Source organism: Cetorhinus maximus, chromosome 1 (assembly GCF_964194155.1).
Source record: "Cetorhinus maximus chromosome 1, sCetMax3.hap1.1, whole genome shotgun sequence".
Lineage (NCBI taxonomy): Eukaryota > Metazoa > Chordata > Chondrichthyes > Lamniformes > Cetorhinidae > Cetorhinus > Cetorhinus maximus.
Genome location: NC_135879.1, coordinates 47,889,554 through 48,157,565, shown reverse-complemented (window position 1 = coordinate 48,157,565; position 268,012 = coordinate 47,889,554). Strand labels below are relative to the sequence as shown.

Here is a 268,012-nt window from a genome sequence, read left to right as displayed (position 1 = left end):
ATTGTGGATGTTTACAAAAAAGGAGTGGTCCGAGAGAGGGAGCTGGAGACCACTTTGGGATATGAGAGCTGAAGCCGGAGCATTAATTAGGTGAGCAGATTGGTGAGTTTCAAGTTTTTTTGCTCTTAAAGGGGGCAAAAGTTTAAATTGGTAATGGGGAAATATAAGTGTTGCAATAAATGTATAAATTAACTAGTTAAACAACTTGCTATAACTATAGATAATCATTGAGTCATATTTCTAAACTTAAATCTATGCATTGTATTTAACTAAGATGGCAGGGCAGGTGATGTCGGTGTAGGCATGTGGGTACTTGTGGAGCCATCCAGCTGGCCGGTAAGGATCCGGACTGGTCCTGTGCTGACGGTGAAGTCGGCGCTGCTCTACCAAGTGAGGATCCAGCAGTGCAACATCCATCAGATAACCATGCCGTGAATGATGTGTCCTGTTTCACAGGCCACTGCCATGCACTAATTATCTCTCCTTGCTTCCGCAGGCACATCTGGGAAACAAACAATGGAGTCCATGACCCACAGCCTCAATCAAGCCCTGAAGAAACCTCAGAAGAGGAATCTGAAGGCACTGTCATTGAAGTCCCGTCACAGCGCTCACCCACACCCTTCACCAGAGACACACACCTCAGTGGGGCCTAGCTTTCGAGTAGCCTTGAGATCACAATCTGGTGAGCATATTGCACTGTCTGATCCACAGCAGGCGATGGCAGGGACTTCCCAGGTCCCTGGCACTCGGAGGGCTGCTGGAGGCTGGAAATCTGCTGAGTCTGAGTGAGATGACGAGAGTCTGAACTCAGCCATACCTCAGTCACTGGAGCTGCAAAGGCAAGCTCAGGAACATCGGGAAGGGATGTCTGCTACACTCCTCAGATTGCATGGCATGCTGGAGGAGTCCATCCACTTTCAGGCTGAGGTGATAGCTCCGGGATACCAACGCAATGAGGTCAACACTGGTAGGATGGTGGCCGCCATGGAGACCTTGGTCCAGGACATCGATACTGCACTGCTGCCCGGGCTCAACTCCATCGCTGATGTCATAGTTGGCCTCCAACAATGTGTAACCGAGAGGGGTGCATGGCAGCTTGGTCTCACTCCTGCTACCCCCTCCCTCATGGAGTCAGCCTGGGGCCCTCGGGTACACATAGGGAGGAAGACCAGCAGGTGCACACTCTAGGGCTATCCACTCAGGGGACTCCAGGAGTGTCCAGCCCATCTGAATCCCCTCTTCCGGTGAACCATCAGTTCCAGCTCCACAGGCAGAGGAGGGTGCCACTGACACACAGCAGGACCCCGAAATCAGGCTGAGGCCCTCCATGTCTTCGCCCTCCAGAGGACACCCACCAAGATCATCACAGGCAGGGCATTGCAATCAGCAGACTCCCTCCATCTCCGCTCTGGATGTCGGGGGAGCACCAAGAAGATGTAACTCTTTTGTTACGAAACAAATAAACTAAATTAACAAATCAAGTGACAAAGTAAAAGGCAGCCCCTTAAAGGGAAACTGCAAAAACAAAAGACAAAATTTAAAGGAAACTTACCAACATTAAATCAAAATGTGATTAGAGGGGTCGATAAAACACCCCAGGTCCCTCGGTGCCCACCAAGGCCTCGATGGTGCCAGCGGACACCGCGTGCTCTCTCTCCAGGGAAACCCGACCGCAAATGTAGCCTGGGAAGAGGGGCAGACAGTTGGGTCAGATGACCCCCTCGATCACCCACTGCCTGGACCTGTTAATGGCTTGGCCAGGCCCAGGAGCAGGTTCACGAGGAGGTTCTCCTCCCTCCCAGCCCCCCTCCACACCGGGTGCCCATAGATCAGGAGCGTGGGACAGAAGTGCAAGCAAAACAACAGTAAAAGGTTTTTCAAGAAATTAAAAAGGGGGTGCAGCCTACAACAATTAACATGTACACAGTCCACGGACTCCACAAGGCCACAAATCAAGAAGATTTTGAGTCAACCAAGTAAACTAAATTAACAAAATCAGGGACAAAGTAAAAGGCAGCCCCTTAAAAGGAAACTGCAAAAAGAAAGACAAAATTTAAAGGAAACTTGCAAACATTAAGACAAAATGTGATTAAGAGGGTCAATAAAACACCCCAGTCCCCCGCGGTGCCCACCAAGCACAGAAGGCCTCGAAGGTGCCGGCAGATACCGCATGCTCCCTCTCCAGAGTCATACGGACTTGAAACGTTAACTGTGTTCCTCTCCGCAGATGCTGTCAGACCGGCTGAGTTTTTCCAGGTATTTTTATTTTTGCTTTTGTTTTGGATTTCCAGCATCCGCAGTTTTTTGCTTTTATCTTTAGACCAAAGTGATAGTCCGGCCTCATACTTACTGGGCACATTACTGATGCCTGCACCTCAATGGTGCTTGTTATTGCTGCCAGAATGTCATGGGCAGGCGTCAGAGTTCTGTCATTCTCTCTGTGTGCTCTCAGCACCTTTGAAGTGGGGCTGGCTCTCATCTCTTCAGCATCTGTAACCAGTGATGCTGTGCTCCTGAAGGGGTCAGTTGCTGAAGGCGGACAAAGGATCAGGTTCATTTACAGTTTCATGGCTCTGTGTTCATGATATGAACCTGATCACAGAGCACAAGCGAGCTGCCCTCGGCCAGACTGGAGCCAGACATTCACAGAGGCAACGTGAAGATCTGTGTAGTGTCCTCACCGCATGGTGTCATCATCCTCCTGGAATCAAACGACTATTGGGGCCTCTGCTGTGTCTCCATGACAGGAGCCTTATCACAGATGGTATGTGTGCTGCCATAAACCAGACTGGAGTCAAACATTCACAGATGCAATGTGAGCATCTATGACGTCTCTTCACTCCATGTCATCATCATCCTCCACAAATGTAGCAGCTATGAGGGCCTCCCAAGCGCGCATGCCTCATCTGGACAGTGTGACGGCCTCATGGCCGTCATCATCACCCTCGAGGACCTACTCACCTTCATCACCGTTGACACCCACAGTGCTGTCCAGGAGGGAGTTCCAGGATTTTGACCCTGCGACAGTGAAGGAACGGCGATAGATTTCCAAGTCAGGATGGTGAGTGACTTGGAGGGGAGATTGCAGGTGGTGGTGATCCTATGTGTCTGCTGCCCTTGTCCTTCTAGATGATAGTGGACGTGGGTTTGAAAGGTGCTGTCTAAGGAGCCTTGGTGAGTTTCAGCTGTGCATCTTGTAGATGGTACACACTGCTACCACTGGCATCAGTGGTGGAGGGAGTGAATGTTTGTGGATGAGGTGCCAATCAAGTGGGCTGTTTTGTCCTGGATGGAGTCAACTGTCTTGAGTATTGTGGGAGTTGCACTCATACAGGCAAGTGGGGAGTATTCCATCACACTCCTGACTTGTGTCTTGTAGATGGTGGACAAGCTTTGAGGAGTCAGAAGGTGAGTTATTCACCACAGAATTGTCAGCCTCTGACCTGCTCTTGTAGCCACAGTATTTATATGGCTAGTCCAGTTCAATTTCTGGTCAATGGTAACTCCCCAGGATGTTGATAGCTGGGGATTCAGCGATGGCAATGCCATTGAATGTCAAGGAGCGATGGTTGGATTCTCTTTTGTTGGAGATGGTCATTGCCTGGCACTCGTCTGGCGCGATTGTTATTTGCTACTTGTCAAGCCAGGCCTGGATATTGTCAAGGTCTTGCTGTATTTGGACATAGACTGCTTCAGTATCTGAGGATTCACAAATGGTGCTAAACATTGTGCAATTATCAGGGAATATTCCCACGTCTGACCTTATTATGGAAGGAAGATCATGTATGAAGCAGCTGAAGATGGTTGGGCCTAGGACACTACCCCTGAGGAACTCCTGCAGTGATGTTCTGGAACTGAGATGATTGTCCTCCAACAACCACAACCATCTTTCTTTGTGCTAGGTATGACTCCAATCAGCACAGAGCTTTCCTTCTGATTCCCATTGGCTCCAGTTTTGCTAGGGCTCCTTGATGCCACACTCGGTCTAATGCTGTCTGGATCTCACCTCACCTCTGGAGTTCAGCTGTCTTGTCCATGTTTGAACCAAGGTTATCATGAGGTCAGGTGCTGAGTGGCCTTGGCGGAACCCAAACTGAGCGTCAGTGAGCAGGTTATTGCTAAACATGTGCTGCTTGATAGCATGCTTTATGACCCCTATCACTTTACTGATGACCAAGAGTTGACGGCTGGGACGGTAATTGGCCTTTTGTGAACAGGACATACCTGATCAATTTTCCACTTTGCCAGGTAAATACCAACGTTGTAGATGTACTGGGACAGCTTGGCTAGAGGTGAAGCTAGTTCTGGAGCACAAGCCTTCAGTACTATTGCCAGAATATTCTCAGAGCCCATAGCCTTTGCAGTATCCAGTGTCTTCAGCCATTTCTTTTATCACGTGGAGTGAATCGAATTGGCTGAAGACCGGCACCTGTGATGCTGGGTAGCTCTGGAGGAGGCCAAGATGGATCATCTACTTGGCATTTCTGGCTAAAGGTTATTCCGAATGCTTCAGCCTTATCTTTTGCACTGATATACTGGGATCCCCCATCATTGAGGATGGGGATATTTGTGGAGCCTCCTCCTCCAGTGAGTTGTTTAATTGTCCACCATCATTCACAGCTGGATGTGGCAGGACTATAGAGCTTAGATCTGATCTGTTGTTTGTGGGATCGCTTAACTTTTTCTATCACTTGCTGCTTATGCTGTTTGGCATGCAAGCAGCCCTGTGTTATAGCTTTACCAGGCTGACACCTCATTTTTAGGTGTGCCTGGTGCTGCTCCTGGCATGCCCTCCTGCACTCTTCATTGAACCAGGGTTGATCCCCTGGCTTGATGGTAATGGTAGAATGGGGGATATGCCAGGCCATGAGGTTACAGATTGTGTTCGAGTACAATTCTACCACTTCTGGTGGCCCACAGCGCCTCATGGATGCCCAGTCTTGATTTGCTAGATCTGTTTGAAATCTATCCTATTTAGCACAGTGGGAGCGCCACACAACACGATGCAGGCTTTCCTCAATGTGAAGACGGGACTTCATCTCCACAAGGACTGTGGGGTGGTCACTCTTATCGATACTGTCATGGACAGATGCATCTAAGGCAGACAGATTGGTGAGGTTGAGGTCAACTATATTCTTCCCTCTTGTTGGTTCCCTCACCACCTGCCGCAGATCGTCTAGCGGCTATGTCCTTTTGGACTTGGCCAGCTCGGTCTGTAGGTGATGCCACCGAGCCACTCTTGGTGATGGACATTGAAGTCCCCCACTCAGTGTTCATTCTGCGCTCTTGCCACCCTCAGTGCTTCCTCTAAGTGGTGTTCAACATGGAGGAACACGGATTCATCAGCTAAGGGAGGGTGGTACATGGTAATCAGCAGGAGGTTTCCTTGCCCAAGTTTGACCTGATACCATGAGACTTCATGGGGTCCAGAATCGCTATTGAGGACTTCCAGGTCATCTCCCTCCGGACTGTGCCACCACCTCTTCTGGGCCTGTCCTGCCAGTGGGATAGGACAGGGATGGTGTCTATGTCAGGCTGTTGCTTGAGTAATCTGTAAGACAGTTCTCCCAATTTTGGCACAAGCCCCCAGATGTTAGTAGGAGGATTTTGCAGGGTCGACAGGGCTGAGTTTGCCATTGTCATTTTTGGTGCCTAGGTTGATACCAGGTGGTCCATTCGCTTTCATTCCTTTTTGAGACTTTTTAGTGGTTTGTATTATGACTGATGCAGTTGGTAAAGCTGAGGTATTTAAAAATCCCAGAGGGAAACCTTAAACAACTGTCATCACCTATAATTTTAAGTGTTATGTTTGAGATACGACTCTAAATTCAGGAATCAGACCACCAGTTCTTGAGGTTTTACATTAAACTGCATGAAACATTTTATTAATTTACACAGGTTAAAATATATATACACATGGCTACAAATGAGCTTTTAATAGCTTTTAACAAATCCCCAAACTAATTTCCATTAAGGCAACAGCAGCCCACAGACTTAACCAGGCACAGGCAAAGAATTTTCACCTTACGAATTCAAAATGAGGTTATTTTCACTTTGGTTCTTGTGGAGACAGTTGAGGCTTACATCTGCTTTTGATCTCACATTGTCTCTGTTCTACACACACAAAACTGCTGTCTGTTATACCTAGCACTGCTCATTGAATGTAAATTCTCATTGTATCACCAGCCTATTTGAACTCCACCTTTTAACAATAAAACCCCTTCAATAGTACCAATTTTATTAGTAATATAAGCATATTGCTTGGTATCTGCTAGATAGGGGTAGTTTTCACCCCACTTCTTCAATGCTGTATTCAAAAAATGTAAATGCATGCTACCTCTCTTATATATGAAAACTAGTACACATCAAAGCACCCAGATGAGCTGGCTTTAATCCAATTAAGACAAACCCACAGGCTAAACCTCTATTTTAAAAGAAAAATATTTTCCAATAATATTATACACATTAATAGCTTCATGACATTTGATACAACTGAGTGGCTTGGGAGGCCATTTCAGAGGGCATTTATGAGTCATCCACATTGCTGTGGGTCTGGAGTCACATATAGGTCTGACCAGGCGACGACAGCAGATTTTCTCCCTAAAGGACATAAGTGAACCAGATGGGTTTTTACGACAAAGGTTTTGTAAATATCATTTGCCGTGGTGGGATTCAAACCTGGGTCCCCAGAGCTTTATGCTGGGTCACTAGTCCAGCAACAATACCAGTACACCATTGCCTCCCCCTCAAAGGATTAGAAGTTTACTGCACAATATAAGAGCTCATGGTGTTGGAGGTTATATGTTAGCATGGATAGAGGATTGGCTAACTAAAAGAAAGCAGGAGAGTCAGGATAAATGAATACTTTTCAGGTTGGCAAACTGTAAATCGTGGAGTGCTGCAGGGATCAGTGCTGGGTCTCAACTATTTAGGATCTATGTTAATAACTTGGATGAGGGGACCGACTGTATTCTAGCCAAATTCGTTAGCAAATACAAAGGGAGGTAGGAAATCAAATTATGAGGAGGATACAGAGTCTGTAAAGGAATGTGGATATTTTAAGTGATTGGGAAAAATTTGGCAGATGGAGTAAACTGTGGGAAAATTTGAGTTTGCCCACTTTGCCCTGCACCTGAAGGAATCCAGCAATGGAGATGATTCCTACTGCCTTCTGTGCCTGCAAGGCCCCATCTCTCTGGAATTAAATGTACTGTTCAGCTCTCATAAATAGGAAATCAGTGACCTGCGAGATGCAATGATACTCTGCCCTTGTAAGATGTCGCCAAGTTCCGCAGCTGTTCCTTGGAAGTAGCCAGAGGTGAAGATATCCAAGAACTCCATTGCCATATAGTCCCATGTTCTCTTCTATGCTCCTCATGCCCTGCATCTGCTGCTGAAGCTGTTGATGCTCCTCATGACTTGACCCAAGCTCTGAAAATGTTAATCCCATGACCAGTGATTACATTGCTTGTGCTCATTTTCACTCACATTGATTACTGGACACCTGCACCCCCTTATGGCCACATGGTACCTGGAGAATGATGACTTCCCCCACTGCCTGAGCACTACTTGCTTCACTAATGCTGCTCACCTGTGGGCACTTGTGTGCCAATGATGCGTACACCTCTAAGCCATGCTCCCTTTAATAGAACCACCTAACTGAATGGTGCAGCCATGACTAGTTCCCGCACAGTGGGCAGAATTTTGATTTCAGCAGGTGGGCATGGTTGGCAGGCCTGGGGTCGGCTGGGAAACAGACTGCTGCCCGCAATCGGCCTTGACTGCGATTTCGCACAGGTGGGCCAATTAAGGCCTGCCCAGCGTAAAACATGGTTCCCCATTGGTCAGGAAGGGCTGAGCGGGGATGGGGGCCTGTCAGGCATTGGGTCTAATGGCAACCTGGTGGCCGGTTTATAAACGGCCCAGGCAGTCCCTGGAAGGCTGCCATGGAAGACGTCTGTTGCGCGTTGGCAAACTCAAATGATGGAGCCGAGTGTGCTGGAGACGCCAGACAGAAGGGCAGGTTGGGTGGGCTTCATTAGCACCTGCGTCACACCCACTCTCTGAACCAGGCACCAACTCAGATACCAAGACCTCAATGGGCATTAGATCCGTGGCAAAAATGTCAGTGAACATTAGTGAGGGCACTTCACACTCACTTACAGTGCATGCAGAGGCAAAAAGTTCCCAGGGCACCAGCGACCTCACATTGGCACTTTTCATCTCTGCGGGCCCCTCTCAGGGTGCTCTGGATGTTTGCAGCAGCTCATCTGCCCCTCTGCCAGTTACTATGGCATCTGATGATGCTGCAGAAACTAGGGAGATGCCAGCTGTGGCACTGGCCACTCCCTCCCAGGTGGGACCAGCACAGGCTCCACAGGCCAGGGGACAACTGCCAAGGTCATCCAGGCCAACTAGACAACAGAGTCAGAAGGCTGTCTCCAATGCCGGTGCCAGTGGGGGTGAATGGGGGGCAGCACCAAGATGTAGCACTCGGAGACGTAAGTTAAATGCACCATGAGCACAAGAGGGACAGGGCACTGGTGATTTTCTATTCATTCATGTTTGGTTTATTTGTCTGCTGGTGTGGACATCAACACCAATAACGGTAATGTCATTATGCTTTCAATGTGACAAAAACATTAAATCTGCGTTTGTTCTGATGGCCTGATTGTGCTTCACCTTTTTTGTTTCTGGTGCAGGGTACGCCTGTATGTTATGCTGGATTGAGTGGTTGGATACTTTATTGCACAGGCATTGAATGAAAATGAAAGGGTCATTTCAGACATCTGGGATGGAGGCAGCCATCCTGCCATGAGATGGAAGCAGATCTTTTGTAGCCAAGCTGAAGAAGCGTTGGATCAAGGCATCCCTGGTGTTCCTGCCTCCCTGGAGGTTACCGAGGTCTGCCTCCATGCCCTCAGCGTTCTCCTCACCGTGCTCCTCTTCTGACTCACTACTGGATTCATCATCTGTGGCCTGTGCAGCTGCGTCAAGATCCTCTTCCTCCAATGGGTCTCCACTTGCCAGTGCCATATTGTGGAGAGCACAGCATGCAACCACGATCAGTGACATCCACTCTGGGGGGTATTGTAGTTCATCCCCAAATGGTCCAGGCATCAGAAGTGCATCTTGAGAAGACCTATGGTCCTCTTTACCACTGCCCTTTTGGAGGCATGACTTGCATTGTAACGCTTTACTGCCTCTGTTCTTGGGGGGCTGAGAGGCTTCATGAGCCACCTCTTCAATGGATAGCCCTTGTCACCCAGCAGCCATCCATCCAGTCAGGCTGGAGCACTGAAGAACCTCAGCAGCTGGGAGCATCTGAGGATGTACATGTCATGGGAGCTGCCAGGGTATCTTGCACAGACTTGCAGAGTATGCATCCTGTGGTCGCACACTATCTGCACGTTGATGGAATGGAATCCCTTCCTGCTGACGAAGGCACCGGGCTTACCCGCTGGTGCCTTGATGGCCACGTGTGTGCAGTCAAAGGCACCCTGGATGCGGGGGAACACAGCAATCGCTGCAAAGCCTCTGGCTCATTCTGCCTGGCTGGCCTCATCTATAAGATAAATAATATAGGTCAGTACCCACCTAAACAAAGCTTCTGTCACCAGCTTCATGCAACTATGGACAGCTGATTGGGAGACTCCACACAGATCCCCCACGGACCCCTAGAAAGAGCCGGAGGCATAGAAGCTGAGGGCCACTGTGTCCTTCAATACCATTGGCATGGGGTGTCTACCCACACAGTCGGAGCTGATCTCAGGCCCAATCATCCTTTCTGGGGCGGGAAGGTACGGAGCCAGTGGTCATGGTACCCATTGGCACCAACGACATAGGTAAACTAAGGGATGAGGACCTGCAAGCTCAGTACAGGGAGTTAGGAGATAAATTAAAAGGCAGGACCTCAAATGTAGTAATCTCAGGATTACTCCCAGTTCCACGTGCTAGCGAGAGCAGGAATAAGAGGATAGACCAAATGAACACGTGGCTGGAGAGTTGGTGTAGCCGGGAGGGATTAAGATTCTTGAGGCACCGGGACTGGTTCTGGGGAAGGTGGGACCTGTACAAACCAGACGGGCTGCACCCAGGCAGAGCTGGGACCAGTGTTCTTGCAGGGGCTTTTGCTAGTTCTGTTGGGGAGTATTTAAACTAGTGTGGCAGGGGGCTGGGATCCCAGGAGTAAGGTCAGATAGGTCAGATTCAGATCAGAAAAATGGAGGTAGAACATTAGCTAGGGATGTTGTGATAGACGTGGAGTTACAGGAGAAGCAAAGTTTAAAAAGTGTCCAGCAAGGGAAATTGACGGGGTTAAACTGTTTATACTTCAATGCAAGGTGTATTACAAACAAGGTAGGTGAGTTAAGGGCACAGGTAGACACATGGCAGCAGGATGTCATTGCTATAACGGAGACCTGGCTAAAGGAGGGACAAAACTGGCAGCTTAATATCCCTGGTTATAGAGTCTTTAGACACGATAGAGTAGGAGATAAAAAAGGAGGGAGGAGGTAGCACTAATGGTCAAAGAATCAATTCCAGTTGTGGGAAGGGATGATATACTAAATGGGTCAACAAACAACGCTTTATGGATTGAGCTTAGAAATAAAAAAGGCAGTCACACTACTGGGAGTTTACTACAGACCCCCAAATAGTGAAAGGGAGATAGAAGAACAAATATGTAGGCAAATTTCTGCTTGTAAGAACAAGAGGACAATAATAGTAGGAGACTTCAACTATCCTAATATCAACTGGGATTCAAACAATATAAGGGGCACTGAGGGAGAAAAATTCATGCAGTGTGTCCAAGAAAATTTTTTCAACCAATTTGTGACAAACCCAACGAGAGGAGGTGCAATTCTAGACCTAGTCTTGGTAGCGAAGAAGGGCAAGTAGGTGAAGTGACAGTTGGCGACCATATCGGGGACACTGATCACAATTCAATTAGATTTAGCATTACCATGGAAAAGGACAGAGATAAGGCAGGAGTAAAAGTCTTGAACTGGGGGAAGGCAAATTTTGCAGAAATGAGAAGGGACATGGCTGAGGTGGACTGGACAGCACTGCTGGAGGATAAAACAGTGGAAAATCAGTGGGAAGCACTAAAATGCGAGATCCTAATTGTACAAAGTAGACATGTCCCCTACAAAAATAAGAATGGTACTGCCAAATCTAGACCTCCCTGGTTGTCTAGAGGAATACAAGGAAGATCAAACAGTAAAGAAAGCGTACGATAGGCACAAAGAACTAAGCACTGCAGATAGCCTAGACGAATATAGGAAGTGCAGGGATGAAGGAAAAAAGGAAATAAGGAAATCAAAGAGAGGGCATGAAAAAAGATTAGCAAGTAAAGTTAAAGATAACCCAAAGATGTTTTACCAATACATTAATGCTAAAAAGTTAGTTAAGGAAAAAGTGGGACATATCAGAGATGAAGATGGAAACTTGTGTGTAGATGCAGAGGTTGTGGGAAGGGTTTTGAATGAATATTTTGTCTCCATATTTACAAAGGAAAGGGAGGAACACTGCGAGATATTGGATGGGATAGTCATAAAGAGAGAGGAAGTACTCGAAGGGTTGAAATCTTTGAAAGTTGATAAGTCACCAGGGCCAGATGGATTGTTTCCGAGGCTGTTGAAGGAAGTCAGGGAGGAGATAGCAGATGCTCCGAGGATGATTTTCCAATCTTCACTAGATACAGGAGAGGTAACGGAGAACTGGTGAAATGCAAACATAGTTCCATTGTTTAAAAAGGGATCAAAGGAAATGCCAAACAATTATAGGCCAGTTAGTCTTACATCGGTAGTAAGCAAATTAGTAGAATCAATCCTGAGAGATAGGATTAACTGTCATGTGGAAAGGCATGGACTAGTCAGGGATGGTCAGCATGGATTTGTTAAAGGAAGGTCTTGCCTCACAAATTTGATTGAATTCTTTGAGGAAGTGACAAGAAGGGTTGATGAAGGTAGTGTAGTGGATGTTGTGTACATGGATTTTAGCAAGGCATTTGACAAGGTCCCACATGGCAGATTGGGCAGGAAAGTAAAAGCCCATGGGATTCAGGGTAACGTGGCAAACTGGATAAAAGGTTGGCTTTGTAACAGGAAACAAAGGGTAATGGTCGATGGATGCCCTTGCGAATGGAAAGTTGTCTCAAGCGGTGTTCCACAGGGCTCGGTGTTGGGACCCTTGCTGTTTGTGTTATATATTAACGATTTGGACGTGAACGTGGGGGGCACGATTGGGAAATTTGCAGATGACACAAAGATTGGCCGAGTAGTGGATAGTGTAGAGGTTAGCCATAATCTCCAAAATGATATAGATGGGTTGGTGGAGTGGGCGGTAAAGTGACAGATGGATTTTAACATAGAGAAGTGTGAGTTCATACATTTAGGGAGGTCAAACAGTTACAGGGATTACAAAATAAATGGGAATATACTAAGAGGGGTAGATGAAGTGAGAGATCTTGGCATACAAGTACACAGGTGCCAGAAGGCAGCAGTTCAAGTAGACAAGGTTGTATAGAAGGCATATGGAATGCTCTCCTTCACTGGCAGAGGTATAGAATATACAAGTAAGGATATAATGTTGGAATTGTATAAAACACTGGTGAGGCCACAACTGGAGTATTGTGTGCAGTTCTGGTCACCACATTACAGGAAGGACGTAATAGATCTGGAGAGGGTGCAGAGGAGGTTTACAAGAATGTTGCCAAGGTTAGAAAAGTGTAGCTACGAGGAGAGATTGGATAGGTTGGGGTTATTTTCCTTAGAACAAAGAAAACAGAGGTGACTTGATTGAGGTGTACAAAATTATGAGGGGAATAGATAGAGTGGACAGGATAAAATTGTTTCCCTTGGAGGAGAATTCTAGGACCAGGGGACATAGATTGAAGGTAAGTGGCAGAAGGTGTAGGGGGGACATGAGGAAGAACTTTTTTAGGCAGAGGGTAGTGGGTGTCTGGAATTCGCTGCCCAAGTTGGTGGTAGAGGCAGAAACTTTAAACTCTTTTAAAAAGTACCTGGATCTGCACCTAAAGTGCTGTAAGCTGCAGGGCTATGGGCCGGGTGCAGGAAGGTGGGATTAGAAAGGGCACCTGGGTGTCCTTGGGCTGGCATGGACAAGATGGGCCGAATGGCGTCCTTCTGTGCTGTAACTTTTCTATGGTTCTATGGTTCTAAATGGAGGTCACTGTCTCCCTTGAGAGGTGGAGCCTCCTTCGGCATTGCACCTTAGACAGATTGAGGTAGCTGCATTGCTGCCTGTAAACCCTGGCAGCCGGATAGTGGCGTCTTCTGCGGCCCCTTCTGCCTTGGACCCTGCACCCCTTGTGTCTGTGCCTCTCCTCCCACAGGTCCCCCCCCTGGAAACTGCACTGGGACACCTGGCCCTCTCTCCCTTCTGCCCCTCTCTTCCTTCTCAAACGAGGTGCTTCCAGTGGAGACCACAACCCCCATTACCAGGGTCACAGAAGGCTGTCTGATAACTGGAAGGGTCCACAAGGTCTGAATCCTCTAGGGGCCTTAGAGACACCAAGGAGTCATAAAATGAGGCCTGGAAATGATATCAATGAAGCCCTGAGCAGAGATGAAGCTGCCAAGTACCAATAAGCAAACAGCGGCAAACTATCTCCAAAATTCCTCACTACTCACACTAGCAATGCTGCTGACCCATTTTATTCTGCCCTTGGATGAGGCTTAGCAAATTGCCGGCTGCCTGCCTGCCCGTTTTGCCCATGCGACGAGCACGAAATCGCATGGGCAACGTAAAATCTAGCTTAATTACCTTTTTAATGGCATTAACCTGCCTCATAACTAATGGTGGTTGCAGATCCGACTCCTGCACGCACCCGATGACCGAAATATAGCGCAAGTGCGCGATGATGTCAGGATGCTCGCCCAACGTTATCATGCGCTATTTCACACTCGAGTGGGCTGGGTACGCGCCCGCCTGTTCAGTGAAAAATTCTGCCCAGTGTTGCTGCCTCCTTTCACCTGAACTGTCCCTGATCCGGCGTGTAAATCGTCCACCCCAAGCAAAATTCAAAACTGGCCCCTGACGAGCTGACTACAAGCTTGTAACAAAATCAATTGGCCACTAATCGGATTTGGGTGAGTTGCCAGGTCCCACCTTCTCCATCTAAGCAAAATCACTGGTGGTCAGAACTGTGACATCAAACTGTGCCCACCCACCTCTGCACTCACTGCCAACAAGGCCTAAACATCTTGTCCTTGAGAGTTACTACGTTTTGAGTTGGATTAGGACATTAAGTATGTAAGGTGTTTTTCAATTCTTTGTACATGATGACTGAATTAAGCCAATACCAAGTGAAAATTGGAAAAAAAGTGCTTCATTTTTGTTAGAATAATTATGGGTTTTTTTGAATTTGCAGAGGCATTAAGGAGATATGTGATATAATCAATATTAGGTTGATCCTATGCTCCTGACAAAAATCTGCTCTCAGGGAACATGGTTAAAAATATGGAACTACATTATGAGCTGTTTCACTGCCTGACATTCTTTGAGTGTGGCTATTTGCTGGGAGTATCGAATCATGTCATTGCTCTTTAATTTCCAAGTATTTGGTTGAAAGCCATATTACATTTTCTAATACAAAAGCAAAATACTGCAGATACTGGAAATCTGAAATAAAAACAGAAGATGCTGGAAAAGCTCAGCAGGTCTGACAGCATGTGTGGAGAGAGAAACAGTTAAAGTTTCGAGTCCATATGACCCTTCTTCAGAGCTCAGGAGAAGTAGAAATGTGACGAAATTTATACTGTTTAAGGGGGGGGCGGAGCAGGTGAAGCTGCTACCTCGACTACAGCTCCTCACACCCTGCTTCCTGTAAGGACTCCATCCCATTCTCTCAGTTCCTTCGCCTCCGTAGCATCTGTTCCGATGATGTCATTTTCAAAAATGGCGCTTCTGACATGTCTCCCTTCTTTAACTGAGGTTTCTCCCCCACGGTTGTTGACAGGGCCCTCAACCGTGTCCGACCCATCTCCCGTGCCTCTGCCCTCACACTTTCCTCTCCTTCCCAGAACTATGATGGGGTCTCCCTTGTCCTCACTTTTCACCCTACCAGCCTCCGCATTCAAAGGATCATCCTCCGTCATTTCCGCCAACTCCAGCATGATGCCACCAGAAAACACATCTTCCCTTCACCCCACCGTCGGCATTCCATCGGAACCGTCCCCTCCCAGGCACCCTGGTCCACTCTTTCATCACACCCAACACCTCATCCCCCTCCCATGGCACCTCTCCATGCAATCGCAGAAGGTGCAACACCTGCCCCTTTACCTCCTCCCTCCTCAACATCGAAAGGCCCAAACACTCCTTTCAAGTGAAGCAGCATTTCACTTGCACTTCCCTCAATTTAGTCTACTGCACCCGCTGCTCCCAATGCGGTCTCCAGTACATTGGGGAGACCAAACACAGACTGGGTGACTGCTTTGTGGAACACCTCCGGTCTGTCGACAAGCATGATCCAGATGCTTGCCATTTCAATATACCATCCTGCTCTCATGCCCGCATGTCTGTTCTTGGCCTGCTGCAATGTTCCAGTGAAGCCCAATGCAACTGGAGGAACAGCACCTCATCTTCCGATTAGGCACTTTACAGCCTTCTGGACATAACATTGGATTTAACAGCTTCAGACAATGAACTCGCCATCTCTATCTTCACCCCTTTTTTAATCCCTTTTTTAAATTTTATTTTATTTTTCATCTGCTTATTTTTATTTTTGTACATTTATTCATTGTTTTAACCCTTTTTTTATCACCTTTTTATCCCTTTTTCTGTCCTTTTTTCCCCATGCACCACTCCCTCCTCCCACCCCACCCCCACAAGGGCGATCTGCCACTTGTTCCAATTACGTTCTTTCACAGAGTGCTAACCCTTGTTCTGCTATTAACACATTCTGCTTTCTTACCTTTATGCCACTATCAGCACCTTTTTTAGCTCTTACCACTACCTTTAACACTACCTTTATCTTGTGTCCATGACATCTTTGTCAATCTCTCCTTAGTCCCCACCTATCACTGGCCTTCTATCCAGATTCACCTGCTCCACCCCCCTCAAACAGAATACATTTCGTCACATTTTTACTTCTCTTTAGCTCTGAAGGAGGGGCATATGGACTCGAAACGTTAACTCTGTTTCTCTCTCCACAGCTGCTGTCAAACCTGCTGAGTTTTTCCAGTATTTTCTGTTTTTATTACATTTTCTAATGATGTCCATGATTTCATAGCCATGAAAAAGACTAGCGTTGACATAGCCAACAGAAATCGCGAAGCATTCTCAATGAACATTTGAAGTGGCCTCTCTTGTCCTTCGGTTTGCCCATTTGTTCTTCCAGGTTAACTTTTGAACATACTTTACATTTTCTTCAAAGAAATTTCTTAACAATGTCAGTACAAAGGTTGTAGTTTGTAAAACCAATGTGGCATATGATCAGATTAAAATAAACTCTCCAAAATGAACCAACATATTGATAAACAACACAAAGGCGACATGTGGAAGCAAGGCACAGTACAAGGGGTTATTTCTCAACTTACAGGAACTAAACTGACAAAGTTATATTAAATGTATTTTGATGGCCTCAGAGATATCTATAGATTCTGTGATGCAATTTGTGTGTAATATTTTAAGCTTTCATTGTTGTAAAATATTAAGCTTATCGGGCATGTGAAATGAAACTAAGGATCAAGAGCCATATCTATCATGCATTCCAAAGTGAATCCTGTTGAATTATTAATTGTAATCATACAAATTCAACTAGGATGATTCAGGCTAACACCATGGCCTGAATTTTCGCTCCTGGATTGGGGGGTGGCAGGTCAGTCACTCGGGGGTGGGGGTAGGGCACTCGGGTCGGGGGAGGTTTGGGGACATTGGAGGAGTAAGGCAGTCCAGGGGTGGGGTCTCAGCTACGGAAGAATGCTCACCATTCACCAGAGCGGACAGTCGTGGAGGTGGGGTGGAGGTTGGGTTGGGTCGAGCCTTGTTGGGGTAGTCAGGGGTTTGTTGCAGTGTATCCCGTGGCGGGGTGGGAGCCTAGTCAGAGGGTGGTGGGAGTCCCTTTGGAGTTTGGGGGTTGGGGTAGTCACTTGGGAGGTAATTGGGGGGAGTTCCGTTGTGTGGAGGGGAGGAATAGGCACGAGGGTGGGGGGAGTCCGCTGGGGGTTCGGAGTCCCAGGGAGGAGGGGAGGTTGGGGGTGGGGGGTCATTGTTTTTCTGTACAATAGTTATCCACAAGCTAGAAGTTGTTTTAATTCTTCTTACTTTTCCTGACTCTAAACCCCCAGCCAGGGGAAATATCCACCCTGCATTTACGCAGTCACACCCTATAAGAATTTTGTATGCTTCAATGAAATCACCTCTTGTTCTCCTCGGGTGGAATTTTCTGGTCCCGCCAGCAGTGGGTTTCATGGCGGGCCGGAGCGGACAATTCAGAGGCCAAAATTTGGAATCCTGCCGATGGGGAAACAAGTCGGAAATTTCCCCTCACCACTTTCATGGCAGGCTGAATGCGGGTCAGATTTCACACTGACCCATGACAGGTACTCCATCAGCATTCATTAACATGTCATGAACGTTCATTAACAATACAACTCGTTGGAATTACCTTCCCTTACAATTACCACGAGCGGTGTCAGCGGGGGAAGACTTGCACAAGCCGGTGAGATATAAGTGGTGTGACTCGGGTACTGAGCTGGGCCGCTCACCGTGACTGACTCGGGTATTGAGCTGGGCCGCTCACCGTGACTGACTCGGGTGTGGAGCTGGGCCGCTCACCGTGACTGACTCGGGTATTGAGCTGGGCCGCTCACCGTGACTGACTCGGGTATTGAGCTGGGCCGCTCACCGTGACTGACTCGGGTATTGAGCTGGGCCGCTCACCGTGACTGACTCGGGTATTGAGCTGGGCCGCTCACCGTGACTGACTCGGGTATTGAGCTGGGCTCTCACCGTGACTGACTTGGGTATTGAGCTGGGCTCTCACCGTGACTGACTCGGGTACTGAGCTGGGCTCTCACCGTGACTGACTCGGGTATTGAGCTGGGCTCTCACCGTGACTGACTCGGGTATTGAGCTGGGCTCTCACCGTGACTGACTCGGGTATTGAGCTGGGTCGCTCACCGTGACTGACTCGGGTATTGAGCTGGGCCGCTCACCATGGCTGACTTGGGTATTGAGCTGGGCCGCTCACCATGACTGACTCGGGTGTGGAGCTGGGCCGCTCACCGTGACTGATTTTTTTTTTTTTCTTCCATGGTGAGCATCCTTCTGTAGCTGAGACCATTCAGCTGCAGCTCCATTGATATGCTAAGAGTCAGTCCTCTGGAGCTTTTCTGCCCCTCAAGCAATGCCAAAGCATGAAAGTGCCACCAAATGCTCCAGAACTTTTCAGCCTTTGGGCTCAGACTGCAGATTAATGTGCATTTTAGGAGGCAGAAGAACAATTGGCCGACTGGGCAAGTTGTAGAATCCCTTTGCGAAAGTTGGCCATGGCACAGTCACTGGTTCAGGTGCTCCCAGCCCCTTGCAATGTCTTTATTTAGTTTACTATGTTTTGGACCAGTATGCCTCATGGTTCAAGCTAACAGTGCAGCCTTGTAGTGCAGGTTAGGAGAATGCCTGTGCCTGAGCTGAGAACACAGCATGCAGTCCAATGGGCAAAGCTGCTGCCAATTGGTCAGGTGGGGTGGGATGGATGTGAGTGGGGTTTCGGACATTCATGTAGCACACTGAACTCTGGCCATCCAAGTGGTGGCCACCACTCTCCTGCATGTATGAAGGGGCCTTCAGACTTAACAAAGAGAGGTTCTTAGGATACACATGCTAACCCACATGTCTCTCTATTTCATCCTGCAGGAGGAGAATATCAGGATCATGGAGCCTGGTGATCTAGCGGTATGCATCATGGCACCTGCCTCAGGAAAGGGCAAAGCATCTTTGTCAAGATGAAGGGGCGGCAGGGCCTGCTGCACACACAGCTGTAGATCCACAGAAATCCATCATTCATAGGTGCCTCGCTAGACCCAGGGTCTACTGACGGCTCTTGTCATTCCTACAGGTGGCTGAGAACCAGTGTCGCCAAAGACTGCATATGGTTAGGGAACTGGTCAGTCACATATGCCACCTGCTGCAGGATTTGGCACCACTGGCTCATGGAGGGCATCCACTGCCAGTGGTCATGAAAGTGGCCTCTGTGCTCAATTTTTACGCCAGTGGTTCCTTCCGGAGCTCCACAGGTGCTGTCTGTGGGATCTCGCAAGCCTCCACCCACAAGTGAATCAAGGAGATCATGTTTGCCATCTTCGCGAAGGCACAGACTTTGTGCATTTCGACTGGGATCAGGCAAGCCGGGAAACAAGAGCAGATCTCTGGTTTTCAACAGGTGCAGGGGTCCATCGACTGCACTCATGTAGTGCTTAGATCTCCGTAGCAACAAGCAATCAACCACGTCAGCCGCAAGGGCTTTCATTCGCTGAATGTTCAGCTGGTGTGCGACCACCACAAACACATCCTACAGGTCTGCACACGATTCCCAGCGAGCATCCACAACTCCTACATCCTTAGCAGCTCTCAGATCCCTGACATCTTCCAGGGTCCACAAAGGCTGCAGGGTTGGATCCTCGGGGGCAAGGGCTACCCGCAGAGGATGTGGCTGATGATGCCCGTGCAGCAACCTCAGACTGCAGCAGTGATGTAACACCGAGGCTCAAGCTGTGACCCGGACTTTGATGGAGCAAACTATAAGCATTTTGAAGAAAAGGTTCAGGTGCCTTGATAGGTCTGGTGCAGCATTGCAATACAGTCCCCAGAGGCTGTCACACATCATTGTAGCTTGTTGTGCACTACACAATCTAGCGCTGCAATGGGGAAGGGCCTAGCTGAGGAGGAGATGGAACAGCTGCACGGCTCCTCCAAAGAGGAGGGTATTGAACGGGTTGACAGTGATGAGGCTATCCCAGTGGCCAGACAAGGCAGGCGTGCTCGGGGGGGCTCTCATACCGACAAGATTCGTGGAGGATGATGACAAGATGCAGTGAGCTCAGTCCTGACATCCTCACCTTACATCTGTGAACGTTTGACTCCCTGTGCAGCTGATGGCAGTGCACATACCCTCAGTACTCAGGCACATGTAATGGAGATGCAGCAGAGGCCCTAATAGTTGCTAGAGTCCAGGAGGATGATGACGACACGGAGTGAGGACACTCCATAGAACTTCACATAGCCTCTGTGAATGCCTAACTCCTGTCTGGCTGAGGGGAGTTGGCTTACACTCTGTGATCAGGATCATATCATGGAGACATGGAAACATTAAATACACCTGATCTTTTGACCCCTTCAGGAGCACGGCGTTACTGGTCACATATGCTGAAGAGATGGGGGCCAGTCCCATGTTAAATGTACTGAGAGCACACAGAGAGAATGACAGAGCTCTGTGATGCCTGCCCACTGCATCCTGGCAGCAATGACAAGCACCATCGAGGTGCAGGCATCAGTAATGTGTCCAGTGAGTGTGAGGCTGGACCATCACTTAGGTCTGAAGGTTACACACGGCACAGGGAAGAGGCCCTGGACTGAGACACCTGCCTTTATCTTGTGCAGGAGCAAGGTTTCACATCTGAGTGACACGAACACTACTCATCAGAACAAGGAGCCATAGACAAGGAGACATTCTTGAGAGCTTATTTACAATAGTGAACATTATGTACAAATGGTTAACACCCGTGCCCACACAGTGCAACTACATCATCTTAACCTTCCTAACACTGCCGCTACATTTTAGTGCTCCCTGGACATCCACAGCAGGGATGGAGGCAGCCTGCTGACTGCTACACCCTGTCTGTGATGACTTTGGCAGGTGTCCCCTGGAGAGCCAAGACGTGGAGAACCCGGCCTGCTTTGGGTGTTCTGCTGTGGGCTAGCTGCACCTTCTCAGCCCGTGGAGCTGGAGTTGTGGAGGCCACTGGAAAAGGGGATTTGGATTGGCCGAACTTCCATGGAGTCACCTGGATTGACGCCCCCGGGGTTTTGTCCTGCTGATCCTCCTCCCAATGGATGCCTGACAGCCCCTGGCTGACTCCTTGAGGAGAAGGGGAAGCTTGAGTGAGATTGAGCTGCTCCACACCCCTCTTGCGTTGACACTGTTGGAGGCCAACTAAGGCATCAGTGATGGAATTCAGCCCACACAGCAGTGCAGGACCAACGTCCTGGACCAAGGTCTCCATGGCAGCCACCATCCTGCCAGTGTTGACCTCAATGTGTCGGTCTGCCTACGCTATCGCCTCAGACTGAAGGCGAACAGACTCCTCCATCGTCCGATGCAATCTAAAGAGTGCGCCAGACACCCCTTCCTGATGTTCCTGTGATTGTTGCTGCAACTCCAACAACTGATTGAGGACCGAGTCCAGAGGCCCATCATCTGACCTGGACTCAGCAGATTCCTTGCCTCCAGCAGTCCTCCGAGTGCTGGTGACCAAGGATGTCCTTGCCTCTGCCTACTGTGGAACAGATTGTGTGGTGTGCTCACCAGATTGTGATCCCAAGGCTACTCCACATCTAAGTCCCACCAAGGTGTGTATCGCTGCACTGGTGGAGGGTGTGGGTGAGCACTGTGATGGGTCTTCAGCAGTGCTGCCCTCAGGGTCGTCCTCTGAGGTGCTCAGGGTGCTGAGGTCAGTATCATGGTTGCCTGAGGGCGACATGTCAGATGTGCCTAGGAGAGTTTGAACGCTGGCCAGTGGACTCAGGGTAGTGTTGAGAAGAGATGTGGCAGGATCCTCACATGGGTGTTCACTGCTGACCTCGCCATTGCCACAAGAACAGTCAATGTCCTCGCCAGCCAGCTCCAGTGCTTGACTCTTGAATGGAGTGAGGACCTTGATGCCTGGTACTCCATCCCCGGTCTGGGACCTCTCCTGGTGAATGTGCACAAGCTTGTTCTGCATAAAGACAGATGGAGAGAGTGTGAGCAGGGGGCATGCCAGGCCAAATGAGAAGGATTGCAGGAGTGCGTGTGTGCTGAGTGGAACCATGGATGGGATAAGGGGACAATCTCCAGAGGAGATGAGGTCAGATGGAGATGTGAGGGTGTGTGTGAGAATGGGTGGTGATGTCCCTTGAGCTGGCAGTGAGTGAGATGCCAGTGAATGTGTGATCGGCTTGTGAGTAAGTGAGTTGAGAGTGATGAGATGGTTGGCTTACTCTGGCAGCACTGATGAGATCATTCATCCACTTTCTGCACTGGATGGCCAACCGCTAGTGTGCAGTGTTGGCACTGACCACCTCTGCTACCGCCTCCCAAGCCAGAGGATTGAGATTGAATAGCATCCTGAGGCCAGACCAGGGGTATTTGCGACAGGCCTCCACGTCCAGAAGGTGCCCCAGGGATGCGTCACTGAATTGAGGGGCTGCACTCTTCCTGGCTTTTCGGGCCATGCTTTCAGCGGAGCAGTCCCGGGCTGCAAGCATTGAGCAGTGTGCGCATGGCTGCATTTTAAATATGGCGCCCGGCCTGAGGAAGTGGCGAGGTTACTTTGTGGCGGGCCAATCAGGGGCCTGCCACCAATGATCCAGTGTGTTTCCTGTGACTGCATAATTTATGAGGCGGGAAGGGAATGATATGGTGCGAAAACCCGCCATTGCGGCCGGTGGGCTAAATGTCTTTTTCTCACGCCCGCTCCCACACTTAGTGCAAATCTGGGACAATTCCACCCAAAGTAGTTTCTCTGCCATTTCCTTATTCCCCAGTTTCTGCCTGGAATGGGCCCACATTTGTCTCTGCTAATCTTTTCCTTTTCATTAACCTATAGAAGATTTTACAGTCTGGATTATGTTTCTCGCTAGTTTAATTTCATATTTTATTTTCACTTTCTTTATGAATTTCTTGGTCCTCCTTTGCTGAATTCTAAAATGCTCCCAATCCTCAGGCTTACTACTTTTTTTGACACTTTTCTAAGCCTCTTCCTTTGACCAAACGCAACCTTTAACTTCTCATGTTAGCTATGGTTGGATCAGCTTTCCTGCTGGATTTTTGTGCCTCAAAGGCATGTAAATTTGTTGTAAACCATGTGGTAATTCTTTAAATGCTAGCCATTTCCATCTACCATCAAACATTTTGTACGCCAACATACCAAAGCCAATTTTCCCTCAAACCTTTGTACCTTTGTATAGATTTAAAACCCTAGTTTTGGATTGAACTATATCGCTTTCAAATTTAGTGTAAGATCCCATAATATTATGGTCACTCTTCCCTAGAGGCTCCTTTACAATGAGATTATGAATTAGCCCTTTCTCATTGCACAATACTAGATTAAATACTAGTTCTTGAAAACCATCCTATACATTCCAGGAAATTGCCCTCCGCAGCAACTGTGCTAATTAGGGTTACTTGGTATATATGTAGATTGATGTCCCCATGATTACTGTATTACCCTTGTTACTTACAACTCTAATTTCGAAGGAGCCTTTGTAAAATGCTGAAGTGCATCATGTACATGGTACACGCTGCTGCCACTGTGCGTTGGTGGTGGAAGGGGTGAATGGGCCTGTAACTTCCGAGTTCCAGGTCAGTGTAATTAGATGTACCCCAAAGATGCACTAGGGAATACCCCCTTGGAAATGCCCAGGTAAGAATTGCACAGCAATTGCCTGCACAGGGAACCATCCGAAAATGCAATTTAAATCATAAACTTTGCTTGGTTCCGACTGTCTTACAACAATAGTTACCCAGGAAAAGTTAAAAGAATTAAAACCACTTCTAGCTTCTAGATAACTATCATACAGACCCACACTGAGCCCCCACATGATTCAACCCACCCCCCAACTACCCCAGGGGATTTCCCCGCTCCACGACTACCCCTCACACGGGACTCCCCCCAACCCCCGAACCCCCAGGGGACAGCCCCCACCGCCCAAGTATCCCCCCACAGGAATCCCAGCCCCCAGGGGACTACCCCAATCCCAAAACTCACCCCACCTCCCGGAGCACTCCCCCTCCCCCGAGACTCCCCCCAACCCCTGACTACTCACCACCCAGGCCCAACCCACAACCCAATCCGACACCACCCACCCCCGCCGACTGCCTGACCCTCCTCCCTGCCTGTGGAAAACCCCCCAGTTGTCACCCCCATCCAACTGCCTGATTGCCCCCTGAACTGTTTCTCCCCTGACAGCCCGACGTTCCCCTCCCTGACTGTCCAACCCCCACCAACTACCCGACACTCCTGACTGCCTTTTCCCCCTATTGTCCGACACCCCCTCAACAGCCCGACCCCTCCACCACGACTGCCCAACCCAAATTCCCGACTACCTGACCTCCGCTGACTGCTCAACCCCTACTCCCCCGACTGTCTGACACCCCTCGCCTGTCTGGCACCCCCCCATCCCCCAACTGCTTGACCCCTCCAGCCCCCAGCTTGCCCTCCCCATCCCCCGACTGTCCAACCCCCCCTAGACTGCTCATGCCACATCCACTACCCGACCCCCACCAATTGTCCGACAACCCCCCCACTGACTGCCCTCCTCCTTCGTCCACCAACTATCTAACTGCCTCAACCCTTTCCCCCCACCCCGACTGCCCAACCGCCTCTCCCCCTGACTGCCCTCCTCCGTCTGACTGCCTGACCCAACCTGACACCCCCCTGCCCCGATTCCACGCAACCTCCCATCTGTCAAAGCTCTACCCAGTTACCTTACAAACCTATCTTCTCCCTGGCTTGAAAGTGGCTGGACCTTTAAACCTACCTGATTTATGGCAGCCAATGCTGTAAAAAAGGGGGTGTGGCCTTCTTGCATCCAACTCTGCAGCCCTCGACAAAGGGTTCTGGGGGCGCGCTACACTGCATAGTTCTCACCTGGCCTGAGTTGGAAGGTCAGGTGAGATAAGATTGAAAGGATTTTGAGGTAGGAATGTAGGAAAGGAGTGGCAATCCGACTCTGATTGCATCTCTGCGGAAGTTCAGGCATCCCCATGGGGTGCCGGGCAAGCAGGCTGCTTTGTCCTGGATGGTGTCAATCTTCTTGAGCGTTGTGGGAGCTGAACTCATCCAGGCAAGTGGGGAGTATTCCATCACACTCCTGACTTGTGCCTTGTAGATGATGGACAGGCTTTGGGGAGTCAGGAGGTGAGTTACTCTCTGCAGAATTGCCAGTCTCTGACCTGCTCTTGTAACCACAGTATTTATATGGCTAGCCCAGTTCAGTTTCTCATCAATGGTAACCCCCAGGATGTTGATAGTGGGGGATTCAGGGATGGGAATGCAATTGAACATCAAGGGGATTATGTTAAAATATTTCAGTATCAGGGGATCTTCCGCTGGATCAAACGCGTTACCTTGCATTCGGCCATTTGGCTACTTTTGTGCCCAGTAAGGCTGCTGGCCATCTGAGATGCTGCCTGCTGTTCTCTGTGGGTAGCAGCAGGCCCCATCCTGACTGCTGTCTGCCTTTGCCACTCATGCTCTGCAGGCATCTCTCTCCACCTGTTTATGCTCAGTGCCACTGCTTTGGCATTCAGTTCACCTACGCTACTGAGGCCTTCAGTCCAGGGCTACAGAGTCAGAGGTAAAGAAGCTACACCCCCTTTTTTATGGCACTAGCTGCTGTAAAGCAGGTAAGTTTATAGGTCCACTTTCAGAAGCCATGGAAAAGATAGGTTTGTAAGGTGAGTGGGTAGGATTGGGAAGGGGTGGTGGTGCCGGGGTTGGGCCGGGTGGTTTGGGGATCAGGTGGTTGTGGGGGCCAGTTGGTCAGTCAGTGGGGGGGTGTCGGGTGGTCATTGGGGGTTGGGGTTGGGTGGGGGGTCAGTAGGAGGGGAGTTGGTCAGTAGGGAGTGGGGGTCAGGTGATCAGTGATGGGGTGTTGGTCAGGGGGTTGGTTGGAGGTTGGTTGTGGGGGGATTGGGTGGCGGGGGCAGTCGGTGGTGGTGGATTGGGTGATCAATGGGGGCGTCCAGTGGTCAGCCGGTGTGGGAGTGTGGTCAGTGGTGAGGTGGGGTGGTCAGTGGGAGGGTGGGTGTTAGGTGAACATGGCGGTGGTCAGTGAGGGGGTTGGTCAATATGGGTCCATGGGTCCAGTGGGGAGAGTCTTGTGGGGTGTTGGGGTTGGAGGCGGGGTCAGTACTGGATTCACCCAAGAGTTAGAAGTGGTTTTAATTCTTCTAAGCTTTTCTGGGTAACTATTACTGTAAGGCAGTCAGAACCATCCGAAGTTTGCGAATTAAATCGTACTTTCAGGTGTTTTTGGTTGCAGGGTAATTGCCCAATGGAAGTTTGAACTTCCCAAGCAATTGCCGGGCAGTTCTTCTCTGGGGACCTCTAGGTTCTGGGGTGGAGGGATGGTGGTGTTGCCCTGCACGTCTTTGATGTATCCTCCACTTACGCCCAGTTATGATACCCTGGAAGTTATGTCATCCTACAGTTATTATACAGTTTGTAGCCGATCAGTTACTTAAGCAATCTTTTTAAAAAGGTAAAAAATGACTTTTTGTTAACACATATTAATATAAGTGTATTTGTACAATAAGAATTGCCAATATCAGGAAGAAGAGGGATGACCACACAGGGCCCTTCTCATAGGGTGAATGTTAAAGTGTTTGTCAATAACTTTATTTTTGTGGACTGATCTGGGAGTTGACTGAAGTTTGTGTAACCTATCTTTCTCTTAATGTTTGTGTAGTAAATTTGATTTCCTCACACACACAGAGCATCTGTTGTTGATTGGTCAGGACAGATGGAGAGCCCCTTTTAAAGGGAAAAAAGGAAATATTTGCACAAATTTGTTGAAAAGGCAGCAAGATCAGGAGGCATCAGTGTGGGACTGGGTGAATAAACAAGACCATGAGTGGGTGTCCATTCCGAGGGGGTAAATTACAGTAAGTTTTACTTTAAGCTTGAACATATGAGAATGTAATTTGGAGAACTTCAAAATCTGTATGCTAGATTTTAACTGTTATATTTTTTGGTAATTGTGCATCTTTGGACCTCAATTTCGGTGGCTGTTGGTATATTTTCTGAAGGAAAATAGAATGTGGAAATAAATAGTTGTTAACTGATTAGATTAGTTTTGATTCTTATATTGTTCTTTTTTAAATTAGAGGGAAAGAATTAGGCTCTAATTGTTATGTTGACATAGACAAGCAACAAAAACAACTTAACTTTATGGAGTGCCTTTAATGTAATGAAACATCCCAAGCATTATAAAACAAAATGTGACACTGAACCAAATAAAACGACATCAGGACAGACGATCAAAAGCTTTGTCAAAGAAGTGCTTTGAAGGAGAAAAGTGAGTTAGAGAGATGGAGAGGCGGAGGGAGGAAATTCCAGAGCTTTGGGCTAGGTAATTGAAGGCACAGCCACCAATGGTGGAACAATGGGAATGCACAGGGGCTGCATTTTACATGCCCCCAATGGGTATGTTTTAGGGGTGGGGTACGTAAAATAGGGACACCTTCCCGCCCACCCCCGAGCTCACCCCAATAATACGGGAGGTGGGCAATGCCAAAATCGGCAGCCCGCCCACCTTATTTAAATAGATAATCAAGGGCCAATTAGGCTTGTTACCAATCCAATTGACCCTGATAATACGCTGCCCACATCATAAAATGGCTGGCATTGGCACTTGGGCGAGAGTGGATGGCCTGATTTTTAAATATAATTCTTCAAAGGACGGGAAGGAAGGGGAGGTTATCTTCAGGGGTCTGCTCTTTGTGGATTGGGGGTGGCCCCCCTAATATAGAACCCGTCCCCCTTTCTTCCTACCCAGTTGCTTCCTTAAATCCACCACCCCCATCCCTAACCTGCCCAAATCCTCCCTGCCCAAGACCTGTTTCCTGGGATCCAGTGGGCCTTCTTCTGCTTCTTGTTGCAGTCCCGGTGACGCCCACTAACGCACTCTTGGCACTGCTGGGATTGATGGAGCTGCTGGCCAATCAGATGCTTAGCCTGCCCACAGTGCTTTATGGCTGTGGGGCAGACTGGAGTGGAGTTGGTCGGCTCCACACCAACTTTGCTTCGGGGATGGGGCTTGGTGAGCACCCCCACCCGCCCCCCCACTGCTGTAACATTCTGCCCCAAGAGGCCAGAATTGGAGGAGCACAAATATCTCAGAAGATTGTGGAGCTGGAAAAGATTACAGAGAGAGAGGGGCAAGGCCAAGAAGGGATTTGAAAACAAGAATGAGAATTTTAAAGTCAACACACTGCTTTGACCCCGAGCCAAATGTAAGCCAGCGTGCACAGGGGTGGAAGGAGAACGGACCTTGCTGCAAGTTTAGACACAGCTGAGTTTTGCCTGACCCCAAGGTTTTGGAGGGCGACATGTGGGAAACCAGCTAGGACTGAGTTGGAATAGTCGAGTCAGGAGGTAACAAAGGCATGAACAAAGGTTTCAGCAGCAGATGAGCTGAGACAGGGGTGAGGTCAGGTGACATCTAGAGGTGGAAATAGGCTGTCTTAGCGATGGCCTGAATATTAGATTGGAAGCTCATCTAGGGGCAGGATTCTGCCCTTGGCAGGGATGCTTGGTGGGGCCGGGCGGGCCACCCCCTATCAGCTCCGCACTGCAATTTCACACGGGCGGGCCAATTAAGGCCCGCCCTTTGTGGATCATGAGTGGCAGCGCTGAGCACTGCCTGTGTGGGCGGGGGGAGGAGGGAGAGTCAGGCCCATTGCGCAGTTCACGCATGAGCGCAAAAGAGCGCTTCAGTCTCCCTGAGGCACGGAGCTCATTTTAAAAAAATTAATAAAGACAGTAAAAATTTAATAAAACATGTTCCCTCATGTGACTCCACCACATGAGACAGGACATGTTTTTAATTCCAAAATAAAGTTTTTATTTAATGTTACTTTGCTTTAGGAAACCTCATCCCGCTCGTGGATGGGGTTTCCTAAAAAATGTAAAGGCCGCTTGGCCTTTTCGCCTGCCCGTCGACCGTCAGGCAGCGTAGAATTGAATTTAATTAGCTTGTTAATGGCCTTAATAGACCTTTTAATTATCGGCGGGCGTGCAGCTGACTCTGGTTTGTGCCCACCGAATGAATATTGCGTGAGTCATTGATGTCACTGCGCGTCATTTTACACTCTGGCGTGTCGGATGCGTGCCCGCATGCCAAGCATAAAATTCTTCCCGAGGGATCAAATATGCCATCAAGGTTGTGAACATGCTGGCTTGATCTCAGACTGTTGCCAGGGAGAGGGTAGAGCCAGTAACTAGGGAATGGAGTTTGGAGCAGGGCCTGAAAACAATGGTTTCAGCCTCCTCAATATTTAATTGGAGGAAGCTGGATGTTGGTAAGCGGCCTGATAATTTAGCCACAGTGGAGGAGTAAGGAGAGAGCTGGGGGTGAAGTAGAGCTGGGTATCACCAGCATAAATCTGAAAATTAACACTGTGCCTTAAGATGGTGTTGCCAAAGGGCGGCATATAGACGAGGAAAAGTAACGGGCCAGCATAGGTCCTCAGAGGACACCAGAGGTAATGGTGTCTGGGCGGCAGCGAAACCATTGCTAGTGATTCTCGAGCTATAATTATATAGATAAGAATGAAACATTGTGAGAGCAGTCTCACCCCAGCTGGACGACAGCGGAGAGGTTTTGGAGTTGGATGGTGCGGTTAACTATGTTAAAGGTTGCAGACAGGTCGAAAAAGACAAAGACGGAAAATTTACCTGTGTCACAATCACAAAGGATGTTATTTGTGACTTTTATAAGAGCTGTTTTGGTACCGTGGCAGCAAAATAAACCTGACTGGAGGGAGACAAACACGGAGTTTGTATGAAAAGATGGGAATGGATTAGTGAGGCGACAGTGTCTTCAAGGACTTTGAAGAGGGAAAGGAGGTTAAAGATTCAATTAGAATGCCCACTATTCAGAAGGATATTCCAGTGTACAATAGATAACCACATGATACTACATTTCTTTCAGAAATGCATTTCCTTCAGACCTGCAGGATAACAGTGACACATCACAAGATGGAACAAACAAAGCCAGTAAAGGAGGAATAATATACAGGGACTATCTGCAGGTTTGTTTAAGGATTTTATTGCAATGTTATCCCTTAGCCAATTCTACCTTTTTAACTTCACAGAATCACAGGATTTTAATGGCACAGAAAGAGGCCATTTGGCCCATCATGTCTGCACCATCTCTCCAAATCTGCAGTATGACCATTGCACTGCCTTTTCCCCATACATTGCATATTGTTTCTATTCAAATAATCATCTAATGTCCTCCTGAATGCTTCGATTGAATTGCCTCCACCACATTTCCAGGCAGTGCATTCCAGACCCGATCCACTCGTGTGAAAAAGTTTTTTTCTCACGTCACATTTGATTCTTTTCCAAATCAATCCAACTGTGCGTCTTTTCTTGTTGGATTGGACACATGCTGCTGTAGAAAATTTTCCTGAACATAATCTAGGAATTTTTGCCCCTCTCCGCCCTTTACACTATCACTGTCCCAGTCTATATTTGGGTAATTAAAGTCACCCATTATAACTACTCTATAATACCTGCATCTCTCTATAATTTCTCTGCAGACTTGTTCTTCTATGTCCTTCTCACTAGTTGGCGGTATGTAGACTACACCGAGCGATGTAATTACACCCTTTTTGTTCTTTAGCTCTAGACAAATTGATTCTGTCCTTGACCCCTCTAGGACATCTTCTTTCTCCAGCACTGCAATACTCTCCTTAACCAATACTGCCACCCCTCCACCTTTCCTTCCTTTCCTGTCTCTTCTGAACACCTTGTACCTGGGAATATTTAACATCCAGTTCTGCTCTTCCTTAGCAAAGTCTCTGTTATCACCACAACAACATATTTCCACATGGCAATCTGTACCTGTAACTCACCAATCTTATTTACTATACTCTGTGCATTCACATACATGCTTGGTAACCCTGATTTAGATTTTGTTACTGGCTCACTCACCCTGACTTTACCTACTAACTTACTATTCTCTATACTAGTGCTATCTGTCTCTCCCAGTATTTTGTGCACCCTGGGGCAGAAATTTTCGCTTGGTGGGCAGGCACGCGCCCGACCCACTCGAGCGTGAAATGGCACACATTGACATCGGCCGAGCACTATAGTTCAATCGGCGGGTGCGCGCCAGAGCCAGCAACATGTCTGCCGACAATTAAAATTAAATTAAATTAAAAGGCCTGTTAAGGCCATTAAGTAATCAATTAACTTAAATTTTTCGCTGCCTAATGGTTGGTGGGCAGGCGAAAAGGTAAAGCGGCCTTTGCATCTTTTTGGAAATCTCATCCACGGGTGGGATGAGGTTTCCAAAAGCAAATAAAATTAAAATAAAAACTTTCATTTTTCACTCATAACATGTCCCTGCTCATGTGACAGAGTCATGAGGGGACATGTTGCATTACATTTTTATTAATTTATTTTTTCATATCTCTTCATTTCCCTGAGGCAGCTCCGTGCCTCAGGGAAATTATAAAGCGCTCACTCGCACGCATGCGTGAAGTTCGTGCTTGGCCCGCTCACCCTCCACCTCCCCCACCCCCTCAGCACAGGTAGCGCTCAGCGCTGCCGCTCGTGTTTCACACTGGGTGGGCCTTAATTGGCCTGTTAGCATGAAATGGCGGTCTGGTGCCAATCATGGGCAGATGTCGTCTTCCCGACTGCCCCCACCCGCCCCCGCCAAGTGAAAATTTCTGCCCCTGGTGTTCATTTCTAATATTATTTCCTGGTTCCCATACCCCTGCCGAGTTAGTTTAAAGCCTTCCCATCAGCACTAGCAAAACAAGGAACTCAGCCTTGGCTTCGTTCAGGTGCAACCCATCTGGCCTGTACAGATAGCATCTTCCCCAGAGCCAGTCCCAGTGTCCCAGGAATCTAAAGCCCTCCCTCCTGCACCATCTTTCCAGCCACGCATTCATCTGCCTTATCCTCCTAATTCTGTACTCACTTGCACGTGGCATTGGGAGTAATCTGGAGATTACTACATTAGAGGTCTTGCTATCACTATAGCTCTTTCTTTCTTCTTCCTCCACTCCCGTACAGCCACGCCGCTCGTGGTGCCCCAAACTTGGCTCTGTCTGCAATCCTCTGAGGAACCAACACCCTCACCAGCTTCCAAAACAGAAAAACAACTTGTGAGCAGGACCCCAGGGGACTCCTGCACTACCTGCCTACTTCTCTTGGACAACCTGGTGGTCATCCATTCCCTCTCTGTCTCCAGGCCCTTAAACTGCAGCACGACCACCTCTCTGAACATGCTATCCACGTAGCTCTCAGATTTGCAGATGCGCCACATTGAATCCAGCCACCGCTCAGGCTCTTAAACCTGGAGCTCAAGTTTCTGCAGCTGACAGCACTTACTGCACATGTGATCGTCTAGGACACCGGTAGCTTCCATGACTTCACACATATTACAGGACACGCATTCCACTCGATTGAGCCGCCCTGCCATGTCTTAACTCTTCTTCCCTTATGTTAACTTTATTATACTTTGGACTATTTATATTACTTTATTATATTGGCCCTAAATTTCCTTTATTGACCTATTAAGGCCATTAAGAAAGCAATTGACCTTATGAACAGTGCTGCCCATCCAACCTTAAGGTTGGCGGGCAGGCGAAGAGCCCAAGCAGCCTTTGCATTTTTCAGGAAACTTCATCCACGGGCAGGATGAAGTTTCCTGAAGGTTTTATAAAATTAAAAAATAAATTTTGTATACTTCACAAACATGTCCTAGCTTATGTGACACAGTCACATGAGGAGACATGTTTAAATCATTTTTAACTTTATTTTTTAGAAACTTTTATTATCCATTTAATTTCCCTGAGAGCAGCTCCATGCTTCAGGGAGATTGCTGCTCTCTTTCATATGCATGTGCACAAGAGCGCAGGCCCCAACCCTCCCTCCTCCCCCCACCTGCACAGGCAGCGCTGAGTGCTACCGGCCGAGCATTACACTGGGCGGGCCTTAATTGGCCCACGCACGTAAAATGGCAGTGCGCAGCCGATCACGGGCAGCGAATGGCTCCTCACCCGCCCCCGCCTGATCCCACCCAGCCCGCCCGCTATAGGTAAGATTCTACCCAGTATATAATTGTGCAAAGATAGATGGAAGGCCAGAAGATTGGACAGAATATAAGGAACAGCAAAAGATATCTAAAAGATTAATAAGGAAGGAAAAATTAGAGTACAAGAGAAAGCTAGCCAGAAATGTAAAAACCGGTAGTAAGAGTTCCTATAAATATTTTTAAAAAGAAACGAGTTAACAAAGTGAGCATTGGCCCTATAGAAAATGAGTCTGGAAAATTGATAATTGAAAACAAGAAAATGGCAGATGAATTAAATGGGTATTTTGCATCAGTCCTCACCATATAGGGTACAAGTAACATCCCAGAGGCAGCTGTAAATCAGGAAATGGATGGTAGGGAGGAACTCAGGAAAATTACAATCATCAGAGACGTGGCACTGAGTAAATTGTTGGAGCTGCGGGCTGACAAGATCCTGGGTCTTGACAGACTTCAGCCTAGAGCCTTAAAAGGAGTGGCTAATGAGATAGTTGATGCATTGGGTTTAATTTTACAAAACTCCCTAGATTTGGGGAAGGTCCCATTGGATTGGAAGTTTTTTATTCATTCATGGGATGTGGGCTTCGCCAGATGGGCCAGCATTTATTGCCCATCCCTAGATGCCCTTTAGAAGGTGGTGTTGAGCTGCCTTCTTGAACTGCTGCAGTCCATGTGGTGCAGGTACACCCACAGTGCTGTTAAGGAAGGGAGTTCCAGGAGTTTGACCCAGTGACAGTGAAGGAACGGCGATATATTTCCAAGTCAGGATGGTGAGAGGCTTGGAGGGGACATGTTTAAATAATTTTTTACTTTATTTTTCAGAAACTTTTATTATCTACTTCATCTCCCTGAGGCAGCTCCGTGCCTCAGGGAGATTACTGTGGCTTGCAGTTGGTGGTGTTCCCATGTGCCTGCTGCCCTTGTCCTTCTAGATGGTGGCGGTCATGGGCTCCGCACAATTTCTAGCCTCTGACCTGCTCTTGTAGCCACAGTATTTATATGTCTAGTCTAGTTCAGCTTCTAGTCAATGATAACACCCAGGATGTTGATAGTTGGGGATCCAATGATGGTAATGCCAATGGAAATCAAGAGGCGATGTTTTGATTCTCTCTTGTTGGAGTTGGTCATTTCCTGACACTTGTGTGGCACAAGTGTTACCTGCCACCTGTCAGCCCAAGCCTGGATATTATCCAGATATTGTTGCATTTGGACATGGACTGCTTTAGTATCTGAGGAGTCGTGAATGGTGCTGAACATTGTGCAATCATCAGCGAACATCCCTATGATGGAAGGAAGGTCATTGATGAATTAGCTGAAGGTGTTTGGGCCGAGGACACTACCCTGAGGAACTCCTGCAATAATGTCATGGAGCTGAGATGACTGACCTCCAACAACCACAACCATCTTCCTTTGTGCTAGGTATGACTTCAAACAGTGGAGAGTTTTACCCCAGATTCTCATTGACTTCAGTTTTGCCAATGCTCATGGATGCGGACTTGATGTCAAGGGCAGTCACCCTCACCTCACCTTGGGAGTTTAGTTCTGTCGTCCATGTTTGAACCAAGGCAGTAATGAGATTGGAAGATAGCAAATGTAACTCCATTATTCAAAAAGAGAAGGAGACAGAAAGTGGAAAACTGTAGGCCAATTAGCTTCATCTGTTATAAGGAATATGTTAGATGCTATTATTAAAGAAGCTATAGCAGGGCACTTGGATAAATTCAGGCAGAGTCAGCATGGTTTTGTGAAAGGGAAATCATGTTTAACCAACATATTGGAGTTATTTGTGGGTGTAACATGTGCTGTGGATAAAGGGGAACCGGTGGATGTACTGTACTTAGATTTTGAGAAGGCATTTGATAAAGTGCCAAGTCAAAGGTTATAGCGTAGAATATAAGCTCATGGGAGAGGAGTTAACATATTGGTATGGATAGAAGATTGGCTGGCTAACAGGAAGAAGAGAGTAGGCATAAATGGGTCTTTTTCAGGTTGGTAAGATGTAACAAATGGTGTGCCACAGGATTCAATGCTGGGACCTCAACTATTTGCAATTTATATAAATGTCTTGAATGAAGAGATGGATGGATGGTTGCCAAAATTTCTGATAACACAAAGATAGGTAGGGTAGTAATTTGTGAAGAGGGCATAAGGAGGCCACAAAAGGTATAGATAGTTTGAACGAGTGGGCAAAGATCTAGCAAATGGAGTATAATATGGGAAAATATGAAATTGTCCATTTTGTCAGGAAGAATAAAAGTGAAGCATATTATCTAAATGGTGAGAAATTGCAGAGCTCTGAGATGCAGAGGGATCTGGGTGTCTCATTGCATGAATCGTAAAAGTCTAGTATGCAGGTACAGCAAGTAATTAGCAGAGCTAATATATTATGGCACAATGGATGGTAAATACTGAGCTGCTCAAGTCCCAGAGGGAAACTTGAAACAGCTGCCACAACTGTTTGCAATTTGTTGTTTATTTTGAGATGCGTGCCTTGAATTCAGTAGTAATTAGACCACCGAGTCTTAGAGGTTTCTTTTACAAAACTAAATTAAACATTTATTAATGGAAGAAAAGGGGTTTTAAGCACTTAAATAGGTCTACAAATTATTACTATAATAACTCCTAAATCTCCTAATTAATCTATCTCCCAGTTACACCTCTGTTAAGGCAACAGTAAAACAAGACAGATTTCAACAGACCCAGGCAAAGCACACAATGCCCTGGACAGGGATATTCACAATGAGTTTTTTTAGCTTTGGTTCCTGTAAACAGCAGCTTGAGGCATAGAGGCTGGATGCTTTTCATACTTGTTAGATCTTAGAATCTTCTTTCCTTACACATATTTCTCCCTTTTTAATGTAAATCCCATTGTTCCAGTACGCCTTTGAAACTTTACTTTTTCCATAATATCATCTTCCATAGTACTCATATTATCAGTAACCTTTGGGAAAAATAATCACACTGTTTGGCTTACCTTCTTATGGCTAGGTGTAACACCTTACCATCTCTTTGAAACTCACTACTCTGGTTTATCTAAAAATGCAAATGTTCTTCACATCTCACATTCTAAAACCTCAGCCATGTTTACGTATTTAGCATTTCAAACCTAACTTCTCTCTTTTGATAACTCAAAAGCTCCAGAACCAGCTGTCTGCAATTAAATTAAACCCCCCACACACCTACACACAGAGAAACTAATCGAAACCCCATTATTAACCTACCTTTACAATAAACCATGATAATATTATGAAAATTATTTTATTTTCATGATACCCCCCACTTTACAGGAAAACGAACCATCATAATTTAAAAAGACAGCTTCAATTTCTTAACACATCTTACATTACCTCATATATATATCTACACACCCGCACTATTACATTACCAAATGCATGCATTAACAAAATAATACATATACAAATCCTTGGTATCAACAAAAATCATTTCAGTCCAATGTCCAGGTTTTAAATGTCCAATTTTCCCATTTACCTTCAAACTCTTGACAATGCATCTGCAATCAGGTTTTCTAGTCCAGCCACATGTGTAATTTGTAGATTAAATGGTTGTAGTAATAAACTCCATCTGAATAGCCTTGCACTTTTGTCTCAAAATTTGTTCAGAAACTTTAAAGGTTTGTGGTCTGTATAAACAATTGTTTATGACGAAATTGTTCACAATGTAAATCTCAAAATGTTGCAATGCTAGCACCAGACCCGGACTGTCCTTTTCAATCATTGAATATCTTCTCTGTTCTACATTCAACTTCCATGAAAAATACCCTGTTGGTTTATCAATTCCAGTGTCATCTTTTTGTAACAATATGGTCCCAAGCCTATATCGCTTGCATCAACAGCCAACTTAAATTGCTTGACATAATTGGGTACTGACAAAACTGGTGTCGTATTCGATACAGTTTTCAAACTGTTAAATGCCTTCTGACACTCCTATGTCCATTGAAACTTCTTGTTCCTTTTTAATAGTTCAGTCAATGGAGCAACCACAATGCTAAAATTTGGTACAAATTTCTGGTAAAACCCATTCATGCCCAGAAATCTCAAAACTTCTCACTTTGTTGTAGGCACGGGGAAATCCACAATAGCATAGACTTTCACATGTCCCAGAGCCACCTTACCATGTCCAATGGCATGGCCTAGATATGTAATTTGCGTCTTTGCAAATTCATGGTTAGCCAAGTTCATACCAGATTAGCTTCTTGTAGTCGAGTAAATTATCCTTCCAAATGTTGTAAATGCTCCTCTCACGTCTGACTGAAAACTATCAAGCCATCAGTATAAACAGCACAATTGCTCAGTCCTGCAATTACTTTGTTTGTCAGCCTTTGAAATGTTGTAGGTGCATTTTTCATACCAAATGGCATACCTTTAAATTGATATAGCCCATCTGGCATCACAAAAGCCGATATCTCCTTTGCTCTCTCCTGATAATGGTACTTGCCAATATTCCCTCAGCGAGTCAATCTTTGTGATAAATTTTGATTGTCCCACTTTCTCAATACAATATTCCAACCGTGGTATGAGATATGAATCTGCTTTTGTCACCGCATTCACCTTTCGATAGTCCACACACAGGCTTTGTGTTCCATCCAGTTTCAGCACCAGCACAATAGGCGAACTCCAGTTACTGAAACTAGATTCAGTTATATCATTTTGAAGCATGAATTCAATTTCTTTATGTATTTGTGATAATTTTGCCAGATTTAATCTATAAGGATGCTGCCTTATTGAAGGTAGAGCTTCTACACACACATCATGTATAGCTAAATCTGTCCTCCCCAGCTTATTCCCACAAATAGCTTTGTGTGACTGTAATAACTTCACCAAATTACTTTGACACTTGTCTGGAAGGTAACTCAAAGTTACATTCAAATTTTGAAGTACCTCCTCATTATCCAATTTGATTAGAGGAAAATCAATTTCAGAATCTTGCATTTCTACTGCTTTCTCCTTATCTACCACCACTAAAACCTCCTTTTGGTCCTCTTCCCTGTCAAAGTACTTTTTAAGCATATTTACATGACACGCCCTCTGCTTCTTTCTTCTATCAGGAGTATTTATTGGCATGAATTTTTCCTGGGTCAGGTGAGCTCAGTGGGAGCAGGCGGGGGCAGTCGTGGAGCTGACCACTGCCCGTGATCAGCTTCGCGCCGCCATTTTACATGGGCGGGCCAATTAAGGCCCACCCAGTGGAAGATGCGAGCGATAGAGCGCTACCTGTGCAAATGGGGGGAGGAGGGAGAGTTGGGGCCAGCGCAAAAGAACGCTTCAATCTCCCTGAGGCACAAAGCTGCCTCAGGGAGATTGAAGCAGTTTTTAAAAATTTTTTTTACAGACATTAAAAACGTAATGAAACATGGCCCCTCATGAGATGGGACATGTTTTTATTTTTCATATAAACTTTTTATTTAAGTAGTGGAAGTTTTAGGAAACCTTACCCTACACGTGGGTGAGGGTTCCTAAAAAACATAAAGGCCGCTTGGCCTTTCTGCCTGCCAGCCAACCATAAGGTTGGACGGGCAGCGTAAATTAATTAATTAATTCGTCAATGGCCTTAATAGGCCTGTCAATTATCAGCAGGCGCGCAGCCAACTCCAGCACGTGTCCACCAAACAAAACATCATGAGACAGCGTGGTGACTTCAGGACTCAAGCCCGACGTCATTGCGTGTTATTTTATGCGCCGGCGTGTCAGGCCGACTGAAAAATCCTGACCATTAAATAATTTACTTCACCCAGTTTCTTTTCAATCCTGTAAGGCCCACTAAACCTTGCCTTTAGTGAGTCACCCAATACTGGTACTATAATTAACACTTTTTCCCCAGCAATAAAACTATGAGCTGTAACTTTCCTGTCTGCCTTCACTTTTATTACTTGCTGTGATTTCTTTAAATGTTCCCTAGCTAACTCACATGCTTTGTTCAATATTTCTCTGTAGTTACATAATCCTAGATTACCTAAAATATTCATTATCTAAAATAAATTGAACCCCTGCAATGGGAAATTTTTTCACTTCTCCAATACTCACCTCACCTGTTTTCCACTTACTCTTTAAATTTACCTTCCACAAGGGAATAGGTTTACCATCTCCATGGACCCTACTTATTATCACCTGTTCCTGCATTATTCCCTCTGAACAACAAATATCACTATCCCATGAAATTAAGGATTGACTAACTCCTGTGCCTCTTAAAATTTTAACAACTTTACCTACTCCACCCTGTACACATTGAAAGACTTTCCCTTCACATACAAAACATTTCTGCAACCTGCTGCTCAGAACTTTCCTGGGTACATTGTGAACACATTTCTACATCTTTACCTATCACTGATTCTCCCTGTTTCACCTGTACATAAACCATTGGTTTTTCCTGTGCCTGAACATCAGAACCCATAGTACTTTTACTTCCAGAACTTTTCTGCATCCCAATAATCCCAACAGATTTTCCCTGTAATTTCCAACACACTGACTTCATGTGTCCAACTTTATTACAATGAAAACACCTCAATTTTCAAGTGTCACTTCTACCCTCAGCACCTTCCTTTTTATTCTGAGAAAAAACTTCCTGGGAATTTCCATCTACTCCTTCTCTTCCCTGACTACCCACCTTCCTTTCACCTTCCCACTTTCTATCCTTCTCTGATTTAAAATGGTGATGAAAAAAATGTTTAGCTCTATGTACTAAAACATAATCATTAGCTATCTCTGCTGCTTGCCTTACAGAATCAACTCTCTGTTCCTTTGCATGTGTACTAACTGCCAAAAGAATTGAATCTTTAAATTCTTCCAAAAAATTACTTCTTTAAGTGCTGCATATATCATCACTATCTTTAATGCCTGTATCCACCAGTCAAAATTACTCAGTATTACTCTCTTAAACTCAATATAAGTTTGTCCAGGCTGTTTTCTCATATTCCTAAATTTTTGCCTGTATGCCTCAGGAACCAACTCACATGCACTCAAAATAGCCTTTCTTACCACATCATAGTTCACCGTCATTTCTTCTGACAGTGAAGCATAAACCTCATGTGCTCTACCCACCAACCTGGATTGTAACAACAATGTCCAGTTTTTCCTGTGGCCAGTTCATCTGTTTAACTATCTTCTCAAATGAAATAAAGAATGCTTCGACATCTCTTTCCTCAAACTTCAGAAGGGCTTGTACGCATTTAAACACCTCCCCACTGGGTTTTAGGTTAAAGGTTTTCTCATCATCAGAACTTTCCTCAGCATCTGATGTCTCTTTTTTTTAAATCCAGCTTTTTAAGACAGTACTCTCTGTCTCTTTCCTTTATCCTCTCTTCCATTGTTAACTTTTCCCTCTGGAGATCAAGTTATAATTTGTTGCAGCCCTCTTCAGTTTTGACACCCCCAGTTTGATGTGACTCACAAATTCAGAAATTATGGCCAGAATTTTTCCCTTGTTGGCTGGGCTCAGCGGGAGCGGGCGGGGCGGTTGGGAAGCCGACTGCTGCCCACGATTGGCTCCACTCTGTGATTTGCGAGCGGAAGCAGTCGGAGCTAACTGTGTGGGCGGGGGGAGGAAGAGAGCAAGCCTCATGCACAGTTCGCACGGCACAGAGCTGCCTCAAGGAGATTGAAGTGCTTTTTAAAAAATTAATAAAGACAGTAAAAACATTTTTTAAATATCCCCTCATGTTTTTCATTTTTACTTAATGTTTATTTACTTTAGGAAACCTCATCCCACTCATGGGGCGGTGGGGGGGAGGCGGCGGTGGGGGGGCTCTTCAAGTGCTGCCCTGGTGCTACATCCTGCACACAGGCAATCGAGGTGGGAGGGACGATAAGCGAGGGAAATGGCCACACATTAGTGACACCTGTATAAACTGACCATGCCTCTGCAACTGAGACAGTTCAGGCACAGCCACAGTGATATGATTGGGGTCAGGCTCCTAACCTGACTGCCCATGCAGACAACGTGGAGGCAGCAAGGGGCCACCAAGTACTTCATTCCTTACCCCACCCACCCCCACCCTCTGGCACAGACTTTGAGTCCGCCACCACTTTATTGGACAGCAGAGCAGTTAGTCTGCACATGTTATACAATCTCTTCACCAACACTGACCATGCAGCGGTCACTGATGGAGAGGCGCTCACAGCCCTTTACAATCTCAGTATCTGGGTTTGGGCCAGTGTCTCCCATGTCGCAGGCTGACAGGGCAGCCATGCAGCGCACTGATCTCTGGCCATCCAAGGGGTGACCAACACTCTCCGGGAAGCATTAAGGGGCGGTCACACAGGGCCAGGGAAGGTGCTAAGTACAGCCATGATAACCACGTCTCTCTCTCTTTCATGCTGCAGGAGGACCACATCAGGATCATGGATCCTGGTGACCTAGCTGTATGCCTGATGGCTTACAGAGACCATAGAAGATGGGGGAGAGAGGGACTGAGGCTCCTGGCTCTGCAAAGGCAGGAGCAGCAACGTCATGAAGAAGGGGCAGCAGTGGCTCCCGCACACACTGCCGACAGCGAGTTGTAGCTGGTCGGCGCCTAGCGACATCCAGGGTCTATAGACACCACCTGCCATTCCTGCAGATGATTGAGAACCAGTGTTGCTGATGACTGCACATGCCTAAGGACTTCGTGGCTCACATCTGCCACTTACTGCAGGACTTGGCACCAAGTAGACATGGAGGGCATCCACTGCCAGTGGCTGTGAAAGTGACCACGGTGCTCGATTTCTATGCCAGTGGCTCCTTTCAGGATTCCACAGGTGAACTCTGTGGGATATCATAAACTAACACCCACAAATGCATCCATGAGGTCACGGATGTCACCTTCTCCATGGCACACAACTTTGTGCATTTCGCTCGGAACAAGGACAGCCAGGATTCGTCATTGGTCATTGGATTCGCCCTGATGTCAGGGTTCCCACAGGTGCAGGGTGCAATTGACTGCACTCGCGGGGTGCTCAGGTCTCCATCGCTACACTCAATGGACTTCATCAACTACAAGGGCTTCCACTCACTGAATGTGCAGCTGGTATGCGGCCACCAGGAACACATCCTGTAGATGTGTGCATGGTTTCCAGGGAATGTGCACAATACCATAAGACCATCAGACCATAAGACATAGGAGCAGAAATTAGGCCATTCGGCCCATCAAGTCTGCTTCGCCATTCAATCATGGCTGATAAGTTTATCAACCCCATTCTCCCGCCTTCTCCCTATAACCTTTGATCCCCTTACCAATCAAGAGCCTATCTATCTCGGTATTAAATACACTCAATGACCCGGCCTCCACAGCATTCTGTGGCAATGAATTCCATAGATTCACCACTCTCTGGCTAAGGAAGTTTCTCCTCATCTCTGTTCTAAAAGGTCTTCCCTTTACTCTGAGGCTGTGCCCTTGGGTCCTAGTCTCTCCTACTAATGGAAACATCTTCCCCACGTCCATTCTATCCAGGCCTTTCAGTATTCTGTAAGTTTCAATCAGATCCCCCCTCATCCTTCTAAACTCCATTGAGTATAGACCCAGAGTCCTCAAACATTCCTCAGATGTTTAGCCTTTCATTCCTGGGATCGTTCTCGTGAACCTCCTCTGGATCCTCTCCAGGGCCAGCACATATTTCCTGAGATACGGGGCCCAAAATTGCTCACAATATTCTAAATGTGGTCTGACCAGAGCCTTATAAAGCCTCAGCAGCACATCCCTGCTTTTATATTCTAGTCCTCTCGAAATAAATGCCAACATTGCATTTGCCTTCCTAACTACCGACTCAACCTGCAAGTTAACCTTAAGAGAATCCTGGACTAGGACTCCCAAGTCCCTTTACACTCCAGATTTCTGAATTCTCTCCCCATTTAGAAAATAGTCTATGCCTCTATTCTTCCTACAAAAGTGCATGACCTCACACTTCCCCACGTTGTATTCCATCTGCCACTTCTTTGCCCATTCTCCTAACCTGTCTAAATCCTTCTACAACCTCCCCTCCTCCACCTATCTTTGTATCATCTGCAAACTTAGCCAGAATGCCCTCAGTTTCTTCATCTAGATCATTAATGTATAAAGTGAAAAGCTGTGGTCCCAACACTGACTCTTGCGGAACTCCACTAGTCACCGGCCGCCATCCTGAGAAGGACCCCCTTATCCCCACTCTCTGCCTCCTGCCAGACAGCCAATCCTCTATCCATGCTAGTACCTTGCCTCTAACCCCATGGGCTCTTATCTTACTGAGCAGACTCCTGTGCGGCACCTTGTCAAAGGCCTTCTGGAAGTCCAAGTAGATAACATCCATTGGCTCTCCTTTGTCTAACCTGCTCGTTACCTCCTCAAAGAACTCTAACAGATTTGTCAGGCATGACCTCCCCTTGATGAAACCATGCTGACTTTGCCCTATTTTATCATGCACTTCCAAGTATTCTGAAATCTCATCCTTAATAATGGACTCTAAAATCTTACCAACGACCGAGGTCAGGCTAATTGGCCTGTAATTTCCCATCTTTTGCCTCAAACCCTTCTTAAACAGGGGGGTTACATTAGCAATTTTCCATCCTCTGGGACCCTCCCTGACTCCAGTGATTCCTGAAAGATCACCACTAATGCCTCCACTATCTCTTCAGCTATCTCCTTCAGAACTCTGGGGTGTAATCCATCTGGTCCAGGTGATTAATCCACCTTCAGACCTTTCAGTTTTCCTAGCACCTTCTCCTTGGTAATGGCCACCATACTCACCTCTGCCCCCCGACTCTCTTGAATTTTGGGGATGTTACTCGTGTCTTCCTCTGTGAAGACTGACGCAAAGTACCTATTCAGTTCCTCCGCCATTTCTTTGTTCCCCATTATTATTTCTCCAGCATCATTTTCCAGTGGCCCAATGTCCACTTTTGCCTCTCTCTTACCCTTTATATATCTAAAAAAAAAAACTCTTGCAATCTTCTTTTATATTACTGGCTATCTTACCCTCATATTTAATCTTCTCCCTCCTTATTTCTTTTTTAGTTGTCCTCTGTTGGTCTTTGTAGGCTTCCCAATCCCCTGGTTTCCCACTGCTCTTCGCTGCATTGTATGCTTTCTCTTTAGCTCTTATGCTGTCCCTGACTTCCCTTGTCAGCCATGGTTGCCTCGTCCTCCTAGGGGATGCGTCTTCTTCCTAGGGATGAATTTTTGCTGTGTCTCCCAAATTAGTCTCAGAAACTCCTTCCATTGCTGTTCCACTGTCTTCCCTGCTAGGCTCATCTCCCTATCTCATCAACACCTATATCCTGAGTCGCTCGCAGATCCCGGAAGTCTTCCAGGGTCCAAAGAGGCTGCAGGGATGGCTCCTCAGGAATAAGGGCTACCCGCAGAGGACATGGCTGATGACACCTGTGTGGTGGCCTCAGACTGCAGCAGAGAGTCGGTATAATGAGGCTCATGCTGCAACTTGCAACTTGGTGGAGCAGATCATCGGGATGCTGAAGATGCGGTCCTGGTGCCTGGACCAGTCTGGTGGTGCACTGCAATACAGTCCACAGAGAATATCACACATTGTCATCATAAGCTGCGCCCTTTACAACCTGGCGCTGCAACGGGGAGACAAGCTGGCTGAGGAGGAGATGAAGGAGCTGGAGGTCTCCTTGGATGAGGAGGACCCTGATGGGGATGAGAATGAGGGGGTCCTCAGTGGTAACAATGACGGGAATGAGACTCTTGCACTGGATCAACAAGGCAGGCGTGCTCAGGAGGCCCTCATAGCTGCCAGATTTGTGGAGGATGATGATGACATGCAGTGAGCTGTCCCCATAGATCCTCACATCGCAGTTGTCAATGTTTGACTCCAGTCTGTCTTATGGCAGTGCCAATACTCTCTGTGTTAAGGCTCCTGTCATGGAGATGCAGTGGAGGCCCTAATAGCCACACGATCACTGGAGGATGATGACAAGATGCAGTGAGGACACTCCATAGATCTTCGCATAGCCTTTGAGAATGTTTGAATCCTTTCTGACCGAAGGCTTGTGCTCCATGATCAGGGTCATCTCAGAGACGCAGCCATGAAGTTTTATATGTATCTGATGCTGTGTCCGCCTTCACCACCTGAGCCCTTCAGGAGCTGGTGCACAGCGTCACTGGTCGCAGATGCTGTTGTGATGGGGGCCAGCCCCACATTACAGGTGCTGAGAGCACACAGAGAGTATGAGAGAACTCTGTGGCGCCTGCCCACTACATTCTGGCAGCAATAACCAGCATCCCCAAGGTGCAGGCATCAGTAATGTTTCCAGGGAATGTGAGGCTGGACCATCACTGTGGCCTGAAGGCTGCACAGAGCACAGGAAAGAGGACCTGGACTGAGACACCTGCCTTTACCTTGTGCAGAAAGGTTTCACATCTGAGTGACATGAACACTGCTCATCAGAACAAGGAGCCATAGGCAGGGAGACATTCTTAGGAGTTTATTGACATTGGTGAACAGTATGTACAAATGATCAACACCCGTGGCCAGGCTGTGCAATTACTTTTACTTAACTTTCCTAACCCTGCCACTATGCCTTGATGCTACCCGGGCTTCTACAGTGGAGGTGGAAGCAGCCTGCTGACTATAACACCTTGTCTGTGATGACTTTGGCAGGCGTCCTCTGGAGGGCTGACACTTGGTGGGCTCCGGCCTGCTTTTGGGGTCCAGCTGTGTAGCAGTGGCACCCTCTTTGGCCTGTGGAGCTGGAGCTGCAGAGGGCACAGGAAGAGGAGATTTGGATGGGCTGGTCATTCCCAGAGTCACCTGGGTGGGTGGCCCTGGAGTTTGCACCTCCTTCCTATTGGTGCCCGAGGGCCCCTGGCTGACTCCATGAGTGGAATGGGTAGCTGGAGTGAGATAGATCTGCCCAGCACCCATCTCGCGTACACACTGTTGAAGGCCAACAATGGCATCAGCGATGGACTTGAGCCCACGCAGCCGTACAGGAGTGACATCCTGTACCAAGGTCTCCATGACGGCCGCTAACCTGCCAGTGTTGACCATGGTGCATTGCAATGCCGGCACTATCACCTCAGCCTGAAGATGGACGGACTCCTCCATCATGCCTTGCAACCTGAGGAGTGCAGTGGACATCTCTTTCTGTTGTTCCCTAGCTTGCCTTTGCAGCTCCAGAAACTGTGACATGACTGAGTCCAGAGGCTCATCATCTGACTCGGACTCCGCAATGTTCTGGCCTCCAGCAGTCCTCCGAGCACCGGGGACCTGGGAAGTCCCTGCCTCCGCCTGCTGTGGATCAGAAAGTGTGATGTGCTCACCAGATTGTGATCCCGAGGCTACTCCAAAGCTAGGTCCCATCGAGGTGTGTGCCTCTGCGCTGGTGGAGGGTGTGGGTGAGCGCTGTGACGGGACTTCAGGGAAGGTGCCTTCAGATTCCTCTTCAGAGGTTCCTTCATGTCTTGATTGGAGGCTCTGGGTCATGGACTCTGTCGGCTGTTTGGCAGATGTGCCTGTGAAAGCAAGGGGAGATAATGAGTGCATGGCAGTGGCCTGTGAAACAGGACACACCACTCACGGCATGGTTATCTGATGGATGTTGCACTGCTGGATCCTCACTTGGTACAGCAGCGCTGACCTCACTGTCAGCACAGCACCAGTCCAGATCCTCACCAGCCAGCTGGATGGCTCTGTTTTCGAATTCTGTCAGAACTTTAATCTCCGGCATCCCTTCACCTGTCTGCGACCTTTCCCTCCTGTTGTGAGCCAGTTTGTCCTGCATGGATACAGATGGGGAGAGTGTATCAGAACGCCTGCCGGGCCAGATGATAGATGTGCCTGCCCTGTGTGGGTGGTGAGTGGTCTCATGGATGGTTTGAGGACAATGACGGTGAGTGTGAGAGTGGGAATGGTGGTGTCCCTTGAACTAGCAGAGAGGGAGGGCCCTGTGGATGTGTGATGGATTTGTGAGTGTGTGAGTTGAGATTGGTGAGAAGAGTGACTTACCCTGGCAGAATGGAGGAGATTGTTCATCCTTTTGCGGCACTGGGTGGCTGTCCTCTTTTGCAGGACGTTTGTGCTGACCACCGCTGCCACCGCCTCCCAAGCCGGGTTGGTGACATTGCTATCCATCCTGCGGCCAGAGCAGGGGTCGAGCACATCCTGGCAGACCTCCACCGAATCCAGCAGTCACTCGAGGGACCCATCGTTGAAGCGGGGGAGGGGGGTTGCTGCAGCCTTTTTTCCTTTGCTGACCATGTCTCCCGGGAAGTGGCAATGAGCTGGTGGCGATAAGCACTGTGCTGGCGGCTGCCTTTTAAACATGGCAGCTGGCGTGATGCAACAGCGGGGTGATGGTGGGTGGGTGAATGAGTGCCTTCCCGCCATGGAAACGGCGTGTTTCACTGGAGTGAATAAATAATGAGGCGGGTTCGGGACGATTCGGCGCCTGCTCTATTTTACCGGTCCACTACCGCACTTAGTGCAATTCTGGGAAATTTCCACCTGAAGAGTTTTTAAAATTAGAAATAAAATGAGCAGGGGCATGTTATAAATGGAATTTTAAACGTTTTATTTTGTTTTTATTTGCTGCTGAAAACCTTACTCCACCCGTGGTTGAGGTTTTCTAAAAAAAGCGAAGGCCGCTTGGCCTTTTTGCCTGCCTGGTTGGATGGGCAGTGAAAAATTCATTTCAATTACCTTGTTCATGGCCTTAATAAGCCTTTTAATTGGCGGCGGGTGCACTGCCAACTCTGGCACGCGCCTGCCAACCGAAATATCGCGCGTCATTTTACGTCCATATTTTGGTCCCTAGCTAAAAATTCTCCCCATTGTTTTATATATTCGTAATAGTGTCTTTCCTGACTTCTTTTAATATACATGTAATATACATTGAGAAGGTGGGTCTAATTGCATCGTGACATATAAACATAATTCAGTACTAAAATTCACATTCAATTTATCTCGCACGACTGATTAATCACCCTGGTTATAACTCAGGGAACAAGAAACATATCCAGAAATAAAGACAAAAAAAAAACTTTTAAAAAGATACAATATATATATTTCAAAAACAGAATTTGAGCATTGACTTTATTCCTTATTTCGATCAACACATCTGATCAGAGGAGTGTGGGTAGGGGAACAACAGCAAGAAGGCAAAGTGGTACCAAGCAAACATAATGACCTGGACAAAAACAGAATTACCTGGAAAAACTCAGCAGGTCTGGCAGCATCGGCGGAGAAGAAATCAGTTAACGTTTCGAGCCTTCATGGCCCTTCGGCAGAACTGAAGCATAGTTAGGAGAAGGGAGAAATATAAACTGGTTTAAGGTGGGGGACGGGGGGGGGCGGGGGGGGAAGAGAGACATTGAGGGTGTGGTGATTGTGGAGATAAGCAGTGATAGGAGCCGATAATCAAAAGATGTCACAGACAAAAGGGTCAAAGAGGTCAAAGAGCCTTTGACCCTTTTGTCTGTGACATCTTTTGATTATCGGCTCCTATCACTGCTTATCTCCACAATCACCACACCCTCAATGTCTCTCTTCCCCCCCCCCGCCACCCCCCACCTTAAACCAGTTTATATTTCTCCCTTCTCCTAACTATGCTTCAGTTCTGCCGAAGGGCCATGAAGGCTCGAAACGTTAACTGATTTCTTCTCCGCCGATGCTGCCAGACCTGCTGAGTTTTTCCAGGTAATTCTGTTTTTGTTTTGGATTTCCAGCATCCGCAGTAGCTTTTAGCTTTTTGTTTTTATAATGACCTGGATTTTGCAGCCAATTCTGAACAAATAATGGTCACCGTTCATTACATGTACACTTGTTAGCGGGCTTTCTGCGTGCTTTCACACTGTAATTTGCAGTTCTCAGACAGCTAAATCAGTATGGTCCCTCTTAGGGGATCTGGAACATGTGTGAACAAGCCAAAGTAAAGTGTGTCTTCAACCACTCAAATGTATCTTGCTTTTTCACTGGAAACCCACATGGAAATCTGCCTGATTAACCAGCTTGGCACCTTATCGGGCAGGGAGTACTCTTCCATAAGAGCAGGGAAGCAACTTGTTGCTGCATTAGTGAGAGCGTGGAGGTGGTCCGTTCACTGATCTTGGTGCTTTGGATTCTGGGGAGATCTGATCTCAGCAGGAATCTGATCCCTGGGATGAGGAGGACCAGTACCCAATTCTTGCAGGAGTAGAGGCCTTTGGTTGGGGCACTTTATTGGGGGTATGGGTTGTGTAGTGGCGGTTGGGGGGCAGGGTGTATCCAATGACAGTGTGTGGTTAGGACGGTAGGATGGTAGCAAAGCAGATGAGTTAGGTGAGCTCGGGGCAAACATTACTGTTCCTCCTGGTCCACAAGCAGCGTTGTAAAGGCACTTGCCTTTTCCCTGAAATTCCCTGGAGCAGTCCAGTTTCCTGACACATGGTCAAGCCTGTCTCCCGACTCCCCCCTGCTTCATCTCTGACCATAGCCTACTATTTATTGGTTTCTCTCAGAGATTTTGCTTTCAATGCTCAACTTGATTTTTTAATTCATATTAGAATGAGGGGGGATAAAAGCTGTCTGCTTCCTGCTTGCTCCCTGTGTCCCACAGTGTTAAAAATTAGAATCCTATTTCCACAGCTTTAATCCATTGGCATTGATCTTTTTTGTCAACAAAGCATAGTTGACGTAATTAGCTAATTTCAAAATTCAACTGTTTTTGTTAAAAATTCTGTTTACATAAGTGAAGAAAACACTGACCTTGAATTTTCACAGGGTTTCCCCTGGCAAACCAGCATAAGCAGCAACTTCTCTGCGTTTTCCACTAATAATTCCATGCAAGAAATTGGAGAATCCTCACAGAAATCCTGGCTAATGCTCTCTTAGCATCATCCTTTTTTCCTGCCTAACTCCAGTTTTTCTCTCCTTCAATTTAATATGACCATTAAAATGTATAAACCACAAAACAGAAACTACAACAGTTATGGAATCAGATACTTGTTATTTCTGCACATACATAATCATCTATTTTGTGCTGAAGTTCAAACTCTGTTTTTTTTAAAGTTGGATAAAATAATAAATGCTCAAGAACTACAAAGTGAGAAGAAAGGAAATAAAATTCATGATGAACACCTGTTTATTATAACCCACCAAGGTGAGCTGCTAACATTATTATATCAATAATAGAAAATCAATTGTCATTTTCAAATTATTCACAGAATAACTTGGCATTAATGTAATAAATTATTGGCAATTTTAAATGAGTTTTTACATATATAATTTTCAGCTTATGAATTGTGGTTCAAGCAGATTCTTTGGGAATTGGATTCAGTTCGTGAAATATTTCAGAATGGTCAGGTGAGTATTCTACATTGGTATTTAATTTCTGTAGATAGCTTTTTCAAAGAGCCAGCACAGGCATGGTGAATGAATGGCCTCCTTCTGTGTTGTGTGATTCTATGATGTTGCACTAGATCCAGCTGCTTCAGATTTTTATTAGCACTTCCGATTAGACAGCAAACCACTCACCCAAAGCTGGTAGGTCCTTTTAAATACACAGATTAGGGTCCATCGACATCTGTTACGTATCAGAGGGGGGTTAATTTGAAGAGCCCTGATTTCTCATCTCACTACCCCTCCATAAACAGAAAGGTGTTTTTTGGTTTCCCCCCCTTTATAAATGGTGGGGTATTTTCCCTAACCCTTCTGTTTAGAGTGATCCAATCCTCTATTAATAACCCCACAACAAACTCAAGAAAAGGTAAAATAGTGGGTTGGTTTACTTTGTACACACACAAAACGTGGAAAACGGGTTTCACAATGTCCGCTCCTTTTTGCACTCATACAATAAAAAAGGGATAAGGGAAAGAAAGGGGTAACAGGGCAGAGACCATGATAAAAAAAAAAGTTATGGTTTCACGTGAGTCCAGAGTCCAGAATCAGAAGTCCAGTGGTGTATTCCTTCAGAGGTTAGCAGGCTGAACTGTTACAGGGTGATCTGAATTTCCAGAAGAGAGGACTTCCAAGATGGGAGAAGGCATGAGGAGATGAATTAATCTTGAAGGCACAGATACAGAAGTTCCAATGTTCCAGTACTTCATAGTGAAGGCAAGGGCCAAGCACTTCACCTGGTCAGAGCTGCTCCCTGTTAGATGATAAAATGGTAGGCTGCCTGGGTTCAGTTCCAAACGGCAATATTACAGGTTCTAGCAGCTTGAGGGAGGTCATGCGACATACCTCCTACTTCGTCTTTTGGGCGTTGGACAAAAGATGTATTTTCCCAAGTCTGGATTCTTGAGGCAGTTAATAGAGGAGTCAGAGTCCCTTTTGTTCTGTGCAAACATACCATCTCCATTGGCTGGAGCTCTGCTTTAGAAATGCATTGGTGCATTTCTTTGGAATTTGATTGTCAGCTGTCACAGGGGACATTTTAGGTGCTGGTTTTTGAAGGTTAGAAATTCCTCTGGTATGAGTCATGGCTAGTTAGGGTAAAGCCTTGTCTATTAAAAAAATAAAAATAATAATTTTATAAAGTGGCCAGGCTGACGAAGATATATTTATATATTTTCTTTCCTGTCCTCTGGCTGGGACACACCTCCCCCCTTGGAGAAAAATGAAATGAATTCCATTTCATTTCATTTTTTTTATGTGGTCTGAGGGAAGGAAGAATAGGCAGTGCAGAAGTGTACAGGCATTCTTTATTTTACACTGGCACATCAGACACACACTTAGCAGGGGAAATGGCAGTGACCTGCTATATTTTTGATTAGTGGCTTAATCTCAGGACAAGGCGTCCACAAGGACATGATCTGGTCCTGGAGTTTGGGAGGTTTTGATGACTTGGGAGAATTTTAAATTCATCGGCCTGGGAAGTCTATTTGGTGCTAGAGTTCTAAAGAAAATGTTCTAAAAAGTTCTACAAGCTCCCTTTGTTGGGAGTCAGGCATTCCAACCCCATGATTAAGCGTCTTCGAAAGGGTCTGGGGGTTTTACAGGGTGGTAAGTACTCAGGGGGCGAGTGATGGTCAAGCTGCTCTGGACAATCCGCAGGGGGCTGCTGGACATCTCATGGTGTGAGTGCCAGGCCCTGGAATCACAGGGCTGAGCTGCTCTTATCCAGCCTAGCTCCTGCTTGTTTACTTGGTAACCTGTGGGCTCAGGTGTTTGGACCCAGAGACCAGGTTTTAGCTGAGGGTCAGGAGAGTGGGGTATTTTAAAGGCACCTTGACCTCTTTAGGAGATTTCGGTTCGGGGTCCAGCTCGGGCACTGGCACAACTGGAGAGCTCCAGTTTCTGGTGATAGGTGTTTTTGGTTGGCACAGCAGCAGGTGGGCAGTTGGCCCCTGAACTTGGGCCAGCCTTTATGGGCCAATTTGGGAATTTTTCTGCTCCAAATTTAAATGTGCCATAAAGTGGTGAGCGAAATCAATCACTGGCTTCCTGTCCGGTGCCTTTGGCTTTGGAGGGGGCACTCTCCTAACATGTTCCCTGTCCCCTAGAACAGCACTGCCCTTGAATGGAGATGCAACTCTAGCTACTCTCCCTGATGGCTTTTCGACTGGGGGACTGCTCCCGAACTGCTTATTGTTTTGGGGACTCCCTTTGTCCCTATTTAATGCCAGAAAGAAAGTTTCTGCCAGCCATACTTCAAGTAAGTCCTTAAACTTTTCCTTTTCGGGCTTAATAACCTGTCTTCTTTTGGGCTTTTCGGCTAGGTGAGGCATCTCCCTCACTATTTCTTTCCCTGCTTTAAGACTTCTCTGGTCCCTATTTGATTTGGGGAATCTATTTCGGATTCTAGGGACCTTCTCTAGACTCCATTTAATTCTACTGACCTGTCTTCGACCTTGCTACCTTCGAGCAGCTCTCGCTCAAGGTCTATGGGTGCTGTCCTACCCTTTTGGACCTTTGGATCTTCTCTAGTTTTCTTCCCTTCTGCAGTTTTCCATGGCTTGGTCTTAGCCTCTTTTCTTTCACTGGCTAGCACCTGGCTGCCAGCCAAACCGTTCCCAAGGAGGGAATCGATTCCTGCTACTGGTAGCTTAGTGACAGTTCCTACGGTAACAGGGCCTGAAACAAGGTCACATTCTAGGTGAACCTTATGGAGGGGTGCAAACACAGATCCTCCTCCCACTCCACTGATCAGGTCTTTGGTCTTCATGGAGGACTCAGGGGGTAGGTTAAAGCTTCCCTCCAACATTAAGGACTGAGTGGCCGCTGTGTTCTGGAGCAGTACATGGACTTGGTCACATTTTTGGATGGGTAGGGGGACACTGTTCCCGAATGGACATAATTCCGGAAACTCTCTGTGAGTTTGTCCGGCTCAGACACTCAGAGTGTTGTGCCCTTGGAAGGGTAACTTTCTGTAGCAAGTGGCTCTGCTGTGTTACCCATTGTGTTCAGGGGAGTACTCCTGTGAAGCCCTACACGGCCAACTGGCTCACCTCGCAACCTCCAGCAACCGGGTCTGGAATGGCCTATTTTGTTGCAATGAGAATACACCGGCCTCCAGGAATTCCTCTTTCGGGCTGTAGGAGGGCTTCTCACACCTTCTTTTGTGTTTTCTTTTCTGGGTAGGGTCCTTTCCTTTCGAGATCATCCTGCTTCTCTTTCCAATGCTCATTGGTGTAGTTTGGAAAGGGTCTGCCTGATTTTACAGGCCTACGGGTGAGGTCATAGCTGTCTGTTCTAACTGCTGTACCTCTGGCTGAGGATTCTCTGCTCCTCTGGGTGTATTCATAGATTGCAGGATAGGCTATTCTTGAATTCCTCCAACATTACTAGCTCACAAAACCCCTCAAATGAGTGTGGGGTTTTTGGGGACCTTGTCCATCGGTCAAACATGACTTGTTGAAACTCGATGTAGATTTGGGTGGGCTTCTTACGAGCGTTCTGGAATTGCTGACAGTATCCCTATAGGAATAACATGTAGGTACTTAGGATGACAGCCTTAGTCTGCTCATTATTCAGGGACACATCAAAGACAACATGGGGTAGACCTCTTGGGCTCCCCCTGATAGCTGCCCTTGAATTAATTTTTATCTCTGAGGGCCATTTTCACTGTCCTGCTATTTTCTCAAAGGTAGTAAAAATAAAAATGACTCTACATCACTCTCTTCAAATTTGGGAAGGAATCTCACATACTTGAGAGCCTCAGAGAGTGGTTCAGGGTTAGGGGGAGAGGGGACGCTGCTGATAGAGAGAGGTTTTCCCTTACAGCGGCTAGTTGTCTACTCTCCCTCTCCCTTTGAGCTGCTAGTTCCATTTCCAATGTTCAGAGCTGGAATTCTCTTTCCTTTTCTTCTTCCCTTGCTCTCTCTTCCCTTTGTTTGTTTCTTTCTCTCTCTTCAGCCTCCCTCTCTTTCTCTCTCTCCTGAGCTTCTAGCTCCAATTTAAGCTTTTCCAGCTCGAAATTGGCTGGGGTAGAGGCTCAGAATCATGATTGAGCTCTACATCTGCCTGCTCTACTGGTAACATCAGATCCAGATGCCCTACCTACACCAGGATTAGTTCCTTTCTTTTGATTTTGCTGGATGATTTGAACTGAATTGTTCTAGCTACAGCTTTCAAATGATCTGTGCTAAGGGCCTCCAGACTTACCCCGCTTAGATTCTCTTGCTGAACAAACATTTGGGCATCAAATTTTCTTAGTGTTAGGACAAGGAATTTGCTGCGGTAAGTTACTTGTCTTAAAATTGGTTTCAACCACCAAACCTCCCCTCTTTTAGCTTCCAATTGGTTTCTTTCAGTATCCAATTCAAGCTCATTTTAAAATTTTGGTCTCTGGCCAAATTCAAATTGGGTTTTCCCAGATTTGAGCTACCAATCACTGTTACATACCGGACAGCCCTGATTTCTCCTCTCACTACCCATTCGTAAACCGAAAGTTGTTTTTGATTTTTGATTTCCCCCTTTATAAGCGGTGACGTGTTTTCCCTGACCCTTCAGTTTGGAGTGATCCAATCCTCTATTAATAACCCCACAGCAAACTCGAGATAAAGTAAAATAGGAGGGTTGGTTTATTTTTACACACACAAAACGCAGGAAGGGGTTTTGCAACATCCGCTCCTATTTGCACTCATACAATAAAAGAGGGATAAGGGAAAGAAAGGGGTCACAGGGCAAGAACACAATAAAAATAAAAGTTATGGTTTCACGTGAGTTCAGAGTCCAGAATCAAAAGTCCAGTGGTGTATTCCTTCAGGGGTTAGCAGATTGAAACTGTTGCAGGGTGATCTGACTTTCCAGAAGCAAGGAGGAGATAATAATAGGAGAAGGCACAAGAAGATGAATTAGTCTTGAAGGCACAGATACAGAAGTTCCAATGTTCCAGAAGTTCACAGTGTAGATGAGGGCCAGGCACTTCACCTGGACAGAGCTCCTTCTGTTCCTACCTGTTAGATGATAAAATGGTAGACTAACTGTGTTCAGTTCCAAACGGCAATATTACAGGTTCTAGCAGTTTGAGGGAGGCCATGTGACATACCTCCCACTTCCTCTCCTGGGTGGTGGACAAAAGATATATTTTCCCAGGTCTGGAATCTCCAGGTTCTTTATTAGAGGAGTCAGGGTCCCTTTTGCACTTTGCAGACATACATCTCTGTTAGCCAGAGCTCTGCCTTAGAAATGCAAAGCGGGTTGGCGCATTCCTTTGGAATGTGATTGCCAGCCATCACAGAGGGCATTAGCATCTCTTTAAAGATAACGAGGTCCCTGCTGGTTTCTGAAGGTTAAAAATTCCTCTGGTATGACTCATGGCTATTATGGAAATGCCTTGTACATTTAAAAAAATAAAAATCATAACTTTATAAAGCAGCCAGGTTGATGAATATATATACATTTTTTTTCCTTCCTGTCTTCTGGCTGGGAAACATCATTGGTCTTCAATTATAATTTTAATGTCAACCTGAGCAGCAAAGTGACGTGCTGGGGTTTTTCTGCCAGGTGTAGGTCTGTCAAAAGAGGATTGAAGCTGAAAGGCTATTCAAGATAAGATTTTCACTATCATTTTTTTGGCTCATAAGAGTGCTCCACCGGTCCTACCTGATTGCTAGCAGGTGGCCAAAGCTAGCGAATTTTACATAAGCCAACAACCTGCTTCCCTTCCACTTTCCATTCCACCAATTCATTCATCAAGTATCTACTATGTGAAAAGACAACAAAAAAAATTCCTTGTAATCATTAAATAGACTTCAGTATAACTAAAGGGCCATAGTGAACTATTCTATAAGGGACTCATTGAATGCATTTATTGAAAAGGTAGAAATTATCTCCAACAACAAGGTCTCTGTCTCTGTCCCTGTATTATCTCTGTATTTGTCTGCAATCAATATTGGTAGCTGGAGAATTTATTTCATCTGAGTTGCCAGGAAGGGTATTTGAGGCCTGGACATTGAAGTTATTTAAGCATCTTCTAGATAAAGCAATGGGAAGATGATAAAGATGGCATTAGGAGATTAAATAGGCAGAAGGCCACTTTACATTCTTACCTAACTTGTGAACTTATTTTGAGCATATTAGTAAAAGCGCTGGGCCATTCTTTTAAGCAATTAATTTCTGCTGTGGTTGTCTGATCTCTCACTGTGACTCCAGTGGAAGATCAGCTGAATCCTGGAGGAGCAATGTAAAAGGCTGAAAATAGCCATGTAAATTGTTTCTTCTGGGACTCTGCCAGTTTCCCACTGAGCGCAGGAGAGCTCCTGTGAAAATTCAGCATCAATAACTTACTTCAAAATTTTTATGAGCATGTCCATTAACATATTAATCAATGGCATGCAGTTGGGGATGCCAGGTCATCCACAGCCGAGGTTACACATGCACAGAAGTTTGGGAAAACATTGCAAGAAAGTCAGGAAGCTACACTATTGCATGAGTGAGCACTGGGGAAATATTATGACTATGCATGTGCATCTCAATAATTTTGTTTTAAAGTGAGAAACACTAAGCTGTAGATGTAGCTAGGTGTGGAAAACATAATGAAGTTATTAGTGGGATTGTAGCATTGTGGATTTGTTACTGGGTTGTACTCCAGAGACCTGGACTAAAGGTATTGAGACATGAGTTCAAATCCTTGCTGGCAGTTGGGGAATTTAAACTGAGTCAATTAAATAACTCTGAAATAAAAAGCTGGTATCACTAATGGTGACCATGAAACTACGAGAATGTTCTTAAAAACCCATATGATACACCAATGCCAGTTATGGAAGGAAATCCATCATCCTTACCTGGTCTGGCTGAGACATTACTCAGACCCATGACAATGTGCTTGACTCTTAACTGCCCCCAGGGATGGCTGAGCAAGCCACTTACTTGTATCAAACTGACAAGAACGTAACAAGCCCAATGAGAGCGGGGTGCAATCCTAGATTTAGTCTTAGGAAATGAAACTGGACAAGTGGATGAAGTAGCAGTAGGGGACCACTTTGGAGATCGTGATGATAATATAGTTATAATATAGTCATATATCATTATGGAAAAGGATAGAAATAGAACAGGAGTAAAAATTCTAAATTGGGGAAAGACAAATTTTACAAAGCTGAGAGGTGAGCTGGTGAGAGTGGACTGGATCCAGCTATTAGAAGGAAAAACAGTGTCAAATCAGTGGAAGGCATTCAAAGGCAAGATTCTACGGGCACAGTGTAGACATGTCCCCACAAAGAAAATGAGTGATAGTGCCAAATCTAAAGCCCCTGGTTATCCAGAAGCATACAGGCCAAGATAAAGTAGAATAAGAAAGCTTATGACAGCCACAAAAGACTTAATACTGTAGAAAGCCTAGAGGAGTAAAGAAAGCACAGGGGTGAAGTAAAACTGGAAATTAGGAAAGCAAAGAGATGATATGAAAATATATTGGTAGGTAAAATCAAAGAAAACCCTGAGATGGCTCACTAGTACATTAAGAGCAAGAGAATAACTAAGGAAAAGGTAGGGCCTATCAGAGATGTACATGGTAACTCGTGGGTTGATGAAGGAGATGTGGGCAGGGTTTACAATGAGTACTTTGTCTCAGTCTACTCGCAATCATCAGCAAAGTGGCGGAAGGTGTTGACAGTGCTATCAAGCAGCTACTCAGCAATAACCTGATCACCAATGCTTGATTTGGGTTCTGCCAGGAGCACTCAGCTCCAGACTTCATTACAGTCTGAATACCAGAAGGGAGGTGCAAGTTGACATCAAGACAGCGTTTGACCGAGTGTGGCACCACCGAGCTCAAATTGAAAATTGAAGTCAATAGGAATCATAGGGGAAACTCTCCATTGGATGGCGTCATACCTAGCACAAACAAAGTTGGTTATGGTTGTTGGAGGCCAATCACCACAGCCCAGGACTTTGCTGCAGGGGTTCCTCAATGTAGGTCTTATGCCTGACCATCTTTAGCTGCTTCACCAATGACTTTACCACCATTAGCCGTGGGAATGTTCGCTGATGCATGCAGAGTGTTCAGTTCAATTCACAATTGCTCAGCCTGTACCTGCATGGAGAAAAACCTCGGTAACATTCAAGCTTGGGCTAGTAAGTGGCAAGTATCATTTGTGCCACACAAGTGCCAAGCAATGACCATGTCCAACAAGAGAGAACCTTGATAGTCAACAGCATTACCGTTGCTGAATTTCCTGCTATCAACATCTTGAGGGTCACTATGGCTTGTCCAGTTGTGATTGCAAAAGCAGGTCAGCTTGGGAATTCTGCGGTGATTAATTCACCTCCTGACTCCTCAAAGTCTTTCTACCATTTACAGTGCTCAAGTCAGGAGTGTGATGGAATACTCTTCACTTGCCTCAATGAGTGCAGCACCAAAAACACTCAAGAAGCATGATGCCAGTCAGTGCAAAGCAGCCCATTTGATTGGGACTACATTAAATAACTTAAACTTTCACTCCCTCCACCATCGAGCACAATGGATACCATCTACTAGATGCACTGCAGGAACTTGCCAAGGCTCCTTTGAAAGTACTGTTGAAGGTGTGGCCTCTACCACCTTGAGAACAAGGGCAGCTGACCCTTGGGAACACCTGCAAGTTCCTCACCAAGTCAGGCACCATCCTGACTTGGAAGTAAATCACCTTTATTTCATCATTGTTGAGTCAAAATCCTGGAAATCCCTACTTAACAGTACTGTGGGTTTACTTGCACCACATGGACTGTAACAATTCAAAATGGCAGCTCACTGCCACCTTCTCAAGGGCAAGTAGGGATAGGAAACAAATGTTCGCCTTGCCAGTGCTGCCAATATCACATGAACAAATAAAAAGAAACACTAACAGCTCAGATCAAGAGGGAATTGTGCAGAGTGGAAGACTGAGACTCCTCAGAGGAAAGGTCTAGCTGTTACTAAGTTGTTGAAGCTTGGGAAGATTGAAACTTTTGTGCGTTTTAAATTTTTTTATGTTTATTGTATTATAAATTTATTTTCTGTGATATTTGTTAGGGTTAGTGAAAGATCAGCATGACCATTCAAATGAGTTTTACTCATTTTTGTAAAAGCAAAATACTGTAGATGCTGGAAATTTGAAATGGAAACAGAAAATGCTGGAAAAACTCAGCCGGTCTGGCAGCATCTGTGGAGAGAGAAACAGAGTTAGCGTTTCGAGTCCGTATGACTCTTTTTAGAAATTCCAAAGAAGAGTCATATTGGACTCGAAACATTAACTCTGTTTACTCTTCAAAGATGCTGCCAGACCTGCTGAGTTTTCCCAGGATTTTCTGAATTATTTCTGTTCCTTGACAAGCACTTGTGTGCTTGACAACATTTCAAATTCACTAAAAATCTAGAGACATTTTCAAAAGTTGCTGGATTGCCAAAGACACCTTACCGTCCTTCAGGAAAAGGAATCTTCCACCCCTTAATCAGTTTAATTACTGAAGATTATCTAAGAGCCACGATCATAATGTGCTCTCTGTATGCGTCGCTCTCTACTGGGAGCGTGGAGCTGGTTCTAGAATTCCAGTCTGATATGAAAAGAGGTTTGAAAAATGCTCAGATGATTTAGTGCATAGTGAACTGAGCTATTAAGTGTCTAGAAAATCAAATAAAAATACCCAGACCTCTTGGGAGCTTAATAGACTTAGTATTGAGCCTTTTTAATATTGTTTTCATTTGTTCTTAGTATGTGCAAGATTGAGTTATTTATTGGCTATTCCAAGTTGTCCTAACTGTGCTAAATTTTAAGTGGAACAGATATTAACATGTAATACATGAAACAAAATGTGTTCCAGGTGAGGAATGAAAGAAATATGTTGAAAGTGGTCTCAAGAATCCATCGAATTGCGATGATCCTTAAGCTCCTGGTGGATCAGTTTGCAGTTCTGGAGACAATGACAGCACTGGACTTCTTCGATTTCCGGTAACAAAGATTTGCACAAATAGGGGAAAATTAATGTGTAATGCATCTGACGTTGAAGTAACACTTTCTTATTGTCTACAAGAGGTATATTTCCACTCAATTTCCACATAATGATATCTGCTGCAATAAAGATCTCTGCCTTAGAGATACTGAAGATGCAATTTCAAGGGCTGGATTTTCACTAAGTCGGGATGACTCGGGAGTCCTTTTAAAATGGCAGGTGGGCCCCAGTTCCAGGATTTCTAACCTCATTCCCAGGGCTTCCGATTTTCAGGAGTGCTTTTCACTTGTGTGTGCTGGTTCAGGCCACAAACATGCACCCTGAACTCCTGAACTGGCCAGCTCCTTTGCGGGGATAGGAATGTCCTAGTTCTTTGCAATTTTCATGGAGTCAGGCCAGCTTTTCAAATAATTGTGGCTCATAGCATCTCAAAAATGTGTGCACCTTCATCTGCATGAGGGAACCTTTTAAAAGGTAACTTTAAAAGGTCCTGAGGAACGTTTGAGGACTCTGGGTCTATACACGATGGAGTTTAGAAGGATGAGGGGGGATCTGATTGAAACTTACAGAATACTGAAAGGCCTGGATAGAGTGGATGTGGGGAAGATGTTTCCATTAGTAGGAGAGACTAGGACCCAGGGGCACAGCCTCAGAGTAAAGGGAAGACCTTTTAGAACAGAGATGAGGAGAAACTTCTTTAGCCAGAGAGTGGTGAGTCTATGGAATTCATTGCCACAGAAGGCCGTGGAGGCCAGGTCATTGAGTGTATTTAAGACTGAGATAGATAGGTTCTTGATTGGTAAGGGGATCAAAGGTTACGGGGAGAAGGCGGGAGAATAGGGTTGATAAACTTAACAGCCATGATTGAATGGCAGAGCAGACTCGATGGGCCGAATGGCCTGTTCCTATGTCTTATGGTCTTATGCTCATGACTCTCATGCCAATCTATGGCACTTCCTTGCTCAGTCATGCACAATACACTATATGGAACCAATGGACCCTATAGTGACAGCAAGATGTGTTAAAAAAGCAATAAAAACAGCCAAACATTGATATTTTTGCACTTTCTTTAAAGATAGCTCTTTTCCACAGGCCAATAGAAATGCCAATCACCTAGAACCTTTAAAGTGTCAATAGCAGAAACTGCAAGCACTGGAGACCTAGTAATCCTGCGTAAATAAACATTGTGAAATTTACAGCATAGATCAGACAGTCAGAGCTGTTGATCAAGCAATATTTTCGCCGGGGCTCAGGTGTTTTAGTGTTCTATTGGGTGTCTTGACTCTCAGCCAAGCCTCATTATGTATTCTTGGCTGAGAAACCAGACATCAATTAGGGCATTGGTCTGTCTACAGCAGCCACATTCCAGTCAAATACATGCTAGTGAGACAGGAGGGGGTGCTGTGGCTTTGTTTTTGGACGTATTATTTGTGCCCCCAGCCATGTAAATGCCTGGTACAGGAAGTCCTGGTGATCCAGGGTCTGCTGTTCCTGTCCAACTTTGGGCATGTGATGGGGGGGTGGGGGGGAATGGTCGGTGGGGGGTTGGGGGGTGTGGCACAGGTGGAAGGGTGGGAAGAGCAGTAAAATTTGCAACCAAAGTGTTTAATGATCCTACTACAGATATCCAGGCAGACAGAAGTTTAGGCATAGAGGGGCTGAAATTCTGTAGGAAGTTCAACTGCACCACTCAAGTTTCCATCATTTCACTGTTGATCCTGCTTGTCTCTCACTAGAGTTACCATGGAAGACAAGTGGAGCTGTCAAGGAAATAAAGCCCTAGTGTATTCCTGTGATTCTATGTGGCACCGCAGAACACTGTGCTATAATGACATTTGATTTGCTTTAATTAGTACAGACAAATGAGCTTCTGTTGGTACGAAAGAATTGTGTGGGATTTTCCGCATCCACCCGCCGCTGGGATCTTCCCGTCCCGCCACAAGTCAATGGACTTCTGGCTGGAGCGTTGCCTCGCCCACGGCAAGTCCCATCCTCAACGGAGCCAGAAAATCCCGGCCATTGACTAATTGCTGTGTCAGGATGTCAGATCAACAAAAGAAACCTATAGTGCCCTGAGAGGATTTTTAAGCAAGGAGTGTTTAAACTCTCCAAATGGCAACAAGAAGCACAACCAAGTGAAGGAGAATTATCCCAACTACATTTAAAAGGTGATGCAGCAAGTTCACTCCAACACCAGTATTCTCTCCAAGGCGGCTGGTTCTCTGGTCGTCATACTTTAGGAAAGATATGATGGTCCTTGAGAGGGTGCAGAGTGATTTACCAGCATGGTACCAAGGACGAGGGATTTTAGTTACAAGATTAGGTTGGAGAAGCAGTTCTCCTTGGAGCAAAGGAGCTTAATGGGAGATCTGACAGAGGTGTGCAAGGTTATGCCAGGCTCTGGATAAAATAGACAAGAAAAAGTGTTCCCATTAACCAATGATACAAGCACGGGGACACAGATTTAAGGTTTTGGGCAAAAGTTGGGGGGGTCAGGGGGAATATGAGGAAGAATTTTTTTACACAGAAAGCGGTAATGACCCTGAAGTTGTTGTCCATGAGGGTGGTGGAAGTAGAGACATTCAATGATTTCAAAAGGAAATTGATGGGCGCTTGAAGAAATAAACTTGCAGGGCCATGGGGATAGAGCAGGGAAATGGGACTGAGCGCTCTGGTCTACAGAAAGCTAGCATGGACTTGATGGACCAAATGACCTCCTTCTGTGCTGTAAATGCCTCTACAACTCTAAGGCCAAAAGCATCATGAAATCATTTGTTAACATTATTTTTGAGTGTGTGAAATCTCCCACCTGGCCCATTACAACAAGACCTCAACCATCAGCTCCAGGGAGATGCAGACCACTGTGTGTCTGCTACTGCCTGGGAAGTTGTCCAAATACATCATGTCAGGAGGGGTAGGCATGCACCAACACCAAGTAAAACTTCACAATGTACTGACAAAAATCTGTTGTTGCTGCCAAGTGAACGCAGGTCAAACTTACAGCACAGAAAGTTCCAAATATAAATGGTTAAAACAAAAATTAATGAATAATGAATTAATGAATACATGCAAAAGGCGGTTAGAAAATTTCAATTCTCTTCCACATGTGGTTGTTGATGCTCGAGCAATTGTGAATTTTAAATCTAAAATTGTAGGTGTGCTGTGAACCAGAAGTATTAGGCAAAGGCATGTAAATGGAGTTATGTCAAAGATCATCCATGATCTCAGTGAATGGTGCAACAGACTCGAAGGACTAACTAGCCTCCTCATGTTCCTGTGAACCCATGCCCCAAATGCCTTGGGCACTGTTTGAATTTGTTAGGACGGGGAGAAATTCAACAACTACTTGAGATGAGTGGCTATGAAAAGTTCTGTCTGTCATAAAACAATGATTGGGTAAAAATGTCTCTGGTTACTATGTGAAGTGGCTCATAAATGATGGTTCTTAAACTGAGTGTTCACACACGGGGACAGAACCTGTTGGAGACTTGAAAGCTCAAAACTAATGGTAGGTCCCTTTGTTCCTCAGAACTTCCTTGTGCCATGCCATTCATTGAATACTTCCTTGTCAAATTACTCCTTCCAAAGTGTATCACCTCACACTTTTCAGGGTTAAATTCCATCAGCCACTTATCTGCCCATTTGACCATCCCGTCTATATCTTCCTGTAGCCCAAGACACTCAACCTCACTGTTAACCACCTGGCCAATCTTTGTGTCATCCACAAACTTACTAATCCTACCCCCCACGTAGTCATCTATGTCGTTTATATAAATGACAAATAATAGGGGACCCAGCACAGATCCCTGTGGTACTGAGTGAGGAAATAGTTCATCATTCAGTGGGTTATGAATGTTTGGAATTCTCTCCCCCAGATGGCTGTGGATGCTTAGTCATTTGGTATATTTAAGACTTATAATGATAGATTCTTGGATACTGAGGAAATCAAAGAATGGGAATAGGACAGGAAAGTAGAGTTGATGTAAAAATTCATCCTTGCTCTTACTGAATTTCAGTAGGCTCGAGTGGCAATATGGCCTACTCCTGCTCCTGTTTCTTTTGCTCTTCTGCCCTAATCTTTCCTCTTTCTGTGAACATTACCAGATGCTAGTTTGTTGATTTTTATTAATTGTGCTAAGGATACGGTGGATGCTGGCAGAGGACAGTTATTGTCTGTCTCTAATTGCTTGAAGAATGTGGCCATGGGCCTTCTAAATAGGAATTTAGTAGCTTGTTAGGTCATCTTAAATGTAATCATGCAATGTGTTGTAAAATTTTGATCTGCATTAAGTATCCTATGATTCAGAAAGTAACATAACTTGTATCTGGTCATATGGTTGTACAATGCAGTTCCTCATTGTGTCTACTGGATAGACTAATCTTGCATGTGTTCCTGCTGGCAAATTTCCAATCTTGCAGAAGGGGACAGATAAATGCAATAGTAAGACAAAGCCAATTGTAAGCCAACATTTGGTTTATTTTATAAACAACATAAGAAAGGAAAGTAGTTTCAATTAATTTCAATCTATTTATGCTACACGTAATGTGTTAATTATTTTTTACCCTTTATTTTGAAAGGAACTATTTAGTACCTGCATCTGGATTTCAGAGTCTGCAGTTTCGCCTTCTGGAGAATAAGATTGGAGTTCCAGAGAGCTTGCGAGTTCCTTACAACAGAAAGCATTATAAGGACAACTTCATTGGGAAGGACAATGAGTTACTGCTTCAATCTGAACTGGAACCAACACTCATACAACTGGTAGAGGTACTCAACCTTGAGATTCAGTTAATACTTAATGATGTTGTTGATTTTCTCAATAAGGTAACAGATAAGATGAATGATATATCACTAAGCATTCAAGGATGGAATTGTACAGCCTTTCTGACATTCTGCACTAGCATATAAATACATTATCAGCCTTTAACATTGTCCAGCTGCTTCGTTTGAAGTCAATGTGTTATAGGGAGGAGTATATGAGCTTCAATGAGGGAGTCTGAAACAATTTATGTTGTCAGCTCTAAAGAAGGGTCATATGGACTCGAAACATTAACTCTGGGCAGAATTTTCTGTTTGACGTGCAGGGGAGGGCAGGCCCCGCACATCTGCGCATAAAATGACGCGTGGTGATGTCAGGCCAGCATCCCAACATCACAGCGCGCCATCGCGATATTTCCCTGGGTGGGTGCGCGATGAAGTTCGACGGGCTAGTTAAGGCCCTTAATTCATCAATCCGATTTGTAGGCACCTGTGCGATCTGCGGGTCAGCGCACGGGCACAATGGGCAGGCGGGTAAGAGACTTTTCTATGAACATCATCTACGGGCGGGATAAGAGGGCTCAGTGGGGCCGTCAATCTGGTGTGTGAAGTTATTTATTGCAGAAAGTTTTTTAAACTTGCCTGTGTGATCTGTAGCAGTTCAGAACAAATTCCAGTAGCTTTCTGTGTACTTTGAACCTTCAGATCAGCAGTCTGCAGTCAGTAATCTTTATCAGGCCTGCAGCTTTCCGGAGGCCTCCCCTTAGCCTGGGTATGGGTTCTGACATGTCCGTTGGAGGCAGCTCCTCTGAGGAGGAAGAGAGGGCTAGAATGCAGAGGAGGCCAGGAGTGCACATTCAGCCTCCAGGGGAGCCACCTTTGGGAGGACAGGCGCAGGCACAAGGGGTGCAGGGCCAAGAGGTAGTCCAAGGTGGAAGGGGCCGCAGAAAACGCCACTATCCTGCTGCCAGAGTATACAGGCGGCGAAGCAGCTAACTCAATATGACTGCGGTGCAGTGCCGAAGGAGGGTCCGACTTTCAAGGGAGACAGTCAACTACATCTGTCAGATAATTGGCCCTGAGATCTCTCCTAATTGTGTGGGTGGACACCCCATGCCAGTGGCTCTGAAGGTCACAGTTGCCCTCTGGCTCCTTTCAGGGCTCGGTGGGTGATCTTTGCAGCGCCTCCCAATCAGCTGTTCAGACTTGTGTTCAGGCGTGTATTGACCTTCATCCACTTCCGCTGGGACCAGGCAAGCCAGGCACAGCAAGCCAGAGGCTTCGCGGCCATTGCTGGCTTCCCCCGTGTCCAGGGTGCAATAGACTGCACACATGCAGCCATCAAGGTGCCAGCAGGTGAGCCCGGTGCCTTCTTCAGCAGGAAGGGCTTCCACTCCATGAACGTGCAGATAGTGTGTGATCACAGGATGCTGATTCTACAAGTCTGTGCATAGTACCCAGGCAGCTCCCACGACGCCTACATCCTCAGACGCTCCCAGGTGCTGAGGCTCTTCAGTGCTCCGGCTCGGCTGGATGGATGGCTTCTGGGTGACGAGGGGCTATCCCCTCAGAAGGTGGCTCATGAAACCTCTCCACCATCCAAGAACAGAAGCTGAGCAGCGGTACAATAGGAGCCACGGCACCACAATGGCTGTGGTGGAGAGAACAATCACCCTTCTCAAGATGTGCTTCCAATGCCGGAACCATTCAGGGGGTGCACTCCAGTACCCCCCAGATCATGTCTCAGTGATAGTGGTTGCATGCTGCGCTCACTACAATCTTGTGCTGGAAAGGGGGGACACAGTGGATGATGAAGACGTTGACGCAGTGTCTATGGATGCACACGATGAGTCCAGCAGTGATTCCGAGGATGAGCATGCACAGGAGAATGCTGAGGGGCTAGACGCTGACCCGGGATTACTCCAGGGAGGCAGGGACACCCAGGAGGCTTTAATCGAACGAACCTTCAGGTAGCTCCACACAAATGGATCAGTAGGACCAGCCTTGCCTGGCACATCCATACCCGGCACCTCAGTGCAAAATCTGCTAGGTCATCAGCTGAAACTAAGGGCTTTTGGACATAAACTTGAATGTCCAAACAAACACTCATGACATTTCTTTTAAACATACACACGTAGAACAGACGAGCCACCCTCAGCCATGGTCACACGTCTGATTTTTATTTTAGACATCAGATGTTCTCACAAATCCAAAACAAAACGTTAATCAAGCAGAAAAAAATTGTAAGGACCTATTCTCGGGCCAACACAAAAGTTTCAGTTAGAAACCTTTGGTGTGCCTAAGGTGCCTTATGTTTATGTTTACGTTTATGGGTGCTACGTCTAGGTGTTGCCCCATCGCTCAGAGTGGCATCTGGGCCAGCCTGCTGACTCTGCTGTCTTGTTGGCCTTGATGACCTTGGCAGTCGTCCTCTGGCCTGTGGAGCCTGTGCTGGGCCCACCTGGGAGGGAGCTGCCAGTTCCACAGCTGGCATCTCCCCAGTCGTTGCAGCCTCACCCGATGAAGTGGTCACTGGCAGAGGGGCGGAGCAGCTGGTGCCCTCATCCGGAGCATCCTGAGAGGAGCCTGCAGAGACGACAGGCAGATACTGCACCGACATGAGGTCGCCCTGGACCTCCCTGCTCACTGTCGATGGATGGGCAATGAGCTGGGAAGCTTGAAGCCCACACCATCTCCCACATTGACACTGACCAGCTGTGGCCACTGGTGGTGTGAGGGCTTGCAGGTCCGAGCGTAACCACAGGAGGACCTGATTGTTCTCTTGGAGGCCCCTCTCCACGAGAGTTGCCAATCTCCATGAAGGAAGCATGATGCTCTGCCATGAGGTTCATTGCATCAGTGATGCTCCGTGTGGACTCCTCCACCACAGACACCAAGCGAAGCACATCCTCATGTATCACTCCCAGATGCTCCCGCACAGCCAGCCGCATTTCCTGCAGCTGCTGCGTCATGGGCGACTCCAGAGGCACATCACGCACTGACTGAGCATGTGCCAGGTCCCCTGCAGTCCTCTGACTGCTGGCACTATCTGTCTCTGCCAGCTCCTCCAGCGAATATGAAGTGCCCTCTCCACTGTGCCCTGGGACACTAGCCGATGTTGCAATGCCCACCGAGGTGCTCGTATCTGCGCTGGTGCCTGCCTCGCAGAAATGGTGTGACACAGGTGACACTTGAGGGCCCTCAGGTGTGAGAGGGGTCACCTGCAGCTCCTCCTGCTGGCCGTGTTCTGATGATGCTGAAATGAACAACAAGGACAGTGGATCAGTTAGCGTACACACAGTGACACACTTCATCCCTTTCTCCCGGCTCATAATGCACTCAACCTTCCAGAACCAATGGACAGGAACATTGGTGGGGTGTCAAATAGTGAGGAGGATAGCCTCACGTTATAGGCGGATATAGACAGGCTGGTCAGATGGGCTGATGAGAGCCAAATGGAATTTAATCTGGATAAGTGTGCGGTGATGCACTTGGGCAGGACAAACAAGGCACGGGAATACACGATGAATGGTAGGACCATGGGAAGTAACGAGGATCAGAAGGCCCTTGCTGGGCATATCAACAGGTCCCTTAAGGTAGCAGGACAGGTACATAAGGTGTTTAAGAAGACAAATGCCATACTTGCCTTTATTAGCTGAGGCATAGAATATAGGAGTAGGGAGGTAATGTTCCAAGTGCAGAAGGCACAGCCTAGGCCACAGCTATAGTTCTGCAAGCAGTTCTGAAATGTGCTTCACGGGAGGGTTGTGATTGGAGTGGAGAGAGTGCAGAGGTCGTTGACCAGGATGTTGGCTGGCCTGGAGAGTTTGACTTATAAGGAGAGATAGCATAGACTGGGGTTATTTCCCTTGGAGCAGAGGAGATTGAGGGGTGACGTGATTGAGGTGTATACACTTATGAGGGGCATAGATAGGGTCGACAGAAAGGAACTTTTCCCCTTGGCGGAGGGATCAGTAACCAGGGGGCATAGATTTAAGGTAAGGGGCAGGAGGTTTACAGGGGATGTGATGAGCAATGTTTGCACACAGAGGGTGTTGGGAGTCTGGGCCGCACTGCCTGAAAGGGTGGTGGACGCAGAAACCCTCCTAACATGTAATAAGTATTTGGAAGTGCACTTGCGATGCCATGGCATACAAGGCCATGGCCATAGTGCTGGGAAATAGGACTAGGAGACTTAGGAATGTGTTTGACCCGCACATCCCGTCGTGCTGCTACCTCCTCGAGGAGAGCAGCAAGTTAGTCATCAGAAAAACGAGGGGCGCTGGCCTACCCTGCAGCCTGCCCTGCTCCTCTGCCCTTCCCTCCAGTGTGCCCTGCTCAGCCGATCCCCTGAGGAATGACCTGGAACTGGCCATTGTGAGCAGCCTACAAAAGGCTGCCAGGCCTTCCTTTAAACAGACTGCCAGGTCACTATTGGACCCAGCAGTCTGTGTGTGCCTGCCGCCACCTGCACACTCCCGCTTTTCACGGGAATCAGCAAATACACTGGGTGGGCCTTAATTGGCTGCCCGTGTAAAATGGCAGCGCGGACCCAATTACGGGTGCCGATCGGATCTGCGCCCGCCCGCGCCCACTCCAGCTCTGCCCGCCGATAGGCAGAAAATTCGCCCTCTGTTTCTCTCTCCACAGATGCTGCCAGACCTGCTGAGTTATTACAGCATTTTCTGTTTTTATTTCAAATTTCCAGCATCTGCAGTATTTTGCTTTTATGTTGTATAAGGCAGATCTTTTACAGAAGGGATATTATTTTCTCTTCTCAGCACTCCCTCAGCACTGCATTCATGATTTTTGAGGGACCCTCATTAACATATTTAAAGGTCTAATCATGCAACTTACAGTTGAGGTACTTGTGACTTAATTTTACTGGTTCCAAGTACTGTATTGTGCTTTGCTAACTTCCTGGATTTTCAACAGCATGATGCTGGGTCCTTTCAAAGAGACCATGGAGTTGTTTGGTCTGTCAATAGAAAGCCTGCTTCAGTAATGGGCCTATAGTTATACATCTTCTTGGAATATGGCATGTCTTGGAAATGGAGCATAGGGAGAATAGAGAGATAAGAAGTGTGCAGAGGGAGGAAGAGGGTTCTCAGTAGAAGGCCAAATAAATAAATTAAGGCCAAGTTTCTTTGGGGAAACCTTCTTCTTCCTCACCCTCAAGGAGCAGGAAACTGGAAACAGTCCCAGGTATACACAATGCTTAATCGATATTGGACCCTGGGCCTCATTTGAATAAGATTGATGAGCTGTGGAAGTTAACCACGCAACACCGGCAGTGACACATTGCAACAGAGTCCAGCGTAGAGGGGAAGAGAATGGGAGAGGTCCAGGAGTGGACGCCAGTGGCACTAAAGAGCTGGAAGAAGCACTCTTCCACATCCTGGCCCAAGATTAAGGTCAGTATTTTTCCAAAAGTTTACCTTTTCGCAGAGGCTTCCATTTGTCCATTTAAGTACAGTTGGTTAGGCTGCTGATAGACCAAGTAATCCTGAGTGAAGCAGGCTCAACACTGGCACTGTTGAAGGCAAAACATTTTCTAAAATTGTCTCTTTTTGGCACATTGAAGGTGCCTAATACTTACATTGGACTGATGCCTCGGATAGCGATATACAGCACCCAAACCAATGTTTTTCTGATAATGCTTCAGGGGAAGGAATTTGGCTTCCTAAATTAGACCTCTGTATTCCCAATTTCTACCTGGTAAACAGGCACAAAGAGGTTTAATTTCTGCAGCATATTCTTTAAAGGTGAAACTGTAGATGGAAAATGCTGCAAAAGAAGGATTATGAAAATCTTTATCCAAAAATTGAGGCATTGAATATACAAGTAAAGGATTTGTACAGGATTTTAGTTAGATCACCAGTTTAGCATGTAGTGTTGGGCACCCAATATTATAATATTATAAGAAGAATATTAGAGCCATGAACAGGGCTTAGCTAAATTTACCTAAGATTATATCATGAATAAGAAGTTCTGAGGAAGGCTTGAAAAGTTCCAGCTTTCTTCCTGGGGCTGGAAAGGTTCAGGGCCAATTTAAAAACATTTCAAGATTACTAAAGCTCCTTAAAGAATAGTGAAAGATCAGTCCTGATATTTACAGAGAGTGAGAAGAGGGAGGGTGACATTTTGAGTTTGGAAAACCTGGAATTTAACAACAGGATCCGATTAACATTTTTTGTTTCCTTTTTCCAGTTAAATTGAAAGGTTGGTTCACTGTCAGGTGGATAGACCTTTTACACCAGGCCACAGTCAGGGAGCAAAGAGAAGTGAGGGAGGGATCACAAAGACCTGGAATGGGATATTGGAGAACAGAGGTGGTGGGAGATTTGGGGCTGGAATGGAGGTGATTATAGGCAGGAGAGGAGGAGATCGGAAAAGTTGAGTGGGGGGCTCAGCAAAAACTGGGACAACCTTGCCACCTCAAGGTGATGAAGCAATGGCACATTTGTGTGCGGGCACTGAGATGTCCAACCTTACGCGTCTCTCACTGTGTAGTTGTGACCATTGCGGGGAGAAGAGTTTGGTCACAAAGTTGGTAGACAGCGATGTGCGTCCCATCGCCTTGACACTCCAAGAGGTTACTGGAGGTCAAACAACCTTTAAGCATGCTCTGGAATCACACATCGTTGCTTCAGACAAGGTGGAGGGGTGCAAAGGAATAGGAGTGAGTATGTATGAAGCAGAACAGTGCTCCTTATTAGCAATGGCACATGCCCTTCAGGGATTCATGTTTTCTGATCATGTTGGACTTTGCTAGGGCCATGACTGGAGGGCGCACTGGTTCTGCCTAAGAGGAGGCATTGCAATATCAGGCAGCCAAGCGTCTGACCTCATCATGCTCAGGTGCTCCATTGTAGGGATAGAAGAAATGCAGCTCAGGATCCTGAACTTTAACTGCCGGATGTCGGTGTCATTTTGGGGAGTGTATCACAACCGGCTGAGTAATCGCTAAGTGCAGTCACGGCAGTGATATTTCATCGGCTGCCTTCTCCCAAGTGTTATGTTCCTGTGTCACCATCAATGTAACACACCGTGTGTGGCTGCGTTGGTCCTGATGGATCTCCATGAGGAGTCTTACCAAATTGAAGGCATGTAGGCATTAGTGCCCCTGCGTCTTGTTGTGTGCTGTTGCGACTGAGATGTTGGATGGACGTGTGAAGTGGCAACATTTTCTGATGTCTGATGCTGGGGCGCCATCCTCCATGCAGCATTTTATCTCAACACGGACACATGTCCTCAAAGGCTTGTACATCCTTCACAGCGTCAGGGCTACGTGAGCGTTCTGTGCACTGTCATCTGGAAGTTCAAGGGTGAAATTAGAGAAGTAGCTATGCTGGCCAATAATGGAGGAGAGCTGCCCAGGAGGATCCTCAGTGCATCTCGTCATCCTCCTGAAATCTGCTGGCAATGAGGGCATCAAGAGCACGCCTGCCTCATCTGGCCTGTGCAATGGCCTCTTCACCTGCATCCTCAGCTTTCAAGACCTCATCACCAGCATCCCCTTCAAGGTCCTCCTCATCAAAGGAAAAGTGCAGCTCCTCCATCTCGTCATTTGCCAAGTCCTCCCCACTTTGTAGCGTTCGGTTGTGTAGCACACAGCAAGCCACAATGATGCATGAGACCCTCTGGGGAATGTATTGGAACACTCCGCCAGATCTGTCAAGGCATTAGAATTGCATTTTCAGTATCCCTACGATGTGTTCCACTAATGTCCGGGTTGTGACGTGAGCATCGTTGTGCCTTGTCTCTACAGGAGTCTGAGACCGCCACACAGACGTCATTAGCCACGTCCTTTGTGGGTAACCCTTGTCCCCAAAGAGCGAACCCTGCTTCCTATGTGGTCCCTTGAAGATGACAGGGAACGGAGACCTACTCAGGATGTACTGGTCGTAGACACTGCCTGAGAACCTGGTGCACACCTGCATGGTAAGTTTGTTATGGTTGCACACCAGCTGCACATTGAGCGCATGGTAGCGTTTCTGGTTGATATACTGGACTGCTTGTTGCCAGGGAGCATTTATGGTCATATGAGTGCAGTTGATGGCATCCTGCATCTGTGGGAGACCGGAAATCTCAGCAAATCCATTGGCTTGCTTGATCTCTGTCAAAGTGTGACCTCCCGTGTGGGTTCATGGGTGAATGCTTAGGAGATGCCATAGGAGTCTCTAGTGGAGCCCCGGAAGGAACCACTGGCGGAGAAGTTGAGAGCAGCAGTTACGTTCACAGGTAATGGATTTGCCCTATGGTGCCAAATCCAGCAGAATGTGTCAAATATGAGTACCAGATCCTTTGACATGCAGAGGCGTCTGCGACATTAGTTCTCACTCAACTGCAGATAACACAGTCTGTGCGCACTGGGTCTAGCCAGACGCTTACGAATGACGGCTCCCTAAGGATCATCCTCTGCATCTGGAGGAGGACCTGCTGCCCCTTGTTGTTGAAGGTTCTGCTCCTCCCTTTGGCGAGCCAGGCACCTCCTTGTTCTCATTCTTCTCTCCTGCCTATAAACAATAATGCAGATAGCAATAACACTAGGCTCCATATTCCTGATGGTCTCATCACTGTAGTATCAATGAGCGGAATTTTGAGGTCGGCAGGCGGGCACGGTGGGCTGGCCCGGGAGTGGCCAGGAAACGGCCTGCCGCCCGCGATCAGCCCCCGACCGTGATTTCATGCTGGCGGGCCAATTAAGGCCCACCTAGCGTGAAATGCGGCTCCTCACTTAAGGGGCGGGCGGGTTGGGTGCCTGCCATCTGCTGGATCCTATATCAACCTGGCGACCAGTTTAAAAATGGCCCAAGCAGCCCCAGGAAGGCTGCCATGGAAGAACGTCTCCTCTGCATTGTCAATGTTGAAGTTATGGAGTCGCGTGCAGCTGGACACACCAGGCAGGAGGGTAGGTCGGGTGGGCACTCAGCCCCCCCACTTTTCTGATGAGTGCCTCACCATCCTCCTGGAGGAGGTGGCTGCCAGGAGGGACACCCTTCTCCCCAGTAATGGGAAGAGGAGGCCATGGACCTCACAAAGAGGGCATGGGAGGAGGTTGCAGCATTGGTGAGCAGCCATGACGTGGTGCGGCGCACATGGATGCAGTGCTGGAAGTGCTTCAATGACCTGCTGCGCTCAGGGAGGGTGAGTACCATGTTGGCATGGGTCAGGGTGCAGAAGCGTTAAGGTGTAGTGGTCCCCCCATGGACCTCAAGGGCACTAGAGTCTGAGTGCCAACTGTCGGTGACTCCGAAGCTGGCCAAGGGGGTGCCCCTGGCTGCTTGGACTGAGTGCCTTGCAACTCGAGGGCCACGACTCAGATGTGCCCTGTGAGGTGTTCCTCAGTTGGGGTTGGCCAGGCTGCATTGGCGCTGCAGGTAGAAAGTGGACTGATCAATGCTCCTCTGTTCGTTCAGGAGAAGACAAGCCATAATCAATTGGAGAGGTCATGGACAGGCGGAGGCCCGCCCAACCTGCTGCTGCTCACCAGGTTCAAGCAGGACGCCCTTGAGCTAGAGAGCTGGCATGCTCCACGTGCAACCGGGTGTGGGTTTTCTGTTCATTTATGTTTGGTTTATATGTCTGCTGGTGTGGACATCAACACCAGTAATCGTAATCATTATGCTTTCAATGTGACAATAACCTTAAATTTGCTTTGGCTCTGATGGCCTGAGTATGCTTCTCCTTTTATCTTTCTGGTGGAGGGTACGCCAGTATGTAATGCTGTGTGTGAGTGACTCCATACTTTATTGCACAGGCATTGAGTGGACTTTGGGTATAAATGAGAGGGTCATTTCAGACATCCGGGATGGAGGTGGCAGCCCTGGCATGAGGTGGAAGCAGATCTTTGGTAGCCTAGTTGAAGGACCATTGGATCAAGACACCTCTAGTGTCCCTGCCTTCCTGGGAGGTACCGAGATCTGCCTCCATGCCCTCAGCTTTCTTCTCACTGGGCTCCTCTTCTGACTCACCACAGGTTTCATCCTCTATGACCTGTGGAGCTGCCTCAAGATCCTCTTCCTCTTCCTCCAGTGGGTCCCCCCTTGCCAGTGCCAGATTGTGGAGAGTGCAGCGTGCAACCACTATCAGTGACTCCAGCCCTGGGTGGGGTATTGTAGTGCACCCCCTGAATGGTCCAGGCATCGGAAGCGCATCATGAGAAGACCTGTGTTCCTCTCTACCATTACCCTTATGGAGGCATGACTCGTACTATAATGCTTCTCTGCCTCTGCCCTTGTCACCCAGCAGCCATTCATCCATTCGAACTGGAGCACTGAAGAGTCTCAGTGCCTGGGAGTGTCTCAGGATGTACGTGTCATAGGAGCTGCCAGGGTATCTTGCACATACTTACAGAGTCTGCATCCTGTGGTCACACACTATCTGCACATTCATGGAGTGGAATCCCTTCCTGTTGACGAAGGCACCCGGCTGACCCACTGGCGCCTTGATGGCCACATGTGTGCAGTCGATGGTACCCTGGACTTGGTAACCCAGGAATCGCTGCAAAGCCTCTGGCTCGATCAGCCTGGCTGGCCTCAGCTGTAAGGTAAAGAATAAAGGTCAGTATCTGCCTAAACTAAGATTGTGTCAGCTTGGCGCAACTGTGGACAGCTGATTGGGAGACTCCATACAGATCCCCTATTGAGCCCTGGAAAGAGCCAGAGGCATAGAAGTTGAGGGCCACTGTGACCTTCAGAGCCACTGGCGTGGGTTGTCCATCCACACAGTGGCAGCTGATCTCAGGCCTAATCATCTGGCAAATGGAGGTCGCAGTCTCTCTTGAGAGGCGGAGCCTCCTTCAGCATTGCACCTCAGACATATTGAGGTAGCTGCATCATTGCCTCTAAACCCTGGCAACAGGATAATGGTGTCTTCTGTGGCTCCTTCCGCCTTGGGCTTCCTGCTGGCCCTGCGCCCCTTGTGCCTCCGCCTCTCCTCCCATAGGTCCCTCCCCTGGAAGCTGCATTGGGACACCTGGCCTCCTCTCCCTTCTGCCCCTCTCTTCCTCCTCAGAGGAGGTGCTACCTACAGAAACCACAATCCCCATTGCCAGGGTACTGGAAGGCTGTCTAATACCTGGAAGGGTCCACGTGGTCTGAATCCTCCGGAGGCCTTGCAGATACCAATAAGTCCTGAAATGAAGCCTGGAAATGCTAAGAATGAAGCTCCAAACAGAGATGAAGCTGCCAAGTACCAATAAGCAACCAGCAGCAAACTATCTCCAAAACTCCTCACTACTCACATTGGCAATGCTGTTGATCCTTTTTATCCCGCCCTTGGATGAGGTTTTTGAAATTGTCGGCTGTCCGCCTGCCCATTTTGCCCGTGTGACAAGCACAAAATCACACGGACAATGTAAAATATAGCTTAATTGCCTTTTTAATGTCCATGACTGGCCTTGTAATTGATGGCGGGCACAGCTCTGACTCCTGCACATGCCTGCCAAGTGAAACATCGCGCGAATGCGCAATGACATCGGGACACTCACCCAACGTCATCATGCGCTATTTTATGGTCGAGCATGTCAGGCCTGCGACTGCACGCCGAGCAAACATACTGGCCAATAAGAAACACGCAAGAGTCATCATTTGTTTCAAAAGGTCCACTTTCTACCAAGGAATCGTCTGTGATTGTGGGCTCAAGGCCTCTTCACATATGCTAGAGAGCATTGGCCCCTTAAATGATGCCCAGGGTGGGGTGCGCATGAACATTCACCACAACCACCCCCAGCCCACATGACTGACTGCCGACAGCTTCGGCAGACGACTGGATGTTCTGCTTTCAGCCCAGGTGCTGGGATCATCATTACCTGCGCTCCAAGGATGCGCTGTGTGGACTGACCATGAAGGTGAATGTTCAATGTCTACATGAGATTAATTTAGAGGGTCCAGAAGCTTCTTCTCTGTGAGTGGTGAATGGCCACATTTCCAAGGGGGTTTTCAAGCTTGTCCAGTCGCCCAATAGTTTTTTTAAAATTCATTCATGGAATGTGGGCTTCGCTGGGCCAGCATTTATTGCCCATCCCTAATTGCCCTTGAGAAGGTGGTGGTGAGCTGCCTTCTAGAACTGCTACAGTCCATGTGGTGTAGGTACACCCACAGTGCTGTTAGTGGGGGAGTTCCAGGATTTTGACCCAGCGACAGTGAAGGAATGGCGATATATTTCCAAGTCAGGATGGTGAGTGATTTGGAGGGCAACTTCCAGGTGGTGGTGTTCCCATGTGTCTGCTGTCTTTGTCCTTCTTGATGGTAGTGGTCGTAGGTTTGGAAGGTGCTGTCAAAGGAGCCTTGGTGAATTCCTGCAGTGCATCTTGTTGATGGTACACACTGCTGCTACTGTGCATCAATGGTGGAGGGAGTGAATGTTTGTGCATATGGTGCCAATCAAGCGGACTGCTTTGTCCTGGATGGTGTCAAGCTTCTTGAGCGTTGTGCAGCTCGCACTCATCCAGGCAAGTAGGGAGTATTCCATCACAGTCTTTGTAGATGGTGGACAGGCTTTGGGGAGTCAGGAGTTGAGTTAGTCATTGCAGAATTCCTAGCCTCTGACCTGCTCTTGTAGCCATAATATTTATATGGCTAGTCCAGTTCAGTTTCTGGTCAATGGCATCCTCCAGGATGTTGATAGTAGGGGACTCAGTGATGGTAATGCCATTGAACGTCAAGGGGCGATGGGTAGATTCTCTCTTGTTGGAGATGGTCATTGCCTGGCACTTGTGTGGCATGAATGTTACTTGCCACTAGTCAGCCCAAGCCTGGATATTGTCCATGTTTGAACCAAGGCTGTAATGAGGTCAGGATCTGAGAGGCCCTGGCGGAACCCAAACTGACCATCAATGAGCAGGTTATTGCTAAGCAAGTGCCGCTTGATAGCACTACTGATGACACCTTCCATTACTTCACTGATAATCAAGAGTAGACTGATGAGGGGGTAGTTGGCAGGGTTGGATTTGTCCCGCTTTTTGTGTACATGACATACCTGGGCAATTTTCCACATAGCCGGGTAGATGCCAGTGTTGTAGCTATACTGAAACAGCTTGCTAGGGGCGCAGCAAGTTCTGGAGCACAAGTCTTCAGTACTATTGCCGGAATATTGTCAGGGCCCCTAAGGCTGAGATGGATCATCCGCTCGGCACTTCTGGCTGAAGATTGTAGCAAATGCTTCAGCCTTATCTTTTCACACTGATATGCTGGGCTCCTCCATCATTGAGGATGGGGATATTTGTTGAGCTCTGCAGTTCCATAACACTCTGGTGAATTTGAAGACTGCAAACGAGGGATTAAGACTAGGGAACAATCATTGCCACTTTGAGGGACCAATATTGCATGAATGGGCATTATTGCTTCACTTTCCTGACTCCCTGCATCCTGACTCCCTCATTTTGGAACTATAATTTCAGTTTGGTGGCCTTTTATTGCCCCCCCCATGCCCTAGTCATGTGTCTCTGTTCAACCTTCCCTGCTCATTGCCCCCATTGGAGCCCATGCCCTGCAGCTCCTACCCTTCCTTCAGTCCAGACTGGACCTTTCCCCAGTGGAGCCCTTGCCCTGAAGCACAGTAAAAGCCACCTCCGCCTTAACCCTGCTGTGGTACCTGTAGAGACTTGCTTTGAGACCCCCTGAAATTGATGCAGTGCAGCCTGCGAAGCCTGGCACTGACTTCCATAAGCGTTGCACAATGCAGGGTATGCAAACTTACCTTGGGGTCAGGAGAAAAGTGCAGGTCGCCAGCTGCATGTTCTTTAAATCCTATTGTGAAACACGGCGTTCTAATTGCACATCATAATCCAATGTGGAGAGGTGATTCCAGCAAGTAGGCATCATAATGAGATGCTGATTTATGCTAATGAAAATCATGACAGTTGGCAGCAGGAAATGCGGCCCACCATTGATGGCTGAAGTGCACAATCACTTCCTCGTCTTACATCATCATAAAATAGACTTTGGACCTTCTCATGAGATGTAGCTCTCACACCCACCATGATGCCTGCATGGCTGGCAGCTGAAAATCCCAGTCCTGGTCTCACCAGTGCCCTGTACAACTGAAGCATTACCTTTTGTATTCAATTCCTTTGCAATAAACAATAGCATTCTATTAGCTTTCCTAATACTTGCTGTATCTGCTTAGCAGCTTTTTATGATTCATACACTAGGACACCCAGATCCCTCTGTATCTCAGAGCTCTGCAATCTCTCACCATTAAGATAATATGCTTCTTTTTTATTCTTCCTGCCAAAATGGACAATTTCACATTTGCCCACACTGTACTCCATTTGCCAGATCTTTTCCCACTCACTTAACCTGCTTATGTCCCTTTGTAGCCTCCATATGTCCTCTTCACAACTTACTTTCCTACCTATCTTTGTACCATCAGCAAATTTAGCAACCGTACCTTTGGTCACTCTATCCAAGTCATTTATATCAATTGTAAAAAGTTGAGGCCCCAGCACTGATCCCTGTGGCATATCATTTATGATATCCCACCAACCAGATAAAGACCTATTTATGCTACTCTCTGTTTCCTGCCAGCCAGCCAATCTTCTATCAATGCCAATATGTTACCCCCTACACCAGGAGCTTTTATTTTCCACAATACCTTTGATGTGGCACCTTATCAAATGCCTTCTGGAAATAAAAACAATCAGAAATAAAAACTAAAAGTGCTGGAAATAAACAGGTCAGTCTACATCTGTGGAGAGAAACAGTTTCAGATCAGGATGTCCTTTCATCAGAACTGAAGAAAAATAGAGCGTAAGAGCTTTTAAGCCAGTGGAAGGGGAGAGGAGACAGGAAGAACAAAGGAGAACATGTGTGGAGGCCAGGGGAGATTAAATAACAAAAGGTTTCATGATGCAGCAGCCAAAGAGAGTGGAATTGGATATAATATAGAAACAAAGGGAGCATGAATTCCTACATAAAAACTATCTGAATGCAACATGAAGTGATGAAGAAAGAAACGAGACAAAGATTAACCACGCATAACAAAAAAAAGGAAAGACAAAAAAAGAGAAGAAAAAACACACGGAGCATAATTTTATGGCCCTATTGCAGCGGGGGCAAGGCAGAAAAATATGGCGAGCCATCTAAAAGTCTATTGACTTCGGCGGGACCGTAAAATCCTGCTGGCATAAAATCCCACCCTTGGGTGAGAATCCTCAGTTGAGGAAAAGGAAGGCATGTCAGAAGCACTGTTGTGGAAGGTTGTATCATCAGAACAGAAATGATGGAGACAGAGAAACTGGGTGAATGGAATGGAATCCTCACAGGGAGCAGGGTGTGAGGAAGTGTAGTCAAGGTAGCTGTGGGGGTCCATGGATTTTTAATGAATAGATAGCCTATCTCCAGAAATAGGGAGACAGAAGTCGAGGAAGAAAAGGGGAAAGTCAGAGATGGACCAGGTCAAGGTGAGGAAAGGGTGGAAATTGTAACAAAGCCAATTAAATTTTCTGTTTTAATATGCCTTTAAAGGATTGTAGCATAAAACCACTAGAAATAAAGTGTGTCATACGATCCAGTTTTAGTTTCACTTTTACTTTTCCAGCAGAGCACAGCACAGCTCTGCCGCTGATGTGTCTTCAAGCTTTCTGCCTCTATAAATGTTTTCATGTGCCTAGTCTCATTAAATTAACCTACAACATGTTTACACAATCCCTTATGAGTGAGCGGTGCCTTTATATCATTATAACACACACATTTCCCAGTTCACGTCGACAGCAGGAGGTGGCATGATACTGTCATCAATGTACCAGAAAAAGATTTGAGGGAGGGGGCCTGAGTAGAGCTGGAATAATGGAAATTCCAAGGAAATGTCATCCCAACCTGAAACATTAACTCTGTCTCTCTCCACAGACACTTCCTGACCTGACGGGTATTTCCAGCATTTTGTTTTTATTTCATTCCCAGCATCTGCAGTATTTTACTTCAGTGCCACCCCAGCTCTGAATTTCATCACTTCTGGGCTCCTTTCAGGCATCAGCTGGGGATATCTGCAGAACCACAAAATCTACTTTCCACAAGTCTGTCTCTCATTTCACAGATACCATGTTTTCCAAGGCCACTAAACATGTGCAAGTTGACATTGATAGCACCAGTCTGACACAGAGAGCTCTTACCTTTACTGCAGTTACTGAATTTCCAGAGGAGCACTGACAGCACATCTGTGGCAATCAAGCTGCTATCAGATAACCCTGCAACATTCATTAACCAGAATGAATTCCACTCCCTCAATGTGCAGATTGTTTATTGCTATGGTGAGATTATTATGCATGTGTGCGATTTCCTGGAATCTGCCATAAGTCTTACATCCTGCACCAATTAAGTCTACCTCAGTTGTTTGCACCTCCCAGCAGAATGAGCTGCTGGTTCCTTGGAGATAAGATCTTCTGAGGACCTGGCTAATGACACCTGCCAGGAATCCTGCCCGTGATGCCGAGAAGAAGTACAATGGGAGCCACATCACCACAATGGCAATTATTGAGCAAGCCATTGGCTTTCTGAAAATAATATTTAGGTGTCTTGACAGACCTCGGGATGCCCTTTAGTATGCAAGGGCAAGGCTCCACAGAGTGGTGGTGGTCTACTGTGCCTTACACAACATGGCATTCCAGAGAGGAATGGAGCTTCAAAAGGAGGAAGCTGCAGACAACTTGTCATCTTCTGATGAGGAGGAGAAAAAGGAGGAAGAGCAGGATTATATGGAGCTGGAGAAAGAAGAGTATAATGTGGCCAGGAGGACTGCAGTCACACATTTGGCTACCAGAGAAGCCCACGACGGCTTCACAGAAACATGGTTCAGATAATGAACAAGCCTAAAGTCATTTGGAACTGTAACCCTGAATGCTGTGAGACCCCATTCCCCAGCACCACAGTTGATCACAAACACACAGCCTATGCTCTGGCCTCCATTCCAATGAAGCTTTTTGTCCATTGGAGAATTGGAATGCAGCAATGAAGAGGGCAAGACATATAAAAAATTTACCCTCATTTACTATTGCATGAACTAAGCAACATTTATATAGTTACAAATACTCAAGTGAATCCCCTTGTGTAAACTATGACATCTTCTCCTTCCACTTCCTACCATTTCCATGTAATTCCACCCCTGTGGCTTCAGCAGAGTCAGAAGAAGGCTGCTCATTCCCTTGCTCTGACAAATGAGGTTCCCGTGGTGGATGTCCTATGGGTTTTGGAGTCCATGAAAGATCCACTTTTATAAATTCACAAAGCTCCTAGCAGGCACCTTAGCCATCTCACTGAGACACACATGGCTGTAAGCATTAACACACTATTTGTAAGGCCAAACCTTTGTGTTCTGGCTGGGTGGGATGTGTTAAAATTAACTCCACTTTGCTTTTTCCTCAATATAAAGCATTTTGAGACGTCTTCCTATATGTGAGGATTAGTATACATTTGCAAAGTTTTGACAATAATCTATCTTAACTAACATCTAATTTCATTACCTGCCTTGATAAAATTTTAGCATGTAATAACAGAAGCACAACCTTAAAGATTTGTTTGGTTAGTAAAGCAAAGTACGGATGGCCAAGATTTATTTGGAAGTTAAGTAACAAAAATTGGTAATGGTCAAAAGTTGAAGTGCACAGTGAGTGGGGGCATGGAGTAAGTTCACATTACAATTTCTACATATCCTTTACCTGTAAATGCTATAGCCCTGAAACTGTAGTACTTTTAAAGAGAAACTTGCATATATGTAGCACCTTTCACAACCTCAGTATATCCCAAAGCCTTCTACAATGAAATGTAGTGTAGGAAATGTAGCAGCCGATTTGTGCACAGCAAGCTTCCAAAAACAACAATGCGACCAGATAATATGTTTTTGTGATGCTGATTGAGAATTAAATATTGGCCGGGCTGCTGTGGTTAACTGCGGTGCTCTTCTTCAAACCAGGACGATCTTTTACGACCAGCTGAGAGAGCAGGTTTTCTTCACTCCAACCGTGCAACACCCTCGAGTATTGCATTGGAGTGTCAGCATAGATTGTTGTGCTCAAGTCTCTGTACTTGAACCCACCCCCTTACTTAGAGGTGAGAGCATTATCAACTGGGCCATAGCTGAGAAATTGTGCTCATTATTCAATACTCCTGAGGGTAGGTGAAAGTCACTCACTACTCCTTGGAGGTGGGGAAGATGGGCTCATTAATCATTAGTGTTGAGAGTGGGAGAGGGAATTCACTTATGTTCCTCCACTTATTTTCCATCATGTTTATATTTTTATGTTAGATTTTTAATTTTGTTTTAAGCAATGGCTGGAGAGAACACCTGGACTTGAACCTGATGGATTTGATTTCTGGGGTAAACTGAAAAACAACATTGAAAGAGGACTGAAGGAAGAATTTTCAGAAATCCAGGTAACCACCATATCAAATTGAAACCGGTATAGGACAGCAATATACTGCAATGTGCTTGTCAATAAAACAAAGTGCATTTAATATTTCTTAGAAAAGCACTATATATAAATGCCATAATTCCTGGAACTCCCTCCCTAACAGCACAGTGGATGTACCTAGCACAGTATCACAGTATCTTTACAGTGCAGAAGGAGGCCATTCGGCCCATTGAGTCTGCTCTGGCTCTCCGAAAGAGCATTCCACCTAGTCTCACTCCCTGCCTTATCCCCGTAAACTTGCATATTCTCTCTTTTCAGATAGCTACCCAATTCCCTTTTCAATACCTAAATCAAATCTGCCTCCACCACCCTTTCAGGAAGTTTGTTCCAGACTCCACTCAGTCTGGGTGAAAAAATCTTTCCTCACATCACGTCACTTCTACTCCTTTTGCCAATTATTTTGAATCTGTGCCCTCTAGTTCTTGATGTTCTCTTGAATAGGACCAGCTGCTCACAGCTTCTGTCCATTCCCCTCAGAATCTTGAATACCTCCATCAAGTCTCCTCTCAGCCTTCTTTTCTCCAAGGGAAACAGTCCAATTCTCTCCAATCTATCTTCATAGCTACAGTTCTCTATCCCGGGAATTATTCTTGTGAATCTCCTCTGTACTCTCTCCAATGCCTTCACATCCTTCCTCAAGTATGGCACCCAGAACTGGATGCAGTACTTGAGATGAGACCTGCACCACATGGACTGCAGCAATTCAAGAAAGCTGCTCACCACCACCTCCTTAAAGGCAAATAGGGATGGGACAATAAATGCTGGCATTACCCACAGCATCCACATCCCAAGAAAGGATAAAAAAGTACACACAGAGATACAAATGAAACTGTGGAAAGATGGCAGTAATTATAATACAAATATAAGGGGAATTGCAAAAGGTTAAATATGGCATATGCTCAGTAATAAGATATAATCATTTTCACTTAAAAAGTCATTACTATGTAATGGTGTTTTGTGCTGTTATGATTTTATATGGGGTGTCCTGCATCAGAAACTATACAGTAAATTTATATTTGCAGATAGAAGAGAAATCATTTTACAGAGTATAAGTGTATACAATCTACAAATAGCAAACTACTGCACAATCTTTTTATTTTGCAAAAGTTAAAACCTGCATTTGAGGGGAAGGAAGAAATGCTATGGGAGCTTGACAGACACAAGGAAGTACTCGCATCGTTGTTCGATGAAAAACGTCATGAGCATCTGTTGAGCAAAGGTAGGGACAAAAATTGTAGAGTACAAAAGGAGAATGTGTTTCCAGTAAACCAGGAAATAATAAGAAAACACTGCAACTGACAAGGTTGGGAACATTTTGGGGTGGAATATCCATTGGGGTTATGTGATCTTGTGCCATGGAGTGATTTTATCTGCCTTGGAGCGACCACGAGCTGATCTGCCAGCATTGTAGGTGACAGGGATACTCAGCCAGGTGGGCTGCCTGGCAGCTAACTGGAAAAAGCCCAGAAGAGGTCTCCTTTGTCCACGAAGAGGAGGAAGGGTGCTCCTCTAGAATGAACAAGCAAATCTCAGGCTGCCTCTGCTGCAAACTTGACCCCACCCCATGCCACCCCAACCCCTTCAGCCCTGCCCAATGATCACAGACACCTTCACTGGACACTGTGGAAATTGCAGCCATGTATTTACCTGCTCCTGCTCGGTGGACTCTGGACCATGCGGATATGTTGAGGCATCAGGGATCTTGGCTGCCAGCTGGAGAGCCGGTGAGAGACCCACACTGCCTATTTTCGGGAAGGCCAACTAAACCACATGCCAGTCAGGCAGCGGCAAGGCCAGAGGTGGGCCTTCCCCTGAAATCAAGGCCCCGGGGACAGAAGTCTCATCTACCGAGCGCTGCCAGTCAATCAGAGGCTGGCAGCTCTTGTGCTCAGCAGTGCCACTGCGGAGGCCATGGCTGCTGCTGGAAGGACAGGCATTGGGGTCCCAGGATCATGCAGTGACCCAGGACACAGGTAAGTAACATGGTGGGGGTGGGGGCGGTGGGGACAGGTTTTGTGGGGTCGGGGGCTGGCAGCAAGGGCAGGGGGGGTTAGCTCTCAGTGGCACCCCCCCCCCCAACTTCCCAATGTCCAATACCTCAGTCAGGTACTGAGTGCCTTTGGTCGAGAGACACCCCCAAAATCCAGCAGCCGCCCAATCAATTGAATGCACGCCCACCTCCGAGGCAAGGGGGGTAGGGGATGTTAAGTTCTGCCCAGGGAGTGCAATTTAGGAAATCATAAAAGTGCAGCTAATGGTTATTTGTATATTTAATTATAATGGACAGCGAATCATGGACAGTGCTCCTGTGAGTTCCTGAGCTGCATTCTCTGTGATCAGAGCATCGGATCATGGAACTACCTTTGCAATTAGCCTTTAACACTTGACATTAGATAGTGCCTAGAATCACTTATCCCAAATTTCGAAAGTTTGGGAGTTCAAGTGTTCATGTGACCAAAATTCTTCATGGAGTTGATCCATCACTTCATTGCTGCTGTTAATGAATGAACACAGTCATAAATCATCAATGAGTGGCATTTTCAGTACAGTAAAGTAGGATCTATTATTCAGTAGTTTTCATGATATCCAGCATGTGAATAATTATAACAATGGACAACAGTATTTCACAATTTTTAAAATGCTACTAAATGTTAGAACAAACCAAATATTGAGAGTATTTCAGTTTACCATGGGTAAATCATTATTCATTCACTATAGGGGTGATCTTGAACATATATGAATATTTTCAACCTTTGACTTCAGGTGTAATGACATGTTCACTGTCACTCTTCTAAATTGAGTAGATTATTAACTCTGAACTTTCATCTGTGTGTGCATGCATTGAAACCTTTATACTAGCGAAGTCAATGCTGGTTTAAAATTTGTAGCTAATCACCACTTTAAGTTGATGGAAACCTCAGATCATGCCTTCATGTAATGGCTAATTATAGTGAAATGAATACGTAAACAAAACCTGGTGTAATGTTAGCAGAACAATTATTTGTTTATTTGAAGCTTTGCTCTAAGTGTCCCTTTACCTGCAAAAATAGATTAAGAAAAATCCAGTAGAGGTAGGCATTAATTAATTTCTGTTTGCTAAAATCATTAATGATGAACTTTTTCAGCATTCTGAGTTATACAATCCATCAGGCCCTGAAAACCTATTGACCCTTCCTGTGGATTTGTGCTTGGAGCTTCCACAGGCCCAATCCGACAGGAGTGTAGTGACTTGATACACAGGCTGAAAGGAGGGTATATGTTGAAAGGGTGCAAGCTTTATTCCACCTTTAAGCCCAGTCTTGTGTCATAGAATCATATAGAAAAGGAAGCCATTTGGCCCATCTGTGTGTATGCATTCAAACCTTTGTACTAGCAAAGTCAAAGCTGGTTTAAAAGCTGTGCTAACTCTTTGAAAGAGTTTCAAATATTTGCTCCTTCAAATATTTATCCAACTCCACTTATAAAGTTACTGTTGAATCTGCTTCCACTACCCTTTCAGACAAAACATTCCAGATCATAAAAACTTGCTGCATAATCTCTCCTTTAGCTTTTTTTTGACAATTACCTTAAATCTGTGTCTTCTGGTTACCTCTCCTTCCGACAGTGGAACCAACTTCTCCCCATTTGCTCCATCAGAATTGCTACAGACAGGAGGAGGGGTTAATTTAAACAGGACTAATTCCTCCTCTCACCACCCATCCATAAACAGAAAGGTGTTTTGATTTGCTTCCCCTTTATAAGCGCATTTCCCAACCCCTCAGTTTTGGTGTGATCCAATTTTCTATTAACAACCCCACAGCAAACTTGACACAGGGTGATCTCAAAGGGTTAGTTTATTTGCACACACTCAAAATGCGGGAGGAGGGTCACAACGTTGCCTCCTTTGCATTCATACAGATAGAGAAAATAAATATTTATAGTGCAGAGACCACAGAGATAAGAAATAGTGTTTCACGTGGGTTCCAGAGTCCAGAGTCCAGAATCAAAGCCTAATGAGGTATTCTTTCATGGAGGTCTGTGAGCTGAAAAACCAATGCTGGTTAAATCACTTTTCCGTGATGTTGACTTTACACAGTGAGATAGGCGTACAAAGATGATTTGGTCTTGTGGGTGATGGGGCAGGCTTTCCAGTAGAAGCAGTGTAGATGGAGCCAAGTGTCCAACATGGGCAGAACTCCTTTTCCGTGAGGCTGCTTGTAGGATGGTAAACAACAGACTGATTTTGCAGTTCCACCAGGCAATATTACTGGTTCCATGTCACATGACTCCCACCTCTTCACAGTGTCTTTGACAAAGTGTGTGTATTCCTCGTCTGGATCCCCACGATTGGTACATGTCTCAACTTTAAGAATTGAAAGGAAGATTGCGAGCCCTTTGTCCAAGCAGTTGAGTACATTGGCCAGCCTGGGTTTTGAAATACAGATGGCCTTTGTATAGCTCTCTTTGAATTTGACCTGTGCAGACCAAAATGTATCATTAGTGACTCTTCAAAGATAATGAGGTGCAAGTTTCTCCGACACTGCCAGATAGGTCCTTTTGTCCAATGGTCACAGACAGTTATAGATTCAGCAATTCTAATTCATGACTGTAAGCATGGTGCCTTGTAAGCTATGGCCAGCACAATAGGAATATTGAGGCTTTAGTGTCCATTTAGCTTCTGTCCTGCAGCCATGGACCTTGATTCTTTGATCCTCCTTGCCTTTTTAAAAGTCTCTGTCAGATGGCAATGAAGACCAACTTCACTGCAGCACCAAAACTTAATGGAGTCCCACCTAAATGCACATTAGTAAAGGAGCAAAGCTTGTTCATTGTGCATTAGACCCTCAAATCCAGTGCTCAGCTGAGCCTTGTTCTCCATGGCTTGAGCAGGAAATTAACAGGAAGGCCCTTCAATTGGCCCAAAATAGTTATGTTGAACTCCTCCCACACACCTTGAGACCTTTCCCTTATCGCTTTTCTCAAGCTTGTTTTTCCAACTGTGCCATTGATAACTGAAGGCAAACATGGTGCTCATTAGATTGGTGAGTGTGACCAGTTTTCAACCTCCCACTATCACCCACCAAGTTCCTTCTAGACACCTCCAGAGTCAGCACCTCCTAATTCCAATCCCTCATGTAACTATCCAGCCTCCCCCTGTTACCCTTCACCCCATCATTGTCCACGTGGCTATTCCTGTTCTCCCATCAAACTTCTGAATGTCCCCATGCCCAATATCGATCTGACCTCTCCTCTTTTCAAGGCCACTTGCATCCTTACTTTTTGAGGCACTCCCCCCATAAGACCATCCAATACACCCCCCCATGACTTTCCAGCTGCCAACCTACAAAATCCAGATTGCTCCCCTGAATGGTACTGTGCCTTCTGTTTCCCAATGCCATGCCTTGAACCACCAGGACCAAATGCCTTAGCTGACTGACCACACCCTACACATAATTCTGTGCATGACTGTCACTGCCCAGAGAGGCCTTCCTCTAGCCAAAACCAGGATCAATACATGCCTGTCACACAGAGCCCCTTAAAATGGCCCACATAGCCCCAGGACAAGTTCTCCTCTGAGGCCCCAACAGCAGGCCATAGCCCCAGGACAGTCTCTGAACCTCCTCCGGACAGTCTTTGGGCAGAATCATCCCAGATTTGCATTAAGTGCGATAGTGGGCATGAAAAAAGTTATTTTACCCGCCAATTGCAATGGTGGATTTTTGCACTGTATCATCCCCTTCCCAGCTCATAAGTTATGCAGTCACGGAAAATATGCCAGATCGCTGGCGGGTGGCCTCTGATTTGCCCACCATACATTACCTCACCGCTTCCTCACTCTGGGCACCATATTTAAACTGCAGCTGCATGCATACTTCTCAATGCGTGCAGCCCAGGACTGCTCCGGTGAAGACATGGCCCCAAAGGCCAAGAAGATTGCAGGCCCCCTGGTTCAGTGAGGCATCCCTGGGATGCCTTTTGGATGCCATGGAGGCCGGCTGCGATGTTCTCTACCCACACTCTGACCACCCCTGCTTGGAAGGCAGTGGCAGTGGTGGTCAGTGCCAACGCTGCACACAAGAGGTTGGCCATCCAGTGCAGAAAAAGAATGAATGATCTCATCCGTGCCACCAGGGTAAGTCAAGCATTTTATCACCCACAACTCACACACTCACAAGTCAATCACACATTCACTGGCATCTCACTCACTGCCAGCTCAAGGGACATCACCACCCATTCTCACACACACACCCTCACAGTTCCATCTGGCCTCATCTCCTCTGGAGATCGCCTTCTCACCTGTCCATGGTTCCACTCTGGACACACGCACGCCTGGCATCCTTCTCATTTGGCCTGGCATGTGCCTTGCTCACACTCTCTCCATCTGTCTTTACACAGGACAAGATCGCGCACAATCAATGGGAGAGGTCCCAGACCGGGGGTGGAGTGCCGGACATCACTCCATTCGAGAGTCATGTGTTGGAGCTGGCTGGAAAGGACATGGACCATTCCTGCGGCAATGGTGAAATTGGTGGCAAGCGTCAACGTAAGGATCCTGCACCACATCAACCCGCTCTAAACGCGACTCCGAGTCCACTGTTCTGTGTGTAATGTGGCTGCCAAGCACTAATAATCTCCACTTTCTGTCCTAGACACATTTGACATGTTGCCCTCAGGCAACCTTGAGCCCGACTCCAGCGTCGAGAGCACCTCGGATGAGGATGCTGAGGGCAGCACCATTGAAGATCCATCACGGCGCTCACCCACACCCTCCACCAGCGCAGCGACACACACCTTGGTGGGACCAAGATGTAGAGCAGTCTCAGGATCACAAATCTGGTGAGCACAGCACACAATCTGTTCCACAGCAGATGGAAGCAGAGGCATCCGAAGTCACCGGCACTCGGAGGACTGCTGGAGGCAAGGAGTCTGCTAAGTCTGAGTCAGATGATGGGCCTCTGGACTCGGTCCTCAACTAGTTGTTAGAGTTGCAGCAACAATCACAGGGACATCAGGAAGGGGTGTCTGGTGCACTCCTCAGATTGTATGGGATGATGGAGGAGTCTGTCTGCCTTCAGTCTGAGGTGATAGCGTGTCATGCTGACGCACCAAGGTCAACGCTGGCACTATGGTGGCTGCCATGGAGGCCTTGGTCCAGGCCATCGGTTCTACACTGCTGTGTGGGCTAAACTCCATCGCTGACGTTATGGTTGGCCTCCAACAGTGTGAATACGAGAGGGGTGCAGGGCAGCTCGATCTCATTCCAGCTTCTCCTCCTCAAGGAGTCAGCCAGGGGCTGTTGGGAGGAGGACCAGCAGCTCGACACCCCGGGGCCATCCACCCAGGTGACTCTGGGAATGTCTGGCCAATCCAAATCTCCTCTTCCTGTGACCCCCTCTCCAGCTCCACAGGCTGAGGAGGGTGCACCTGGCCCTCAGCAGGATACCCAAGGCAGGCCCGGGCCCTCCAGGTTTCGGCCCTCCAGAGGACATTGCCAAAGTAATCACAGACAGTAGCAGTGAGCAGGCTGCCTTCACCTCCACTGTGGATGTCGGGCAACACCAAGACATAGCGGCAGGGTTAATAAGGTTAAGAAGATGTAACTCTTTTGAGTCAAAACAATAAACTAAATTAACAAAAACAAGGGAGAAATCAAGCACAGCCCCTAAGTCAGGTCAGCTGTAAAATCAAGGAAAAACTTTTAAAGGAACCTTACAAACATCAAACTAAGATGTGATTAAAGGGGTCAACAAAACACCCCAGTCCCCGCGGTGCCCCCCGGGCACGGAAGGCCTCGATGGTGCCGGCAGACACCGCGTGCTCCCTTTCCAGGGACATCCGGCCGCGAACGTAGCCGCGGAAGAGGGACAAACAATCTGGCGGGACTCCCCCGTCGGTTAAGAAGATGTAATTGCACAGCCTGGGCATGGGTGTTAATCACTTGTACATAATGTACATAACGATTGTAAATAAACTCCCAAGAATGTCTCCCCGTCTATGGCTCCTTGTTCTGATGAGTAGTGTTCGTGTCACTCAGATGTGAAATCTTGGTTCCTGCACAAGATAAAGGCAGGTGTCTCAGTCCAGGGCCTCTTCCCTGTGCAGTGTGTAACCTTCAGACCAAAGTGATGGTCCAGCCTCACACTCACTGGACACATTCCTGATGCCTGCACCTCGATGGTGCTTGTCATTGCTGCCAGAATGTTATGGGCAGGCATCACAGAGTTCCGTCATTCCCTCTGTGTGCTCTCAGCACCTTTAACATGGGGCTGGGCCCCCATCTCGTCAGCATCTGTGACCTGTGATGCTGTGCTCCTGAAGGGGTCAGGTGCTGAAGGCTGACAAAGGATCAGGTGTATTTAAAGTTTCACGGCTGCGTCTCCATGATATGACCCTGGTCACAGAGTGCAAGCGAGCTGCCCTCAGCCAAACAGGAGTCAGACATTCACAGAGACTACACAAAGATCTATGGAGTGTCCTCACTGCATGTTGTCATCATGCTCCTGAAATCTAGCAACTATTAGGGCCTCCGCTGCGTCTCCATGACATGATTCTGAGCACTGAGAGTGTGCGCGCTGCCATCAGCCACATAGGAGTCAAATGTTCATAGGTGGTAGGTGAGGATGTCAGGACTGTCCTCACTACATCTTGTCATCATCCTCCACAAATCTTGTGGCTACGAAGGCCTCATGAGCGCGCCTGTGTCATCTGGCCAGCACGATGGCCTCACCGCAACATCCTCACCTTCGAGGACCTCATCATCCTCAGCCCCTTCGATGTTTTCCTCATAGGAGGAGATGTGCAGCTGTTCCATCTTCTCCTCAGCCAGTTCCTCTCCCCTTTGCAGTGCCAGGTTGTGTAGCGCGCAGTAAACGACGATGATGCGTAACACCTTCTATGTACTGTATTGAAGTGCTCCACCAGACTTGTCAAGGCACTGGAACCTCATTTTCAATATACCTGTGGATTGCTCCACTAAAGTCCAGGTTATGCATGAGCCTCGTTACACCTTCGCTCTGCTGCAGTCTGAGGCCGCCGCCTGGGTGTCATCAGCCACATCCTCTGTGGGTGGCCCTTGTCCCCGAGGAGCCAAACCTGCAGCCTCTCTGTACCCTAGAAGATGTCAGGGATCTGAGACCTGCTAAGGATGTAGGAGTCATGGACGCTCGCTGGGATTCTGTGCAGACCTGTGGATGCATTTATGGTGAACATTCAGCGAGTGGAAGACCTTGCGGTTGATGTAGCTGACTGCTTGTTGCCACAGAGATCAAAGTGCCATGTGAGTGCAGCTGATGGCACCCTGCATCTGAGGAAAACCTGAGATCTGAGCAAATCCCAGCACTCTTGCTTCCTGGCTTGCCTGATTCTGGTCGAAATGCACAAAGTCTATGCCTTCGCGAAGATGGTGTCCCTGACCTCCTGGATGCATTGTGCATGGAGGCTTGTGAGATCCCACATAGGTCACCTGTGGAGCCCTGGAAGGAGCCACTAGCATAAAAATTGAGCACCGCGGTCACTTTCACAGACACTGACAGTGGCATCCTGTGGCACCAAATCCTGCAGCAGGTGGTGTATGTGATCGACCAGTTCTCTAGACATGCACAGTCTTCGGTGACACTGGTTCTCAGTCATCTGCAGGAATGACAAGCGCAGCCTGTAGACCCTGGGTCAAGTGAGATACCTACGAGCGATGGATCACTGTGGTTCTTCAGCTGTGTACGCAGCAGGCCCTGCCGCCCCTTCATCTTCAGGGTTAGTGCTCCTTTCATCGGTAAGCTAGGCATCTCCACCGCAGTCTTCTCCTTCTTCTCTGCTCCCTCTAAGCCATGAGGCATACTGCTAAATCACTAGGCTCTATGATCCTGATGTTCTCCTCCTGCAGGATCAAAGAGAGAGATGCGTGGGTTAGCATATGTGCCCTAAGGACCTCTCTTGGTTAAGTCTCAAGGCCCCTTCACGCATGCAGGCTAAATGCAGGCCACCACTTGGATGGCCAGTGTGCAGTGCATTTCATGGCTGTCTGAAACCCCACTCACCTCCACCCCACTCCACTTGACCGATTGGCGGCAGCTTCAGCCACTGGACTGCATGCTGTGCTCTCAGCTCAGGTGCAGGCAAGGTTGCGCTGTTAGCTTAAACCATGAGAGACACTCGTCCAAGCCTTAATAAAGACATTGCAAGGGGCTGTGAGCGCCTCTATCAGTGACTGCACCATGGCCAACTTTTACAAGGGGATTCTACAACTTGCCCAGTCGTCCAATTGTTCTTCTGCCTCCTAAAACTCACATTAATTTGCAGTCTGTGCCAGAGGGGTGAAAAGTTCTGCAGCATTTGGTGACACTTTTGCATTGCTTGGGTGAGCAGAAATGCTTCGGAGGCCCAACTCCAAGCATGTCAATAGAGTTGCTGCCGGAGGGCCTCAGCTGTGGAAGAATGCTCACTTCTGCCAAACTTTTCCAAGTCCATGGCTGCTTCCCTCACCGCCCCCACTCCCCCCACACCCACCCCGGCATGTGCTTGTGTACTTCCTTCAGTTTGTGCGGTCTTGTCCACACTCTCCCGGCCCCACCCACACTGTAGCCCTTGCCCCAGCATGGCACTGAAGGCCAGCTGGGAAAAAGCAACTTTTCTGTGCACACCCACCTCCCCGAATGTGCAGCACCTCTTCCTTAATGTATGGGCAATCCTCACAAGCGCTGTGCAAGGTTGTGTGCCCTCACCTCTGAGTTCTCGAAGTTCAGCTCACCAGGTGCACGCATTTTAAAGGCAGTCATAACTCATGCCATTCTGGAATCACGCTGACATGGGAGGTAAATCTGATGTGGGTGGATGATTCCAGCGTGCGGGAACAATGATGAAATACAAATGCATTAAAATTAAGTTCCCAAAGTTGGATGGTGGGAAACATTGACGGGCAGAGTGGACAATCACAAACTGGTTTCACGACAGCGTAAAAATGATTTTTGGCCTTTTTGCCATATTGTTTGCTCACACCCGCCATGACACCCACCACCAACAGGAGCGGACAATTCTGGCCTTTACCTTTTACCCCTGGACAGTCTCTCAAATATCCTCAGGCAGTTTTTAACTTTTAACCCTGGGCAGTCTTTTGCTCTTCCCCTCTGTTCCTTGCCCCTCAATCTCACCGTTCCCCTCTCGTCCTTTCCCCTCAGTCCTGCCTGTCTCACCCTTCTACTCTGTTCCTTGCTCTGCTCCCAAGTTCTGCCTCTGTCTCACCGTTCCCCTCTTGTCTTTTCCCTTCGGTCCTGCCTCCATGTCACTCTTCCCCTCTCGTTATTAAAAGTGAATGGATGTTAAGTCTGCTTTGGTGCCATGGTGCCTCCTTGTGTTTTGTGAACTTCTTTATAGGGGTGCTTGTAAATGTAACTTACCACAAGTGAGAGAACAGAATCAGTGGAGGAAGGCATAGCCAATAGGTTGACATCAGGTCTGCTGTCTTTACCTGTTATTTAGCACATTACAGACTTGCATGGGTTTCCTAATTGCTATTCTCTTAATATTTTCAGTGCTGGCATCAACTGTCATTTCTGCAGTTTTACATGATAGCTTCAAACTGCTGGAAACAAGATTGGCAAGCAGACGTTCCTTTCTTTCTTGATGCCTAACACCATTAGTCGAATCTCAGGTTGAATTGTTGAAGGCTTTGGGTTGGGGAGGTGGAGTTATCACCGTCAGTGGGTTTTGGCAGAAAACTGCTGTTTATAGTCTCCTACCTACTTGCAGCAGTAGGAGGTCACAACAATTTTAACCAGAAAGGATGGAAAGTGTTGGAAATTGATTACCCCTCTCCAGGAAATCATGTTGCCAATTTCTCCCTGCCAGCACTTGGTTAAGTGTGGCAAAGAGATTCCTTGGGTGGGCAGGGCTCCTGGTCAGGGGGAGGAGGGTCTAAAATCTCCTTGTTGAACCTGAAGGAACATTGCTGCTTCTCATTGCCCCACAAAATAAAATCACAGTAATCACTGGATGCTGATATATATGTATCAGAATTTGGATCCTCCTGGCTTTGAAAAAACGACTTAGCTATTTGTCCAGGAAAGTCTGTTAAATTGGGAAAGGCAACTTTCCAGTGGTCAAATAACTGGGTCATTTTTACTGTCCCACCACCCAGGCTTCTGCTAGGTGGATAGAGTTAACATCCACTTTGCTATTGTATTCCTCATTTTTCAACAGATGTTTCAATTCCATTTTTCATTAATCTTTACAAAAAACTTATGTGTAGTGGTTGATTAGTATGACTTAGGTTCAAACATGGTTACCTGTTGTACTTTTTTCTCTTCAGGTGAACGGAGAATATCATATAAGGCACTGCAGGGGGCTCTCATGATCTATTTTTACAGGTTAGTAAAACCAATATGCAATGAAAGAGCTGAGTGGTTTAGTTGACTAGTGTGATGACTGTATGGAGCAGACTGGATTCATCAAGAAACAGGTAAACCTTATAACAGAGACATTTTTAGTGCTTGCACGCTCGACCAGATCTCTCATCGGAAAAGCCCCACCCCATGGATTGCCCACGCTAAGAGCTCACTGATCAGAGCCCTCACAATACATCACATGACCCATGATTGGCAGGAGGCAGTGACTATACATCCAGTTACCACAACTAGTATACTGTTCCTTTACCTCTTGAGCCTGTGGGGATAAAACAATGAATAAAAATGGAAATAAATAAAAATAAGTGGATAAAAAATAAAAATTAAAAAATTAAAATGAATATTGAAAAAAGGGGATAAAAAAAGGGTGAGGATGGAAGAGAGAGTTCATGGTCTGAAGTTGTTGAACTCAATATTCAGTCCAGAAGGCTGTAAAGTGCCTAGTCGGAAGATGAGGTGCTGTTCCTCCAGTTTGCGCTGGGCTTCACTGGAACATTGCAGCAGGCCAAGGACGGACATGTGGGCATGAGAGCAGGGTGGAGTGTTAAAATGGCAAGCGACAGGAAGATCTGGGTCACGCTTGCAGACAAACCAAAGGTGTTCCACAAAACAGTCACCCAGTCTGCGTTTGGTTTCTCCAATGTAGATGAGACCGCATTGGGAGCAGCAAATGCAGTAGACTAAATTGAAGGAGGTGCAAGTGAAGCGCTCCTTTGCCTGAAAGGAATGTGAGGAGGGAGGAGGTAAAGGGGCAGGTGTTGCACCTTCTGCGATTGCATGGGAAGGTGCGGTGGGAGGGGGATGAGGTGTTGGGGGTGATGAAGGAGTGGACCAGGGTGTCTGGGAAGGAATGGTCCCTATGGAATGCTGACAGGAAATGTGAGGGGTAAATGTGTTTGGTGGTATCATCATGCTGGAGTTGGCGGAAATGGCGGATGATGATCCTTTGAATGTGAAGGCTGCTGGAGTGAAAAGTGAGGACAAGGGGGACCCGATCATGTCTTTGGGAGGGAGAGGAAGGTGTGAGGGCAGAGGCGCAGGGGAGGGGCCGGACACGGCTGAGGGCCCTGTCAACCACAGTGGGTGGAAAACCTCGGTTAAGGAAGAAGAAAGACATATATATACAACAAACATATATAGAATTTCAGGTGATTATAAATCAGGTCTCTAAGGTGCTCTTCTTATGCAGCTAGAGCAGCGTAGCTCTACCACTGGAGGTTCCTGAACAGGGTGGACAGGATCTGGAGTTGCACTTTGAGACACATCATCAGAACTGGGCAGTTCAGGATTTCGCAACTCCTCTGAAACATCTGGAATGTCTGTCCTTGATTGATCACACACCTCAGAAGTTGACAGTTCAATGTTAATCACAGATTTATCAGGTAATTGTTGGAATGTCTCTCTGGCATGGGTGTGATCTACCTGCTTACAGACGATTCTATCTCCCACTTGTACTTGGAAAGATAATGGACCAGTCTCTGAAACAATGGCTCCCGGAGCCCAACAGGGTCCACAGCTGAAATTTTACATATATACGGTGTCACCTACACTGAATGCGAGAGCTTTACTGCATATGTCATGGTTAAATTTCTGATTACTCTGGTTCTGCTCTACCCTCCCCTCTAAATTCGGAAACACCAAGTGTAAACGTGTATGCAAGACGGTGTTTCATTAATAACCCTGACAATGTTGAACCCGTAGTCGAATGGGTTGTATGATAACTGAAGAGAAACCAGGAAAGTCGAGATTCCAGAGTGCCTTTCGGTAATTTTTTCATGCCGGACTTTTGTTTGAGCAGAAGTTTGTACTGCCCTCTTGGCTAGACCATTCGATGAGGGATGCCAAGGGGCTATTTTAACATGTTGGATTCCATTCAGATCCGTAAATTTCTGAAACCTGGTGCTGGTAAAGGCTGTATCATAATCATAAATGACAATTGCTGACAGTGGAGACAGTGCCTGACCATGCTTTCAATGCCACTATCAATGCCTACCCACCAGACATAGCTTCGCACATTTTTATCATTGATATGCCTGGATATGCACTATGAAGCTCTGTCAAGAGTGGTTCTCTACCTTGTGATGGGATGACAACTCTTGAACCTCACAACAAAATCTCATCTTTACAGCTTAATTCACTGTTTCCGACATGGAACGGTCTCAATTCCTCAGGCACAGGCGAGTTTGGCTGTCCTTGCAAAACAAAGTCTCTGATTTTCGAGAATATTGGATCTGTGTTTGTCCAATTTCTAATTTGTTTCGCACACAAAGGTGAAGAATCTAAGAAATTCAATAATAGAATCACAGAATCACAATGCAGAAGAGGCCCTTTGGCCCATCAAATCTGCACCAACACATGAGAAACACCTGACCTACCTACCTAATCCCATTTACCAGCACTTGGCCCAAAGCCTTGAATGTTATGATGTGTCAAGTGCTCATCCAGGTACTTTTTAAAGGATGTGAGGCAACCCATAGCACTAATTCTTGTGGAATGGGTGTATTTACAATACTATCTGGTAACGGGAGACAACTGAGTGCATCAACATTTGCAATGTGTAAGCCAGGGCGGTACATAAAAGTATATTCATACACAGATAACATCAGAGCCCAGCATTATATTCTTGCTGATGCTATTGGCGGAATGGCCTTATCCTCGCTGAATAATCCCGTTAATGGTTTATGGCCCGACACAATGGTAAAATGTCGCCCATGTAGGGACTGGTGAAACTTTTTTACACAAAATACTATTGATAATCCTTCTTTCTCTAACTGAGAATAACCCTTCTTGGCTTGGGAAAGGGTTCTTGAGACATAGCCAATGGGCCTTTTTGATCCATTTTCCATTTTATGTGATAAAATGGCTCCCACACCGGAAGGGGAGGCATCACCTGTTAATACCAGCTCTTTTGATGGGTTGTAGTGTACCAATAAACATAACAAATGCAGCAATTTCTTTGCTTTCACAAAGGCTTCTTCCTGTTGTGAACCCCATGACCAATGGTGGTTCTTTTTCAGTAGTGAGTGTAATGGTGCCAAAACAATTGACAGGTTGGATAAGAAGCGGCTATAGTAGTTGATCATACCCAGGAAGGACTTGAGTTCTGTTACATTGGATGGTGATGGTGCATCTTTTATTGCTTGAACTTTATCTTCTACCAGATGCAAACCCATGGCGCCCACCCTGTGAGCTAGATAAGTGACTTCTGATGCTTGAAATGTGCATTTTTCCTTCTTTAACTGTACCCCGGCTTCCATGAACCTTATTAGCACCTCCTACAGGTTGGTCAAGTGTTCAGCCTCGGTTGACCCAGTGATGAGAACATCATCTAAATATATAATCAATCGTGGGAGTCCTTGCAGAAGACTCTCCATTGTTCTCTGGAAAATAGCGCCTACTGACGAGACTCCAAATGATAGATGAGTGTGCTGTTAGAGACCCTTGTATGTGTTAATAATCACACATTCTCTCAACGTGCTATCCAGTTCTAATTGTTGGTAGGTGTGGCTCATATCCAAATGCATATAGGACTTTCCCCCAGCCAGCTTGTCATATAAGTTGTCTATCCTTGGAATGGGGTACTTATCTAGTTTTGCTGTCTTATTTACAGTCAGTTTATAGTCTCCACAGATGTGTATGGTGTGGTCAGACTTAACCACTGGAACTATGGGTGCTACCCACCTCGAGAATTGGACAGGTTGGATGATGCCCAGCTTTTCTAACCCTGCACAGCTCTGCATCTGCCTTTTCTTTCAATGTATAAGGCACAGGCCTGGCCTTAAAGAAATGTGGTATTGCCTGAGGGTCAACTTGTATCTTGGCGTGCACACCTTTTAACTTCCCTAATTCATCCCGAAAAACCATGTTGTCTTTCCTTAGAAGTTCTGGGATTCCATCTGATTTTAGGCGAAATATCTCGGACCAGTCAAGCTTGATCTTCCGTAGCCAATCCCGACCTAAAAGACTATGACTCTCTCCTTTCATTCTTATTACAGGCAGTTGTGCTGTCTGTCGCTTGTAAGAGACTGGGACAGCGGTGATGCCCTTTACTTGAATAGATTCTCCTGTGTAAGTTCCTAATTTAGCAATTGTCTGCTCCAAGTTGGCTGTCTTCCTTCTTAAGGTACCTGAAAGTGTGCTCTCCTACCACTACAGTTGAGGCATCAGTATCCACTTCCATTGTCAGTGGCCTCTCAATCACTCGTACTGTCACTGTAATAGGCTCAGTCTTCAAAGCAGTCACATTATATAAAGAGTAAACGTCAGGATCAGCAGCTTCAGCCTTTGCTGTACCCGTTACTTCTATCATGTTTGTTTGCTGCTTTGCAGACTGCTTCAACTTTGTCCGGCATTGCCTAACCACGTGACCCTTCATATGACAGTAATGGCATTTTGCCTCTCTGAATTTACAAGTATCTGTTCCGTATCCACCTCCACATCTACAGCAATTTTGCCTTGAAACCGATGATGAAGTGTTTCTGTTAGGCTTCTTCATGTTTCTCACAGTGGCCATTGAATCACACTTTAATTCTGCAGGTCTGGCTTTTGTGCCTCGCTCGGCAGCAGGTTCCTGCCCAACATGAAGTATAGCGTCAGTATCCATATGTTGCAAAGCCTGCGAGTCTCTCTCCATGGAGAGGGAGATTTCTAGGGCATGTTTAAAATCGATATCGACCTCAGCAAGCAATTGGCGCTTTATGGCGTTGTCCTCACTACATAGATTGCGATGGACTGAATTTAAAACGCTGCATTATCATGGACGGCTTCAGCTGGAAGTGTGTTTTCACTAGGCCCCCTAATTCACTGTGTGACTTGGAATTGGGTACGCTCAGGACAGTCAGGTTACAAATCAAGTTATATGTTTTACTGCCACATACACTTCAGAGGATCGCTTTCCACTTTTCTTCGGTGGTTATTTCATTTGCTTAAAAATAAAATCCGAGGTGCTCAACGTACTGGCTCCAATCTTCAATATTAGCATCATATGGATTGATTCTTCCAAACAGTGGCATGACTGGTGAGCAGTTTTTAAAAAAATTCGATTTACTCACAGTAACAGGGCGAGGTGCACAGTGAAAGGTGATTTTACCCTCGTCACCAAACGTGATGATGAGTCTAGGAACAGACTGATTTCATTAAGAAACAGTTAAACTTTATTAACATTTTCAGTGCTCGTACCCTCGACCAGATCTCTCATCGGAAAAGCCCCGCCATCCGGGTTGCCCAGCCATAGAGTTCACTGGTCGGAGCCCCACAGTACATCACATGACCCATGATTGGCAGGAGGGAGTGACTATACATCCAGTTACCACAACTAGCATACTGTTCCTTTACCTCCTGGGCCTGTGCTCAAATCCAGATTGATTCAACAAAAGTGCTGATTCCTTACTGTCGCACCTCCAGCAGGTAATGCATGGAAAATAACTTACATGTAAGCTTACATTTCCTTCCATGAGCTTCTGTGAATGCTGCTTATTTCTAGAAGGGCTGGAGCATGGAAGGGCAATTGAAATTAATTTGAACATCCCAAATAAACACTGACTGCAAAAACTGCCCAAGTTGGCAATCTCAGTGCATAAACGTTGTTGGAAATGTTGCAGAGGTGCAGTACAATTGCTTATTTTAAATGGAGGTAAATGAAAAACAATAGGGGTTCAGGTTCTCCTGAGCTTCTGCTGTAATGTCAGTGAAAACCCCTGTGAAATGGCATTATTGGCCTTATACATTGTTTTGCCGGTGTTTCAGCAAAGTTACAATGAAGATTTGGAGAACCACTCTAGAATGTTTACTCTTTTACAAGGTAGCAGAGGGTTTTACTTTGCATATATACATAGATATGGCCTTATACTAACTTGGGAGAGCTTGAAGTTGATTAGGAGTTTTCAAAGTGAAGAAGAGTTTCATTCTCTAGATTGCCATCACTCTGAGGAACACTGTTTAACAGTCAATTTCCCTTTATATAAAGATAAAAGTACATGATATAGGTGAGAGTTTGCTTAAATACTGATGTTACATGCCTGCAATTTGCCACATATCAATCAGACCCAAGATGCCATGGAGGTCAGATGGATTTCATATGTAGGAAAGGAACATTGAAGGGTGACTTACCTCCAGTAACTGCCACACACTTACAATGAGGAAGAGGTTATTTTCTGGAGGTAACTTTCAACTTGGGCAGGGTTGTATAATGAGCAGCTAAACTGATATCGACAGTTTTCCATCCTTGTCAAAGTTGAAGGTTAATTTTACATCTAATTAGTACAGATTGGATATATGAAGCAAAAGAAATAGATACCTGTGGGCAGAAAGTGGGGCAGTGAGTTTCATTTTTAATTGCCAACAGAAATATAATGACCAGAATTTTACAACACCATATCCACCCCACACCCCTGTGGGAGCAGGCTGGAAGGAGGGCAGATCTTAAAATCGGGTGTGATGGCGGAGGGGGTGCCATGCCACTTGCCTACCCGTCTCTGCTGGAATTTTACCACTGGAGCAGTAGTTGTCAGTGCCCATCAACCCTTTGGCCACTTATGAGCCTTCTTCTGCCGTTGGTAGTTTGCCAGCAGCGGTGGGGTGGGGGGTGGGGGAGGGTGGGTGCTGCCCATGCAATATGGGGAGGCTGTCAAGTATACCATTCAAGGTGACAGGCTGGGACTGCAGAGCTGCTAGCCATTTCATTGGCTGGTAGCTCTTGGAGGTAGACACCCTCTTACATAGGGGCTGAGGTCATAACCTCAGGCAGTTAACTCACTGGGCAGGATTTTTACCTCATCGGGTGGGCTCAGCGGGTGGGCCCAGGAGTGGCTGCAAAACCGACCAGTGCCCCCGATCGGGCCCCGACTGCAATTTCACGCTGGCTGGGCAATTAACAGACAGTGTGATAGGTGCGCTCAGAGTCTCAGCGCTGCCTGGGTGGGAACAGGAGGAATGCGTGCACTTCAGTGTGCACATGCGCCGGGCTGCGCTCAGTGAAAGCTTCCTGAAGGCACAGATCTGCCTCAGGGAGCTGAAGATTTTTAACATTACAAATGAAGAGCTGAAAAATAAGGAAAACATGTCCCCTCATGTGACTCAGTCACATGAGCAGGGACATGATAAAAATGAGTTTTAAAAGTTTTTATTTTTTTAATCACTGGTCGAAACCTCATCCTCTCCGTGAATGAGGTTTCGCAGAAAATGCAAAAGCCGCTTGGCCTATTTGCCCAGGCAGCGAAAGATTCGATTTAATTAATTGATTAAGGCCTCTTAATTGTCGGCGGGAATGCTGCCGTCCGATGTCATCGCAAACTATTTTACTTCCATTTGGGTCAGGCGCGCACCTGCCTGATGAGGCAAATATTCTGCCCCCTGGTGACGATAAGATCCAGTTGTGGCTTCCTGGGTTGGTGGAGGTAGACTTTCCCCTGACATTTCAGCTAGTGGGTGAGACCATCACCTCCACATAAAATCCTCGACATTGACCCAAATAGCCTTCATCTGTATAATAAATCTCAGGATCTTGGTGTGAAGCACAAGATTTTCATGTAGATATCATAGATAGGTGGAAGCAGATTGTTTACCCATTCTTTTATCAAGAGATGGTCCCTAGCCTCAGAAGTACAAAGGTGAGAAGAAAATATTTAAATCGAGATAAAATCATAGAAGGTAATCAAAAATGTTTACCTTTATTCTCTCCAGGGAAGAACCACGTTTCCAGGTGCCATTCCAGTTATTGAATTCACTCATGGACATTGATGCCCTCATGACTAAATGGAGATGTAAGTTATACTTCAAATTTGATTTCTTTAAAGAAAACATGGACAAGCATTTTTTTCATTAATCTAAAATTTCTTCCTATTTTCTCCAAGACAACCATGTTTGTATGGTTCAAAGGATGATTGGAAGTAAAGCAGGCACCGGTGGATCATCTGGCTATCAATATTTACGTTCTACTATGAGGTAGGATAAAAGGACAGCCGTTTCTTCAGGCCTTGCACTGGTCTTCTGCCAATGTTGCAGTGGGAAATTAGGAGAATACCCATGAAAATTTCTGGTGATTATTGGGGGTAATTTTATACCTACCCTTGAATACTTAAGTAATTTTTCCCTTGAGTTTTATCTTCTCCAGGGCAAACAATCTTGAGGCTTTTCAGAGACCTTAAGAATAGTCGGCATTGTTGTTTTTGCCTGGACAGCCTCAAAAACCTGGGTATACTTACTGTAGCATGTCCAAAGTACTCAAAGGTGGGCTGTGCAGTACTTTGCGGCGATTATTTTAACATTTGAGATTTCACTTTCCTTACTGCAGCTGTGTGCACTGTTGGTTTCATGAACTATATATCCATCTATACTGTTGGGGTAAATTTTCAATCTAAGTGCCAGGACAGTAACTCTCTGTTCCATTACTCATTGTAGAACCCACAAGATGTACTTGTATTTACTTTGCCTGTTTGAAACATCCCAACTGATGTTATCTGCAAACTTAAACAGCCCTGTTTCTGTTTCCAGCTTGAAATTATGAATGTAGACTCCTCAGAGGTTGGGGGCTTTTGAAGCAGGACATACAGAGAAGGAAGGGGTGAATATGATGGTTGGATTTTTGACGATTGGGAATGAATTATTTTGGGGCTGGGAGGGGTGCACACAGGAATTGCATTGCCAGAAGGCCTCATACACTCAGATTAGCTGAAGCATGCTTATATGGAACCGTCATGAGCTTCTCTGGCAGTCAGGTGAGCAGCTGAGGGCAATGTGGTCACAACTGTCTCCTCATTCTCCTCCTCAGCCGCCTTCTCCTCCTGAGATGGTGCCTATCGGTCTGCATCTTCCTCTTCTTGCAGCTCCATCCTCTCTGCTGTGTGATGTTGTACAGGGCATAGCAGACCACAACCATTCTGGAGACCCTTGATGGGGGGATCCCAGATCTGAAGAGACACGTGAAGTGCATGAGTAGTCCAACGGCTTGCAATATTATCGCCCTTGTGCACATGTGACGCCTGTTGTACCTCTCCACTGTTTCACTGACAAGAGTCATCAGCCAGGTCTTCAGAGGGAAACCCTTGTCTCCATGGAGGCAGTCACTGATGCTCTGTAGAGGAGTAAAATCCTGTGGGAGATGTGATTGCAGCAGAATAAATGAATCATGACAGCTCACAGGATATCTTCTGAGACATGCATGGTTACCTTCCAGTGGTCACAACCTATCTGAACATTGAGGGAGTGAAAATCCTTGCAATTGATGAAGACTCCAGGTTGATCTGAGGGCACCTTGATTGCCACAATGTGCAGTCAATGACTCCCTACACCTGTAGAAACCCCATCCAGTGCAGTGAAACCGACAGCCCTCTGTGTTTGACTGGCCTCATCTGACATATTAGTGTTGGCCTTGACAAACAAGGAATCAGTGAATCAGAGGTACTTATGGGGGGCAGGTTGTGAGATCCTGGATATATCTTGCCAGCAGATCCATGTTTGGAACCAGAAGTGAAGCAATTCAAAGCTACGATGATCTTCTCCACAGCCACATGCTGCTCCACAAGACAGAGGGATGGGTACAGACATCCAGTATGAAGGAGGCAGAACCCCCGCAGTGCAAGGTTTACAGAAAGAGGATCAGCTCTTTCACCATGTGTGAGCACCAGTGCCTTAGGAGGCTCAGGCTTTCATGACAAGTCATTGCTGACATCTGCAACTACCTGGAGCAAGACCTCCTTCCCAATGGGCCAGGTGGGCATGCATTGCCAATGGCCATCAAGGAGGCTATAATTGATTGGACACCCTCCCCACCTATTTTGGATGTTAAAATTGCCCCCAAAGTGTCACAAAACATTACAACAGAATATAAACCTTCATAAGCAGATAATGGATGGCTGCTAGTTATTTAGCAAGTTTTTATTAACAAAAGTGATTGATATTAGCAATATGCACAGACATTATTGACCTGTTGATGTGTATTAGAATTTGATAAGTAGCCTGCACTGACCATTACATCCTACTGATGCCTGCCACAAATTACACCAGAAGTGTTGGTTGGAAGCAAGATGCAGGCATGGCGATGACATCATCCATTCTATCATTTCCACCCTTGGAACTGTCCATCTAAATATATCAGTTCAAACCAGAGATAACTTAAATGACCAGACAAGGAAAACTAATGCTGGTTATCAAAGGTGAATTGCAGTGTTTCATTGTGGGGAATTTGTAGAGAGTGATTATTTAGGATGTTTTCTTTGGAAATAGAAAGATTTGAAAGTCTCCATCAAGACTGTATTTTTTTAGGCGAATTCATTAACATAGAAACATAGAAACTAGAAGCAGGAGTAGGCCATTCAGCCCTTCGAGCCTGCTCCGCTATTCATTATGATCATGGCTGATCATCCAACTCAATAGCCTGCTCTCGATTTCTCCCCATACCCTTTCATCCCTTTCGCCCCAAGAGCTATATCTAACTCCTTGAAAACATACAATGTTTTGGTCTCAATTACTTTCTGTGGTAACGAATTCCACAGGCTCATCATTCTCTGGGTGAAGAAATTTCTCCTCATCTCAGTCCTAAATGGTCTACCCTGTATCTTCAGACTGTGACCCCTGGTTCTGGACTCCCCCACCATCGGGAACATCCTTCCTGTATCTACCCTGTCTAGCCCTGTTAGAATTTTATAGGTTTCTATGAGATCCTCCCTCATTTTTCTGAACTCCAGTGAATATAATCCTAAACGACTCAATCTCTCCTCATATGTCAGTCCCGCCATCCCAGGAATCAGTCGGGTAAACCTTCGCTGCACTCCCTCTATAGCAAGTACATCCTTCCTCAGATAAGGAGACCAAAACTGCACACAACATTCCAGGTGTGGTCTCACCAAGGCCCTGTACAATTGCAGCAAGACATCCCTGTTCCTGTACTCAAATCCTCTGGCTATGAAGACCAACATACCATTTGCCTTCTTTACCGCCTGATGCACCTGCATGCTTACCTTCAGCAACTGGTGCACAAGGACACCCAGGTCTCATTGCGCATTCCTCTCTCTCAATTTATAGCCATTCAGATAATAATCTGCCTTCCTGTTTTTGCTATCAAAATGGATAACCTCACATTATACTGCATCTGCCATGCATTTGCCCACTCACTCAGCTTGTCCAAATCACACTGAAGCATCTCCACATCCTCCTCACAGCTCATCCTCCCACCCAACTTTCTGTCATCTGCAAATTTGGATATATTACATTTAATTCCCTCATTTAAATCAATAATAAATATTGCGAATAGCTGGGGACCCAGCACCGATCCCTGCGATACCCCACTAGTCACTGCCTGCCATTCGGAAAGAGACCCGTTTATTCCTACTCTTTGTTTCCTGGCTGCCAACCAGTTTTCTATCCATCTCAATACACTACCCCCAATCCCATGCACTTTAATTGTATATGCCAATCTCTTATGTGGGACTTTGTTGAAAGCCTTCTGAAAGTCCAAATAAACCGCATCCACTGGCTCCCCCTCATCAACTCTACTAGTTACATCCTCAAAAAATTCCAGTAGATTTGTCAAGCATGATTTCCCTTTCATAAATCCATGCTGACTCTGTCCGATTCTGCCACTGTTTTCCATGTGCTCAGTTATTAAATCTTTTATAATGGACTCTCGAATTTTCCCCACTACTGACGTCAGGCTGACTGGTCTATAATTCCCTGTTTTCTCTCTGCCTCCCTTTTTAAATAGTGGGGTTACATTAGCTACCCTCCAATCTGTAGGAACTGTTCCAGAGTCTATAGAATGACCACCAATACATCCACTATTTCTAGGGCCACTTCCTTAGGTACTCTGAGATGTAGATTATCAGGCCCCAGGGATTTATCGGCCTTCAATCCCAGTAATTTCCCCAACACCATTTCCCTACCAATACTGATTTCTTTCAGTTCCTCCCTCTCACTAAACCCTGTGTTCCCCAACATTTCTGGTATGTTATTAGTGTCCTCCTTTGTGAAAACAGAACCAAAGTATGTATTTAGTTGGTCAGCCATTTCTTTGTTCCCCATTATAAATTCCCTTGTTTCTGACTGTAAGGGACCTACATTTGTCTTCACCAATCTTTTTCTCTTCACATACCTATAGAAACTTTTACAGGCAGTTTTTATGTTCCCTGCAAGCTTACTCTCGTACTCTATTTTCCCCTTCTTCATCAATCCCTTTGTCCTCCTTTGCTGAATTCTAAACTGCTCCCAATCCTCAGATCTGTGTTTTTTCTGGCCAATTTGTATGCCTGTTCCTTGCATCTATCACTATCTCTAATTTCCCTTGTAAGTCATGGTTTGGCCACCTTTCCTGTTTTACTTTTGTGTCAGACAGGAATAAACAATTGTTGCACTTCACCCATGTGCTCTTTGAATGTTTACCATTGCCTATCCACCATCATCCCCTTCAGTAACATTTCCCAATCCATCATAGCCAACTCGCACCTCATACCATCGTAGTTTCCGTTATTAAGATTCAGGACCCAAGTCTCCAGAATCAACTACGTCATTCTCCATCTTGATGAAGAATTCTATATTATGGTCGCTCATCCCCAGGGGCCTCGCACAACTAGATTGCCAATTATCCCTTTCTCATTACACAATACCCAGTCGAGGATGGCCTGTTCTCTCGGTTCCTCAATGTATTGGTCCAGAAAAACATCCCGTGTACACTCCAGGAATTCCTCCTCTATGGTATTGTTACTAATTTGATTTGCCCAATCTATATGCATATTAAAGTCACCCATAATTACAGATGTTCCTTTATTACATGTGTCTCTAATTTCTTGTTTAATGCCATTCCCAACATCACCACTACAGTTTGGGGGTCTATATACAACCCCCACTTACGTTTTTTGCCCCTTAGTGTTTCTCAGCTCTATCCATACAGATTCCACATCGTCGGAGCTAATATCTTCCCTATTGCATTAATTTCCTCTTTAACCGGCAATGCAACTCCACCACCTTTTCCTTTTTGTACTGTAAAGAATTTTAGGTTTGTCATAGGTATCTGTTCAAGTTCAGTGGTGTCAGTCGTTCATTGAAGTGTTCTGATTGCCTTCTTTTATGAGGTGACATGTACTGTTCTATGTCCCTTGCATGGCAGAAGACCCTGGACTGGATCTCTGTGTCTTAAACATGAATAATTGTTCAGCCTCTCTGAAAGCAGACCAAATTAAGAGTGTGTGATGTGATGTTCTGTTCAATTTGTAAACTGTGGCAGAACATACAGAATACTGTGCCTGCTAAGAGACAATTGGTACCATTGATTTAATTTACATATAAAATAAGAACACATACATGCTATTGTACTTTGGGAGGAGCCTTTACTTCATATAAAAGTCAACCTCTGACCGGTACACAAGTTTTCTCCTTGCAGCCTGATTTGATTTTCAAAAGTACCTCTCCTTGACCCACTGAAATCAAAAGTGATCACCAAGGGCTAGACATTCCTGAATGCGCAGACACTTTTTAAAAATTCATTCACAGGATGTGGGCTTCGCTGGCTGGGCCAGCATTTATTGCCCATCCCTAGTCATCCTTGAGAATGTGGTGGTGAGCTGCATTCTTGAACCGCTGTTGTGCATGTGGTGTAGGTACACCCACAGTGCTGTTAGGGAGGGAGTTCCAGGATTTTGACCCAATGACAGTGAAGGAATGGCGATATATTTCCAAGTCAGGATGGTGAGTGATTTGGAGGGGAACTTCCAGGTGATGGTGTTTCCATCTATCTGCTGCCCTTCCCCTACTAGATGGTAGTGGTCGTGGGTTTGGAAGGTGCTGTCGAGGGAGCCTTGCTAATGAGTCCCCTATAGATTTGCCTCCTTAAAATATACCTTGTCATCTTAAGTTATATTTATTATTAATTTGCTTACAGAACCACAATACAGAATGGGCTATCCTGAAAATCAAACATTTTTCAGTCAGACTGCCTTTGTTCAGAAATTGGGCTATGTCCTGGTCTTTTCTGGGAGATGTAGCCAAGGAACCCTGAAATATGAAATTCTCAATTGAGAATCACTCTTCTGAATGGTCTGGAAACTTTAGATTCCTGAGGAGGATCAGATCGCAATCTGGCACTAAGGAAAGATGAATGAGGGAAAAAAACTGAAAAGTCACAAGGAGTGTGTCAAAAACTAATTAGGTCAGGCAGTATCTTTGTAGAGAAACAGAGTTAACGTTTCAGATTGACTGACCTTTCATTAGAACTGTTGGCAACTTTCAGCCAGTACCTTTATTGGCTGGACAACCCAGCTTTTATAAGAACATAAGAAATAGGAACAGGAGTAGGCCATTCAGCCCCTCAAGCCTGCCCCACCATTCAATAAGATCATGGCTGATCTGCCCCAGGCCTCAACTCCTCTTTCGTGCCAGCTCCTCATAGCCCTCAACTCCCCGATATTTCAAAATTCTATCTACCTCCTCTTTAAATGCTAGTGATCTAGCCTCCTCAACTCTCCGGGGTAGAGAATTCCAGACATTCGTTACCCTCTGAGAGAATAAATTCCTTCGCATCTCAGTTTCAAAAGAGCCCTTATTCTGTAACTTATGCCTCTGGTTCGAGATTCCCCCACTAGTGGAAACATCTTCTCAGCATCTACCCTGTCAAGCCCCCCTCAGAATCTTTTCATAATGAAGTTGTCCACTTGCAACAACTTCCTCCGCCAGCCCCTAGTCACCTTTGGGACTCCCAAGTGCAACTAAACATTTTTATGCAGGACTTTAATTTTTGTCCCACCCAGCAATATTGAAAGGAGCTGTTACTGAGGCTTTGATGGAGTCAGAGTCAGGGACAGGATGCAGAAGCCCTGCACTTCTAATCGCAAATTATAGAATTTCAGGATGACCATTTCCACTTAGGGAACGTCTAATCTTCATCTTTTAACTCTGTTTTGTTTAAGTATTAATTCCAGTTCAGTGACTGGATATAATTGTAGAATTATAGGGCAGGATTTTAATCTCCCTGAGGTAGATGCGTGCCTCAGGGACAGGGAGATGAAGCGCTGTTTAACAAAACTAACGAGCAAAACAAAAATGTCATAAAACATGTCCTCTCATGTGACTCTGTCACATGAGCAGGGACATGTTTTTAATTTAAGCGTAAAATTTTTATTTTATTTTTATTTGCTTTAGGAAACCTCATCCCACCTGTGGCTGAAGTTTCCTAAAAAGTGCACAGGCCACTTGGCGTTTTCACCTGCCCGCCAACCGTAAGGTTGGACTGGGCAGTGTAAATTTGAATTTAATTACCTTTTTAATGGCCTTAATAGGCCTTTTAATTGTCGGCAGGCACGCTACCAACTCCCACGCATGGCCGGCAAACGAAATATCATGGGACTACACGATGACATCGGGACGCTCGCCCAACATCATCGTGCATCATTTTACGCTCGGCTGGGTTGGGCGCGCACCCACTCGCCGAGCTCAAAATTCTGCCCATAATCTTTTACGTTTGTAAAGTATGTAACTTCAAATCAGTCTATGTAGCATGAAATGATATAGACCTTGAACGCAGAGTTGAACGCCCCACAATGGAGTTAACTGTTCTTGTCAGTTGTAATGCTGCAATTAACTTAAAGTGAGAAAAAAATCAACCACGTTGACCTGAAACATTGACTTTCTTTGATCTCCATTGATGCTTCCTGACCTGTCAAGTACTTCCAGCATTTTCTGAATAAAACTTCAATATTTGTTCTTCTTCTGTTTCAGTGACCGATATAAAGTGTTTGTTGACTTGTTCAACCTTGCAACCTTCTTGGTCCCAAGACATTGGATTCCAAAGCTGACCTCTTCGATTCACAAGTTCTTCATTACTGCAGAATGTTGTGATAGTTCGTACTTCAGCAGTGAGGAATCTGATTAAAGTAGAAACTCAGTGTTTTACACTGAATATATTTTGGAAGGAAAATACACAAATGTTCAAAACATTTGTTAATGCTTTTAATGTTCTGTGTAATTTTTAAAAACTTTCATTTGTACTTTACCCATTAAAACATTTTCACTGAAAGATTTTGGGGCAGATCTTGACCTGTGAGATATTGTAAGATGAGTGATGGCAAGTCAGCTTGTTTTAGATCTCTCCTGATTTTTATTTCTATTGATAATAACATAAAATCAATATTTATCCTCTCTCCATGCTGTAATTAGTTAATTTAACAACCAGTATTCACAACTGATAAAAACAAAAAACTACTGCGGATGCTGGAAATCCAAAACAAAAACAGAATTACCTGGAAAAACTCAGCAGGTCTGGCAGCATTGGTGGAGAAGAAAAGAGTCGACGTTTCAAGTCCTCACGACCCTTCAACAGAACTGAGTATAGTTAGGAGAGGGGTGAAATATAAGCTGATATTTCACCCCTCTCCTAACTATACTCAGTTCTGTTGAAGGGTCGTGAGGACTTGAAACGTCGACTCTTTTCTTCTCCACCAATGCTGCCAGACCTGCTGAGTTTTTCCAGGTAATTCTGTTTTTGTATTCACAACTGGTTTCCTGTAACATATTTCACAAATGTGTTTGGGGTTATATACGTTTAAACCTATTTATATAACATATTGTAAACAATATGTAAAACTATTTTAATTCTTCGGTTGATGTGTATTATTAGATTATGAATTTATAGTTCAAAAGGGATAACTGATTTTAAAGGGTAATACTGTTCCTAAAGAGAATGGACATGCCTTTTCTTGATAATGTGTTGTAAACATATTCAATAATGGAATCCATCAGAAGTTTTTCTCTTATGCAAAATGCCGTGTATTGTTCAATTCATTCTCTCCCTTTCTGAAAGGCAAATGAAGCAAATCTAAATGCTTAGTTAAGGTTAGATGATCATTGGTGTGCTGGATGATATAAAGCAACGTTCATATAATTATTTATATGTTGATCATTATCTTCAAGCTGTTGTTGACATTCTATTCCAGTCATTGTTGGCAGAAGGCCCTGCTTGCTTCTCTGCTTATCTATTTCACAAGCTACAACTCACATTGCAAACCAAGTCCTGAGTTTTTGTTTCTTTATTCATTCACAGGATGTAGGCATGACTAACAAGTCCAAGAATTATTGCTCATCTTGTTCCTTATTCTTTTTTATTCGTTCATGGGATGTGAGTATTGTTGTCGAGGCCAGCATTTATTGTCCATCCCTAGTTGCCCTTGAGAAGGTGGTGGTGAGCCGTCTTCTTGAACCGCTGCGGTCTATGTGGTGTAGTGCGCAATGATGTCGGGACGCTTGCCCGGCGTCGTCTCGCGCGATTTCACGCCCACTCGGGGGCCTGCCCGCGGGATGTAAAATTCTGGCCAGAATTCTGTTAGAAGCAGTTCAGAGAAAGTTTACTCGATTTATTCCTGGGCCCTCATGGGCTTTTTCCAAAGCCCTCATGGGCTTATCTTAAGAAAGGTTGAACAGGCTGGGCCAATACCTATTGGAGTTTAGAAGCATGAAAGGTGATCTTATTGAAGCATGTAAGAGGCTGAGGGGGCCTGAAAGGGTGGATGTTTCCTCTTGTGAGGGAGAGTAGAGCTAGGGGACACAATTTAAGAATAAGATGTCTCCCTTTTAAGATAGAGATGAGAAGAATCTTTTTTCCTTCAGAGGAATGTTAGTCTGTAGAATTGTAGAGTTTGATAGATTTTTCATAGACAAGGGAGTCAAGGGTTATGGGGGGACAGACAGCAAAGCAGAGTTGAGGCCAAAACCAGATCAGCCATGATCTTATTGAATGGCAGAGCAGACTCGAAGGGTTGAATGGCCTGCACCTGCTTCTGAATCCTATGTTCCTACCCAAGGCTTACTATCACCTTTTATATGACAGGCCTGGGAAGTAGCAGTAACTGGGGTGGGAGGAGAATGATATTTGCATAGACTAGGTAGGGAAGGAAATAGAAATTCAATTTGCCTCTACAGCACACTCAGAGAATAATTATTCTTGCAGGATATATGGGGGTAAAGTTTACAGCCCCAGCCAGCATATTTGAAGTTGGGGGTGGGGGGAGCACGGAAAATAAATCGGGCAGCGTGACCAACCCCGACCCGTCCCCATATCACGGTGAGCAGGTAAGGTAAGCAGCCCACCCGCTCTTAGGCTTATTGAGGCCCTTAAGCTGTCAATTAAAAGCCACAAAAGGCCTGTTTCCTCCTCCACTGTCATAATACTGTGGGTGGGGAGGGCAAAAGGAAAGTAGCCAGTCTGCTACTTTCCCAACTCGGGGTAATAGGCAGAAAGGATTACCTCCTCCAGAAAGGGTTACTTCCTTGGGGGTCCCTCATGCCCATCAGGGGCAACCCCCAGATGTTAACTCCCCTTTGTGTCTGAAACCCCAGGCTCTATAACTTGACCCTCCACTCCCTTACCTCCCCCTGATAGGGTCCCCAATCCCTTCCCAAACAAAAATCCTGGAGTTACCCTGAAGTCCAGTATCCATGGATTATCTTCTCGGGATTCTTTGTAGTCCTAGCAGCAGGTTCCATTGCATTCAGGTGCTGCTAGGGTGACTCAGCTGCCAGTCAATCAGATTGGACAGCAACTCTCAAGGGCGGACTTGCCGTACCTGAGGGGCGGAAGTCCTACGCTCTTCTTGTTAAGGCCACCTCCAGTGTATTATTGCTGTGGGGTAGCCTGTTTAAGTTGGTGAGCTGCCAAGTGCCAACCAACTTTTCTACTGGGTGGGGGGAGATGTGGGCAAAACACCTCCCCTCTCCCATAAAAACTTCACCCCATGGTTCAGTGTTTGCAATAAAATAGAAAACATAAATCTGTGGCAGCACTGACATTCCTATTAAAACCATTAATAAAAGTAGCCTTGGAAGTCAATTTGAACACCTTCAAAAATAGAACTATGTGGTAAATGCCTTTCAGGCGATCAAATATTAAATGTAATTTTGATCAATACCATGAGCAGTGTCGAGACAAAACAAAAATTTAAATGTTACAACAGCTGTCTAAGGTGGCAAATACAAAAGTTGTTTAGAGCATTTAAAGTATTGTGGTAAGGAATGAAGGGTGGGAACTATCATTTTGTTAATCAGCGTCATTTTAATGCATTGTATTATGTTGCAAGGCAAAGTTTTGTCATTTTACTCCCTCTTTTTGTGTGAATCTACTGTGACCAACAAAGAAAGGAGGGAAGATCAACAAATGTGATACCCATTTACTGCTTGTAATTGTTGAGCACTTCCATGAAATATTGACGCATCTGTAAACAATTCTGAAATTGAAAAGACTACTTTGTTGTAAATATGTACATTCCTTATCACAATAAAATATACCTAAGAAAATATTAAGAAGCATCATAAACTTCGAAGATGGCACAAATCATGAAACAATCACATGAATTATTAAACTATAATGTGGAAACTGAATAAAACATCTTTGGGATTCTTAGATAAAAATGTTATGAATACTGACAAGAGATGCTGATATCTCGGTGTAAATCTTCTGATGCTGTTCCATGGTGAGGTAGCTTGCCCACTGCCTGTGCATATCAGAAAATAGTGGACATGGTGCTGATGATTTTCTGATGCTTGCTGGAGCTTTTCAAGGTACAACACCAATCAGTAGAGGGTTCAGAACATTGATGGTGAAACTTTCTTGTGTCTCAGCTACACTTAACCACAGCAGGTATAGAGGAATCAGGCATGTCAGTGCACACACCTGTGAAAGGACTCATCTAAGTCTCCTCTATTGATTTAAATGGAAGGAAAATCCAGTGGGTCCTTTTCCTTGATATTCACTGCAGACCCAAACACCTCTTCAGACTCAAGTTTCTTTGGTGTCCCACAGGCAGACCAACAGCCAGGAAACACCAATTTTTTCTCACACAAATGCTACTGCAACTGAATCAGCAATGCCTAGGGGAAAAGAAACAAACAGCATTGAGAAACGACATTTCCCATTTACAATAATTGCTTCAGGTCAATTTTTTCCCCTCCTCTCCACCATCTGAAATGAATAGAGTAGAAGCCTGCTCAAGTAACAGGTCATATTTATGCCAGTTGGTCCAGACTTGATCTGTTCCGCTGGCTGGATTATGTGGACGGGGGAGTGGGTGGGAGTGGGGGGGGAGAGGGGTCGGGTAGCAAAACTGGGCAGGCTTTCATCTGGTGAGAATGGCGACCCGCCATGACGGGAGTGCAGGCCTCTGCCGTCATTTCATGCTGGCGGGAAATCAATTTTTCAGCTCCTGCCACATTGTCCCCACCGCCTCCCATTAAACCGGCTGCAGTTGGGACTGGAAAATCCCAGCCAATGTTTCCACTTGGTAACCAGAGGCCATCAATATAAGATAGTCACCAAGAAATCTAATAGGGAATTTGAAGAAACTTCTTTACCCAAAGGATGGCGAGAATGTGAAACTCGCTACTACAAAGAGTGATTGGAGGAATAGTAATGGATACATATAAAGGGAAGTTGACAAGCATTTGAGGGAGAAGGGAATAGAAGGTTATCATGGTGGAGTTAGATGAGTAAAGATGGGAGGAGGCTCGAGTGCAGTCTAAACACAGCATGGCCTGTACTGATTTTTCTATGTTACCTCACAGCCACTGGCAGGGCATGGGGGTCGATAAAGAGTGGTTCGAGTTGTTGCTGGGCCATGCAACATATATTTGTGACCACTTCACGACTTAACCTCAGTCCGCATCCGCACTGGTTCTCCATGATATTGAGGTATGACATCCGTGGTCGGTACAACTTTCCCACAGTGTAATATCTGGTTATCCTCCCTCTCCTCCTCCTCCTTCCTCTTGCATTACCTGTTCCTCCTGATCTTGTACCTTTCCTTTGGCCTCCACTTGCTCACAATGACTTGCTTCTATTGTGCCTATGTGCGAGGGTGTCATGCACATCGTGTTTCTTCCTTGGCACAATGCACAATGCTCCCCTTCTCAAGCACAATGTTCTTCCTGTCACCTGGGTGTGAGAGTCAGTAGGAGCAAAAAAATTTGCCCTGTCAAGTCCAGCAACCCACCTTCTTACTCCCTTGGGTTAAGGCCAGACAGTTGCTATTGATTATTTGCCACTTTTGGGGCAGTTGATACAACTTGAAAGCATATTACAAAGGGGTCCCTACACCTCTCTAAAAGGGTACCCTAACTACCCAAACAAATCTGTAAAGTTCAGATTTGTTCTTATTGGGTTTCCCACTCCCTACTTCACCAAAATCACATGGGTGGAGACAGCTGCTGATTTAAATGGGCAGCTGCCTCTGCAAAACATGCATGTGCAAAATGCAACCCACCCCCTTTCCTGCCCCATGTAAAAATGGTAGGTGCCATGTTTGGGGACTGGACTTCTGCATTTCAGCTTCCTCTGCCATTTTCACAATGTCGGAGAGGTTTGCCATCGTTGGGAAAATCCTGGCCTGCGTTTAATTCTAACTGAGACTAGTGAGACAAAATTTTTTCCTGCCAGCTGTAAGGGTCCTCGGTGAAATAAATATGGATGGTTTCAATCAAGTTTTTGATGGAATAGTTGCAAAAACAAACCTATCCTTAATTTGTTACTAATTGGTAAATTTAGAGGTTACAGGTGTGTGTGAAATGGAGATTATTTCCTGATAAACAGGAACTATTTCAAGGTTCATAACTGGGTGCATTTTCGGGCATAGTACGGTAAGCTTTCCTCTGCGATGTTCCTGGTTTTGCACTGTGCAGTTCAACCTTTGCTCAGTGGTAACACTTTTCCACTGAGACAAAAGGTTGTGAATTCAAGTTACACTCCAGAGACTTGAGCAACAAATCTATACCAAAACTGCTGCGTAGTACTGAACGAGTGCTGCACAGTTGGGGGTGCTGTCTTTTGATAAGACTTTAAATCAAGCCCCTATCTGCTCTCTCAGGTGGACTTGAGAGAGGTTCCATGCACCATTCAAAGAAGAGCAAGTCCAATATTTATCTCTTAAACCATCATAACTAAAACAGATTATTTGGTCAATATATCGTATTTCTGTCTGTGGAACTTGCTGTGTGCATATTGGCTGCCATGTTTCCTATATTACATCAGTGAATTCACTTCAAAAATACTTACATGGTCAAAAAGTACTTTGTGACTCCCTGTATTAAAAATACTTGACTTTCCTATGTGACTTTCCATATTTGGATGTACTTCGAAAAGCCAATGAAATCTGGTGTTGAGGCGTTGGGCCAGGTTTTGGCAGAGTCAGGCCAACTCTGGAGGTTGTTAAAAATGGCGGGTAGTCGGGATGCAGAAGTCCTGCCCCCATTTCTGGCAGATCCTATTTTTGCTGGTAGGGGGAAGGGAGCAGGGTGTGAATCACACAGGTGGGAAACCCGAACCCAGCTTAACAGTCCACCTCTGCCCACGGCTGCCTCCATGCTCTTTCTGGGTGGGCCCCATTCCCGTTCACACTCACCACCCACTTCCTCATCACCCCTCCCTGGAGCGAAAACTGTGTGTGGCAGGGCCCTTTATATCGAGGTGAAAACCTGCCAATATCCCGAGACAAAATTTCCTGACTCCAGCTACCTACCTCGGTAGTGAAAATCCGGCCTCTAATGTTGATTTTTTTGCATCAAAAAGCAGCCAATTTTATTCTCTTCTCTGCTGGGGTTGACCTATAACCTTCTACACATCCTGATTCACTGTATAGAAATAATGGCTGGTGGGAAGAAGGGGTTGCAGGCAGGATCCCATTTCCCTCCTGACTATCCACCAGCAAGAAAAATGCATAATGAAAAGATGTATTGGAACCAACTTGTGGCGAACAACAAAGACTTCTTGAATGCCACATAGTGTCACAGGAGTGGCCTCCAAAAGATTTTTCTGGAAGATGAACTGCTGCCCTGTTTTGTCTAATTCATTCTCAACATGTGGGTATCACTCACAAAGCCAGCACTGATTGCCCATCCTCAACTGTTCTGAAAAGACGGTAGTGGTGCAGAAGCTACCTAAGATACCTTATCAGCCTGTCTCTCTGTTGTGGGACTCAATATGTTTTTTATTATTCATTTTTTAATTGCACATCCCTAATTGCTCTTCCTTTTTTCTAAAGTTCTCAGGTAAACGCCATTACTTGAGGGGCAGAAGTCTGCTGTGGTTTAGCAGACGTATAACCTATCTGTTACAAGGCAATGGCTACCTCTGCTACCATGATTATCCTAGAGAGTTCACTAAAATTCAGCTGAGTGAGGGCTGCATTCATTGCAAAGGTCACCCACGTTGACTAGGCCTATCACATGGCCTTCATGGGTTCCTTTCCATGGGGCCAGATAGCTGGAATATCCTTTAGTGGATTACAGATGTCAAATGAAGTCTTTAATTCATGAAATAAAAACAGAAAATGCTGGAAAAACTCAGCAGGTCTGGCAGCATCTCTGGAGAGAGAAACAGAGTTAACGTTTGAGTCCAATATGGCTCTTCTTTGGAACTTTCTTTAATTCATGAGCTTGGTGACATGGGGAATTGCCTCAGACACAGAAAAAAGAAAATCAGGTCATGGCTCTTTCCAGCACTCCAGCTAGTTCAACACACTTATGGCACCTAGTTTTCTTCCTTCTGAGTTGAACTGCCAATACTGGCTCTTAATAGCACTGTAACTTCACTATGAAAGAGGAAAATTGGACTGGTTCTTAGCAGGATGACACTGCTGAGTGCAAGTATGGTTCCGATACAGATTTGATACTAAATTGAACAAGGTGGGACATCTAATGCCAAAATATAAAAAATATTATACTCAAACTGTCTTTGCAAATACAAAAACTCATCAAAGTACATTCCACAAATGAATAACATTTTCTTTTCAATGAATTGTACATGGCACAGAAAACTCACCACAAACATTCTTCCCCATTTTGATGTATATATAGCCATCAATTCCCCATTTGGTTCCCCATGAATTTCGTACAATCCAGTAAGGGATATCACCTGTTTTTAAGAAAAATAGGGCCATATGTTACTGTTACCATATGTTTCATTCTTGCCACTTGCTTCATGGAAAGCCAATATCAGAAACTATTATTATCAATCATTGCAGGACTGATCAAACACTATCAGAGAAGAACCTATGAGATTGTTGCAATATTGAGTGCTTTGCTTGTCTCTAACATCATTTTGTAGGCGCTTATGTGACATAAAAAAATAATTGGAAGATTGCAGGATTTTTACTGCATTAACTTTCATCAGCCATGTGCCACCTATCTCAACATCCTGTCTATGTCCTCTTGAAGTCTATCATTATTTTCCTCACAGTTCACAATATTTCTAAGTTTTGTGCCATCTGTAGATTTTAAAACTGTATCCTGAACACACAATTTAGATCATTAATATTTATCAAGAAAAGCGGGAACTGGCCCTGGGGAACCTCCACTGTAGACCCTCCTTTAGTTTGAAAAAAAACTGTTCAAAGTTATTCTTTAATTCTTGTCTGTCAGCACATGTCTTCAGTGCTATTGCTGGAATATTGTCAGGGCCCATAGCCTATGCAGTATCCAGTGCCTTCAGCCATTTCTTGATATCATGTGGAGTGAATCAAATTGGCTGAAGACTGTCATCTGTGATGCTGGGGACCTCTGGAGGAGGCCAAGATGGATCATCCACTGGGCGCTTCTGGCTAAAGATTGTAGCAAATGCTTCAGCCTTATCTTTTGCTGATGTGCTGGGCTCCTCCATCATTGAGGATGGGGATATTTGTGGAGTCTCCTCCTTCAATGAGTTTTTTAATTGTCCACCATCATTCATGACTGGATGTGGCAGGACTGCAGAGGTTAGATCTGATCTGTTGGTTGTGGGATTGCTTAGCTCTATCAGTCGCATGTTGATTCTGCAGTTTGACATGCAAGTAGTCCTGAGTTGTAGCTTCACCAGGTTGACACCTCATTTTAGGTATGCCTGGTGCTGTTTCTTGCACGTCCTCCTGCACTCTTCATTGAACTAGGGTTGATCCCTTGGTTTGTTTGGTAATGGTAGAGTGGAGGATATGCCGGGCCATGAGGTTACAGATTGTGGTTGTATACAATCCATGTCCACAGCACCTTAGGATTTTGAGTTACTAGATCCATCCAAAATTTATCCCATTCAGCATGGTGGTAGTGCCACGCAACATGATGGAGGGTATCCTCAATGTGGAGATGGGATTTCATCTTCATAAGGACTGTGCAGTTGTGACTCCTACCAATACTCTCATGGACAGATGCATCTGCGACATATTGGTCAGGAAGTATGTTTTTCCCTCTTGTTGGTTCCCTCACCACCTACAGCAGACCCAGTCTAACAGCTATGTCAATTAGGACTCGGCCAGCTCGGTCAGTAATGGTGCCACCGAGCCACTCTTGGTGATGGACATTAAAGTCCCGCACCCAGAGTACATTCTGTGCCCTTGCCACATTCATTGGTCGGGATTTTCCATGCCCATCAGCGTTGGGTGTGTTCGGTGGTGTGAGCTGACAATATGGCGCAATCGGTTTCACAATGGCGTGAAACCAGTTCATGATCGTCCGCTCAGCCCGCCCTCATTCTCCGTCAAATGAACGTTGGGAACTTCATTGTAATACATCAGTATATCATTATTAGGCCTGCTCGTCCCCGCTGGATCATCCACCCATGTCGGCGGGAAAACACGCCGGTGTAGAACACGTCACAAGTATGACGTGCAGAAGTTGGTGCTTACCTGCCATGGCCTTCCTCACATCACAGATATCCAAGGAGCAGAAGATGCCGGAGCCCAACAACAACGGGATCCTGGAGGAATGTCCATGGCATGCTGGGTGGATTGTCACTGACATGGCTCCGCTGCGAAGCAGCTCATGGAAGTTGGAAAGTCACTGTTGATGCTCACGATGATAGTCGAGTGGGTGGGAGAGGAAGGTCTAGGATCAGCTGGGAAAGGAATAGGTTCCTGGGGGGTGAGGTTGGGAGGGGGGGAATGAAGGTGTCAGTGGGGTGAGGTTGTGGAGGGGAATGAAGTTGTTGGGCGGTGTGAGGTTCTAGGGGGGAATGAAGGTGTCGGGGGGGGGATGAGGTTATGGGAGTGAATGAAGGTGTTGGGGGGAGGGAGAACTAGCTGGGGAGGTAGGTGAAAGGGGGCGTAAGGTGCAAGGGAAGGAGTACGGAGAGGGGAGAGTGTCTGGGGGGAGGAAGGCATGCGGAGAGGGGAGGGTGTCCAGGGGTAGGAAGGGGTGCGGAAAGCTGAGGGAGTAAGGGTGCAGGAAGAAGTCAGGGAGGGGGTGTGGATTAAAGCTGGAGGAAGATGTGAGGCGGAAGGAAGAGGTAAGGCTAGATGAAGGAGTCAGGAGGGGGGAGGGACTAAGGATGGTGGAAGAGGTAAGGGTGAAGGAAGGAGTCAGGGAGGGGAAGGGACTAAGCTGCCGGGGGTGCAGTCCATAGAGGTAGGAGGATTGGGGGGGGAAAGGAGTTACGAGGGGGGAAGAGGTTCGGGAGGGGAAAGGGTGCGAAGGAGGGAAGGATTGCAAATGGGGGAAGGGGTGCGAGGGGGGTAAGGGGTGTGATTGGGGGGGGCGATGTGCAGGTGAACGTGCACGGGACGGGTCGGATAGACCCATGTCTGCCTCCTGGGGAATGAACTGAGGGTGGGTGTGGTATGGAGGAAGGGTGAGACTGACTGAGAGCAGAATGGGGCGGTAGGGTGGGAGGGCGAGGGTTCGAGAGTAGCGATAGAAGGAATGGCGAGGGTAGTTGTTGGGGACTCAGAGGCAGACATGGATGCTGGGGCTGGGAAAGAGGAGGTCAAGGAGGTGAATGTGGATGGGGGTGGGATTTTCGGGAAGGAAGGGAATGTGCATGTCCACCTGGACATCTCCGAAGGAAAAGGGTTGTGGGTGGTAGGTCACGGAGGGGAGGTGGAAGGTGACACTGGGTGCTCAACTGTGCTGGGGGTAAGGAAATAGCTTACTGGGGTGGTTGGGGTTTTGTGGGGGGGGGGGGGGGGTCAGAGGAGGAGAGAGATAGTGGAGCTGATGAGAAAGCAAATCCAAACCATACTGTCTAAATCTAAAGGGAAACGAGAGTCGTGGTGGGCGAGATCAGGTGCTGCATGGGAGTGTGATCATTGGGTGGGCGGAGATGCAGCTCAGCTCAGATGGACAACTGAAAGCCAACCCCAGCAGGCAGCATTCAAAATGCTCAGGACATTAAGATGAATGTAATATGTGAAGGATCCACGTGCGCATGAGAGTGCTTGCACAGGGCTCCGAAAGGCCCTGCCACACATACTTTTCCCTCCAGAGACACTCGTGGGCCAGCTGCTCCCTCTGCAGTGACAGAGGATGAGATTAGGGGGTCACAGTCAAAGGGGGCTCAGAGAGAGTGGACAGCCTCTGAGATTCCTCAGTGAATGACTCAGGGGTGTCCGGCTGCCACTCCTCCTCCAGCCTAACTCCTTGAGTGGAAGAAGCAACTGGAGGGACATCGAGGTGCCCCATTTCCCTCTCGCATTACCAATGCAGGAACTTACCCATGGCTACCATGATGAAGTGCAGGTCTGCACGCATCTCCGGGTTCTGCTGGACCAGGGTCTCCATGGCATTCGCCATCCTCCTCATGGGGACCTCCATGCGCGCACATGTGGGCACCACTGCATCACAGGGCAGGCAGACGCACTCCTCCGACTCGTGTGCCAATCTGTTGAGGGCTTTCAACGGTTCTGCGTGATGTTCCCTTGCTTCTGCTGACTCTCCAGGATGAGTTGAAAGGTCTAATCCAGAGACTTGTCATCTGACTTGGACCTCACAGGTGCCTCTCGCCCGGCAGTCCTCTGAGTGCTGGGGAGCTTGGCTGAACCTGCCTGCTCCTGCTGCTGAGACGTGTCTGTGCTGTACCCACCTCTGTGAACCCAACTCTGCTCCAGATCTAGGCCCCACTGAGGTGTGTGTCTCTGTGCTGGTGGAGGGTGTGGGTAAGCAATGTGACGGGTCTTCCAGGCTGCTTATTTCCAGTTCTTCAATGGAGGAGGTGTCCTCTTGGCTGGAGGTGAGGATGTTGATGGAGCTGAGGAACTGGCTGACTGAGGGTGTTGGTCGCTTGGCAGAGCTCCCTGTGAACCAACATAGAGATAATTAATGCATGGCAACAGAGTCAAAAGCAGGAGAGAGAGAGCACTCACAGTTGTGTTGAGAGAGGGATGGCGATGCAGGATCTTCAAGTAAGTGTTTGTTGCTGACCTCACCGTCACTGCAGGCACGGTCCACATCCTCACCAGTCAGTGCAATGGCAGGCTCCTCAAGGTGAGTGAGGGGCCTAATGTGGGCCACTCCACCCCCAGTCTGGGACCTGTCCCTGCTGATGTGGGCAGACTTCTCCTGCATGAATACAAATGGAGAAAGTGTGAGCAGGACATAAGGTACTGCATGTAATGTTTGTGTGATGAGCAGAGCCATAGATGGGAATGAGGGTGTGAGCTCCAGCGGATATGAGCCTGATGGAGATGTGAGGGTGTGTGTGAGAGTTAGTGGTGTTGTCCCTTGAGGTGTGAGATCCCTGTGGATGCATCATGGGTTGTGAGTGTGTTAGCTGAGAGTGATGAGAAGAGTGAATTACCCTGGTGGAACGGATCAGATAATTCATCCTGTAGCGGCATTGAGTGGCTGTTGTCTTTTGCAGGGCATTAGCGCTGACCACCTCTGCCACTGCCTGCCCTGCTGGATGAGTGATGCCGCTGGCTGTCGTGTGGCCAGAGCAAGGGTAGAGGACATCATGGCGGCCTCCACTGCGTCCAAATAGCATTCCAGTGACGCATCGTTTAACCTGGGATCTGCAGCCTTTTTGCTTTTCGTGGACATCTTCCCTGTAGTAGTCATCGGCTGAAAGCACTGAGATATGTGCATGGCTGAACTTTAAATATAGCGCCCGGCGTGCTGAAGCGGCAAGGTAATGGCGTGGCTGGTGAATGAGAGCCCGCCCACCATGGAAACGGTGTGTTTCCCAGGACTGCATAAGTAATGCGGCAGCTTTGGGGGGATACGGCATGGAAACCTGCCATCGCGGCCGGTGGTTAAAATGTCCTTTGACCCGCCTGCTACTGCACTTAGTGAAATCTGGGACGATTCTGTCCAGTGCTTCCTCCAAGTGGTGTTCAACATGGAGGAGTGCTGATTCGTCAGCTGAAGGGGGGTGGTAGGTGGTAACCAGCAGGAGGTTTCCTTTCCTTGGGGTCTAGAGTCAATGTTGAGGACTCCCCTCCAAACTTTATACCATTGTGCCGCTGCCACCTCTGATGGGTCTGACCTGTTGGCGGGACAGGACATACCCAGGGATGGTGATGGTGGTGTCTGGGACATTGTCTGTAAGGTATGATTTCATGAGTATGACTATCAGGCTTGCTTGACTAGTCTGTGGGACAGCTCTCCCCGACGTTAATAAGAAGGACTTTGCAGGGTTGACAGGGTTGGGTTTGCCGTTGTTACTTCCTGTGCCTAGATCAATGCTGGTGGTCCATTGGTTTCATTCCTTTTAGATTTTATAGTGGTTTTTTATACAACTGAGTGGCTTGCTAGGCCATTTCAGAGGGCATTTAAGAGTCAACCACATTTCTGTGGGTCTGGAGTCACATGTAGGTCAGACCAGGTAAAGATGGCATATTTTTTTTTCCAAAAAGCGCATTAGTGAATCAGATGGGTTTTTACAACAATCGACAATGGTTTCGTGATCACCATTAGCCTAGCTTTTTAATTCCAGATTTTTAAATTGAATTTAAATTCCACCAGCTCCCATGGTGGAATTTGAACCTGTGTTCCTCAGGCATTAGCCTGGGCCTCTGGATTATTAGTCCAGTGACATTACTCCTACTCCACCACCTTCCCACCTGGCCTGTTCATTTCAGTGCATGGCACCTTTAGTTTCTTTGCGCGCTTGCACCTTCATAGTTTCTGAACGGAGACAGCCTGTAGGCGACCTGCACGACGTGTTCCGGGTTGCTAGCCCACGAGTGTCAAGATTAAAGGGAACACTGGTGAAAAGCTGGAAACAGTGGAGGCCCAAAGGGACATGGTGTTCCATGCACATAGATAATTAAAATTTCGTAAACAGGTACAGAACATAATCAGAAAGGTTAATGGAATGCTGGCCTTCACATTTAGAGGACTAAAATTCAAGCGGGGTAAAAGACATGCTTTGGCGATACAAAGCCCTGGTTAGACCACATCTTGAGCAGACTGGAGCACCTTGAGTTAGACTTGAGCAGTTCTAGGCCCTACAGCTCAGGAAATATATATTGGCCTTGGAGGGAGTGCAGAATGTTACCTGGACTCCAAGGATTAAATTGTAAGGAGAGATTACACATCTCTGGTTGAATTCACTAGAATTTAGAAGGTTTAGGGGTGATTGGATCAACATTTTTATGATATGACGGGGGATAATTTGAGAAGATATAGAGAGAAACTATTTCTGTTGGTTGGGAAGTCTAGGAGAAATTGTCCAAAAATTAGAGCCAATCTTTCAGGAATGAAATTAAGAAATACTTCTATATGCAAAGTGTGGTAAACAATTGGAATTCTTTTTTGTAAACAGCAATTAATGTTGGGTCAATTGTTAAATTTAAATCTTGGATTGATAATACTTTTCATAAGGGTTATCAGTGAAAGGCCTGCATGGAGTTAAGGGACACATCAGCTATGATCTCAATGATTAGGGCAACAGGCTCAAGGGGCTATGCTCCAATGTTCCCAATAATATTTAAATGCTATTAGATTTTAAAGCAATTGAATTTTAACATTAACATTATTTAGCCTGCAGTTTTAAAAAAACTCCATATTAACATTAGATTTAGGGACAAGGACAGCACTCAAAATTGTACATTTCCCAAAAGCACTATATCATGTGATTCTCTCTTCAATTGATCCAATAACAAAGTGAATATGTGCACGTATTACTGATGCTCAATGATACCTGCACACTATTAAGTACAAAATTAAATATTCAAACATTTGCAGTGCCAATGAGGCATAAAACTTAAAATTTAACTACCATCATGTTAATTATTAAAACTAGCATTTTAAAACCATGAATAAGAACTATTGGCATTCTTATCAAGTTGATCAGGTGATAATTGCAAATTTTTCATTTTAAAGAGTTTTATTTTGATTTATGTCACTTTAAAAGAGAGGACTTTTTTCCAGACAGGAAACCTGAAATCATGAGTTTCCAGAGCATACTGCACAAATTATGTATGGGATGTCTTTTTAATTTTTTCAACAGGTTTCCCACCTGATGGCTAGAGAGATTGACAGTGTAGCTTCCCATTGGGGAGAGTACAGCTGGGAAGCTGATGCCAGGTAAGCAGGTTGAGGTGGGGCCAGTCACAGAGTTGGTGGACATGGGGCATGGTGGGGTAAGTAGTTGAAGATCACAGGAGTTGGTGGATGTTGGAGAAGTTGGATGAGTCGAACATAGTGGGTGGGGTGAGTCAGAGATCACAGAGTGGAGGGATTTGAATAGCACTGGATCCCTAGCCTAGTGAGGGAAGGAGCTGAGGGAAACACTCCTCCACCTCCTGGCCCATAAGCAGTGCTGTAAATGCAATTACTTCATTCATCCTGCCTCTTGCCTCCTTGTATTGTTAGGATTCCTGTGCTGTGGAATCCTGGCCTTCATGAGTTAAAAATTAAAATCCACTAAAAATGGAGGCACACAGCCTCCTTAAAAGGTTTTACTGACTGACACAGCTCCCAAGTGGATTGATTGTCCGCACTTCTTTGCCACCTCTGTCAACACCAGGGGAAGAATTTTGCCCTTGGCTTGCGGGCTCGGCGGGGGCGGGCGGGAAGCCGAATGCCGCCTGCAATTGGGCCCAGGAGGCAATTTCACAATGGCGGGCCAATTAAGGCCCACCCAGCGTGAAACGCGAGTGGCAGTATTGAGTGCTTCTTGTGTGGCATAATCTCCCTGAGGCAGCTCTCTGCCTCAGGGAGATGAACTGATTTCGGATAAAAATTTAAAGGTCATATAAATGTTATGAAACATGTCCCCTCATGTGACTCTGTCACATGAGCAGGGACATGTTTTTAATTCAAGTTTAAAATTTTTATGTGATTTTTATTTGCTTTAGGAAACCTCATCCTGCCCGTGGATGAGGTTTCCTAAAAAAATGTAAAGGCCTTTTCGCCTGCCCACCAACTGTTAGGTTGGACTGGCAGCGTAAATTTGAATTCAATTAACTTCTTAATAGCCTAGATAGACCTTTTAATTGTTGGCGGACACGCTGCCAACTACGGCGCGCGCCCAACGAACAAAATATTGCAGGGCTACGCGATGACGTAAGGATGCTCGCCCGATGTCATCACGCGTCTTTGTGCGCACACCCATCCGCTGAGCGTAATTTTCTGCCCCAGAAGTGGGCAGTTTGGGCTGTGTTTTAAAATTTTTATATAATGAAGGTGATACTGCCACTAGTATTTAGAACATTGTATTAAAAATTACATTGCTGAAAACTTTGCCCTTCCTATTGCACTACGACAAACAAATATTCAAGCTCAACTTCCACAGAATTTATCTACAGGTCAATAAAAATTCCAAGGTTTCACATGGTAGAGTTGCTAATAGTAAAAGAGGAGCGCAGGTAAATCAGGCAGTCAAGATTAGGCAGCATCAAGCTTGGGTTCAAAAAGGTTTGCATTTCTGCGGGTTTTAACTCCCTAACCAAAACCACATCTTCCTCCAGATTAAAACTCCCCTGTATGTTTCCCGAGGTTAAGTCTTGAATTTACCACCCTTCAAGCACAGACCATATTCTCTGTTTTGGTGCAACTGTTTTGGACAAGGTGTTATCGACTGCTATGACCTACGTTACTTAGCCCATTTAGAATTCTGAAAAACAGATTCTCAATTTTTACTGTGTGCAAATCCCATTTGGCACAGGAAATATTCTTAAGTTATATGATTAAGAAACTAAGACTACTGTGGTTTCATTGTTGAAATTCATATTATGCGCTTCCCATAATTGTCCAGAAAGGCCACAACAATGTAAAAGATCAGTATATTAGCAATGTTCTTAGTTGTTTACTTAATAACCTACATGTGGAGAACACCTTAAATTTAAATAAGAACTATACAAATGGCAACAATGAATGGTTTCATCAAAATGCTTCCATATCAATAAACTGAACTTTAGGAATTTCAGTTATGAAATTACATTTTACTTACCCGTTGTGTCATAACCCGTGATCACCACTGCATGGTTTGATCTTTCTTGGGAGCAGTGATGCTGTATAATGCCACCAAGGTAGTCCTGCCAACTTACTGCATCTACGACTGCCACCAAGGGACCCCATTCCAACAGCTTCTCCATCATAACAGCTTCATTGTATCTACGCACAACAATATTTGCACACATCAATTTTTTTTTAAACTTACTGAGGCAAAATGAATCACAGAGAAGCATTTGACATTAGTACACTGTTTTCTATGGGAGAAAACAAAACACTATCCAAATAGTTGTTTGGTAGTAGCGAACTTGAGTTTGCTGAAAAAAGACACGTCAAAGCTTTCCATCTTGCACTCATCAGGACAATTCGCAAGAATACCAGATGTGAAGGGAATAACAATTTATGCTTCTTGAGAAGAGATTGCTGATTTGTTGGCAACTGGACTCTGATTGTTGGAGATATTGCCATGGAGAATGCACCAGTAATGGTTACAAATGTAAAACAAAAGATGAATGCAAAAAACAGGAAATGGGCATATTTATATTGCATAAATAAGAAGTTGGTTGCAAACAATAGGAAATAAGAAAACTTTTTTAAATTTAATGTGATTTCTGCTGTTCAATTTCTTTGGAAAATCATTTGATATCTGGACAGTATGCTGTTGTTTTCATTTTTGGGCCGGACTGTAAACTTTCATTGTTCAAATTGGCTTCTCAACTTCCCTTTTCTGAAATTGATACTTGAAAATATTTGCTCACACAGGTAAATAGATCTGAAGATGGACTGTATGCTATATACATATCTCTTCAATTTACCGTAAGTGTCTGGCAAAGAATTCCAAGCTTCAAACAACTGATCAAGGTCAGGAGCTGCACAAGTCCTTAATGAGCCGCATGTCACTCCAGACTGGCAAGTTGCTAACCCCAATGTGATCATTGAATGGCCAACCGCAATTTAATATGAGTAACTGTGAGGTAATAGATTTGGGAGAACAAAATAAGCAATAGAAGTATATATTTAATGAAATGACACTGGAAGAGGTGGATCAACAGAGAGGCTTGAGGTTTAAATACACAATACCCTGAAAGCAATTTGTAAGGGGCCAAATGTGTTAAATCCTGAGGACAGGTTCCATAGACAAGGCTTCTATTTCCTTTAATATAGAAAATTCAGGGGTGACATAATTGAGATATTTAGGGTGATTAAAGGATTTGACAGGATATGTAGAAATTATTTCCCCTCAGGTATCCAGAACAAGAAATGTAGAATACTCTTCTCCAAAAAGCTGGTGAGACTAGGTCACTTGAAAATTTCAAAACTAAGATTGATAAATATTTGTTAGGCAAGGATATTAAGAGAAATGGAATCAAAGAAAGGAAGACTTGCATTTATATAGTGCCGTTTGCAACCCAAGGATGTTCCAAAGCTGACAATGGATTATTATTAAAGTGTAATCACTGTTGTAATGTAGAAAATGTGGCAGCCAATTTGTACACAACCAGCTCCCACAAACAGTAACATGATAAATGACCAAACAGTTTGTTTTGGTGATGTTCATCAAGGGATAAACATTGGCCAATACACCAGAAATAACTCTTTGAATACAGCCATTGGACTGTTTACGTTCATTTGAGGGGGCAGCTTTCTGTTTAGTTTCTCATCTGAAAGATGGCATCTCCAACAGTACAATACCCACTCAGTGGTTCACTGAAGTGTAAGCCTAGATTTTGTCTATCAAAGTAGGTAGATGTTGTTAAGATACAGAACAGTCATGAGTTAACTGAGTAGTGGAGTAGACTCAAGAGACTGAATGACATACTTCTATTTCTATGTTCCTTTAGAGCACTTTATTCTAGAGAAACATTCCAAGATGCTTCACAGAAGGCTAATCAAAAATAAAAACTAGACAACTGCATTTCTGATTAGTAAGAAAAAATGGATAGTAGACACTGTACTCATTTGTATGACATACACCTGTATACTTGTGTTTTTGGTAAAATGATAATCTCAAAAGCAGTCTACAATTATTTTTAGACTGTTCTGAGTGCTTTACTTCTTTAATGATAGATGATGCTTGTTAAATAAATATACAAATTTGAACTACATTTACCTGTATTATGTGACAGGGCGAATTCTATGTAACTTTTAGTTTGTAAAATGGTGCACTGTAGCCACACCACAGCTAGCCAGTGATTTCCATTGGACAACACAGTTACAGAACTTATGTAGCATGTCATGCTTTAGCATTTTCTCGAATTTTTTGTCAAATGGAAAGAATTATATCTAACTGTTTTTTTAAGTGAATTTATAGTTTGAAAAACCCACAAGGCTCCAGCACTGAGAAGGAGGAGAGCTTTATGAATAAGGCAGACGATGAACAGGTAGGGTTTAGAATCATTACAGAAGCAGGTAATTTAGCCCATCAAGACCATGGTGGCTCTCTTTAAAGCAATGCAGTCAATCCCAACTCTCTGTTCTAACCCTATATACCTGTAAATTCATTTCTCTCAATGCCCCTCCAATTTCTCTGTCAATTGTTTCTGCTTCAGCCAACCTCGAAGGCAGAGAGTTGCAGGTCATTACCACTCATTATCTAAAAATATTCTTCCCTACATCCCCCGATATCTCATGACCAAATGCTTAAATCTCTGCTGCCTAGTCCTTGTACCTTCAGCTAATGGGAACATATTGTGTTTGTCTACCTTATCTAATCCTGTTATAATCTAGTACACCACTATCAAATCTCCTCTAATCTCCTTTGCTCCAAGAATAATACCAGCTTCTCAAAACTACACTTGTAGCTAAATTTCCTCATCCCTGGAACCATTCTGGTAAACCTCCTCTGTACCCTCTCAAGAACATATTCTCCCTAAAGTATGGTGAGTCAAGCCTTTTTAATTTCTCATGGGATGTGAGTGCCACTGGCAAGGGCAGCATTTGTTGCCCTCCCTAATTGCCCTTAGAAAGGTGATGGGCGGTTGTCTGGAACCGCTGCAGTCCATCTGTGTAGATACACCTATTATGCTGTTAAGAAGGGATATCTGATATCATCATGCAAAACACAAGCTGCAGGCCAAACTAATAGAGATGAAGAAATAATGATGGCAAAACAAGGCTGATGAGCTTCAAGCAGTTGCTGATAAAAACAATCTCAAGGCTCTACACCAAGGTCTGTGATCAGTCTATGGCCCCAAAGGCAATGGTGTGACACCCATTCTCTGAGAAGATTGCAATCAGCTCCTAACAAATAGGCATGAGATTCTCTCTCGTTGGGCAGAGCGTTTCTGCAATCTCCTAAACTAACAACCCATAGTGTGCAATGATACCCACTGAGTCACTTCTATAGCACCACACCACAACTTACTCTCGATCCATCTCAAGCGAAAATCACAAAGGTCATAAAGGAGCTTTCAATGAGTAAGTTGCCAGATGCTGACAGCATCCCATCTGAAGTATTCAAATACAGAGGGGCTCGCATTGGTTGGGAAACTCACTAGTTTCTTCTGCCTCCAGAATGATGCCTCCATAACTCACCTCTACAAATGGAAAAGGAGCACGTCCATCTATGGCAATCATTGTGGAATATCACTTCTCTCAACAACAGGAAAATTTTTTGCCAGTGTTATTCTTAATCAGAATGTCACTCACTTCATTGACTCTGTGTACCCAAATCACAGTGCAGGACAGGGAACAGTAGGCATGATATTTGAAGCACATCAAATTCAAGAAAAGTTCCACAAATAGATTAAGGACCTCTCTATGGTGTTCGTTGACCTGACCAAGGCTTTTGATACAGTAAACCGGGAAAGCTTGTGGAAGGTTCTGTACAAATATGGCTGCCCTGAAAAGGTGGTCAGTGTCATTCACTGGTTTCACAATGGCATGATGTACAGTGTGATGCACAGCGTTATGTCAATGGATGTCTTTCCTGTGACCAATGGCATCAAGCAAGGCTGAGTATTGGCTCCAGCTCTATTTGCCATATACTTCTCAGCCATGCTCCAGTAAGCACTCAAAGATCTTCACACAGGAGTACACATTCAATTCAGGACAGACAGCAAACTTTTCAACTTGCAAGGACTCCAGGTTTGCACAAAGGTTAATGAATAGCTACTGAATGAGCTGTTGTTAGCAGGCAACTATGCTTTCATAGCACATACTCCAGAGGGTATTCAGCTGCTTGTTGATCACTTTGCCCTAACCTCAGAACATTTTTGGGCCTGACAATAATTCTGAAGAAGTCAGAGATCTTGTATCAACCTGCCCCTGGCCACATACTCCAAGACCCGGCAGTCACAATCAACAACACACCTCTATTCAGTACAGAAGTTTTGTTATCTTGGGAGTATCCTCTCCAATAACACTACGCTGTATGAAAACATCAACCATTGCCTGGCAAAGGCAAGTTCAGCATTTGCAGGCTCACTCACAGACTTTAGAAAGAGCATGTCGATTGTCTCAAAACAAAAATCAAAGTCTACCACGCAGTGGTTCTTCCATCACTACTTCATAGGTGCGAGACTTGAACAACCTACTGGCATCAAATAAAGTGACTAGAAGCATTCCATCTTCACTATCTGAGATGCATTTGCAACGTCAAGTGGCAGCACAAAATCCCCAACACCAAGGTTCTTGCAAAGTGCTGCATACCTGGCATCAGGAGCATGCTCCTCAGAGCTTAGCTCACTGGACTGGTCATGTGGTTCACGTGGAGGATGAAAGCATACTAAAGCCTCTCTACAGCCAGCTGAGCATGGGAACTCACACCACAGGATGCTCCAAACTTAGGTATGAAGACAATCTGAAAGCCAACCTCAGAACATGTAAGCTGGATCCCAATACATTGAAAAAAATCAACCTTGGACAGAACCGAATGTCTGTCATCAAACAATTTCGACATTTGAGGAGAACAGTCAAGTGCCTTCAGGACAAGTTAAAAAAGCCAATGCCTCCATGCATCCCTCCAACACTGACTTTATACGCAGTTTTTGCAATCTGTTATACAAATCAGGATTTGCGCCCTGATTTTCGATCTTGGCCGAATGCGCAGAGGCAGGAGATTTCCTGGCTTTAAAAATGGCCGCCCGCTGGTTAGATTTTCGTTCCGGTGGAGCGGGCTGTATTAGAAGTCAGGCCCACTGCCTCGGAATGACTGTGGAGGCTGCCTGCTGAGGAGGCAGCAGATTAAAAATTAGAACAAAAAGATTAAGACAAAAAACTCCTCCTACTCCTCAGCCCACACGCCCCCCATGTCCCATCCATGCCAATCTATGCCACCTGATGTTCCCTACTCAGCCCCCATGGCTCCTCATACTCCCTATGCTGCCCACATCCCCTTGGCCCTTTATAGCTCCTATGCCAACTCATGCCAACCCATGCATTGCACCCACCACCATCTGCCCTTACCCACTCCATGCCAACTCGTGTGGTATCTTTTGACAGTTCCTTGACAGCTTTGCCAGTTCCTTGACAGCTGCAATGAATTTATGTATTTTTTATGCACAATCACGTTTACTTTTAGCAATGCCAAAGGGTGCCTTACTTCACCCAAAGGTATCCTGGGACCATATCCAAAGGGGTACCTTACCTCTCCAAAGAGGTACCCTGGCTATTCAAATGAATCCACCAAGCTCAGACCTGCTCTTATCTGCACACTTATGGTTTCACACTCCTGGCCTACCGAAATCTAATTTCAGTGAAGGCAGCTGATGATTTAAATAGCCAGCTGCCTCCATAAACCACACATACGCAAACCCTGGCCAGGCTTCAGTCCTGCCCCTGCAAAAATAGGAAGTGCTGTGTTTGGTGGCAGGACTTAGAATTTACCATTTCCCCTTTTTTCTGGGCCTATGTCTATTTTGCTGAAGACTCATCCGTCGAAGCAACAGGAGGATCCAGCTGCTGCCCTTGTCTCTTTAGGTGATAGAGGTTACAGGTTTGAAAGGTGCTGTCAAAGAAGCCTTGGTGAGTTACTGCAATGCATCTTGTAGATGGTACATCCTGCTACCACTGTGCACTGCTGAAGAAGAGGAGTGAATGTTTAAGGTGGCAGATGAGATGCTAATCAAGCAGGCTGCTTTGACCTGGATGGTGTCAAGCTTCACGTGCTGTTGGAGCTGCACAGATCCCAGCAAGTTGAGAGTATTCCAACACACTCCTGAGTGACTTGTGCCTTTTAGATGATAGACAGACTTTGGGAAATCAGATGATGAGTTACTCACCTCAGAATTCCCAGCCTCTGACCTGCTATTGTTGCCACAGTATTTGTATGACTGGTCTAGTTCAGTTTCTGGTTAATGGTTACCCCCAAGGGGGTTGATGGTGGGTGATTCAGCAATGGTAATGCCATTGAATGTCAAGAGGAGATGGTTAGGTTCTCTCTTGTTGGATATATTTGGCACTTGTGCCAAGTCTTTCCAAGTCAGTCCAAGTCTGAATGTTGTCCAGGTCTTGCTGCATATGGACATAGACAGCATCTGTATCAGAGGAGTTACAAGTGGTACTGAACACTGTGCAATCATCAATGAACATTCCCACTGTGACTTTACGATGGAGGGAAACTCATTGATGAAGCAGTTGAAGATGGTTGAGCCTAAGCCACTACCCTGAGGAACTCCTGGAGCAATGTCCTTGGGCTGAGATGATCGACTTCCAATAGTCACAACAATCTTCCTTTGTGCTAGGTATTCTAAGAGTTAAACAGGGACTTCTAGGTAAACAGGGATTTCTCAGTAACAGGGACTTCTAGTTAAACAAGGATTTTCTATTAGTAAAACCAAAGTCAACAGAATTGTCCAGGTGAACCTTGTACACCATAGGGCCGACATTAACAGAACTCTCCAGAAATACCTTGGGGAGCACAAGGGATTAGCTGGATAGCGGGGGATGAGGATAAACAGATAAGGTAAAGATAAACAATGCCAGGGACGAAGCCAGGCTAGAATGAGATAAAGAGGCCCTGCTTGGGTAAGGAAAAGATATCTACCTGGGACTGGAGACATCTGCTTATTATTTGATTATGTACTGACAAGATTGGAATTTGAATAATGCAACGTGTACACAATTAGCTGTGTATAAAAAATATGGTTTTCCTGTAATCGGTAGAGTTCTGTTTTAGCCAGCCTAAGGCAGACTCTCCCTGCGTTCGCTTGAATAAAATGATCGTTAACCTGTACCTGAGTCTCCTGTGGATGATTCTTAGGAGGCACCGCAACAGTATGAATGAAACCAGTGAAGAGTTTTCCCCCTGATTCCCAGTGACTTCAATTTTGCTTGAGTGCCTTGCTGCCACACTCGGTCAAATACTGCCTTGCTGTCACGGGCAGTCACTCTCAACTCAGCTCTTGAGTTCAGCTCTTTTGCTCATGGCTGGACCAAGGCTTTAATGAAGTCAGGAGCTGAGCGGCCCTGAGGAACCCGAATTGAGCATCAGTGAGCAGGTTATTGCTAAGTGAGTGTCACTTAATAGCAATGTCGACGACACCTTCCATCATTTTGCTGACGATTGAAAGTATACTGATGGGGCGGTAATTGGCTATGTTGAATTTGTCTGGACTTTTGTCAATAGGACATGCCTGGGCAAATTTCCACATTCCCAGGCTGATGCCAGTGTTGTAGCTGTACTGGAACAGCTTGGCTAGAGGCACATCCAGTTCTGGAGCACAAGTCTTCAGTAATATTGCTGGGATGTTGTCAGTCTCCATAGCCTTTGCAGTATCCAGTGCCTTCGGCCGTTTCTTGAGATTACATGGAGCGAGTTGAATTGGCTGAAGACCGGCTCCTATGATTCAGGAGACTTCAGGAGGAGGTCATTCAGCACCTCTGGTTGAAGACGGTTGTAAATGCTTCGGCCTTTTACAATGTATTGATGTGCTGGGCTCACCCATTATTGATGATGGCGATATTTGTGGAGCCTCCTTTTCCAGATAGTTGCTAATTGTCCACCAAGGGATTTGGCAGGGCTGCACAGCTTAGATCTGAGCTGCAGGTTGTGGGATCGTTTTGCTCTGTCTACCATATGCTGATTCTGCTGTTTGGCATTCAAGAAGTCCCGTGTTGTAGCTTCACCTGGTGAAGGTGTGCCTGGTGCTGCTCCTGGTATGCTCTCCTACACTCCTTATTGAACCAGGGTTGATCCCCAGCTTGATGGTAATGATACAAAAGTAGGCCAGACGAGGTAAGGACAGCAGATTTCCTTCCCAAAGGGCACTAGTGAACCAGATGGTTATTTAAGACATTGTGATAGTTTCATGGTTACTGGGACTAGCTTTTAATTTCAGATTTATTAATTACTTGAACTTAAATTCCACCACTTGTCAATTTAGGTATATGAACCCATAACCCCGGAGCATTAGTCTGGACTCTGGATTGCTAGTCATTACCACTACGCCACCGTTTCCCGGCCTAGCCAGAACTTCATATCTTCAACATATCTTTCCTGCTTTTGCACTCAATACATCTGTTTATGAAACTCAAGATCACATATACTTAGCTAACTATTCTCTCAACACATAATGCCACCTTCAAAGTTCAAACACTTAAATTAACAGACACTTTAGGAGGAATTGTCCCAGATTTGCACTAAGTGCGGTAGCGGGTGGATAAATGCCATTTTACCCACAGGCCGCAATGCCGCTTTATCATGCTGTATTGTACCAAACCCGTCGCATTAAATATGCAGTCCCAGAAAACACGCCGTTTACATTGCGGGCAGACTCTCATTCGCCCGCCATGCCATCACCTCGCCGTTTCACCACACCGGGTGCCATATTTAAAGTCCAGCCACACGCACACCTCTCAGTGCTTCCAACCCACAACTTGCTGCAAAGAAGGCATGGCCCCAAAAGGCAAAAAAAACTGCAGCCCCAACTTCAATGACATGCCCCTCCAGCACCTTTTGGATGCAGTGGAGGCTTGCCTTGGTGTCCTCTACCCCCACTCTGGCGCAGCATGGGCAGCAACCTCACTAATCTGGCTTGGGAGGCGGCGGCAGCTGTGGCCAGTGCCAATGCCCTGCAAAAGACGACAGCCACCCAGTGCTGCTACAGGATGAATGGTCTGATCCGTTCCGCCAGGGTAACTCACTCTTCTCATCACTCTCAACTTTCACACTCACAAACCCATCACACATCCACAGGGATCTCAGACCTCAAGGGACAACATCACTAACTCTCACACACCCTCACATCTCCATCAGACTCATACCCTACCCCACCCTGCCCATGTCTCTGCTCACCACACAAACATTCCACGCAGTGCCATCTATCCTGCTCACACATTCTCCATCTGTTTACATGCAGGAGAAGTTGGCTCACAACAGCAGGGAGAGGTCACAGACCAGGGGTGGAGTGGCCCACAATAGGCCCCTCACTCACTTTGACTGCTGAGGATGTGGGCCATGCCTGCAGTGACCGTGAGGTCGGCGGCAAACACCCACATGAGGATCCTGCACCACATCATCCCTCTCTCAACACAATTGAGAGTGCTCTCTCTCCTGCTTTTGACTCTGCTGCTATGCACTAACTATCTCTACTTTGGTCAATAGAGAGCTCTGCCAAGCGACTGACACCCTCAGCCAGCCAGTCCCTCAGCTCCATCCAGGGGACACCTCTTCCATTGAAGAGCTGGAAATAAGCGGCCTGGAAGACACGTCACATCGCTTACCCACACCCTGCACCAGCACAGAGACACGCACTTCGGTAGGACCTAGATCTAGAGCAGCTTGGGTTCACAATCTGGTGGTCACCGCATGAACATGTGTCTGTAACAGCAGCAGGCAGACTCATGAGAGCTCCCCAATACTCAGAGGATTGCTGGGGATCAGGCATCTGAGAGATCTGAGTCAGATGATAAGCCTCTATATATAGGCTCCCAGATCATCCTGGAGAGTCAGCATGGGAACATCATGTAAAGCTGTTGGAAGCCCTTAGCAGAGTGGTACGCAAGTCAGAGTGGTACGCAAGTCACCTACTCTCTGAAGTGGTGCTCACGTGTGCGTGTATGGAGGTCTCCATGGGGAGGATGGCGGACGTCATGAAGACCCTGGTCCAGCAGAATGCGGAAATGTGTGCAGACCTGCACTCCATCACAGCAGCCATGGGTGAGTTCCTGCGGTGGAAATGTGAGAGGGAAAGGGGGCACCTCGACATCCCTCCAGGTGCTCCTTCCCCTCAAAGAGTCAGGCCTGGGTGCTTGGGCACCCAAAGAAAGGAGGAGCAGCTGTTGGACACCCCTGGGTCATCCAATCAAGAATCTCGGAGGCTGTCCGCTCCCTCTGAGTCCCCTTTGCCTGTGACCCCCTCAACCTCGTCCTCTGTCACCGCAGAGAGAGCAGCTGGCCAATGAGTGATTCTGGAGGGAGAAGTGTGTGTGTGGCAGAGCCTTTAGGAGCACTCTCCCACATATGCGGGTCCTTCATATATCACACTCACCTCAATGTCCTGAGCATTGTGAATGCTGCCTGCTCGGGTTGGCTTTCAATTGTCCATCTGAGCTGACCTGCATCTCCGCCCACCCACTGATCACACTCCCATGAAGCTCCTGATCTTGCCCACCACAACTGTGGTTTCACTTTCGATTTAGACAACATGGTCTTGATTCGGTTTTTCGTACACTTCTCAGTCCTTTCCTCCCCACCAGGTGCCCATTTCATTTCCCCCATCACAACTGACCTCACTGGCATCACCTTCCACCTCCCCTCCGTGACTTACCAGCCACAACCCTTTTCCTTTGGGGATATCCAGCTGAACATGCATATTCCCTCCCTTCCCAAAAATCCCCACCCCCATCAACATTCACCTCCCCAACCTCCTCCTTCCCACCCCAGGATCCGTGTCTGCCTCCAGGTCCCCAGCAACCACCCTCGCTGCCCCTTCGACCGCTACCGTCGAACCCTCACCCTCCCATCCTACACCTCACTTTGCCCTTGGTCATTCTCACCATTTCCTCATACTATACACACCCTTACTTTGCTCCCCAGGAGGCAGTCATGGACCCATCAAGCACCTCCCTCACAGGTTCACCTGGGCAACACCCATCCGCGCCCCTTCCCCCCCAGAACCCTTTCCACCCTGGGAACCTCTTCCCTGTCCCTGGAAGCTCTTAGTCCTCCCACACTCCCAGACTCCCCAACCCTCCGCTTAGTCCCACCCCCTTCCTGACTCCCTCAGACTCTCCTGCTTCTTCTACCACCCTTAGTCCTTCCCCCCTCGTGACTCCTTCCTCCAGTGTTACTTCTTCCTCTAGCCTTACTTCTTCCCCATTCCTGACTCCCTCAGACACATTCACTTCTTCCTCCAGCTTTACTCCTTCCTCCGCCCTTACTTCTTCCTCCGTCATTACTCCCTCCCATTTCTGGACTCCTTCCGCCAGCACCCCCCCAGACTCCGTCCCCTGTCTGCACTCCTTCCTCCTCCTAGACTCCATCCCATGTGTGCACTCCTTCTTCCCCCTGGACTCCTTCCCCTCTCTGCATTCCTTCCCCCCCCAAGATTCCCTCCCCTGTTCACACTCCTTCATACCCCTGGACTCCTTCCCCTCTCCGCATTCCTCTCCCCTCTGAACTCCTTCCCTTAAACCTTCCATGCCCCCGTACACCTACTTCCCCAGTTGCCATCTTCTCCTGAGTTGCTCCCTCCTCCCCCGGACTCCTTCCCCTCTCCACACTCATTCCCCCCCTGAACTCCTTCCCATACACCTGCCTCCCTGGTTGCTATCTTCTCCCCTGTTACCCCCTACCCTTGTACTCCCTCCTCCCCCTCCCAACCTCACCCCCCCCGACTCCTTCATTCCCCAATCTCGACCTCACCCCCCCCGCACCTTCATCCCCTCCTCTCGACCTCACCCCCCCAACACCTTCATTCCCCCCCTCCCGACCTCACCTCGACACCTTCATTCTGCCCCTCCCGACCTCACTCCCCCACGGACACCTCTTCCTCTCCCAGTCACTCCCAGCCCTTCCTCTCCCACCCTCTTGACCAACATCCGTTGTGAGCATAAACGGTGACTTTCCAACTTCCGTGAGCTGCTTCACAGCAGAGCCACGCCCATGAGAATCCACCCAGTGTGCCATGGTCATTCCTCCAGGATCCCATTGTTGTTGGGCTCCAGCATCTTTTACTCCTCAGTTGTCCGCGATGTGAGGAAGGCCCTAGCAGTAAGTCCTGACTTCTGCAGGTCACAGTTGGCAAGACGTTTTTTGCACCGGTGTGTTTTCCCACCGACATGGGCGGATGATGCAGCATTGGGGATGAGTCCGGCGGGCTGGATGATATGCTGATGTATTACAATGAGGTTCCCAACTTTTGATGGTGGCAAATGGGACCTGCGATCGGGAGCAGAACATCGCAAACTGGTTTCATGACATTGTGGTATCGATTTTTGGCCTTCTCGCCCTATTGTCTGCTCACGCCACCGAACACACCCGATGCCAGTGGGCACAGAAAATCTCAGCCTTTAGAACAGTGCCATTAAGTATATAATGCCTCTCCCTTTCCCTCATTGAAAAATCTAGGAGACAGTCAGGCTTTCAATAAGCAAGAGTCTGTAAGCTTCGGCCTTGCTGCCAAGATCTTCTATTTATAGTGCAGGAGATAAAAAAACAAATAAGTCAGTCTAGGAAAGCAACAGGGCACATGGTTGGCTATTTCTTCCCATTTTTGGAGAAGAGAGAGATTTAGTGAAATTGCTACCAGCTGTCTAACTAAAATAGCTGAATAATTCACATCTGGCCTTGTCTCAGTCAGTGCTTTTCAGTAAGCCTTGGAAAAAATTGTAGACATGCTGTTGTGACAGACACAATATCCAGTTCCAATCACTGTTGCAGTCATGGACTATACTAATGAACAATGATGCATTTGACAATATGGACACAGAGGAGTGATACCTAATACAGTGTTTTACTCTTTGTGCTGGATAACATCGACAATAAAAAACCACAGTGGGATTTAATATGAACGCAGTAAGTACAACAGTGCTGGACAGAAATTAAACATCATGCTTCCTGGAATGTCAGGCTGTTAAAGATATTGACATAACATCTAGCAGATATGTCAACTCTCAAAAGCCTTTCGACAATGTACCACATGAGATTAGGGCTCACGAGATTACAGATATTGTATTAGCTTGCATTGAGGATTGGTTAATGAACAGAAAACAGTAGGAATAACTAATACAATGAGTTCCGCATGGACCTGTGCTTGGGCCACAGCTATTTACAATCCATGAGTGGAACTTTCCATTTTTGAAACTAAGAGTGGTGGCAGGCAGGTTCCGCGGCATGTATCCCGCTGCTCGGAAAGGCAGGAAATCGTGCCCCATTCCACACTTGGAAGCTCATTAATTATGCACAGGCGAGTATCTCCCCAAATCACCTGGAGTGTCGGGAGCTGTTTCGCCCATCAGTCATTACCTGACAGGGCCAAAGGTGCAGGTGCCATATGTAAACAACACCCGAGGACTCACAATTCACTCTCTCCAGCCCACCTGAGTCCAGGAGACTGTTACAGGTGTCTGGCAACCAGGAGAAGGAGGGTGAAAGCTAGTAGAAGAAAGCTGCACCACTCTTCAGCCACAACACTCTCCAGGCCTTGGTAAGAGGGGTGCGTGTGCATAGGGATGTGCTTTATCCCAGGGATGGCTCCAGAAAGCAGACCAGCCTCACCTCTCCGGCCTGGGAGACCATCACGAAGGATGTCAGTGCAGCTGCCCACTGCACCCAAAATGCCATCCAGTGCAGGAAGAGGATGAATGATTTAATCTGCTACACTAGGGTAAGTCATCCTTCAGCTCCCTCCAATATCAAACTCTCATCACGGCATCATATATTCAAAGGGATACTCTCTTCAGGGATTTCACACAACCATTACTGGGGCACAAATATCACCACTGATTATCTCTTTCACATCACCACCATCTCATCTCTCATGGAGTGCTCACACTCCATCTTCAGCCCCTTCCTCACCACACACAGGGGACAGGCATCTTTCCCAATCTCTGCTCCACCCTTCCCATCACATGCCTTTCTTTTGTCTTCATCCAGGGCAAGCTTACCCACAACAGGCGGGAAAGATTGCAGATCGAGGGAGGGATGGCCGACAACATCACCTTCATGGAATTCGAGAAGGATGCTCTGAGATCGCTGGGGAGGGCAGGGATCGTTCCTGTGGGGAAGGGGAGATCAGATTGTCTCAGCAACCTACTGCGGATCACACCTCCCATCAGTTTATCACATCCTGACAATCACAGTGAGTGTAATTCTATCTCGTAAACCATATGCTCATCAACTAACACACTCTTCTCTCTCTTACAGGCACCAGCAGATGGAGGCCCACAAGTTGGCCAACATAATTCCTGCCCCCAGACCACATCGGCTGAGAAAGCTGAGGAAGAACCGTCACAACGCTCACCTCCACCCTCCACCAGCACAGAGACACACAGCTCAGTGGAACTTAGTTCCAGATTAGGCTCAGGCTCACCTACTGAGAACACCTCACTGACACATCCCTGCAGCAGTCAGAGGCAGGGACAGCCCAGGTCTCCAGCACTTGGAGGGCTGCTGGAGACCAGTCACCCACTCAGCCTGAGACAGATGATCAGCCTCTGCAAGCGGCCTCCAACTCAATCCAACAACAAGTGTAGTGACATCTGGCACAGATTCGGCACTCAGCAGACTAGAATGAAGGATGGAGGAGTCCGTCCATGTTCTGTCTGATGTCATGGTTCCAACATGCGAGTGCCTCGAGGTCACCATGGGAAGGTTGATGACCACCATGGAGACCTTGGTATAGGTTTCGCCGGATTTGTACTTGGCCCTGGACTCCATGGCCACACACACTGGTGGATACCATCAATGTCTATTTAGAGGGGAACGAGGCGCTTTGACCTCCCCCCAGGTGCCTCTTCTTCTCATGGAGTCGGGGAAGGGCTCTCGGGCACCCACAGGGAGACTGAGCATCAGCCGGACACCCTCAGGTCCTCCACTCGTTTGTGTGCCATTGTGTGACACCCTGGACACAGGGGTGTTCAGCCGCTCTGAATCCCCTCTGCCTGTGACCACATCGATTCCAGCTGCTAAGGCCGAGGAGGATGCACCTGTCCCTGTGAAGGAGACCCTTATCAGGCCAGCGCCTGCAGGCCTCGGGTCTTCAAAGGATGTCCACCAAGGTCACTACAGACATCAGGATGTAGCAGTCAGCAGGCTGCCTCCACCACTGCTGCGCAAGTCAGGGCTGCACTGGGTGTAAGGGTAGGGTTAGGAAAGTTAAAAAATATTGAAATCACTTTTGAGTCATGGGTGTGCAAACACTGTAAAAATATTGCACTTTTGCACATAAATATGATGCTCACGTGAATGGCTTGGTCAGCTGAAGGTGTGATTTTGTACTTTTGAATCCTCTTTTTTTGGGGTTTCACCATCCTTCCACTCAGTGATAGTGTCCCACTGAGATTCACATTCATGTAATGTCAACCTCACTGAAGATAGTTTCCGCACCCTTGCGTGATGTCAGGGAGATGTGTAAAAATCTTTATTGGAAATATGTGATTAACATGCTTGTAACCCCTTCTCATTAATGTGGCGACAACTGCTTCAAGTGAGTTTTTGCAGCATTCTCGCTGTTGAGTGGACTCTCACTTCCCAGAACGAGCACATAACACATGGGGTCTTAGAGATCACGGCCTGGTGAATTTTGCAGCTGGAAATTGTGAATGCAGCAAGTGTAAATGCTGACCCAGCTCTCGATGTGACAGGCTGGACATACCTTTCAATGGTATGGAATGGCATTCAAGGCCAAGAGAAATGTGGCCATCTCCCCTCGCTTTCACTTTACTCCTGCTAGAATCTGGTAGCAATTCAAGTGTCACAGGCACACCTCCCACATCTTGCTTCCTCTGTGGCATCACCCTCTTCAGCTTCCCAGCCTCCTAATCTTCATCCTCCGAGGAGCTCTCATCCTTCTCCATTTCACCCTCTGGCAAGGGATTACTTCTTTACAGTGCCAGGTTGTGAAGGGCAAAACACACAGTGATGATGCGGGAAAGCCTATTGGGAGTGGACTGTAGTGGGCCATCTGAGTGGTCCAAACATCTGAAGTGCATCTTCAGAATGCCAATGGTCTGCTCGATTAGGGACCGTGTGGAGCTGTGAGCTGTGTTGTACCTCTCCTCCAAACCGCTCTGAGGCTGACTCACCAGTGTCCTCAGCCAGCGTTTCAGTGGGAGCTTCAATGCTGTTGAAGGGTCGTGTGGACCCGAAACGTCGACTCTTTTCTTCTCCACCGATGCTGCCAGACCTGCTGAGTTTTTCCAGGTAATTCTGCTTTTGTTTTGGGTTCCAATGGCTATCTTCTCAAGGAGATCTTCCTCCTTTCTCTCAGCTCTGACTCCAGTTTACTCTTGTGGCAGCAACAAGATAGCGAGTGTCCCCAGAAAGGGCCCCTTAGTCCAGCAGTGCGCCCATCCCACACAGCCTCAGGTCCCTCCTGTGCAGATTCACTTCTACTTTAAATTTATAACTACACTATAACTTGGTAGTTTCGGATGGTGTGTCTGCGCTATTACTTCGAGACCAGCTTCGACGCTCCCCCTCTCACTGTCTGTGTCCCAGAAATCTATCTGGAACCTCATGATGTGAAGGTAAAGCTTCCTCCTGTTATTTTCCAGCCTCCCCTAGTAATACTGGAGCCCATAGTTGTTGGGGTGACATTGCCATCCTGTCCCAACCCTATCATTGTTGACGTGCCAATGCTCCATGTGGACCTCTACTCTCCCCATCTAGAGACTACATGGTCACCGACCAAGGATGAACCCCTCCCCCACCATGCCCACCCTCCCCCACCCAAAGAAAGCTTCATGTACCGCAACCCCACCCCTACTTTACTCTGCTTTCCTCATATACAGGCTGCAGATGTCTCCCTAACCATTACCATTCTCTCTGCAGCCCAGGACAGACAGAGACAAGCCCATGGACAGTGACTGTGAAAACACCCTGCACACTAAGCTGTGTGTTATTCCAATTGGGCACACAGCCTTTGCCCCTCCCTGGAGTACACGGTGCTTGCCATGTATAGCCCTGCAGCATTGTCTCCACGGCTGCCTGAACTGACTGTGAGGTTCACAGAGCCCAAGCAGTGTCTTTACTCTCGAACTCCGACCTGCTATCCCCTGAACAAGGACGTTGACTTTCAATGAGTTCCCCAGTGTCCTCATGACTGAAGGCTACAGTCTCCCTTCCCAACCCGCCCCCCCAACCCAATGAATCTCCATGCAGCCCATCCCTCTTGTGTCAGGCTAACACACCCACCTTTTCCTTTTCTAGAGTCTGCATCCATCCCCTCCCATTCATATATGTGGGATCCCATTCACCCTTTTGTTTGTAAGCATTTCAGTTTCCCTTGTCAGGCTGCAGCTTCCCACCCCTAGGTCTCCACTTTGCCTGCCAATGTTCCCCCTCCTCCTCTGGACACTTGCAAAGCCTTTCTGCCCCTCTGCCTTCCATTGTTCCCCCTTCCCCCAACCCCTTGCAAAGACTTCATGCCCCTTTGCCCCCATGTGCTTGCCCCCCCAATCTCCAGTCGACATGCTGGTCTCTGAATGTTCAGCCGTGCCTGAGTTTTGTTGCACAGTTGTGTCCTTCAGGACAATATGGCACCCACTTGGAACAGACCAACCCTACATCCCCCAGTCGCAATACTGGTCCCTGTATGAGTGTTGAGCCCTACCCGATACTGCTGCACCCACTGGCATCGCAATGAGACCGGCACAACGCTGTGGCATGCAGGCTATGTATGTTACACTCACCTCAAGGTTACGAGATAAGTGAGGTCTGACCAATGCACCCATTCTCTTTCATACAAGATTCAGACCGACATGATTCCCACTGGCATGACGCAAGATTGAAAGGCGGGATGTGATTCCGACGAGAAGCTAATTTAATGAGCATTTATGACATGGTAATGAATGCAAATTGCTTTCACACCACTAGTCAGCGGAATACCTGACCAGTGATTAATGCATCATTGGGAGAATTGCAAACTATTTTTACGCCGGCGGGTTTCCGGTGTTTTGGCTCCAGCTAGACTCTCCACTCCTGCCCACCACGAAACCCGCTGCAGGCAGGTTGGGAAAACCCTACCCCATATCAATTACTTAGGTGAAAGGACCAAGTGTAATGTATGCAAGCTTGCTTATGATACAAAGTTAGTTAGGAAAGTAAGCTGTAATTAGGATGCAAAGAGGCTGCAGACAGGTTAATTGATTGGGAAAGAAGGTGGCAGATGGATTATAATGTGAGGAAATGTGAAATTACCCCTTTGGTAGGAAGTTTGGAAAAGCAGAATAGCTTGTAAAAGATAGGAGTAGTAAATGTTGGTATGCAGAGGGGTTTGGGTGTCCTTGTACATGAATCACAGAAAGTTAACCTGCAGGAATAGCAAGCGATTAGGAAGGCAAATGAAATGGCAACCTTTATTGCAAGAGGTTTGAAGTATAAAAGTAAGGAAATCTTGCTGTAAAATTATATACAGCTTCAGTAAGATCACACCTGGATTACGGTGTACTGCTTTGCCCTTCTTATGTCAGGAAGGATATACTTGCTTTAGAGGAGTAGCAACCTAGGATTGATTGCTGGGATTACAGAATTGTCCTATGAGGAGTAATTGCGCAGATTAAGCCTATAATCTCTGGAGTTTGGAAGGCTGAAAGATAATGGGCTAGATTTTCATGAGGTCGTGAGACTCCATGTAGGTGTAAAAATGGTAGGCTAATGGTGAACCATTAAAAATGGTTTTGGGATTCATGAACCCATCCCCAGAGCCCCCAAATTTCATCAGTGCGAGTAAGGGCATGGGGTGTGACCACGCAACCTGCACCCTGACCTGACCAGCCGTATAGCAGGGAAAGCAAAGTTCCAGCCTTCCAAAATTTTCACAGAGTCACGCTAGTTTTCATGGACTCATGGTTCATGAGCCAAGCCTCATTATGTATTCTTGGCTGACATCCCAGACATCCATTACTCTGTGGAAACATCTGTGCCCAGGGAAAACATTGCTTGATTGATGCTCTTGCCCTGCGAACAATCCTGTCAATTGCACAAGATTTACTTACACAGATAAAGAGTTTTCAAGTTCTTGCAGTTTCTGCTATTGATACTTCAAAAGAGTTTGGATGATTGACACTTTTATAGAACCAGAGGACTATAGAAAAGTTACAGTGCCCAAAGAGGCCATTCAGCCCATCATGGCAGTGTCTGCCAAAAAGAGAACAAAGAAACTAGCCACTAATTTTAATCCCACTTTCCAGCACCTGGTCCATAGTCTTGCAGGTTAGAGCACTTCAGATCCAGATCCAGATACCTTTTAAATGAGTTGAGCGGTTCAGCCTCAACCATCAACTTAGGCAGTGAATTCCAGACGCCCACCACCCTCTGGGTGAAAAAGTTTTTCCTCATGTTCCCTCTAATCCTTCTACCAATCACTTTAAATTTACGCCCCCCTGGTAATTGACCCCTCAGCTAAGGGAAGCAAATTTTTACTGTCTACCCTACCTAGGCCCCTCATAATTTGTACACCTCAATTAGGTCACCCCTTAGCCTCCTCTGCTCTAAGGAAAACAGCCCTAGCCTATTCAATCTCCCTTCGTAGTGGCAATTTTCAAGCCCTGGCAACATTCTTGTAAATCTCCTCCGTACTCTCTCCACAGCAATTATGACCTTCCTGTGATGTGGTGACCAGAACTGTACAAAAATTCCAGCTGTAGCCTAACCAGCATTTCATACAGTTCCATTATTACATCCCTGCTTTTCTATTCAACACCTCGCCCAATAAAAGAAAGCATTCCATATGTTTTCTTTACCACCTTGTCCACCTGTCCTGCCACCTTCAGGGACCTGTGCACATGTACTCCAATGTCTCTCACTTCCTCAACCCCTCTCAATAACTTCCCATTTATTGAGTATTCCCTTGCTTTGTTTGCCCTCCCCAAATGCATTACCTCACACTTTTATGGATTGAATTCCATTTGCCACTTCTCTGCCCATTCAACCAAACCATTGATATCATTCTGGAGTCTACAGCTATCCTCTTCATTATCAACTACATGGTTAATTTTTGTGTCATCTGCAAGTTTCCCAATCATGCTCCCACATTTAAGTCCAAATCATTAATATATACAACAAACAGCAAAGGTCCCAATACTGAGCCCTGGGGAACACCACTAAAAACCTTTTCCATTCGCAAAAACATTCATCGACCATTATCCTTTGTTTCCTGCCACTGAACCAATTTTGGATCCAACCTGCCACGTTCCCCTATATCTAATGAGATCTAGCTTTCCTGGCCAGTCTGCCATGTGGGACCTTGTCAAATGCCTTACTGATAACCATGTAGACAACATCCACTACACTGCCTTCATCAATCCTCCTTGTGGATTCCTCAGGTATTCTATTAAGTTAGTTAGACACGATCTTCCCCTAACAAAACCATGCTGACTATCCCTGATCAAGCCATGCCTTTCTATGTGGCAGTTTATCCTGTCTGTCAAAATTGATTCCAATAATTTGCTCACCACCGAAGTCAGACTGACCAACCTATAATTTTCTGGCCTATCCCTCTCACTCTTTTTAAATAATGGTACAATGTTCGCAGACTTCCAGTCCTCTGGGACCTCACCCGTATCTAGCGAGGATTGGAAAATGATCATCAGAGCATCCATTATTTCCTCCCTGGCTTCCTTCAACAGCCTGGGATACAATCCGTCTGGCCCTGGTGATTTATCCAGCTTCAAGGATGTCAGTCTCTCCAGTGCATTCTCTCTCACTACACTTATTGTATCTAATATTTCACACTCCTCCTCTTTAAATAGAATGTCTGCAACATCCCTCTCATTAGTTAAGACAGAGACAAAGTACGAATTGAGAACCCTGCCCACATCTTCTGCATCAACACACAAATTACCATGTACATCTCTGATAGGCCCTATTTTTTCCTTAGTTATTCTATTGCTCTTAATGTACTGGTAAAACATCTTAGAATTTTATTTGATTTTACCTGCCAATATTTTTTCGTATCTTCTCTTTGCTTTCCTAATTTCCATTTTTACATTACCCCTGTATTTTCTATACTCCTCTAGGCTTTCTACAGTATTAAGTCCTTTGTGACTGTGATAAGCTTTCTTTTTCTGTGTTATCTTGGTATGCTTCTGGATAACCAGGGGGCTCTAGATTTGGCAGTACCACCCTTATCTACACCATGCCTGTCGAATCTTGCCTTTGAATGCCTCCCACTGATTTGACACAGTTTTTCCTTCTAATAGCTATATGCAGTCTACTTTCACCAGCTCACTTCTCAGCTTTGTAAAATTTGTCTTCCCCCCAACTTAGAACTTTTACTCCTGTTCTTTCTTTGTCCTTTTCCATAATGATGCTAAATCTAACTATATTATGGTCACTATCTCCAAAATAGTCCCCCACTGCTACTTCATCCACCTCCCCAGCTTCATTACCTAAGACTAAATCTAAAATTGCACCCCCATCCCCACTCTCATTGGGGCTTGTTACATGCTGGCTGAAAATGTTCTCTTGAATGCAGTTCAAGAATTCTGCGCCCTCTGTGCCCTTCACACTGTTCACATCCCAATTGATATTAGGGTCGTTGAAGTCCCCAACGATTACTGCCCTATTGTTTTTGCACTCAGAAATCGACCTACATGTTTGCTCTTCTAACTCCCTTCCAATCTTTGGAGGTCCAAAAGTACATTTCTAGCAGTGTGGCTGCCCCTTTTTTTTTTCTGAGCTCAACACATATGGCCTGATGCTCCATTTAGTGTATCATCCCTCCTCAGAGCTGCAATTGATTCTTTAACCAATAATGCTACACCCCCACCATTTTTATCCCCCTTGTCCTCACTTATCACCCCACCAGCCTCCGCATTCAAAGGATCATCGTCCGCCATTCCCGCCAACTCCAGCATGATGCCACCACCAAACACATCTTCCCTTCACCCCCCCAGCGGCATTCTGCAGGGATCGTTCCCTCCGGGACACCCTGGTCCACTCCTCCATCACCCCCTACACCTCAACACCCTCCCACAGCACCTTCCCATGCAACCCCAGAAGGTGCAACACCTGCCCCTTTACTTCCCCTCTCCTCACCGTCCAAGGGACCAAACACTCCTTTCAAGTGAAGCAGCATTTTACTTGCACTTGCCTCAATTTAGTCCACTGCATTCACTGCTCCCAATGCGGTTTCCTCTACATTGGAGAGACCAAACGCAGACTGGGTGACCGCTTAGCGGAACACCTTCGGTCTGTCCGCAAGCATGACTCAGACCCCCCTGTCGCTTGCCATTTCAACACTCCACCCTGCTCTCATGCCCACATGTCCGTCCTTGGCCTGCTGCAATGTTCCAGTGAAGCTCAATGCAAACTGGAGGAACAGCACCTCATCTTCCGGCTAGGCACTTTACAGCCTTCCGGACTGAATATTGAGTTCAATAATTTTAGATCATGAACTCTCGCCTCCATCCCCACCCCCTTTCCGATCCCCCTTTTTTCCAATAATTTATATAGATTTTTCTTTCCCACCTATTCCCATTATTTTTAAATGCATTTCCATCCATTGTTTTATCTCTACCTTTTAGCCTATTTCGATCCCTTCCCCCACCCCACCCCCACTAGGGCTATCTGTACCTTGCTCGTCCTGCTTTCTACCCTTCACGTCACCTATTAGCACATTCCTTAGATAATATCACCACCGTCAACACCTCTTTGTCCTTTTATCTATGATATCTTTTGGCTATCTCCACCTACCACTGGCTCTCTATCCAGCTCTACTTGTCTCACCCCCCCCTTAAACCAGCTTATATTTCACCTCTCTTCCATTTTTCCTTAGTTCTATTGAAGAGTCATACGGACTCGAAACGTTAATTGTGTTCCTCTCCACAGGTGCTGTCAGACCTGCTGAGTTTTTCCAGGTATTTTTATTTTTGTTTTTTATCCCCCTCTCTATCCTGCCTGAAAACTCTATATCCAGAGATGTCGTGCTGCCATTTTTGCCCCTCCTCAAGCCAAGTTTCCGTTATAGCAATGATATCAAGCTGCCATGTGTCTATCTGTGCCCTCAGCTCATTGGCCTTATTTACTATGTTCCTTGCATTTACATATATGCCTTTTAACACTGCCACATTCCTGTGCTGTACACTTTTTAGCTTGTGCTGCTTATGTCTTTCAGAGTCACTCACTAATTCTCCATCTCCCATTCCCTGCTCTGAATTTGCCCTCAGGTTCCCACACCCCCTGCCAATAGCATTAGCAAATCTCCCTGCCAGAGAGTCACATTTATGGCCACAAAAACTCCTGTCTGTTCCCCTGACTAATGAATCCCCTATTACTACTGCTCTTCCCTTCTTCTTTCTCCACTTCTGTACAGCAGAGCGCCTGTGGTGCCACAAACCTGGCTCTGACTGCACTTCTCCGAGGAACTAACGCCCTCACCGGTATCCAAAACGAAAAACTTGGTGAGTGGGACCCTAGGAGACTCCTGCACTATCTGCCTAATTTTCCTGGACTGTCTGGCGGTCACCCTTTCCCTTTCTGCCTCCAGGCTCCTAAGCTGTGGTGTGACCACCTCTCTGAATGTGATATCCACGTAGTTCTCAGCCTCGTGGATGCGCCACAGTGACTCCAGCCAGCGCTTGAGCTCTGAAACATGGCGCTCAAGTTTCTGCAGCTGGTGACTCTTTCTGCACATGTGGGACACTGGTAGTGTCCACAACTTCCCACATATTACAAGACACACATTCCACATGACCGAGCTGTCCTGCCATGGCTTCAATTTACTTCCCTTGCGTTAACTTTATTTTACTTTGGTTTACTTATGCAACTTTATTTTATCTGGCCTTGACTTAACTTTATTTCCCTGCTGCTTCTGTTTCTTACTTAAATGTAAGTAGCCCCTTCTTTTAAAAAGAATATGTTTTTCTAATGCTCAGTCATTTGATGACACTCCCAAACAGCAATTTCTCACCAATCAATGAATTTATGTTTCTCCTGTGATGTTAGGCGCTAGGTGCTGCTGACTACCTGTCCCAGGGTCCTCCTCTCGCACTCTCTTCTAGGTGCTGCTGACTGCCTGTCCCAGAGTCCTCCTCTCACATTCTCCTCTAGGTGCTGCTGACTGCCTGTCCCAGGGTCCTCCTCTCACACTCTTCTCTAGCTGCTGCTGACTGCCTGTCGCAGGGTCCTCCTCTCACACTCTCCTCTGAGCCTTGGTTGATAGGTCTGTAGTGAAAACAGTTTTGTTTTAAGGAAGTAGAAAGTTATGGATGAATGACTGGTTTTTAAAATCTTTTTCGCACATCCTATTGTTACTATAGGGTTCATTACTTCTGTACAGTGTGCATAATGGGTGAATGGGCATGGAAGTGTCATAGCGTGACATGGAGAGTATGAAGGGCAACGGGAGCTAGGTGGCCAGCATGAGTTGGCATGTGTGGGGCATGGGCAGTGTGTGGGGGATGAGGAGGTATGAGGGCTATAACGGGCTGTCCTTTGTTTTGCTGTCATTTTTACAAGTGGGATGAAGTCCAAGAGCACTGAAGTTGGTCTTTTAATCAGCCCGCCTCAGCACCCACAGCCCCCGTGGCTGCCTCCAAGCTATTTCCTGGATGGCGGGCCTGACTCCTGTAATCACCAAACACCACCCCTCCCCCACAACCCTGGAATGAAATTCCCAGTGTTTTCTTGCATTTTCTCTCAAGCCGGGCACGCCAAACCAGGAAATTTGCCGACTCCTGCTACCTGCCTCAAAGATGAAAATCCAGCCAATCGCTTTGAAACAGATAAAAATTCCAGGGGGGCTTGGCTGGGTTGATGCTGAGAAGCTGTTTCCCCTGGATGGAGAGTCCAGAACAGGAGTAGATAATCGCAGGGTGAGGAATCAGCCATTTGGGACTGGGATGAGGAGAAGTGTATTCACTCAAAAGAATTGGAATTCTCTTAACCAAAGGATTGTGGGTGCTCCATCATTGAGTTTATTCAAGACAGAGATCAATAGACTTTTAGGCATTAGGGGAATCAAGGGATATGGGAATAGGATGGGAAAGTGGAGTTGAGCTTGATGATGATCTTACTGAATGGTGGAGCAGGCTCGTGAGGCTGTATGGCTTACTTCTGTTCCTAAATCTTATGTAATAAGTTACAGCAATACAGAACTTCTTCATTGTAGTTTCACATGATCAGATTGATAGCAAACAGACTATGGTACTCAGCTCTCAAAAATAGTGTTCCAGTCATTTCAATTTTGTAAACAAGGAGGACTTAATGGACTGAAGGAAGAAGAATTACCTGAAGCTGTATGCTTTATAGCCTGTGATTGTTACACCACGTATAGACCTTGAAAAATAATGGCACATTCCAGTTTTTGCATTGAAAGGATATACCGACTCTTTAATCAGTTTTGCCTTGCTCTGTAGGTAAATAATTTTGTATATTTTAGCAAATAAACATGAATAACAGTATCAAGACTGCAAAATACAGTTTTTTGGAAAGCATGCTTGTTATATTTTGTCTCTGTCACTACTTCAGTTTATCTAGCAGGCTATATTCTTTGGTACCAGGAAACCTTTGCTTCGTCTTATTAATTGGCTTATTCTTCATAATCCTTTCTCCCATTGATAAAAAACAAAAACAATATCATTTGTGTTAGAAAGGAGGTGCATTCAGTTATCATTATAATCCCAGTTTCATAAAATTCCACTGGCAATGTTGAGCCTTTCTCGGGGAATGCTGTCAGTTGTGAAACTGTATGTCTGGACACCTTGCCTGATTTACAGCGAGTATATTTTATGGCAAGTAAAAATACTGGCATTTTGGAGATTGTTTGGTTCATCAGTGGAAGCCCTGTTAACCATTCAGAACAATAATTAAATCGGTCCCAGAAATCAGATTCAATGACTCTCTTTCCACCATCTGACCAATTATGCTGTTCACCCATGTGAAATGGGCTCAACAGTGCATGAACAGCTTTGCCTGTAGCAGTAAGCGTTTTAAAGAGGAATATCATTTCTCGTTAGCTGGAGGGCTTTTGAGCCAGAAAATAGCCCAGGACCATTTTCAAGCACATACCAGAAGTCAAAGGCCTAAAGGCCTTAAACAGTGGATTTACATTTGTAATTTTCCAATCTAAAGGGACAATTCTAAAATTGAGAACACAAGAATATAAGAAATAGGAGCAGGAGTAGACCACATGGCCCATCGAGCCTGCTCCACCATTCAATACGATCACGGCTGATCCTGGGCTTCAACTCCATTTTCGTGTCTGCTCCCCAAGAGACCAAAAATCTGTCTATCCCAGCCAAATATATTCGATGATTGGAGCATCCACAACCCTCTGGTGTAGAAAATTCCAAAGACTGACAACCCTTTCAGTGAAGTAATTTCTCCTTATCTCAATCCTAAATGATCGACCCCTTATCCTGAGACTGTGCCCCCGTATTTTAGATACCCCGGCCAATGGAAACAATCTCTCAGTGACCACCCTATCAAGCTCCTTCAAAATTTAGTTTAAAAAATTTGCATCCTCCTCACCCACTTCCTTAAAAATCTTGGATTAGAACCCATCAGGCTCTGGGGATTTACCAGTCTTGAGTGTTTCTTTTCTCTAATGTTTTCTCACTTATGTTAACATTGGAAAGCTCCAATTCTTGATTCAATGTTAATTTCCCTGGAATGTCAACCATGTTGTCCTCTACTTTTACTGTGAAGACAGACACAAACAAATCATTCAAGAACTCTGCCACTTCCTCGTTTTCATTTTATTGTTACCTTCATCTGTTTTTTTTTAAATGGTCCAAATTACCCTTGGCTACCCTTCTTCTAGTATAATTATAAAAACTTCTGTGTTGCTCACACCGAGTCCCGTTTGGACTGAACCACATTGGCGCCCGGTCCAGCAACATCTTTATTTTAAAATTCTCATCCTTGTTTTCAAATCCCTCCATGGCTTCACCCCTCCCTATCTCTGTAACCTCTTCCAGCCCTCCAAACCTCCGGGGTCTCTGTGCTCCTCCAATTCTAGCCTCTCGCACATCCCTGAATTTCATTGCTCCATCTTTGGAAGCTGTGCCTTCAGCTGGCTAAGCCTTAAGGTATGGAATTCCCTCCTTTAACCTCTCTACCTCTTTTAAGACGCTCTTTAAAATCCCACCTTTTCAATCAAGCTTCTTCTTACCTTTCCTAATATTCCATATGTGGTTTAGTGTCAAATTATGTGCAAAAAAACCACCTTGGGACATTTTACTACTTCAAACACATTAAATGTGAGTTGCTGTAGTTTTACCCGATAAGAGTTTTGGACAGTTTGTCATCAGTCTGTTTCTTCCAATTAAGGTTGTGTAAGATTTTGATACTATTACTAATTTTTAGGCTTCTATGTTGGTTTGAAGTAACATTTTAGGATTGCACCTTAGCTATCTTTTTAAATAGTTCAGTTTGAATTTCTGCCAGTGAAACCATTAACATTTAAGACAGTCTGGAAACAAGAAGGCAGCTGTTTGTAAGAAACTGTTCTTGATGGATTTAATGGCTTTAAAAGGTGCCAAAAAGGTACAGGCAGTTTATTTGTTTTAATTACACTATGTGGAATTCAAGGCTTCTTTGTCAGCTTTAAAGAAATATGCAAAAGGTTTGAACTCAGCAACTTAAACTTAGTATGGCACTTTATCTTTAAACAAGGGCCATGTGTTTTAATAGGTTTTAGCTTGCTAGTTGCCTTGATCTATGAACCATATCTCTATGACAGGACACCTATATTTTAAAAAAACATCTTTCCTGACATTGTACTAGAAATTATTACTGCTAACATTTGTTCTTAACTGCGCCTTGGTATCTGTGGGAAAAGGTTAACATAATTTGTGTGAATTGTTTACAATAGATTATACTATTGATGAAGATGTAGTTAGTACAGCTGAAATTTGTATTTACAAGGATGTGTAATTTGTTCACAATGGAGTGTAACTCCTGGGCCCAGGGAAGAAGGGTTGGGCATTTGTCTTCAATCTACATGACTCTAGTTATAGAGGTGGGGCGACTCCAGGTAATTCTCACCCGTAACCAATGAAATCGGCTGGTTTGGATTATTTTCTAATAAGGAAAGAGGAACAGTCAGAATTAGGGATAAAAGTTTGAAACTGAAGAGAATTTGTTGGCACAGTTTTACCATCACTTATGTGGTGTAATTCTTCAGAGACACAGTTCAACATTACTTCAGAGACAGAAGGAGAAAGGCATCACCTGTGCTAGCAGCTATCAAGGAAGCCTGGGCCTTGAGGGATAAGAAGTTTTCACGGTGTTTAGTTAAGTATATGTGATATCTTGCTTAATAACCTACTTGATGCATATATGCAGGCTGTTTGCACCTTGTTCGGTCAGACACAACCAGGGACCACATTGTTCAAAATTAAGAATACAGAACCTGGGGAAGAATTTTCCCCCGTTGCGGGGGGGGGGGGGGGGAGTGCAGGAGCGGGTGCATGCGGGCTTGCCTCCGATCAGGGGCACGCCGCCATTTTACGTGGGCAGGCCAATTAAGGCCCTCCCAGCATGACATCCGCCAGGAAGCGCTATGCGTTCCCTGTGTGGGTGGGGGACAATTCCCTCAGCCGAGAGTACGCTTGAGAGACCTTGCAGAGAGCTCTTTCAGGCAGAACCAGATGTGTGAGTCCACAGGGAGGAGCAGCATGAAAACACCATTTGGCCCCTTGAGAACGCTCCTCCATGCAGATTGATCAAGGAAGAGATCGTGTTGCTGCCCCCCAATTCCAATTGCCACTTGTCCATAATATACCCATATCCCTTGACATCTTTACCATGCCAAGAAGTTTTGTGGTTACTTTGAAGTCCACTCACTGAGAGTGCCTCATCTGCACTATGACTCTCCAATTGCAGAGACCCCTAAAGTCTCAGTCCTAGATGGCCTTAGCATTCTGTGATCCTTCATTGTGGACACCCCAGTCAAGGTAAACATCTTTCCTGCATGGGTCCTGCAGAGCCCTGTTAGAGCTGCTGATGCTTCACATGGATAGCCTCTCAGTCCTCAGCACGGTCCAGCACACAGGCCCATTCTACTCTCTCTTAACTCATGGACTAAAACCCTGGTCCTCCAATGGTATCTGATGCACTTTGGCTGCAAACCCTTTATGCAAGGGCTACTGCAGCCCTTGATAGGAAGATGAACAGGCCAAACAAAGCTCCATGTGACAAAGGCTTCAGTCAACTGCACACACACCTCTTTAATCCTACACTCAATCCCTCTTGCAGTCACAGCTAACTTGCCCATTGCCTCCTTACTTGAAGCCATCACCTGCATTTTAGCACAAAATGACAAATCACCAAGGAAGGCCAGTAATGATTGATGGGCCCACCACAGCTTTCTCCAAACATGCAGGGAAGCCTCTGGTTTTCTATTGTTAAAAAGGCAATATAGAGCTTCACTCTTTCAACCCTGAAACTGCATCTATGTTCCTTGCCAGTCAGACCGCCTGTTTAACTCCGCTTGACTACTCCTTGCATCCATCCACATCTGACATCAGCAGAAGATGCAATGACCTCACTGAACATTCTGAAATAGGCATCATTTTCAGAGCTCAGAGCGTAGTGAGCTACAAGTAATGGTTTGCATGATGTGTGCCCAAGCCGCACACTTACAAATGATGGCCGGTGCTTAATCATGCACTTGTGGGATTATTGAGTAATCACTATGTTGATAATGTGAGAGAACTGAATGACAAGATGGGCCGAATGGCCTCCTTCTGTGCTGTGACTTGAAACATAGAAATGGCTCTATAGGAGTTCAGTGTTGGACTCTGATGGGGGGCCAAATTCCAGATCCTTAAATGCCTGTGACCGTTGAAGCAACTAGCAGCAAGATGGAATCCAGGAAGTTTCCAAACTTTGCAAGTGAACATATTTTACAAGTGCCTAAAGTATATACAATGGTTGTACATTCGGCCCCCTGTGTGACTTCTCAACTTTTTTATCTTTCTTTTTCTATTACTATAGGCTGAATTATCCCAGATTTTCACTAAGTGCGGTAGCGAGCAGGGAAAAGGACTTTTTACCAGCCGGCCGCAATGGCGGGCCGTATCAGCCCAATCCCACCTCAATAATCATGCATTTCTGGGAAACACGCTGTTTCGATGGTGGGTGGGCTCTCATTCACCCGCCACACCATCACCTCGCCGCTTCATCACGCCCGGCGCCATATTTAAAGTGCAGCCGCGCGCACACCTCAGTGCTACCAGCCCAGGGCTGCTGCAAAAAAGACATGGTCCTAAAAGGCAAAAGACTGCAGCCCCCCAGTTCAATGATGTGTCCCTCAATCACCTTTTGGACGTAGTGGAGGTCCGCTGTGATGTCCTCTACTCCCGCTCTGGCCGCAGGAGGAGCTGCAACATCATTAATCCAGCATGAGAGGCAGTGGCAGTCAGCGCCAATACCCTGCAAAAGAGGTCAGCCACCCAGTGCCGCAAGAGGATGAATGGTCTCATCCGTCCACCAGGGTAACTCACACTTCTCATCACTCTCAACTCTCACACTCAGAAACCCATCACACATCCACAAGGATCTCACACCTCAACGGACACCACTAACTCTCACACACAAACCCTCACATCTCCATCAGGCTCATATCGTCATCCCATCCATGGATCCGCTCACCACACAAACAGTCCATGCAGTGCCATGTGTCCTGCTCACACTTTCTCCATATGTTTTCATGCAGGAGAAGCTAGCTAACAGCAGCAGGGAGAGGTCCCAGAATGGGGGTGGAGTGGCCCACATTAGCCCCTCACTCATTTTGAGGGGCGTGCCATCGTGCTGACTGGTAAGGACGTGGACCCTGCCTGCGGCGAGGGTGAGGTCAGTGGCAAACACCCACCTGACGATCCTGCACAACATCATTTCTCTCTCAACGCAACTGTTAGTGCTCTCTCTCCTGCTTTTGACTCTTCTGCTATGCGCGAATTATCTCTACTTTGGTTCACAGGCAGCTCTGACAAGCGACCAACACCCTCAGCCAAACAGTCCCTCAGCTCCATCCAGGTCCTCAGCTCCAGCCAAGAGGACACCTCCTCCATTGAGGAGCTGGAAATAAGCAGCCTGGAAGACCCATCACAGCGCTTACCTACACCCTCCACCATCACAGAGACACACATCTTGGTGGGACCTAGATCTCGAGAAGGCTCGGGTTCACAATCTGGTAGTCACCGCACAGACACGTGTCCACGGCAGGAGGAGGCAGGTTCAGCCGAGCTCCCTGGCACTCGGAGGACTGCAGGGGAAGAGGCATTTGTCAAATCATATGATGAACCTCTGGATTTGGCCTTCCAACTCATTGTGGAGAGTCAGCAGAAGGTATGGCAACATCATGCAGGAATGTTGGAAGTCCTCAACAGAGTGGCACGCGAGTCAGAGGGGTGTGTCCGCCTGCTCTCTGATGAAGAGGTGCCCACATGTGCGCGCATGGAGGTCCCCATGAGGATGGCGAATGCCATGGAGACCCTGGTCCAGCAGAACCCGGAGATGCGCGCAGAACTACACTCCATCGCGGTAGCCATGGGTGAGTTCCTGCAGTGGCAACGCGAGACGGAAATGGGGCACCTCAACATCCCCCCAGGTACTCCTTCCTCTCAAAGAGTCAGGCCAGGGCCCTCGGGTGCCCGAAGGGAGGAGGAGTGGCAGCTGGACACCCCTGGGTCATCCACTCAGGAATCTCAAAGGCTGTCCTCTCCCTCCGAGTCCCCTTTGCCTGTGACCCCCTCAATCTCGCCCTCTGTCACTGCAGAGGGAGCAGCTGACCCACAGGAGGACAGCCAAAGCAAGCCAGGGCCCCCAAAGCTTCGGCCCTTCAGAGGACCCACACAGAAGGCATCAGAGGCAACAGGGCCAGCCATTAATAAAAGCAAAATTCTGCGTGAAGTACTTCTGGATCATCTGGGGCACCCACTTCTGAAGAAGAGTAATACAGACTCGGAACGTTAACTCAGTTTCTCTCTGCACAGATGCTGCCAGACCTGCTGAGATTTTCCAGCATTTTCTGTTTTTATATTAGGGCCAACCATAGTATCCTTCTGCGGATGTCAGGGCAGCACCTGAAGTCTAAGGCTTTCAAAAGTTAAGAAATTCTGGTCACAGTTCGTTGCACGGGTTACACATTTTGTCACTTTACAACCTGAAAATATATTCACATTCACTGAATAATGTGTAATTATGTCCTTCAGCTTCATTGACAGGCTTCGTGAGTCCTCCCACTGCATTGTTCCCCACCAGCAGTCCAGCTGCACACAGTCGGCCCATGAGTGCTTCTGGAGTGAGAAGTATGTGTGTGGCAGGGCCTTTCGGAGCCCCATGCAAGCACTCTCCCACACACACGCGGATCCATCCTCCATCACACTCACCTCAATATCCTGAGCATTTTCAGTGCTGCCTGCAGGGATTCACTTCCAGTTTTTCAGCTGATCTGCATCTCCGCCCACCCACTGATCACACTCCCATGATCTCCCTGATCTCCCCCACCACGACTCTCGTTCACTTTCGATTTAACAAGCGTGATATTGCTACAGATTTACTTGAGGCTCCCTGTCTTTTCCCCTCCCCCAGTCACCCATGTCCTTCCCCCCATCACCGTTGACCCTGCTGGCATCACCTTCCACCTCCCCACCGTCACTTTCCAGCCACAGCCTTTTTCTTTCGAGGGATGTCCAGGTGAACGTATACTTTCCCGTCCTTCCTGAAAATCCCACCCCCGTCCACATTAACCTCCTCAAACTCCTCCTCCCTGGCCCCCCAGCTTCCGTGTCTGCCTCCAAGTCCCCACCAATTACCCTCGCTGTCCCTTCTATCAATATCGTCGCACCCTTGCCCTCCCACCCTACCGCCTCACTATGCCCTCCTACCACGCCCATCATCAGTTCGCTCCCCAGGAGGCAGTCATCAACTCAACAGACCCTTCCCTTGCACATTCACCTGGACATCCCCTCCCCGCATTGGAACTCTTCCCCTGCTCCCAGAATCCCCTCTCCCCCTTAGTCCTTCCCCCTTCCTGATTCCTTCCACCACCCTTACTTCTTCCTGAACCCATACTCCTTCTCCTCTCTGGACTCTTTCCTCCCCTGGACTCCTTCCATCCCCCTGACTCCTTCCCCAACCCATGCTTCTTCTCCTCTCCGGACTCCTTCCCTCTCTCCAGGCTGCTTTCTCCCCCAAGACTCCTTCCCCCCTCTGAACTCCTTCCCTTACATCGTCCACCCCTTACACCTACCTCCCCAGTTGCCATCTTCTCCCCAATGACCCCCACCTCTCCCCGTACTGCCCCCTCCCAACCTTACCCCCTGACACCTTCGTTCCCCTCTCCCAACCTCACACCCGCCCCCGACATACCTTGTTTGCCCAGTCGATCCAAGACCTTTCTCTCCCAAACACAGCTGGACCTTCCTCTCCACCCCCTTGACCATCATCCGTTGTGAGCAGACCCTCAAAAGTGACTTTCCACCTTCCGTGAGCTGTTTTGCGGCGGAGCCATGTCCACGAGAATTCACTCAGCATGCCATGGGTGATCCTCCAGGACCCTGTTGCTGTCAGGCTCCAGCATCTTCTGCTCCTCGGATGTCCGCGATGTGAGCAAAGCCCTGGCGGTAAGTCCCGACTTCTGTACATCACACTTGTCAAGGTGTGTTCTGCACCAGTGTGTTTTCCTGCTGATGTTCGGATGTTCCAGCATGGGGGGTGATTCTGGTGAGCTAGGCTTATAATGATATGCAGATGTATCACAATGAAGTTCCCAACGTCTGATGGCGGGATACACGGTCCGCCATTGACCAGCAGAGAGGACGACTGATTGCACAATGTCATGAAACCAATTTTTGGCCTTCTCTCCATATTGTCCGCTCATGCTTCCAAATATGCCCGCTGCTAGCGGGCACGGCAAATTCCACCCTATGTCTATGTACAGCCCCGAGATCCACAGCTGAGTTGGAGGTAGCCTGCTGACTGCTATGCCATGTTGACTCCAATTAATTCGATGGACATCTTCTGGTGGCCTAAAGCCTAGAGGGCCCAGGGCTGCTAAAGGTTTCCTGCTCAGCTGTAGGTGCACCCTCCTCAGCCTGACTTGCTGGAGGCGATGGGGTCACTGGTAGAGGGGTGGTGGTGTGGCAGGGCACACATTTGAGTGTCCTAGGCTGAAGCCCTCGGGTGCACGGCTGGTGTTCCTTGTCCTTGTGGGTGCCCAATGGCACTTTCCTGTGTCCTTGAGGAAAAGGGGCACCTGGAGGGAGGTCGAGATGCCCCATTCCTCCTTGCGCCTAGCCCCAGCTGCTTTGCATCCATGGCTGGAGCGACGGAGTGCAGGTCTGAGGTAGAAAGGGCACAAGACTACGCCAGAGTGAAACATAGAGTGAGAAGTTGGGAATTTGGTTCAGGTGGCAACGTGGTGCAGGGGTGCAAAAAGGTGCCCCTCTTTCTATTTTTTTCAGACTCCAGGGTCAATGAGTGTCCTTGTGTCCAAGTTAGGTGAGTACAACTTTCTATTACTTTACCTGTGTAAATTATTAACTAATTGACTAATTACATAACTAAGGTTGGCCAGGAATGGCAGAACTGGTGGTGTGCCGTGACTACAGCACGTGGGAATCTGTGGAATGCACTGCAATATCAGACAACCATATCTGCAGAAAGTGTCTGCAGCTTAGGCAACTTCAGCTTCGCGTTGCTGAACTGGAGTCTGAGTTGCAGACATTGCAGGGCATCAGGGAGGGAGAGAGTTACCTGGACACTTTGTTCCAGGGTGCAGTCACTCCCCTTCAGTTTGGCAGAACTTTAGAGTTGGTCAATTGTCAGGGACAGGAGGATGTGACTGCAAGTCTGGAGGTAGGGGGAGCCAGCATGTAGTGGTGGAGGAGCCTCAGCCCCTGACTTTGTCCAACAGGTACGAGGTGCTTGTTAACTGTGTGGATGAGGAGAAGGTCTGCAAGGTGGATGAGCGGACTGACCATGGCTCCATGGTGAAGGATGCCATCCAAGTGGAGGGAGCAAAGAGCAATGTAGTAGTGATAGGAGACAGCATGGTCAGGGGGATAGATACTGATACAGCAAAGAGCACGAATCCAGACAGCTGCATTGCCTGCCCAGTGCCAGGGTTTGGGAGACTAGCTCAGGGCTGGAGAGGAACCTGCAGTGGGAGGGAGAGGATCCAGCTGTCGTGGTCCAATTAGGTACCAACGACATAGGTAAAATTAGGAGAAGTCCTGCATAGAGAGTATAAGGAGCCAGGCACTAAATCAACAAGCAGAATCTCAAAAGGTTTATTACCTGAGCTGCATGCAAATTGACATAGGGTAAATCAAATTAAATGAACGCGTGGCTCAAAGACTGGTATGGGAGAAATGGGTTCCGGTTGGCAGGGCACTGGCACCAGTACTGGGGAAAGCGGGATCTGTACGTTTGGGACGGTCTACACCTGAACTGTGCTGGGACCAGTGTTCTAACGAGGTCACATAACCAGGAAAGTACAGAGGGTTTAAACTAAATAGTGGGGGAAAGGGAATAAATTTGGGAAGATGTGGTAAACCAAAGGCTAGAGACAAGACAAGAGAGAAAGGCATTAACAACAAAAACAAAAATTGCTGTAAAAACTCAGCAAGTCTGACAGCATCTGTGGAGAGAAAGACAGAGTTAGCGTTTCGAGTCCGTATGACCCTTCTTCAGAACTGAGCTGGGTCTGAGTTCCTTGCAGTTTTGCTAGTGCTGCTAGGAGGGCTTTAACCAACTCCTGCTGCCATCCCTGGGAAACAGCACTTCCTGCCTTTCCTAGATGGCCTGGAGGATAGTATGCGGGGAGGCTTCGCTGAACCATGCAGCCACAAGTTGTCTTCTATTGGGACATTTTGGTCTCAGCAGAATCTTGAAAGTAACCCAGACTGATGCTCCTGGCTTGCAGTGAGAGAATGGCTGTCTATGTGCCTTTAAACATGATGTCCAGACCTTCGACTCCATGAGGTAATGGTGAGGATGGCAACTTCCTGCCTGCCCCTGATGCAAGAATTGGCGAGCTCCTTGTGGATGCATATGTAATGAGCTGAACAGCACAGGATCATGCATGGAAATCACTCCCACTTCCATGCCTGCCACCAAACTTTGATTCAGAACGGAAGATTCTGCAACTGATCACAAAATTTAGGCTGACTCTGTTGGAGGTGCTATCTTTCAGATGAGACTTTAAACTGAGGCCTATCTGTTCTCTCTCATGAGCATAAAAGTTTCATAGCACTATTTCAAAAAACATGTGAATTTTCTCTAGTGTTCTGGTCAACATATATCCCTCAACCAAGAGCAATGAAGAACAGATATTGCTGATCATTATTACTTCACTGTTTTCAGGCTCCCTGCTGCGCAAACGCAAATTGTTTCCTGGGTTTGACTACATTTCAAAAGCACTTCATTAATTATAAGGTGTTTTCGGATGTCAAGAGGCCATGCAAGGAGTAATATAATTTCAAGCCTTTCCTACTCAAAAGCACTTTCTTCATGCTGCAGTGCTAAATAAACAGCAATAAGGAATTTCACAAAACAATCAGAGGTTGTTACATTCTTATTTAGTGTACAGTAATTAGCAGGGTTTTCTATATAATTGGCATGTTGGCCTTTATTGCAAGAGGATTGGAGTACAGGGATAAAGAAGTTCTGTTACAATCGTACGGGGTTCTGGTGAGCCCACATCTAGAGTAGCGTGTGCATTATTGGTCTCTACATTTAAGAAAGGATATACTTGCATTGGAGGTGGTCCAACGAAGTTCACTAAATTGGCCCCTGGGATAAGGGGATTGTCCTACGCTAAGAGTCTGAGGAAATTGGGCTTATATTCTCTGGAGCTTAGAAGAATGAGAGGCAATCTCATTGAAACATACAAGATTCTGAAGGGGCTTGATAGAGTGAACACTTGAGAGATTGTTTCCGCTGGTCTTGAAATTTAAAGTACGTGGGCACAGTTTCAGGACAAGGGGCCGATCATTTAGGACTGAGATGTGGAGAAATTTCTTCACTCAAAAGGTTGTGAATCTTTAGAATTCTCCATCCCAGAGAGGTGTGGATGTTCCATCGTTGAATACATTTAAGGCTGGGATAGACAGATATTTGGCCTCTCAGGGAATTAAGGGATATGGGGAGCAGATGGGGAAATAGAGTTGAAACCCAAGGTCAACCATGATCATATTGAATGGTGGAGCAGGTTCGATGGGCCGTGTGGTCTACTCGTGCTCCTATTTTGTGTGCTCTTGTACTCCAGTAGTAAATTTAGTTTTTCTTCTTCAAAAAAAGGGATAAGGTACATCATTTTCAGGACGCTGACAACAAATGTTACATGAATTCAAGAAACAGTAAACCTTTCCATCTCTGTACACCTTCAGTATATTATACAACTTTGGGTAATGGTATGGTGAATACATCTCACTTCACTCAGAATACTTTTTGTAGCAATGCACCATAAACAGATTGTACTACTTACATATCTATGCCTCTTTAAGTCTCTAAATGCAAATTTATACACTGCTGGGGATTCAAACACAAATTACATATATTAAATAAGATTTTTTTTTAAGGTAGTTTAGGAAGTTGGAGAAGCAAAAAGCAGGTTTGAAAAATCTCAGGAGTGCGGTCTCACTGCTGTGGAGAGGCAAAGACAGGAGGTACTCAGACCACCTAATGGTTTGCCAAGAGATCATAGGCCTTGAGCGTAAATAAGGGCTACCAAACACAAGCCATGGAAACTGCTGGAAAGGATAAACAAGACCAAAAAATGCATGGGTTTCTAGACATTTCAAGTACTGCTGATCTTAATTTATTGTGGTCATATATTATGTCTAAAGCAGTTAGTTAAATCGTAGTGGACCAATTTGACTGTGAAGTTTTAACCAAATCAGAGGTGACCTAATAGGGATATATAAGATAATGAAAAGGCTGGTTGTGTACATATTGATAGATCATCTCAGTTTGCAACTGCAAAGGACCAGGTGATGTGCATCTAAATGATGTAAGAGTAGGAATGGATGTTGTTGTTCTTTTCCCACAGAGTAGTGACCCTCTGGAATGCATTGCTGGCTGGTGGCGTGCATGCTGACTATGTTCATGCCTGCAAGAGGGAAATGGACTGGTTCTTGTCCGAGGCACAGATTGCAGTTTAGAAAAGTTAAACGGATGGACATTGAACATAACCATGGTCAGTATGATCACTGCAGAAGGTCAGAGAGGAGAGTTTTTCTTTTGCTTTTTGGCCTTAGGCTTCTGTCTGTTTTATCACTTCTCCCAGGTGATTATATGGCTTTGAGTGCAGGAAGGAGGGATTAGGAAGTGTTTAGTCAAAATGCTCCAACTAACATGAATGTGCAGTGGCCGTAATAGACCAACTGGTCTTTTTTTGCTTGTCATTTTCATATTCTATAAAGGTACTGCTGTGATATCACTGACAAATAAACGCTGGCAGTTTACCAAAAAAAATTACTAACCTGATTTAGCCACATCAGGGCACTGATAGGTGAGCCACCTTTGCAACCAGCATCCGTGTAAGAACAATCTATAACCTCTTGTGCACTCAGCAACTCCAGTTGCCCCCATTTGATTGCACATGAAGATTCAATACTCTCCACAACACTGAATGCCCAACATCCACCACACTACAACACAAAATAAGCAGAGATTAGTCTGACAATTGCATAACCCAGTTTACTCCCAAGAATTCGCATTTGGAATGAGGGGCTCCACATTCAGATAAACCAAGTTCAAAAATGGGCCCTTATGGTATAACATAAAATTACATATTAAAAATAATGATATATAATAAAATATATATGCTGAAAGTTTCAATAAGGCTTATTATAATTAACAACGATGCTTTGACAGACCTTGTAAGTGACCTTTCACCTTTTCTGGCATCAAGGATGTCAAAGGAACAAAAAAGAGTTGGCACCTGAAAACCTTTAGGATTTTCACATCATTATTGGCAAATCAACATATTCACACAAGAAGGCTGAATCACTACCTTGTCACTCCAGCAGCCTTTAAAGGAAAGGGGCAGCGCTTTATTTTATCTAAATAAGACTTAGAAATTATTTTGTCTTACTTTGGGAATCGGAAATCTTTGGGAAAACAACCCGATTTTCTGGACACATTGCAAGCAGTCAGGGGAACCTGAAAAGGTTAATCCTGTAAGTGCTATAACAGATAAATGATTCACTGGAACACACTTGGTCTGCGTAACTGAAGATGTTGGCACCAGTATGAGCTAAATTTGCCAAGGGAGCAACTCAACAGAATGATGAATGTGTTATGGTTCTTTAACAAATAAGGCTATTAAGCTATGTAATTACAAAAATATTCATTTAGAACCAATCATTGGCAACGAACTAGTAGATAATGGTACATGAGACATATCGTAGCAAGTAATTAATGCATTGTATTGTTCTATTCATTTGGCTCCAAAGGGCAGAACATAACAAAGTGCTGATTTATTTAAAAGAAGTTTCAAGGGAGGAAGTAAGATTTTATGAAATACAAAACCTCGCTGTCAGTGTGCAATTTTAAATCTTAAAAAGTTACGATGTGCTAGCATTAAGACCCTAAATAACCATCTCCATTATAAGATACCACTCTGTTGCTATGATTAAAAAGATCATATCAGCAGCCACAACACTGCACTCTACAGGTTTCTTTATTTTCTCCTACAGTATATACTGATACCTATTGGATCTTCATACAACTGCTTTGCTGGCTGGAATGCTAAAAAAGCACACACATCCATTTTGAGAATGTTGCCAATGTTACAACCAGTCATAATAATAGGATTATTAATAAATGAACTTTTCTTTCCAATCACCTCTTTTGATTGGGACTATTTTGAAGGTTGCAACATCAAAATGTTTTTGTTCTTGGAAAGCAAAAATTAAGAACAACTTTTAAGAATAAGCCTTTGGGCATGGTCCCAGGGGGCTGCTGGCATCCATTTAATGGAAGCTGGGGGTGAGGCAGGGAGGACCAGAGGTCAGGGTTGTGACAAGGGGATGAAATCAGAGGCCAGATGACAGGATTGAATGTCAAAGGGAGGGGGAAGAGGGAAATTGGAGGTCAGGACTCAGAATCAGAGTCTGAGTGTTAGGGTCAACGGCTTGGTAGGAATACGAAGTTGAAGGGGAAAACAGGCCAAAGGAGTAAGGTAAAGGAGGCCTGAGTAAGTCAAAGAATAGGAATATCCTCTTATTCTAATGGAGGATAGAATAAGGGGATAGGAGTAATGGAGGGACAGTGGTCTGGGAGGGGAGCTACTACCCGTGAACTTAAAACCTGAAGTAGGGAGGGGCTCCACATTCAGATAAACGAAGTTCAAAAATGGGCCCTTATGGTAGCTGGTGTATGCACAATCTACTTCTACTGAATGAGTAGGCTCTTCCAGCTGGCAGCAAGGTAGATCTGAAGGTGATGGTTCAGGGTGACAGCAGCCACATTATTCCTGTGGAGCCCAAAGGAGCAATTCTGCTTCTCCTGGCCTCACTAAAATGATTTAAATCTGTTGCCCTTCTTCGGCTATAGTACTGGAAAAAACTGGATTGAGCTGCGTTCTGCACACTCCACGCAGCTGCTTCATAAAATAGCAATTGGAGTCCCATGCATGTCGCAGGGCTTAAGTTGCATACTTAAAGGGAATATTGCTTCAAAAGAGTGGCTGCTCTAGCTGCCCAGCAAAAAGCGCTTTTCACAATAGTGATGGCTAGATAGGAAGTGGTAATGGCATAATGATATTCTCCCTGCTATTCTTGAGTTGTTATCACCCCATTTCCACTAGCAGAATAAGTGATAATCCCCCTCCCTGCCCCACTTGTCTCATGTGCTCCCTGCATATATCCACACTTAGCAATGTTAGAATGTTCCTATTCATTTGACCCCGCTATGAGATATCTACCAAGAATCCATTCTTTGCATTGATAAGCTTATTACTGAATCACTGAACGGTGAAAAAATTGTAAGACCACTACCCCCATCCTACCCACACTCCCTATGGCCATAATTAGCAAAAAGGGGAGAACATGTCTTTAAGGTCAGTCAGTTCCTAAAAAGCTGAGAGAGGCAGCATGGTGAACAATGGAAATTAAATTATATGGTTAACTTCACACACATTTGTTGTTTTATACTTTATGGGAAACATTATAGAAGTTAAAAAAAATAGTTGGAAATATTACCCTGTCCAGTTGTGTCTATTCTGCAAAGCAAAAGCTTTTTGTTATATTGATACTGTGCAGTAAAAAACATATAACCACACAGCATAGGAGGCCTATGCTTGCTCTTTGAGATCTCTGTTGAATACCACAAACATAATTTCTTTCCTTTACCCTCAAACTGCTTTCTGCCTTCCATTACCCTCACTTTCAACATATATTTCATACTATGATATATGCTTTATATCATACCCTTCTTCTTCTTTTTCAGTTCGTTGGCAAGGAGGAAGTGTCCAAATCCACCCCAGCTGGAGTAGGGATCGAACCCCGTACTGTTGGCACCAACCTGATCCACACCAGCTGCCCCGAGTCAACTGGACCCCCAAGGAGTCTTGCTGTGGCAACATACACGGTTACATGCATGTTTGTAGCCTGGAGCTGTGGATAGTGATTTCCATCACATGGCTGACCAGGAATCTCTCCTGTTCTTACCGCCTGCTGTATGTTGGAAGGATTTACAAGTTGATACTGAATATGTTTGGCCATGTTATGAATACACCTTTCTCGGATATCAAGTCCTACAGTGGGATTTGCACCCAGTGCTTCTGGTTCAGAGGCAGGGACAGTAAAAAATAGATAAACCATGTGTGCGATATTTCTTTTACCTATCCTCAATGTTTACACAAGAATTCTATGTTGGTCAAGAAAACCAGTCCCTTAGAAATCTGTGTTGACTGACCCTGATAGGTCTACACTTCCCCAGAGTGTGTAAGAATTTAATGTTGCATTGTACAATAGTTAACTACCAACTGAAGTGAGATGAACTGGCCTATAATATCATTACTATAGACTTATTTTTGTCACCATTTTTAAAAATCCATCACATTTTCATTATTCACAAAATTTTGGAAAATTATGGTCAGAATATCAACTGGTACATTGGAAAATATTACTGCATGAGCTGACAAGAGTGTTTTTAATGTCTCCAAAGAAATGGTCCAATATCTGTGCTGGCAGCATCACTGAAGTAACTATTCATTGTAAATCATTTTTAGTATTTTTTTTATCCATCTACAGTTCCAGCAGATTTAAGAAGAAAAAGAAACTTACAGATTCCTGATTTCGCACAGGTGTAACAACATTCTTGTCCCTCCAGTCAAATTTTGATGGTAATGCTGGCCTCTTGGCATCCTTGAGAAGTGATGTGTATTTGGGAAGCTGTACTGATCTTGAACTTAAATATGTTGCTGCAGGTTTAATTATAAAATATTATTTTTTCCTTCCTGCTTCATATCAATATTTAGTAAAATGCAAACATATAATTTCTAAATTCCTAGTAATTAGCCCATAATCATCTGTAAAGAAATTAAATAATGCTTCCGAAAAGCAAAGTTCTGTATGGATTTTTAACATATGCTACACACCTGGTTGTGTAGTTATATTTTAATGCATTGATCCATTTTAAAATAGAAGGCTTTAATACCTGCATACAAATACACACAGGAACATAATATGAGCACATGGAACATTAATGTGAACTTCACTGTTTGAAATTCTGCTCATATGTTCTGATTTCAGTCTGGTTGTAAATAATCAAGGGATCTCAGTTTATAATTTAGTCAGTATACACTACAGACCACAGTACTGAAAATACTGAAAAGGTGAAAGGTTGCAGTTCTTACAGGTAATAGCTATCTCATTGTGAGTTCCTGCGCCTACAGCAAAGCTGCTTCTAACTGGATTCACTGTGTGCTCAGTCTAGCAAAGAAAAGAGTGCTTGAAAGCAACACAGAATAAAGTTAACTAGCACCACCTAGTGCTACATGCTCATGTAGTATGTATTTCTCCTAACACATGCAATTGACTAGAGATGATGATATGGGAGAATTTAGAGCAGAGGTTATCTCAGTTCACTACTTGTACCAAAATCAAAACCAAGAAGGAAATCTTTCATGGTGGTCTGTTGGTACAACATAGTGCAGTAAGATGCTCACTGCTATGTTGTCTTCCCACAATTTCTCAAATGACCAGTTTCTCCAGGTTGTCAAGGGTAATATGCAGAGAGAAGCCAGTGCACACCTTCAACTATTAATATGGAAAACTACAAGAACAGCAAAACTGGGCTCCTCTTTAATGCTTCTACTATCAGCCTAGGGCTCTGCACTGAATGGTTCATTACTATTTTGTATTGTGCAATCATCAATCATAACCTACCTAACACGCTGAAATAATTTCCTAACTTGATATTTAGTTTGTTGATACTTAACTTGTCAATGGCATTGTTATATTGGTATATTATTCCAAGAGGATTTAGGAATATGTGTATACAATGCCATACCATTCACTAATGCACTAGTCAGTGCATTGAACTAAAAATGTATCAGTCCTCAGCACTTGGTGTGATTTAAGAAATATATTCAATGAAGCATTTGAATTTGAAATTGTGATTATTTTGAATTTTGCAAACCACGCATATTTAACAATTTAACATTAATTATTCAAAATGCAGTACATTGTGCCCGAGCACAATAATAGACTTTAATATTAATCGACTGTGTATTGAAATGTTACAAAACATTACCTCTGAATACTTCAGACGACATATCAGAAAACTGGTTAATTCCATAAATAGCAGAGCCACTTTCATTCGACAAGATTGAAGAAACAAGATTCATAGTGTAGTGTCTCTGTATGCTTTCCTGGAAAATAAATTATATTTTTTCCAATATCAAGTTTTGAAAATGAAACAATTTTATAATACTGCTATTTTCCTTAAAATCTAGGAATAAACCTACCTAAATTTGTGAACAAATGTTGTTCCCCTTTTGAAAAAAAAGTCAAAAGTGATTAACTTTGGTCTTTAAAATTATCTCCTATTTCAAAACATTGGGATATACTAGTGACACCCATGATGAGTTTTTAATCTACAACTGATCATTGTGTTTTGCTAGCAGAACAAGGAAATGCTAATACAAAGATGCTAAATAGTCTGTTGTTTGATTTTAAAAAGAAAATACATCAAAATATAATGTTTCTAAACCAAAGTAATCGTGTTTCCCTTCCAATGAGTGAGGCTTGACAAAACTGAAATAGGCAGCATAGAATCAACCAACACTAATTACAATGCAAAATGTATGAAAAGAACAGGAATTAAATCAACCCTCTGCATGACATGCTTAAAATATGGTCCCAGATCTTTTGGTCTCCGGGTCATCGGAGAGCAGGTATACGACCCTTGATGCACACTGTATACACTGACCTCTAAGGGAACTACCCGAGACGTTTGAACTTCTGACAGGCAACTACCCTGCTCCCAGGATCCTCCACAAAAGTCTCCAACTCTGAGTTAGAGTTGGAGACTTCGGGCAGTTCCGGCGTACTTACCTGGATAGTTACCCAGGAAATGTTAGACAGAAAAGTCTTAGCCTAACTCCTGGGTAACTACAAAACTGAGCACCCATAGAACCATAGAATAGTTATGGTGCAGAAAGATGCCATTCAGCCCATCGTGTCTGCGCCAGCCAAAAAGAGTAAAAAGAGACTAACCGCTCATTTTAATCCCACTTTCCAGCACCTGGTCCATAGCCTTGCAGTTTACAGCACTTCAAATGCAGATCCAGGAACCTTTCATTCACACTGCCACCCTGCCTGCCCCCTCAAACTCCCAACTAACTCCCTGACCACCCTGACCCAACAATCCTTCCTGACCCCCCGGCCATGCTCCTGACCAACGCTCCCCTGACATGACCACCCTTCCCGACCATCTGACTAGTCCCCTGACAACACCACCCCCCACAGGAGACCTGACTACCCCCCACCACCCAATTACACCCCCCAAGCTGACCTGACTAACCCATGACCTCACTACCGCTCCAGACATGATTGACTACTCACTGACTCACCTACCTACCTCACCCACCCACCACCCTACCCACTTACCATCCTACGCATCTGCCCTGCCACCTTACCCACCTACCACTACAGCCACCTGCCACCCTACCCACTTACTCACCCACCTTACCCACTTATTCACTCGCCCTACCCACTTACTCACCCGCCCTACCCAGTCACTCGTTCATCCACTCGTGCATTCACTAACATCCATACATTCAGCACTAACATTCACACTGGACATGATGGCAGCTAGTGCCGTTAAAAAGGAGGTATGTCCAATCATCCCCCTGAAGCTCTGCTGCGATGAAGTTCTCCAATGGACCACATTTCTGGGAAAGCTGGGCTCGGAAGACCTGGCCAGAAATGCGGAGCTGCGTCGGGGTGCAGAAAAGTAGGGTCAGAGTGGCAATCTGAGGGTGATTGCCACTTCACGGAAGATCCAGGCCATACATTGCTAAAATATCACTGGTAACATGTTTCGGTCACAATGGGTCAATTTAAGTTATTTTGTGAAGCAGCCAATGTTAACATTCGAAAAGTCTAAAGATTGTGAAGAATGTGATCAGGTCTACAGTGTACTTTCTGAGTTCAATTAGATGAAAAACCAACCCTTAGAACTAGCTTTCATCTAAGCTTTGCTGTGTGTCATACCTCCAGAGCATGTGTTGGGTTGCACATATACCAGAAAACAAGCAAACAGTGAAACAAATAAATAGGTATTTAAAATAGGGTATATTAGTTCAGAAAAAAATATAGAAGTAAAAAAATAAGAAATAAATTGGAAAGAAGAATGAGCAGGAAGGGAAAAATGTGAACAGAAGTCAAGGTTTAAAATTATTTGATTTAAAATTGAAAGATCAGGGCTAGATTTTTAATTGCTACTGGGGGCCAGAACGGGTTTGGGCACGATTTGAAAATTGCATTCCCAGAGGATGGCAATGGATCCCACCACCTTCGGAATCCCAATGCAATGTTTAGTGGGAGGTGGTGACTGGAATGCGATGTGCCTCCAGTTAGGTGGCTATAACATTAGTTGTGGAGCTAATTAAAAAGGCCTCGCTGGGCCAGTTTCATATTTTCTGTCTTTAGGCATGGGGCACAGTGTCTGGGAAACATCAGGGTGAGCCTGGTGTATACACAGCAAGGAGCCATCAGGGATCATAGAGGCACCGGTCAACTCATTTAAAAGACGGACAATCAGGCTCAGCTGCTCAAATCAAGGCACAGGGTCACTATCGCTGAGGCTGAAAGGATTTGGATTTCTCAACAGTGAGAGGTGGGAGTCTTGAGAAGGACAGCAGGCTGCTGGCATCACCTGGGTAGCTCAGGGACTGGAGATGGGAAATGGCTTCTCTGACATCTGGCAGAGCAGCAAGGAGGAGCCTCAGCAGAGACATACTCCTGGTCAGGAGGAGGCTAGAGGAGCACAGAGAGGGGCTGCAAGGAGAAGACAGCACTCCCAATGACACTGCCTGGACCGCACACAAGTCAGCTAGCTTCAAATGACAGACAGCCAGTGCCATAGGAGGCTGCAGCTATCGAGGCATGTGGTGTCGGAGACTTGCTCTATGTTCAACACTGACACCATATCAGTGCCAATGAGACTGCATCTACCTGTGCACTCGGTCACAGACACTTCCTCTCTGGTCCACAATGACCTGATGCCTCATGGGCCCCATGGTGGTCCCTTACCCATAGCTGTCAAGTCCATCATTGCCCTGAATTTTTATGAATCCGGGTCATTCCAGGGATCAGCTGCAGACCTGGCTAGTATCTCATAGTTGACGGCTCAACATGCCATCAGGCAGGTCACGGATGCCCTATTCTGCAGAGTAGGGGGATTACATCCATTTTGATTCAAATAGGCATAGAGGGCATTGGATTCTTCGAGGTCCAGGGAGTCACTTATTTTACCCACAAGCCATCAAGGCACCTATAGACCAGCCAGCCAGATTCCTGAACAGAAAAGACTTCCACTCACTGAATGTCTAGCTGCTCAATGCCCACATGAAATGGAACATGTAGTTCTGTGCCCAGTTCCTGGGCATTTGTCATGATTCTTTTATCCTGTGAATGTCTCAGGTGCCACAGCTCTTCCCATCAACATCCAGATTCAGTAGGTGGCTGTTGGGAGATAAAGGTTATTCCCTGAAGAGGTAGCTGCTGACTCCCGTCCAATACCCAGACACAACAGCAGAGAGGCACTACGACCAGAGCCATCTCCGTTGAGCAGACCATGGGCAAGTCGAAGATGCATTCCGTTGCCTTGGCCGGTCAGATGGGGACTTCCAGCAAGAGCCAGCCAGGGTGTTGATTGTTGTGGTCATCTGCTCCACACTGAACAGTGTGATACTATAAAGAGGCCTAGGCTGGATGAAGATGAAGACTGATGCAACACTCTTTCTCATTAGAGGACCGGGAAGAAGATCGGGCAAAGGAGGTGCTGCAGAGGAGCCCAGTGCCCATGCATTGGAGGGAGAGCATTGACACCGTCCCAGGGCTTACTGTGATCGGCAGGCTGGCATAGCCATAAAAGCCACATTGATTTAGCAACACTTCAACTGAGGGCTCCCAGGCCTAAGGCAGGTGTCTGCAAAACTCAACTTCTATCAGAGATATAAATTATTCAACAAGTACACACATCTGGATAATCCTATCGTCACCCAAAGGCATGAAACATGGCATCTCCACTGCCACCATCACCCCACATCACAGGCCAGGCACCTGCAACAAGGACCTGGACCCCCTCAGCCTCCCTGTCTTCCCCTACAGCCTTTTTAGTCCCCACCTCAATCCATTAACAAACAGCACACTAATCAATATCAATGAATATTATTGGAACAATCTATATCAAATGAGCAAAGAAACAGATAATTTCACCCAGGGTGGTCTATCAAGTGCAACTAATGATGTGTTGCCTCGCACACACACCCACTCCAATGAGGTGCTCACCCTGTGGGTGATGTGAGGGCAAGTCAACCTGCTGAGATGTCCATGGCTTCCATTTCACCTTGGATGTACCGGCAGTCACTCCTCCACAGGCAGTTATGCCAAAGCCCTGGCTGGGGAAGCCCTGTCGCAGGCATTGGGATAGTGATAATTCCTCAGTCAGAGGGGCCAAGGAGGCAAGGGATGGGGATGACCCTGAGGGGTGGCCTCCTCATTGGCTTCTTCAACTGCCTCACTCCTTTCATGGTGCCTTTCAATGCTTGATGAGACCACCAGCTGGCACACAGCTGGCACCCACTCCAAGCATCTCTGCACCATTAGTGACACTGAGCAGTCAATGCAACAGAGAGTCTCACTCTTTCGGTGTAAGTCAGCATGCTGCTCCTGCACCTACTCATTCCAATGCTGCATGTAACTCCCCATGAGGGTGGCCAATCTCTCAATGGAGGAGCTCATGCGCTCAAGTCCCTGAGCCACGATGAAGCATGTGTTGTACTGACTCCTTCACTGACTGTAATGGCTCTGCAGTGGCTCAGGAATCTCTGACAATAGGGAACTCATCTGCCACTGATATTCCAGAATAACCCTCCTGTACGTGACACCTGAAGCCCAGAATCTTTGTCCTGTGGAGCATGGCTATTTCTGTTCTCCAAAGGAGACTGCCCACAGCTGACTCTGCCTCACTCTCCTCCTCTTGCCGCTCACTCTGTGCTCCCCATTCCAAGCTAGATTTTGGCGCCACCAAGGTGCATGTATCTGCTCTGGTGAATGGTGTGGTGGTGGGATGTGACCTGCTGGTTCTGTGGATTCTCACCCCAGTGAGGAGGCCGGTGATGTCTGCGCTGCTCCACTCCAAGGGTCACTGGCTGCAGGCACAGTGAGAGACACAAGAAGTGTTGATGCAAACTTGGACAACTCAGTGGGTGCATTAGTATCAAGCCCGTAGTTGACAGCGATTGACAAGCCACAGTGCATTTCATGCCCTTCACCTGGGAATAGAACTATCAAATGACCCCGGCCCTCTTGGTTTCCAGTCTTGCCATCGCCCAGGGCCTGCTGTGATGGCACTCTTCTGATGTCCAGCTCAGTGGCAAGTTGGTGCAGGTCTGGCACTCCACCACCTGTTCATGTCATCTCCTGGGTATCATGAGCTCTCCTCTCCTGCAGGCTGAGGGGAGAATGATGCATGAGCAGGTTGCCTTCCCTGAACACTCAGTTTGACACTGGAATGAGCTGTGCTGTTCCTCAGTGGTACCCTTTCTCATTTTCACCTACATGTGAAGGTGGTGACATCTCAGTGATGTGACTGGGCACTCAGTCTGACAATGTTAGAAGCACTCTGGGTACTCAATCTGGGGGTGGTTGGAAGGTTCTTGTTCTCAGCCTGGAAAAGTATCCCTCGCCTCTTGGCCAAAGCTTCAGGAAGGCATCCATAAAACTTGAAGTCTCCCATGCCTGTCTGCTCCTCTAAGTGCCAGCCTGATCCTGATTGGCTCCCTGTGCAGACAATTCCACAGCAAGTGGAATGCCCTGTCATTGCTGCCACTCGCCTTTGCAGAGGCCCCTCCACTTCTATGTCCCACCTCCAGGCCACCAATTGGGCACCAAACTCATCCCTGGGCCAATCAGTTCATCTGCATTTAAAACGTGTATCACGTCAGTGACTTTGATGCGAGGTGGGGTTGGGACCTCGGACTGCTCCTGCAGGCAAGTTCCCAGCCCAGAACTGAAATCCAGTCTGCGTTGTTTGTTTCAGAACTATACCTCAGGAACTGAAAACTCTTACAGCTTGTCTGCTCAGGAAGCTTACAATTTCCCAGAGCTGCCAGAAGTGTGTCATTTAACATGGTACACTCACTTCAAAGGTTAGATCAACATTGGTATCAAAAGGATGTAACAGTATCACGGTATCTTTACAATGCAGGAGGCTGTTCAGCCCGTCAGGTCTGCATTGGCTCTCTGAAAGAGCATTCCCCCTAATTCCTCCCCTGCATTATCCCCATAACCTTGCACATTTTCTCTTTTCAGGCAGCAATCCAATTCCCTTTTGAATACCTCAATTGAACCTGCCTCCACCACCCTTTCAGGAACTTTGTTCCAGGCTCCAACCACCCTTGGGTGAAAAGATTTTTCCTCACATCACATTTATTCCTTTTGCACATGGGTCTATTGAAAATGTTACTGCAAATTAACTCCATATTTAAAAATATAACTCATCAAATCCAACTTGGGATGTTTTCTCATGTTAAACTTGCTATATAAATGCAAGTTGTTATTGCATCTGTAGAGGTCACACTTCAGAAGAACTGGCTGTTTTCCCACCAGTGACGGTAATGAAGGTGCCACCAAAAGCACTGAAAATTACATATATCGTTTACAGGTCAGATACAGGTCATAACATAAATTCTTCCAGGAAAATAAATGTGTGATGGACCTTTAAAAGGTGTTTCCCCAAAGCCGCCCATGAACAATGTGTTTGTATGTGAGTGTAATTTTTTACATGTGGAGTGAGTAATTCAAGTTAAAATAACCCAGCAGCAAAGAGGGCTGATTGCTGGTGGATGGTGAGTAAGGAGTCTTAGATTGGAATTTTCTGGCCCTGTTGGCGTCAGGCATCATGGCGGGCGGGTGTGGACAATATGGCGAGAGGGCCAAAAATTGGATTTACGCCATCGTGAAATCAGTTTGTGATCGTCCGCTCCACCCATGAATAGCTTGCCGCGTTTCCCACTGCCACACATCGGGAATGCCATTTCAATGCATTGGTATCTAATTATAACCCCTGCTCGCCAGATTCATCCTCCCACGTCAAATTTATCGCTCACATCGGCTAACCCGCACGTCTCTCATTGATCCTGCAGAAGGAGAACATCAGGATCATGGAGACTGGTGATTTAGCGGTATGCATCATGGCTTACAGAGTCCAGAGGAGAGCAGCGGTGGTGCCTGGCTCGGCAAAGTGAGGACCACCTTCCTCAAGATGAAGGGGCGCAGGGTCTGCTACGCACGCAGCTGAAGATCCACAGCGAGCCATTGCTCGTAGGTGCCTTGCCAGACACAGGATCTATAGACACGCTAGTCATTCCTGCAGATGACGAGAACCAGGGTCACTGAAGACCACGCATATCTAGGGAACTGGTCGGTCACTTATGCCACCTGCTGCCAAACCAGTGCCATGGGGATGTGGAGAGCATTCACTGCCAGTGGCTGCGAAAGTGACCACGACACTCAATTTTTTACACCAGTGGTTCCTTCCAGGGCTCCACAGGTGACCTATGTGGGATCTCACAAGCCTCCACACAAAAGTGCATCCAGGAGGTCACGGATGCCATCTTCACGAAGGCACAGACTTTGTGCATTTCGCTCGGGATCAGGAAAGCCAGGAAGCAGGAGCGCTGGGATTTGCGCAGATCTCTGGTTTTCCACAGGTGCAGGGTACCATCGACTGCACTCACGTGACACATAGATCTCCGTGGCAACAAGCAGTCAGCTACATCAACCGCAAAGGCTTCCACTCACTGACCACCACAGCCACATCCTATGAATCTGCGCACAATTCCCAGGGAGTGTCCACGACTCCCACATCCTTAGAAGGTCTCAGATCCCTGGCATCTACCAGGCTCCAGAGAAGCTGCAGGGTTGGATCCTCGGGGACAAGGGCTACCCACAGAAGGCATGGCTGATGATGTCTGTGCGGCAGCTTCAGGCTGCAGCAGAGTGAGGGTTTAATGAGGCTCATGCTGTAACCCGAACTTTGACAGAGCAGGCGATAGGTATATTGAAAATGAGGTTCCAGTGACTCAACAGGTCCGGTGGAGCACCGCAATACAGTCCCCAGATGGTGTTGCACATTATTGTAGCTTGCTGTGCGCTCCATAACCTGGCACTGCAACAGGGGGAAGACCTGGCTGAGAAGGAGATAGAGGAGCACGTATCCTCCAATGAGGAGGACATCAGATGATGATGAGATCCTCGATGGTGAGGATGTCGGCAATGAGGTCTTCATACTAGCCAGGCAAAGCAGGCATCCTCGGGAGGCCTTCATTGCCGTAAGATTTGTGGAGGATGATGAAGAGACGCAATGGGGACAGTCCTGGTGTCTTCACTTTGCATCTGTGAACGTTTGACTCCCTGTGCAGCTGATGATAGTGCACATATCCTCAGTGCTCAGGCTCATGTCATGGAGAAGCAGCAGAGGCCCTAATAGTCACTAGATTCCAGGAGGATGATGACAACATGCAGTGAGGACACTCCATAGATCTTCACATTGCCTCTGTGAATGTCTGACTCCTGTCTGGCTGAGGGCAGCTCGCTTACGCACTAAGGGTCATATCTTGAGACACTGCTGTGAAACTTTAAATGCACCCAATCTTTTGTCAGCCTTCAGCGCCTGACCCCTTCAGGACCAAACCATCACCGACACAGATGCTGAAGAGATGGGGGCCAGCCCCACCTCAAAGGAGCTGAGAGCACACAGAGAGAATTGGGGGCGGTGGGGGGACGGCGGACACAGGAAGACTGGATTTGGATGGGCCAGACACTCCTGGAGTCACTTGGCTGGATGGCCCTGGGGTGTGCACCTGTTGATCCTCCTCCCAATGGGTGCCCGAAGGGCCCCTGGCTGACACCCTGAGATGAAGGGAAAGCTGAAGTGAGATCAAGCTGGCCTGCACCCCTCTTATGTTGACACTGTTGGAAGCTAAGTATGGCATCAGCGATGGAGTTGAGCCTGCGCAGCAGTGCAGGACTGATGTCCTGGAACAAGGTCTTCATGGTGGCCGCCATCCTACAAGTATTGATCTCGGTGCGTTGGTACTGCTGGAGCTATCACCTCTGACTGAAGGCAGATGGACTCCTCCAATGTGCAGCAGACATCCCTTCCTGATGTTCCCGAGCTTGCCTTTGCAGCTCCAGAAACTGATTTATGACCAAGTCCAGAGGCTGCTCATCTGACTCAGCCTCAGCAGATTTCTGGTCTCCACCAATCCTCTGGGTGCCGGAAACCTGGGAAGTCTCTGCCGCTGTCTGCTGTGAATCAGACAATGCGATGCGCTCACCAGATTGTGACCCTGAGGCTACTCTAGAACTAGTTCCACCGAGGTGACGTCTCTGCACTGGTGAGTGCTGAGACAAGTCTACAATTAGGGTGTCATCAGATTCTTCTTCTGAGGTGTTTTCAGGGCTGGAGTCAAGGATCTGGCTCGTGGACCCCCTCGGCTGCTACCCAGATGTGCCTGCGAGAGTGAGGAAAGATAGGCAGGGGACTGCGGAACAGGGGAACTCACTCACAGCATGGTTGTCTGATGGATGTTGCACTGAAGGATCCTCACTTGGTTCAGCACAGCCGACCTCACCATCAGCCAGGAGCGGTCCAGATCCTCGCCAGCCAGCTGGATGAATCAAGGCTGTGAGGGCCTTAATATCAGGCATTCCTCCACCAGTCTGCGATCTCTCCCTCTTGTTGCATGCCAGTTTGTCCTGCATGAATAGAGATGGAGAGAGTGTAAGCAGGACACCTGCAGGCCAGATGATAAGGATGCTGGGCACGTGTAGGTGGTGAGTGGTGCTGTGGACAGGGTGAGGACACAATCTATAGGGCAGATGAAGGTGTGAGTGAGAGAGTGAATGGTGATGTCCCTTAAACTGGCAGTGAGTGAGATCCCTGTGGGTGAGAGTGTGTGAGTTAAGTGATGAGAAGAGTGACTTACCCTGGCAGAATGAGGAGATCATTCATCCTCTTTTGGCATTGGGTGGCTGTCCTCTTTCCCAGGACGTTGGTGCTGACCACTGCTAACACCATCTCCCATGCTGGATTGGTGACTTTGCTTAGTGATCTTTGCCCAGAGCAGGATTAGAGGACTGTGTGCCTCCGCTGCATCCAGTAGGTGTACCTCCGCTGCATCCAGTAGGTGCCCGAGAGAGACATCGCTAAATTTGGGGGCAGCATGTTTCCTCCCTTTGGCAGCCATGACTTTGCAGCAGCTTCCAATGCCTTTGAGAGAGCCAGCTCTGTGCCCTTTAAAGGGACGCCCTTTAAATATGGCACCTGGTTTACTGAGGGCCTGAGGTGACGATGGGACAGGCGAATCAGCAGCTGCACTGAGGTGGGACGTGCCGGGAATGGGATGACACAGTGCGAAAATCTGCCATCGCGGCTGGCAGCAATTGTGTCCTTTTTCCTGCCCGCTACTGCACTTTGTGCAAATCTGGAATGATTCCGCCCTGAATTTTTTAAAACCTTTTTGTAAAAATCTAACTTTGTTTGTAGTTAGCATCCAAATGAAATCTACAGTTTAAATTCTAATATTTCCAGCCTTGAGGGTTTTAACAAGGTCTCCACTGGGTGGGCAGTTGGGCTCAGTTAATTAAAGAAGCAGCTGGAACTGGTTGCTCTGTAACTGGGTCAGCTAGCCTTTTCCTTATGAGCATATAAAGCCAGTCAACTTAGTGTGACTGAGAATAGAGTGCTGGGAGTTGGGTGATTAGAGGAGGAAGGGAAAGAGGTGCTTCTTTGATTTTTGGCATTTGATAACGTGAGAGGAGCAGTGGCCTTAAAGAGCGAGGGGAACGAGGCTGAGACCAGAATGGGACAGGGAGCAAGAGGACTGGTGGCCTTGATAAGGAGAACCTGGTGAGCATTTTTACTACCCAGTCTTTAAAGTAAAAACTGGTCTTTAGTTTAGATTAAGTAATGTTTAAAGTATAAGAAGTAAGATCCCCAGTATATATTTAGTATTCCTTAAACTAGAAGGAGTAAAAGTAAAGCAAGTAATTTAAGGGTAAGTCATGACAAGGCAGCTCGGCCACGTGGAATGCTCCTCCTATGCGATGTGGGAAGTCAGGAACACTTCTAGTATTCAGGGCAACCTGAAACTGTGTGCAGAAGTGTCACCAGCAGCAGCTACTCAAAATCTGCGTTTTGGAACTGGAGCTGTGGCTGGAGTTACGGTGCATCCACAAGGCTGCAATCTTCGTGGATAGCACATACAGTGAGGTGGTCACACCACAGGTAAAGAGTGCACAGGCAGAAAGGGAATGAGTGACCACCAGACAGAGTAAAAGCACTAATCAGGTAGTGCAGGGGTCCCCGGGTCCATCTCCCTCTCCAACAGATTTTCCGTTTTATATACTGCTGGGAGAGATGGTTTCTCAGAGGAATGCAGCAAGAGCCAAGTCCACGACACCATGAGTGGCTCAGCTGCATGGCGCGGGAGTAGAAAAAAAAGTGGGAGAGCCATAGTGATTGGCGATTCTTTCATAAGGGGAACAGATAGACCTTTCTGTGGCCTCAGACGTGACTCCAGAATGATATGTTGCCTCCCTGGTGCCAGGATCAAGGGTGTCACTGAGCGGCTGCAGGACTTTCTGAAGTAGGAGGGTAAACAGCCAGAGGTCGTGGCCATATTGGTACCAACGACATAGTTAAAAAGAGGGATGGGGTCCTGAAAGCAGAATATAGGGAGCTAGGAAATAAATTAAAAACAGGACTTCAAAGGTAGTAACCTCAGGATTACTCCCAGTGCCATGTGCTAGCGAGATCAGGAATAGGAGAATAAACCAGATAGAGAGTCAGGAGAGATGATATAGGAGGGAGGGATTTAGATTCATGAGGCTTTTGGGGCTGATTCTGGGGAAGATGGTACCTGTACAAGCTGGGTGGGTTGCATACCCCTGCAGGGGTATTCGCTAGTACTATAGAGGAGGCTTTAAACTAGATTGGCAGGGGGATAGGAACCTGAGCAGGGAGGCACAAGAAAGGGAAACAAAGACAGAAATGAAAGACAGGAAAGTAGAAAGCAAAAGCGGAATGCTGAGGAAACAAGGGCTAGCAGTAAAGTGGGCCATATAGTACAAAAAATGATGTATAAAAATGTTAAAAAGACACTTCTAAATGTAGTGTATCTGAATGCACGGAGCATTCACAATAAGAATTAACAGCGCAAGTAGATGTAACAAGGGTGCTACAGTAATCATGGATGACTTTAAACTACATAAAGACTAGGCAAACCAAGTTAGTAATAATACTGTGGCGGATGAATTCCTGGAATGTATATGAGGTAGCTTTTTTTAGACCAGTACGTCGAGGAACCGACTAGGGAACAGGCTATCCTAGATTTGTTATTGTGCAATGAGAAGGGTTTAATTAATAATATTGTTATACAGGGTTCTTTATGTAACAGTGACCATAATATGATAGAATTCTTCATTACGATGGAAAGTGAAGTAGTCCAATCCGAAACTAGGGTCCTAATTCTAAACTAAGGAAATTAAGAAGGTTTGAGGGATGAGTTGGCTACAATACATTGGAACTTCATTAAGAGACATGACGTTGGATAGGCAATGGCTAATGTTTAGGGAACGAATGCATGCATTGTAACAGTTATACATTCCTTACTGGTGCAAAAACACAACAGGAAAAGAGGCCCATCCATGACTAACAAAAGAAATTAAGATTATTAGATCCAAAAAGGAGTCATATAAAGTTGCTAGAAAAAGTAGCAAGTATGAGGATTGGGAGCAGTTTAGAATTCGCAAAGGAAGACCAAGAGATTTATTAAGAAGGGAAAAATAGAGTAAGAGGGTAAACTTGCAAGGAACGTAAAAGAGGGCTGCAACAGCTTCTGAGAGTACTTAAGAAGAAAAAAGATTAATGAAGACAAATGTAGGTCCCTTACAGTCCGAAACAGGAGAATTTATAATAGAGAACAAGGAAATGGAAGAGCAATTAAACAACTACTTCAGTTCTGTCTTCATTGAGGAAGACCAAATAACTTCCCAGAAATGCCAAGGAGCCAAGGGTCCAGTGAGAAGGAGGAATTGAAAGAAATTAATATTATGAAAAAGATAGTGCTGGAGCATTTAATGGGGCTGAAAGCCCATAAATCCCCACGGCCCATTAATCTACATCCTCGGGTACTAAAGGAGGTGGCCATGGAAATAGTCGATGCATTGGTTGTCATCTTCCAAAGTTCTGTAGATTCTGGAACAGTCCTAGCAGATTGGAGGGTGGTAAATGTAACCCCACTATTTAAAGAAGGAGGGACAGAGAAAACAGCGAATTACAGGCCAGTTAGCCTAACGTCAGCAGTAGGGAAAATGCTAGAGTCCATTCTAAAGGATGTGATAAGAGGAGACTTAGAAAATATCAACAGGCTTGGACAAAGTCAACATGGATTTAAGAAAGGGAAATCATGTTTGACAAACCTACTGGAGTTTTTTGAGTGTGCAGCTAGCAGGATAGATAAGGGAGAAGCAGTGGATGTGGTGTATTTGGATTTTCAGAAAGCTTTTGCTAAAGTCCCACATTAGAGATTCATGTGCAAAATTAAAGCACGTGGGATTGGGGTAATATATTGGCATGGATTGAGAATTGGTTAGCAGACAGGGAACAGAAAGTAGGAATAAATAGGTCTTTTTCAGAGTGGTAGGCAGTGACCAGTGGGGTACCACAGGGATCAGTGCTTGGGCTCCAGCTATTCACAATATATATCAATGATTTGGATGAAGGGGCCAAAAGTAATATTTCCAAGTTTGCTGACGACACAAAGCTACATGGGAATGTAAGTGATGAGGCGGATGTTAAAAGGCTTCAAGCGATTTAGACAAGTTGAGTGAGTGGGCAAATACATGGCAGATGCAGTATAATATGGATAAGTGTGAAGTCATCACTTCGGTGAGAAAAACAGAATGGCAGAGTATTATTTAAATGGTGATAGATTGGAAAATGTTGATGTACAAAGGGACCTGGGTGTCCTTGTACACCAATCACTGAAAGCAAGCATGAAGGTGCAGCAAGCACTTCGGAAGGCACATGATATGTTGACCTTCATTGCGAGAGGACTTGAGTACAGGAGCAAGGATGTCTTACTGCAGCTGTACAGGGCCTTGGTGAGACTACACCTAGAGTATTGTATGCATTTTTGGTCTCCTTACCCAAGAGAGGATATACTTGCCATACAGGGAGTGCAGCAAAGGTTCACCAGACGGATTCCTGGAATGGCAGGATTGTTATATGAGGTCGCCTAAGCCTGTATTCACTGGAGTTTAGAGAATGAAAGGGGATCTCATTGAAACATATAAAATTCTGACAGGGCTGGACAGACTGGATGCAGGGATGATGTTTCCTCTGGCTGGAAGGTCTAGAACAAGGGGACACAATCTCAGGATAAGGGGTAGACCATTTAGGACTGAGATAAGGAGAAACTTCTTCACTCAGAGGGTGGTATTGTGTACCCTGGAATAGTTATTTCCCAACTTTAATCACTTTGTAACCATGTGTCTGTAATGGATTAAATCAAACCCATGTGTTTCTATTTGTGCCATTAACTTGTCTATGTTGCAAACACATTCAGATAGAGAGCCTTTAATTTCATTTTTTATCACTATTCTTTGCATGGATCTGATCCACTGATGCACTATTACCATTAAATTCTCTGTCCTTTCCTGTCCCACTCTGCTTGTCTTTCCCCATATCACTACTCTGTTGCCTTGTCTTTTCCCTTTATTTCTAAACCTCCCTTCACTTGACTCATCCCCCAACATTTTTAGTTTAAGGCCCCATCTACAGACCTAGTTACACGATTCGCTAGAACACTGACCCCAGGCTGGTTTAAGTGGAACCCATTCCAATAGAACAGGTACCCTTTCCCCAGCACTGATGCCAGATCTCCATGAATTGAAATCCCTTTTTCCAAGGCCATTCTTTGAGCCAGGTGTTCAATTCACTAAATGCTATGCCAATTGAGGTTCCTCATTTTAATTTGGACCCTAACTCCTCAAATTGTTTCAGCAGAACATCACTTCTTCTTCTTATGTTGTTGGTTCCTTCGTAGACTAAAACAACTGGATCTTCTCCTCCCACTCCAGGTTTGTCTCCAGCCACGAGGAGATGGCCTTCATCCTGGCACCAGACAGGCGTCAAAATCCTCGGAGCTCCTGGTCACGGCTGCAGAGAACAGCATCTATTTCCTGGACTATACTGTCCCTTATCACTATCACATTCCTTTTCAATTGCCCCACTAGAATGGCATCCTGCACCATGGTGCAAAGCTCAGTTTGCCCATCCACCCTGCAATCCTTGTTCTCAGACACACAGGAAATAAGTTCCTCTTTTCTTTTTATTCATTCATGGGATGTGGGCTTCGGTGGCTGGGCCAACATTTATTGCCCATCCCTAGTTGCCCTTGAGAGGGTGGTGCTGAGCTGACTTCTTGAACCACTGCAGTTCATGTGGTGTAGGTACACCCACAGGCTGTTAGGGAGGGAGTTCCAGGATTTTGACCCAGCAACAGTGAAGGAACTGTAATATATTTCCAAGTCAGGATGGTGAGCTACTCGGAGAGGAACCTCCAGGTGGTGGTGTTCCCATCTAACTGCTGCCCTTGTCCACTAGTAGTAGTGGTAGCGGTCATGGGTTTGGAAGGTGCTATCTAAGGAGCCTTGGTGAATTCCTGCAGTGCATCTTGGTACACACTGCTACTACTGTGTGTTGGAGGGAGTGAATGTTTGTGGATGTGGTGTCAATCAAGCGGGCTGCTTTGTCCTGGATGGTGTCCAGCTTCTTGAGTGTTGTGGAAGCTGCACTCATCCAGGCAAGTGGAAGGTATTCCATCACACTCTTGACTTGTGCCTTGTAGATAGTGGACAGGCTTTGGGGAGTCAGGAGGTGAGTTACTCATCGCAGGATTCCTAACCTCTGACCTGCTCTTGTAGCCACAGTATTTATATGGCTAGTCCAGTTCAGTTTCTGGTCAATGGTAACCCCCAGGATGTTGATAGTGGGGGATCCAGTGATGGTAATGCCATTGAACATCAAGGGGTGATGGCTGGATTCTCTCTTGTTGGAGATGGTCATTGCCTGACACTTGTGTGGCATGAATGTTTCTTGCCAATTGTCAGCCTAAGCCTGGATATTGTCCAGGTCTTGCTGCATTTGGACATGGACTGCTTCAGTGTCTGAGGAGTCACGAATGGTGCTGAACATTGTGCAATCATCAGCGAACATCCCTACTTTTGGCCTTATGATGGAAGGAAGGTCATTGATGAAGCAGCTGAAGATGATTGGGCCTAGGACACTACCCTGAGGAACTCTTGCAGTGATGTCCTGCAGCTGAGATGACTGACCTCCAACAACCACAACCATCTTCCTTTGTGCTAGGTACAACTCCAGCCAGCAGAGAGTTTTCCCCCTGATTCCCTGTTGATCAAAGTTAAGGGCTGAGGCTCCTCCATAACTGCATCCTGGACCCTAATGCCTGTCTGATTCTAAGTCGCACCCTCCTCTCCCTGGCTACTGACTAACTCTAAAGTTCCACTTAGCAGAATAGATAAGGGAGAACCAGTGGATGGGGTGTATTTGGACATTCAGAAAGCTTTTGATAAAGTCCCACATAAGAGGTTAATGTGTAAAACTAAAGCACATGGGATTGGGGGTAATATATTGTCATGGGTTGAGAACTGGTTAGTAGACAGGAAACAGAGAGTAGGAATAAATGGGTCTTTTTTGGAATGGCAGGCAATGACTAGTAGGATAGGAATGTAGGAACGGGAGAAGGTCATCTAAGCTGTTGAACCCGCTCCGCCATTCAATACGATCGTGGCTGATTGAACACTTTAATGCCTTTTACCCACACTATCCCCATAACCCTTTACATTATTGTTAATCAGAAATCTATCAATCTCTAACTTAAACGTACTCAATGACTGAGCTTCCACGGCCCGCTGGTGTAGAGAATTCCAAAGATTCACAAACCTCTGAGTAAAGAAATTTCTCCTCATCTCGGTCCTAAGTGGCTTCCCCCTTATTTTGAAATTGTGTCACCTGGCGCTAGTCTCCCCATCCAGGGGAAACATCTTAACTGCATCTACTCTGTCTATTCCTTTATGTATTTTGTAGGTTTCAATGAGATCATCCTTCAAAACTCTAGAGAATACAGGCCCAGGTTACCCCAATCTCTCTTTGTAAAATAGTCCTGCCATCCCTGGAACAAGTCTGGTGAACCTTCTGCACACCCTCTATGGCAATATTATCCTTTTTGAGGCAAAGGGACCAAAACTGCACACAGTACTCCAGATGTGGTCTAACCAAGCTTCTGTATAATTGAAGTAAGACTTCACTACTGCTGTACTCAAATCCTCTCGTGATAAAGGCTAACATTCCATTAGCCTTCCTAATTTTCTGCTGCACCTGCATGTTAGCTTTCAGTGACTTATGGATAAGGACACCTAGGTCCCTTTGTACATCTACACTTTCTAATCTGTTTAGGAAATACTGTGTGCTTCTACCAAAGTAGATAACCTCACATTTTTCCACATTATATTCCATCTGCCATGTTCTTGCCCACTCACGGGCCAGAATTTTTCCATTGGCGAGCTGGCGGCGGGGCCCACATGGGATGATGTCAAGGGCGGGGTGGGGGGGGGCAAATCCCCGATGTCATCCCGCCCTATTTAAATATTCAGGAAGGCGGGGGCACAGTGAAATCAGATGTCCGCCCGCCGACCTGTCAATGGCCAATTTAGGCCATTGACAGGATAATTAAGCTAATTAAAGGCCCTGCCCATCCAACCTTAAGGTTGGCGGGCAGGCCAGGAGCCCCAGCGGGCTTCTGAAAAAACATGAAACCTCATCCACCAGCGGGATGAGGTTTCATGTCTGTTTTAAAAAACTTTAATAAACTTCATGTGATATTCATTAACATGTCCCATCTCGTGTGACATTGTCACATGAGGGGGACATGTTAATAATTTTTTTATTTTTCAATTTTTGAAGTTTATAAAACTTTCAGCGATCTCCCTGAGACAGCACTTAGTCTCAGGGAGATATGCGCTCTTCCGTGCACACGCGCGAAAGAGCGCACTTTGACAGTTGGGGAATCCCTCCCTCCGCCGCACAGGAAGCGCATAGCACTTCCTGTCGGGCAGCCCGCCCACTCAAAATGGCGGCAGGGCTCATTTCAGCGGCGGCGATCAGCTGCCCGCCCGCCGCCGAGCTGGTGGGGCCCGCCCGCCCATCAAGGGCAAAATTCTGCCCACTAAGTCTGTCGAAATTCTCCTGTAGCCGCTTTACACCTTACTCACAACACACATTCCCACCTAGCTTTGTATCATTGATGTATATTGTGAACAACTGGGGCCCAAGTACTGATCCTTGCTGTACCCACTAGTCACAGCCTACCAATGCGAGAATGACCCGTTTATTCCTACTCTCTGTTTTCTGCCTGTTAACCAATGCTTAAACCATGCCAGTATATTGCTTCCTGTCCCATGTGCTTTTATTTTGCTAATCAACCTCCTGTAGGGGGTTTTATCAAAAGCCTACTTGAAAATCCAAGTATACTACTTCCATCGATTCACCTTTATCAATTTTGTTCGTAACATTCTCAAAGACTCCAACAAGTTCATCAAACATGATTTCTTATTTGCAAATCCATGCTGACTCTGCCCAATCAGATCATGATTATCCAGATATCCATTTATCACATCTTTTATAATAGATTCTAGCATTTTCCCTACTACTGATACTACTACTTTGAACACATCTGTAGTTCCCTGTTTTCCCTCCCTTCTTAAATAGTGGGATGACATTGTTACCTTCAGATCTTCAGGGACCATTCCAGAATCTGTAGAATTTTGGAAGATGATCACCAATGCATCCACTATCTCCATAGCAACCTTTTTCAACACACTGGGATGCAGAATATCAGGTCCCGAGGACTTATCAACTTTCAGTCCCATTAATTTCTCCAATACAACCTTCTTACTTATACCAATTTCCTTCAATTCCTCATTCTCCCTCGTCCTTGGATCTCTAAATCTGGGAGATTTCCTGTATCTTCCTCAGTGAAAACAGACACAAAGCTTCTCTGCCATTTCTTTACTCCCCATTATTTTCCTGATTCTGTCTGTAATGGACCCACATTCGTCTTAACCAAATGCTTTCTTTTTACACACCTATAGAAGCTTTTACAGTCCGTTTTTATGCTTTTTGCTAGCTTACATTCATATTCTATTCTCCCTTTTTTAAAACAGTTTCTTGGTCTTCCTTTGCTGTATTCTAAAATCCTCTCAACCCTCAGGTTTACTACTACTTCTGGCATCTTAATAAGCCTTTTCTTTTAATCTCATCCAATTCTTGACTTCCTTTGTCAGCCCCGGTTGATTAACATTTTCAGTTTTCTGCACCTTGAGGGAATGTATAGGTGCTGGAAGCTATGTAATAGTTATTTGAAGACTATCCATTGCCTATGTACAGTCATACCTTTTAATGTATTTTCCCAATCCACCTCAGCCAATTTGTTCCTCATGCCTTCATAATTTCCTTTATTCAACTTTAACACCCTTGCTTCAGAGTGAACTACCTCACTTTCAAACAATGTAATATTCTATCATATTGTGGTCACTCATCCCTAAAGGTTATTTTACAACAAGATTATTAATTAGCCCTTTTTCATCATGATACTAAGTTTAAAATAGCCTGCCCTCTAGTCGGCTTCTCAACATACTGCTCTAGAACGCCATCCCTAACACACTCCAGAAACTTGTCTTCCACAGCATTAGTGCTCAATTGGTTTACCCAGTCTATACACAGATTGAAGTCACCCATGATTACCGTATTGCCCATGCTACATGCTTCTCTCATCTCCTGATGCCCCACATTACCACTACTGTTTGGTGGCCGATAAACAACTCCAACCAATGTCTGCTGCCCCTTGCTGTTTCTTAGCTCCACCCAAACAGATTCCACACATTGTTCTTCTGATCTGAGATCCTCCCTTACTGGTCCCATCCCATATTATCAGCACAACTCTACCTCCTCTACCTTCTTGTCTGTCCTTCCTAAACGTCAAATATCCTTGAAAATTCAGTTCCCAGTCTTGGTCACTATGCAGCCATGTTTCCGTAATGGCAATTAGATCATACCCATTTACCTCTATTTGTGCCTTTACATCATCTACCTTATTGCGAATGCTGCGTGCATTCAGGTAGAGTGCCCTTAACTTTGCCTTTTTGACATCATTCCACATTTGAAGAATACTCAATGCTCTGCTTTGTTTCTCGTGCCTTCTGGTCTCATTGCTACTTCGAACTTTACTTTCTTCCATTTAGGGCCACCTCTCAGATTCTCACCCCCCTGACAAGCTACCACAGGGATCAGTGCTTGGGCCCCAGCTATTCACAATATATATCAATGATTTGGATGAGGGGACCAAATGTGATGTTTCCAAGTTTGCTGTCGACACGAAACTTGGTGGGAATGTGAATGGTGAGGAGGATGTTAAGAGGCTTCAAGGCGACTTAGGCAAGTTGAGTGAGTGGGCAAATACATGGCAGGTGCAGTTTAACATGGATAAATGTGAAGTTATTCACTTTGGTAGGAAAAACAGAATGCCAGAGTATGATTTAAATGGCGATAGATTGGGAAATGTTGATGTACAAAGGGACCTGGGTGTCCTTGTACACCAATCACTGAAAGCAAGCATGAAGGTGCAGCAAGTAGTTAAGAAGGTAAATGGTATGTTGGCCTTCATTGTAACGGGATTTGAGTACAGGAGCAAGGATGTCTTACTGCAGCTGTACAGGGCCTTGGTGAGACCACACCTGGAGTACTGTGTACAGTTTTGGTCTCCTTACCTAAGAAAGGATATACTTGCCATATAGGGAGTGCAGCGAAGGTTCACCAGATGGATTCCTTGGATGGCAGGATTGTCATATGTGGAGAGATTGGATCAACTAGGCCTGTATTCACTAGAGTTTAGAAGAATGAGAGGAGATCTCATTGAAACATATGAAATTCTGACAGGGGTGGAAAGACTGGATGCAGGGATGATGTTTCCTCTGGCTGGCGGGGGTCTAGAACAAGGGGTCACAATCTCAGGATAAGGGGTAGGCCATGAGCTGAGGAGAAACTTCTTCACTCAGATGGTGGTGAACCTGTGGAATTCTCTACCACAAGGGGCTGTGGAGGCCAAGTCACTGAATATATTTAAGAAGGAAATAGATAGATTTCTAGAGTCTAAAGGCATCAAGGGGTATGGGGAGAGAGCGGGAGTACAGCGTTGAGATAGAGGATCAGCCATGATCATATTGAATGGCCGAGCAAACTCGAAAGGCCGAATGACCTACTCCTGCTTCAATTTTCTATGTTTCTGTGTTTAATCTAAGGGAGTGTGACTGCCTCCCGGAATAAAGTCTCTAGGTAATTCTCCCCATCCCTGATTCCCCGCAATGTCAGCAGCTCGGACTCCAACTTAATAATTTTAAGACGAAGCTTCTTGAGCTGCAGACACTTACCACAGGTATGATTGTTTGGGATTGCAGTGCTGTCCACAAACCCTCACATGTTGCAATCAAGGCACACCACCTGCCCTGCCATATCTGTTTAAACTTAATTACTGTTTTATTTGATTAGTTAATTAGATACTAATTTAATAAAACAAGAACAAGTTACAGTTCCTTAAAAGAAAGATGTTCACCAGCAACTGAAAGTATAACAAAAAGAATAAGATGCAGCACCTCTTTCCCCCTCTGCACTGAATTCCCACTTGCACCGAATTTTTTGAACTCTGTTTATGAAGCACTCCTTCTACAAACGCTCTAAGCTCCACAATCCCTTTCTAAAGCCCAGGAACTCATATATTTCATTAATATTCTTTAACCTGTCCTGCCATCTTCAAAGATTTGTGCACAAACACTCCCAGGTCTCTGTTCTTGCATCCCTTTAGAAATATATTATTTAGCTTGTATTGTCTCCCCTCATTCTTCCTACCAAAATATCTCTGTTTTTTGCATTGAATTTCATCTGCCATTCCTCTCTGCCCATTCACCAGCCTGGCCATATCCTCCGGAAATCTAATTACTAATCTTCCTCACTGTTTACTACACTTCCAAAGCTTTGTGTCATCTGCTATTATTGAAATAGTGCTCTCTACCCCCCAACTTCAAGTCATCAATTTATATCAAGGCCAGCTGCAGTCCTAACACTAAACCTTCAAAAACCCAACTGTAAACCTCCCTTCAGTCCAACCAATTGTCACAACCCTGTTTTCCATCCCTTAGGCATTTTTTCTACCCATGTTGCTACCGCTCATTTTGTCCCATGTGCTTTAATTTTGTTAACAAGCATAATATGTGGCACTGTATTGTGAACGTCCATATGCACAATATAAAGCACACTGCCCTCACCCACCTTGTTACATCATCAAAAATCTCAATCAAGTTCGTCAAACATGATTTGCCTTAAACAAATTGGTCCATTTTGTCCAAGTAGTTGCTAATTTTTCCTGGATTATTGGCTGGGATTTTCGGCTCCGGTGAGGTGAGTTCCCCCAGAGCGGATGCAGCAGGTCATTCAAATTTCCATTCATTTCTGCAGGACTGGAAGGTCCCAACAGCGGGAAGAGCTGAAAAATTCTGGCCATTGTTTCTAAAAATTTCCCCTGCACTGACCTTAAATGGACTGGCAAGTAATTGCCATGGTTATCCTTTTCCTCTGCTTTGAAGAAGGGTGTAATATTAGAAATCCTCAGTATTTAAGGCAGATTGGAATGTTTTGGGTCACACCACTGCAATGTCTACCCTTACTTGCCATTCAGGGATACATCCCATTAGATCAGGTAACTTATCCACCATTTAACATTATCTTCATCCATTTTCATCCAGTGTCCTGGAAAGCTCTAGTTTACCGTAGCTTTTGCAAAGTCCTCTTCAATGCAAACCCTGATGCAAAGTACTCATGTAGTACCTCAGCCACACCTTCTGCACCCCCCAAGAGATCTCCATTCAGGTTCCTCTCGGCCCCGCAACTCCTCCAACAATGCTTTTACTGCAAATGTGCCTATGCAACACTTTTATACTAGCCACTGATTTATTCTTGTACTATACTTTTCCGCTCATATTTCCTCTCACAAGTTTCTTTTTTTAATATTTAGACTGATTCTCCCTTGTATTATCAAGTTGACAGCCGTCATACACCTCTGTTTTCTGCTTCATCCTATTCTCTAACTCCTTTGCCATTCAGGGCACTCTGGATTTAATTATTCCTTTTTGGTCCCCTGTGGGAATGTATCTAGACCATGGTGAGTCATTTCCTCATAAAGGTTTGCTCATTGCTCCCTTACATTTCTGGCTCCCAGTTATTGATTCCAATTTAACCAGGGTATCTCCTCAAATCACTGAAATTGGGCCACCTCTAATTAGATATTTTTATTCTAGATTGTTCCTTATTCTTCTAATCTAAATCATATTGACCATTCTTCACGAGATGCTCACCAAACGTGACATTCTCCCACCTCATTCCCCAAAACCAGTTCCAGCATTGTCTCCTTCCATAATGATATGGAAACATAATGATCAAGAAAATTCTGTTGAACACACTTCAGAAATTGCTCCCATTCTCTGCCCTGAACTCAATTGTTACCCCATTCAATATCGGGGAAGTCTTCCATTATCACTACCTATAGTTCTTGCAACTCTCACCGTACCTCTTTGCAAATCTGCTCCTCTGTATCCTTCCCTCTTTTCTTTTAATATTCTTCCACGGGATGTGGACATCGCTGGCTAGGCCAGTATTTATTGCCCTTCCCTAATTGCCTTGAGAAGGTGGTGGTGAGCTGCCTTCTTGAACTGCTGAAGTCCATGTAGTGTAGGTACACCTACAGTGCAGTTGGGAGGCCTATACAATGCACTAGGTAGCATGACAGCTCCTTCATTGTTACTTAACTCCAACCAAATAAGATATTCTCTCTTTTTAGCACCAGAATATTTTCTTTAATAAAAACTTTTACCCTCTGTTCCCTTTCTTTGGTTCCATATTTTTCCTAAATATCTTGTACCCAGGAATATTAAGCACCTAATCCTCATGTTTCATTCAAAAAGGGAGGGAGACAGAAAGCAGGAAATACAGGTCAGTTAGCTTAACATCTATCATAGGGAAAATATTAGAAGCTATTATTAAAGACATTATAGCAGGCCACTTAGAAAAATTCAAGGTAATCGGGCAGAGTCAACATGGTTTTGAGAAAGGGAAATCATGTTTAACCAATTTACTGGCGTTCTTTGAAGAAGTAGCGTATTCTGTGGATAAAGGGGAACCGGTGGATGTACTTTACGCAGATGTCCAGAAGGCATTTAATAAGGTGCCACATCAAAGGTTCTTGTGCAAAATAAATGCTCATGGTGTAGGGGGTAACATATTGGCATGGATAGAAGCTTGGCTGGCTAACAGGAAACAGAATGGGTCATTTTCTGGTCAGCAAGACGTAACGAGGGATGTGCCACAGGGATCATTATTGGGGTCTCAACTTTTTATAATTTATATAAATGATGTGGATGAAGGGACCAAAGACATGGTTGCTAACTTTGCTGATGACACAAAGATAGGTAGGAAAGTAAGTTGTGAAGAGTTGTGTCTGCAAAGGCATATAGATAGGTTAAGTGAGTGGGCAAAGATCTGGCAAATGGAGTATACTGTGGGAAAATGTGAAATTGTTCATTTTGGCAGGAAGAACAAAAACGCATGTTATCTACATGGTGAGAGATTGCAGAGCTCGGAGATTCAGAGGGATCTGAGTCCTAGTGCATGAATCACAAAAGTATGCAAGTACAGCAAGTAATTAGGAAAGCTAACAGGATTATATCATTCATTGCAACAAAAATTGAATACAAAAGTAGGGAGGTTATGCTTCATTTATAGAGGGTATTGGTGAGATCACATCTGGAGTACTGTGTACAATATTGGTCTCCTTATTTAGGGAAGGATGTAAATGTGTTGGAAGCAGTTCAGAGAAGGTTTACTAGACTAATACTGGAACGGATGGGTTAGAAAGGTTGGACAGGCTGGGCTTGTATCCACTGGAGTTTAGAAGAGTAAGAGGCGACTTGATTGACCCTGAGGGGTCTTGACAGGGTGGATGTGGAGAGGATATTTCCTCTTGTAGGAAAATCTAGGACCAGGAGCTTAAAAATAAGGGGTCAGTCATTTAAGACAGATGTGAGGAAAAAAATTTTCTGTCAGAGGGTCGTGAGTCTTTGGAACTCTCTTCCTAAAAAGACGGTGGAAGCAGATCTTTGAATATTTTTAAGGCAGAAGTAGATAGATTATTGATAAGCAAGGGGGTGACAGGTTATTGGGGGTAAGCAGGAATGTGGAGTTGAGGTTACAATCAGATCAGCTATGATCTCACTGAATGGTGGAAAAGGCTCAAGGGGCCGAGTGGCCTCGTCCTGCTCCTAATTCATATGTTCGTATGTTTTACATTTGAACAGACAGAAGGGACATTGCTTTTAAGTCTTATCCAGAGGACATGGAACTGTAGCCATGTTCTCTAGAATTGGAAAATATTCATGGTAACCTTACAAAAAGATACTGCCAAAGGTGCAAAAGTGAATTACTAGAATAATGCCAGAACTCAGAGGTTATAATAGTCAGAAAAGAGTGAACACGCTGAGCTTTTCTTGTGAAAAAAAGGCTGAGGGTGACCGAATAGAGGTCTTTAAAATTGAAGGGGTTTGATAGGGTAGAAAGAAAATGTGGAACTTGTGGCCCTCAGGAGAAACCTTACTGAGAGAGGAGTTAGAATATGGAACTTGCTATCACATGAGATAGTTGGGGTGAATAGCATAGAAGCATTTAAAGGAAGCTATTAAGGCACAAAGGAAAAAGCAATGAGATGCTGAAAGGGTTAAATGAAGTAGGATGGCAGGATGGTGCATAAAACACCAGTCCAGCCAAATGTTGTGTCTTGGAATGTAATTCTAAGTAATTTCTATGATTCCAAAATTAATTATGACCACAATTTTTTGTTTCTTTGTATTTTCCACATTAGCCTGGATGTTGCAGTGATAATGATAGTGAAACTGTCTGCGCTCGCCATCATTGCTCCATTAAACTGGCAATAGCTTCTGAAATCAACAAATACACAGAATGAGTTAACAGCGCAAATAGAGGCAAATAGGTATGATTTGGTGGCGATTACTGAGACGTGGTTACAGGGAGAACAGGTTTGGGAGTTGAATATCCAAGGGTACTCAATGTTTCGGAAGGATAGGCAGGAAGGAAAAGGAGGTGGTGTAGCTTTGTTAGTAAAAGAAGAGATCAATGCTATAGTGAGGAATGATATAGGCACTGGAGAGCAAGACGCAGAGTCAGTCTGGGTAGAAATAAGAAATAGCAGGGAAAAGAAGGCCCTGGTGGGAGTAATCTATAGGTCCCCAAACAGTAGTTCAGCAGTAGGGCACAGTATAAACTAGGAAATACTGGGAGCATGTAAGAAAGGCACGGCAATAATCATGGGTAATTTTAATATGCATATAGGCTGGACTAATCAAATTGGCAAGGGTAGCCTTGAGGGACAGTTCATAGAGTGTATTAGAGATTGTTTCTTGGAGCAATATGTTGTGGGACCAACCAGGGAGCAGGCTATTCTGGATTTGGTTTTGTGTAATGAGATGCGATGAATTAATGATCTCATAGTAAAGGATCATCTAGGGAAGAGTGATCATAGCATGCTAGAATTTCAAGTTCAGTTTGAGAGCGAGAAACTGGAGTCCTATACTAGTGTTCTGGAGTTAAACAAAGGTAACTACGTATGCATTAGGGCAGATTTGGCCCTAGTGGACTGGGCAGGAAGACTACAAGGTAGGACAATTGATGAACAGTGGCAGATATTTAAGGAGATATTCAATTCCTCCCAAGTAAAATATATTTCAAAGAGGAAGAAAGATGGTAAGAGGGGGAAAAAGCATCCATGGCTAAGCAAGGAAGTTAAAGATAATATAAAGGCAAAAGCTAAGGCATACCAAATTGCAAAGGTCAGTGGCAGGTTGAAAGATTGGGAAACTTTTAAAGATCAACAAAGGGTTACTAAAACAATAATAAAAAGAACCAAGGTAAATAATGAAAGAAAACTAGCGCAAAATGTAAAAACTGATAGCGAAAGCTTCTACAAGTATATAAAAGGAAAGAGAGTAGCTAAAGTGAATGCTGGTCCCTTGGAGGACGAGACTGGGGAGTTAGTGGGGAACGCAGAAATGGCAGAGATGCTTAATCAATATTTTGCCTCAGTTTTCACGGTGGAGGACACTAGTACCACCCCAATAGTAACAGGTAGTGCAGAGGGTATAGAGAAGGAGGAACTTAGAACAATCACCATCACTAGAGAAAAAGTACTGGGCAAACTATTGGGATTAAAGGGTGACAAGTCTCCAGGACCTGATGGTCTACATCCCAGGGTCTTAAAGGAAGTGGCAGCGGAGATAGTGGATGCATTGGCTATAATATTCCAAAATTCCCTGGATCCTGGAAAGGTTCCAGTGGATTGGAAAAATGCTAATATAACGCCCTTATTCAAAAAGGAGCAGGGGGGTGGGGGGGGTAGGCAGAAAGTAGGAAACCATAGACCAGTTAGTTTAATGTCTGTCGTTGGGAAATTGTTGGAATCCATTATTAAGGAAGTAGTAATGGGGCATTTGGAAAGTCAAAATGCAATCCATCAGAGTCAGCATGGTTATATGAAGAGTAAATTGTATTTGACTAATTATTGTTATTACTGTTCAACACCATCACTGTCCCAGGCTAATGGTATACTTGTGGAATGTCAAATTTCTTCATTATAATAACAACTTCCACATTATAATTTTTTTTTTAAAGTTTGCTTATAAAAAGTTTAGCTTCTATCTTAATCTACTCATAAATATTTATTTCACAATGTGAAATTTTAAGTTAAATATGAAGGGATTCAGTACTTTTAACTTCCTGGTCTGCTGTCGGTGAGAATACTTCAATGTGATTTGATGCTTAATAAAAACAGAAAATGCTGGAAAAACTCAGCAGGTCTGGCAGCATCTGTGGAGGGAGAAACACAGTTAACGTTTCGAGTCCATATGGCTCTTCGGGGCTAAAAAAAAAACCGTGTGAAATTTTGAGATTGGTCTTGTGGCGCAGTGGTAGCATCCCTGGCTCTGAGCCGGAAATTCCAGGTTTGAGTTCTACTCCAAGACTTGATGGCCACGGACAGTGGGTTCATAAGGTGGCCAAGCAGGTTTATAAACCTGCAAAGCCTTCCACTGCACCTATGACAGGAGGTGGTTAAGAGCGGGAGAGTCTCCCGGTCAGCCAGAACCTGCAGAAGACAATAGCAAACCCTTGCAGTACCTTGCCAAGCATAAGCATTGACCAACACATGGAAGCCCATGGTTGCCAATGCCCTCGTAGGGCATGGTACCTGAAGAGAGAGAGAAGTTTGAATTATTCAACAGAGAAGATAATCAAAGCCAATATGGACAGATCTCAAGCAAATCTGTTGGCTCACTGCCAGTGTCAGTCTCCTTTTAATTTGCCCCACTATTTAGTAGTTGCTTAAAAATGATCTTGCACTTCAATAGGCCTGCAAGCAACATCGTAGTTGATTAAGAACAAACAGCAGATTCCCTGTTCCGATCTGACTTCGCCGATTGTGCACAGAGAATGATAGCAGGGCCGGAGGAGATAATACAGCCGACTGTGGCCCAACACTGTACCTGAAACACTTGGTATTTGTGAATAAACTGGGGGCTCCCTGCCGAGTAGCTCCGATTGTACTTCGCTACAAACCGCTGGAAGAGTTTCTCTGAGTGACCGGCAGCCGCTTCTCGACTCTCGTTTCCCGGCAGCTGGAAATAGAGCGACCCAGAGAAAGCGAGTTGGGTGCTGGACAAGCACAGAAGCAGGAATGCCCAAGGCATGGTGCTGGAGTCAAGGAGCCGGACGCAAACAAAGAGCTTGTGCACCCTGAGTGTCAGTCAGCCTGCAGCTACTGCTCCCGCCCGGCTGACATCCGGACCACATACACATCCCAACAACATCCGTTGGTTTCACTTTCACTTTAAAGCTCCTCTACTTGCTCAGCTGAACGTACATCCTAAATTGCAATTGTAATTTACCCTACTTTTGTTAAAAACAAATCTTAATTCCCCTGGAACGCTTCCTGAAAGGGTGATGATAACAGATTAAGTACTTTGAAAAGAGACAGTCCTTTGGTAGTGTAGAACTTGAGTATTGCTGAAAAAAGACATTTTGTCAAGCTTTTCATCTTGCCCTTATCAGGACAATGGCAAGAATACCAATGTCAGGGGAAGCAACAACAGACTGGTGGATGGTATCAAACAATATGCCCCTTCAGCTGTTCGCAACAGGCAGTGTACAGACCGTACCCAACCAGCCCCTGCTTGCAAAACGCAAAACAGAGTGTCCAACGTTAGATGTGATTCCGCGATTGGACAACATTTGCTAAATAATCCTCAGTGTGCTAAAAATTACACTGACAACCAAGTTAAGATTGCCAGTTTAACTCTCAAACTTGCAAACTCTTTTGGCAAAAGAGACCAAGACCCAACTGTGCTTGCTGTAGTCACTTCTGACCTGTCCATAGATGGCTAATCAGTTTTGTGCCAGATATGTTCAAGGCTGAGTGCCTTGATCTTGAGAGAATGAAGGTGGGTGGCATCCTGGAGGGGCATTCAGGGCAGGAGAGAGTAAAGGTTTCATGTGGGATAATGGAATCAAAGACTGATGTGAGGGAGCGATTGAGTGCGTCAACAGCTTTGGGAGGATCACAGTTAATGAATGGCTAAAGGCAAGACATTTGGAAATTTTAAAATGCAGTTGTAAGTGAATTTCCAAGTCATAAATAAGACTGCATACACTGCATAAACTATATAAACTGGAGTACCTTTTAAATATGTATGATTTCAGGCCAGATGCAACCTGAACTGCGATCAGTTGATATAATCTATTGACAGCTTATTTTCTAAAACACAATTAGATGTTGAGGCACTCTGTTCAGGGATTTTGACTTTCCTAATGTGTAATTCATCTGTGACCACAGCCAATGGATCCTGCAGGTGTGTGCTTCTTATCCTGGGAGCAGGTACACCTTTATGTTCTCCAGCTCTCCCAGTTGCCACAGCTTTTCACCCACCCTGTGCACCTGGAAGGATGGATACCCGCTGAAGTGATGGTTGATGACATCGATAAGGAACTCAAGGACTGAGGCAGAGGAGACTATAATGCAAGCCACACAGAGTGACTGTTGAGCAAGCCACCGATCTCCTCAAAATGAGATTAAGGTGCCTGGACTGATTGGGTGGGATTCTTCAATATGCCCCAGCAAAGATCTCCATGCTAGTGGTGGTCTCTGCTTTAGACAGCCTAGTGCTGCAGAGAGGGGAGACCCTGGCTACTGAGAAATTAACCACATGCCTATGAAACCTTGCAACTGGGGGAATTCAACCATTATGCCAAAGCCTCTGGTTCTCTTGGCCTGACTGTCTGCATCGATTCTGAATTTGATGTACAGGTTGGCCTTCCCAAAGAGGGCATCAGCCATCAGCTTGATGTAGCGATATGTGTCAGAGTACAGTGTGAGGCATTCTCAGAAGAAGATGACGCTGAGGAGGAGTCGCAGCATCCTGTTAGACATGAGGGACCATTTGGAGAGCACCAAACTCAAAGGTGCCAGGGAGGGTCAGGAGTCAGTATACTCATGAGTTTCACCTGAAACTTATCACTTCAGCCATCCAGACAAATAATGGTCCACACTCCAAGCACACAAAAGTAATAGATGGCGGTTGGTTTATCCTACTGTTTATGGGGCAAATTAACTCTGGACTCATCTCTACAGTTTTTTTCCCATTTTCCTTTGTGCAGCTCATTGTGCCACATGCTGAGGTGAAAGATTGCTCTTCCTGTTGTGAGGGTATGACTTGGTAGCAAGCTCATCTTTGCATTTGGCTGTGTGGTGTGCTGTTGTCAGTGGATGGCTGCTACTTGGTTCCAGCATCATTTGTGGCACTGTTATGCTGGCTGGGGATTTGCAGCATCTGCTCTGTGGTCTTAGGGTTTATCTGTCCAACTGGTGTCAGAGCCGGAGTTTGAGGCTCTTCTTGTTGCTGGTTCCACTCTTGACTGTTATCTACTTGAGGTGTTGTGATAACCATCTGAATGGTTGGCTGGCCTGACCAATGAGGGGCTTCTGGCACCTGTTCTGCAAAGAGAGAAGACAATTCAGAGTTGAAGTCCCAGTTGAGAGAAACTGTCTGTTTGGAGCTCTCAGGAACTTTCAGTTCTGTATAATTTACAACAGTGGTTGTCCTGACACTTTCTGCTGTTTTGAGGAGATTCAGAGCTACTCAGGCATCTCTGCTGAAGAGAGAAAAAGACTGGCTATGGATGATGTACATCAGTTTGAAGGTTTGATTGTCACCATACCTTAATGGTTCCAGAATCATGACTATGACCAGGTGTCGGATTTCTCTGGGCCCATAAAGTGGTGTGTCTGCTGTTTGTAGACAGAGGTCTATCGCCCATGCTTCTTTGTCCAATAGGAATGTAACACTGGCTCCAATGTCCAATTTAAAGTTTGTGAGATGGCCATTAACCAAGATGGCTGCATTCCAGAACAAAAATCCAGAATCTTGGACCTCACCCAATAAGCACGATTGTGTGCCCTCTGACTGACTGTCTCGATCTGGTGAATCCTCTTGGAATCTTCTTTGCATTTTGATGTTTTGACTTTGCACGGCTTCCCGAAATGTCCTATTCAGTTACATTGAAAAAGTTGGGATGAAATTACCAGACATTGATCATGCCTGTGGGGGTGCTTTGCTCCACAGCCAGTGCTTTGCTCCACATGGTCGCTCTACTGGTCAATTAGGGTATTGCTTCTCTTGGCCTGGAGTATCCCTGTTTCTGTGTTGTTTCACAAACTGGACAGTGGGGTTTACTTTTTGACATAGTTTGCTTTCTCCCTTTAATATGGATCTATGCTGCAAATGGATTTCAGATTGCCTGACAATCTGGATGGCTTCTGTGATTCTGTAAAGTGTGCGTACAGTGTGCACACTCTGTCTCTCTGCTTCTTGAACCACAGAGTCCTCGGGTACATACTTGCCCAGATATTGATAGTTTCTAACACTGGTTATTGTCATTGACCTCCATTTCTCAACCATCATCCATCTTCACCCGTTTCAGCTCATAAGCTGCCAATATGCTCATCCATGCCCTGATCGCCTCCCAACTCAACTACTCCAACATTCTCCTGAACGGCCTCCATCCCCTGAAAACATCAGCTCATCTTAACCTGCTGTCCATAACCTGCATTGTCCTGCTCACCCATTACTGTTGACAACAGTGTTGGGGTGTAGGGGAAGGATAAGAAAATGAAGGGTTTGGTGTTTGTTAGTTTGGAGCCAGCACTCTCGCCATGATTGTCAGGCTGCAAGGGCTGCTGTGGGGCTTTGGAGCTTTCCCTGAGCAGTAGCTCGCAAATGAAATACATAAGAGTCTGGATCAGGGCAAATCAATCTCAGTGCCTTGTCTTCCAGAGTCTGCCAATATAACATTAACTGCAGTTCATAGTGATTCACTGTGGCCCTGAGTTTAACAGTTTACTCTAGATGCAACCAAATAAAACAACAAAAAAGATGTTGGAAATTTAGACGTAATTGATTTACTTTAACATGTCTAAGTAACTGCCACGTATGAAGCGCATTGAATCCTTCATCCAAACCCAACATCACTCAACAAAATCAGCCTCTTCCCAAGGGCCCAAGCACTGTTCCCTCCCACAGGGATTTCACCCCCAGATTCTCAAGTTCACAGGCTTTCTTGAGGGTTAGATCTTCCTTTGCATAAAGCATGTCTGAGAGTGCATCGTCCACCACTCCTCCAACTATTCTACCCCTGATTGGCTCAAATTTCATGGCACTGGAACCACAGTCTTCAGCCATTCTGTACAGTTCATTAATGAAGTGGTTTGATACAACTGAATGGCTTGATAGGCCATTTCAGAGGGCAGTTAAATGTCAACAACATTACTGTGGATCTGGAGGCCAGACCAGGCAATAACGACAGATTTCCTTCCCTAAAGAACATTAGTGGATCAGATGGGTTTTTACGACAATCAACATTGTTACATGGTCATCATTAGATTTTTAATTCTAGAGTTTTATTGATTGAGTTCAAATTCCACCATCTGCCATGGTGGGATTCGTTAATGAAGGAGTCAACAGACTCAGCTTGCTGCTGGACAAGTTTGTTAAATATAGCCCTTTCAAGGATTTTGTTACTTCTGAGGTTAAAATGGTCTAATGATTTTAAAACTTCATCAAATTTTGCAGGTGATTCGTTGATTCCTTGTCTAGCTATTATTTTATTGGCTATCGGGCATACCGAATAAAGCAGCGGGTGGAATTTTCTGTGCCCATTGGTGTTGGGTGTGCTTGGTGGCTTGAGTGGAGAATATAGTGAGAAGGCCAAAAATCGGTTTCATAACATCGTGAAGCCAGTTTGCAATCATCTGATCTGCCCGTCAATGGCCATCAGACATCGGGAACCTCATTGTAATTCTTCTGCATATCATTATAAGGCCAGCTAGCCAAAACCATCCCCAACGGTACATCATCCAAGCCTGTCGCGTGATTGCTCCTGAATGTGTTTAACAACAGTATATATAAGGCGTGTATTTGGCAAGCTGCACTTCAAGGGGAACTCGGAGGTGAGTGCACAGTAATGTTGCACAGCACTCACAAGGGTCACCTATTGGAGTTCAAGGTTGAGGCACTGTGCATCCAGGCAAGGGCACAGGCAAGTCACTTTTTCCCAGCTGGTTGACAGTGCAGTGCTGGGGCAAGGGCAGCCCTGAGGCAAGTTGGGGGTGGTGGTGCAAGGGTTGCCCGGCGGTTGAAGTGACTTGGGAGGGGAGGTGGGCAAGGGCTGCACTGCGGTTGGTGGTAGTGCACAAGCACATCCGTGGTGGGCAGCCACATTAACATGCTTGGAGTGCAGCCTCTAGCTTATCCGCCCACTGAAGCAATGCAGAAGCATGAAAGTGCCACCAAATGCTCCTGAATTTTTCACCCCTCAGGCACAGACTGCAAACCAATGAGTGTTTTAGTGGACTGCAGAACAGTTGGATGCCTGTGCATGTTGTACAATCTCCTTGCTAAAGCTGGCCATGAGGCAGTCACTGGTGGAGGCGCTCACTGCCCCTTGCAATTCATCATTCAGGTTGGTCCAGTCTCCCCCATGGTTCAAGCTAACAGTGCAGCCTTGTAGCGTGGGTTAGGAGAATGTCTGCGCCTGAGCTGAGAGCACAGCATGCAGACCAGTGGGCAAAGCTGCTGCCAATCGGTCAGGTGGAGTGGGGCGGAGGTGGATGGGGTTTTGGGCAGACATGCAGCGCACTAAACTCTGGCCATCCAAATGTTGCCCAGCACTCTCTAGGGGGCATTGAGTGGCCTTCGGACTTAACCAACAGAGGTGCTTAGAACACCCAAGCTAACCCACGCGTCTCTCTCTTTCGTCCTGCATGAAGAGTACATCAGAAGCATGGAGGCTTGTGACCTAGATGTATGCCTCGTGGTGTACAAAGAGCAGAGACGAAGGAGAAGAGAGTGATGGAGGTGTCTGACTGGGCAGAGGGAGGGGCAGCAACCTCAGGAAGAAGGGGTGGCTGGGGCTCCTGCACACGCCACTGAAGAGCCACAGCGAGCGATCGCTGTTCGGCACCTAACTACACCCAAGGTCTATAACTGCCGCCATTCATTCCTGCATATGTCCAAGGTCCAGTGTCACCGAAGATTGAGCATGTCTAGGGAACTGGTCGGTCACATCTGTCAGCGACTGCAGGATTTGGCGCCATGGGGACATGGAGGGCATCCACTGCCAGTGGCTGTGAAAGTGACAGCAGCCAGTGTCTCCTTTCAGGGTTCCACAGGTGACCTCTGTGCAAAATCGCAAGCCTCCACCTACAAATGCATTCATGAGGTCACGGACGCCAGCATTGCGAAGGCACACAACTTCATGCAACTTGTCCAGAGCCAGGAAAGCCAGGATGCAAGAGCAGTGGGATTTTCCAAGATCTCAGGTCTCCCACAGAAACAGGGTGCCTTTGATTGCACTCATATGATGCTCAGATTTCTGTAGCTACAAGCGGTTGATTATGTCAACCATAAGGGCTTCCACTCACTGAATGTTCAGCTGGTGTGCGACCACCACAAACACATCCTGCAGGTCTGCACACAGTTTCCAGGGAATGTCCACAAGTCCTACATTCTCAGTTGGTAACAGATCACTGATGTCTTCCAGGGTCCACAGAGGCTGCAGGGATGGCTCCTTGGGGTCAAGGACAGACGGCATGGCTGATGACACCTGTGCGGTGGCCTCAGACTGCAGCAGAGCGACGCTATAATGAGGCTCATTCAGCAACTCGCGCCTTGGTGGAGCAAATCATCGGGATGCTGAAAATGAGGTTCCAGTGCCTGGACCGGTCTGGTGGAGACCTGCAATATAGTTCACAGGGGGTGTCACACATCGGTGTTGCCTGCTGCGCCCTTTACAACCTGGCGCTGCAACAGGGAGAGGACTGGCTGAGGAGGAGATGGAGAAGCTGGATGTCTCCTCCAATGAGGAGGATGTTGGCAGAGATGAGGGTGAGGAGATCCTCGAAGGTGATGATGATGGTGATGAGGCCATCGCAATGGCCAGATGAGACAGTCGCACTCGAGAGGCCATCTTAGCTGCTAGATTCGCGGAGGATGATGGTGACATGCAGTGAGGAAACACCATAGATCCTCACATTGCATCTGCAAATGTTTGACTCCAGTCTGGCTTATGGCAGTGCACATACCCTCTGTGATAATGCTCCAGTCATGGAGACGTATCGGAGGCCCTAATAGTTGCTCAATTCCAGGAGGATGATGACAACATGTAGTGAGGACACCCTATAGATCTTCACATAGTCTCCGTGAATGTCTAACTCCTGTCTGGCCGAGGGCAGCTCGCTTGCACTCTGTGATCAGGATCATATCATGGAGACGCAGCCATGTAACTTTAAATGCACCTGATCCTTTGTCAGCCTTCAGCACCTGACCCCTTCAGGAGCACAGCGTCACTGGTCACAGATGATAATGAGATGGGATCCAACCCCAACTCATAGGTTCTGAAAGCACACAGAGAGAATGACGAAACTCTGTGACGCCTGCCCACAACATTCTGGCAGCAATGACAAGCACCGGCATCAGCAATGTGTCCAGTAAGTCATAGAGTCATGGAGTCATAGAGGTCTACAGCACAGAAAAAGGCCCTTCGGCCCATCAAGTCTGCACTGGTCAAACAAGTACCTAACTATTCCAATCCCATTTTCCAGCACCAGGCCCATAGCCAGTGAGTTTGAGGTCGGACCATGACTTTGGTCTGAAGGCTGCACAAAGTACAGAGCAGAGGCCCTGGATTGAGACACCTGCCTTTAACTTGTGCAGGGACCAAGGTTTCACACCTGCGTGACACAAACACTGCTCATCAGAACAAGGAGCCATGGACGGGGAGACATTCTTGGGAGTTTATTTACAATTGTAAACATTATCTGCAAATGATTAACACCCGTCCCAAGGTTGTGCAACCAATTCTCCTTAACTTTCGTAACCCTGCTGTTATGTCTTGGTGCTCCCCTGATATCCAGAGCAGAGGTGGAGACAGCCTGCTGACTACTACGCCCTGCATATGACCTTGGTGGGCGCCCTCTGGATACCTGGAGGGCCCGGGCTGGCTTTTGGGGTCCTGCTGTGTGGCAGTCACACACTCCTTGGCCTGTGGAGCTGGAGCTGCTGGGATCACCAGAAGAGGGGGATCGAATGGGGTGGACACTCCCGGAGTCATCTGGGTGGATGGCCCCGGGACATGCACCTGCGGATCTTCCTCGCTATGGGTGCCAGAGGGCCCCTGGCTGACTCCTTGAGATAGCTGGAGTGAGATCGAGTTGTGCCGCACCCCTCTCACGTACAAACTGTTGGAGGCCAACAATGGCAATAGTGACGAAGTTCAGTCTGCGCAGCTGTGCAGGGCCGATGTGCTGGACCAAGGTCTCCATGGTGGCTGCCATCCTACCAGTGTTGACCTCGGTGCATTGGCACTAAAGGTGAACGGACTCCTCCATTGTCCTTGCAATCTGAGGTTCAGATGTTAATCTCACAGTGGAACACTATCACTGAGTGGGACCTCAACATAAGAGGATTCAAATGTACAAAATCACACCTTCAGTTGCCCAAAACATTCACATAACCATCAAATGTATTCACAAAAGCGAAATTTCTTTGTCTAGCACACCCGTGACCCAAAAGTGACATCAAATTTTCTTAACTTTCCTAACTCTTCCACTACTCCCGAGTGCAGCCCTGAGGTGGAGGCAGCAGAGGTGGAGGGCACCTGCTGACTCCTACATCCTGATGTCTATGGTGACCTTGATGGATGTCTTCTGGTGGCCTGTGGCCTGGAGGGCCCCAGCCTGGAAAGGGTCAACTGTTCAGGGGCAGAAGTGCCCTCATCGATCTGAGCAGCTGGAGTGGATGCGGTCACAAAGGGGGCTGTGAGTGGCTGCACACCCTTGGAGTGTCCTGAGGGGAGGCCCTGGGATATCTGGCTGATGCTCATCCTCCCCGTGGGTGCCCAAGGGCCCCTCCCTGACGCCTGCAGGAGATGGTGCACCTGGAGGGAAGTCAAGATGCCTCATCCCCATGTCGTCTACATCCTGATGGTGCCCACCAGGATGTGTGGCCATAGAGTGCAGGGCCAAGCGCAAATCCAGCAACACCTGCTGGACCAAGGCCTCCATAGTAGTCGCCAGCCTTCCCTTGGTGACCTCAAGGCACTTGCATGTTGGAGCCATGACATCAGACAGAACACGGACGAATCCTCCATTGTTCGCTCTACTCTGCTGAGTGACTGTCGACTCTCTGCCTGATGTTCCGCCGCCCCTTGTTGCATCTCCAGCATTGAGTTGGTGGTCGCTTCCAGAGGCTCATCACGTGACTTGAACCGAGCGGGTGGCTGGTCTCCAGCAGCCCTCCGAATGCTGGAGACCTGGCCGGTCCCTGCCTTCGACTGCTGGGGGACGTGTCAGTGAGGTGTTTCCCAGAAAGTGAGCCTGAGCCAAATCTACAGCTGTGAGCCCGCCCCCAATGTGAGTGTCTCTGAGCTGTTGGAGGGTGTGCGTCAGCACAGGGACGGTTCTTCCTGAGCTCCTGCTTTCGATGTGGTCTGGGGGCTCACATCTACCATGTGCCCGTGGATCAGGAACATGGGACTGAATTGCAAACAGAACAAAAGTAAAAGATTTTTTAAATAACTAAAAAGGGGGTGCAGCCTACAACAGCCTTTAAAGACATGGTCCACGGACTCAACAAGGCTGCAAAAGACACAGGTATCTTGGGAGTCCATGAACCAACACAACCTATGGTTGTATGGGACTGATACATGCAACACCCTCCATCCCAGGTCCCCAATGGAAAGTGGGAGGACACCTCCATATTGGGACTCCCACTGGGGACCTCCGCCGCCAGACGGCAACAGGCACGCCAGGGCGTGTAGGGGCGGCAGGTGAGGGCGAGGAAGTGAAGGGTGCGCAGCAGCAGCCCATACAGAATCACAGTGCAGAAGAGGCCCTTCGGCCCATCGAGTCTGCACCGACATATGAAAAACACCTGACCTACCTACCTAATCCCATTTACCAACACTTGGCCCATAGCCTTGAATGTTATGATGTGCCAAGTGCTCATCCAGGTACTTTTTAAAGGATGTGAGGCAACCCGCCTCCACCACCATCCCAGGCAGCGCATTCCAGACTGTCACCACCCTCTAGGTAAAAAGGTTTTTCCTCACATCCCCCCTAAACCTCTCGCCCCTCACCTTGAACTTGTGTCCCCTTGTGACTGACCCTTCAACTAAGAGGAACAGCTGCTCCCTATCCACCCTGTCCATTCCCCTCATAATCTTGTAGACCTCGATCGGGTTGCCCCTCAGTCTTCTCTGCTCCAACAAAAGCAACCCAAGTCTATCCAACCTCTCTTCATAACTTAATTGTTTCATCCCAGGCAACATCCTGGTGAATCTCCTCTGCACCCCCTCCAGTGCAACCACATCCTTCCTATAATGTGGTGATCAGAACTGCACACAGTACTCCAGCTGTGGCCTCACCAAGGATCTATACAACTCCAACATGACCTCCCTACTTTTGTAATCTATGCCTCGATTGCTAAAGGCAAGTGTCTAATATGCCTTTTTCACCACCCCACTAACATACCCCTCTGCCTTCGGAGATCTATGGATACACACGCCAAGGTCCCCTTGTTCCTCAGAACTTCCTAGTGTCATGTCATTCATTAAATACTTCCTTGTCAAATTACTCCTTCCAAAGTGTATCACCTCACACTTTTGAGGGTTAAATTCCATCAGCCACTTATCTGCCCATTTGACCATCCCGTCTATATCTTCCTGTAGCCCAAGACACTCAACCTCACTGTTAACCACCCGACCAATCTTTGTGCCTTCCGCAAACTTACTAATCCTACCACCCACATAGTCACCTATGTCATTTATATAAATGACGAATAAAGGGGACCCAGCACAGATCCCTGTGGTACGCCACTGGACACTGGCTTCCAGTCACTAAAGCAGCCTTCTGTCATCACCCTCTGTCTCCTACAACTAAGACAATTTTGAATCCACCTTATCAAATTACCCTGAATCACATGTGCCTTCTTTATAAGTCTCCCATGTGGGACCCTGTCAAAGGCTTTGCTGAAATCCATATAAGCTACATCAACTGCACTACCCTCATCTACACACCTGGTCACCTCCTCAAAAGATTCAATCAAATTTGTTAGGCATGACCTCCCTCTGACAAAGCCATGCTGACTATCCCTGATCAAACCTTGCCTCTCCAATTGGAGATAGATTCTCTCCTTCAGAATTTTCTCCAATAGTTTCCCTACCACTGGCGTGACACTCAATGGCCTGTAGTTCCCTGGCATATCTCTACAGCCCTTCTTAAATAGCGGAACCACATTAGCTGTTCTCCAGTCCTCTGGCACCTCCCCCGTGGCCAGAGAGGAATTAAAAATTTGGGTCAGAACCCCTGTGATCTCCTCCCTTGCCTCCCTCAGCAGTCTGGGACACAAATAATCCGGACCTGGAGATTTGTCCACTTTTAAGCCTGCCAACACCTCCAATACCTCGTCACTCCCTATATCAATTTGTTCAACATCCTTGCAGCCTCTCTCCCAGAGTTCGATACCTTCATCCTCATCCTCTTAGGTGAAGACAGACGTGAAGTATTCATTCAACACTCTACCGATGTCGTCTGGCTCCACCCATAGATTGCCCCCTTGGTCCCTAATGGGCCCTACTCTTTCCCGGGTTATCCTCTTCCCATTGATATACTTATAGAATATCTTGGGATTTTCCCTACTTTTACCAGCCAGAGCTTTCTCATATCCCCTCTTTGCTCTCCTAATTGCTTTCTTAAGCTCCACCCTGCACTTTCTGTGCTCCACTAATGCCTCTGCTGATTTACTCCCCTAAAAGCCTCTCTTTAACTTCTCATCGTATCCTGAATATCTCTGGTCATCCATGGTTCTCTGGGCTTGTTACTCCTTCCTATCACGCTGGAGGGAACATGTTGAGCCATTTTCTTTTTGAACGCCCCCCACTGCTCTTCTGTAGATTTCCCCACAAGTAGCTGTTCCCAGTCTACCTTGGCCAGATCCTGCCTTATTTTACTAAAATCCACTCCCCCGCAACCCAAAACATTTTTTTGCAACTTGTCTATTTCTTTGTCCATAACAAGCTTAAAATGTAACATGTTGTGGTCGCTATCACTAAAATGCTCACCCACCACCACCTCAGCCAGCTATCCGGCTTCATTCCCCAGAATTAGGTCCAGCACTGCCCATCCCTTGTCGGACCCTCTACATATTGACCTAAAAAGATCTCCTGTACACATTTAAAGAAATCCACTCTGTCCAAGTCCTTAACACTATGTCTATCCCAATTAATGTTGGGAAAGTTGAAATCACCTAATATAATTACCCTATTATCGAATATGGTACGACCTGGGACCATGTAGGATTGGTCAGGGTGGATCATGTGGTCCAGTACGGTGCCAAGGTGAGAAGACATTGCCCTGGCAAAGATCTTGTAATCTGTGATGAGGAGGTAGCAGGGGAATTACCGCCCTGCGCTACTCTACCCCAGGACCCCCGGGTAGTCGCTCCCCAGGACGTCCCAGAATGCCCTGAAGAACTCCATGGTCAGCCCGTCCAGCCCCAGGGATTTGCCCCTGGAGAGGCTGTCAGGGGCGCCGGTCAGCTCCCCCCGGCTTATAGGCGAGTCAAGCTTTCAGGCACACTCCAGGCCAATCTGCGGCAGGTCCTCCCACAAAACTCTGTGAGTATCCTCGCTGGACGGATCCGGAGAGAACACGGCAGTGAAATAGTCTCGGGCAATGGCCCTGGTGCCCTCCGGATCCGAGACAAGGGATCTGTTGTCGGCCAGCAGCGTAAGGAGCTGCTGATGGACCCCGAGCCTTATTTCCAGCGAGTAGAAGAAGGGGGAGCCATGGTTCAGGTCCCAGAGGAATTAGATCTATGACCTCATGTACACACCGCAGGACCCGATGAGTTGCAGGTCCCGCAGCGCACCCTCCTTCTCATCGTACACCAGCTGCAGGGCTGGGTCCGCGTCGGGCTGACGGAGACACACCTCCAGGTCGAGCACCTCCTTCTCCAACTCCTCGACCCTGGATTTCCGCCTCTTTGTCGACCCCCTCGCGTACTCCTGACAGAAGACACAGATGTGAGCCTTGCCCACATCCCACCATAGCCTCAAGGAGGGGAAGCCTCCCCACTTCCTTCTCCAGCTGGCCCAGAAACAACAGAACGAGTCCAGGAACCGCTCATCTCCAGCAGCAGGTTGTTAAAGTGCCAATACACTGACCCCGTCCAAGTGCAGAACGGAACGAGCTCCACCCACACCAGACAGTGGTCCGTGCATGGCACCTGCCGCACAGAAGCCGACAGAACACGGGACATGAACGCCTTGGAAACATAAAGGTTGTCGAGTCTGGACTCTCCGACTCCAGGTGACATGAAAGTGAAAATGCTGGAGTCAGGATGGTGATGTCGCCAGACGTCCACCAAGTCGAAGGTCCCGATCAGGTCCCGCAACTCATCACACCTAGCGTGCAGTGCTGGGCACCATGATGGTCCCTGGCCCCAAGGGTATAGTTGAAATCCCCCTGAGGACGATGCACTTGCCTGCGTTGATGGCGCCGAGATGAGTGGACACTTCCTCAAAGAAGCTCGCTTGCTGCTACGCGCCCAGGGGAGCGTACACATTCACAAAGTGAAGCGCCGCGCCCCCCAAGGCGCACAGTGAGGTGCAGCAACCGGCCTGGCACCGGCTCCTTAACCCCCAAGATCTCCAGCTGAAAATGTTGGGCCAGCAAAATAACCACCCCACCAGAATTGGAGGCTAGGTGAGTCATGTAGACCCCCCCCTCTCCACTCCAGGAGCCACGTAGCTTTGTCTCCTGGAACTGTATGGGTTTCCGCATACTTCCCATCCCTGAGGACTGAGAAGTTCTGGAACCTGCGCTGTGCGTCCCTGCTGCCATGGATGTTGAGGTTGGCTATGGTTGCCTTCATTGTCAGAAGTATGTGTTACCATACCTAATGCAAAGTGCAAGAAGGAGAGGACCGTTTTAATCCTTTCCCTCCTTCAGGAGCCCAGCGAGAAATGTGTGGACCCTCCTCTTAGCGTTCTGGTCCAGCCCAGGGGCTTTTAGAACCACACAGGCAGACCAGGACACAAGAAGAAAGGAATGCCACCGGTCCAGGGCCGACTGGACCCTGTCTCATCGACCACGATCACTCGTTAAAAAACCCAGGAGCTCCTGTAAAGGGATGAGGGTGGAATCGGTGGGGAGCACCAGGGAATCCACCACCTCATCCGACAACGACTCTAAGTCATCCCCAGCGCTCACCACCAAAACCCCGCCCTCCTCCAGGTCGTCGCCTCCAGCTTCCAACCCCTCCACCCGTATTGAATACGGGGGCTGGTTCAGAGCTGCCAGTCGGCTCCACATCCACCTCAATTCCACCCCCAGGATCAAGGGCAGAGGGGCCCTCTCTGGTCTCCTTTTTGGTTTCTGGGTCAGAGGGCAGTGGCAGCTCAGAGCCCCGCTCCCCCTCAGGCACCGGGTCACCCAGCGAGTCCGGAAAAAACTCCAGACTCAGGATGGAGGCACCAGGCACTGAAGGTTGGGAGGGAGCAGGGAGGCTTTCCTCGCCACTGCTGCCCGATGACCCAGTTGTCAGAGCCATGAGGGGACTGCGGCAGTCCCTTGGCTGGCCAGACAGCATTTTGGGGGTACAAACTGGGTCGGGGTGAGGCATCACCGGAAGGGCGATACCCTCACAGGCCCCCGAGGGGCCCTGCTCAGGGGACTGCAGCAAGAGAACAGGGGTTTGGGCTCCCCCTAGAGGGCAGAGCGAGGACTTATGGGGTGGAGATGCCGCCACCACTTCACTGGGGGAGGGGACACATCTGACCTCCTGAGTTGCGAGGTCCTCCCCCTCCGAGGGGTGGCGTCTCTTCTAGGGTAGGCTGGGGGCTGGGGAGACCTCCATCTGCGAGGCCCCCCTGCCTCAGGCCCTCAGGACACTGCGCCCTCTGGGTTTTGGGCAGTTGCACCCTCTTTAAAAGGACCACCGGCTCGGGGTCACACGAGCCCCTCGGCTGCCGGACCTGGGGACCCGTGTGGGGACGAAGCCGGGCCCAGCACACGGCGCTGAGATGCACATGGGCCCGGGAGCACGCGCGTACACGATGCCAGGGTGATGATGTTCTTACCCCTGAGCTGTGGTTTCCAGGGGTCTGGGGATCAGAGCGGGTTTAGGGGGCCATCTCCAGATGGCGGGTCTTCCTTCGCGCCTTCTTGCGGTGCCGGGTCTCTCCCCCCACCTCGCTGGCAGTCGAGATGGCAGTGGCTGCTGGCGGAAGCTCCCCTTGCGGGGAGGAAGATGGAGTGGTGGAGTGGGGAGGAGCGGTGATGCCAGCTGCAGCCGCCTGGATGGTGCTGGCGGCTTTGAAGGCAGAGCAGTTCTTATGGACATGCCCCATCTCCCTGCAGGCATGGCACCGCACGCCATCCGGAACACAGAAGACCCTCTAGGCGGCCCCCTAGAGCTCCACAGTAAAAACCCCCTCCACGCACTCCCCCCGGATCAGCCAGATGAAAACCTGGTGCCGGAAGGAGTACATGTGTCGGAAGGCCACATCCTTGAGGCCGAACGGGATCAGTCCAACCCTTGATCTAGCCTCCCCCAGTTGATGAAGGTGAGGGAGGAGGAGCTCAGTGGGGACAAAGGATGGGGCATTGGAAATGATGACCCTCTGGGTGATGACCTCCAAGCGGTCCACCACCAGAAAGGTCCTGCCCACAGTGAGCCCCTTTTCTAGAGCCAGGTGCACCGCCCGCTCTGACCTCAAGAAAATTATGGCTTTGCCGTACATTTTCAAGGCGACAACTACGGCTGACGGGCCGACAACCCCAACCATAGCCTTTACGCACGCCTCGATCATCATTTCGGGGTGGGTGTAGCTCTCACCACCAAGGCCTTGGTGAGGAGGCGGAAAGGTGACTGGGCCATGGGAGCAGCAGGGGCCGCAGAAGCAGCTGCCCCAGCATTACGTTTTCCTAGGGGGCCCCACCACTGATGACAGCACCACCTCCACATTCGCCCGGGAAGGCCCAGCTACAGGCAACCCTGTCACAGCCACAGGGGCTGAGCCACACCCACCCCGAGCTCTATATTCAACAATATCCCACCCCAGGAGAAGGGGGAAAGGATGGTGTTACCTTCCCCTCCGGTATGACAAAAACAGAGAGGAGTACAAGATTATGAGGGGCATGGACAGGGTGGATAAGGAGCAGCTTAGTTGAAGGGTCAGTCACAAGGGGACATAAGTTCAAGGTGAGGGGCAGGAGGTTTAGGGGGGATGTGAGGAAAAACTTTTTCAATGCACTGCCTGGGAGGGTGGTGGAGGCAGGTTGCCTCACATCCTTTAAAAAGTACCTGGATGAGCACTTGGCACGTCATAACATTCAAGGATATGGGCCAAGTACTGGTAAGTGGGATTAGGTAGGTAGGTCAGGTGTTTCTCACGTGTCGGTGCAGACTCGATGGGCCAAATGGCCTCTTCTGCACTGTGATTCTGTGAGAGGAAGGAGAGGGGTAAAGGACAGGGAGACACAGGAGGGAAAGGGTAGGTGGGTGTCACTCAGTGGAGTGGAGTGTGAGTGGGGGCCTCGATGTTCTTCCCATAGGGGGAGGGCGATGTCTTCACCAGGTCAATCCTGTCCCTCTTCATGAGGCAGCACGAGCTACCTGGATTCAGTCACAGTCGGAGTGAGGGTGAGGGGGTGGCAAGATATTAGCAGAGGAACAGACACAGGGAATCCGACAGCGTCAGCAACAGCCACAGCCAGCACCAAGCACAACCACAGCAATAGCCACAGCTCAGCAGTAAGGAGGTGCAGCTGAGACCAATCAGGAAATATAGCCTGGACACGGGTGTTAATCAATTGTACATAATATTCACGATTGTAAATAAACTCCAAGAATTTCTCCTGTCTATGGCTCCCTGTTCTGATGAGCAATGTTCGTGTCACTCAAATGTGAAATCTTGGTTCCTGCACATAATAAAGGCAGGTGTCTCAGTCCAAGGCCTCTTCCCTGTGCTTTGTGCAACCTTCAGACCAAATTGATGGTCCGGCCTCACACTCACTGGACACATTACTGATGCCTGCACGTCGACGGTGCTGGTCATTGCTCCCAGAATGTAGTGGGCAGGCGTTACAAAGTTCCGTCATTCTCCTTGTGTGTTCGGCACCTATCAGGATGGGATTGGATCCCATCTCATCATCATCTGTGACCAGTGATGCTGTGCTCCTGAAGGGGTCAGGTGCTGAAGGTGGTCAACGGATCAGGTGCTTTTAAAATTTCATGGCTGTATCTCCATGATGTGACCCTGATCACGGAGCAGAAGCGAGCTGCCCTCGGCTAGACAAGTGTCAGACATTCACAGAGGCTATGTGAAGATCTATGGATTGTCCTCACTGCATGCTGTCATCATCCTCCTGGAATCGAGTGACTATTAGAGACTCCACTGCATCTCCATGACAGGAGCCTTATCTCATATGGTATGTGCGTTGCCATCAGCCAGACTGGAGTCAAACATTCACAGGTGCAATGTGAGGATCTATGGGGTCTCCTCACTGCATGTTATCATCATCCTCCACAAACCTAGCAGCTATGAGGGCCTCCTGAGTGCACCTGCCATATCTGGCCAGTGCAAGGGCCTCATCCCCATCATCGTAGCCTTCGAGGACCTCCTCACCTTCATCCTCATCAATGTCCTCTTCATCGGAGAAGACATGCAGCTCTTCCATCTCCACCGCAGCCAGCTTCTCTCCCCTGTTGCAGCTCCAGGTTGTAAAGGGCACAGCCAGTGACAATGATGTGTGACACCCTCTGCAGACTGTATTGCAGGGCTCCATCAGACCGGTCCAGGCACCGGAATCTCATTTTCAGCATCCTGATGGTTTGCTCCACCAAAGTGCAAGATGCAGCATGAGCCTTGTTTGCTCCACTGCAGTCTGAGACCACCGCATGGGTGTCATCAGCCATGTCCTCTGTGGGTAGGCCTTGGCCCCGATGAGCCATCCCTGCAGTCTCTGTGAACCTTGGATGGTGTAAGGGGTCTGAGACCAACTGAGAATGTAGGAGCCGTGCACACTCCATGGAAACCGTGTGCAGGCCTGCAGGATGTGTTTATGGCGTTCGCACACCAGCTGAATATTCAGCAAGTGGAAGCCCTTGTGGTTGACATAGTTGACTGATTGTTGTGATGGAGATCTGAGTGCCACGAGAGTGCAGTCGATGGCACCCCGCACCTGTGGGAAATCTGAGATCTGGGCAAATCCCAGCACTCTTGCATCCTGGCTTTCCTGGTTCTGGGCAAGTTGCACAAAGTTGTGTGCCTTCGCGAAGATGGCATCCGTGACCTCATGGATGCAGTTGTGGGTGGAGGCTTGCGTTATCTCACAGAGGTCACCTGTGGAGCCCTGAAAGGAGACACTGGTGTAAAACTTGAGCACCGCAGTCACTTTCACGGCCACTGGCAGTTGATGCCTTACATATCCCCGTGGTGCCAAATCCTGAAGCAGGTGACGGATATGACCAACCAGTTCTCTAGACATGTGCAGTCTTCTGCGACACTGGTTCTCAGTCACCTGCAGGAATGAAAGGCGACATCTATAGACCCTGTGTCCAGCAACAGCTCCCTGGGGCTCTTCAGCGGTGTGTGGGGGAACCCCAGTTTCCCCTTCTTCCTGAGGGTACTACTCCTCCTTCTGCTCAACCAGGCACCTCCATCACTCTCTTCTCCTTTGTCTCCACTCTCTGTAAGCCATGAGGCACACAGCTAGTTGACTAGGCTCCGTGCTTCTGATGTACTCCTTCTGCAGGATGAAAGAGAGAAACACATGGGTTAGCTTGGATGTTCAACGAACCTCTTTTGGTTATGTCTGAAGGCCCCTTAACATGTCCCGTAGAGTACTGGCCATCACTTGGATAGCCAGAGCTCAGATCGCTGCATGGCTGCCCTAGACCCCACCCACCTCCGCCCCATTGCACCTGACCAATTGGCGGCAGCTTTGCCCATTGGGCTGCATGCTGTGCTCTCAGCTCAGGCGGAGGCATTCTCCTAACCCGCACTGCAAGGCTGCACTGTTAGCTTGAACCATGGGGGAGACTGGAATGATGACATTGCGAGGGGATGTGAGCACCTCCATCAATGCCTGCTCCATGGCCAGCTTTAGCAAGGAGATTGTACAACGTGTGCAGTCCACTAAAATGCTGATTAGTTTGCAATCTGTGCCCAAGGGGTGAAAAGCTCTGGAGCACTTGGTTGCACTTTCATGGCTTTGCGTTGCTTGAGTGGCAGATAACATAGAGACCCGACTCTAAGCATGTCAATGTGGCTGTGCTTGAATTGTCCCAATGGCAGAGGAATGGTCACTTTTTACAAGGTTTCCCTAATACGTGGCCATTTCACAACTCCGCAGATGCTTGTTCAGTACCATCAACCGCAGTCCAGCCCTTTCCCACCCACCCAACTCACCTCAACCACAGTGCAGCCCTTAACCCCCAATTCGCCTCAACTGCAGTGCAGTCCTTGCCCACCCGTCCAAGTCACCTCAACCACAGGGCAGCCCTTGCCCACCCTCCCCCAAGTTGCTTCAACCGCAGGGCAGCCCTTGCCCCAGCACTGCACTATCAGCCAGTAAAAAGTGACTTGTCTGTGCCCTCACCTGAATGTGCAATGCCTCAACCTTGAGACCCAACAGGTATCTCTCATGAGTACTGCGCAATGGTACTCTGCACTCACCTTCAAGTTCCCTTCAAAGAGCAGCCCGCCTTAAATATGCTGTTCTGAAACACATTGGTGTGCAATCACGCTGACATGCTTGTATGATCGAGCGTGGGGGGATGATTCTGGTGGGTTGGGTTTATAATGATATGCAGGTGTATTATAATGAGGGTCCTGACTTCTGATGGTGGGAAACATGGCCTGCCATCGCAGGGCTGAGCGGACGATTGCAAACTGGTTTCGCGATGTTGTGAAACTGATTTGCAGTTGTCTGCTCACACCACCAAACGTGCCCAATGCCAACTGGCACAGAAAATTCTGTCCTATGTGTTGGACTGGCATTTAAGTGTGGTGCCCGGACCTCTGACCCTGCCAGCTGACGGTGGGTGGACGAATCAGCTCCTGACCCACCAGGTGATTCGGGCTGATACTTGCCTGAACCTAATTAATAAGCTTCGAAGCGTGGAATCGGGCACGAGTTCCTGCCATTCCGGCCAGCGGAGTGGGTACCACTGAAATCACCCGCCACCGTACTTAGTCTCATAAATGAAGAATCACGCCCTTCATCTCTGGCCTGGCCCAACACACATTTTTGGGAACTCAGATTCAGTCCTATAAATATCTTTAACTTTTCCAAGGGTGCATTCCTTTAACAGTTTTTCCATTTGTGGACATTTGTGGTTACAGGCATTGGTTTGTGTGTCAGGCTACTTATAGCTGTAGTTTACTGCTATAGTGTCAAATTTTCTATCCATCAGTGATTCCTTTTTAAGGCTATGTGAAAGAATGTTAAAAGCATTTATATTTGCTTTTCAGTGCTACTTCATTCTTGAAGTGGTTTAAATAAAATATATCTCACAATTTTTAAAGATTTGGTTCAGTATAATTTTCAGCAAACATGCAAGAAATTAGCTGACACATGGGACATGGGTGTCACTGGCAAGGCCAGCATTTGTTGCTCATCCTAATTGCTCTTGAACTGAGTAGCTTGCTAGACTGTTTCAGAGAGCAGTCAAAGTCAACCACATTGCTGTGGGCCTGGAGTCACATGTAGGCCAGATCGGGTAAGGATGACAGATTTCCTTCTATAAAGGACATTAATGAACCAGATGGGTTTTTACAACAGTCAATGGTAGTTTCATGATCACGATTACAGGGACTAGCTTTCAATTCAAGAGTTTATTCATTAAATTTAAATTTCACCAGCTCTCGTAGTAGGATTTGAATTTAAGCACTCAAAAGATTAGCCTGGGCATTTGGATTGCTAGTCCAGTGACATTAAGCCACCATCTCCCCAATAATTTCTGATGATTAATGCTGCTGAAATTTGCACTGATTACACCTCCAATTCTTTAGTTGCATAAAATGCATGTTTTGGTAACCTTGCAGTGTGGCTGTTCAGTGCCAAAGGTTGATTATGACCTTCTACAGTACCACGATTTAAACTGATAATCAAAGACCATTTTAGCTGCTATAGGACTGTGGTTTTAAGCTGCTTTTGGGGCATGTCACATTGATATCCCTATGACTATAACACAAAGATTTGCAAACATCTTTTGCTTTTTAGCTTTCTATCCCTGTTTACCAGAAAAAACATTCACTCACAGGCTTATATGACACAAACATGTATTGTAAAAATATAAAAAACCTTTAAGACATTAAAATATGATTTAACTGGGTCCACAGCATTAACTCATTATGAATAAAATTCAAATTTGAGGGAAAATGTGCAGTACACATGGCATAACATGTCCCACTTGAATGCAACTCACAGTAGAGTGCCAGAGTTGAAGGTTCAGGGAGTTAAGCATAGGAAGGGATGGGCTCCAGTTGAACCACGCTGGGACCAGTGTCCTGGTGAACCGATTAACTAGGGCTGTAGAGAGTGCTTTAAACTACATAGAGGCGGGGAGGGTTCTGGAGAGGGGATACGCAGGCTTACAAAGCAAAAGGACATGGCAGCATTGCAGGGCAGATAGTTACATAATGATACCCAGAGTGTAACAGGAAGTGACAGATTATACAAACATGAAAAAAACAGCAGCAAATAGGGTGAAAGGGGGGAAAAATGGTAAAAAGGCAAAATTAATGGCTCTTTACTTAAATGCACTTAGTATTTGGAACAAAATAAATGAATTAACGGCACAAATAGAGGTTAACGGCTGTGATCTTATAGCCATTACGGAGACATGGTTACAAGGGGATCAAAGATGGGAACTAAATATTCAGCTGTATGTGACTTTTCCAAAGGATAGGCAGGAAGGAAAGGGTGGTGGGTAGTTTTGTTAGTATGAAATGGAATAAGCATGATAGCAAGAAATGATCTTGGATCGGATGATGTAGGATCCATATGGGTGGAGGTAAGAAATAACAAGGGGAAGAAGACATTGGTGGGAGTAGTCTATAGGCCCCCTAACAGTAGTTATACTGTAGGACAATGAATAAATCAGGAGATATTGAGGGCACGTAAAAAAAGCAGTATATTAATCATGCGTGACTTTAATCTTCATGTAAGATTGGGAAAATCAAATTGGCCAAGGTAGCCACGAGCAAGAAGTCAAAGAGTGTATTCGGGACAGATTCTTAGAATAATATGCTGTGGATCCAACCAGGGATCAGGCTATTTTGGATCTGGAAATGTGTAATGAGGCAGGTTTAATAAATGATCTCAGTGTAAAAGATTCTCTTGGAAACAGTGACCATAACATGGTAGAATTTAGCATTCAATTTGAGAATGAGAAACTTGGACCGGAAACAACTGTGCTAACCTTAAATAAGGGTAATTACAAAGGAATGAGGGCAGAGTTGGCTGGAGTGGACTGGGAAAGGAGTTTAGCAGAAAAGGTGGTTGATGAACAATGGCAGACATTTACAAAAATAGTTCATGACTCACAACAAAGATATATCCCAATGAGGAAGGATTCTAGGAAAGGGATAAACCAACCATGGCTAACTAAGGAAGTTAAGAATAGTATCAAACTGAAAGAAAAAACATACAATGTGGCAAAGATTAGTGGTAAGCCAGAGGATTGGGAAAGTTTAAAAAACCAACAAAAGTGGCCGAAAAAGTAAAAGGGAGAAAGTAAACTTTGAGGGTAAACTAGCAAGTAATATAAGAAAAAAGCAAAATACTGCGGATGGTGGAAATCTGAAACAAAAACAAAAATAGCTGGAAAAACTCAGCAGGTCTGACAGCGTCTGCGAAGAGGAATACAGTTGACGTTTCGAGTCCGATTGACTCTTCAGAATCACAGTGCAGAAGAGGCCCTTCGGCCCATCGAGTCTGCACCGACACGTGAGAAACACCTGACCTACCTACCTAATTCCATTTACCAGCACTTGGCCCATAGCTTTGAATGTTATGATGAGCCAAGTGCTCATCCAGGTACTTTTTAAAGGATGTGAGGCAACCTGCCTCCACCACCCTCCCAGGCAGCGCATTCCAGACCGTCACCACCCTCTGGGTAAATAAGTTTTTCCTCACATCCGCCCTAAACCTCCTGCCCCTCACCTTGAACTTATGTCCCCTTGTAACTGACCCTTCAACTAAGGGGAACAGCTACTCCCTATCCACCCTGTCCATGCCCCTCATAATCTTGTACACCTCGACCAGGTCGCCCCTCAGTCTTCTCTGCTCCAATGAAAGCAACCCAAGTCTATCCAACCTCTCTTCATAACTTAATTGTTTCATCCCAGGCAACATCCTGGTGAATCTCCTCTGCATCCCCTCCAGTGCAATCACATCCTCCCTATAATGTGGCGACCAGAACTGCACACAGCACTCCAGCTGTGGCCTCACCAAGGTTCTATACAACTCCAACATGTCCTCCCTACTTTTGTAATCTATGCCTCAATTGATAAAGGCAAGTGCCCCATATGCCTTTTTCACCACCCCACTAACATTCCTCTCCACCTTTAGAGATCTATGGACACACACTCCAAGGTCCCTTTGTTCCTCAGAACTTCCTAGTGCATTGAATATTTCCTTGTCAAATTACTCCTTCCAAAGTGTATCACCTCACACTTTTCAGGGTTAAATTCCATCTGCCACTTATCTGCCCATTTGACCATCCCGTCTATATCTTCCTGTAGGCCAAGACACACAACCTCACTGTTAACCATCCGGCCAATCTTTGTGTCATCTGCAAATTTACTAATCCTACCACCTACATAGTCACCTATGTAATTTATATAAATGACAAATAATAGGGGACCAAGCACAGATCCTTGTGGTATGCCACTGGACACTGGCTTCCAGTCACTAAAGCATCCTTCTGTCATCACCCTCTGCCTCCTACAACTAAGCCAGTTTTGAATCCAATATCATCAGTAATGTAAGAATGTACAATAAGAGCTTCTTTAAATACATAAAAAGGAAGAGAGAAGCCAAAGTGAACATAGGACCCTTAGAGAATGAGGATGCGGGAATAATAATGGGGAACCAGGCAATGGCAGAGGATTGAATAAATACTTTGCATCAATCTTTACGGTAGAAGACACTAATCGCATTCCAAAAATATAATAATCAAGGGGCAAAAGGGTGGGAGGAGGGTGGGAAAGAGGGTGGGGGGAGAAAATAAATACGATAACTATCGCTAGAGAAAAAGTACCAGAGAAACTAATGGGGCTAAAGGCTGATAAGTCCCCTGGACATGATGTGTTGTATCCTAGGATGTTAAAGGAAGTAGCTACAGAGATAGTGGATGCACTGGTAGTAATCTTCCACGAATCTTTAGTTTCTGGAAAAGTTCCAGAGAATTGGAAAACTGCCAATGTAACACCCTTAATCAAAAAGGGAGGGAGACAAAAAACAGGCCAGTTATCTTAACATCTGTCATTGGGAATATGTTAGAGTCTATTATTCTCATGAAACTATTAATGCATATAATATTACTGGAAAATATTTTTCTTTTAAAGTAAAGGTTTAGTTTGTGGGTGTGTCTTAATTGGGTTAAAACCAGCTAGTCTCGGTGCTTTGATGTGTACTAGTTTTGAGATAAAAACAGAGAGGTTTTGCATTTTCTAAATAGAGCATTCAAAAAAACTACCACTTAGCTAGCAGATATATTACTAATAAAATTGATACTATGAATGGGGTTTTATTCTTAAAAGGTGGAGTTCAAAGAGGCTGGTGATACAGTGAGAATTTCAATGGGCTGTACTAGGTATAATTTCAGCAGTCTTGTGTGTGTAGAGTAGAGGCAATGTGAGATCAAAAGCAGCTGTAAGCCTCCAACTGTCTCCACAGGAACCAAAATGAAAAGAACTTTGTTTTGAATTTGTAAGATGAAAATGCTTTGCCTGGTGTCTAGTTAAATCTAAAAGTTGCTGTTGCCTTAATGAAGATTAGTTTGGGAATTTGTTAAAAGTTATGCTTGTAGTAATTTGTAGCCATGTGTGTATATTTAACTTGTGTAAATTAATAAAAGGTTTCATTTAGCTTAATATAAACCTCTCAAGAACTGGTGCTCTGATTCCTGAATTTAGAGTTATATCTCAAACATATCACTTAAAATTATAGGCTATGACAGTTGTTTAAAGTTTCCCTCTGGAGTTTTTAATAGATCAGCTGTACCAACTGCACGGTCATAACAACTATAAAGGATGTAATAGTAGAGCATTTAGAAATGCATAATTTAATCAAGCAGAGTCAGCATGGCTTCATGGAGGGAAAATCATGCCTGACAAATTTATTAGAATTCTTTGAGGAGGTAACAAGCAGGATAGATAAAGGGGAACCAGTAGATGTAATATATTTGGATTTCCAAAAGGTATTCAATAAGGTACTGCACATAAGGCTACTTAATAAGATAAGAACCCATGGTGTTGGGGTAGTATATTAGCATGGATAGAGGATTGGCTGACTAATAGAAGACAGAGAGTTGGGATAACTGGGGCATTTTCGGGATGACAACCTGTAACTAATGGAGTGCCACAGGGATCAGTGCCGGGGCCACAATTATTTAAGGGGAGGCAATGGTGTAGTGGTATTGGACTAGTAATCCAGAGACCCAGGGTAATGCTCTGGAGACCTGGGTTCGCATACTGCCATGGCAGATGCTGGAATTTGATTTCAATAAAAAAATCTGGAATTAAAACTCTGATGATGACCATGAAACCATTGTTGATTGTTGTAAAAACCCATCTGGTTCACTAATGCCCTTTAGGGAAGGAAATCTGTCATACTTACCTGGTCTGCTTAAATGTAACTCCAGACCCATAGCAATGGACTCTTAAATGCCCTCTGAAATGGCCTAGCAAGCCACTCAGTTGTATCAAACTGCTACAAAGTCACAAAAAAGCAATGAAATTGGATGGACCACCTAGCATCGGCACCGGAACTGGGTCAAAATCCGGGAACTCTCTTCCTAACAGCACTGTGGGTGCAGCGGTTCAAGAAAGCAGCTCACCACCACCTTCTCAAGGGCAATTAGGGATGGGCAATAAATGCTGGCCCAGCCAGCTAAGCCCACATCCCCTGAAATATATATATCAGTGGCTTAGATGAGGGAAGTGAATGCACTATCGCTGAGTTTGTGGATGACACAAAAATTAGATGGGAAGGCAAGTGGTGAGGATGACACAAAGAGTCTACAGAAGGATATAGACAGGTTAAGTGAGTGGACAATAACTTGGCAGATAGAATATTATGTGGGAAAATTTGAGGTTATGCGCTTTGACAGGAAAAATAGAGGAGCTAAATATTATTTAAATGGAGAGAGACTGCAGAAAGCCGCAGCACAGAGCAATTTGAGAGTCCTTGTGCATGAATCCCAAAAAAACTAACATACAAGTTCAGCCGGTAATAGGTAAGGCAAATGGAATGTTGGCCTTCATTTCAAAAGGAATGGAGTATAAAAACAGGGAAGACTTGCTAAAACTATACAAGGCACTAGTTAAACGACACCTGGAATACCATGAACAGTTTTGGTCCTCTTACCTAAGGAAAGATATTCTGGCATTGGAGGCAGTCCAGAGAAGGTTCATTAGGTTACTCCCGGGTATGGAGGGATTTTCTTATGAGGAGAGGTTGAGTGGTTGGGCCTGTACTCATTGGAGTTTAGAGGAATGAGAGGCAGCCTTACTGAAATGTAAGATTCTGAGGGGGTTTGACAGGGTAGATTCTGAAAGGTTGTTTCCCCTTGTGGGAGAGTCTAGAACCTGAGGGCATAATTTCAGAGTAAGGGGTTGCCCATCTAAGACAGAGATGAGGAGGAATTTCTTCACTCAAAGTGTAGTGAATCTGTGGAATTCTTTACCGCAGAGGGCTGTAGAGGCTGGGTCATTAAATATATTCAAGGCTGAGATAGGCAGATTTTTAATTAGTAAAGGAATCAAGGGTTTTGGGGAAAAGGCACGAAAGTGGAGTTGAGGATTATCAGATCAACCATCATCTCATTGAATAGCGGAGCAGACTTGATGGGCCAAATGGCCTACTTCTGCTCCTACGTCTCATGGCCTTATGGTCGCTTCCTTAGACCATCAAACAGAAGAGAAATTTTCAGTCCTCAGGAAAACTATGATAACTCATTTTTCAAGAGGGCTGGAATTCAGAAGGTTTGATGTTATGTTACAGCTGCAAGACCTCTGGTCCAATCCCATCTAGAATACCACATTCAATTCTGGGCACCACATCTCAGGAAGTTCAAATTGGCTTTGAAGAGGGTGCAACATAGATCAACCAGAATGATACCAGGTCTGAAATGTTTCAATCATGAGACTTGTATTCTCTTCAAAAGAGCAAATTAAGGACTGATCTAACTGAGGTGTTAGGGATAATTAAATGATTTGATAGTTTAGACACCATTTCATTTGGTGGGACATTTCAGGACAAGGGGACATAACCTAAATTTAGAGCTAGGACATTCATGGGTGAGATAAAGGAACACTTCTTCACATAAAGGGTAGTGGAAAATTGGGATTCACCCCCCCAAAAAGCTGTTGTGGCTAGGTCAATTTGAAAATGTTAAAACATAGGCTACAAAATTCGGCCCTGTAGCACTGGTAGATTGATGCTACATGTGCTGTTTCAGTAACAAAAATGGCATTGCAACCATTTCTCCTCACTTGTGCCTGCACCTCCCATCATCTTGGTGGGGGAATTAGTATGGTTGTTGTGAGCATGTGCTTGAAACTGCAGAATAAGCAGATTGTAATGTAAATCAGATGATTTGATGCCAGCCCTGCCAATTTGGACCCTGTCGCTCCAGTTGTCGCCTCCTCTTAAACATGCATGGCTGAAATGGGTTCAGCAGCATTAGTAAATCCTAATCCTGCACTGTTTAAAGGGGTCATCAGCAGCTTAATTTAATTGTTTTTTTTATGTGTTACTTTCTCTAGGTTCTCACAGAATCACACAGTGCAGAAGAGTCCCTTTGGCCCATCGAGTCTGCACCGACACGTGAGAAACACCTGACCTACCTACCTAATCCCATTTACCAGCACTTGGCCCATAGCCTTGAATGTTATGACGTGCCAAGTGCTCATCCAGGTACTTTTTAAAGGATGTGAGGCAACTAGCCTCCACCACCCTCCCAGGCAGCGCATTCCAGACCGTTTGAGTTTGTGGAAGGACTGGATGTTTTGAGGAGTTGCTTACAGTTGGTGAAGTGTGTTGGGTGGGGCGGGGGGGGGGGAGCTGGTGGAGGAGGGGCCGGGGGTGGGGGGTGGATGGCGGTTCTGCATTCGTGACTGATAAGGTTCCGGGAACATCACTTGGTCCAGTCATGGGGGCTATTGTACCAGTTCACCTTGATTGGCAGCATCAGAGAGAAGAGGAGGATGGGGAGAAGAGCTCTCAACATAAGGCCTTATCCAGCTAGGGTCCTTCTTGGAGTATTGCTCCCATCTCCAAAAAGAGAAAAATAAGGAAGAATTGCATTTATAGTTTACGTGTTTAGCTTGTCATTGGAAAACAGTTGTTGCAGGCCCATTGAAGGTGACATTTTCACTTTGAAAGGGAAATCTCATCGAGTTCAATGGCTGGAGGCATATGTCAGGATTATTGCAGGATGCCCTCAAAGAGCCAGATGTTCAGTATGTCACTTGTAGTTTCTCTTACCAGGAGGTGAGATTTCTTTACAGGTGGACTTTGAATAGGAATCAGGCTGGCAGACTTTTAAGATGCAGCAGTCACCAGATTTAATAAGCTATATGTGCCTTATTCTGAAGCTGGTACTCAGCAGTGGGTGTTCTTTGCACACTGCTGAAGTTTCTCTCTGGTTCTTTGAATAATAGATTTGTTCGCTGAAGACAGTTTTGGTCACGTAATCAACTGCCATTGTCCACATAATGGGTTGGAGCCAGGGTGATTAATACACAATGAGGGAATGATTGATAACCCATCAACATACCAGCTGGCTGGAAGACCTTATGTGATATTCCACCTTCATGGCTCCAACACATCTGGTAACCATTATTTGTTAGGTTTCTCCTATTGAGCTGGTAAGGATGGTCACTTCACACCTGAGACACTCATTTGCATTTGAGAACTTTCCAGAGGAATTTTTAGACATGAATTAATCTTTTGTCTGTGCAGAAATTGCATAAGTCACCTGACCCATGGCAGCCATCTTAGATACCTTGTTAGTGTCCATTTTTAAATAAAGACAATTCCAGAAAAGTATGTGCTGAATCCAGTCTGTGTTTAAAGTTATGAATAGGACATGCCTTTACTGGACATAAGAACAGCTCAGTTGTAAACACAACTGCTTTGTTTTGTGAGCATCAAAGCAGAATCATATATGTGAATGGCTGGTTCATTCCCTTGATGCATTTATTTCATGAGAATCATCTGTGCCTCCCCTCTTTAATCATAACTTTGTCATGTAATGATCTTTCATGGAAAAAGACAATGTAGAATTACAAGCTGAACTGGGGCCAGAAGGGAGAAGTGAAAGTGAAGAAATGGCTCCAGAAACATGAGTGGAATTTGAGAGTTCAGTGCACCACACATGAGTACAAGATGCAGGCAGATAAATGTCTGATCTGCCAAACTAATGACAGCTGCCTTTTCAATTTAAAAAGTTATACACTTAGTCAATGTACAGCATTTTCTGGTCTACTGTAACAATATTATGAAAGTTCTATATAAAATAATATAAAAAGAAGAAGTAATAGCTGATAAATGCCTTGAAGCTAGATGGCACTGTGTACCAAGAGTGCCATTTTGTATGGCTTTCTACTGGAGCAATCCAAGACTCATAAATTGACAAATGGAGTGACCTTTCACTGAATTTTAGTGCTAATCCTTTTGGGGACACAACACAAAGGCAGCTCAGGTTTGGTCATTTTCTTTTATTATACAACAAAGGCTACATGAGAAGAGCACACTCGATGACACTTCCTAGAAGTTTAAAATGGCTAATTCACTTCAGGTGCTTTGATATTAAAGCATGGGGGAGAGGGGCGGTTGGTCTTTTGTATTTTGTGAAATAAAGTGGCAATATTGGATTTCATTTCCATTGTGGTTACTGGGAATGAAAATTGGGAGAGATGTGTAATGGGCAGCTCATTCAATATAGTCTGTTTTAACACGATCATTCAAAGTCAAAACTAACCCCAAAATGTGGTAAACTTTGATCCCATGGATTAAATATCACAGGATTGGCAATATTTCAAGTCATTTCTGCAAAAGATAATTGATCAACACCTCACAAAACATCGTTCAAGTTGGAAATTTGGAAATGCAAAGAACTAATGGGTTTCATACATAACTCAGTGAGCTATGAACGATGGAGGAGCTATTCTGATTAATGAGTCTTTGCATTTTAGGCATGCACTAGGTTTGCTTCTGTAGAGTCATTAATCAGAGTCAGACCTCTAATCAAAACTCCTGATCTTTGCTGTAGTTTGGTTGAGTAATTTATTGCATGATCTCAAAGAACAGCATCTTCCTTTGGAGGAAAAGGAAAGGTAAAGCAGCCACTTGTATCAGTTTTCCAGCCATGCTATTTATTGAGCACAAAAGGTGGACAAGTCACCTGTGGCACAATTCAGTGCTGTACATGCAAATGTAACAGCAGCAAGAGAAACAATTCATTTTAAATTTGGTGGGGGTAATTGCATAACACCAGAAATTAAATTAAAAGGATTTTTTTTTAAACAGAGAAATAATTCATTTCCCATTACAGCAAAAAGAAAAGACTTTATGAATGTTATTGTTTTGTGATTTTGTGGCTTAGTATGTGGATAAACTCACCCAGTTGAATTTTAATAAACTTCTAAATGTGAACTGTAGTTTATGAATGTTTAATTAAAAGTTGTCAGTAATAAAATTAAAATATATTCATGAGAGAAACTAATACTTTGATTTAGGTGTGGATTAAAAAGTAAATATGTCTCCCTTTCACTCCATTTCCCTTGCAGAAAAAAGATAAGTTTGTAGTAGCCTTAAGGTTCTAATTTTGTTGGGTTATTACTTTTTGAGAACAGAAATTGCCTCACTGAAACAGAAGGCCCAGTTTGGGGATAAATACAAAATAGTAACCATGCTTGAGTTCTACATTTGACAACAACAAAAATGGCATGAAATGTGTTGCTAAGGTAATAGTAAATTCCAGCTTGATACCAAACTGGCAAACAATTTGATTCTCCTCATCTTTCCAACAGAAGCTTTGGTTCTTTCCTTGTCTGCTTCAAAATTTGAATAAGACAAAGCAGCTGCAGCTGGGCTGATTTAAAATAATGTTGACAGTTGCAGGGGGAAATATTGAATAGCCCCAAACAACTGGCACAGGAATCACAATGATTAGACCTTGGCTCATTCATTCCAATGTAGACAGCTTGAAAGTTTGGTGCTACCTGCTCATTAAAATTATTGTGTGCAGCCTGTGATAACTACATTGTTAAGGGCTGCATGCCTCAGCAGGGAGCCCAAGTTTGGCAAGGCTAGCACCATTTAAAATTGGCGGCATTACCTAAAGCCAGCTTGAAACTCCTGAAGGAGAGGTACATTCTGGCTGCAGAAGGTGCTGGAAGCCGCTGGGAAAGCCTGTTCTAGCAAGAAGAATAATGGCACCACAGTGCAGGGAAGTGTTTCAAGGTTCCCAAGCGCTGCAATGGAGGTCTTGCTGCAGGAGGTCAAGGTCAATAAATGTGCCTTTAAATACCATATTCTTAAAAATTAACCACTAACCTTACACACTGCTCAGAACGCCACTCCATTCTTCATTCGCCAACCAACAATCTCTATCAACCACAATTCATATTCATAACTTTACCTCACCATCACACAAAGCACTACTGCAAGTCTCACATTCGCATCTCACAGCTTGCACACATTGTCAACTATTCAACCACAACAGAAGCATTACCCAAAAAGATTGCACCACACACAATCTTACAGGACAAGATGTCACACAACTGCAGACAGAATGATCTAAGCAGAGGGGTTAGGTCTGACTGCATATCCTTACTTTGATGATGGAGGTGGTGCATGCCATTATTGGAGCTGCCATGGCTGAGGCTCATTAAAATTATTGTTGTGATAACCACATCATTGAGGGGCTGCATGCCTCAGCAGGGGGCTAAGTTTGTGCAATGCGAGCACCACTTGAAGTTAGCTGCATTGCCTAAAGCCAATCTGAAATTCCTGAAGGAGAGGTGCACTCTGGCTGCAGCAGGTGTTGGGAGATCACAGAATCACAGAATTGTTATGGTGCAGAAGGAGGCCATTAGGCCCATCGTGTCTGCACTGGCTGTCTGAGCATTTTAACTTAGTGCCAATCTCCTGCCTTTTCCCCATAACCCTGCACATTGCTTCTATTTAGATAATCATCCAATGCCCTCTTGAATGCCTCAATCGAACCTGCCTCCACCACACTTCCAGGCAGTGCATTCCAAACCCTAACCACTCGCTGTGTGAAAGAAGTTTTTTCTCACCTCGCATTTGCTTCTTTTGCAAAGCACTTTAAAACTGTGCCCTCTGGTTCTCAATCCGTATACGAGTGGGAACAGTTCCTCCCTACCTACTCTGTCCAGACCCATCATGATTTTGAAAACTTCTATCAAGGCACCTCTTAGCCTTCTCCTCTCCTCTCCCAACTTCACAGAATCACAGTGCAGAAGAGGCCCTTCGGCCCATCGAGTCTGCACCGACACATGAGAAACACCTGACCTGCCTACCTAACTTCTCCAATCTTTCCTCATAACTAAAGTGTCTTATCCTTGGAACCATTCTCGTAATCCTCTTCTGCACTCTTTCCAATGCATTCACATCCTTCCTATAGTGTGGCGCCCAGAAATGTACACAGTACTCCAGCTGAGGTCTAACCAGTGTCTTATATAAGTTCATCAAAACCTCCCTGATCTTATACTCTACATCCCTATTAATGAACCCTAGAATACTCTATGCTTTAGAAACAATTCTCTCTACCATTCCTGCCACCTTTAATGACTTATGTACATATACACCCAGATCTCTCTACTCCTGCACACCCTTTAGAATAGTATCCTTTAATTTATCTTGTCTCTCCATGTTCTTTGTACCAAAGTGTATCACCTCACATTTCTCTGCATTGAATTTTATCTGCCACCTATCTTCCCACTCCACCAATGTCCTTTTGAAGTTCTACACTGTACTCCTCACAGTTTACAATTCTCCCAAGTTTTGTGTCGTCCACAAACTTTGAAATTGTCTCCTGCACACCAAGTTCTAGATCATTTATATATATATCAGGAAAAGCAAGGGTCCAAATACCAACCCCTGGGGAACTCCACTACAAACCTTCCTCCAGCCCAAAAAATACCCCTTAACCATTACTCTCTGTTTCCTGTCCTTCAGCCAATTTTGTACCCACATTGCTACTGTCCCTTTTATTCCATGACCTATAAATTTCCTCAAGTCTGTTGTGTGGCACTGTATCGAATGCCTTTTGGGAGTCCATATACACCAGATCAATGGCCTTGCCCTTATCAGCTATCTCTGTTACCTCTCCAAAAAACTCCAACAAGTTAGTTAGACACAATTTTCCTTTAACAAATCCATGCTGACTCTTTCGAATCAATCCTCATTTTTCCATGTGACTAATAATTCTATCCCGAATAATTGTTTCTAGAAGTTTCCCCACCATCGAAGTTAAACTGACTGGTTTGTAATTGCAGGGCAGATCTTAACAAACTTCTTTGAACAAATTTGAACAATTCTCCAGTCCTCCGGCACCTCCCCTGAATCCAGGGAACATTGAAAGATTATTGCCAGTGCCTCTGCATTTTCCACTCTCACTGCCTTCTTCGATGCATCTCTTCTGGTCCCAGTGCCTTATCAATTTTAAGTACCGACAGCTTATCCAATATCTATTCCTTAGCAATTTTAAGCCATTCTAGTGACTGAGCTTCCTCCTCTTTCACCATGGCCTGGGCAGCATCTAACTCGTAGATAAAGACAGATGCGAAGTATTCGTTTAACATCTCAGCCATGTCTCTTGCCTCTATGTGTAAATCCCCTTTTTGATTCCTAATCGGCCCTACTCCTCCTTTTACCACCTTTTTACTATTGATGTGCTTATAGAATACTTTGGAATTTCCTTTTATGTTAGCTGCCAGTCTTTTTCATAATCCCTCTTTGCTTCTTGTATTTGCTTTTTCACATCCCTTTTGAACCTTCTGTATTCAGCTTGGTTCTCAATTGTATTTGCTACCTGACACCTGTCGTAAGCACACATTTTCTTCTTTAACTTAATTTCTATCTTCTTTGTCACCCAGGGAGCTCTGGATTTGTTTGTCCTAGCCTTCCCTTTTGAAGGGGAACATACCCATATGTGACTGTGCCCGAACCATGTCCTCTTTGAAGGTAGCCCATTGTTCAGCTACTGTTTTTTGCACCAACCTTTGGTTCCAGTCTATCCAGCCCAGCTCCGTTCTTGCTCCATTGAAGTCAATTCTCTGCCAATTGATTATGTTTCTCTGGATTGACCTTTTCCACCAACACCATAAACTTTATAATACAATGATCACTGTCCCCTAAATGTTCCCCACTGTCACTTGATCTACTTTGCCCACCTCGTTCCCAAGAACCAAGAACTAGCAGTGCCTACTTTCTTGTTGGACAGGACACACACTGCTGTAGGAAATTTTCCTGAACACAACCTAGGAATGCTTGTCCCTCACTGTCCCTTACACTACCACAATCCCAGTCTATATACGGGTAATTAAAGTCCCCCATTATAACTACTTAACGGTGCTTACACCTCTCTGAATTTCCTTGCTGATTTGTTCCTCTATATCCTTCACGCTAGCTGGTGGTCCATACATTACACCGAGCAATGTAATTGCACCTTTCTTAGTCCATAGCTCTAGCCAAATTGATTATGTCCTTGAATCCTCTGACACATCCTCTTTCTCCAGTACTGCAATAGCCGCCTTAACCAAAAACTCCTTTTTCCCCTTTCCTATTTTTTTTGAACACTTTGTAACCAAGAATATTTAGCACCCAGATCTGCTCTTCCTTAAACCAGGTCTCCATTATCGCCACAACATCATAATCCCACAAGGCAATCTGTACCTGTAACTCTCCAATTTTATTAACTATATTCCATGCATTCATATACATGTAGTGTAACCCTGAATTAGACTTCATTACTTGCTCCCTTACTCCAACTCCATCTATTAACTTACTATTCTCTATTTTAGTGCTATCTGCCTCTCCCAACATTCCGTGCACCCTGGTATTACTTTCTAATATCCTCTCCTGCTGAGTTAGTTTAAACCTTCCCCAACAGCACTAGCAAAACAACCTGCAAGGAGCTCAGTACCGGTTCTGTTCAGATGCAACCCAGCAGCTAGGTCCCATCTCCCCAAAGCCAGTCCCAGTGTCCCAGGAATCCAAAGCCTTCCCTCCTGCACCATCTTTCTAGCCACACATTCATTTGTCTTATTCTCCTATTTCTGTACTCACTGGCACGTGGAACTGGGAGTAATCCGGACATTACTACTTTAGAGGTCCTGCCTGCTAATTTTCTACCTAGCTCCCTAAATTCCAATTACTGGACCACATCCCCCTTCCTTCCTATGTCGTTAGTGCCAATGTGGACCACAACCTTGCCCTCCCCCACAAGAATGTCTTGCAACCATTCTGTGACATCCTTGACCTTAGCACCAGAGAGGCAACAAACCATGTGCCTTCCACTGCCCTTCCACTCTTCTTCCTCCCCTCCTGTACAGCTGGGTCACCCATGGTGCCACAGGCTTGGCTGTTGCTGCACTCCTCCAAGGATCCATCGCACTTACCAATACCCAGAATGGAAAACCGGTTAGTGAGTGGGACCTCTGGGAACTCCTGCACTGCCTGTCTGTTTCTCTTGGACTGCCTGGTGGTCACCCATTCCCTATCTGCTTGCTTGCCCCTAAATTGCAGTGTAACCACCTCTCTGAACATGCTATCCACATAGTTCTCTGGCTCACGGATGCACCTCAGTGACTCCAGCCGCTGCTGAAGCTCTGAAACGTGGAGCTCAAGCTTGAGCAGCCGGTGACACTTACTGCACTTGGGCTCGTCTAGGTCATGAGAAGTGTCCATGATTCCCCACATGCCACAGGGCGGACATTCTGCTTGGCTGAGCTGCCTTGCCATGCTTTAACCTTAAACTTTCAAATCACTTTTTTGCTTAAACTTTAGTTAGTTTTACATATTTTAACCTTACTCTTGTACTTTTAACTATAAACTGAAGATTAGTAGAAAGTAGAAATTCTTCACGCTTACTCACAAATCAGCTCCCTGTCCCTATAAAACTATTTTCAATTCCCAACTGTCTCTCCGCTTGGCTGTTGTATCCCCTGAACTCTGCCTGTTGTCTCCCCTGAACTCTGCCTGTTGTCTCCCCTGAACTCTGCCTGTTGTCTCCCCTGAACTCTCCCTGTTTTATCCCCTGAACTCTCCCTGTTGTATCCCCTGAACTCTTCCTGTTTTATCGAAGTAGAAAATTATTTTAGTCGGCCCTACTTAATAAACCTTACCAAAAAGGCAGGAAACAGTCGCTATTAACAGACCAGCAAAAAGCCACATTCATAAATGATAAAAACCACATTCATAATAGCAGAATTGGAACCAGACAGCCTACAAACGAATGACAATTTAGAAGAACTAAGTGTTTCTACTGCCACCGCAGTGGGCGCATTATGGGATATTATAAAGAAAGGTTGAGATGAAATTTCAAAGAAAAAGGCAGAAGTTGTGAAATTTATATAATGGGGGAGCCAGAAGAAACAGAGTCAGATATTTGCTCGCTACCCAATTTAAAAATGGGTAAAAACAGAGCCAATCTAAGTGTCAGTAGAAGTCAACAGAAAACCCCTTCAAATGGAGGTGGATACTGTCTCATCCATGACAATCATAGGGGAACACACATTTAAATATCTGAATGGAGGAGGCCACTCACTAAAGCTGGAAAACTCAGAGGCCAGACTAAAGACATATACTGACGTAAACATACGAGTGAAAGGTATATGCTAGGTTCCAGTACAATACCGAAGCCAGTCTGCTAATCTACCCCTCATGGTGATAACAGGCAGATGGCCAAGTCTCCTCAGAAGAAACTGGTTAAGAGAGATCAAACTTGAGGGATTACTGAGATCTCAATCAGAAGCAGGAAATGTTCGGAAAAAAGGAGCATGTAAAGGCTTAACAAAAGGAACTCGTAGAGCTGATGCTTCAGGACAGAGTTCGAGTTGAAGTCAGTAACCTCCAAAAAGGAAAAGAAAACCTACTGAAGGACTTTCACATATTGCAAATTCCCTCAGATCCCAATTTGTATCACTAAAAAGGTATGGGGAAGAACAGAAATAATTCTGCATATCTCTGGCTGAGATGAAGAATCAATTAGCCAAGAAAGCACAACAATACTCAATGCTCCAGGAAACAAATAACAAATATATAAAAGGAATGGAAGAACTGAAGAACCAGCTACACGGAAGCCAAGAAGACTTAAAAATACAAACCCTTGAGTTTTCAAAGGAGCTGGCAGATGAGGAAATGCTGGAAGACTCAACCATTGAGTTCACCCAAGTTCAGCTCATACCTGAGCCTAGTCTGGCCAATAGGGAAGTTGAAGAGGAAGCCAAGATTAATGTCAGCACTGCCAAGAAGAAAACCCATCAAAAGAAGAAGCTTAGGAAGAGAAAACAAAATCACTAACAAGGCCCCATTTTTTTTTTACACAACAGGAGGCTGATCATTTTGTGTTGCATTTAGCCTTGCCCAACATCTTAATTCTCAGAACCTGCCTGACAGTTGCCTTTCAGATTGTTGAATTTGGAGGGGAGGGGCAGCAGGAGTGCATGCGATGGGGCCTGAAAGAGTGTGAAAACATTCCCGTTGGAGCCTAAATCACAGGTAGAAGGAACTCCTCTTATTTTGGAAGTACCTGTAAGACCCATTGAGCCTGAGAGAGTCGAAGAGGCAAACTTACAGGTTCCTACTGGGGAGCCTAGTGTACAGATAACTCCAGTGAGGGAGGCCTCAGATAGACCATCTGAAGTCGTAGAGCTACAACTGTCGACACGTTTGAAAAAGCTTCCTGAGAGTCTGAATTTGTAAGTAGTTTATTTATGTAAATAGTTGATATGTTATAAAATGTACTTTCAATTAAAGGGGGAGGGATGTGGTAACCCGAGGTGTAATACACATTTAAGAGAATCTGAGCAGATTGACCACGTGTCTGTAAGACCCAATAGCTACGTAGCACATGCTACCAATTAAATGTTAATAAGAGTAGAGTGGTTGGAGAAGCACACATCATGTTAGTGCTCTGTTGTTTGTGTAAATAAATAGTACGTGCTTCATTTCATATTGGTCTCTGCGTCTGCAGTATATTGTAATCGACTTGCCTGCCGACAGATAATTGTGCAACCGGTTCATGAGCAAAGAGACCCCAAAGTAAAACATAACAATTGGTGTAACATTCACAGTTCTTCAGTCCTCTGGTACCTTCCCTGTGTCTAAGGAAGATTGGAAGAACATCACTAGTGTTCCTTATGCCTAACAGCAGACTTGTATGTAATCATTGCTTAATGTCAAAAGGGATATGGAATTAAGGGCCAAGGGCTAACATAAGAAATAGGAGCAGGAGTAGACCATTCGGCCCTTTGAGCCCACTCCACCATTCAATGAGATCATGTCTGATTTTCTAATTCAACACCATTTTCCTGCTCTATCCCCATATCCCTTGATGTTTTTAATAAGTAAAAATCTATCGATCTCAGTCTTTAACATATTCAATGACTGAGCCTCCACAGCTCTCTGAGACAGAGAATTCCAAAGATTCACCACCTTCTGGGTGTAGAAATTCCTCCTCATCTCAGTCCTAAATGGACTGCCGCTTATTCTGAGATTGTGTTCCCTGGTTCTAGACACCCCAGCCACGGGAAACGTCCTTCCTGCATCTACCTTGTCAAGCCCTGTAAGAATTTTGTATGTTTGAATGAGAACACCTCTCATTCTTCTAAACTCCAGAGAATAAAGGTCCAGGCTATTTAATCTTTTCTTACAAGACAATCCATCCATCCCAGGAATTAGTTTGGTAAACCTTCATCGACTCCCTCTATGGCAAGTATATCTTTCCTTAGGTATGGAGACCAAAACTGCACAAAATATTCCAGGTGTAGTCTCACCAAGGCTGTATATAATTGCAGTAAAACATCTTTACTCCAATATTCAAATCCTCTTGTAATAAATGCCTACATACCATGTGCCCTCCTAATTGCTTGCTGTATCTGCATGTTAGCCTTCAGTGACTACAAGGACACCCAAGTCCATTTGATGTTCAATACTTTCCAGCCCCTCACCATTGAAGAAAATACTCTGTATTTCTGTTTTTACTACCAAAGTGGATAACTCAGAGTTCTCCACATTGTATTCCATCTTCCAAATTTTTGCCTGCTTACTTAGCCTCTCCAAATCCCCATGAAGCATCTTTGCATTCTCCTCACAACTCACACTTCCACTTAGTTTTGTATTATCTGCAAACTTGGAAATATTATATTTAATCCCCACATCTAAATCATTGATATAGATTGTGAAAAGCTGGGGCCCAAGCACTGATGCTTATGGGACCCCACTAGGCACAGCCAGCCAAACTAAAAATGAACCATTTATACCTACTCTCTTTTTTCTGTCTGTTAACCAGTTCTCAATCCATGCCAGTATATTCCTCCCAATCCCATGTGCTTTAACTTTGCACACTAACCTCTTTGAGGGACCTGATCAAAAGCTTTCTGAAAATCTAATTATACTACATCCACCAAGGCTGAATAACCTCTTTTCTATTCTACTAGTTACCTCCTCAAAAAACTCCAATTGGTTTGTTAAACATGATTTCCCTTTCATAAATCCATGTTGACTCTGCCCAATTCCACCATTATTTCCTAAGTGACCTGTTATCACATCCTTTATTACACGTTCTAGAATTTTCCCAATGACTAATGTTGGTTAACAAGTCTGTAGTTCCCTGTTTTCTCTCTCCCTTCTTTCTTAAATAGTGGGGTTACATTTGCCACGTTCCAATCTCAGGAACCATTCCAGAGCCTATAGAGTTTTGAAAGATGACCACCAATGCATCTACTGATGGGGGGAGCTGGGTTTCATGCAGTGCTATGACCTGTGCTGGGTGAGACTGGTGGTGGAGACCCCTATTTCAATCAATGCGGGTGGCAAGGGGATTATTCTAATTGATGGGTTTGCTGGATAACTTCCCACTCTGAAAGTGAAATGTTGCTGAATTAGCCCTGTGATGGCCTCGGTGGACTTCCTCCATTGCCTGGGCACCAGGTTGCATTGGAGCTTTATCCTCCTTTTTCTACTCCCCATCATCCTCCAAGGAAGAATAGCATTCAAGGTCCTTCTCTTCATTCAGCTCCAGTCCTCTTTGTATAGTCATGTTGTGCAGTAGATGACCACAATAGGAGACACCATGGCTGGCTCGGACTGGGGATACCACCTGACTGGCTAAGGCAGCTGAAGTGCATCTTCAACATGCCAATGGTCTGCGCAATGGAGATTGCTCTGGTTGTAGTGCCTCTCTGCCTCTGTGTCTGAGTACTGGGTAGGGGTCAGGAGCCACCTCCTCAGGGGGTAACCTTTATCCCCCAGCAGCCACTCACGGAGTCTGGATGTTGGCCTAAAGAGGTGTAGCACCTGGGACTCTCAGAGGATAATAGAATCATTATAGTTGCCTAGGAAGCCAGCACAGAGCTGCAAGATATGCTTCCTGTGGGCATAGAGCAGCAAGGCATTCATCGAGTTCATATACCTTTTCTGTTCATGAATCTGGCTGGCAGATCTGCCGGTGCCTTGATAGCTATGTGGGTGAAATCGATGACACCTGGTTCTGAGGGAAACCATCAATGATGGCAAAGCCCAATCCCCTTTGTCCTGCAATGGCTCATTTGTCTCAAAATGAATGTAGTCACTCACCCACTGGAATAGGGCATTCATGATCTGACTGATGGCGTGATGAGCTGCTCACTGCCAGATACCAGACAAGTCCACAGCTGATCCCTGCATTAACGCTGATGCAAAAAATTCATGGTGACGGTGACCTTGATGGTTGCAGACAGACTGCCATGAGGATACAAAAATAGGTGGAAGGGCACGTTGTGATGAGGACGTAAGGAATCTGCAAGGGGACATAGATAAAAGCAAAATACTGCGGATGCTGGAAATCTGAAACAAAAACAGAAAATGCTGGAAAAACTCAGCAGGTCTAGCAGCATCTGTGGAGAGAGAAACAATTAATGTTTCGAGTCCGTATGACCCTTGATGATGCAAGGAGGCTTCAGGGCGATTTAGACAAGTTGTATGTGTGGGCAAACACATGGCAGATGCAGTGGATAAATATGAAGTTATATGCTTTGGTGTGAAAAACAGAAAGGCAAAATATTATTTAAATCGTGATATATTGGGAAATGTGGATGTACAAAGGGATCTGAGTGTCCTTATACACCAGCCAACGAAAGTAAATGGGCAGGTGCAGCAAGCAATTAGGAAGGCAAATGGTATGTTGGCCTTCAATGCAAGGGGATTTGAGTCCAAAAGTGAGGATTTCTTACTGCAGTTATACAGGGCCTTGGTGAGACCACACCTGGAGTATTGCATGCAGGTTTGGTCTCCCTATCTATGAAAGGATATACTTGCCATCGAGGGTGTGCAACGAAGGTTCACTAGGCTGATACCGGGGATGGCAGGACTGTCGTGAGGAGAGATTGGTTTGACTGGGCCTGTATTCACTAGAGTTTAGAAGAATAAGAGGGGATCTGTTTGAAATGAATAAAATTCTAACAGGGCTGGAAAGACTGGACGCAGGGAGGATGTTTCCCCTGGTTGGGGAGTCTAGAACCAAGTGCCACAGTCTCAGGATATGGGGCAGGCCATTTAGGACTGAGATGAGGAAAAATTTCTTCACTCAGAGAGCAGTCAAGCTGTGGAATTCTCTACCACAGAAGGCTGTGGAGGCCGGGTCACTGAGCATATTCAAGAAAGAAATTGATAATCTTGAAGGGTTCTCAAAATTCCCACATTTTTCATATCATCAACAAGGATATGACTTTTGGACTTTTATGGCAGAGGACCCAACTGCTGAGTTAAGTGTAGAACCCTGCAGCCCATGAAGGCCTGGGACTGGACATGCCCGGGCTTGTTGAGTGCAGCGTGGATTATTGCCTGTAACCAGACAACGAGAGGAGACAGAATACACATTCTTCCCTTTAAAACAATCAACCCAGAGAAAGACTTCATCTTACATGAAACTAAAGCCCATCAAAATCTTGCATAAATAATCGCCACTAACTACTAAGGCAGGAAGGCAGCAATCAATGCCATTATGCGAACCCATCAATACTCCACATATACAATGGCTTTCAGTTCAAGACTAGTTACGGGGACAGGAAGACAACGATAAACATCATGCGAGCCCATTAAAAACAACGAGACAACAATCACCTGAAGAAGCCCAAATCGGACAAAGAGCTAACCTTGATTTGGTTTCAGATAAGAAATTCGAAAAAACAGTATAAATGGGCCACCAGTTACAAAGGGGAGGGCAGGACACAGGAGGGTGAGCAGTTTTGGAGCAGTTGAAGCGGAGTTTAAGCAGGGAGAGGTAGCTAAACCAGGCGGAGGGAGGAGATCTGGAGGTTTGCAGGCTCGCAGGCAACATCACGGCGAGGGGCTTAGGGTGGCAGGCTCAACCGAAGACAACAAGGCCACAACAGCAGCCCTCCACGAAGATTGACCACCCACAACTGCGCCCTCCACCCAACTGAAGAACCTTTGCAGATTCCACAGACCAGGACCACGTGGGGACAGCAAGCCCCACAGGACACAAAGAGCGTACCCCAAAACTGCAACCAGCTTACCTGGCTGGATTTCGAACTGTCAAGGAACCCTGGTTGGTGAGCATGATCCCTGACCTCTCCTAGTTCAATTTAGTTAGGTTTTGGGGGTAGACAAGGGTAAGGGGATTAGTAGTGTGATTTTCCCTCGTTATGCCACGTGTTCCCCATTCTTAACTAAATGTACTTTGTAGGTCTGTATAATCTCAGTGTAATCCTAATGTTATAAGTTCATTTGTGACTTCAATAAACCCAGTTTTTTTTTTCTTGCACCAAAACCAGTTGTCTGCTGCACTTTGTCACAACCCCCAAATAAGTCCAAGGTCTAGAACCCACGGAGTGGGAGCGATTCAAACCGCTCAGAAGTCAGAGGTGAAGCTGACACACACCACCACTCCCTACAATCTTTTGGATATTAGGGGCATCAAGGGGTATGGAAAGAAAGCAGGAATATGGCGTTGAGATAGAAGATCAGCCATGACCATATTGAATGGCAGAACAGGCTCGAAAGGTTGAATGGCCTACTCCTGCTCCCAGTTTCTATGTTTCTTCAGATGCACTTCTGCTGCCTCTGAAGAAGGATCATACGGACTCGAAACGTTAACTGTGTTTCTATCTCCACAGGGGATATTGATGTTGAGTGAGTGGGCGAAAACTTGGCAGATGGAGTTTAATGTAGGAAAGTGTGAGGTCATGCACTTTGGTAGGAAGAATCAAAAGGCAGACTATTATTTAAATGGAGAGAGACTCCAAAGAAGTGCAGCATAGAGGGATCTGGGTGTTCTTGTGCATGAAACACAAAATGTTAGCATGCAGGTGCAGCAAGTAATTAAGAAAGCAAATGGAATTTTGGCCTGTATTGCTAGGGGGTTGGTGTTTAAAATAGGGAAGTCTTATTACAACTGCATAGGGTGTTAGTGAGGCTGCACCTGGAGTACGGTGTACAATTTTGGTCCCTGTATTTAAGAAAGGATATACTGTCATTGGAGGCAGCTCAAAAGAGATTCACTAGGCTGATTCCTAGGATGAAGGAATTGACATATCAAGAATCTAAACAGGTTAGGCCTTTGATTAGAGTTTAGAAGAATGAGGGGTGATCTTATTGAAACGTATAAGATTCTGAGAGGCCTTGACAGGGTAGATGTTGAGAAGATATTCCCACCAGTGGGGGAATCTCAAACTAGGGGACATAGATACAGAATAAGGGGACATTCATTTAAAGCTGAGATGTGAAGGAATTTCTTCTCTGAGGGTAGTAAATGTCTGGAATTCTCTACTCCAGAAAGTTGTGGAGGCTAGATCACTGAGAGTATTTAAAGAGGAGGTAGGTAGATCTTTCAAATATCGCAGAGTTGAGGGCAATGAGGAGCTGGCACAAAAGAGGAGTTGAGGCCTGGGGCAGATCAGCCATGATCGTATTGAATGGTGGGGCAGGCTTGAGGGGCCAAATGGCCTACTTCTGCTCCTATTTCTTATGTTATGGTATCAGTTCCAGGACCAGAGTGCAAATGTTTGAGACCATCTGCCTGGTTAGATGCAGTCTCACTGGTGCTTGGTCATTTGCAGGTAACTAACTATAGGTGGTTCAACAGATACCTCAGGTAGTGTCTTCTTTTCCTTGCAGCTCCCATTGTGCCCATCTGGCCTTCCTTGACCAATGGATGCATCTGTTGAATGTCCAATGTCAGAGTAGCCTGCTCCCATTTCAACTCCCTCACTTGCTGTTCTTTGGTTCACCAGGGCTTTCTCTACCAATCTCTGATGCCCTATGTGACGAGTAGCCTCAGGTCCCTCTCAACCACTCACTCATTGTTCACAAATGCAAGCCTCTCAGCACCAGCAATGGTAACTCTGTGCCACTGGTTGAGCAGCTGAGTCAATTTTGTGTCGCCTACAGCTGTTGACCATTAATACTCATGGCACTCACTGTGTTCACAACAGCTGCTCCCTAAAGTGTCCCAGACTCACTGTTTTCCTCATGCCTCTCAATTGAAAATAGCGGACTGCTGCTCCAATGGCTATTAATGAGCTCAACAATCTGTTAATTGGAGGCATATAGATTACTGGCTCCCCAGTCCACCCTTTCTTTGAAAAGCACATTGCGTTCCTGAGACGCTCGGATCCAGTGACGCCATCCAAGGTTACGATTTTTAAAGCACGCTCGCACTGATCTCAGCCTTTAAAATCCAGTCCGTGGTGCCAGTATTTGTTTGATTGTATAATATTTACAATAAATGAAGTGTTATGAGTTGGGACCTGAATTGTGTTTCCCCGTCTCCTTCGAAGTCACAGAATCACAGTGCAGAAGAGGCCGTTCAGCCCATCGAGTCTGCACCGACACGTGAGAAACAACTGACCTACCTACCTAATCCCATTTACCAGCACTTCGCCCATAGCCTTGAATGTTATGACGTGCCAAGCGCTCATCCAGGTACTTTTTAAAGGATGTGAGGCAACCCGCCTCCACCACCCTCCCAGGCAGTGCATTCCAGACCGTCACCACCCTCTGGGTCAAAAAGTTTTTCCTCACATCCCCCCTAAACCTCCTGCCCCTCACCTTGAACTTGTGTCCCCTTGTGACTGACCCTTCAACTAAGGGGAACATCTACTCCCTATCCACCCTGTCTATGCCCCTCAATCTTGTACATCTCAATCAGGTTGCCCCTCTGTCTTCTCTGCTCCAACGAAAACAACCCAAGTCTATCTAACCTCTCTTCATAACTTAAATGTTTAATCCCAGGCAACATCCTGGTGAATCTCCTCTGCACCCCCTCCAGTGCAACCACATCCTTCCTATAATGTGGTGACCAGAACTGCACACAGTACTTCAGCTGTGGCCTCACCAAGGTTCTATACAACTCCAACGTGAACTCCCTACTTTTGTAATCTATGCCTCGATTGATAAAGGCAAGTGCCCCAAATGCCTTTTTCACCACCCCACTAACATGCCCCTCTGCCTTCAGAGATCTATGGACACACACGCCAAGGTCCCTTTGTTCCTCAGAACTTCCTAGTGTCATGCCGTTCATTGAATACTTCCTTGTCAAATTACTCCTTCCAAAGTGTATCACCTGTGATTGTTTCTCACCACCTCATGGCTGAGGAGGCAGTCTCCAGAGGAGATGAGGCCAGATGGGGATGTGAGGGTGTGTGAGAGAGTGGGTGGTGATGTCTCTTGAGCTGGCATTGAGTGAGTTGCCAGTGAATGCATGATGCACTTGTGAGTGTTTGAGTTTAGAGTGATGAGATGGTTGCCTTACCCTGGCAGCACAGATGAGATCATTCATCCATTTTCTGCACTGGATGGCGAATATCTTCTGTGCAGCATTGGCATTAACCACCTCCGCCACTGCCTCCCAAACCGGAGTGGTGAGACTGATGGGCTTTTGAATGTGTCCCACTAATTTGACACAGATTTCCCTTCTATTAACTGTACCCAGTCCACTTTTGCCAAATCACCTCAGTTTTGTAAAATTTGTCTTCCCCCAATTCAGAACTTTTACTCCTGTTCTATCTTTGTCATTTTCCATTATTATGGTCACTATCTCTATTTTGGTCCCCCACTGCTACTTCATCTACTTGCCCAGCTTCATTTCCCAAGACTAAATCTAGAATTGTGCCCCTCTCATTGGGCTTGTTACGTGCTGGCTAAAAAAGGGTCCCTTGAATGCAATTCAAAAATTTTGTACCTTCTGTGCCCTTCACACTGTTCATATCCTAATTGATATTGGGGTACTTGAAGTTTCCCACTATTACTGCCCTATTCTATTTGCATCCAGAAATTTGCCTGCATATTTGCTCTTCTGACTCCCTTCCACTATTTGGGGGCCTATGGTACACTCCTAGCAACATGACTGCCCCTTTTTTTATTTCTGAGCTCAACCCATACAGCCTCATTTGACGCTTCATTTAGTATATCATCCCTCCTCACAGTTGTAATATTTTATTTTAACCAGTAATGCTACCCCCCACCATCTTTTATCCCCCTCTCTATCCTGCCTGAAAACTCTATATCCAGGGATGTTGAACTACCATTTTTGCCCCTCTTTAAGCCAAGTTTCCATTATGGAAATGATATCATATTGCCATGTGTCTATCTGTGCCTTCAGCTCATTGGCTCTATTGGTGGCTGGGGGAGTGTAGTAACACTCAGTGCTAATCTGTTCTTTCCTAATCTGTTCTTTCCCTTTTCATAACTGGCAGACCCAGTTTAATCTGCCAGCTGTTTGTATTTTAATTTGGAACCTGATGTACAAGCTTCCTGTGTTTTTCGTTGCTCTTGTTTTCTTGCTTTTTTTTTTGGGTGTCATGATCAGAAGACATGAGGGAAAAGATATATATATATCCATGGCACCCTGGTTATTTTATAAAATTATTTTTGTTTTAAAATGGACAAATGGCTGAACTGATAAAATGGCCACTACTGACCACATGATTGTAGTTCTGAAAGTTTCTGAGCAGTTAAAAAATGGGCAAAGGCTAACACATCAAACCTCTGGAACGTAACACTCCTTGCATTGAACAAACAGTTCAGCCAAGCCAAAACAAAGCATCGTAAATGAGATGTCTGCACCAGCCAGCTATGGACAAAAGCAGAGCTATTTGTGACTCCTCACCTCCAATGTTGTATTAATCGTTCTACAGTTACCTGCTGAAAACACAATGGGTTTTACCCAGGGGAACCTCAGTAACTGGATAGCTCGACCCGAAACCACCCTGTCACATTACTGAGACTTGAGTTGATTGAATTGCTTTAATCATACAGCTTTCAGATTCCATCTTCAGTCCACAGTTTAACATCTGACAGGCAGGGCACACAGGAACAAGCTCTGGCCAGGTTGGACAACTGACCCCCATCTAACCTAAGTCTGCTGGGAAGATTTTGTACAATCGCCTACAAAACTGATTCAATCTCTGTGTGCCTATGTCATCCTGGGACATCAACACCACCGGAAAAGTGAATCCTACACCGCCGATCTTCAGCCAGCCGAACTCTGAAATAATTCCTTATTGAACATTCATTCTGGATCCTGGACTCATGAGAAACCATAATTCTTATTTTTATCATGGTCTCTGCCCTGAATCCCCTGTTTATTGTATGAATACAAAAGGGGGCAGATGTTGCAAAACCCTTTTCCCGCAGTGTGTGTGTGGGGAAGATAGACCTTATTTTACCTTATCTTGAGTTTGTTGTGGCATTATTAACAGAAGATTGGATCCCTCCAAACAGAAGGTTTGGGCAAAACATGCCACCACTTATAAAGGGGGGAAAAAAATCAAAAACACCTTTCTGTTTATGGATGGGTAGTGAGTGGGGAAATCAGGGTTGTCCTAAATTAAACCCCTTCCTGCCCAATCTTTGGATTGCCGCTCTGCTCAAAAATTACTCTTAGTAAACGCTGCTCTGCATGTCTTCCGTGATCTTCCAAGCCTGGCTTTATCAGAAATGTGCAGAACAGTGTCCCTTAGGGGATTGTCAAAGCACAGTATAGTCAGGGCAAGACAGGACATGCCACCTTCATACTGCACATACTGCTATATGTTAAGTTTATATGTCCAGTCTTTGAATGCTAGTGAATGGATGAATGAGTGAGGGTGTGCAGGAGGGTGGGTGGGCAGGTAGGGCACGTGTGAGCATGCGCGTGGGCAGGCGATTAGGCAGGTAGGGCATGTGAGAGTGCAGGCAGGCAGAGTGCGCAGGAGTGTGGGTGGGTGGTTAGGCAGGTAGGGTGCACAAGATTGTGTGTGAATGGCTGGGTAAGTAAGTGGGTGAGGTGGGTAGGTGTGAGTGTGTGTAAGTGGGTGAGTGGCTGAGTAGGTAGGTCTCCAGAGGCCTACCCATTTCACTGATGGTCCAGATTCCGGAAGACTTGACCCAATCTGTTGCATCATCTAACATTCCTGATATGACAGCTAAGAAAATGGAGGGATAGCTCTGTTAATTAAGGATAACAATGGTACAATAGAGAGAGATGACCTTAGCTCTGGAGATCTAGGTGTAGAAACAGCTTGGGTAGAGGTGAGAAAAAGGTAAGAAGTTACTTGTGAAAGTAGTTTATAGGCCCCCCTAACAGTAACCACACTGCAGGATGCGGTATACAGGAAGAAATAATGGGAGCTAGTGAGCAAGGTATGATAATAATCCTGGGTGATTTTAATCTACAGATTGGGTGAATCAGATTGGTAAAGGTAGCCTGGATGAGTTCATAGTGCTCTCAGGACAGTTTCTTACAGCAACATGTTCTAGCACCAGAGAGCAGGATATACTAGATCTGGTAATGTGCTATGACAGAGTGTTAATCAATGACCTCATAGTGAAGGCACCCCTTGGTGGCAGTGACCATTGGTTGAATTTCACACTCAGTTTGAGGGATGTGGATCTAAGACTAGTGTTGTAAACTTAATGTCCTCAGAATTGCCATTATTTAAGACAGACCTGGCTAAAGTGAACTAGGAATTGAGGTTAGGGATGGGGCAGTAGAGATGCAGTGGTAGACATTTAAGGAGATATTTCAGAATACTCAGAAAGCTACATTCCAGTAAGAAAGACTCATAGGGAGGGACACCATCTGTGGCTAACTAAGGAAGTTAAAGATAGTATCAAATTGAAGGAAAAAAAAACATGTAATTCCACAAGAATGTGTGGCAGATCAAAAGATTGGGCAGAATATAAAGAACAGCAGAATATAAAGAACAGCAGAGAATGACTAAAAGATTAAAGAGGGGGAAATTAGAGTATGAGTGAAAAGTAGCTAGAAATATAAAAACAAATAGTAAGAGTTTCTACAGGTATTTAAAAATCAAAAAAGTAAAATAAGTGTTGGTCATCTAGAAAGTTAAAATGAGGAATTAATAATGGAAAATAAAGAAATGGCAGATGAATTGAACAGATAATTTGCATTTGTCTTCAGTATAGAGGATACAAATAACATGCAGAAATAGAGAGTCAGGCATTGAAAGGGAGGGTGGACCTTAAAACTATTACAATCACCAGGGAAAAGGTACTAAGAAAATTATTAGAATTATAAGCTGCCCAGGGCCTGATGGTCTTCATCCTAGGGTCTTAAAAGTAGCATCTGCTGAGGTAGTAGACACATTTTCCAAAATTCCCTAGATTCTGGAAAGGTCCCATCGGATTGGAAGATACCAAATGTGACTCCTCTGTTCCACAAAGGAGGGAACCAGGTCAGGAAACTACAACCCAGTTAGCTTAACATCTGTCATAGGAAAATTGCTGGAATCCAGCAGGGCAGGGCAGGGCACTTAAATATCAATGCAATCAGGCAGAGTCAATATGGTTTTGTGAAAGGGAAATAGTGTTTAATTTATTAGAGTCCTTTGAAGTAACAAACATGGGATGAAGGGAAACTTATAGATGTGGTGCAATCAGATTTCCAAAGGCATTTGACAAGGTGCCACATCAAAAAGTTATTGAACAATTAAAGGGCTGTGTCAGGGGTAACATTAGCATGGATATAGGATTGGTTAATGAACAAGAAATAGACAATAGGCATGAATGGGTCATTTTCAGGTTGGCAAGGCATAAATCAGTGAAACTTCTCTACACTGCTTCTAGTGCAATTATATCAGGAATCAGTCCTGAGGACTCAACTATTTACAATTTATATCAATGACTTGGATGGTTGCTAAATTTGCTGATGACAAAGATATGTAGGAATGTAAGCTGTGCAGAGGACATGAGTCTGCAAAGCAATATAGATAGGTTAAATGAGTGCAGAGAAAATGGCAGATGGAATATAATTTGGGAAAATGTGAACCTGCCTACTTGGGAGGAAGAATAGAAAAGCAGTATGTTACTTAAATGGAGAGAGAGATTGCAGAAACTCTGAACTCTACAGAAGGATTTGGGTGTCCTGGTACGTGAATCACAAAAAGTTAGTATGCAGATACAGCAAGCGGTTAGGAAGACAAATAGAATGTTGTCACTTATTGCAAGGGGAATGGAATATAAAAGTAGGGAAGGTTTGCTACAATTGTACACATCTAGAATACAGGTACAGTTTTGGTCTCCTTATTTAAGTAGGATATAATTGCATTAGCAGTGCAGAGAAGGTTCACTCGACTGATTCATGGGATAAGGGGGGGTTAAACTGAGGAAAGGTTGAGCAAGTTGGGCCTGTATCCACGAGTTGAGAAGAATGAGAGGTAATCTTATTGAAACATAAGATCCTGAGGAGGCTTGACAGGTTGGATACTGTAAGAATGTTTACCTGTGGGAGAGGCTAGAACTAGGGGATGCAGTTTAAAAAAGGCATCTCCCATTTAAGACAGATGAGGAGAAATTTTTTCTCAGAGTTGGTAGCCTGTGGAATTCTCTTCCAGAGTGGTGGAGGCAGGGTCATTGAATATTTTTAAGGCTAAGTTAGATAAATACTTGATTGACAAGGGACTCCAAAGGTTATATAGGGCATAGACAGGGCTTCTGATTGTGGCTCTTGGAGCTGCTGGCCAAAGTCCTCCTGGATATGTATGGAAATCCTGCCTCAAATTAAAGAGCAGTTACCTGAAAAATTAAAACAGGATGAGCCAGCTAAACTGAGGTGGGCTTGCCCCTGAATTTTACACTGGGATGCAAGAAGCCTGTCCTCAGCATAAAATCCAGTCCCATACCACTGTCCTGTCAATGTCGTTGTACTTAAAACCTAGAACTCTTTCCCTAGCAGCACTGTGCCTATATTACTTGGATTGCAGCAATTTAAGAAGGTGGCTCACCACCAACTTCAAGTGCAATTAGGAATGGGTAATAAATGCTGACCTTATTAGCAGCTCACATCCCACAAATGAATGAAGAAAATGTTGATAGTGTCATGTGATTTGTAATTGCAACCTGAAGCCCAAGTTGGGGACTGTGGCAGATTTAAGCAATGGGGGCAGTGTTGGCACTTCCATCAGAAAATAACTATCAGGAGCTAGATCCAGGGCCAGAAGAGGCTCAGCAAGTAAGTTAAATTTTATTTCTAACATTTTACTGTGGACCAGTAAGGGCATGAGTGCCTATCCAAACTGACAAGGAAGCCTTGGGCTTTGCTTTTGTTGGGCTTTCACCTCCCACCATCACAGCAAGACAGCACCAAAATCTCATTCTCCCAACTCTTGATCACTCCCATGTGCCTTCTCCTCCTCCATTAATATTGGGGCCTAAATATTATCCAGTTGGCTACATTTTAAGAATAAGTCTTGTATATATAGCATGCCTTTCACAACCTCAGGAAGTCTCAAAGCACTTTACAGCTAATGAACTGCTTGAGGTGTAGTCACTGTAGTAATGTAAAAAGCACATCAGTCAATTTGCACATCGCAAGCTCCCATCAACAGCAATGTGATAATGACCAGATAATCTGTTTTTGTAACATATATAGAATGTTGATTAAGTAAATTGAAAGAACAGTTTGAGACTCTAAAGTACAGATGGCATTTAAGACTGAGATGAATCTGAATAATAAGTGACTTATGCCAATCCTTTCCTTAAAAAGGCATGCTTCTTCCTTTAAGACATCAAACAAGCAATTGAACTTGTGCCCATCTGTTGTGGGCCAGCAGGTAAAAGATTAGTCTTATGAAGGCATCTTGGCTGCCCTTTTGATGCCTAAAGCTAATTGATGTGATATGTGAGTGGGCACGTAAATAGGTGAGGTGCACGTCCTCCTGAAAATGGCCTAAGGCTGCTCAAAAGTGAAGTTCAAGGTCCTACATTGGTTTGAGGACCTCATTTGCATATTTTAGCACAAATAAATAGAACGTGGAGGTCTTGTGGCACAAGAGGTAGTGTCCCTGCCTCGGAGTTCAAGATCCACTCGACTCATTGGCCAAGGAAGGTGTGCTCATAACATGGCCAAACAGATTGAATATCAACTTGTAAATCTTTATGTATGCCAATGGTAGGCAGTAAGGGTGGGAGTGTTTCCTGGTCAGCCATGTGATGGAAACAGATTAGAGTGTCTAACGTCACTACCTATAGCTCCAGGCTGCAACATGCATGTAAAAGTGTATGTTGCCACAGCAACTTGTACTCCTTGGGGTACTGGCTGACTCAGTTGACCAGTGTGGATCAGATTGGTGTAAACAGTATGGGGTTTGTTCCCTGTTCTGGTTGGTGTGGATTTAAGACCTGTCTCCTTGCCCTACCCATGGTGGAGGTTATGGTGCTATGGGTCAGGCCTAACTTTGGGCCAGAGAACTCAAGGAAAAGAAATGCAATATGACTCTTATTTTACAAGGCATTGACAGCCTAAGCAACAATCCTTAAAATGATTGCTGGAGACCTATCAAAAAAATGGCCCAGGAATTTTGAGTTTTTTCTTTTTGGGTTCAACTGAAGCAAGAGTGCCCTGCTGAGCGGAAAAAACATTTGGACTTACTGTAGGCCCATTCATGGATCTCTCCTCGCCCCCCAGACCCAACCTGCTGGCCAGCTCATTGCAGGAGCAAAACAATTTTGTACCATACTCTAATCAGGGAGCTGCAGTGCAATGTATGTTTGGCAGCTGCAGCTCAAAGGCAGGAGTAGTGCTGGGTCTGACATTGTGCCTCTTTCAGGCAGATGTTAAGAGTGTGTTTTCAAGTGTTCAACGTAAATCACATTGGAAGATTGCCAGATAAGGATATGTTTGAATTTCAGAAGTTAGCTGGAACAATGGAGGCATAGAAAACAGATAGTTAGACCAGTCAGTAATCTTTTAGGATGATCTAAGAACCTTCAGTTCTGTTGTAATATCAGGCAGGAAACATCACATTTACTTGATTAGCAGTTAAACCAATGTAGCTAATATGTCATGGTCTATAGGTTTGACAAGAAGGAATTCACCTCAACTGTCAAGCCAGGGAGCCTGCGACATGGCAGACAGCTGAGCGAGTGCCAAGGAGTGCAAGGCAGCCAACACACATCCTCTCACACCTTGCTGGGCACAACTAACTGCCAGCTGTCCATGGTCAAATGGACACTTTTGCACCTCTGAGCACACTGTCATTGGGAAAGTGCTGCCACTTTGCTCTAACATGAGTCAATCTGCAAAAATATATTCTATTGCTGCCATCATATTTCATGGTGTACCTCCTTAGTCCACTTGCAAGCAAGGGGTGGAGGGGTGAGAGAAAAGAAAAGTGAGTTGTTCGCATGCTGCTGGATACGACAGGACAGAAGGCAGCTAGGCAAGGCCGTGAACCTGCTTGGGTTGAGGCTGCTCATAAGCTGCAAAGACCCTCTGAGACAACTCGTTAACACACCACCTGGGGCAGTCTCAGACAGGGGCACATGGGTCTCCCCCCGACAGGGAGGTCAGTGCCGGGTTCAACTCTTTTCGGTGCAACAAATGGGTACTGTCAATCGAAGGACACACATAAGGGATCGTGTGCCCCTTCCCCTTTTTACTTTGCCAGAGAAATCAAATGTTCAGCCAGATGAACAGGACATACAAGAGTGTTAGCAGAAAGCCGCACTTGCTGAGGCAGTGGACCAGCCCATTCTACGGCTTGAATAGGGCATTATTTTTTCAGTGCGTTGACCTCAAGGCGTTGACACGCAAAGAAGGATTGCAGTACTGACTGTTGATGTCCATCTGACAGTGGGGACAATGAGGAGGGTCAACTGCTGAGCCTGAACACCAGCACATGGCCTGCCAAGGGCCCTCCTGTGTTAGGCACAAACCACCAAATTGATTGTAGAGATAGCCCCCAGGCACATGACTGAAATGAATGGACTGATGAGCTGACAGTGGGGCCTCAGCCAAATGGGAGTTGGGGTGGGTGGCGAAAGACTTTCAGCACTCGCACGGAACTTGCGGCCAGCGACGTGCATTGCCTGTATCCAACTTGGTTCTGGGCACGCACTCTGTTCAGAGGGAACTCTTCTTGTGTCAAACTTTTGTGCAACCCAAGGGGAATCAGGCACCTCTTATGCCTGTGAACAGAATTTTTTTATTCATCATTAAGTGCCCCACATGCCAAGCAACACTTAAGTTTTTTTCAATGTCTGTTTTTGCCTCTGTTACCAGGGCTACCACCAACCTGAATATTTCAGACCCACAACAGATTTTGAAAAGTCCACCAAAATTACCATTAAATCCTCATGCAGGACTTCAAGGGTCTTTTGTTCAAAAACAGAAGCCTTTTCTAAAGTCACACTTTTCAGGTGATTTTCAAAGTGCAACTGCTGTCAGAAAATCATATCCCTGAAAATCTCCAGGTGCCCTGCTAACCGCCTGGCACAACAAACACAAGTGTCAAAAACAAAAATACCTGGAAAAACTCAGGTCTGGCAGCATCGGCGGAGAAGAGCAAAGCTGATGTTTCGAGTCCTCATCTTGAGTCCTCTTCAACGTCAACTTTGCTCTTCTCCGCCGTTGCTGCCAGACCTGCTGAGTTTTTCCAGGTATTTCTGTTTTTGTTTTGGATTTCCAGTGTCCGCAGCTTTTTGTTTTTAAACACAAGTGTCAATTTGGCGAGAGTACATATGGTAGTCCTTCAGAGGATGATGCCCCAAACCCCTGCAAATTGATTTTTTCATTTCAGCATGGTGACATCTGAGGGAAACTCATCAAATAGCTGCTGCAGAGGGAGTGCCTTGGCTGCTGGCCTGGGAAGTGGGTCGAATCCATTCCCATCCACTTCAATTGAGATGGGAGTTTGGAACTCCAGGGCTAACGAGCACCTTCCTTCGGCCTGCAAATGCACCCCAAAGTGCATTTTCCTCGTTATTTAACCATTTTGCCTGCTCAGGACTTAGCCCCTCAGCCTGCCACCAAGTCCTTTTGGTTAATCATTTCACCGGCTCCGGACTTAACCAAAGGATTTGCCAGCAGGCTGAGAGGCTAACTATTTCACTTGCCCCATACTTTGACCCTCAGCCAAGTGACTGAGGGCAGTTGGTTCACTGTTTAGTCAGCCCTGGACTCCAGCTGATGGCCAGGGACCAAGTCTTTGCTTTGGCTAATGATTTCCAGCATCCAGAAGCCAGGCTGCTCTAGTCACCTTCCCAGCTGGCTTTGGTCCTACTCTGGTGCTTAAATCAGGACAAATCCAGTCCCTCACGCCAAGGTGAGCAATTCCCCAGGCTCAGCTGGGTGTCAGGCCACTGCTTTTCATGCCTGACCAAAAGCCTGAAAAATGGGCAAAATTCAAAAAAATTCCCACCCGAAAGGCTTTAAAGGTCGGTTAGGCGGCAGCCTGGGTCAGTTGCTGCAGACCTGGAGGCTCGAGACGACACTTGGTACCATTGACTGAATCTTGATTTGTCACCTCCTAATCTGCAGGTACCCCGCCAACCTCCTGGTACAACAATTGCAAGTGTCCATTAGGTAGGTTGCTGTGCAGTAGTCCTACCAAGAAAGAGGCTCCAAAACCCTGCAAACATGTTTGGATTTTGCCAGCAGATTGGTTCTTTTTGGCAATCTGTTCCCCTCTTTTGGCCTTGGCAGCTTCAGATCAATATTTTGGTCGCTGATTTCAGGCTTTTTAGCCATTTTTGATGTTTCTTGCTTGATGATCTGCGTGCTTACCAGTTCACTATTTCTCTTTACAGGCTGTGTCTCAGGAGTTGCTGATTGTTATTTTGGTTGATGATTTCAGACTTTTTAAAACCATTGACATTTCTTGCTTGATCATTATTTTGCCACCAAGTGCTTGATGATCTGCCTGCTTTCTGGTCAACTATTTCTCCTTTTGGACTTGGCCTCAGGAGTTGCTCATCAAGATTTTGGTTACTGATTTTGCACTTTAACTATTCCTGACATTTCTTGCCTCATGATTTTCCTGCTTACAGGTTAATGATTTCTCCTACCCATCAACCTACCTCTAACCCTAAAGTCCCTGTTCGAAAGAGACCCCTCCCTCAACACCGCCTCAACCCACATGCTCACCAGGAATGGCGACATCCCAGGCCAGCTACAGCCCTCAAGTGCAACTCCTCAGCAACCCCCCTACCCCCAACCAGACGCCCCTAACCCTAAACCTTGTCCAGAACCCAAGCCCAGTCCTAAGCCTGAAGATTGGCTGGCTGGCAGAAAGCATGCATAAATGGGTCTTTTTGATTGGCAGGATGTGACAAATGGTGTCCCACAGGGGTCTGTACTGGGGCATCAACTTTTTATGATTTACATCAGTGACTTAGATGAGAGGAGTGAAAACATGGTAGCTAAATTTGCAGATGACAAAGATAGGTAAGAAAGTGTTGTGAAGATGACATGAGGTGGTTGCAGATGGCTATAGATAGGTTGAGTGAGTAAGCAAAGATCTGGCAAATGGAGTTTAATGTGGGAAAATGTGAAGTTGCTCACTTTTGCAGGAAGAACAAAACAGCAAAGTATTACTTAAATGGACAATGGCTGCATAATTCTGAGGTGCAGAGGGATACAGGTGTTCTAGTACGAGTCACAAAAAATTAGTATGCAGGCACAGCAAGTAATTAAGAAGGCTAATGGAATGCTATCCTTTATTATAAGGATTGAACATAAAAGTAAGGCCATTATGCTACAGTTATACAGGGCATTGGTGAGACCACACCTCAAATACTGTGTGCAGTTTTGTTCTCTTTATTTAAGGAGAGATGTAAATGCATTGGAGGTGGTTCAAAGGAGGTTTGCTAGATTGATACTTGGAATGAGTGGGTTTTCTTATAAGGAAAGTCTGGACAGACTGGGCTTGTTTCCACTGGAGTTTAGAAGAGTGAAGGGTGATTTGATTGAAGTATACAAGATCCTGAATGACCTTGACAAGGGGGACATCAAAAGGATGTTTCCTCTTGAGTCCAAAACTAGGGGACACTGTTTTAAAATTAAGGGTCACCCTTTTAGGACAGATGAGGAGAATTTTTTTAAAACCCCTCAGAGGGTTGAGACACTTCTGGAACTCTCCACTTCAGGTGGTGGAGGAGGCAGGGTCATTGAATATTTAAGGCAGACGTAGATGATTATTGTTAGGCAAGGGAATCCAAAGGTTATTGTGGTTAGATAGGAATGTGGAAATTGAAACAAGATGATGAGCTATGATGTTATTGAATGGCAGAACAGGCTTGAGGGGCTGAATGCTGGAAATCTGAAACAAAAGCAGAAAATGATTGGGTTACAAGGTTCCCTTCCTGCAAGAGAGCTGCACCCCACATGGCATCCAGCTCTTCCCTGCTTGACTCTCCATCTTGGTGGGGGTAAGGGGGAATGGTGGGATTGTGGTGGAGTGAGGGGCTGATTAATGTGTATGGGGAGAGATTACTGTGTGGGGATATTGATTACAGTGCATGTTGATGGGGAGGGGAGCATGGCTGATGGTGTGTGGGGAGGGGGTGATTACAGTTTGTGGAGGGGCAGGAGAGGGACAGAGTACAGTATGTTGGGGGCATGTGATTAATGTGTGGAGGGGCAGGAGCTGATTACAGCATGAGAGAGCAGAAAGGAACTGATTGCAGTGAGAGAGTGGAAAGGGACTGATTCTACTATGTGAAAGGAAAGGAGCTGTTTTTAAAAAAAATTCATTCATGAGATGTGGCCATCGCTGGCAAGGCCACCACTTATTGCTAGTCCCTAACTGCCCTTGAGAAGGTGGTGGTGAGCAGCCTTCTTGAAGTGCCGCAGTTCACATGGTGTAGGTACACCCAGTGCTGATATGGAGGGAGCTCCAGGAATTGACCCAGTGACAGTGATGGAACATCAATATATTTCTGTTATTTATAAGTGCTGCTTGATAGCACTATTGATGACCCCTTAAATCCTATTACTGATGATCGAGAGTAGACTGATGGGGCAGTAATTGGCAGGGTTGCATTTGTCCTGCTTGTGTACAGGACTTACCTGGGCAATTTTCCACATAGCCAGGTAGATGCCAGTGTTGTAGCTGTACTGGAACAGCTTGGCTAGAGGCACAGCTAGTTCTGGAGCACAAGCCTTCAACACTATGGCTGGAATATTGTCAGGGCCCATAGCCTTTTCAGTATCTAGTGCCTTCAGCCATTTCTTGATATCATGGGGAGTGAATCAAATTGGTTAAGACTGACATCTGTGATGCTGAGGACCTCTGGAGGAGGTTACTGTGTGTGGGGGAGCTGAGGGGTTAATTAGTGACCAAAATTTCATTTGGCATGCAGGTGCATACCTGACATGCTCAAGCGTAAAATAGCATGCAGTGTCAGTGAGCATTCCGATGTCACCTTGCACTCATGCAATATTTCACTCTGTGGGCATGAGCGGGAGCCATGCCTCCACAAGGGCAGTGGTAGAGAGGACCATAGGTCTTCTCAAGATGCACTCCCGATGCCTTAACTGTTCAGGGGGTGCTCTTCAACACCACCTAGAGTGGGTGTCACTGATTGTGGAGAGCACAGCATGCAACCACTATCTGGCACTGGCAAGAGGGGACCCAGTGGAGGAAGCGGATGTTGACATAGCTGCAGAGGCCACAGATGATGAATCCAGTAGCTAGTCAGAAAAGGAGCAGTGAGGAGAACACAAGGTGTGGAGGCAGACCTTGGTAACCTCCAGGAAGGCAGGGACACCAGTGACATGTTCAGCTAGGCTACCAAAGATCTGCTGCCACCTCATGCCAGGGCTGCCACCTCCATCCCAGATGCCTGAAATGACCCTCTCATTTACACCCAAAGTCTACTCAATGCCTGTGCAATAAAGTATGGAGTCACACACATCCAGCATTACATACTGGCATACCCTGCACCAGAAAGATAAAAGGAGAAGCATACTCAGGCCATCAGAGCCAAAGCAAATTTAATATTGTCACATTGAAAGCATAATGACATTACCATTACCTTTAACTTATGTTTGAATGCTATGTCTTGCTCCCCCCACCCTCAACCCCCCCACCCCCACCCCCACCCCCCCAACCCCCACCCCCCCACACCCCCCCCCCCACCTCCACCCCCCCCACCCCCCCCACCTCCTCCCACCCCCCCCACTTCCTCCCACCCCCCCCCCCAAACCCCTCCTCCCCACCCCCCCCCCCCCCCCCACCCCCCCTGTATAGGGGAGATGGCTTGATTGCAGTGTGTGTGCGGGAGATGGGTTAATTTCAGTATGTGTGTCTGGGGAGTGGCTGATTACCATGTGTGTGGAGTAGAGAGGCTGATTACAATGTGTGAAGAGTAGAGGGACTAAGTACAGTGTGTGTGGGCTGGAAGGACTGATTACAGTGTGTGCAGAGGGCAGGCAGGGCTATTACTGTGTGTGAGGCTGGTAGGGACTGATTACAGTGGGTGTGGTGGGAGGGGTTGATTACACTGTGTGTGGGGGAACAGAGGGGCTGATTACGCTGTGTATTTGGGAGGAGGAGCAGATTATAGTTTGTGTGGGGGGAAAGAGGCTGATTGCTGTGTGTGTGTGTGTGCCTGGGGAGGGGCTGATTATAGTCTGTGGGGGGTGGGGAGACAGGGTTGAATATAGTTTGTGTGGGGGAGAGGGGTTGATTACAGATTGTGTAGTGGAGTGTGGCTGATTACTTTGTGAGGGGAGGGACTGATTACAGTGTATGGGGGTGAGAAAGCCTGTGTATGTGGGGAGTAGGGGCTGGTTACAGTTTCTGGGGGTGTGGAGAAGTGAGGTACCTTGTCCCTTTAAGAGAACGTAAGTGTACTGATCATGTGGCAGCACTGATGAATCACTATACAGCGTGGGCAACTGGAAACTGTAAGTCTAGTTCTGGAGGTTTCTGAGTGAGCACATATGATCTGGTGCCCTGCCCTATGTCTCAATAAACCATCACTGTTTGCTCTTACATTAGTCTCTCCCCATTATTGATTGCAAACAGCAATTGAGGAGAACATTGGAAGGCATGCAGTTAGAGTTCGGCTACGGACAGAAAAATGGCTATGGACAGAAAATTATAAGACACCCCAGAGAGAGCGCAACTCTGCGGAAGGCAAAACACGAATTGATCGACGGCAGTCAAGAAAGCCACGGTAAGTCTAACACCTGAAATGTCATTACCTGGAAAGCCTATTGGAAGTGCAGTCCCCTTGCAGTCATTCATGATGCCGTAGTTCGGGCGTGTTGATCCATTCAACCCCATTTCAGATGACTGGTTTCAATATGTCGAATGACTAGCTTCCTTTTTTACCGCTAATGGCATTGCAGGGGAGGAGAAGAAGAGGGAAATTCTTTGTCCTCATGCGGGAGCAAAATATATGGGCTGATCCGCAGCCTCACGTCACCTGACACCCCCAACTCAAAGACTTTCGACGAGTTAATAAAAATGGTAAAGAGGCACCTGAGACCAAAGCCCTCAGTTACTATGCAGCAATTCAAGTTCAATTCAAGGAACAGGCTTCTGGAGGAGACAATAGCTGACTATGTGGCTGCTTTAAAGGCTTTAACTGAGCATTGCGAATTTGGAACGTCCATTAGTGATATGTTGAGAGACCGGCTGATATGCGGGATTGGAGATGATACCATCCAAAGGTGGTTGCTAGCCGAACCTAGTCTAGACTTCAATAAGGCATTCGAATTAACTACAGCCATGGAGAGTGCTCTTGGAAATTCTGAAGATATTAAAAAATATACAAAATGGCGCCATCCATCTGGTCGAGCAGGACAATCCAGCAACAAAAGGCTTGAAAACTTCGGACTCCACGGAAAGATGGGAAACGCTCTCTATCTCCTGACCATTGTAAAACAATGGTACTGCCATGAAAACACACAAAATGAATGAGAGAAATACATCCAGGCCTCCAGTGAGTGAACGACAACTCAAACAAGTCGAGTGCTTTTCCTGCCACCGCTATGGCCACATAAGGCAGCACTGCAGAGAAAGGCTAAAACAACACTATAAAGGCAGAAGGAAAAATCATGCAATATGCCTCATAGAAGAGCCAGAAGAAATAGAATCAGACATCCATTTGTTATATAACCTCAAAGTGGGTAGAATCGAGCCAATCCAAGCAGCCATGATGATTAGCGGACCACCCATTAAGATGGAAGTTGATACGGGAGCGTCGACGTCCGCCATTGGAGAACATACATTGAGATATCTGAGTAAAGGAACCCATCCTTTGAAGTTAGAAGTTTCGGATACAAAGCTGAGGACGTCCACGGGTAAAGAAGTAAGACTGAAAGGGCTATATCAAGTCTTGGGGCGACGCATGGAATTTAATTTGAAAGGTTGCCCTTGTTAGTGACAGCTGGAGAGAGCCCTAGCTTAATAGGTGGCAACTGGCGCAAAAAGATTAAATTGAAATGGGCCCAAATTTTTCAAATTACAATGAAAGGCTACAGGAATTGTTGCAAAAGTATGCTTGCATTTTCAATGACGAGGTAGAAAGGATTCAAGGACTAAAGGGCAGGATCTATGTAGACCCATACGCAACCTCCAAATTTAAAAAAGCCAGACCAGTCCCTTATACTCAACAGGACAAAGTTGAAACAGAACTAGACAGATTGGAAAAATTGGGCATCCTACAACCAGTACAATTTGCTGAGTGGGTGGCGTCCACTGTACCTGTACTGAAGCAGGACCAAAGTGTGCGTTTATGTGGTGACTATAATCTAACTGTTAATAAGGTGGCCAAATTTGATAGACACCCGATACCCAAGGTTGAGGAATTGTATTTGAAGTTGGCAAGTAGCACTACATATTCAAAATTAGACATGAGCCTTGCCTACCAGCACGTAGAGTTGGAAAAGGACTCTAGGGAATTTGTCACCATTAATACGCACCGAGGCTTGTATCAATACACACCCCTACCCTTTGGGGTCTCCTTGGCGTGTGCTATTTTCCAAAGAATGATGGAAAACTTGCTCCAAGGATTGCCCAATGTTATCGTTTACTTGGATGACGTATTGGTCAAAGGACTGGCCGACGATGAACAATTAGCAAATCTAGAAGAGGTGCTCAAATGTTTCGTATAAGCTGGGGTATGTTTAAAATGAAAGAAGTGTCTGTTCCAAGCTAATGAGGTAGTTCACTTGAGCCAGAAGGTCGATGCACAGAGTCTGCATCCTGTCAAAGAAAAAGTCCAGACCATTCGCGAGGCACTTGCCCCGAGAAGTACCATAGAGCTTAAAGCCTTCTTAGGCATGATAAACTACTACAACCTATTCCTCCCAAACCTCTCCACTGTGCTGGCCTCATTGTATGGCCTGCGTAAGAAGAACCAGAAATGGAGTTGGCAAGCCCAGCACCAGGTTGCCTTCCTGCAAGTGAAGTGATGTTAAGATCATCTGCTTGTCGATTAAGGGCCTTAATTGTCAGTGGGTGCGCTGCCGCCTCTCACGCGCGAATTATTGCGAGAGTGTGCGCTGACGTCGGCACACTTGCCCAATGTCATCGCGCACTGTTTTACTCTCGTTTGGGTCAGGCACACGCCCACCTGATGAGAGGAAAATCCTGCCCAGTGTGTGTGGGGCGGTGCAGTGGCTGATTACAGTGCGTGGGGCGGAAGGGCTTATTGCAGTGTGTGTGTGTGGGGGAGGGATTGATTACAACGTGTGTTGGGGAGACAGATTACAGTGTCTTTGGGTTGGGGAAATGGGCAGACTACAGTGTGTTTGGGGGTGAGGATGGCTGATTACAGAGTGCACGGGGAGACAGGTTGATTACAGTGTGTTTGGGGGTGAGGATGGCTGATTACAGAGTGCGTGGGGAGACAGGTTGATTACAGTGTGTTTGGGGGTGAGGATGGCTGATTACAGAGTGCGTGGGGAGACAGGTTGATTACAGTGTGTCTGGGGGTGAGGATGGCTGATTACAGAGTGCGTGGGGAGACAGGTTGATTACAGTGTGTTTGGGGGTGAGGATGGCTGATTACAGAGTGCGTGGGGACACAGGTTGATTACAGTGTGTTTGGGGGTGAGGATGGCTGATTACAGAGTGCGTGGGGAGACAGGTTGATTACAGTGTGTTTGGGGGTGAGGATGGCTGATTACAGAGTGCGTGGGGAGACAGGTTGATTACAGTGTGTTTGGGGGTGAGGATGGCTGATTACAGAGTGCGTGGGGAGACAGGTTGATTACAGTATGTTTGGGGGTGAGGATGGCTGATTACAGAGTGCGTGGGGAGACAGGTTGATTACAGTGTGTTTGGGGGTGAGGATGGCTGATTACAGAGTGCGTGGGGAGACAGGTTGATTACAGTGTGTTTGGGGGTGAGGATGGCTGATTACAGAGTGCGTGGGGAGACAGGTTGATTACAGTGTGTCTGGGGGTGAGGATGGCTGATTACAGAGTGCGTGGGGAGACAGGTTGATTACAGTGTGTTTGGGGGTGAGGATGGCTGATTACAGAGTGCGTGGGGAGACAGGTTGATTACAGTGTGTTTGGGGGTGAGGATGGCTGATTACAGAGTGCACGGGGAGACAGGTTGATTACAGTGTGTTTGGGGGTGAGGATGGCTGATTACAGAGTGCACGGGGAGACAGGTTGATTACAGTGTGTGTTGGGGGCAATGGGCTGATTATAGTGTGTGTGGAATGGAGGGGTTGGCTTACAGTTTGTGTGTGTGAGGGGCCGACTACAGTGTGTGGGAGTTGAGAGAGGCTGATTACAGGGTGTGTGGGGGTGGTAGGGGCTGTTACAGGGTGTGTGGGGAGAGGGGCTGATTACAGGGTGTGTGGGGATGGTAGGGGGTGATTAGTGTGTTGGGGTGGGTCGCTAATTGTAGTGCATGTGGGTGTGAGAAGGGCTGATTACAGTGTGTGTTGGGTGTGTGTGGTAGAGGGGCTGATTACAGTGTGTGTTGGGTGTGTGTGGTAGAGGGGCTGATTACAGTGTGTGTTGGATGTGTGTGGTAGAGGGGCTGATTACAGTGTGTGTTGGGTGTGTGTGGTAGAGGGGCTGATTACAGTGTGTGTTGGGGAGTTGTTCTGCAGTGTTTCATCGAGCCCTCTGTCAGCAGTGGATATGGAGAACTTAGCTGAAACCTCAGTGACCAGTAACCGTCATATGTTAAGCAAGTTCAGGAGCACACCACCTTCTGCTTTCCCTGGGCTGCGAGGTACACAGCTCCACATTCAGTTAAATTATTTACCACGTGAATTAAATGATGTAATTTTCAAGTTGCATTATATATAGCGGAATCCACAGTGTAACTGCAACCTCTGGGACAATAAATATTATTTTGCATTATTTGAAATATTTGGTAGAAAACAATAAGTTTATTTGATTTGTCTCAGGTTAAAATCAATGATGTCAAGATGGCCTTTAGGGAACCTTGGTGTCAGGAGAGTTGTCGGGTTGCGAGGTATGGTTGTGGAGCTATAGGGGAGTCAGGAGGTTAGACAGGTCTGTTCAGGAGGGTAGTCTGTTTGGGGGGGGGTGGTTGGTGGGGTGGGGGGCAGTTGTGGTGTCAGGGGGTAGTCATGTTGGGTTGTTAGGGCCAGATTGGGTTGCGTGGTGGTTGAGGCTCATGGGGGTGTGTGAGGGTAGTCAGCTCGGGTAGGGAGGGTGGTCAGTTGGGGGGGTGGGGTAGACTGGTGGTCAGAGAGTAGTTTGGAGGTTTGGAGGTGGATGCTTGGGGAGGCCATTTACCCAGCGGATAGACCAGGTTTTAATCTATCTAACGTTTCCTGGGTTACTATTTAGGTAAGCACTCGGAGCTGTTTGAAGTCTTCCACTCTATAGCTCAGAGTGAGAGACATAGGTGGAGGGTCCCAGGGAGCAGGGTAATTGCCCATCAGATGTTTTAACTTCCCGGGTAATTCCCTTAGAGGTCAACACGTCAGGACATCCATAGGGTCCCGACCGACATCTCAGTCATATCAAACACAAAGATAAAAACAAAAAGCTAAAAGCTACTGCGGATGCTGGAAATCCAAAACAAAAACAGAATTACCTGGAAAAACTCAGCAAGTCTGGCAGCATCGGCGGAGAAGAAATCAGTTAACGTTTCGAGCCTTCATGGCCCTTCGGCAGAACTGCAGCATAGTTTCAACAAGGGAGAAATATAAATTGGTTTAAGGTGGGTTGGGGGGGGGGGGGGGGGGGATAGAGACACATTGAGGGTGTGGTGTGAGCAGATAATCAAAAGATGTCACAGACAAAAGGGTCAAAGAGGTGTTGAAGGTGGTGGTCTTTGTCTGAGAAAAGTGCTAATTAAGAATGGAAAACAGGATATTCAAAGTACAGCTCTAGTGGGGGTGGGGTGGAAAGACTAAAGGTTTTAGTTTTAGATTTAAAAATAATGGAAATAGGTGGGGAAAGAAGAATCTATATAAATTATTGAAAAAAAAAGCGGGTGGGGGGGGGAAAAGAAACGGGGTGGGGATGGGGGGAGGGGGAGGTTAAGATCTAAAGTTGTCATATGTCCGGTCTCCGATGCTCCAGAGACCGGAGGATTTGGCCCATTAACTCTGTTTCTCTCTCCATTGATACTCCCGAGTCTTTCCAGCATTCTCTGGGG

The 268,012-nt window shown here is 46.0% G+C and overlaps 2 protein-coding genes across 2 annotated transcripts; one reads left to right on the top strand and one right to left on the bottom strand.

Moving 5' to 3' along the window:
* The first annotated feature begins 26,209 nt into the window (after nucleotides 1-26,209).
* LOC144679828 (tryptophan 2,3-dioxygenase-like) lies at nucleotides 26,210-115,131 on the top strand. The gene is made up of 12 exons (XM_078540656.1): nucleotides 26,210-26,893; nucleotides 29,944-30,043; nucleotides 50,034-50,124; nucleotides 50,257-50,327; nucleotides 60,186-60,313; nucleotides 64,893-65,079; nucleotides 83,337-83,444; nucleotides 84,590-84,701; nucleotides 95,763-95,820; nucleotides 103,537-103,616; nucleotides 103,707-103,797; nucleotides 111,556-115,131. The coding sequence occupies exons 1-12, from the start codon at nucleotides 26,859-26,861 to the stop codon at nucleotides 111,707-111,709; spliced, it is 1,215 nt and encodes a 404-aa protein (XP_078396782.1). The 5' UTR covers nucleotides 26,210-26,858; the 3' UTR covers nucleotides 111,710-115,131.
* ctso (cathepsin O) lies at nucleotides 115,051-201,862 on the bottom strand. Its single transcript, XM_078540670.1, has 8 exons — nucleotides 201,559-201,862; nucleotides 172,781-172,898; nucleotides 171,310-171,446; nucleotides 167,500-167,667; nucleotides 154,292-154,413; nucleotides 128,954-129,117; nucleotides 119,636-119,728; nucleotides 115,051-115,695 (listed from the first exon to the last, which is right to left on the bottom strand). The coding sequence occupies exons 1-8, from the start codon at nucleotides 201,760-201,762 to the stop codon at nucleotides 115,661-115,663; spliced, it is 1,041 nt and encodes a 346-aa protein (XP_078396796.1). The 5' UTR covers nucleotides 201,763-201,862; the 3' UTR covers nucleotides 115,051-115,660.
* Between the last annotated feature and the right edge of the window lie 66,150 nt (nucleotides 201,863-268,012).

What these genes read in the sequence shown, in the direction of transcription:
- LOC144679828 (XM_078540656.1), top strand. Translation starts at nt 26,859, where the DNA reads ATGAGTGGGTGTCCATTCCGAGGGGGTAAATTACA. An exon ending in TTCCGAGGGGGTAAATTACA is followed by an intron (nt 26,894 to 29,943) that starts GTAAGTTTTACT and finishes CATTTCTTTCAG; the next exon opens with AAATGCATTTCCTTCAGACC. An exon ending in CCTCATGACTAAATGGAGAT is followed by an intron (nt 103,617 to 103,706) that starts GTAAGTTATACT and finishes ATTTTCTCCAAG; the next exon opens with ACAACCATGTTTGTATGGTT.
- ctso (XM_078540670.1), bottom strand. Translation starts at nt 201,762, where the DNA reads ATGCCTTGGGCATTCCTGCTTCTGTGCTTGTCCAGCACCCAACTCGCT. An exon ending in ACAAATACCAAGTGTTTCAG is followed by an intron (nt 172,899 to 201,558) that starts GTACAGTGTTGG and finishes TTTATTTTCCAG; the next exon opens with GAAAGCATACAGAGACACTA. An exon ending in CACGGGTTATGACACAACGG is followed by an intron (nt 119,729 to 128,953) that starts GTAAGTAAAATG and finishes TCTTAAAAACAG; the next exon opens with GTGATATCCCTTACTGGATT.